The following is a 288,358-nucleotide window of genomic DNA, read 5'->3' as shown; positions in this document are numbered from 1 at the left end:
CCGATGATGGACATTTTAAAACAAAGCTATTTAGGGAATCCTGCAGGAAAAATAATGCTTTGCACAAGTCTAGTATGCATCCGAGATTTACTTTTAACCATATTATGAAAGGTCAGTTCCTGCGAGCATGATGTTATGTAATGATAATGCTTTGAAAAAGATTTTTGATCAAGTCAGTGAAGAGCTCCTTCAGAGGGGTTATCATAAGGAGGAGGTAGCTAAGGTTAGAAAGGAAGTAGAGCTTGCAAGGGATGGTAAGGGTAGACTTTACTTTTCTCTACATAATGAATGTAGTGATAGCATGCTATCATATTGGAATGTGACCAGAATATATTTTACTTATAGTAGTGATGTTAATTTGGTTTACAGTGTAGTAAAGAAGCACAGGCCACTATTAATAAGGGATGATAAGAGTTAGGTCAATAGTAGGGACAGAACTTAAGTTTGCATTTAAAAATAAAAAAATCTTTAAAAAAGGAGGTTATGTTATAACAAGCAATATAAGACTGAAGTTAGACATGATGGTACTAAGCCATGTGGGACATGTAGAGCTTGTGAATTTGTTGATACTAATATGTATTTAGTTCATTCTGTTACAAATAAGACATTTTATTTTAAGGTAAATGCAGATTGTACTAGCAGGAATTTAGTTTATTTAGCTAAATGTGTTATTTGTCAGTGCTTTTATGGTGGGAAAACCAACTGTATGCTGAAAGTACATATTATGCAACATTAATATAGTATTAGCAGGAGAGATTTTAAGAATGTGCTAGCTAAGCATGTTAATGTGAATGATAGGGAATATGTTTTTACATTTTTTGTTTTACAGGTACTTACTGAAGATCAATAAGGAGAGGATATTGTTAATAGGACTGGACAAGGGGAGGCTAGATGGATTATTGTATTACAAGTGAATAAAAATATGGTTTAAATGGTGTGGTCCCTTTAAAGTCAGTTCTTAAGGTTAGAGGGCTATGTCACTGAATTTTAAGCTGTTATATTGGACAGTTTGTGTTGTTATTGTGCTGACTGTTTTGCTAATTGATGACTTAGAGTATATATAGTGGTTTTAATGTTATGTAGTTTGTGGTCTGATCAAGTCAGCATTTGTCCACAAGGTGTTTCATTAAAGACAATACCATTACAGGATCAAAACATGTTTTCCTGCAAACACCAGAAAACAGATGTTCTCATACAAAGTCCAAAATAGAATATCAAGAGAAAAACAGGATTTGAACAGCTGGATTAAAACTGTATATAAGAATTGTAAATCAAATTATGTTAGATATAAAGGTATTTGTGTAGGAACACACTTGTTCCAAGGTAATATTGCATCTCTCACATCATCCATGCTGTTTGAGAAGTAAAGTATAACAGTACCTGAAGCTGCAACAGTAGTTTGTGTGATTTGTTATAAAAAGTCTTTTATTGGTTACTGTTTTTAAAGTGACAGAGTTTTAGGTGCTGCATCAGTGTACACTCTACAAGTTTCTGTGGGCAACAGAGTGTAAATGCAATTATAACTAAACTTTAATTTCAGCAAAACCCAGCCAGCAAGACTGAGTGTCTTAAGAAGACTTCGGATCCATCACAGTAAGCAGCACCTTATCATTAGATGTTCATTGTGCATACAGCTGCAGTCCTCACATATGGGTTCTCCTGCCATCAGGCGGGTCCTCAGTCGGCCGAATTCCAAAGTCTAGGTCCGGCGTCGGTTGTCGTCGCTTCTTCCCTGACGTCAGTGCGACAGGGGTATAAAAGAACCAGCCGACACCATTTTCTTCAGTCTTTCTTGCCGCGTGGTGCCCGAAGCAGAAGCAGTTTGCAAGTGCCGGTCGGCCAGCTCCTGAGATTACGAACATTTGGAAACCGAAGTCTTCTTAAAAGATAAGTACCCCGTTGGGGAACCTTTTCTTGCCTCAGACCGATGTCAGACAAAGTTAATAATTGTATTTCTTGTGGGAAGCAAATACCGCATAAGGATTTCCATTCCTCTGTATACCTTTGTTTAGGCCCTGACCACGAGGTCTCGGCCTGCCGCTTTGTGCTACATTCAACAAACACACTATTGCCGCCGGTGGAGTTCGCCCAGCATTATTTTGGAAAAGCATTTAACTATACTATGTCGTCGGATACTCCGACTCCGGTTTTGTCTAAAAAACGAAAAGACAAGGACCGACACTCGAGGTCCGCGGCCTCTACCGACACCACGCCAAAGCTGGCTACACATGGACCGGTTCTCAGTGAGGCACCTACGCAGCCCCTGCCTACCGACGACCTGCCTTTGACGGTGTCTCCTGTACCCGAGGTCGCAGGCTCCTCGGCCCACACCCCGACTACAGATACCGAAGCCACTGTCGGAGTTGAAACTCAGAATGTGGACAGGTCCACCTCCACTCAAGGTGTCTTCAGACCTTCCTCTTCTTTTTCTATCAAGGCTTTCACCAAGTCTAAAGCAACCATGCACTCTAAGAGACCAGCTGCACAGGGCCCATCTCCAGGCCCCATGCCTAAGAAACAGATGCTTAAAATGGCTGAGGATTTAATTACTCTTATCAGAGGTTCTCAGCCCCCTCCAGACAAAAGGCCTAGAGTGGAGGAAGATTCCCCCTCCTCTGATCAGGGTTCCATTATTTCAGAGCACTCTGATGATCAGGAACATTCTTACTCCCCTTTTGAAGACTCTGATGCGGAGGAGTTCATTTCTTCTGTATCCCCCCCTGAGGATTACTCATTTGGGGAAACTTTGCATACCTTAAGGGAACACTTCCACTGGGAAGGCCAGGATTATTCTGATTCCAAGAAAGGCTCAGGGAATTTCTCTTGCTTCCTCAGCACAGGCCTTTGGCTATACCTCCTGTCTTGGACATTCTAGATGATGTTTACTTGGAGGCCTGCCTTAACCCGGATTCTCTACCTCCAGCTCCAGTTAAGCCTGACAGGTACTACAGGGTCCCTGACTCACACCAATTTATGTACAAGAGCCATGCTGCTGACCCAGAGACCATCTCACAGGGCTCCAAGGAGTTAAGGCCTCCATTGCTAAAAATCCTTTGCCTTCCGAGAGAGATTCCAGATCCTTAGAAAGGTGGGGAAAAAAGGTATATACCTCGGCTACCTTATCTATGAGGGCCTTAAACTGTCAGTTTCATATGCTAAAATACCAACAGTTTATGTTATCACAATTGAAAAGTAAAATGTCACAACCTGAACAACCAGATTTGAAGGAGTTGCAGGACTTGATACATAGTGCAGAACAAGTGGGTAAGCATACCTTACAATGTGGTTTTGATGCTCTAGAGGCCTCATGCAGAGCTGCTGTTACAGGATCAGTCATTTAGGCATGCCTGGCTTAAGGAACAAGCCTTACCTGATCATTTCAAAGCTAAATTACTAGACGCTCCGCTTCAAAAGGATGTACTATTTGGTTCTAATGCTGAGGAGGTATTAAGGAAAATGGAGGAAAAGGCTAAATCAATGCAAAATGTGAAAGAATTTCTACAGGTACAACCCCCACGTTTTAGTAGAAATTGGCCTTCCAAAAACTGGTCCTTTCCTGCCACAGACAGACCCCAAAGAGGCAGATACAGGCACTCGAGGGGCAGAGGACAATCCCAAGGATCGTACAGAGGCAGACAATGGCAAGCTCCTACACAAAGAGGTGGTGAGGACAACTCGCAATCTATCAGAAAGCAAACCCAATGACTTTCCACTTTGCATGCCAACCAGATCTCAAATGGCAGCCCCCTTGGGAGGAAAGCTGGCATTATTTTCAAAAAATTGGCATACTGTCACAAAGGACAAATGGATCCTGGACATTATAAACAGAGGCTACAAATTCCATTTTCACACCCTTCCAAAAATGAGAGGCATGCCAAACCTGCCACACAATCAAAGGGCAGAGGCACAAAAGCTAATTACAGATCTCATAAACATGAAAGCTATTCAAGAGGTACCTACGCATCTAACAAGGTCAAGGGTTTTATTCCAGGCTATTTCTGGTGCCAAGGAAGGAAAAAGACCTATTCTGGATCTATCCATCCTAAACACATTCCTACTGCATCAAAATTCAAGATGCTCACTCTACAGCAGCTTCTTCCCATGCTGGGCACGGAGTCTTGGCTGGTAACATTGGACCTCAAGGAGGCATACCTGCATGTCCCAATCAGACAAAATTGCAGAAGATACCTCAGATTTCTTGCAGGTTCAACTCATTATCAATTCTCTGCATTGCCCTTTGGCTTATCTACTGCGCCCAGAGTATTCACGAAATGCCTGGCATCAGTAATTGCCTACTGCAGACTTCAAGGGATACAAATATATCCCTATTTGGACGACTGCCTGATCCAAGTGGACAGCAAACACATCCTTCAGAAACATCTGGCTTATGTAATAATGTTATTGAACTCTCTGGGATACACAGTCAACAAAAAGAAATCAAGACTAGTACCCTCTCAGAAGATAATTTTCCTGGGTGCCAACTTGGACACAAACCCCCAGATGGCCTACCTCACGCCAGAAAAGCAGGGACAACTAATCCAATACTTCAGAACACTAGCAAATTGCACCAGGCTTACTGCAAGGAAAATCCTGCAGGCTCTGGGATTCATGGCATCTTGCATCTTACTAATCCCATGTGCAAAGCTGCATATGAGGAAACTACAATGGTACCTGAAAAACATATGGTCTCAACACAGCCACAGTTTGGAAACAATAATACCACTAATTCCATGTCTGCAAAAGGAATTTCTGTGGTGGGCTCAAGCATGCCAAACAAACACAGGTCTCTTTTTCAGCAAGCCTCAAGCAAATCAAGTCATCACAACAGACGCCTCGGACTACGCCTGGGGGGCGCATGACAGATCGGGTGCATTCAGGGCAAATGGTCCCAAAAGAAAAGCACCTTCACATCAATCAAAAAGAAATGCTAGCAGTAATAAATGCTATTATAGCTGCTCAAGAACTTTCTAAAACCAGGTCATCTATTGATAAGAACGGACAACACCACAGTTATGTGGTACATAAACAAGCAGGAGGGACACATTCTTACCCCCTATGCAGACTGGCCATGTCACTTTGGAACACGGCCATGGACTTACAAATGGAACTACTAGCACAGTACTTGCCAGGCAAGGAAAACATGCTGGCAGACAACCTAAGCAGGATTATGACAGATCCACACGAATGGAAGTTGCATCCAAATGTTTTACAGAAATAATCCAAGAATGGGAAGACCAGACATAGATCTATTTGCCTCCCACAAAAATCATCAATTGACAAAATTCTGCTCAAGGATCTTCCATCCAAAGGCCTGGAGAGTGGACGCTCTCTTTCAGCTGGACATCAATGACAGTTTATGCCTTCCACCTCTCCCTCTGCTGCCCAAAGTTCTATTGAAGACCAGAGCAGACAGACCAAAGATGATCCTCATTGTTCGGACTGGCCAAGGCAACACTGGTACCCACTCCTGAGGAGCCTGACGATTCCCCACCATGGACCCTGCCTCTAATGCCTCTTCTTCTGACTCAACACAGCTTCAAAACTCTTCACAGTCAGCTAAAGACTCTCAATCTAGCCGCATGGAAGATTCCTTAGCATCACAGCAGGCCCTACTCTCCAAGGAGGTGCAGGATGTCATTTTGGAGGCCAGAAGGCCATCAACTAGAAAAGCTTACTCCGCAAAATGGAAACGTTTTTGTGTCTGGAATGAGAAAAAGGGCCAGGACCCTGGAAAACTGAATTTACCACAAATGCTACAATATTTGACAGAACTGCTAAGCATTGGACTTTCTTTCTCCTCCATCAAAATCCATGCCTCAGCCATTTCTGCAGAATACAACACTGATCCACCTTTATTCTCTCACCCTCTCTTAAGACAGTTCCTCAGAGGGGTTAAGAATTTGAGACCTCCAAGGAAACAACCAATACCTGCTTGGGATCTTAATTTCATTCTGGAAAAACTCACCCTGCCTCCTTTTGAGCCAGCTGCTTCAGCAGATTTGCAATACTTGTCCTGGAAAACAGCTTTCCTTCTGGCTATCACCTCAGCTCGTAGAGTTTCAGAATTACAGGCTTTCATGGCTGTCCAGCCTTTCATCATCTTCCATCAGGACAGAGTTTCCTTATGAACCAACCCGTCCTTTATGCCTAAAGTGGTATCCAGGGTAGCTTTAAATCAGGCCATACACTTAACCTACTTTTTATCCTAATCCTCAAAATAAAGGGGAGAGATTGCTACATTCCTTGGACATCCACAGACAACTGCGTTATTATTTGGACAGAACAAAGCCTTTCAGAAAATCAGAACAGCTCTTTGTGGCCTATGCAGTAGGAGCTCAAGGAAAACCAATTTCCAAACAGACAATTTCAAAATGAATAGCCCACTGCATACGCTTTTGCTATTCCTTTCATGGCAAAACTGTACCTACAGGCATTAGAACTCATTCCACCAGGGCCACAGCCACCTCTACAGCCTTTCTCAGAGGAGTTCCTACCAAGGATATCTTGGAAGCAGCCACTTGGAGTTCTGTGCATACCTTCTCCAAGCACTACAACTTACCATTATACTCCAAATCTAGAGCAGGCTTTGCCACTGCAGTCTTGCAGGGCATTTTGGCTCCTTCTAATTACACCTAATGCCTACCACACTTTTCTTAGCTTTGGGATTATACCCATATGTGAGGACTGCAGCTGTATGCACGATGAACATAGTACAGTTTTGTACCTACCATAAATGTAGATGTTCGAGTGCTAATACAGCTGCAGTCCAGGTTTCCCTCCCTCCTTCCCCTCTAGGGGATTCTTTTATGGTGTATTTGCTTGCAACTACTGTTTTTTTATTATATTGCATTGCATTATTACCTAATTTTATGTATTGCCTTCCTTCTGGGGGCACCTGACATCTGGGGCAAGAAAAACTGAAGAAAATGGCGTTGGCTGGTTCTTTTATACCCCTGTCACACTGATGTCAGGGAAGAAGCGACAACAACTGACGCCGGACCTAGACTTTGGAATTTGGCCGACCGAGGACCCGCCTGACGGCAGGAGAACCCATATGTGAGGACTGCAGCTGTATTAGCACTCGAACATCTACATTTATGGTAGGTACAAAACTGTACTTTTTCATAATGGTCACTCTAGATGTCCATTCTTTATTCACGGTGATTCCCAATGATGTTGGAGTGGAGTATGTTAGATGTTTTTAACGGAGTTTAGTGATTATTCAAATACACAAGCGATGCTGATTTGTTATTTACTTGAATTGATTTTGGCAAATAATGTCTTTTTATTTGACAATCAGCTTTATTTGCAGAAGTTGGGAGTAAGTATGGGCACTGCATGTGCCAATAGCTTCACCAACATGGTGCTAGCACATTTGGAGAATGTAGAAATGTACACATGTGAATTTTATAAGCATGTGAGGTATTTTAAGAGATTTGTAGATGATATGATTTTTATCTTGGATGGTTCACTTACAGATCTTAGACAGTTTGCTACTTACTTGGAAGGGACTACTACATTTCTAAAGTTTGCACTGAATTATTCTGCTAGTAATACAGACATTTGGGATGTGACCATTTTTAAAACCGATGATGGACATTTTAAAACAAAGCTATTTAGGGAATCCTGCAGGAAAAATAAAGTTTTGCACAAATCTAGTATGCATCCGAGATTTACTTTTAACCATATTATGAAAGGTCAGTTCCTGCGAGCATCATGTTACATAATGATAATGCTTTGAAAAAGATGTTTGATCAAGTCAGTGAAGAGCTCCTTCAGAGGGGTTATCATAAGGAGGAGGTAACTAAGGTTAGAAAGGAAGTAGAGCTTGCAAGGGATAGTAAGGGTAGACTTTACTTTTCTCTACATAATGAATGTAGTGATAGCATGCTATCATATTGGAATGTGACCAGAATATATTTTACTTATAGTAGTGATGTTAATTTGGTGTACGATGTAGTAAAGAAGCAGAGGCCACTATTAATGAGGGATGATAGAGTTAGGTCAATAGTAGGGACGGAACTTAAGTTTGCATTTAAAAATAAAAAAATCTTTTAAAAAGGAGGTTATGTTATAACAAGCAATATAAGACTGAAGTTAGACATGATGGTACTAAGCCATGTGGGACATGTAGAGCTTGTGAATTTGTTGATACTAATATGTATTTAGTTCATTCTGTTACAAATAAGACATTTTATTTTAAGGTAAATGCAGATTGTACTAGCAGGCATTTAGTTTATTTAGCTAAATGTGTTATTTGTCCCTGCTTTTATGGTGGGAAAACCAACTGTATGCTGAAAGTACATATTATGCAACATTAATATAGTATTAGCAGGAGAGATTTTAAGAATGTGCTAGCTAAGCATGTTAATGTGAATGATAGGGAACGGTTTTACATTTTTTGTTTTACAGGTACTTACTGAAGATCAATAAGGAGAGGATATTGTTAATAGGACTGGACAAGGGGAGGCTAGATGGATTATTGTATTACAAGTGAATAAAAATATGGTTTAAATGGTGTGGTCCCTTTAAAGTCGGTTCTTAAGGTTAGAGGGCTATGTCACTGAATTTTAAGCTGTTATATTGGACAGTTTGTGTTGTTATTGTGCTGACTGTTTTGCTAATTGATGACTTAGAGTATATGTAGTGGTTTTAATGTTATGTAGTTTATGGTCTGATGAAGTATCGTTGATATGAAAGGGTTTACCTTGTTTAATAAAATTCTTGTTTTTTTTTATAGCCTCGCTGACTGGTTCTTCATGTTTTATTAAAAATGAAAAAAACGAAAGAAAATGGCTGAAAAAGAATGTGTGTGTGTGTGTGTGTGTGTGTGTGTGTGTGTGTGTGTGTGTGTGTGTGTGTGTGTATATATATATATATATATATATATATATATATATGGGTCTACTTCATATGACCTAAATTTCATTTGACTGAAATTCATTTGAATGAGACCAAAACACTGAAAGTTCAAAAGACTGAAAACTCATTTGACTGAAACTCATAACACTGACACATTAAAATAAAAGGAATATCCCCTTTTCCCAACTGTAGTGCGATCCTGGAGTTAGTCTATATAGTTAGGGGGGCACAACCCCCCCATATTGGGGTGTGTGGGGGTGAAGCTCCCCATATACTTTATACATTTTAAACCATACACATGGATATTTATAAATGCAATGAATAACTCTTTGCAGAAAACAATATTTACCTAAACTATGTGGGGGGGCTGTTCCCCCACACCCCCCCTAACTATATATACTAACTCCAGGAACGCACTACAGTGGGGAGAAGGGGATATACTTTTACTTTAATGTGTCAGTGTTATGAGTTTCAGTCAAATGAGTTTTCAGTCTTTTGAACTTTCAATGTTTTGGTCTCAGTCAAATGAATTTCAGTCAAATGAAATTTAGGTCATATGAAGTAGACCATATATATATATATATATATATATATATATATATATATATGTATATATATATATATATATATATATATATATATATATATATATATATATTGCTAATGACTTGAGGATGGTATAACGGTTAGAGTATTTGACTCTTGGACACAAGGTACAGTGTTTATTTCTCACAACTGGGGGAAAATTGGCTAGCCTTAAAATGGTCTATTAAGAAAGCTAGCTTAGTAATTAGCTATGAACTTATCGATCTAAGGAAAAATGAACATTTTAGAGTGCTTTCTGTAAATGTGATTGTTATAAAGGCTATAGTAAAAGGAAAAGGAATATTGGAATGGTGTAATACATGTGGTGTGGATATAATTTTATAACAAGACACAAGATTTTTAACAAATGAACAGAAACTATGAAGTGGAAAGATAAAACTGGAATTTGGGAAATGAGAGATGTTTTGGAATAGCCATATCCTGTAGAAATACAGCAAAGATATTAGATGTAGCCTTAACACAAATGGGAAGATTAACCATTTTAGATTTAAAATGGAAAGAACAAGTATATGGAATTATAACATTATATGCTTATACTAACTGTAAAGAAAGGGGAAGCTTATTTCATCCGATTTTAGACTATGTAGTGATAAATATGATTATTAAAGACATGCTGTAGGTGGATTGGACACTCTAAATTGGCCCTAGGCATGAGTGCGTACCTGTGTATGCCTTCTGTGGACGCTTGAGCGTCGGGCTGGCAACTCGACACTGTAAAAACTCCACTGCCAATCATGAGCGGACAGGTGATCCGCTGTGGTGACCCCTAACCTGGAAAAGCCGAAAGAAGAAGAAGATAATAACAAGAGACTTTGATTTAAGAGGCAAGTGTAAAAAAGGAAATGATATAAGAACAATGTTAGATGTTATAAGATGCGGTAGGTTAATACTTTGTTATGGACTTACAAAACAGGGTTGTATAGAGCTGAAATAGATTATTTTATAGTATCAGAAGGTTTAGTTATAGGAGAAGGGAAGGTAGTTGAAACAGGATGTTCTGATCATCTTGCAATATGGCTAGAGATAAAAGAAAAGAAGGAATATATGAAAACAGGCAAAGGAATAAAAATGATAAATGAGCAAGCATGGAATGAAGAAGGAAAGAGATTAGTAATAAAGTCATGGAATGATCATATTACTATGAGAACATTTTATAAAAAATGTATCTGAATGGTAGATGATATTTAATGAAAAAAATATTTTTTTTACAGTGGCAACATGATGAGAGAAAAGTAGAGAAAGAAAAATATAAAATAATACATAATGATGTATTGGAAGATTTAGAACATAATAGAAAGTACTTTGACAAAGAAAAATAATTATTTGAAAGAAATCAAGAAAAATACAAGAATTGTTATGTAAGCAAACATTTTAAAAGGAAAAAAGAAGTGCAGATTTACTTAAGCAGATTAATAAAGGAAGAGGATAGTGTAATGAGAGACATAAAAAATGTAAAAGGAGAAATAGAAAGAACTCAGGAAAAGATTATTAATATTGTATTATATATTGACTGGCCATTAATATTAAAAAAACGACCATGCTGATTGGCCAGCCCAACCAGCGTGCCCATTGTAAATTGGAGACTATACCAATGGAAAAAGATCCAGTCATCCGGACATTTTCCCGTTAGTAAGTCTCATCATTTTATTACTTTTCTTTTTTTTAACTAAAAAAGAAACCGAGAGACGTAAACCAAACGAGGGAGACGGCACAGACAAAAATAAAACAATAATCAGGTAAGTTCTACAAAATTAAAGAAACATACCAGATAATCATTTTATTTTTGTCTGTCCCGGCTCTCCCGAAATTAAACATCTCACGATTTTTTTTTTACTTTTTTTTTTTCATTTTTAATTAAAAAAAAAAAAAAAAAGCAACGGAGATCTTCCATTCACTGTTGCTTCCTCTACAAAGCTCTGATGTACTGCATAAGCGTGGGAACACATGTTCCATACTCATGCGCAGTACATCAGAAAAAGCCCCAGGATAGTGGAAAACTGTGGAAGGGCACCACGGAGGTGTATTATACAAAGACATTATTTAAGAAAATTAAGTATTTTTTTTCTTAAATAATGTCATTGTATAATAGCAATAACCCACATCTGGGTGTGGACAATGCTAGATTTCCCCACGGTTGTCTTTGTTTGGTCACTTAAGCTTCGGCCTCATGACCAAACCACACCAACCATGGGTAAATCTAGCATTACCCACACCCAGACGTGGGTTATTGCTTAAGTACAATATGTACAAGAAATGTTTAAGGAAAAAAGAAGGTAGTGAAAAAAACATGGAAAGTAAAAAAAAAAAAATTAACAAAAAAAGAGAATAAAAAGTTGGAAAAGGAGATTTCTTTAAATGAGCTAGATAAAGTATCAGGACAAGTAAATAGAGATTCAGCTTCAGGACCAGATGGAATAGGTACGAAATGTATAAAAAAATACAAGGGATCGGCAAAAAATAAATAAATAAAACTTAAAAAAAAAATTGAAAATCTTTACTTAGAATACTGTCTAGTGATCTGTAGAGAATATGATACTCAACCCAAAAAAATTGCTATCACGCATACGATGGAACACCACAATTTCATATCTCTAAGACTCCTATGCCTATAGGGAAAAACATTTTCTCTAAATTAAACAAAGCTTATTAATACATATCTTCAAGAAGGAACTGGATGATTATATGAATGCCTGAAAGTTTCAATATTGGATCCACAGCTCAAGCTCTTCAATATCTAATGCACTTTTAGCTTGTTCACAAAACTATGAACCTTTGCTTAGCATTCCATCCAGCCTTCTTCATAATGCAGTGTGATTTCTATGTGAAAAAAATACTATAATTCCATTGCCTCCCCCTTTTGGTCACCTCCCTGCAACAGATCACATGCATCAGCTACAAAGTAAATCAGCAGTTTGTCTCACTGGGTTTTACCAAAAGTCCAATGCAATAGCTGATGAATAATCTCTCATCCAGGACATTTGAAGTTCACTTTTGGAATGCCTTCTCAATCCCTGACTCTCTCTTAAATGCAGTATCTGACAGCTCAGACCATGTACTAATGCAATTTTCCTGTTTCATTTATATCCTCACCTTAGGTACCATAGGATTATGCCCAGCCCAGTGTGCCAATTACCTTCTACTCCTAAGACCAAGTAAAACCTCCAAGAAAATCCAGACAGCCTTCAATCTGGTCTCTGAAATATGGAAATTAATTGATGATATTAATGCATATACTTGCAACTCCTTCCCTACCTCCTAGACAATCAACTTCTTTCTCCAACTCAGCATGGATTTAGACCTGGACATAGTACTACAACGGCCCTTTTCTCCTTCCTTGGCATCATCAGCTGTACTCGAGACTCTGGCAACATTGTATCTACCTTTCTCCTAGACTTATCAAAGGCCTTCGATTCTGTTTCCCAGAAACTTCTCTTGTCCAAACTCTCTCTTCTCACTCTCTCCCCCTCCTCTATTAACTGAATTTCCATTCTAATAGACAACAAGTCGTCAAGTGGAATAATAGTACCTCTTCCTTCCTTCACACTTCAACAGGAGTTCCACAAGGCTGTATACTGGGTCCCTTACTTTTTAACATCATAATTAATAATTTTCATCAGTGCATTCCTAATACCAAATTTTTCCAGTACGCGGACGATTCCACCATAATATGCTATGCTCAATCCCTCCCCAGACTCAAGTAACTAACACAAGATGCCTTCTCTTGTACCGAGTCTTGGATGCTGAATAATCACCTTGATCTCAATGCATCCAAAACCAAAATCATGATCTTTACTCCATTTAAAAACACCTCTATTGACAAAAATTCCTTCTCCATAGTCAGTCAAAATAAGATTCCCATTGAAATTGTCTCCCATACAGCACTTCAAGGTGTTATCACTGATGAACATTTAAAGTTTGACATTTATATACAAACTAGTATTAAGAAAACACATCAAAAGCTCGGAATGCTGTATCGTCACAGCCGTTATCTCTCTCCCTCATCCAAACATATACTTTCTATTTCCTACCTCATCCCCTATCTCTTGTATGGAGCCCCTCTTCTCACCAACCTTCAATCCTCCCTAAAGTCAAAACTGTCATCCTGCTACAATAAAATCTCTAAGTTTCCTACTGGGACCAAATCCTCCTCCCACCACTGTGATGCACTCCACTCCTTGAACTGGCTGGAACTCCTCCACTATCTCCCTTACATTCAACTGCTAACTGCTCACAAACTCATTTTCAAACTGTCTAACTGCCCCTCCCCTCTCCTCCATACTCAGCTTGCATCATCCTGACAGACTATTCAGGTCCAGTAACCAGAACCTCCTTGAAGTGTACAAACCCTTACGCTCACCTGGGCAATTTCTCCTGTCTTTCTACCTCACTCATCTATGGCATTCAACCTGTTCCCCCACATTCTAAACACTCAAAACCAGTCCGCCTTCAAGACCATGCTCCATTTCCATCTCTCTTCTCACTGGGAATGCTCATGCTCTCACCCCACCTGACCCCCTCTATATCATTTCTGCTCGCCCTTCCTTTTTTTTTTCTCCTTTCTCAAAACTCACCCAAGTAACTCCCTTCATTTCATTTCCACTCCCTCTCCCATTTTTCTTTCTCATAACTCACCCTAGTGACTCCCTTCATTTCATTTCCACTCCCTCTCCCTTTCCACCTTTCTCATAACTCACCCTAGTGACTCCCTTCATTTCATTTCCACTCTCTCTCCCTTTTCTCCTTTCTCATAACTCACCCTAGTGACTCCCTTCATTTCATTCCCACTCCATCTCCCTTTTTCCTTTCTCATAACTCAGTTTAGTGACTCCCTTCATTTCATTCCCACTCCCTCTCCCTTTTTCCTTTCTCATAACTCAGTCTATTCACCTCTCACTGTTCTACTCTCTTGCTCTAATTCTTCCTACCTCTCATCTCCTGAAACTTTGAGTGCATAAATGCCTGCCCTCCAAATTATACTTATGTACTCCAAAATACTTATATTTTAATTTTATTCAATGCTTCATTACAACACCTTCCTCAAATGTTAGTATTCTTTCTTCTATATTACTGTGTTGCTCAAATGTTAGTATTTGGTCTTCTATATTACTGTGTTTTAGTAGTTTTTGAAAATTGTATCGTACTTGCTAACTTTGTTAATATTTGCTTTGTAATTGTATATGGAGCTTTTCTCCCCGGGTCTCCATTGAAAACGGGCTCATTCTGGCCCAGTGGACTTTCCCGGTTAACAAACTGCAAATAAATAAATTAAAAAAAAATTTGGGAGAAGATAAAGAAGGCTAAACACGTAGTGTTCACTACAAAGCAAATATTAGTAAAAGACAATGGCCTTAAAGCTCAGATGCCCTACTTTTACCCTGTTACCTTTGCTCACTCATTTAAACAGCATTGAACTTGGAAACTATAAAAGTGACCTTTAATCTATGTACAAAAGCAACCTTGGGGAACTAGGAATTTTGTAAAAGATGACCAGACTGTATACCAAATAATGTAGGAATGTAAATTGTCCCTCATATCTAAACTGAAATAGACACTCCTACTAATTACCATAGGCCCCACCTACACTGCAAAATTTTCCCAGGTAACATTAATTTCCCTGTACTGATTCATGATGTTATCTGTATATCATGATGGCTAATATTAATTGGCTTTAGATTATAGACAGACCAGCCTTTCTACCTATCACATTTGTCTTCAGATTACTTCATAAGAGCTATTGTCTGACACTAAACAATGAGCTCAGCAGGAGTAGTTTTCACCATCCCCCTTAGCATACCTCTCATCCTCTTAGAGCAAGATATCTGGACAAAGCCATAAATAAAAGTGGGACAAAGGCCCAAAAATAGGGACAGTTTTTTTAAATATCGCTTTTACAAATTAGAAAGTTGATAGAATAACATGTTTTGCATTAGCATGAGTTTTCTGAAAGGGATGAAGTCTGAAACTCAAATGTCTGTCATTACTTGCTAACTTCAGTCTTTAATGGTTTGCCATTAATTTGACAGAAAACCACAATGTCATGAAAAACATACCAAAAATATGAGGCAAAAATTTGGACATTTTATGAAAATCTGTACAGTTGAGAGGTATGTCCCTGAGGTCCAATGACACTAGGAATCCATACATTGAAAGAAAATGTCCATTTATCTTTCCCAGCAGTGAAAGCTACTTTTCAAACAGCATGTCCACCCAACCCCAGTCAAGATCACACTTCTGTCTCATTAGAAATTGTTAGTCCCTTCACAGGTTCAGGAAAAAAATGTATTCTCATTCCCTTGAATGTTGATATGATGGCTGTATTCTTTGGTTATCCTGGTGTTCACCTGTTGGTTTGCATGAGCTCCTCTAATATCCTAAAATACAGACTTATGTTATTGTGGCTCCACATTGTTAATGTGTTATACCATTTAATTTAATGGGTTAAACAGTTAAATTTTGTTTCTACCTTGTTTTAAACTTTTCTAATCAGCTTTGTTGTCCAAGGTTCCTGTATTTAAGGTTACCTAGCAGAGGTCATGGCTGTAAAGGGTCTTCAGGACACCCCACCTTGCATAGTTAACAAAGAAATAAATAATATGATTGTGGAGAGTCATAAATGTATTCATTCAACAGGAACAGGTTTTTAACTAATGTTTGACCACAGAGATTTCAAAGCTTGTCAAAAAGATAGAGGAGGCCATTATGTACGTCGTAAACTAGAAAACAAAGCAAAGTCAGAAAAAACTCTGATTTGAAGGAGGGCTTTGTAGGAAGAAGAATTATTAAAAAATGGCAGTGATGATCTGGGTGTATATCAGAACCAGTCAACAAGGTGAACATAACATCTTTTCCAAGAGGAGGAGACGAGGGACTTGGAGGTGCTGAGACACAATAGATTTTAGTGAACTAATATAGTTTAAAGCAAAATGAACTGCTTTATTACACGTTTGATCAAGCAGATGTAAAGAAGTGAAGCATGGTTCTGTAACACTGAAAAGGGTCAATCAATGTATTATACAGTGAGCCTGATGTCACCTGTGAAGTCACTTTGCAGAATAAAGCACAGCTCTGTCACAGCTTTATTGCTTCACACAGAGTATGACTGAAGACTTCATAAAGAAGTCAGATGTCTACAATCATTACTTATGTATGGACAGTGCCCCATCTACAAGGTTCTTATGCCCTTTTGCAACAACTTCTTAAACAGCATAAACCTGTCCCTCATAATTTAGATGGAACTATGGGGTTCTTAGCCCACTGAGTCTAAAGGCAGGACATTAACTGCTGGTGCAGACCTCTATCTTTCTGCAGTCAACAGACTTCATTGTGTTGTTAGGGTGTTTTCTTGACCTATGCATTTGCTTTCTGAAAACACATTCAGAGCAGAAGGAATCTTCCTATCTAAGGAGTACAGTGATTATGAGTTGTTTAATCCTAGCCCACTATCTCACAGGCAACATCAATTACTCACCGTCTCTTAGGTGACATCACTGCAGTTAAATCAGGCCTCCTTGGATATGATTTTACTGGACTGTGGCTAAAAAAAAATTTGCCTGGATCCCCTGACCTACCTTGTCACCTGATAAATAAAACAACTTTACCTACCTCCCAGATAGTCACTCATGATATTAATGCTGTGGAACACAGGCCTCCAACCTCATGGTAAATTAAGCTTGCTTCCACACTGAGTATACTGACATTTTAGACAGTTAACTCCACATGAGGTTGTGGAGGCATACAAATTAATGTTGCATCCTTTTTGTGGATGGGTGACAATATATCCATCATAGCTGAATAAGCACACTAAAGACAAGCATGTAAGTTACTTACCCCTAGGTCCAGGGGCAGAATTTTCTTGGAACAGCTCCCCTTAATCAGAAGCTGGGTGTACTGAATCCATGGCCAGCTCTTTTTGTAATCTCATGCTGCGACAGTTTCTTGCATCTCTTTGACCAGAAAATGGATGTGTAATGAAGTGCAGATCTCACAGGCTTTTGACATTCCTAGTTGCCTAAATATATTGTGGCTGTGGACCTGCATTATGTTCACACACACTTTAATTCTTTCTTTACAATTGTTTATTTAAGGGATCGCTTGTGAACTGGACCAAAGGCTTCAAGGCAACTGACTGTGAAGGGGAAGATGTGGTTGACATGTTAAGGGAAGCCATGAAGAGAAGAAATGTAAGTTGTTAATAATATACCTTTAAAAGTAGCATTTTAATTATCAGAGTCTGTTAGGGATGACTAATGTTATAAAACTCACTCTTTAAACAAAGCTTAGTGCTTTTAAAATAAAGTGAGGATTATTAAAATGCCATAAATAATTTGTGCAAATCGTGGAACGGCTTTACCCAAATCCACAGAGTCGCACAACAGTAATATGATCTTTCCCCTCTATCACTGTATCTGTGCCCTATTAATTTAAAGAAAAATACATCCTGTTTTACATGATATGCAAATGAGGCATACAGCCTGCCCACATTTTTTTCTATTCTTTTTACCGCTACTGTGTTGACCAACCATCAACACTTCTCAGCTGTACCAATTCATTCCCTAGTCATCAAGGCAGGAGAAAGAAGCAGTGTGGCCACCATCCCAATAGCCATGAATGTTTTTCTGTTTTCTATCCCCAGATCCCATACCTGGCTGCTGATGTCCAAGGAAACATAGTTGAGAACATGTTATTCCTGTACATATACAATGAAGACAACAGCATCGTCTTAGCAGAGCCAAGCATTTGTTCCTGCCCCATGTAATGCATGCTATGAAGCCCTCTCTCTCTCTCTTTCTCTAATAGGTGCAGATACTGTTGCAGGCCTAATTACCTCCCTCAACCCAGGATGAATGATCTGGTATCAGCCGCTCACTTCATCCCTCCCTCCCTAGCTGGCTGCTCCTTCTCCCATGTTGCTAGTAATTCCTGATCATGTGGATGGCAGTCAAATTTTTACCCACCTACAGTATGTAGCCCAGGCTTCTCAGTTTCTTTTCACTTTTGCTTTTGCTGGGTCTTCCATCCACCATCTGCTCTGTCTCACTGACCCCCCCCCCTTAGTCTCTACAGAAATAGCGGAAAGGACATAGGGAAGTCCCAGTATGTTGGCATCCTGACAGCAAGAGAAGATGTTTCTGTTTAGTCCTACTCATAACTCCTCCCAAACATGACATATAGTGACTAGAGTGTAGTTAGTGTCTATGTGCTAACTTGCACACCTCCTGCTGTCAAGAGTATGCCTGCATTTCTCCTTAACCTCTATCCAGTTCAACTAGACACTCTAGCCTCCTCTAGGCCAGCCTTAGGATGAGTGAAGCAGCAATGAAACTATAGTTTCCATCTTGCCATAATTAACATAATTATCTCCTGTACTTTAGAAAAGACATCTCTTCCTCTGCTACTATTTATATAGTTGTAAGACTTTATGTGGGGCCCTGACCTCTCCTTTTGGATACCCCCCCCCGAGAAATTTCTGTTCATTTCCTGCCACTGACTTAATCTTAGTTTAGCTTTTTTAACTTCCTCTTCTCTTCTTTCTGGGCTTTCCAGATTTATACATTTTCTGAAAAAAGTGCATCTGTAATAAACTAAATATCTAAGTATAAAGAATATCTTTTAAGGGAGTGCAAACTGCAAGGTCAGAGCTTATGATAAGCTGAATAGAGACCTTGCAATCGTGGGTTAATTAGCTAAGAAACTCGCCTTCCAGCAGCAGGGAATATCACAAATCTAGTAAACAAGGAAAAGTACTGGTAGCTGTTTCAGTGTAAACTTTACTTATTTTAACATTTCCTAGCTAGTTTCCACTTGCTGTTAACATTAAATGTCTTTTTCCATAGGAATTTGACCTGGATATTGTCGCCTTGGTAAATGACACCGTGGGAACAATGATGACATGCGCATATGATGATCCAAACTGTGAAATTGGCCTAATTGCAGGTAACGTTTACAAGGCAGAATTGTTTTTCTAACCTTTTTAATTGCTATCATGCAGCACTGACTATGTGTTATGTGGTATTGGTTCCAAAAAGAAAAAGCAATTTTCTAGCTGTATCTACCTAATATAATATAAAATTAATTAATGTTTATCACAGAATATTCATGTATTTAATTTAACTCATTATCTGTATAAATGAAATGGTCTGTCTTGGACCTTTTTTATACACAATCTGGGCCACAAGAGTACAGGTAAATACAACATATAGACAGTTTAAAATCAACCTGCATGTTTTAGGGAGATGGAAGGAAACCAGAGTGCCCTAAGAACATCCACAGAGACATATGACTCCAACAGGACAGTAACCAGGTATAAAGATTGAACCGTGGACCTTACAGCTGTAAGGCATGTTAACCACTAAGTCATCATACTGCCCACTTGTTTTTTTACCAAATTGACCACTTTTAACCAGAAATTAACCATGTTGCCTATCGTAACCTATGTGCCACAATGCTGACTAAATATTCTTACTTGTCTGTTAAAGTGTTCAACTTTTTTCTTGTATCGTTACATTCATAAAATTAAGTTATGAAAATCCTTATACTATGATTTGTATGCAGCAGCCAAGCACACTGAGCAGAGACCTGTTATGCAGGCAATAATGCAGAACAGGGTGTGTGTTACTGTATAAATATCACTCACCCAGGGGTGTTCTGAGGCCCAATGCTACACAGGGGGAGGGCTTTAGACCCATGCAAGGGCATTATTTATACAGTAACACACACCCTGGAGGGCATTATTGTACTTAGAGAACTAAAATTGTTGTGTTTTATTTATTTATTTTATTATATTATTATTATTATTATTTATATTTTTTATGTAAAATAGTTTCTAAGCCTAATGTTTCAAATGTGCTGTAGTATATGTAAATGGTATTGGAGGAAATATTTTACATGCATAATATAAGATTTTCAAAAAATGTCCAGATAGTTATCTCATTTTTGATCCCTCACTCATCAAATTTGTGGTTTATTGGCAATCATTGGGGAATGAAGTCAAGAAATAATGACATACATTTGAGTTTCAGACAGTATTTCCTTCAGGAAATGCTTGCTAAAACAAATTATTTTATTCTAGCAACTTTCTAATTTTATATCAGCAATGTTTAAAATCTGTTCTTAATTTTAGCCTTTGTTTTCCCCATATCTCACAGCTTCTAAGTTCAAGAAATCTGGACAATTACAAAATGATGGGGGGACAAAGGTCTATAATTAGGGACAGATTTTAAATCTTGCTCTGATAGACTTAGAATTTATTAGAATAACAGGATTTGTGTTGGCATGCATTTTCTAAAGTATAAGAAGTCTAAAACTCTAATGCATGTCACCATTTAGTGACTTTAATCCTGTACAACTTGCAAGACAACCATAAATTTTATGAGGAACAATCTGCTAAATAGTAGGCAAAAATCTGTACATTTGAGAAGTATGGTTCCCCCTTTACTTTAGGCTTTATGCAGATTTCTAGAGCTAAAAGGTTGAGATCACTCTCACTCTCTCTTACACACGCACACACACACACACACACACACACACACACACACACACGCACACACACACACACACACACACACACACACACACACACACACACACACACACACACACACACACACACACTTTCGTTTTTAAATATTTCTTTCAGTTTTACACTCACTAAACAGCAAAAGTGCTATTTAGTGGGTGCAAAATAGGGGCTTGATCAGTCTCGCTTTCATGCACGCATACACTTACAAACACAGACATAAACACACACTTTTTTTTTAATATTCTCTACTTATTTTAATTTTAGTCTTACTAAACAGCAAAAGCACTGCTCAGTGAGCATAAAATAATGGTGACCATTAGCTTCCTAACTATCGGAGCTTCATGGCACCTTAATATGCTGCCGTGAAGAGGTGGACCCATTTTTCAGTGGGCACGACTTGTAGATTAACACCCTGCTGGAGAATGTTCATTCTACAATCAGGGTACTGATGTACAGGTCACCTATTCTGAAACGGGCAATAACACGGTTACACTAAAACTCAGTCCATTTATAATGCAGTAACAGTTGGCTATGAAAAAGCTATTATCTGGTTTGAATGGAATGTTTATGGGACTGTAATGTAGCTATAAACAGAATTCATTTGTCAGGGATGAATATAACAGGATGTTTACTTGATATAATGAGTAATAACAGGATATGCATTAATAAAGCAGTTGTTGAGGTATAATTAGCTAAAATGGGAATGTATTAGGAGCTGGCAACTCAACACTGTAAAACTCCACTGCCAATCATGAGCGGACAGATGATCCGCTGTGGCGACCCCTAACCGGGAAAAGCCGAAAGAAGAAGAAGATTAGGACTTAAAAAACAGTATTAATAACCATTACCTGATTTACCAAATCCTGGTGCAATTTTCTGCCTACTTAATTTTGGCTTCACCATTGTTTGTTGTGTATTTATTCATTTTTGTTTTTTTTGTTTGTTTATTTAAATTTGTTTTGGGGGGTAGCACACTGGTTGTATTGAACTTGTTTTAGCAGTTGTCTAATTCATCAAAGTGGTTCATACAGGGAAAGACCTGTTTGCTCAACGTTAATACTTATAAAAATTAGTGCAATCATGCTAGATCCACAGTATGCATTTACAGAGTTTACACTGGAGTATATGGTTGACAATGTATGCCCTTTAGTAGACTTTAACTGCAGATATATTAAATATATACAACATTTGTAACAGGAACTAAAAAGGAAGATTTAAATGGAGAGTTGCTATGGTTTTACATCTAGGCTATGGTAATTTAGTGCAGATTTCAAGAACCAATACCGTTTTCAGCTTGGAGGCATACAGGTCAAATAATTTTATGGCAAAGAAGAATGCACATTTTGATTCAGTGTGGAGTAATTTTTTTTAAGTCTGATTTCAGTTCAGTATATAACTGAGATCTGTTTAGGATAAGGGGAAAAGATCCCCAAAATTCAGGGAAAGTGAGCAAGAATTTATGCTTAGTAGTTTGTAGTTTATTGAAGTATGCGTGGGACCTGGGACATGGAGGGGGTGAACTAAGCCAGTAGTTATAGATTCTGCAAGTAAGGCAGCTTGTAAGAAAGTGGGAAGGAAACTAAATACGAGGGAACTTAACAGAAACTGTGACCATTGTTTTATTGGAAGCCATTTACCTTTTGACAGTATAAGACAAAACTCCTACCTTTCAGAGGATAGGGTGATAGCTGTATGTATGTTACTAACTGCTTCTAGGACAAACAGGATTTTCTCTGAAGTGGTAGAAATATCTTCTGTTCAGTGAGAACTACAAGGCATAATGATCAGTAACACAGAAAATAAATTTATTATCTTGTGTTGTTGGAAACAGCAAGTGACAGGTGATCATTAAACTTTAAAAAATAGGAAACAAATAGCAAAAGGTTGCACACTCCCATGCAAGCACTCCAACACATACCAATTCATGCACAAACTTGCATCATGTGCACACATGCACACACACCTGCACACACAGACATTAATTCATGTAGGTAAGCCCCATAAAGAATAGAAACAACCACAATCAAACTGAAGCTTTTAACATAATGCAGCATGGAACAATGGGAGTATAAGGAGTGAAAAATCATTCCCAATTACAAAGGATATATAGAATGACATAAAATGATAATAATAATTATTATTATTATTATAAAACATTATTACTGTTAAAAGAACAACAAAGTAAATCAGTCTTGAATAAAATAATAAAACAACTTAAACTCTTTCTTAAGCAGATACACATCCACAAAATGAGAGGGTTACTAAATATTAAAACTAAAGACATGGAAAATAATAAAAAAAATAATAATTTCAGTGTACAATAGCAACATTAATTCCAGGAGTATAGGCTATACAATGTTTAACTATTTCTGCTTTTATCAGACCACTCTGGCTTTACCCTCATGGTCTAACTATATCAGCAATGGTTGACTACTGAACAAAGCACGCCACAATGTTAATTATTGTGAAAATAATATGGCTGAGAATATATATTTATATGAATAAGAAAATTTCTCAGTCTATGCAGAACTATTATAATTAATTGTTTTTTATTAGAGGCCATAACACAGTAAACAAATATATTGCAATGGTCATATTCTGTGGATGTGCAAAACCACTCTGAAATAGATATTGCAGTTAGTGCCATTGTCAGAACTGTTTATTCTGTGAGCTGAGAAGTGCAACTGCATGAAAGTATGATGTGGTCATATTTCTGGTTCAGCTGCATGTGGTAAGTGGGAGATGGGCAAGACAAGTTCCTGTGCTGCACATGTTCTTTGTCCTTTCATCACTGGTGACCTCAGAGTTGAAATAATTCATCATGAAGATATGGGCAGAACCCCATCTTAAATGTTTGTAAAACAAACTCAAGGTGTGAAACAGAATATAGATCTGTGGCTGGATGGTTATATTCAGTGTAGTGTCAGGACTTCATCAGTTCTGATATTGTATAACATATGCCACTAAAAGTCTTCATCGGTAAGTCAACAAATGGTTAAACAGCATTGTCAGTGCTCATGTTTGTGGCTTCAGTGGAGAAGGGAATCCATTTGGAAGGATGTGGAGCTGTGCAAGTCTGATGGTCAATGTTTGCCTTTGGTGGTGCAAGCGTCAAGATCCTAGTGATGTATTTATGTATTTTATCAGCAGGGGTTTGATCAACCAAAAGAGGGGGCAGTAAAAATATTAGGGAAATCTCTCCCTCACCCTTTAACAGATCAGGGCAGTAATGTACATTTTAATATAAGAACAAGATAAAAAAAGATCAACACTAAATGGAAAACAAGAGAAACAAACGTGTACATGAATGAGGCACAATAGGCATCATACAAATGAAGGAATGAAAGGTATTGCGCACTGATGGCAGCAGTCATTGTCAAACATTAACTGAACTAACTATACTGATGGAAGTCCCATCTCGTAACTCTGCAGTGCTAACAAAAATATGATGTAGCAGGAACCATGGCTGTGATGTAACCATAACAAAGTGTGCTGTTTGTAGGAGGGATGAAGAGGTAAAGCAGAAGGGAGTGTAGTCATCTGTTTAAGGGAAATAATGAGAGAAACAGAACAAGAAAATGAATATGGATGGGAGAAGAAACAATTAGTCATAATAAAACCAGAAAATGTCAACACAGTTTCCACAGGTGCTGTGTGCAGAACTCCGCTTCATGGGGAGGAAAGACATAAGATAAAGCTAAAAGGATAACTTTTAATGGCCAAGAAGGTGATATATTATGTCAGGTGTTCATTGGAGGACTTTGGTTGCAGCCTGACCAAAAAGTAACCTCATCTGTGATGCCCTCAATGGTATGGCCTCAAGCAGTTCTGAACCAACCCAGAAAACAATGACCTTGGGCTTACTATCTGTAGAAAGGAATGAGAGACAGAATTTTGCATCTGGAAGTAGGAAGCCATTCAGGAGGAAGTGATCACCAAACAGCATTATTCGCTATCAGCTTAGTTAAAGAGTTGATTTGATCAGAAGTGAGCGCTTAAGGGCTTCAATAAGGCAAATTTTAGCAAACTGGGATAATGCTGTAGATGTGCTCTACCAAAAGTGCATAATGGCGGTGAGAGAAATGGTCAGCTGTATCCTGTTAAACGCTTGACTTGCTGTCACCCTTACTTCTTAGTCTCTCCTTTTTCTCTTTCCAACCTCTCCAGATAACTTAGGGTCTAACCAATCAAATGTTAAACCACAGCATTTTCCCGTTCACTTTACTGCAGCACTTTTTGTGCAAGACTTTGTTTTAGTTTCCCTTTTGTATACATTCCTTGCTGTTGTACTCTATGTTTTGTGGTGCCATTCTCTATCACATATTAATTGGCTTCATTCTCTGCAGTTGACTTTAATCAGTATCATTCTGTATATTTGTATATGTTGTATCCGTTGCAATATATACCTTACAGCCTGAGTCATGGCTGAGATGGGTCTTTTGTCAGCTTACTGGGTCAACAAATGGCTAAATACGTAAAAATAAACCTTTGTGAGAAAAAAAAATGCACAAACAAGAAATATGGAAAATGTGCCATGGTTCTCAAATGAGGTGGCAGGATCTTTCATACTGCTTCGGAAGCAGTGAAGGTGGAAGTGAGAAAGTAGCAATTAAACAGAAGAATGCAGGAAAAGCAGTCAGAAAAGTAAAGGCTCAAATAGAGAAAAAGCTAGCCAGTTCAGTCAACAGCAGAGTCAGAACCTTTTCTATTGCTATAGACGAGAACCAAGAAACAGAAAGGGAATGATGGTGATGCTCCAGGTGTATACAGTATTTTAGAAATAAGTAGGGATGTGAACAAAAAGACACAGTCTGAAGCTAAACATGGGCAACTCAAGGGAAACTCTAGGAAGCATTATGTCACAGAAGTCATACTGGATGGTTGGAATAACTTACCTGAACTAGTACAATCCAAATCAGTGTGATAAGGGGTGCAAGGCAGTGTGCCTGTTAGTTCCAGATGTATTTATTTTTATCTATTAAGCAACTGGAAATGTTATTACTATCTCTTTTGGAACTAATAGAGACAAAAAGTTTCATGGGAACCCAGTGGGCAAATGCCCTTTCTGCAGGCACCCTAATTTTCTTATTACATAGTCTGGTTACTATTATTGTTTGGTTTAAGAAATATTGTATGAATGGCCAAAGGTGTCAGAAAGTCAAGTCAAAGTAAAACTTTATTGTCATTCAGACACCACAACAAGTGCAACTGAATACAATTATGCTACTCCAGGCTCTATGTGCAAACATCTAACATATACAACAATTCACATTACTACATTTAGACACTCCTGCTACATAATATTTATTGTTTTGCATATCAACAGACATTTCCTAAGCTACAGAGACACAGTATTTATTGCAGAGAAGTCCACAGCTACTTCTTATTGCACAGCATTCTGTTGGCACTAGTCTAAGGAGACAATATTTATTGCCCAGAATTCCACAGCTACTTCTTATTGCACAGGATTATGTTGGCGCTAGTCTAAGGAGACACAATATTTATTGCACAAAAATTTCCCATCTGTTACTTATTGCACCGGATTCTGTTAGTACTAGTCTAAGGAGACACAATATTTATGGCACAAAAAATTCACAGCTGTTACTTATTGCACAGGATTCTGTTGGCACTAGTCTAAGGAGACACAGTATTTATTGAACAAACATTTCACAGCTGTTACTTATTGCACTGGATTCTGTTTTAGCATCAGCAGATATTGTACAGAAATACAATTATACTCTGTTAGATTAATTGCACAGTGTATTTAAGACCTTTTAAGGTTATTGCACACAAATATGCTTCTCACTCATCATATTACCCACTGACCCTGATGTCAAGTGAGATGTAAGTTGCTATTCGAGTTCAGTAGCCTAATGGCCAGGGGACAGAAGTTTCTGCTAAATCTGGCTGTTTTGCAACGTATGCTACAATAACGCCTCCCAGATGTTAAGTGAAGGAACAGTCCATATGTAAGGTGAGTGCAGTCCATGACTATTTTCCCGGCTCTGTTGAGACAATGAGACTGGTGCAAATCTTGAATAGATACATACATCATCATTGAATAGATGTATGCATTGGCCAATTTAAATTCTCCTTACAATCTACAAAATTTTATCTGGTAGATTTAGAGGATGAGACCTTCTTATATAGGACATTCCTACATAACAAACTTACATAAAAACTCTGACATCATGTTGGCACTACTTAATGCTAGGACGTAGACAGAAAAATGCCAGAACTTAAGGTCCTCCTGCAAATCAGACACATTCATATCTGTGTAGTTACTGATACATGATTTCAGTGGAATGACAACACTCCCTCTGGGCAACATTTTAGCACCTATCATGCCTTCAGGTCCATGGCTAAATGCAGGGGAGTATCTGTATTTGTCAGAAACACTATTACTTCACATCAAATTCCCATAACTCAGAGCTGCTGGAGCTCCAAATACCCTTAACAAATCCAACTAATCCTTCTTTGCTAGCTACAGTTTCCTATCAGTGAACCCCAGATATCATGGAAATTACTGTAATACCATTTGGAGGTTATATATCAAGCCAAATATGTTCTTGCTAGGGACTTTAATTATCCAACCGTTGACTAGCATATGAACACTTCTAAAAATGGATATGGTCTTTGAAAGAGAATTCTACAAACAAATGCAGGGGCTGCAAATGGGGGTGATGTGTTCCCCCATCAGTGCTAACTTGGTGTTGTGACTTGGGAGAAGGACCACATTTGTAACTTTCCATTTACTGATTGTTTGCTTAGTTATTCCAAGTTCCTGGATGACATATACATACTGTGGTTTGACACAATGGACAGATTAAATGAATTTTTAGGATATGTCCAATCTGCTTCACCCTTTTTGTCATTCACACACCATGTTTCTAATAATGAAGTTAACTTCTTAGATGTCACATTAAGTATAAACAGGTTGGAAAGAAAATTTTGTTCAAACCCGTACTGTAAGCCAATTTTCTCCAACTTGTATCTTCATTATGACAGTAATCAGCCACACTTCCAAAAAAGAAGTTTGGTGAGGAACCAGTATGTTAGACTGGCGTGTATGACTTCTGATGATAACACTTTTATCAAAGAAAGCAATAACCTATTTGGTATGTTTTTAGTCTGTAAACCTTTCAGAAACCAACCAAGATGAAATAACAGATGCTTGGGGTTCAAAATATATAGCAGTCTTGGGACACAAGGATAAATGTGCTGTTCCTAAAAAGAGTGAGGACACAAGCTTTGAAAAGGCAATGATATTAAAATACAGCAAGGAATCTGGAGGGATAAAAAACATTTTGAACAAAAACTGTAACGTTTTCCCACTTTCCAAAAGTGGGAGAACATCTGGGTGATTGGCTACTTATAATATACAAAAGAGACAAAAACTTTAAAGAGATGTTTGAAAGAGGGGTGGAAAGCATCACCACTACTAGCAAAAAGCAAGGAACTTACAAAGTTTTGGTTTTGCCACCAGTGCAAGTATATATAGGAAGGCATCAAAAGTACTATTGCTGCCTGTAACAAAAGCTACATGGCTAGTAAATGTATTAATTGTGGAAGTACTGTTTTTATATGTGGACAACTGTTTGCCATTGTGCCTTTTTTACACAGGAAAAACTGAAAGAATACTAAGGAGCTGAATTTATAAGCAAATGTATGCCATTGCTATCAAAAAAGACACAAACACACTTTACAAACATTGCCTTATATATAAGACTTCAGATTTTACTTTTTTTGTATTGGACAATGTTCACATTAATACCAGAGGCAGTCCATGGAAAACTAGAATAGAGTACAGGAAACTAACTTGACAGATGCTCCTTCCCCCAGGACTTAATGACAGTTTATCAATATCCAAAGTACTGAAGCTGACAGCTGCAAAATTATAACTTTTAATCTTGTAGTTGACAAAAATATAATGTTCAAATATTTTTACATTTTAAGCATTCATTTCCTTTATTTATTTATTTTTTGACATAGACAATCTTTTTAGTATGATGTCACATGACTTTGATCACATGACTTTTTGAAAGTTATTTAATGGTGGATTGCAAACATCTTGTTAGTTCTGATGAAGTCCTGACTGCTCTAAGGGCAAAAACACTAAACTGTGATTTCATTAAAAGATTTTACTTTATTTCTGAGTATTTGGACTCATTAGCACATTATTACCCTGGTTATTTACTAGACTTTGTTAATACCAATGCATTGGTGCACATTGTAAAACTACCAATTAGAGGCTCAAATATCCTTGAACTGGTCCTTACCAACCTATCTCCATCCTGTATCCCACTGCACATTTCCTCATCCTTAGATAACTCTGACTACATATCAGATACTTTTTCTTAACAGGCATAGTGATACTGCCCCATCACCAAATGAAACCATCTTTAGGAACTTCTCCTGGGCATATCTACTTCATCTTGTTGAAGACTTACACAATATTCCCAACAGTCCCCTGCAAATGGACCCAAATGAGAAGGCTGCCACATTCAACTTCCATTTTTACCAGCATCTAACAGCTACACAGAAAATATAAATAAATATAGTGGTAAATTCAGGGATAAACATCTCTGGAGTGACTCCCATTTTAATAAACTATATAGCAAAAGAAGGAAATAATAAAACATTGTATAAAATCCTCATCCTTCTACCTCAAGACCACAATGAAATATGACAGAAAGGAACTTAAGAGAACAATTTTTAAATTGGATAAACTATATCACAAATAAGAAATATGCACAGTGGTTTCTAGACTTCATCAGTACACACTATTTTGACCAATAAGTGCTTACTCTGACTAGAGGTGCAATCCTTATATTCATGATTCTTGTGAATATGGTATCACTATGTACCAAACCAACAGTTATATCCCAGGTTGGAGAACAAATCAACCCCACTATTTTCAGAGATTTCTCCAAAGGTAAACTTCCCCATAGTGTTTTCATGAACTTTTCCAAGAGAAATTTCCTAACACTAGCTATGGAACACAAAAAAATTAAATGGACCATATAGCTAAATAATGACATATGCAAATGATTTTTACTCCCACTTAAATTCCACCAAAGGATCTGTCCCTATATGCTGCAAGCATACTGCCAAATTCAGAAACAAATCCCTGTGGTCGAATCATAGTATAAACAAAGTGTACAAAAAGAGATGAGAAGTTCTTCCCTAAAAAATATTAAGGTCAAATCGCAGTACACTAAAACATTTTTTCAGCAGAATTAATAATTAACTGAGAGAGGTGATCAAACACGTAAGACCACTTCTGAGTTATATATTGTTATCAAGTCCAAGTCCAAAGATAACTGCAGAACTTTCTATAGCTATGTCAGGATTTTTTGGAAAAGCACTCAGCACTGCACTGAGTTAATATCAAATGTCATTCAGAGGATATTGCTAATATTTTAGAACAAATTCAGTTTTAACTTCTTCCCACTGACCCCCCCATTGCCTTTCCACCAGCAATAGCCCCCAAATTATTACAAAACAAGTACTGGAAGCCATTTTCAAAATGAAAAACACAAGCTTCATTGGTCCTGACAATGTATGAGGCTGCCATTTTGTCATTATGAAACATTATTTCTCAGATTGCCTTGTAAACCCATTTAACCACAACCTATCCATTGGCTATATTCCAGAAGCCTGGAGAAAAACAGTGATGGCCCCCTACATAAAGTCAGCTCAACCACTGATGCTGGGAACTACAGATAGTTTAACCTCATCAACCTTGTATGCAAGGCAATGAAGCATATTATCATCAAAATCATTAACAAGAATGTTTGTAATGTAGAAATCCTCAACCCAAGCAAGTTCAGTTTTGTGAAAGACAGCTCTTTCCTTCTTAACTTGGTTAACTGCTTCATGAAAGTCACTAAAGCATGAAATGAGTGCAAATATGTGCACTCTACCTACCTTGACTTGGTAAAGGCTGTGGGTATATCTCCACATATTTGAAAATCATTGAAAAACTGACCTACCTCAATATCAACTATTCTTTTATTCACCTGATCACAAACTGGCTAATAGACAGAACACACTTGGATATGGCAGGAGGCAACATCTCCTCAGAAAGACTTGTCACTAGTATTGCCCCTCAGGGTTATGTTTTGGGACCACTGCTGTTTATATCTTGCTGGCATCAAGATTAATGTTAAGGGTTTGCAGCTCACTAAGTTTGCTGATAATTGCAGACGCAGACATACCATCAATATTCCATGCAAGGGTTTAGCTAGGCCTGCTCAGTGTACTCTGAGTATATTTTTTCTCCACATTTCTTGGGAAATTTATCTCTCACAGAGCATGTTTAAAACTGTCTAAACTAATGTTTATTTATTTATTTACTTAGTTTTTCAGTAGAGGAGGTGGACTGGTCAATTTTCAGCCATGACCCATAGGACTACAATTAGAATAAATTTTACAATAGCTGGTACTATACATGCAATGCACATACATAAAGAAAGTCTGGCCAGTCATCAAATTCCCAGGTATTGAGTTAGAGTGATGGGGTGGGGTCTGTCACATAGCTGAGGAAGGAAGGGCTTCTTCTCATTCAGAATGTTTACAGACAAATATGATCTGGCAAAACAGATTTGATGTGTCATGTTTTGTCCATATTTCTTAATTTACTTACTTTGACCGGTTTAGCCCCACATGACTAAGAGCCTATTTTCAGAATATTTTAAGTGATATTTGCACACAACGGGGGAATTCTTCTAACATAAAGACCCCTCCCAGTGCAAGCATGACTTATTTCTGGTGAAAAAAAATTTATTTACCACAGCCGCATTCATGGATCCAACCACTAGACAAAGAAGACAAGGAAGTCACTTTAAAAAAAAATGAAGCCAACTCTTTATTCGGTAAGTGATTTCATGGTGTATAAATCCCACTTCTTCAGACCTTTAATAATCACAATCATTACCTTGTTATTTTATACTACAACCAATACAAATCAGCTTATCAAAGCATTCACCCTATTAAAGAATTAATTAACAACTAATCAGCATAAAAGAGTAGGTCACTTTTACATATACTTTTTATATATAGTTTTGTGAGAATAGTTTTATTTATATTTATATATATATATATATATATATATATATATAGTTTTTTTATGTTCAATAATTTCTGTATAGATGCCATACTTTACTATGATATTACATTTCAACTAGATAGGAAGTGAACTACTCATTTATGCTGATTAGTTGCTAATTAATTCTTTAATAGGGTGAATGCTTTGATAAGCTGATTTGCATTTGTTGTAGTATAAAAGAACAAGGCAAGGATTGTGATTATTAAAGGTCTAAAGAAGTGGGATTTATACACAATGAAAGCACTTACTGAATAAAGAGTTACTTTCATTTTATTTAAAAGTGACTTCATTGTCTTCTTTATCTATTGATTGGATCCTTGAATGTGGCTGTGGTATTTACTTTTCTCAAGTTTTATTTTTCTGGATCCATTTATTTGAGCTGTGACCTTGTTTGTGTTTTGTGAAAAAAAATGTATATTTTCATTTCTGTATTTATATGACTACATGTGCGTGCACGCACACACACACACACACACACACACACACACACACACACACACACACACACACACACACTAGCGTATAGCATATTCAGCATTTGATATATAACTTTCAATACTCTTTGCATTAATAATAACACAACTAGAATAAGGAGCACTTTTATTTAGGTTCATAGGTTGGTACTAGGCTGTCAGTCCTAGGGTTTATACAAGCCTAGCCATAACAATTCCCTGGCTATTTCTTCCCACAATATTTCTTGGTACATCCCTATAATCTGGAATAAGATTCGTTTAAAGATACAAATTTTCATATCCAAATGATATTCTCAGCAGACTCTTAATGTAATTTATTCATTTAATCTATTATTTTTACACAATATTATATAAGTATATTTACTTATTAATAATAAATAGTTAATATTATTCATATATTTGTAATTGTATAAGGCCTCTATCTTTTTCATATAATTACAGAGCGCTATTACAGGTATAAGTTGCTTTGTATGGTTGTGCTGGATAGCCTAATACCTTATTTTATTTATTTATTTATTTTTTTGCAACTGGACTTGGAATTGTGATAATTCCATATTTGTTGTTAATGTATGTTACTTACAAATGCATTATATATTTTATTTTTTCGATCTTTTTCTCATTTTCATGGTCTGATTTTCTCAATATTTAGCTCCAAAAACATAAATATATTACAATTATATGTAATTTATAGATGTTCTATACTTTTAATTATATTATTAAATATAAACATATAATAATCACTTAAATGGAAACAACTATATTATCTTTGAATATTAATGGATTGAATAATCCAAGGAAAAGAACAAGTTTAGTACATTATTTAAAAATAAATAAAATTCACATAGTTTTACTACAAGAGACCCACAACAAACACATAGAAAAAACATTTAGAATCCAAGTAAATTTACAATTTTAGCTCAGTCAAATTTTAAGTCTAAGAAAAGACGTATCATGATTTTATGGAAAATTCCACAGTATTTCCTTAAATTATCTATAAATATGAAGACCAGGAAGGTTTGTTAGTTTTTATAATATTCAAATATAACAGTAGGTTATGGACTTTAGATAATATTTATTGGTTCCCAGGTTTAGGCCCAAATCTTGCTAAGAAACATCTAGATATAATTGTTGATAAATGCAAAGATAATTATTGGTGGGGATTTTAATTGTTTACTAAATGAATTGGATACTACCAACAAAAGGAAGCTAAGACTAACCTCTACAGCTAAAGTATTCTGTAAGTGGATAGAATCTCTTAACTTAAATGATACTTTCATTATGAAAAAAATTAACTCTTTATTATTTTCTCATCAGGATTTTAGATATGGCACACAGACCAGAATAGATCATGTACTAGTTTCACATGATCTATTTTCCAGTGTATCATACTTTGCTATAGTTTCTTGTCCTATCTCAGATCATGATGCTCTTATTTTAAACAATCAAGCTAAGTCTAAAAGATTATCATTAATAAGAAGAATACCCTCCTACATAACTGAACTTAAACATTTTAAATCTTGGGTGGTTTTGGAATTGACTTCATTTTTAGAATATAATAACACACCAGATGTAGATAGCATTATGACATGAGATTCATTAAAAGCCAATACTTATGGTAACACTTTAACTTGGTATAAAAATAAAATTAAATAGTGGGACCAAGAACTCCAAAATATTCAAAATTGTCTGATAAAGGCCAAATCCAAGGATACTATGCTAAAGTTAATGTACAAGAAATAGAAAATTTGAATTAAAAAATATTTTGACATTTTAACTCATAAAACAAATGTGGCTTTAGAAAAAATAAAATTAAACTCCTATTCATTGTCTCCTAAACATATGCACAGTCTTTCGAGGAGAGTTAAGATTCAATCTAAATTTAATAATATCTTAGAAATTAGAAATGAAAAAAATAAAAAAGTACAACAGATATAGCTGAAATTCTTGATGCTTTTAAATTTCATTATACTAATTTAAATGCTAATATAAATACTCAAACAAATATCTCTATGTTCAGTTATGATAATCTTAACATTAAGAAATACCATCAAGCTTAAAAGACAATTTAAATGAAACCATTGCTTATAAAGAAGTTATAGATAAGGTTAAAACTAAAGCCTAACAAAGCTCCTGGTATAGATGGGTTAATATCTGAAATATATAAGCTTCTTCCTCCTATTATTCTTTCAGTTTTTCATAAAATACTTATTAAAATTCAGTCTAGTGAAAAGATCCCTCTCTCCAGGCTATATTTATTAATTTCAGCAATATTGAAAGAAAATAAACATTCTCTAAATTGTTCTGGTTATAGGCGTATTTCACTTCTGAATAATGATTACAAGATTTTTATGTCTATACTGACAGAATAAAAATATCCATAAATCGAGTAATACATTTGGATCAAACAAGTTTTATATATCAAACACATGATAACATCAGACATATTTTAACTCTTATAGATTATATAAACAAGAAAAAATATTGAAGCATTATTAATTAGCTTAGATATTGAAAAACTTTTATTCTTTAAACTTGAATTACTTATTTAAAATACTAGAATTGTTTGATTTTCCCTTAAGTTTTATTTCATTATTAAAGAATATTTAAAAAATAAGCTAGCACATGCTAAAATAGTTCCTTTCATTTCTGAACAAATTCCTATAATTAAAGGCACTAAACACTCTTTCTCCTATTCTAGTTGCACTAGCTGTTGAAGTTATTGCAATTTTAATCAGACAAAATTAAAACATTAAAGGAATAGAAATTTTGAATTCTTATTTTTCTAAAATTATGTCATATGCTGATGATATTCTATTAACTCTTTCTAACTCAGAAAGAACTCTTTATGAACTTGAATTTATAATATAAACATTTCAACCTATTTCTGGTCTTCATTTCAACCAAAAATAAATCTAAATTTATAATATTAAATAAAATGAAGAAATATTCCACTTATGTAAATAACATCTTTGGCTTAAAGGTTAATTCTATAGGATATTTAGGTATTAAACTACTTTATTTTTATAGATGAAATAAGAGCGGTCAATTATGATGATATTATTAATTTAATAAAAAATATTTTATCCATAACTGGAATACATTTTTTATTTCATTTGAGGATAGACTTCAACTAATAAAAATTATTCTTTCCCCAAAATATTATATATAATTCAAGCTTTGTCTATTTTTACACATAGACAACACATTAGACAGATTAATAGTCTTTAAAATTTCCTTTGGTATTCTCATAAACCTATAATAGCTCTTTCACATCACATAAAATCTTGGAATTGGGGGGGGGAATACATTTTCCTGATATGCAGTCTTATGTAAAAGCCTCAGTTTTTAAAATTGTATTAAATTGATTTGATCCCAATTATAATTTAAATTGGAAAATTTTGCATTTAAATCTTCTAGGTAATCAGAACATTAATCAATCCAAGTATATTGTATCTAATTCAAACAATGCATTTTGGTGTTATCTTTGTAATGTAATACAATACAATATAAATTAATTTGTCACACAGATTCAGAATATTTAAACTTCTTGTTAAAATGTATTTCAAATATGATTTACTTTAACATTGATAGTAAAATTTGGTTTGAGTCTCTTATTTCTTTCAACATTGCAAAAAAAATACACCATAGAATTAATGTTCAATCGCCAGAACTTTGGAAAATTAATGGGTTTGGTTGCTGGTATCATAGTACCAAAGATTTCAAACCTAAAGAAATCCAACATCTTATATCTGAATTTAATTTAAACTCTCAAGATTGGTTATTGCTACATAACTTTAAGGATTATACAAATGATTTATGTATATCTATATTAAATTCTTGTTATAAAGAGAAACCTAAACATTTCTATTTACTATATGAATTTTATATAATAACAGAATAGACAGCTTAATTTTTAAATTTTATAAAATGTTTATTGAATATAAAAATGTAAATGTAAACTTTTGGAATCATATTACTATGGGTAATGCATTACAATTTAAGTCTCATAATAAATCACAGTTATTATCTTCTATTAAACACACCTCATGGTCACAATTCTGGCACATGTTTACCTGGAAATTTTTTACATCGGGCTTTTCTAATTCCCAATAGAATTGTTAAAATAAATGGAAATTACACTAGCTTATGTTGGAGATGTTCACAAAATTGTAAAGCTGATTGGGTCCATATATTTAATGAATGTTCTTCCTTGTCTTTATTTTGGTCCAAGATAAAAACATTTTCCAAGTATTTTATTTTCTGACCATTTCTCTTCATCAAAGTTTCTAATATTATTTAATATAACAGATACAATTATATGGTGAATATGAATTATAATATTCTATGGACCACCGTGGCTGTTGCAAGAAAAAGCATCACAAAGAAATGGAGAATAACTACCGCTCCATCAGTTGAAGTTTTTTTTCTTGTTTTTTAAAGGAAAAGGTAGTCAAAAAAATAAAATACAAAAAAATTAAAAATTTATCCTAATGCATTTTCTAATAACCATTGGATTAAAGTGATTTACTTATTGAGCTATATTTGAAGGACACCATTATTAATGACTGAATTAACTAATGAGAATTGAGAAAATTTGGAGCTCTAATCTCAGTATTTACTATCAGGCCTTTGTAAATATTGTACATAGTCTGTGTTGTTTTGTCAAGAATTTGCTATAATACTGTAATTTAAGTTTATTGAATTTGATTATTATTTATTTGTTAAAAAATAAAAATCTCTTGGTTAAAAAAATGCCATATCCATTACGTTTTTCAAAATTTACTTGGCTAATTGGATAGGCTCAAGTATTTACAACTCAAATTTCAAGAAGTCATTGTTCTTTGGCAGCCTTCAAGCCAGAACTCTGTCACCAAACATATGATGTTATGAACTCCTTCTGCACATGGTATAAGCATACATAAATCATCTGTACAGAAGCTTCACAGCTGTTATGCTTGCCCTGTAAATAAATATACTCAGCCATTGGTACAGTTTAACTTCTGTGTATTACAAATAATAAAAAATTGGTATATAGAAATGAAAAGCAACAAACTATACAGGCACCCGTGTTCATGCCCTATTAATAAATAATCAGCTGTATACATGACCATAATTATGGACTGTCCATACACTCCATAACATTTGGTAACATCACAATATTCAGTGGTAAGACAGGGGACACATTTAGATGCTGGTAGTTCCAGTGGTGTTGACTTGGAAACTACGTAGCACTGCACTAAATCAAGACTACATGAAATTCATATCTGTAAAGAAATACACATTTTATATTACACCTCTCCATTTTCATAAACTAAATGATTATTTCAAGTAATTGTGTAATTTACAAATAACAATATACAAACATTGTTTCCTAAAGTGTGTCACATTCAGTAGTCTTGAATTCATTAGTATTTCAGTAATGCACCACTCAGTATGATAGTAGTTCAGACTTCATTAATTAGACATGTAAATCAATGCAATACATTTCATCCATTAGTGTCATTTGTGGAACTGTCAGTGTATCTGTCTGGATTCTTGTGCACTATAGTCTATGTTCATGACTAGGCAGTTGACCTGGCTGGATCATATGTAGCCTAGCCAAGCAATAACTACTACTTGTTCTCCATTCCCATGACGGTTTGATGGAGTCAGCCTAGACATGCATTTGTGGTCACCCATCCATTTATCCAAGTAATATTTAAAATATTTAGGTTCATAGGTTCATAGGTAGGTACTAGGTTATAGGCCCTAGGGCCTATACAAGCCCAGCCAAAAAGGTACCCTGGCTTTTGCCACCCAAGAAAATTATTTTTCTGTGCCACTGTTGAGCAGAGCCACAGAAGTGATCCCCAGGGTGAATTTCATATTTCCCATCCAATCATCAAGATTTTTCTTGAAGAGTACTAATGAGGAGCTTTGTTTGATATAGATAGGTAATTTATTCCAGAGTATGGGAAGTCTCTGGGACAGGAATCTATCCCTCCGGCATGTTCTGTTTATTGTGGTGACAAGGTTTAGGTCCCTGGAGCGTGTAGCTCAGAAGGATTGGGACTTCTTTAAGTGGAGCTTGTCCAACAGCTTGGGTTTGACATAGCTTTGCATGTTAGGCAGAGATCACCTCTGAGTAGGCGATATGCGACAGAGTAAACCTGGAGTTTTTTTAGATGGTCTGCGTAGGGCATCTGTTTGAGGCCAGTAATCCTCTTTGTGAGGTATTTCTGCAGCCTTTCCAGTTGTTGTAGATGTCTTGTGAGGTATATACCAAAAGGGGCGTTGTACTCTGTGATGGGGTCTAATGAGTGATGAGTAGAGGGGAACAATGACCTCTTTTTTTCTGGATGAGAAACCTTTTGTGATGAGGTGTGCCACATAGAAGGATTTCCTGACCACTGTGGCGATGTGATTATGAAAGGAAAGACTACTGTTCACCTGTGTCCCAAGGTCTCTTATCACACTTTTGGTGTTAAGCATACTAATGCCTATGTTGTAGATCATGGGTACAGAGTTTTTACCAAAGGGGATGACAATGCACTTTTTGGCATTGAGCTTGAGGCCATGGCTTTGACACCAGGCATCTGTCTCAGTGAGGCCCTTTTGTAGGATGTCCACATCATTAGGAGTTTCGATTATGGCTCCTAGTTTGCAGTCATCTGCGAACTTCATTAGCCAAAGACCTTCTGTGTTAGCCTGTACTTCAGAGAAGTAGATACCAAACAGGAGAGGACCCAGTGCTCCACTTGTCACTGGTCTGAAGTCGGATTTGGAGTCTGCTACTTTCACAGTGTGGGTTCTATCAGTGAGCCAGTTGGCAACCCATCTTGTGACATAGGGATTTAGTCCTTGTTTAGTGAGTTTATCTATAATTCCAGAGTGAGGGATGGTGTCAAAAGTCTTTGCAAGATCTAGATAGGCTGTGTGAACCACCTTACCCTTGTCTATGGCTTTGGTGACCGCTTCAAAGAAGTCTATCAGATTTAGGAGACATGATCTGCCTTTTACAAACCCGAACTGGGTGGGGTCCAGCGTTTGGAGATTACCAATGTCTTTGTTTATAAGTTCCATGATGATACATTCCATAGCCTTGCAGACCAGGTACGTCAGGCTAATGGGGCGGTAGTTCCCGGGGTCCCCCCTTGTGGAGTGGGATAACCGCCGCTGCGCACCATTCTGCGAGCACAAAGCCTGAGGTGAGGCTATGACTGAACATGGTACTTAGGTGGGGTGCCAGTTTGTTCTGTAGTTCATGGAGAATGCAGCCTGGGATGTTGTCTGGTCCCATGGATGTTGTGTTCTTGGCTTTGGAGAGTGTGGTTTTTACCTGTGCAACCGTGATTACAGGAACTTTGCATTCTTCCGGTATAGAGATGGGCTCTTTAGGGGGTGAGAGCGGGGTAAAGTTAGCACTGAACCTATCTGTCAAGATGTTGGCGATATCATTTGGGTCTGTATATTTAGTGCCATTGTGCTGTAACTCAGAGCAGATCTGAGTGTTGCCATTGAGATTCTTGACATAGCTATAGAATGCTTTGTGGTTGTCTTTAGAATCAGTGGCGATTTTGTTTTCGTAACTAGCTTTGGAGGATTTTATCAGGGATTGCAGCTTCTTACTGAGACTGATCAGGGAGCTCCTCCACTCATGGGATTTTACTCTCTTTTGCAACAGTTTCTTCCTTCTGTTGTACAGTTTGTTTATGGCAGGGGACCACCAGATTATCTTCCTTTTTTTGGAGGATAGTGTCGGTTCTGTTTGGGATAGCACGATCCATGCACTTGTGTAAGTGCTTATAAAATGCAATTGTGTAGGATTCAGTAGTTGTAACTGTATTGTCCATCTGCATGGGTGTCATGAAGTTCACCACTTCTGTCTTAAGAAGCATGAAGTTTGCTTTGAAGAAATTTTTTACCTTGGTTTCCTTTATGGGGGGTGGGGGCAGGATGTGGATATCTAGGGTAATTAGCTTATGGTCGGATCTGACCAATGAGGCGTTGACTTCAGGTGTGGAACACTGGTCACTCATGTTGGTAATGACTACATCTAGGATATTGTTGCCCCTGGTAGGGGTGTGGATAAGTTGATCCAGGGCATTGGAGTTTATGAATTCCAGAAAGCGTTGAGTGAAGGAGTTGGTACATGAGTAGTTTTCCCAGTTAATGGTGGGGTAGTTGAAATCGACCATTATTAGGGTGTTGGGTTGAACCCTAATATTTTCGTACATCAAGAAAAGAGGAGTGGGAATCCTGGGGCATGGTGGGGGATCTGTAGCAAGCTACAATTTGGATTGCAGTTTTGCCCAGAATTATTTGCACTTGGATAACCTCGGCTGCATTATGCTGAGCAACTAGCCTGGAGGTGTGGATATCCTTAATGAATATAGACACACCTCCACCTCACTCACTCAGTCACTGACTTTAAAAAGGGTTAAGGAGCTACTTTATTTAATGTGGAGGGCGACTGTTTTCTAGAGGAGGAAAAAATCTGAGAGAGAGAGGAATCAATCCCATCAGCAGATTCAGTTTATGTTGTGTTAGAAGTTTAGGTGCCTAGTATGGGTGTTTGTGGTGCTACATGCTTTGTGAATGTGTAGCTGGTCACACATGATGGGGTCATTTGAGTCCCTATGTGGTAGAAAAAGGTCATGAGTCTGTATGGGACTGACAATAGAAGCAGGACTTTAAGAAATTCTTTATAGTCCATGGAGATTAGGCCTTTGACTGTCTTAATGTGGAAATGTTAGAGTCTTTCAAGTTCAATCATTGGCTTTGTTAGGTTCTTTCTGAAGGGAGCATATTCTACAATTATGGGTCAAATAAGGGAAGAGTAGAAAGGAATGACAAACATCCTGGGTCTAGTGTATATAACTCTGGTAATCAGCTGCGATATGCAGAAGAATTTTCTAACAAACCATTGAGATGTGTTGATTGAAGGAAAGCTTGTTGTCAATGAAGGTACTGAGGTCTCTAATAACTGTAATAGTTTTGATGAGGGTATAGACTGCATGGTAGCTACTAAGGTCTATGAGTTTACCAAAGGACACAATGCTGCAGTTGCTTTTACATTTAGCCTTAGGTCATGGTCCTGGTACCATGTCTTTGGATGTGATAGACCCTTCTGAAAGATTTTGTAGTCTTCTAGAGAGTTTATGATAGCTACAATTTTTAGTCATCTTCAAACTAAGTTAACTGGAGACCCTTTACATCAGCTTAGACCTCAGCTAAATAGATGCCACATAGGAGAAGAGCCAGCACAGAGTCCTCTGGGACCCCACAGGCAGTGAACCTTTTGTTGGATGGAGTGCCCCAATCTTGATTCGATTACTTCTGTTTGTGAAACAGTTAGCTGTCCTGTTGTTAGCATATGGATTTGAATTCAGTTTGACTAGTTTGTCAATAATGCCAAAATGTAGGACAGTATTAGAGACCTTGGCCACATCAAAGTACACTGTATGTAATGCTTTGCCCTCATTCAAGACCTTGGTGCTTTTTCAAAGATGTTCAGTAGATTAGGCAGGTAGGATCTGCCTTCACAAACAGGTAAACAGATTTAGGTATGGATTTGTGAGACAGACTTTCGTCCCCATAGAGGTGGTGTTTTTAACCCCCCCAAGACAGCTTTTAAAACTTTTTTGGAGGTGATTACTGTGGTAATATATCATTTGTTATGTGATATGGGTGAAACTCAGGTGTGATGGGGGAGGAGTTTGAATTTAATGTAACTGTTAAAGTGCTGTGCGATCAGGGTCTGAGTAGGTGATATTACTATGAATCAGCTCATTGTGATGTGAACATTTTTCCTAAGGTTCGTAATGTAGATGAAGAAGATATTACAGTTGCCATATTGGTGACAATTTTCAGTTCATATTTTTTCTAAGTGAATTTGATTTTATTTCTTTCTTGAGTTCAGTTTTGGAATGTAAGGTTGTCAGTTTATTCCTAAGGGTATGGAGTATTTTTATATATATATATATATATATTTTTTTTTTTATTATTTTTATTTTTTTAAATAAGAGGAGACCACCAGTGGGGCTTGTTTCCAAATTTGGCATTCTATTTGAAATGGCCTAAAGCAAATGTCTCAGCACAAGCATTGAAATGAAGCATTCTGCAAATTCACAAGTGTTGGCTGCTTGGTCTTCAGGGAGAGGGGTGCTCGTGAATCACTTCAGGACACCAGTGAGTTGCAGCAAGTTTGCTTTTGAGAAATCCTTTAAGATGGTGGGTTTTGTGGGTATATTGTTTTATGCCCTAGTTATGAAGACAATTATGTGGTGGTCAGATTTCATCAATGATGGGGTGACTATAAGTATAGCATATAATGGTGCAATAATGTCTGTGATGTTCAAGTCAAATACATTTGTTTCCTCCTGATGCAGAAGAACTCAATCTAGTTGAGTGAAATAGCCTTAACTATATCTAGGAAACATTTTACTTATTCATTAGCAGTGGTGCAGATCTTCCACTTTACACAGGAACAGTTAAACTCCTGTAGAATAATAGTGTTTGGTTACATGGTAAGGGCCCCAATCTTGTTCAGATATGCCTCTTGGGTAGTAGAAGCCATAGAAAGGTTTCTGTAGTTAGTCAGGATAAGGAAGGGAGATTTACTGATAGCAATTAAGACATGGAGAAGCTCCAGGTCATTGCTTTTATATTAGTCTGGTTATGAAGGAATTTTCAGTGGAATATAGACACACCACTTATTCCAGCAGTGTCACACTTAGATGGAGAGTCGAAAGAGACGTAGGTCTTAAATATAGGTGTAGAGTGTGTGTTATCAAGGTACTAGAACCTTGTTTCAGTGACGATGCAGATGTTAGTGTCTTCTAGGAACAAACAAATAGGATAAATATAACAAGTAGCTGGTGAATAAAGCTCCTCTCAATAAAAATTTGAAGTCCAATGCAAAAAAGAGAGAACACACAGGGTGACAACTGTTCAGTAACTGAACTGGAATAAATTACTGAACAGTTGTTGCCCTGTGTGCTCTCTCCTTTTTGTATTGGTCTTCTAGGAACAGAAACACTTCTAGTGCAGTTTCTTGTTAAAGCTTCAGCTAACACTGAGCAGCACCACTTTTTTTTCATCCAGACACAGTTTGGCTAGGTTGGTTGATGTAGCAAAATGACATTGCCTAAAAAGTCATAATGGGTTGCAGAAAGGATTTTGCCAGTATTTATTTGTTAACTCTGGTAGAGTACTGACCCAAATGCACCTTTGTTAGGCTCAGCCTGGTTAAATAGTTGCTCAGAGTCACACAGTTAGGCAAATGGAGGCTGATGGATTCAAACCCTGGACCATAAGAAGCAGTTCATTAATAGCGCTTAGCCTTAATCATCTACACTATCTGCCAGATACAAAGAAGACATTATATGAAAATCCATGATGGAAGAGGTGTACGATATCTCTTGCAAAGCGGTTTGGACTATCAGCCATTGCCTTCTAGGCAGACACATATTGGACCTCCCTTTGAATGATAGCAAAACCTCAGCACATTATTAAAGTCAATTATTTTTTGTTTATATTCTGGTATTATTCTTGATGAAGATAGGGTGCTGTTTGAGGCTAGCTGATCACATATTCAATTACTACCATCATGTCTGTCTTCATATAATCCCAGATTGTATCCCTCATGTCATTTAAACCCATGTGAACAACTTGACTACCCTAATAAACTGTCATATCAAAAGGTGGCTTGGGGCGTTGCACTAAGTTGCAGTAGTTCCTAACCCCTATCCCTGATATTAAAGAGATTGTGTGGGGTCAACTCTAGCAGTGAGAAAAATGGAAGGGAGGTAGGTAAGGTCAAACATAGAAGAGTGAGAAAAAAACAGAGGTCAGGGTTTACAACTGGCTTGTGTCTATGGAATGCACTTCTCCCTGCCACTGCAAGATGTGCAATTCTGTGCAGCCCAGACAAATAGAGTACACACACAGGTGTAGGTTACAGCAATTTAAACAGCAAAGTAAAGTTAACCAGCCAAACAGTTAATCACTCAAGCTTTCTCCCTGTGATCGCCAAATTCACCCAGGGACACAGTGTAGTTTCTTTCACTCACCAAGTAACTTAGAGAAATGGTATAAGCAGTTATAATATGCTGAAAGCAGTAAAATAAGTTGTTGAAAAAAGTGGTCACGTCAATGGTGGTGAAAAGGGACTGGCGATTAGTTATGTCCAGTGGAAGCGATCACAGCAAGAGACCTGCTACACAGCTGTGTGTAGCAATGCCACGTGGAAAGAGATTTGAGCAGGTGACAGCAATTCAAATAGCAAAGGAAAGTTAACCAGCTAGTTAAACACAAACATTTCTCCTGGGGATTAGAAAATTTGCACAGGATACAGCCAAGTTTCTCTCTCTCTCAGGAAGCAACTTACAACAGCTGTAAGAGCAGTTATTAGATGCTAATAGTTTATCTTGAATTCTATAAAGACAACAGTTCTGTAGTTTTATCTGACGGCAATGGAGATGGAAGTTTACCTCCAAAGCTTTTGACCTGCATGATCCTTAGGACACCTCTCTTGATATCTCCTCAAACAGTCCATGTCCTTCTCTATGTATGGCAGTTAATGCAGGTGTTTAAGCTTTTGAGCTATTACCGAGCTGTTTCCTGTAGTCAAGGGTACAGAGTTTGATTCCTTTCACCTCTGTCTACTGTGTCACTTTGAAAATGCTAGTTAACCAGGAAGTGCTTCTGGGTTTCCCCTGAAAAGGGACAGCTGTGCCCAGTGGGAATATTAAAAAAAATAATATTAATAAAAATAAAAATAAAATGTAACATTTCAGTAATTCTTGAAACATCAGTCAAATTATGTTTCTTTGAATGAAACATCTATTATGAACAAATGTCTCCTGTTTCTTCTGAATAGCTTACTGTCTGTAATTTCAATGATAAATTACTCTGTATTATCACCTTTCTTCACTGCAGGTAGTTCAGCCTATTTTTCCAAAGAATGTTGATGAATTTTAACCATCTCATTTCTTAAAATAAGACAGCTCTCTTGCATGCTTGTCACATTTTTCTTGACTGATTCTTTGTCAGTCTGTCTCATACGTAATGACAATTACTAGGCATCAACCATGGCATACATGAAGGAATCATTTCATTCACTCTGTGATTCAGAGGTAAATGAGTTCATATAAGGATAGCACCTGACAGTGGAATATTTGTATATTCCAGTAATGCTAGTTGACAGCCCCTGTGTATGTGTCATGTTTTGCATACATGTCTGTATGTGTTTACCACAGTAACCATACAACTGAGGGAGGTTCTTCTTCATACTGAAATACCCATTCTTGAAGTTCTATATTTGCCTTTTACAGCCTGTTGCCAGGTAATACATCTGGAATTCCATACCATGAAAATACAGTTTTCAAGTTATTACCACCTGATACTGAACTGGTCTGTTCCTAAGATTTGTCAGATGTTTATAGTGGCCCATAGATACCTATAGTGGCCAGCACCCAGATGGGGGTCTCTGCTGATGATCCATATTTACTGGTTCCACCATATGCCATAGTTGTGATGGATGCCTTGGCCATTCTTGCCCTAGTCTGCATACTACCTAAATCCATTAACTCTCATGAGCTGTTGTTTGGTTACAGTCTCCATAAGGTGCTGAGGCTGGCATCAGATTTGTATGGTGGATGATTTGTTTGCTTGATGATAAATTTAATTTGCTCATTATTCTGCTTATCATATTGATGTCAATCAAAAGGGGTACTTGTTTCTGGTGAAATGCTGACTCATCAGAGTATATGGCAGGACTTTTTTTACTTTTTTGGAACGATGGATAAGCTTATAGGGGTCTACTTTAGAAGTTCGAAAATTCAAAACGTCAAACTTCATATGGTCAACACCATAAGATTGACATTTTGAAACTTCAAATGGTTTAAATAAAATTGACGTACAACATGGAACGAGAAATTTACCTTTCTGTTCACTCTAGTGCAATCTCGGAGTTGGTATATTTAATTCACAGGGGCGTATGGGGGTGCAGGGGGGCAATAAATGTAAAAAAAAAGGTTTTTTTTAATCGAAGTTTTGAACTTTCAAAAATTCGATGTTAAGGTCTTGACCATATGAAGTTTGAAGTTTTGAAAGTCCGAGCTTTTAAAGTTGATCCATTTATAGACAGCTTGTCTTGCTGCTTTTAGGCCTTTCTGCTCCTCTCAATGCAATCATATTACCTGACTTTTCTGCACTGAAAGTGATCTGTATTAGACATTCCTTCTTGTACCATGTGTCTATGGTATGTTGCAATGCATTTGAATCAAATGTCCTAGACTTTTATTGAGATGATTTTCATTGTATTAACTGTGAAAAGGCTATGAATGTTGTCTCATTATTGTATCCTACCTGCTGCAAATCTGTCCTGAGCTAAAGAGCTAGTAAAATCTTAATTTGATTCACTAGGACTAGTTATCTAATCTAATAATTAGAGGTAGATTTCCATCTTCATTAATAGAGACATTGATAACTCCCATTCTCAAATGATTGTCACTGGATCCCAACATACTGGAAATTTACAGTCTTGTCCTTAACCTTCCTTTTGTAGATAAGGTTTGCTAGGGATTTGCACTGAATACAGGTCATTTATTATTATTAATATACCAGCTTTATAATGTGTTTGAGCTGGGGTGTAGGTGTATATTTTTAGTGTTTGGCAATCTTTATTGATTTACTGTGCTTTTCAAGATGTTACCCATTTGTTGGATTTTTAAAGTATGTGTAGGATTAAAAATGTGAAGATGAATGCCAGGTATATGTGGCCTGCACAAGCTTCTTCCTATGCATGGAACAGATTTGATGCACAGGTAGCTTTCAGTATAATTGAAGTTTACCTTGCCCAATTTATGTTCATTTTAAACTCCTGTTTAAGTATTTAATAATATATTACCCCATACTGTATCTTTAGTGATATCTATATTAACATTGTATAATAGCAGTAATCAATTGCAGAGAAGATATGGTTGAATGTGTAATTAATTCATCCCTGAGTAAAGTATTTGCTCACTTGAGCTTCACCTTCATGGCCAAGCCTTGCCAGGAAAAAATAAATCTCACTCTAACCCACTCAACTTCTTTGGGTATTGCTTATTATAGAATGAGGTATGGGATAGCAGTGGGTTATGGGTCTATATCAGTTTGTCAAAAGGTTAATTGAGTGAATCACTAATCATTGAGCCCTGTTCAGTGAAAGCTCAATTAAGCAAATGATCTTTTCCTCGAAAAAAATCCTAGGGAAAGGATGTGGTTGGCCATCATCAGGGATTTGCCCTTTTCTCCACTGTAGTGCGATTTTGGAGTTGGTATATATAATTAGGGTGTGTGTGTGGGGGGTGGAGGCAAAGCCCCCCCCACTTTGCAGGGGTTTAAATGTTGTTGTATTTCTTTCAGTCGGTAGCTAGCCTACTAGTTTTTTCCCTAGGAAATGTTTGGCTGGAACGGTCATTAGCTTAATTGAATTTTTGCTGATTTGAGTTTGATGATTATGGATTCACTCAATTAAGCTTTCAATGAAGTAATATAGGCCTGTGGGATATTTATTTTAAACCAACAGTTAAATTCCTAGATTAACTAGCTAATCATAAGATTTAATGCGTAACCCATGGCTAACCCATTCTAAATCCTAAAATGAACTTTATGTTGAAAATCCAATATCTACCTACTCAGAAAGAGGCAGCCACCTTCTTTTCTTCCCTAAATACCTATAAAATGTGCTATAAGGTCTCAGCAGGTACCAGTGTCCTATAAGGTCCTCCATTCAGCAGGTACCAATGTGGCATAAGGACTTCCACTCAGCAGGTCCATATGTGCCATAAGGACTTCCACTCAGCAGAAACCAATGTGCCTTAAGGACTTCTACTCAGCAGGTACCAATGTGCCATAATGGCCTCCACTCAGCAGGTACCAATGAGCCATAAGGAATTCCACTCAGCATGTACCAATGAGCCATAAGGACTTCTACTCAGCAGATACCAATGTGCCATAAGGACATCCACTCAGCAGGTACCAATGTGCCATAAGGGTATCTACTCAGCAGGTACCAATGTGCAATAAGGACTTATAATCAACAGGTACCAATGTGTCATAATGGCTTCCACTCAGCAGGTATGAATGTACCATAAGGACTTCCACTCAGCAGGTACCAATGTGCCATAAGGATTGGAAGAGTAAAAACTGTCTCTCTCTCAAATAAGTTAGAAATATTTAGAAATATTCAGTCTTTCAAGCCCTTCATCTGTTTTGCCCAGTGGCTCACTAATGTAGCTTTAATAGGCATCTAGCACCTGGTTTTGTGTATATTACAAATGGATGGTTATGGTGAAGGAAAACTACTTACTTTTTCATATGATGTAGATGTACAGTAATTCCAGGATCTGTGCCACCAGCCGAATCTGATAACTGTTTTATGTTGGTTAAACATTAACACAACTGACTTCATCTATCTATTTAGAACCACATGATTTTCCATACAGACAAATTTATAATTTCATTTTACTATTAACCACCAGCTGTGCTCCAGTAAATTGTGTAATGTTAAAGAAAATGCATTCTTGCATGAAATCTTTGTTGTTGCTATCATCATTTATGTTTACATTCAGTTTAACTATATGCTTTATGCTGATTTTTTGCAAACTAAAGTTTTTTTTTAATATTTTTATTAAACTTGTATATACAGGGAAATCATATAAACCTAATAAAACAAATAATTATTTATGCAAGTGTTTACATCAATTCTTGTTATGTATGATACTAAAATTTATTACGCATTAAAAGATTATTACTATTCCAAAATGTGCATGCTGATTGGACATCTCTGTCAGCGTGCCTATTGTAAATCGATCATATCCTAATCGAAAGAAGTCCAGCCACTGATCTCCTTTTGCAGAACCTCCTTTATTTTCCTCACGTTTACACTGTCGCATGTTTGATTACCTGGTGTATCGCTGATATGCTTTATTATTCAATAATGCCAGATGTTGTATTACCGATGGCCCATTCTTTCTTTTGTCCCCCCCTTATTATTTTTCCCTTAAGGAGCTAAGGAGTCAACATGCAAGCCAGCAATGTTTTCTTTAAAAGAACAGAGAGACTGAGAGAGACACAGTCTGCTTTCTTGCACCACACTACAAGTGTTTGGTTGTACATACCATGCATGAGTGCAGTGCACCAGGAAGCAATATAGAAGGTGGAAGGACACTAAAGTGCTGTTATACAGTCGCATTATTTTAGACAGGTCAGCTCTTTTTTTCTTAGATAATTTAATTGTATGATAGCAATAATCCACTCCTGGGTGTGGGCATCACAGGATTTAACCGTGGTTGGCTTTGTTTATTCACTCGGGCTTTGTCCTTGTGATGAAACTACACCAACTGTGGGTAAATCCTGTGATACTCACAAGCGGTTGTGATGTGAATTATTGCTAAATTAAACAACACAAGCTTCCACAGAACACAAATTAATATTTTTCTACAAATGAATTCCATTTTATCCAGTAATGATATTCTGTGGTTGTCTTGTTTGTTTTAATCTTCTTACTAGACATTTCTTTGTGATGACACAGCAGTGACAGTATTTACAAACTCTGTAAATGAAGGCATAGCCTTATTTTTTCTAAATCTTTGTAGTAATTTTCCTGGCTATTGTTAACAAGCTCCAGAGAAGTGAGAGCTGAGATTTGGATACGCATCCTAGAATTGGAGCATTAAACAGCGCCAAATATTTAGGTAATATAAATGTATCAAACCACAATGCTTGTAAGAAACATTGAACTTTTCCCCCAAAAGGTTGTAGAACCTTGCAGTTATAAACCATATGCTGCCAGTCTGTTTTGATTAAGGATTTACAACTTTAGCAGACTAAGATGTAATCAGCTAAAAACACAAACATGCCAGATCTACATATTTTACCTAACGTACTTTAGAATGAAATACATAATCAGGCCTAGTTTTTATTATCCTCTGTTGTAAGCTGAAACAGGCATCTCTTTTAAAATATAACATGCATCCAAAAGCTAAAACTGTCCGTAATTCTCCTGTGCCTGTCTTCCCCTATCTCTCCTCATTTTCAGGTGAGATGATATTGTATGAAGTAAATGAAATCCAATATCTCATAAATATTAGGTATGGTATAAACTTATCTCACTAAATTATTTTTTTCTATTTTAGATTGATAGAAATATACATGTAAAATATAATAACTAGCTGATTTTTTTAATTTTAATCTGACATACCAATTCCAAAATTTTTACAAAGCATATCGTATTCCACTTTTTAATGGCCATTAATGCCATCACTGATTTAGTTGCTTTATTTATACCACATGCAGATTTAAAGATCCATAAATACTAATTTATTTTCAGATCCTTTTTCTTATTAATTCTGAGCTGTAAAATCCCCACAGCATTTACTGTGGAAGGCAGTAATTATTCCTTTCTGTCATATAGTTTTCTACATGCTGTTTACATTTAGAGTTCCACCTAAAATCACTTCATGTTCTTCTGGGGGTAATTTATCTTTGAGGAATAGTAGACCAGTGAAGAAGGATTTCACTTTCTTGAATTAATCTACAAAGCCACTTCTTAACTATTCACTTTGTTCTCATGTTCTCTGCCAACATACTGATTTTAACAATCAAGATTTGTGCCTCCTTTAAACAATAGAAGTCTGTAGTATTTTAGCTATTTTTGTAGGTGCAGTGTGTTAATATTTTTATAAGAAACTAAGTGCTGGGAGGCAACAGGAAAAAAAAATCTAGCCAACCTGGCATTCTGAAAAAAAACATACGTTGTTTAAAAACAGATGAAACTTATAAAATAAAAATATGGCAAATATGCTAGGACTATTTAATAAAAATATGTCCACATCTCATTGCTCAAAATATATACATTATTCAAAATGTTTATGCTGGCTAGAGCCATGATTTTAATTTTAGGTATTGCTTCAAGCGAAGTGCTTTTGCTGTGACCTTTATTTGATGGAAAATTTGGAATTTAGAGGTCTCATCATCTACCCATGCACTGAAATTCTCCAAAATAAGCCAGAGGTGATTCATATAATAACCACTCCCTCCATCTACCACCCTTTTTTTGGTGTGTTTTTTATATCAGGGTGCAGACATTTATTTTTTTTGTTATTCCTAGCATTGCCCCTTTCAGGGCTCAGCTTCCCTCTCTCCGCTGGCAGGAAAGATCTGTAGGGCTAGACATCTAAACTTGGCATTTAGTCAGCTCAGCTCAAGCTGCTTGACATTTTGGGCATGTGGGAAGTGCCCTGTGCTGGGTGGCAAAAGCCAGGGTACCTTTTTGGCTGGGCTTGTATAGGCCCCAGGGCCGATAGCATAGTACCTACCTATGAACCTGGACGAATGTTATATCCTTGAAAGGATATAACCCATATAGCTAAGGGTACTGCATCAGTGATGGTAGGTTCAGCTTACACAACATACTTCCCTTGTCCTGGAATCAAAGTAAGGGAAAGACAGATCACCCTTTTTATTTAGGTTTAACCTCTTACATGCTTTAGTAGAGAAATTTGTCTTCACCTACATGACATTCCACCAACACAGGAAAGTCTGTAGTTTTTCCTATCAGGTACTGCATACAGTCTTGCATATGCTGTCCTGCTGGTATCAGCCACTGCTATAAAACATGTGTAAAGTAGCACTTTATATATATATATATATATATATATATGGGTCTACTTCAGAAGACTGACAAACCAAAAGACTAAATCCCAAAAGACTGAAAATTCAAAATACTGGATACATTTTTAATGCAGGGGGGCAAGCCCTCTGCACTCCTCATGTGGGGGGGCTGTGCCCCCCACACTCCCTGCTAACTACACACACACACACACACACACACACACATATATATATATATATATATATATATATATTATATATATATATATATATATATATATATATATATATATATATATATATATATATATACACACACACATAAACTCCATTGTCTTCCACATTTATACTAAAAACATTGATTATGTGTTCAAGATAATTCAATCATATCATAAAATACTAAGAAACAGTTAAATAACATTTAAAAATTAACATTTCCTAAAAAACTTTGTAAGTGTTTCTTTAAAACTTTTTTTAAATTTCAAGCAATTAAATATAATAACATTTTATGTATACTTTGATGTAATCTTTGTAAAACACCAGCTGTCAAATATTGAATCTTGTTTACTTGTATAGCATCATTCAAACCTAGGGGTTAGTCACATTTAACAATAATTGCTGGTATAATTCTCTTGATTCTAATTGAACTTGCCAGTATCCTACCCCACCTGATACTGGAACCTTTTTCAATATAAACACATTTTTTTAAAAAGTAGAGCAGGTCATATATAAGTACATTAGTTGAATCACATGTTTTGATAGGATAAACATGTTTTTAAATCCTAGTATAAAGTACCCTTCCAGTTTTGCCATATAAAATGGGGGGGCAAGCAGTGCATTTGGCCAAATAAACCACACAACAGTAGCACAATAGAATCTCTCTGTGCAGGATAATACTCAGTGATAATTCACCACAGGTGTGCTTACACCATCCAAAGTAAATCTACACTGTGAACATGCACCACACTTTCTTATTCCCGAATCCTGAATTGTGGGCTCTTTAACTGATTACAGTCAAGTTCACCTCCAGGTGTTTCTGCAGTTACCTCCCACTCTGCCTCTAGGCATCAAATATGCGTGTTCATATTTGCATTAATAATTCCAAAGCTATGCTATGTACAAGTTATCGGAATATTTTATCTTGAAGCATACATGATGCAAACACAACTGTATTGATATTTGAACTTTGTCAATGAGTATTTGTTATAACTATAAGGTGATAACTTCATTTTTTCAAGGTTCATGCCATACCCACAGGGAGTTAAAGGTACCCACTCAAAAGAACTGTACTGGAGGGAATGAGTTAAGGTTGTTACTCCTTTTGAAAACAAAAGTAAGGACTTTACCAAATGGTTCAGCTAATACACTGGAACCTAACACTCTGGTCCAGTTTTTAATAATTAACCCTTTTATCTGTTTAACATAGTTACTATAAGGAAAAATCATAGCTGTCTTAAATTCATGTTTCTTTTCTCAACATAAGTATTACTCTGAGAACCAGATAACATTAGGGGGTGCTGGGTAAACCTCTTTGCAATAATTGTGTTCTCTAGTTCTTCAAACAGTTCCATAGAGTAATCTAGCTCTCTGAATAAACTTTTCAGATTCTCCATTTCCACAAGAAATATTTCATCTTGCAAGACCAGTTTCAAAAAACGGATCATTTTTCCCTCACTACGTTTCTCTTCTGCCACTTAGGGTGAAATGCAAATAACTGTTGAAAAAAATCTTCCTTTCAATATATTCTTGATTTAAATCTCTTATCCCTACTGATCTTAAACACATAAACATCCAAAAAGTTCATTCCATCATTCTTTTTTGCACAGGTAATTTTAAAAAATCAACAGTTTGGTTAATGTATTTCAAAAATTAATTAACGCTATTCAACCCATTTATCCATAGTATAAAAATATCTTCCAAAAACCTCCAATAAGAGCTTAAAAACAAACTTGTGTTCCCAAACTGACATAACAGTGTTGGCAAAAATAAGAGGCCACAGAGGCACCTATTGTGACACATTTCATCTGTTGGAAAAATTTAACATCAAAGAAAATGTAATTGTGCTTACACACCATCTCCATATATTATTCTATAATAATATCAGTATGGAACAATGCTCCACTTAATGCATTATGGAACCACTGCATGCAGGCATTGTATGTGATGACAAGAAACAGGTTCCTACTGCCAATTATCACCACCAAGATATGTTCTTTATAATAAAATTGGGCCAATTTAATTAGAAAATCCCAAGAGTCCTTCAAAATGTTTGTTCTACTAGGCAACATTTTTAAGTGTTCTATTAATAAAAATAGCAAGTGGTTCTATTTTTCATAGGTTCATAGGTTGCTACTAGGCTATCAGCCCTAGGGCCTATACAAGCCTAGCCATAATAATTCCCTGGCTATTTCTTCCCACACTATTTACTTCCCTGGACCCCTGTCTAGCAGGGTGACTGACGTGATCCCCAGGGTGAATTTCCTTTCTCCCATCCAATCATCAAGGTTCCTTTTGAAGAGGGCCAAAGAGGCACTCTGCTTGACATGTATGGGCAATCTATTCCAGAGGCGGGGAGTCTCTGTTTTGAACAAGCAGAAGCAACAACAGGATGTATTTTGAGGAGTTTGGGGTTATACAAAAATAGCAGGAATGATGGGATTTTCAACCCTCATAAATCTCAGAAGTGCTGAACATAATTCATAGTCATTCACTAAATTGTATAACTACATATGAATTATTCTATGTGCCGTATTACTCTCATTCTTTGAGACCAGCATCTAGAATTCCCCACCATTCAAATAGTCTAATATTTTCCTGAGTAGTGTAAACTACTCGTAACAGCAACTCTCCTGACCTTATCGGGTTTCATTGTTCTGACTGCCCATACATGTCAAGCAGAGCACCTCTTTAGCCCTCTTCAAAAGGAACCTTAATGATTGGATGGGAGAAAGGAAATTCACCTCTGGGAACACGTCAGTCATCCTGCTAGACAGGGGTCCAGGGAAGTAAATAGTGTGGGAAGAAATAGCCAGGGAATTGTTATGGCTAGGATTGTATAGGCCCTAGGGCCGATAGCCTAGTACCAACCTATGAACCTATTATGGTTTTGTCATGGGTCAAGGAGTTCAACAATTCAAGTTGTTGCTTAGTTCTCCTTAATCTTTTGGCAGCATCTGTTACCATGTACCATGCCATCCTAATCAAGTTCCAGTTGGTTCATAAGCACTGTTCTTGATTGTATTACATCTCACTGTTTATGCCATTTTCAGAGGACAGTTTCAAGATCTACTGTGTACCAGAGGGCTCAGGATTGACACTGTTGTTTTTGGTGGTGTACATGCTGTCCCTCAGAGAGGTATTCCAAGGGGAAAGGCATATCTTATAAATTATATGCTGATGACACTTTGCCTTGTCTCTACTTTTGCACATGGTACTGAGTCTGACTTTAATACAGTTGAACTCCTGCTTGAATCTATTTTAAAAGGATATTGGATAATCATCTACAGAGGCTTTACTCATGTACACCGCTGTATGCCCTTCTCAACTTCATCTTCTTTCCCTGTAACAAGTTGTGGTGGGACTGCATTGGTGTTCGCCTCTCAGGTTTGATTCTGGGTGTGAATACTGAGATACTATGTGACACACTCATTGTTAAGGACTAGCTGTTGCCTGTTGCAGTAGTTTGTATGTTCACTTAAAATAATTCTCTGATCAAAAAATTCATACCATCTTTTCACATAGGTGTTGTGGTTCATGTAATGGTTACATTATAGCTGGATTATTGCAATACACTCTACACTGGACTGTCAGATAAAGATGACCTGATGAGACTTTAGAGGGTATAGAACCCTGCGCTGAGGCTGTTGATCAGAAACACTCATTTCTGTGGTATTACTGCTATTCCACCAGATTTACAGTAGCTGTCAGCTGCTGCTGCCAAATGAGTGTGTAAAATACTTCTTACCTTTCAGGGCCTAAACAACATCAGTTTAGCCTACCTGACAGAGCTATTGGTCCATATGTTCATGCTAGTGCTCCCAGATTATCAGCCGAAGGGTTGCTTGCTGTTTAGAAGGCCTGTTTGGAAACATCTCGTAGGACATCCTTTATACTTTTGTTTTGGTCTGCTGGAATCAGCTACAATTCCATATCCAAATGTGCAACAGTAGTACAATGTAAAGGATTTTTCAGACTCATGATCCAGTTTTGGTCATCTAGAAAACTTAATCCAATCAGTGTCTGAGTCATATATACCCATTTCCTAGGCCAGACAATGAGCAGGTTTTTGTTGTTAAGTTTAACACTCAGGGGCAGTAAGTTCCATACTCTTGGACCTCTGCTGGCAAAGAAATTTCTTTTGATGTTAGTATTAAATGTTGGTTAAATTTTATAGTCTCGACCATCAGGTTACTATTTCTTGGAGAATAAGTAATGTTCATAAAACCAATACTCATAGTCAGTTTTTTACTTTGGTTCTTTCTTTTGAAATGTTCCTTTTCCTGTGTAATTGCTTCCTGTTTGAATAATGCTTATTGCTTCTGCTTTCTGTTTTTATGTATAATAGACAATAATTTATTATTATTAATAATAATAATAATAATAATAATAATAATAATAATGGAATATATTGCTTTCATTTTTCAGGAACAGATTCATGCACTATTATACTGATAAGTAACTAAGCACAGATTATAAAATTACTGCTGAATCTCAGTGTGTCTTCGCTACCATGACTTCTTGTGCTTCACTATCAAAGTCAAGGTAACTATGCGGCATTCCTAAGTCAGCACTGATTCTTTGATTATGTTCATTTACCCACACACTACACCATATATAAATGGGGCTGTATTGGATTGTAAAAATCTTTCATCAATGACATTCATCTAACTATATCCATCGAAACTAACTTCAGAGAACAATCAAAATTTTTTACAGGGTAAGTAACCAATTGGCCACCACCACAACTTTGCTTTTTTCCCCACTGTAGTGCAATCTCAGACTTGATATATATACTTGGGGGGCACATCCCCTCACATTGTGAGGTGTGGAGGGCAAAGCCCCCCACCTGGGTGGGTTTGATTTAGTGCAATGCATGTTTCAGGGGGGGTAGTGCCAAATTGGTTACTTACCTTGTAAGAAATTTTGATGTTCGCTGTAGCTAGTTTCGATGGATATAGGTTGATGAATAAGCCATTGATGAAAGAAGATTTTGAAGATCTAATATAGACCCATATAAATATATATATTTATTTATTTATTAATTTTATTCATTTAACATTTGTTGACCGGGAAAGTCTGACTAGGTTCCAGAGAGCCTGTTTTCAGTTGAGCCCCGGGGAGAAATGCTCCTTATGCATGTCTTTGGAATGTGGGAGGAAACCGGTGTACCCGGAGGAAACCCGCGCGAACACAGGGAGAACATGCAAACTCCGCACAGAAGGCACCCCAGCCAAGAATTGAACCGGAGAACCTCTTGCTGTGAGGCAACAACATTAACCACTGCACCACTGCGCCGCCCAATATAAATCACTTGTCTTACTCTTACTTATCTAGCTTTGCCACTGAAAGTCTAAGCTTTGCTTCCCAGTCCACCTTTGTAAGTGGCTTCATTTATGATGGAAAATCACCCAGGCAGAAAATAAAGTAAAAAAAAATACTACTAATATTATAGTAAACAACATCAATACATTGAAGCAGTGGCCTATTTGACTGAAGTGCATAAAAGACATTTCAGAATGAGGCGGTCTTATTTAGCTTGAATTAGTGACTGATATTTTGAATGAGGCGGTCTTATTTAGCTTGAATTAGTGACTGATATTTTATTCTCTTGCAGGGACTGGAAGTAACGTTTGTTACATGGAGGAAATGAAAAATATTGAAATAACAAATGGTGATAAAGGAAGGATGTGCATCAACACAGAGTGGGGTGCATTTGGGGACAATGACTGCATTGACAACATCCGGACAGAGTTTGATGTGCTAGTTGACACAGGATCACTGAATCCAGGAAAACAAAGGTAAGAAAACTGATGGATGAAATTATTTACATTTTATCATTGTATCTCTAGTACAAATGTTAGACCTTTATGATTAATTGGAAAATAACCTAGAAACTGATAAAGCTCTGTGTTCTGTGGCTTACTAGAAATTGCTGGCATTTTCTGTAGATTATTTGCCATTGCCATGGCAACCAGCTTGGATACCTCTCCCATTTGTTAATTAGATTTCAGTCTAGGGCTCTTTTACCAGTTCTTAGCTGGTGGGCAACTCTCTGGGCCACTTATTCTTATTGGTGTTTTCTCTGTAAAAGGCTATTTTTTCTAGCTGTCAGATAAATTAATGAAACCCTAAATAATTTATTTTGCTTGGGTCAATTTACAGAGCAAGAATATAATAGTGTTACCAGCAGGTAAATCCTGGTCAGAATCCAAAAATCCATGGAAATATGAGCACAAAAGACTAAGAACCATGTAGAAAGCCTTTTACTTATCAAAAATAATGAAAATTAACAAATTTGCCAGCACTTTCACACTGAACCACACTTTCCCAAACAGATAAAAGAGCCACCATAATGCTTAATTATTTAAATTATCTGTGTCATTTGACATGCATCAGTTTAATGTCTTAAAGGGGTAGAGTCTAAAACTGTAGTGCCCATCCTAGGGTGATAACATATTTGGATATAATGCCACAGTCCATTTATACTCACATGGCTCTGTGAATTTTATAATGTTAACTGCCTCTAACACCATATTTAAAACCTGTAATGGGCAGACTTTAAAGCCATGTGCTTCACCCTTATCTACGGCATGTTTAACAAAGGAATTTTTAAACAACTTCTACATGACTATTAGTTTTTCTGCTATAAAAAGGAAATAGTCAATATACAGCTACATAAACCAATTCTGTGTTGTGAGGTCTGCATAATAACTAAATGTGAAGGTGTTCTAACTTAGAAGATGGCTATTATTATCTGCAACAAGTACACATTTACACATTTTCTACATGGATGAGCACCTAGTCTTTCAAACAGTCTTGTTCTAATTATTTCATTGGTAATATAACTTAGTTGTGTTTGAGATTCTTCTTATTTTTAAATGTAACGCTAGGTACATCACCAACTATCCATATTATATTATGTTAGTGGTGAAAATGTCCTAATTCCTTTTAATATTATCATAGATTTCTCTCATACATTCATAGAGACTTAACTAGGCTGTTGATCTGCAAGGATCTTTAGAAGCCTAACTCTGCATTCCTACGAAGGTTTTAGCTCTTATATTTTGCAATATGAATATCCAAAGACCAGCTACACAAGTATATGCAGCATACTTACCTGTTTCTCACTATCCATAAAGACCATTGGTGATAAACTAGGAGTACATTTACAGCTACCCTGCATACTTCTCAACTGTACAGATTTTCACAGAATGTCCAGATTCTGGCCTCATATTTTGGTCTGTTTATCATAAGATTGTAGTTTTCTGGCAAATTAGTAGTAAATCATTAAAGACTTGAAGTTAGAAAATAATGACAGACATTTGAGTTTCAGATTTCATATCCTTTAGAAAATTCATGCTAATGCAAAACCTGTTATTCTATTAATTTTCTTAAGTTTGTAAGAGCAATATTTAAAAATTGTACTATTTTGGGCCTTTGTCCCACTTTTATTTATTACTTTGTCCAGATTTATTACTCTAAGAGGCAGAGAGGTATGATTACCCATCCATTAGTCCAAGTTATATTTGAATAGATTAACAGTGTGCCATTATTTCAAATTCTCTCTCACTAACTACAGCTAGATTTTTAGCACCTTTATTAAAATTTCACTTAAGACATAGGCAAACATACATTAACAGAAAAGAAAACAAACCATTTTAACATTTTCCATTTAATTACAATATGCATCAGGCATCTTTTCTTTCTTTCTTTGTAACTATCATCAGTCCAACATTACATAAATTGTTGAATTCCTGCCTTCCTTTAGACCTCACTCCTCCTCTTCCTTCTGAACATTATGTGTGTGCTGTTCCCACAATTTCCATGTATTTCTATTTAATGTGCTTCTTCCCTTTTCTAAAGATCCCTCTTCCAGTTCTTCTGTCTATTTATAATATTCAGTACCTCAAATACCGTTGGTGTAGCCTTTGCTTTCCATTTTCTATAAATTGTGTTTTTGGCAGCCAGCAGAATTAAACCTAATAAGGCCTTACTATGTCTAGGCAATTCAGATCCTGTATCCCATCTCAAAATAATTATTTCCTTACTTACAGCCATATTTATAACAATATTATGACAGAGTACTCTGTAGGGAATTTTTAAAATCTGCTAATTCATTACACTCCCAAAACATCTGTTCCCAGTAACTTCTTTCTTCACACCCCTCAAACATTTACTATCTACCTGGGGGAAACATATTTGAAGTCTGCTTAGGGTGTAAAAATACTTATGTAAACATGTCCAAGCAAAGATCCTAAACCTTCTGCACCTGGTTACATATTTGGGAGTGATACACATGCCTTCCCGTTGCTTTCTTGTATATTGGTTTTCCAATCTTTCTTTGCAATCTTTATAACCTCCTCTGATTGATTCTTATAGTTATCATGCAATATTTTATATGCTTTACTAATTATCCCTTTTTAACAGCTGCTTCTGATCTATATCGGACTAAAAACTCTACCAGAGTAGATCTTTGACTTAAAATTCCCCCATCCCTTTCTCTTTGCCTATACTCTGAAATCAAGCCCTGGTAAGGAAGGCAGTTTCTATCCTGCAGTCCAAATGTCTTCTTGGCCTAATTCCACTCTATTACATTTCCTGCTTGAGTTATTTGCTGCCAAAATCTTGGTTCCTTTGCCAGGTTTCTCCAGTAAATTCCAGCCCCCTCTTGCCTATTTTCTGTACCCCTACTTGCAGTCATCCCTACTGGCAAAATCTCCTTTCTCACTCTTGTGTTGACTTAGTTCTTAGAATTCTTTCTGCTACTTTATGAATATAATCTTCTTAATTTTCCATATCTTTTGGGCTTCTAATACCATGACAGGAATGGACCCCATTCCTAAGTCAAAGTATGCTTAAAGTTCATGAAATTGGTATTCATAGGTTCATAGGTTGGCCCTAGGGCCTATACAATTCTAGCCATAACAATTCCCTGGATATATTTTCCCACAATATTTACTTCCCTGGACCCCTGTCTAGCAGGGTGACTGACGTGATCCCCGGGGTGAATTTCCTATCTCCCATCCAATCGTCAAGGTTCCTGTTGAAGAGGGCCAAGAAGGCAATGTATGGGCAGTCTATTCCAGAGTCTGGGGAGTCTCTGGGTCAGGAACCTATCCCTCCAGCATGTTTTGTTCATTGTGATGACAAGGGTTAGATCCCTGGAGCGTGGGGCTCTGAGGGATTGGGATTTCTTTAAGTGGAGCATGTCCAACAGCTCAGGGTTTGACATGGCCTTGTATGTTAAGCAGAGATCACCTCTGAGTAGACGATATGCCACAGAGTATAGCTGGAGTTTTTTTTAGATGGTCAGTATAGGGCATCTGCTTTAGGTCTGTGATTCTTTTAGTGAGGTATTTCACTCTTTGATGTCAGCCAGTAGTGCTCTTCGCAGCACCTGCAACGTGCCCAGTAATGACTCCTTCTGCAATTTGTACAGAGTTACATGTATTGGTAGCATATATAAATACAATTGTAGACTCTTATAATATCTATCTATCTATCTATCTATATATATATATATATATATATATATATATATATAAATGTATCTCTCTCTTTCTTTATGGTCTCTATATAATCTTCTGTATGGTTGTTATTATTCTCCTTAAGGATCTGAATCCAAAATCCATCCCACTCTCTCTCTAATTCTTGAACTTCCCCCCTTGCTTCATCATCATCTCTTTCCACTTTGAATTATAACTTTCTGCTGGTGCTGTGTACTTGAGCCTTAAGTGGGTAGCTTTAAAATATCCCTTCAAATCAGGTAAACTTAAACCACCTTGTTATATTGGAAGGATCAACTTATCCCACTTAACTCTTTTCCTCCCAAATAAATTCCTTCAATTCTTTATTAATTATTGTCCATACCTTCTCCTTGGGTTGATAAAAGTATACCTGACCTATATATAAGACTAAAGAGACTACAATCATTTTCACTGCTTGTATCTTACTATCCATATCTATTAATAAGAGTTTCCAGTTTCTCAGTTTTGTGTTATCTTTTGTTTAGTCTCTTCTGACATATCCTTAGCTGCCATAATGGAAGCCTTTTTAATCTGTACTCCTTTACACTTCATCTTATCATGTCTCCATATATATGGGCATTGCTGAATCAAATCATTTGTGGGGACATAAATAATGGGCATAGCCTTTGTTTTATTTTCATTAATTGTATATCCCAAAAAGAACTGAAACCATCTCAAAATGTTCCACAATACTAAGATGTCCTTTTCTGGATTTAACAGGTACAAAATAATATCGTCTACAAATAAAGTAATCTTTTCTTGATTACCATACAAATTATATCTTTGTATTTCTGAGTCCTTTATTTTCTTTTTCCAATGTCTCTAAATATAAAGCAAATAACAAAGGGGAAAGGAGACACCCCTGCCTGGTTCATCTGTTCAAACAAAACTTATAAGAGAAGAACCCTCCCACTTTAATTCTTGCCTCCAATCCATCATATATCCTTCTAATTAACCTTAATATCATATCAGGGAATGCAAATGCTTCCAATACCCTACTCATAAAAATCCCAGCTTACTCTGTCAAATGCTTCCTCTGCATCAAGACCCACCAACAGCAGCAGTGTTTTCTTATACTGTGCATCCCTCTGGATCATCATTGTTCTATTAAAGTTGTCAAATGTTTACTTCCCCTCCTCAAAACGAGACTGATCCATATCTCTCAATTCTGGCAAAGCCTTTATCATTCTTTTAGCTAGTATAGACATAAACACTTTATAATTATGGTTTAAAATTGAAGTGGGTCTATATGAAGCTTGGTCTGAAGGATCTTTGCAATCTTTAGGCAACACCACCACCACAGTGTTCTTCCAATATGCTGGTACTCCCCCTCCTTTTAAAATACTGTTAAACAAAATCTGTCAGATCTTTATCACTTTCTTCCCTCCTAATTTTCTGACGTCCACAGGAATATGATTTGTTCCTAGAGACTTTTCTGAAGATTTATAATGCATCACTGTTTTTATCTCCTCACCTCCTATCTTAACTGCTAGTTGTTGAGCCTCATCTACCCGTAACCTTGACATACTTAAGTCGTCCATAAATATTTCTATTTGTACTAGTTCTTGATTTCCACATTTCTCTGCTTTATACAAATTTTCATAAAATTTACAGAATATCTCTAAAACCTCTATAGGATCTCTGGTTATTTTTCTTACAGATTTCTTAAGCTGGAAAACAACCCTTTCTACTTTCTGTTGCCTGAGTCATTGTGCTAAAAGTTTTTGTGCTCTGAAGTTGTCATCAGAAAATAGTTGCTTAATGTAGTCTTTATAAACTCATGCATACTATCCAAACTATAGCTAGATTTTATCAGCATTCTTCAAAAATCAGTACACATGGACTTTAAGGTAGTAGATATTCAATATTTTCTTGTGGTAAGTTGCGATGCTCTATTCATCTCTCCTTTATTTATGTTATTATATGTGTAACTTAGAAGCTTCCTGATAAAGTGTAAATATGTGCTTCATTTATATTTCTTTATGTAACCCAGTACCAATATTTCCTTCATTTGTTTTATATATCTTGACATTAAAAATGTTATGCTGTTGGCTAAAGTTTCTGTATTAAATTTCAGAAACGTGGTGCTTTTCCTCAAGTCATTGAAGGAATCCAGTAAGGATCTTTCATCACTTGTCTGTATAAAAACATATCATTCAAAAATGTACTATAAAAAGTAGGGTTCCATTAGCTATTTCATCTCCAAATGCACATAGTCTCTCCAATTAACCAGTACCAAATTGGCATAATAGCTGGCACATGTGCCCATGGCAACAACCTTCTGTTGAAAAAATAACTGATTATTAAAAGTAAAATATTGTTCTCTAAAGTTAAGTGAAGTAGAATGCAAGCTAAACTAGTTTTAAAGTTTGAAACCTCAGGGTCTGATGTTAAATTGGAATGAATGCCACCAACATCAAGTCTGTTAGGAATTAGAATTTCACATTCATAGTTAGAAATAGAAAATCAGTCAATGTGTTTTGTGAACACTAGTCATAAAGTGACTGTTAGAAATGTCTAGAATCTACACATGCAAATGGTACCTTATTTAACTGATGTCTTAGAACATTTTCAGCATATATTGAGTGCCATTGTTATCAGACCATCTGTGCCCTGCATGGCTCTGCAGCAGAATGACACCCTTTTGTACTATTCTGAGATACGAAAGTAGAAAATGGATTCTGGATAACCAAATATGTTGATGATTGCAGTCTGGGTAACATAATTATTTAAAAAAAAAAGATATTGAACTTCTGCAAGATGGCCTACAAAAATGCACACCTGCCAAAGTAGTTATGATCTCACTGTTAATATTAGCAAATACACTATCATGATATTTGAAGAATATGAACATGAGTTAAGATTTCAGAAGTAGTAGTCCAGGGATAGTGATAGATGTTTATTTACTAGTGTCAGAAAAGCATATTGCATTACCCATCTAATAATAGAGGGCATGCCTCATCATTCCAGGGAGATTGTTGTACTCAAAAGTGTCAAAGAAACGTTATTGTCATTTAGGACCACATAAGTGTAGCCTAAACGAAATTACAAATGTCAGCTCATGAGAGAAATGCAGTGCAAATAATATGGATACAGCGGTGTTAGAGAATAACATAAGAAAGAAAATAACACATATGACAGGCAAGGGGTAGTTCACATTACATACACACACACTCAATACTCATTAGTCAATGATAAATAATAAATAAAAAATAAATACCCACCACCACCAAACTCCTTCAATGTAAAGAGAGAGAATAAATATAGACTAGTGAATAGCAGCTGTTTAGTCACTGTATTGCACTTGTTAACCTTAGGTATGGCTCGGTAACGCCATCATATTACATAATAATAATAATACTGGTAATTGCTCAGAGCAGCAGGATTAAATAAAAAAAGAGGCTTCAATGTATCAGGTATTATGGTTGGTGTCTTTGTTAATAAGTCTCACAACTGTAGGATACAAACTGTTCCTGAATCTGATAGTCCTGCAGTGGAAGCTGTGGTACCTCCTTCCAGATGTAAGTTGTGAGCCGGATGGGTCGAATCAGCAAGTATTTTATATGTTCTCTTTCTTACTCTTGTAAAGAAAAGCTCCTGAATAGAAGGGAGGTTTGTGCCCAAGATTTTCTCAGCCACCCTCACCAACCTCTGTAATTTCTTCTTCTCAGCAACTGTGTAGTTGCTGAACTATGCTATAAAGTTGTAAAGTTGCTTGTGAGGATGCTCTCGATAGCTCCCCTGTAAAAAGCAGTAAGAGCAGACAGCGGAAGCCTGGCCTTTTTGAACTTTCTCTGGAGGTGAAGCCTCTGCTGAGCCTTCTTGACTATATGGTTAGAATTAACAGTGCAGGAGAGGTCATCTGAGACTTCTTTATATACATTATTGAATGTTGCATTCCATTCCTTTGAACATGCTGGCTGGAATGTATTGTTTGTTTGTTTCTTTCGGCTTTTCCCGGTTAGGGGTCGCCACAACGGAACTCCGGTCCGCTAATTATTGGCAGTAGATTTTGACGTGCTGGCTTGCCGGGCCTAACGCACAACCTTCAATGAAGGAACGCCTATTTACGCATGTCAACACACAGAAGATGCTCTAACTGAGAATCGAACGGGCAACGTCTAACTGTGAGGCGACAACGTTACCACAGCACCACCACTGCAGCCTGGCTGGAACGTATTGAAAATGTAAAATGATTAATTACTGGAAAATCATAGGACTTAAAAATCTGAACTATTTATAAAGGCTTTGAAACTTGTCATTATGTATTGTTTCATATGTGTTACTTAGAGGTGACCTCTGATGAGGTTATAAATCTGTGTCTGATCCATTTCTGTTTGAACGTCTGTGCATGGAATGCACTGGTGGGGTGAGCTACTACCATCAGATCAGACAAGCCAATACTTCAAATAAATATCAATAATGGAAAAATATGACATATACTTTACACAATGCATTGAAAGGTTATGGAATAAACTTCCCTTACCATCAGAAAAAGTCTCAAAAATAATGTGTGTGTATGTATACTATTTCTAAGCTGATTCAAACAGAAATGCTGTGCAGATCAAGAAGGCACAGAGAATTTCACAAAAACTATGAAAACACAAACATCAAAGTTTGAAACAAACTTCCTTGGATGTCATGGATTGTTCTGCACCAATGACAGAAGCCTCAGGTTTCATACACTTTATTTAACATTATAAGTCAATACCAAAGCCTTTCTTAGGAACAGAAAACACAAAAAGTCTTAACATTTCTTAGTTTTTTCGATGTTCTGTAACTCCTTAAGCTGGAAAACACTAGGAGTCTCCACTAATGTTAAATATTTTCCTCTGCACCAATGGCAAATGTCTCTTCTGAAGAATAAGCCTTGTGGCACACATCTGTGATGTGGAGCCTGTCTTTTATGTCTGCACCAGCTGGTCGTTTAATTACTGCCTGCCCAGCTCTGCCTTAACAGCATGCATGCTCCCTGCATGCACATATTAAAGTCAAACACCCATCCACCAATATGTCATACCGAAAAACAGTATTTGCACATCAAAGCAGTAAAAAAAAACATATTTTTCATCATTTAACTATTGACTGTGCTATATGTCTATGCTATATGTATACACACAAACACACACACACACACACACATATATATATATATATATATATATATATATATATATATATATATATACACATACATACACATATTTGGGTCTACTTCATATGATAGAAAGTTCATTTGATAGAAATTCATTTGACCGAGACCATAACACCGAAAGTTCAAAACACTGAATACCCATTTGAGTGAAACTCATAACACTGAAATATTACAGTAAAAGGTATATGCCCTTTTCCCCACTGTAGTGCAGTAGTTTAGGTAAATATTGTTTTCTGCAAAGAGTTATTCATTGCAGTTATAAGTATCCATGTGTATGGTTTAAAATGTATGAAGTATGTGGTGGCCTACACCCCCTAAACACCACTAACTATATATACTAACTCCAGGATCGCACTACAGTGGGGAAACGGGCATAATCCTTTTAATTTCATGTTTCAATGTTATGAGATTTAGTCAAATGGGTTTTCAGTGTTTTTAACTTTCGTTGTTATGGTCTCGGTCAAATGAATTTCGATCAAATGAACTTTTTATCATATGAAGTAGACCCACATATATACATAGGTGTGTGTGTGTGTGTGTCTGTGTATGTGTGTGTGTGTGTGTGTGCGTGTGTGCGTGTGTGTGCGCACGTGTGTGCGTGTGTGTGCGTGCGTGTGTGCGTGTGTGTGTGTGTGTGTGTGTGTGTGTGTGTGTGTGTGTGTGTGTGTGTGTGTGTGTGTGTGTGTGTGTGTGTGTGTGTGTGTGTGTGTGTGTGTGCAGTTAAATCCACCAACAGTCTGTTCAGAATCATTATAGGTTGCTTAGTAACCCTGAACGTGGGTTATTAGCTGAGTCCAATTATTTATTCACATATTCACATTCACTATTACTGGGTCATGCTGTCCTTCACATCTTCAGACTTCACTAGAGATAGCAAATCATGTCATTGGTAACATGGGTGGGCATTATCCACAATGGAATTTTTTATGTTTCTGTTAGTATCAAGCTTTTCTACACAACTATGGTGTTGATATGCTGTGCAAATATGGCAATTATTTTTTTCTAAAAACAGATATGAGAAGATGACTAGTGGAATGTATCTGGGAGAAATTGTAAGGCAGATCCTTATTCACATGACAAATCAAGGCCTGCTGTTTCGAGGACAAATTTCGGAGAGGCTGAAAACAAGGGGAATATTTGAAACTAAATTTATATCACAAATTGAAAGGTAAGAGGAAGAGATAAACTGCTCAATGTTTTACAGTTTTATTCCCTGTACTTTTATTCTTGTTTTACCATTATTTTTCTGGATCACATTATTTTTCTATGTAATACTGTTCCTTGAGTGTTTTATTTCCTGTGTAATACTGCTCCTTGAGTACTCGTGTGATATTGTTCCTTGAATGCATTATTTACTTGTTTAATACATTCCTCAAGTGTATTATTTTTCATTTGTAATTCTGCTCCATGAGTGTTTCTTTACCCATACAATGTTGTCCTTTGAAGGTTTTAGTTATCTGTTTAATACTTTTCTCAAAAATGTTATTTACCGGTGTAATATTGTTCTTTGAATGCTTTATTTACCTGTCTAATACATTCCTCAAATGTGTTATTTTCCTTTGTAATACTGCTCCTTGAGTGTCTATTTACCCATGTAATGCTGCTCAGTGAATGCTTTATTTAGCTGTTTAATGCATTCCTCGAATGTGCTAGTTACCTGTGTAATACATGTAAGTTTTTGCTGTTGGGCTGGAGTGGCTTGTGCCAACAGCTCAATTTGTGAGTGCAGCCTGATTTACATTAGAACCCAGTACTGGCAGTGAGTGGACAGTGGCCCATAGGTGAAAGCTCAGTCCAGGGCACAGAAATAGTACCTGATTTTGTAATGTGCAACAAGGTACTGAGCATAAGCCAGGATAGGTTATATCACCTAGCCTTTTAATGCGCACTAATTTATGGAGCATAACCATGGACAGGTTAATAGTTCCTGACCTCGTAACATATGCAGAAACTCTGAGCATAGCCTAGGATAGGTAACAGTACCTGGCCTTATAATATATACTTTGACATTGAGCATAATCTAGGATAGAGTAAAGCACCTTGTCCTGTAATGGCACCAAAGTACTGAGCATAACCTATGATAAGTTAACAGTGCCTGGTGTTTAAATATGCACTAAACTAATGAGCCAGATCAGAAGAGGTAGACAAGTTTTGGTCTTGTAATGTCTGTCCAGGTACAAAGCATAGCCCAGACCAGGTAGACAGTGCTTGTCCTTGTATCCTGATCTGTTGTGGCCCCTCCCCTACAATCTGTACAAATGCATGGTAAACACAACATCCTGGTACTATTGTTCCTGTCTTACTTATACTCACATTTGTATAAAACATACACTAAGATGCTTCTTTTGTGTCCAGGTCCCCCCCAGCCGTAATTGTTAGCACAAAAAAGAGAAAGCATAAGTCCTGGTGTAGATATGCCCAGTGTACCCAGTAAAATCCCCCAAACATCCAACCAAACCCATCTGAGTACAAGTATACAGTGTATAAGTGGTGGTTGTCACAGCTCTTCGCATAACACCACAGCTGGCCATTAGTTCTAAAGGAGAACATCTCTGTACATCAACATTTAATCAATGCCTGGCATAGGTCTATACACAGTGCCTTGCCTGGCTGATGGTTCTAAGGACATATATGCATGTAGATATGTGTTAGTTTGGTGACTGACATAGCCAGTCACACACCATAGGTAGCTGATGCTAGAACAGATGTGCATCCTTTCGATGCTTGGCATCGGCCTTCACACATTGCCTTGGCTAGTTCATGGGACTGTGGTGGTACTGGCATCTAGACCTTTGTCTGTTTGGCGACTGTCATAGTGATTCACAGCATACTGCAAGTGACTGATGCCTATATAGATGATCATCCACTGGAGCCCAGCATAGCCCAGCTACTGGTTAATGGTTCTAAGAAGCACATGCATGTAAAGGGGAGGTTGTTCCTTTGGAGTCACCAGTCTGTGGATGATCTGGCACTCTGCAGGTGTTTACCTGCCATCACCATTGTTTCAGTTTGGTCAGGTTAAGAGATATGCTTGACAATTGCTCTGTGTTGTGTCAAGGATTACTAAAAGATTGTGTTGTGTCTGTCATATGATCACTTTGGATAGGGCTAGGCACAAGGAAAAAGATGTACTGTTCTGTTGTTTTTAATAATGATGTACACTGGGGTGGGAATTCTACAAAACTATGGTTCATGATGAGACTCTAAAGTTTAACCAACATGTAATACCAACATCTGATCCATCCTGATAGTTAAACAACAATCTGAGAATAGAGCCTCAATCAGAGTTGGTCGGAGGTCAGACACTCTCGCCTTCATTGCTTCTAACTGGTCACAGAGCAACAGGAGCAGCATGGAACAGTACATCCGCTAGTACATGGCATTCTGGGAGAGGGATTTGAACAGCATGGAACAGTGCATCCCTCTATAAGCTAGTACATGGCATTCTGGGAACATGGCATTCTGGGAGAGGGATTTGAACAGCATGGAACAGTGCATCCCTCTATAAGTTAGTACATGGCATTCTGGGAGAGTTATTTGAACAGCATGGAACAGTGCATCCCTCTATAAGTTAGTACATGGCATTCTGGGAACATGGCATTCTGGGAGAGGGATTTGAACAGCATGGAACAGTGCATCCCTCTATAAGTTAGTACATGGCATTTTGGGAGAGGGATTTGAACAGCATGGAACAGTGCATCCCTCTATAAGCTAGTACACGGCATTCTGGGAGAGAGATTTGAACAGCATGGAACAGTGTATCCCTCTATAAAGTTAGTACATGGCATTCTGGGAGAGTGATTTGAGCAGCATGGAACAGTGCATCCATCTATAAGTTAGTACATGGCATTCTGGGAGAGGGATTTGAGCAGCATGGAACAGTGCGTCCCTCTATAAGTTAGTACATGGCATTCTGGGAGAGGGATTTGAACAGCATGGAACAGTGCATCCCTCTATAAGCTAGTACACGGCATTCTGGGAGAGGGATTTGAACAGCATGGAACAGTGTATCCCTCTATAAAGTTAGTACACGGCATTCTGGGAGAGTGATTTGAGCAGCATGGAACAGTGCATCCATCTATAAGTTAGTACATGGCATTCTGGGAGAGTAATTTGAGCAGCATGGAACAGTGCGTCCCTCTATAAGTTAGTACATGGCATTCTGGGAGAGTGATTTGAGCAGCATGGAACAGTGCATCCCTCTATAAGTTAGTACATGGCATTCTGGGAGAGGGATTTGAGCAGCATGGAACAGTGCATCCATCTATAAGTTAGTACATGGCATTCTGGGAGAGTAATTTGAGCAGCATGGAACAGTGCATCCCTCTATAAGTTAGTACATGGCATTCTGGGAGAGGGATTTGAACAGCATGGAACAGTGCATCCCTCTATAAGTTAGTACATGGCATTCTGGGAACATGGCATTTTGGGAGAGGGATTGGAACAGCATGGAACAGTGCATCCCTCTATAAGTTAGTATGTGGCATTCTGGGAGAGTGATTTGAGCAGCATGGAACAGTGCTTCCCTCTATAAGTTAGTACACGGCATTCTGGGAGAGGGATTTGAACAGCATGGAACAGTGCGTCCCTCTATAAGTTAGTACATGGCATTCTGGGAGAGGGATTTGAGCAGCATGGAACAGTGCATCCATCTATAAGTTAGTACATGGCATTCTGGGAGAGTGATTTGAGCAGCATGGAACAGTGCTTCCCTCTATAAGTTAGTACACGGCATTCTGGGAGAGGGATTTGAACAGCATGGAACAGTGCGTCCCTCTATAAGTTAGTACATGGCATTCTGGGAGAGGGATTTGAGCAGCATGGAACAGTGCATCCATCTATAAGTTAGTACATGGCATTCTGGGAGAGTAATTTGAGCAGCATGGAACAGTGCATCCCTCTATAAGTTAGTACATGGCATTCTGGGAGAGGGATTTGAACAGCATGGAACAGTGCATCCCTCTATAAGTTAGTACATGGCATTCTGGGAACATGGCATTTTGGGAGAGGGATTGGAACAGCATGGAACAGTGCATCCCTCTATAAGTTAGTACGTGGCATTCTGGGAGAGTGATTTGAGCAGCATGGGACAGTGCTTCCCTCTATAAGTTAGTACACGGCATTCTGGGAGAGGGATTTGAACAGCATGGAACAGTGCGTCCCTCTATAAGTTAGTACGTGGCATTCTGGGAGAGTGATTTGAGCAGCATGGAACAGTGCTTCCCTCTATAAGTTAGTACACGGCATTCTGGGAGAGAGATTTGAACAGCATGGAACAGTGTATCCCTCTATAAAGTTAGTACATGGCATTCTGGGAGAGTGATTTGAGCAGCATGGAACAGTGCATCCCTCTATAAGTTAGTACATGGCATTCTGGGAGAGGGATTTGAGCAGCATGGAACAGTGCATCCATCTATAAGTTAGTACATGGCATTCTGGGAGAGTGATTTGAGCAGCATGGAACAGTGCGTCCCTCTATAAGTTAGTACATGGCATTCTGGGAGAGTGATTTGAGCAGCATGGAACAGTGCATCCATCTATAACTTAGTACATGGCATTCTGGGAGAGTGATTTGAGCAGCATGGAACAGTGTGTCCCTCTATAAGTTAGTACATGGCATTCTGGGAGAGGGATTTGAGCAGCATGGAACAGTGCATCCCTCTATAAGTTAGTACATGGCATTCTGGGAGAGGGATTTGAACAGCATGGAACAGTACGTCCCTCTATAAGTTAGTACATGGCATTCTGGGAGAGGGATTTGAACAGCATGGAACAGTGCATCCTTCTATAAGGTAGTACACAGCACTCTGGGAGAGGGATTTGAACAGCATGGAACAGTGCGTCCCTCTATAAACTAGTACACATCATTCTGGGAGAGGGATTTGAGCAGCATGGAACAGTGCATCCCTCTATAAGTTAGTACATGGCATTCTGGGAGAGTGATTTGAGCAGCATGGAACAGTGCGTCCCTCTAAGTTAGTACATGGCATTCTGGGACAGGGATTTGAACAGCATGGAACAGTGCATCCGTCTATAAGTTAGTACATGGCATTCTGGGAGAGGGGTTTGAACAGCATGGAACAGTGCATCCCTCTATAAGCTAGCACACGGCATTCTGGGAGAGGGATTTGAACAGCCTGGAGCAGTGCGTCCCTCTATAAGCTAGTACATGGCATTCTGGGAGAGTGAGCTAGTACATGGCATTCTGGGAGAGTGAGCTAGTACATGATGACATTCTGGGAGAGTGAGCTAGTACATGATGACATTCTGGGAGAGTGAGCTAGTACATGGCATTCTGGGAGAGTGAGCTAGTAAATGGCATTCTGGGAGAGGGATTTGAAGCAACTCTGGGTAGAGCAGTGCAGACCAGCTTAGTCAGTGCCAGGGCAAGGAATGGATAGAGGAGCAGGACATGCAGGAGAGCAAATGAGAGGCAAGATGGAGAAGGGTGCAGTGTCAAGGATGTAGCAGTAAATGGGCTGATAATGAACCCATCCAAGACTGCGATCTTTTCATGGTGGGGGCTTACATGCCCCAGTGCTTCTTAGAACTGTGTTATTTTTGAGTGTTCTTTCATCTAAACACCATGACAACAACAGTTGAGGTAGACTGCCACAGTAGACAGGAACAGCAGGACATGAACTGATTATCCCATTGCCATTCTCTGCTGATATTTCTCATATTATTTATGCCATAAATATTATTTTAACAGCACTCTTAATCTTACAACTGTTTATAGCCAGGACCTTTGTGAGGGACAGTGCATCTTGTGTTGTATAATGGCACCAAAGACTAATCAGAAGAGATAGCTGAGGTGGTAGGCAGCAGGAAGGTGTCAGAGAGTTGAAAAGATGGTGGTTGGAAATAGGATTTTCAGTAGTGCTGGCTGTGTCACTGCCAGATCATTCAGGAGGTAGAAGATTAAAGGCTGTAATTTCTGGTTGAGCAAATGAAAGGAAGATTCAACTGACAGCAGTAGGAGGAGGGGGACACCTGAAACAGAGACCCCCAGTGTGTCATAGAAACACTGTATGTTATTCTGGAACAGACAGTGGTGTTTAACAACTGGCTTGAAAGGTCTGTGTCTTTGACAGAACCTTCAAACTAAGATGAAAGATAGGAGTCACAGAAGAGAGGGTGGATACACAAACACCAAGGTAAGAGTTAAAAAACACACACAAAAAATAACAAACATTTTTTTGAAAGTTGTAACTTTATTGCCATTTTATATTTCTCATTCATTCTTGTTGCATGGGTGGTGCATTATAGTTCTTCTCCGATGGTTGGCCTTCAATTACTAGAATCCTTTATTATAATTATTACATTTCTCATCTCTAGTTTTATATCAGGCTGAACTGAAGACCAGAGATCACAGCTGTTGCAATTACACTCAGAATAAATTCACATAATACTCTCCTTCACCCCCAATTTCTTTTCCTTTCTGGCCATCTTTTTACTCCCTGTCACGCTCTTCATTACCATTGTCTCTTCCCTTAGTTTTTAGGCCTCACCGTTTACTTTATATACACTTAATCTTTTCACCCTCTTAAATCCATACTTTTGCATTTTGTCTCTTTTTCTTTCGTACTCTCTCTCTCTCTCTGTCCAAACCAATCTCATTGGGCCCGTCTCCTCTCATGCAATTTCCCCCTGTACCACTGTCAGATTTTTCTTTACATTTCCTTGATACTATTTTTGAAACAAATCACCTGTTCAACAGTAGGATTATGGGTTGTTTTGTATTTTCTTGCTATTCCCTTTTTGTCAGCCATCAGTAGTAAACGTATTAACATTTTAGTATGTTTACATTCTCAAGGTATCCCACCCAGCTTAGGAACTTCTTTGATTTAGTTATGATCTTGGGGGCCCTATATATTTCCAACTGCCTTTCTTTAGTGATTTCTCTCTTTGCTATCCTCTGCCATATCTGTATTTTTCATTGCCTGAATGCTGGAATTCATAACACTGAGTGCCGACAGAAAAAAAAATATCAAAAATCCAGAACAGCAAATCTTGAACATTGTTCTTCTTCTTTAAACCCGATGTAGGGACAAGCTCACAACATCCTCTGAATTTATATATACCAACTCTGAGATTGCCATACCTCAGCGAAAAGGGAATTATTCTGGGAAATGGACATCTCGGACTTGGTATATGCAAGTCCTTTTTTGGCCATTTAATCTCCGTATTTTGGGATACAGTCTAACAGGTCCCAAAATTTCAAATGATTACTGTTGTTGCTTTATATAGTATGTTGATTATTCTTTTAGTACAAGCTTCCTCTGACATTGCTTCTATCAACAATTGTACTAACCCTAGCATCTCAAGTCCTCTTCTCTTTACTTCATTATATACATCTAAGATCCTATATTCCTCCATTTTTCTAGTTCTTTTATACTTCTTAATCTAAAATATCTGAATCGTTCTCTTTTCACCCATTTCCTCTTGTCCGTGTATTGCATTATTCTTTTTAGTCTATGCTTATACAGCCCCATCCTCTAATGGTCCTTCTGTTTGCACTGTACCTCCTTTAAAATATCCCCCATCATTTGCTGAAGGCTGGCTCTTCTACCTTTGTTCTTCAACCACCCCACACAAAATTTCCAATGACTCTATCTTTATCTGGAGGCTTTACTCTCACAAGAATTGGTGCATAATCTATTAATGCATTAGGATGCATCTATATCCCCTCATTATTTAACTTCATAACTTCAAATAATAAAGAGCCATCTGCTCCTGTTATCGGCAAGATGCCTACAGTGTTCAGCTCACCCTCGGAGCGGTTTATCCTCTAAGTACATAAGGCTCAGTCCTTCTACCCTGGGTGCTCTACTCTGAGTCTTGCAAAAGAAAGTGTTATTTAACTTTATAACTTCAAATAAGAAAGAACCATCTCCTCCTGTTATCGGGAAGACGCCTACAGTGTTCAGCTCGCCCTCGGTGCGGTTTATCCCCTACGTACCTAAGGCTCAGTGTATGTAGCCTTATATCAGATATTTATTTATTCTGTTTAAAGTAATTACTCTTTACCAGTGATTTAACATCTTGCCTCTAGAGTGCTTAAGCAGCCGACCACAGCCTGTGTGACCCTCTCGCCTCCTGATTATATTTATTTATTTTTTTTCTCTCTCCAAGTAATTTATAAGGCTCTCATGTTAAAGTATCCATCCCAGTTTTGCTTTTCCTCCTATCACCACTAAGTGGCACTATTCACCCAGGAATACTCTATTTCACACTATAGACTATTTCTCTCACTAATTGCTACTGAAGCTGGACCCTTTTTCCTCACTTTTCTCCTTCCCAGTCTTATTCCGCACGTTTTCTCCTGCCTATAACACCCCCCCCATCTTTTCTAGTAAAACTCCGTAGTTACATACTTACATCTCTACTGCTGTCTCTAGTTTTTAGTTACAGATTGTTTTCTCTGTAGCTGCTTCACCCTTTGGCTCTTTTTCCTGCCCCTTTTCTCCTCTCCTGTCCTACCTCTCTTACTCCCCCTTTTTTCCCCTCCCACTAGCCTACTTCCTCCTAAGAAGTTATTTCCTTTAGGAGGTCTGTTTGGCGCCATATTTAAAAATGCTTTGATCCACCTAGGTGCGTGCACCACTCTCCCCAAGCGGTCCTGTGGTCTGGCTGCTCGTCGTGCCTCCTGGTAAGAGTTTAACATAACAGATATTTTCATGAAAATGCTTGTATAGCTGCTGGACTTGGAATTTAATGTACTGTATTGATTGTTTATGCCTCCTGGACACATACTGGTGTTAACACAGCGTGCTTGTTCGGAGACCAATCCCTCCGTTAGTTGTAGCCTAACCATAGTGTTTAGAAGTAGTGCCCTATCTGATTGTAATTGCTTATGTCCCTAGGCTTAGCGTCTATGCAGTTTCATGCACCTAATAAGGCTGCAATGTTAGCATTTCATAGATTTTGAGTTTGGTAACATGCTTGCTCCATGAAATATCCCCACTGTCAATGTGTTCAGACATTTAATGGCGGCTCCAACTGGACAGCATAACTGCTGTTAATGAGTGGCAGTAAACTGTCCCCATTGCTAAATTGACTAACAATTGCTACAATTGTATAGCTCTGATACTATGTGTTATTGTACAGACATTTAATTGCGCCATTTAAGTGCTGCTTATTTGGTTGCTGTTTTTTTACTTCATGTGCTGAATTGTCCAACAATGATATAACTGTACGGCCCTGTTTCTATGTGGTATTTGAGAAGCCATTTAATTTTGCCATTTAAGTGTTGCTTATATTGTTGCTGTTTTTACTTCATGTGCTGCTGTTTCTGTTGTACCTATTTTCTGTATACAACTGATGCTGCTTTTTGCCTTCTTTTGCTTAAATGGACTGCTATATGTATAGCGAATGGTGTGGGGATCCTGTCGTAACACTACTTGCCTTGCACTATGTCATTGCTGGGTGCATATCTTCTTAACTCAATGAGGAAACGGGCTCTGGTTTTGACTTTAGCGGGTTTTGTCTTCTATTATAGATTCTTACTAACAATCTCACTAGCTTACTGCCTGCCTTGCCTAACGCTTATATTTTCTTGTCCTATGCTTCTCCTTCTGTGACTCCCATTTGTTTTCTCTTCTTTTTTCTCTGCTTGTCTATACTCAGATTTGTCCTCTTTTTTTACAGCCTTCTACCCCAGGTGCTCTACTCTGAGTCTTGCAAAAGAAAGTGTTATTTAACTTCATAATTTCAAATAAGAAAGAACCATCTGCTCCTGTTATCGGGAAGACGCCTACAGTGTTCAGCTCGCCCTCAGTGCGGTTTATCCCCTAAGTATCTAAGGCTCAGTGTATGTAGCCTTATACCAGATATTTATTTATTCTGTTTAAAGTAATTACTCTTTACCAGTGATTTAACATCTTGCCTCTAGAGTGCTTAAGCAGATGACCACAGCCTGCGTGCCCCTCTTGCTTCCCGAGTACATTTAATTTTTTTTCTCTCTCCAAGTAATTTATAAGGCTCTCATGTTAAAGTATCCTTCCTGGTTTTGCTTTTCCACCTATCTCCACTAGGTGGCACTATTCACCCAGGAATACGCTATTTCACACTATAGACTATTTCTCTCATTAATTGCTACTGAAGCTGGGCCCTTTTTCCTCACTTTTCTCCTTCCCAGTCTTATTCCCTACGTTTTCTCCTGCCTAAAACACCTTTTTCCCCCCATCCTTTCTGGTAAAACTCCATAGTTACATACTTACATCTCTACTGCTGTCTCTAGTTTTTGGTTACAGATTGTTTTCTCTGTAGCTGCTTCACCATTTGGCTCTTCCCACTCTGTTTGCCCTAGGGGCTCACTCCGCTCCCCTACCCTACCCCAAATCTCACCCACCCCCAGTGGTCCTATCCTTATACCTCCCAAGCCACACCCCTTCCCTTAAATACCCAATCCTTGTCTTCTGCTTGTTAACCTATTACACACTTACCCCCCAAGACACTTTACTACTACTCCTTAATATTCTAATACACTAGACATAACCACTCTCCTACCTCTTTCCCAACCCACGCTCTATTACTTATATTTATACTTTTCCCTACTCCTATCACTATTACTTTCTCTTATATTATCCTTCTTACTATGGCCATACTACCTATATCTACAGTCATACCACTATTAGTCCTATATACTACCCTTCCTTTCCTATCTGTATCCTACATTCTAACCGCCTATGAACATCTTATGTTCACTGACTTTCATCATCCCTTCCAGCAAACTTTACTTGCAACTCAGGTTACCCCCCACAACCACATTAATATCACATCAACTTCTTTCTACTTACTTCCAAAGTATCACAGATTAGCCCACATTACTTATCTCCAATTCAGTAAATTCATGAGCAACTACTCTAAAACTTTAAAGTTCACACATAGACCTAAACTTTATCTCCTATTAGACAGACATTCACCCCAACCCTGGTCCCAACAATACAGATGGCTCTGATCCCTAAACACTCATGCCATCCAACTGTTACACCCCAGAAAAAACATCTGACTCTCTCCTTATAGCACACCTCAATATTCATAGTATAAACAATAACATAGCACATCTTCATGCTCTCTTAGATGTACATTATTTTGACATCCTATGTCTTACTGAAACATGACTTAAACCAACAACCCAGGACAATGACATCACCCTACCTGGATACAATATATTGAGACTAGACTGCAAAACCAAAAAAGGTGGGGGAGTAGCCATTCTTTATAAATCATGGCTACACATCACTTCTTTCGATGTGCAACTCCCCACTGACAGTAATGCTGAAATCCTTACTGCTAAACTTCAAATCAATGCCTTTAAATCCATCTATTTAATTTGCTCCTCCCTCCCTCCTGAAAACAACATTGATACCTTTGAAATTTTACTTAGCTGGCTCTCTGCTTACCTACCACAAGAAACCATAGTACTGGGTGACATTAATATAGACTGCACTACATGCAGCTCACCCAAGCCTACTACCCATATTAACCTATATGGATGTTCCCAAATCATTACCTGCCCCACTACAATCAATAAACCTAATAACAAAGAAAGCACCCTAGACCGGATCCTAGTTAACAATCATCCCTCTATATGTAAAGCAGGTACTCTTCCTGATGACCTTAGTGACCATTCACTGACCTATGTCATCAGACAAAGACTCAATATCCCCAACTCTAATATCTTTAAAACTACTCGATCCAATAAAAATTTTAACCTAGAATGCTTCCAGACTGAACTTAAAGCATGTGACTGGTCACCACTGAAACACCTCCAACTAGAGGAAGCAGTGTTATACTTTAATAGTAAATTCTTACAAATTCTAGACTACCATGCCCCCATTTGCACTATCAGAATCAGGACTAAATCTGCTCCATGGCTTACAAATGAAACCAGACTGAAAATTTCACATAGAAAAAAATCTGGGCCAAATGGAGATCTTCCAAAAACCCAACAGATCATCTAGAATTTAAACAATTGAGAAAAGCTATCTAAAAGATCTATAATGACTGTCAAAAAAAAAACTTTTACTTTCAACTCCAGCAGACCCACAAACATAAACCACAAAAATTCTGGTCAGGCATAAACAAACCCTTACACCCAGGTCATGCCAAAACACCAACCCTATCAGGTACCACCAGTAACAATCCTAAGCATATTGCCAATGCCTTTAATATCTTCTTTACTGAGGCCATCCAGTCACTAGCAAATTTTCTACCCCTGTTAGACCAAGTCTGTCATCCACCTTAACTAGCTTATTGCCCTCATTCTACCTGCAACCAGTTCCTACATCCCTCATTTGCACCCTTCTCCTAAAACTAAAACCATGCACCCCTTCAGCCAACCTTCTACCAGCCGAATACCTGCAAAAAGCAGCCAAAGTCATAGCCTATCCCATTTTCATCCTAATAAATAGGACAATTTCTGAAGGAACTATCCCATCTATCTGGAAAATCTCCCATATTAACCCTTTACATAAGGGTGGTAACTCTACTGAACTTTCTAACTTTCCACCAATAGCCTTACTCTCTCCCTTAGTAAAAATAATGGAAAAGTGTATCCACCAACAACTACTGAACCACCTTCTCCAAAATAACTTGCTAGCTAGCTGTCAGCATGGATTTAGGCTGTTCCACAGTACCACCTCTGCCCTCTTATCCTTTTCTGACTGCATCAACAAAAATCGTAACAACACTCTATCTTCCGCACTTTTTAATGACCTCTCGAAGGCTTTCAATATGGTTAACCATCAGCTTCTTATGGACCTACTTAAATCCCTCTCCCTTGATACAGTAGCACTAAAATTGTTCAATTCCTACCTACAGAACCATCAACAAGCTGTGCTGTGGAATAATACACTATCCACACATCTTCCTGTTACCCTAAGCATCCCTCAGGGCTCTATTTGGGCCCCCTCCTATTCTCAATTTTTATTAATGACCTCAACTTAACAATTCCTCAAGCTACCTGCATACAATATGCAGATGATTCAACATTAATATGCTCTGCTACTTCATTATCAGAACTCCAATCCCTCACCCAAAAGGTACTTAACATAGTGGAAAACTGGTTCCTACAGCGCTGCCTACTCCTGAACCCCCTTACTGCTCTTTAATCCTACAAAAAAGTCCACACAAATAGACTTCACAGTGTTATCCAGTAATTGCACTGTTATATCTCCCGACCCAAGTACCAAACTCTTAGGAGTAGCAGTTGATAACCTGACCTTTGACACACACATCAACAGCACAATAAAATCAGTGAACAGAAAGCTAGGCTCCCTTTATAGGATTAAATTCTTCCTTACTCCTTCAGCTAAAACTACTATTGCCTACACCCATCTTATCTTTACCCTCCTCTATGCCTCACCCATTTATACCAATCTTTCTAAAACCAACCTCAACAAACTTGCAGCCTCTTACAATAACATTGTCAGATTTGCCACAAGTTCCCCTTTAGAACCCACCATTGTCACAATCTAAAACAACTGGGTTGGCTGGAACTCCATAATCAACTTCTTTTTTACCAACTTACTATCACACACAAGATCCTTTATCATCCTAGTAATACGCCAATACTCACTAGCCTTATTACCCCTTACATAAATCTTTCTACCCTACGCTCAGCAAATAAACTACTAGTATCAATACACAAGTCTTACAATAAGGCTGGGGACTCTCTGTTCTCCAACACCGTGGCCAAACTTGGAACCTGCTCCCTAAGGAACTCTCATCTCTTTCCTCTACACCACTTTTCAAGAAGCAACTCAAAGAATATCTTAAAAATAACTGGCTATGTCCATGCACCAACCCAGATTAATCACCTCCTTCCTTCATACTTACTGTAAACATATCCCACTAGCACCAACGCAGATTAATCACCTCCTTCCTTCATACTTACTGTAAACTTATCCCACTAGCACCAACGCAGATTAATCACCTCCTTCCTTCATACTTACTGTAAACCTATCCCACTAGCACCAACCCAGATTAATCACCTCCTTCCTTCATACTTACTGTAAACTTATCCCACTAGCACCAACGCAGATTAATCACCTCCTTCCTTCATACTTACTGTAAACTTATCCCACTAGCACCAACGCAGATTAATCACCTCCTTCCTTCATACTTACTGTAAACTTATCCCACTAGCACCAACGCAGATTAATCACCCCCTTCCTTCATACTTACTGTAAACTTATCTCACTAGCACCAACCCAGATTAATCACCCCCTTCCTTCATACTTACTGTAAACTTATCTCACTAGCACCAACCCCGATTAACCACCCCCTTCCTTCATACTTACTATAAACTTATCCCACTAGCACCAACCCAGATTAATCACCCCCTTCCTTCATACTTACTGTAAACTTATCCCACTAGCACCAATGCAGATTAATCACCCCCTTCCTTCATACTTACTGTAAATTTATCCCACTAGCACCAACGCAGATTAATCACCTCCTTCCTTCATACTTACTGTAAACTTATCCCACTAACACCAACGCAGATTAATCACCTCCTTCATACTTACTGTAAACTTATCCCACTAGCACCAACGCAGATTAATCACCCCCTTCCTTCATACTTACTGTAAACTTATCTCACTAGCACCAACCCAGATTAATCACCTCCTTCCTTCATACTTACTGTAAACTTATCTCACTAGCACCAACCCCGATTAATCACCCCCTTCCTTCATACTTACTGTAAACTTATCCCACTAGCACCAACCCAGATTAATCACCTCCTTCCTTCATACTTACTGTAAACTTATCCCACTAGCACCAACACAGACTAATCACCCCCTTCCTTCATACTTACTGTAAACCTATCCCACTAGCACCAACACAGATTAATTACCTCCTTCCTTCATACTTACTGTAAACTTATCTCACTAGCACCAACCCAGATTAATCACCTCCTTCCTTCATACTTACTGTAAATTTATCTCACTAGCACCAACCCAGATTAATCACCTACTTCCTTCATACTTACTGTAAACTTATCCCACTAGCACCAACGCAGATTAATCACCCCCTTCCTTCATACTTACTGTAAACTTATCTCACTAGCACCAACCCAGATTAATCACCTACTTCCTTCATACTTACTGTAAACTTATCTCACTAGCACCAACCCAGATTAATCACCTCCTTCCTTCATACTTACTGTAAACTTATCTCACTAGCACCAACCCAGATTAATCACCTCCTTCCTTCATACTTACTGTAAACTTATCCCACTAGCACCAACGCAGATTAATCACCCCCTTCCTTCATACTTACTGTAAACTTATCTCACTAGCACCAACGCAGATTAATCACCCCCTTCCTTCATACTTACTGTAAACTTATCTCACTAGCACCAACCTAGATTAATCACCCCCTTCCTTCATACTTACTGTAAACTTATCTCACTAGCACCAACGCAGATTAATCACCCCCTTCCTTCATACTTACTGTAAACTTATCTCACTAGCACCAACACAGATTAATCACCTCCTTCCTTCATACTTACTGTAAACTTATCTCACTAGCACCAATGCAGATTAATCACCCCCTTCCTTCATACTTACTGTAAACGTATCTCACTAGCACCAACACAGATTAATCACCTCCTTCCTTCATACTTACTGTAAACTTATCTCACTGCTGCTCTGCTTTGTTCTCCTTCCTATTAACCTCTGAATGTATTAGCTGTCAGCTAACAAAGTTTGGTACTAACTTAACCTTAATCTTAGAAGGTATTACAGAGCTTGTTCTTCATTAGCAAGCTCGCTATAGTATAGTATGTATTTGTGTCTAACTCTTATATATGTTTTCACCATTATCTTGTAGAAATTTTGTCAGTTATATGATTGTTTAGCTATTATGTAAACAACTTGTATTGCCTGGCCTTAAAAATGTACTGTATCTGATACTGCTATTAACTTTAATGGAGCTTTTCTCCCCGGGCCTCTACTGAAAATGGACATATATCCAGTTGGACTAGCCCGGTCAACAAATGTAAAATAAATAAAAATAGTCACTTTCCTTGGTTATATATACCGTGTCCAGCATTGACCAACAGCTATATTTTGTTGAAAAGAAAGTGTATGCTTTTTCATTCACCTACTGTCTGCTATATCCATTAGGATGCGTATCTTAAGAAAGTTATTTAACAGGCTTCCGTCTGGGAGTGATCACCCTTGTCCTTGACTCTACAGTCATACGCCTTGATGCCAAGACCAAATTCCAGTCACCAGCTACCAAAAGAATGCAGCCTGTTTTATTTTTATTTTAATTGGGATATATATACATTCCCTAAAAATCCTGTTTCCATGCCAATAATCCCTTATGAGGACAACTCTCCCTTGTTCATTTATTTTTTGCTCCTCTATATTTATAGTCCACCCTCTCAATATTAGAATAATCACGTCTCTCCATTACCCTTCATTTTCATCTGCATGAAAACCCTCCCTAAATCCCATCTTTAACTAACTCATTGTGTTCTTGTGTCCTTAGGTGTGTTTCCTGGAGTATTACTATATCTGCTTTACACTATCTGATGTAAGCTAATATGTCATTTGTCTGTGAGACCATTTACATTGCGTATTAATAATTTCTGATCATCTTAGCTTGATACTTTTCTCTTTTTTTCTTATCTATTTTAGTTCTAGTGCAGTGCTAAGTAATACTTTGCTTTTTCTTTTCTCTTAGTCCATTTTTTTACCCAACTGCATACTTTTTCATCACCTACTTAAAATAATAACATTGAGTAATCAAAATGACTATTTTATTTTGAACTATATACATCCCCTCCTCCCAAAAAACTTCCCTCACGATGCTTCTGTCTGTTAATGAGGCTAAACTCTGATTTTATGCTGAAGACTATCTTCTAACTGTGAGTCTCTCTTTTGAACACCCAAAATATTTATCGATGACTTAGTTCCCCTTCTTTTACTTTTCTTGTCCCTTTGCTGGGTAGCTTTACCCCTTTTTTGCCCCATTTCCTATTTCTTCAACAAATAAGATTACCGTTTATACTGCATTTTAAACTTATCTCCCTTTGCTTCTGTTCTAAGCTTTCTACTTCTATGCATTGTTAAAATGTACAGGTTTTTACTAGTTGTTTCCAGTGCCTTTACTGATTTTTTGTAAATCCGTCCATTCATCTCTATGCAAGGTTTTTTTTCAGCCATTTTGGAAAATTTCCACAAAGCAATCAGATTTCTGCTTTTCTCCTCTCCTCTTCTCGTTTCCCCCAACTCCTCTATTGCCCATTCACCCTCTCCAACCAACATGCTGGCCTTTTTCTTGGAAACATTATTGGTCCCTGTTATACTGTTCAATTTTTTCACTTTTTTCTTCTTCTTGTTTACTTCCCTCTCTTCAGATTACCGTGTATCCCTCTGTTCTGCACAACTTCAACATTAATTTTATTTCAATCTGCCACAGTATTCATATTTTTAACTACCCTGCTTATAACAATAGAATTACATTCACCATAGAAATATAAGCAGCAAACTGAGAAGGCAACAAAACATCAATTACTGACAAACATTACAGATCACTTTTCTGAATTAATTTCCTTCATTGAGCAGATACTTTTTTCTGCCCTCAGTTCTCCAAGCTTAGTTCACCACTCATTTATTTTCCAATACTGTAATTTACCAACAAATCTTTTACCTTTCTTGTCAGTGTCTACATTTGTCTCTGCCAATTATGCATCTTTTTCATGAAAAGATGAATGGATTTGTCAGTCACCTGTCTTCCATTCTTTTATTTTTGCTTTGCCTCTCACCTACCTATCTCATGTTTCTCTCTGATGTTCTCTCCTGCCGTGTCATTTGGTTATATAACTCAGTAATTCTTACAATGCTACGTCCGGCATAAAGAAGTTTCAGTTCCTATTTAAAAAAAAAACTACTTTAAGGATTGCAGAGTAGATCAGTTTGAATCATAAATTCAGGTTCCTGCATGTCCTCAAATACAGCATGAATGTGTTCCTTTGTATTCTCGTTGTCAGGGAATAGTCCTGCTCTGCTAATGCTTTTTTTTCCAACTTGCAAACCTTTCCTTTTTTGCCGCAGTAGACTTAGTAGACATTTTTTTAATTGGAAATTTTGAATCTTTATTAAGATAAGTTTTGGAAAGTTCAAAGTTTGTCTTGCTGTAGTAAACACCTGGGATGCCCAAATCAGCATAATAGTATCTATCGGTACATCCATCCAGTTGCTTTAGCTCCACCATGAAGACCTGCAATCTCTCTCTCTGTCCCTTCTACGCTATACAGCTATTCATAAATCTCAGGTTTCCTCGGTCTTCTGTCTGTCTTGCATCTCCATCAGTTTCTCCTTGATATCCTCCAGAACAGATTCTATTTCAGGCAGCATCAATCCAATATTGTCCAGGTGATTGGACTGAGCTGTTTCTACTTCACTCAGTATTTTAGCATTTTTGTTGTGTAGTCCATCAGTACCTCACTCATTTTTATCACCTCAGTGTACACTTTATCTTTTTCAGCGTATCTGCTATTTCTAGTGGGTCTCTCCTATTTCCTATCTGGGACTGAGTCTCTTGTTTTCCCACCTTACACACTTGCTACTTCTCTGCATTCCACAACATTTTTTACATTTCTCAGTTTTCCCTTGCTCCTTTCTTCTTTATTTTCATTTTCTAGGCTGCTTTACAAGGGGAAATATTGCAAACAAACAAGAGAAGTAGCCATGGGAGCATCTCCTACTTATGCTAATTTAGTGTTGTTAGAATGGGAGAATAAAGTAGTGCTGGATAGTTCATTCAAAAAGTTCAAAAAACGAAAAAATAAAACCAAAACCAGACTGAATAAAGAAGTAAAATCCAGGACACAACCGTAGATGCAAATTCTTCTTCTTTATATTCTCACAAAATACAACAGATGAGCGCTTTTGTCTAATGACTAGACTTCATCAGATAACTGGATAATATATTTATCTTATGGAATGGTCCTGAGTATATTATTTATAATTTTGAGTATATTAAAAATTATTCATATTTTTTTTAAGGTTCACTTATGACTACAATATGAACAAAATCCACTAATTGGACACCTTGATTATCAGTACCGGGACAGGTTTTAAATCAAACATTTATAGGAAGCCTACTTTTACCAATGCATACTTAGAATTTACCAGCTGGCACCCCTTCAGTCAAAAAAAAAAAAGAGTATAGTCAAAGGGCAATTTATAGAGCAGCTATGATGACCTCTGAATATGAGGATGTTACAATAGAATTAGCTAATATAACTGAAATATTTACAACTAGAGGTTACCCTCCTTCATTAGTTATTGTCACAATGGAGTATGGGGGACCAAATATAAACCCCTTTTAGGAACAGCTTTTACCTTACCTAAGGACACTCAGGCATCCTTAGGCTAGGAGAGAGCTTTAATTTTAGAATATGGGCCACAGGCAAAAGAGGTTAAAAACATTTTTCAACAATTGTAATATACTTAGAGGTAATCCAGAAGTTTATCAGATTTTAGGACCTTCCCCTTCTTTTGTTCTTAAAACTGGTTTTCACCTTAAGCAGAGTTTTGAAAGTGACGTTAGATGTTTTTCTTCTACCACTAAGGTTATTTTTGACTTCCAAATGTGGCTTTTACAGACAATACTTGCACATTTTGGGGGATAATTTTGTTACCCTCGATAACATTTTACATTCAAAAGTGATTTTTATTAACGGGAACTATTTATCTAAGAGGGTGATTTATTTGGCTAAGTGCATGAGTTGCTTAGCATTTTACATGGGTAAAATGGAAACAGCACTAAGGTCTAGGATTTATGGACATTATTATGATATAAGTAAGCAAAATATTAATAACGCTTTATTTAGACACCTCAGGAAAAGTCCCCAATGCCATTATTTTAAATTTTGTATCTTTGATCAAGTTAAAGTCAATATCAGGGGTGGCGACTTTAAAAATGTGCTTGAAGCGAAAGAGGTTAAATAGCAACTGAAGTTGTTTGCTACCCACCTCCTTGGTATTAATGACAGCATTTCTTTGTAATCTATTTTAACATTAAGGGCTAACATGTTTGAAATTCCTTATAATACACATCAAGTTTTAAAGCTTTGATATTTTTACTTTCTGGCTCGGCAGCTTCATATGTACTTTTTATTGTGCGGTCACTTAAAATTTTTTCTAATTAACTTAATTGATTTACTGGTGGATTTATATATGCTCACATTTTTTTTCCTTCTGTGATTCTGATGAAGTCCATTTATTATGGGATGAAAGTGCTCAATCATAATACTTTTTAATAAAGTTTATATACTACTTCGAAGTCCTGGTGTGATACTTTATTTTAGTTTCTATTTTACAGCTTGCTGTCAGTAATTTTTGTCTAATTTACTCTTTTAGAAAAGCTTTTCTCTTTATTTTATGTATATTGGGAGGGAGAATGCCAAAAACACCTCCTATTTCTTCACCATACCAGAAGTCCAGTAGCAAACAATTTTGACTCAGAGCATAGCTGTAAAAGGCTGTAATGGGCAAGCTGTAAACAATGATCAGGAGAGGAGGCTGGACATTGTTGATCTCACAGAAATGAGCTGGTGATAACAGAGGGTTGGCACATGGAGGTGACCAAGTATAGGCTATTTAGGAATAGCAAAGAGAGATGGCATAAGACAGGAGCTATGTAGAGAAAGGCATTATATGCATGTTCAAAGAAAAGGGCAAGGAACACCCCCATGTGAAGAGAATAAGGTAGAGTAGCAGCAGTCAGTACCTAAGTTAAGTGCCATGGCAATTAATCTATTATTGTTTCCTATCATTGCCACCAATGAGGTGTGAAGTACTTCACTGCTGACAGTGGAACAAGGATCGATCCTTCTTTCAGTACCATGATTAAGTTAAACCATAATCAGTACAGTCTGTCATTTAGGCAAACTCCAGCAATGGTGAGTGTGTGAATAACTTAAACTAAAGAAGGGGAAGGGGTAGTGCAGGTAGGTCTATATTAGTTCGCAGAAAGATATTTCCAGTGATCAGCTCTTCATCAACACCTAACTGTCAAAAATCACTTCTGTGATTTGCAGAATTTTCCCAGGACAATGAAACAATTGCCCCAAAGCTCAAAAGAACACACAATGCACTAAATCAAACCCACCCAAAAGGGGGGCTTTGCATCCCATACCCCCCAATGTGAGGGGCTGCACCTCCCACCCCCCCAACTACGTATTCCAACTTTGAAATCACACTATAGTGGGGAAAAGGACAAAGTTGTGTAGCTGGCCAACTACTTCATTGCCCTGGGAAACTTCTGTGGCTCACGGAAGTGTTTTTCAATGGTTAGGTGTAAATGAAGAGGTGATCACTGGAAATATCTTTCAGTGAACTAATATAGACCCAGTGAGGTATATCAGCCCCCAACTATATCAAGGAGGGAGTTTAAGAGATTGAGGGATGGAATAGAGTAGTGAGTTAGGAGGAACTGAGGTCCCATACTTCAGGAAAGAAAGGGAGTGGGAGGTGATTGACTATTGGACAAGGCAAGGCACAGCTGGCAAGTGCTACATTGTACCTGAGGGGATAGAATTCTCAACATGGTTCTAACGAAAGTGGAGAGGGTACAGGGCTCTCCAGATGAAGCATTCCCAATCAGTATTGATTGCTTTAAAGTAGGGTAAGGTAACAAAACAAACACAAAAAATCCTATGGGATTTAAGAGAATAGAGTGTAATGATCTGGGGGTCAAGGGTAAAAGTGACTTAGGAGATTTAAAAGAGTAGACTGTAATTATCTGGGGTTCATGGGTCAAATGTGACTTAGGAGATTTGAGGGAAATCAAATGAGCGAACAAGATATGGGAAATGGTTAAGAATGAGACAGTCAAAGCAACAGACAAAGGTCTGAAGAATATGCAAAAAGTAAAAAAGTGGAATGTACCAATATTGTTATTTAGGAGGGTGAAACTAGTGAGTAGGGCAAATGACAGGACATACAAGAAGAGGAAGTGAGGAGCTGGGAAAGTGTGAAGGCACAGTACAGGGAGGCAATCAGAAGATTAACAGATGAGGTAAAGACAACAAAGGCATAAGTTGAAAGGGAGTTGAGTTGGCAGAAGGTCCAGCATGGAAAACACACTTGTTTAGGTATATTACAGAAAGGGGGAATGGAGGGACAAACTTAGCCATGCTGAGTAAAGATGGGATAGAGACCATGCAATGCTCAAAACAGAAGATATGTTGAATGAATACTTCACCTAAGTTTTCACTAAACAAAAAGGTGGTAGTAGAATGCTTGGAGATGGAGGGAGAGAGGGAAGGAGGGAGGACAGAATAATGAGAACACTGGTTAGACAGTCGAGTTGGAAGTGGTGAAGAGGGAACTGGCTGCCTTAATGAGGGATGTAAGCTACTTCCCTGGGGTTCTCAGGAATCTGGTCAGTATGCTGACAGATTCCTTGGCTGAAATTTTCAACAAAGTGCTACCCCTTGTAGAAATGCTTGAGGACTAGATACTTCAGGAGTGTTACCCTTGTACAGGAGAGAAGTAGGAAAATTGGGCAAGTTCAAATTGTCTACCACTGGTAGCAAGAAAAGTCCTATATAAAATCCTGTAGAAAAGGTTGACTGTTTTCCTAGAAGTCAGCAATCTCTAGGACATAGTGAACACAGGTCCATGCCCAGAATGAGCTGACTGTCAAGCCTGATCTAGTTTTGCTGCTGAGTTACAGGAACACTTGACAGGGAGTACTGGTGGATATAGTCTCCTAGCACTTTACCAAGTCCTTGGATGTGGTCCTGCAGAGGTAGCTTTTAGACAAACTAGTAATGCTAAGGGTAGAAGAGAGCCAGAGTAACTAGACAGCTGCAAGGATAAATGGTAGGATACAGAGAGTATAAGATAGAGGAACTAGATAGCTGCATGGTTAAATGGTGGAGCCCAGAGAGCTGTTGCGTAAGACAGAGTAATTGGATTGTTGAATAGTTCAGCGGTAGGACACAGAGGGTTTTTGTGAGGGAGATGATGCCAAGAATAAACACAGTGGCTAGGGAAGAACTGCTACAGTCATTTCTTGATCCCTTGTGCTTCAGGTATTTATTTCAGATACATCTAAGGGAACCAAAAAAAAACAGGATTAAACACGTAACTAATGACTTGGAGACAAGTACAGCAGTATAGGATGAGGATGTTATAGGACAAGACCAGCTTATTAAAAATGTATATTAATTTCAGTTTATTAGTGATTCTATAATATGATTGTTAAAAAAGCAAATATAATTTGTATACAGGGCTGGGAAAAATGCAGCTTCATAAGCTACAGTATTACAGTTTTGGCATGTAAAGTGAGAATGCTTTATCAAGGGCTATGAAGACCGACTCCCAGCACTGTAAGAATAAAATTTCTGTTTGCACATCCTGAAGTGTTGTTCCTGACTGAAAGCATACAAGGTAAATTCTTCATGCTATTTATTTATGACTATAACTATTTGGTGTCATGACTCTGATCTAAACTTTGGTATTGCTGCAGGGCAGTTCTGGAATAGGGCCCATGACAGATTTTCTGTGAATTCCACACTGCTTTATATGGAATAGTCAGAGACTCAGATGTGCAGCTATTCAGGGTGTGCAAACATACTAGCCTTGGCAGGGAAATGTTTTGTAAGGGGAAAAGGGTTGGTTTGTGTTTTTTATTTTCTTCTTTTTTTTTTTTTTAGACAATTTTAGAAAATGTAAGTGCATGACTATGTTTGTAGTATAAGTGCATGACTGTGTTTGTAGTATAAGTGCACGACTGTGTTTTTGTTTGACTGAGTGGTTATAAGATGTACAAGTAATAGTGGGAGGATCCCACAGTAAATGAGTATAGTAAATATATGTGCACATACAGTAAAGGACACATTAACACAAGGAGGCACCAGGTAAGAAGTATGAGAGATGTTTTTATTCTGTGAATGTATGAGAGAAAGAAAAGAAAAAAGTTAAAAGCTAAAAATAAAGTTAAAACAAGTTCATGAGCCCACTGCATAATTGGGATGTAGACTGTAAAGTTAAAGCAAGTTCCTGAGCCCACTGCATGATTGGGATGTAGACTGTAAAGTTAAAGCAAGCTCCTGAGCGCACTGCATGATTGGGATGTAGACTGTAAAGTTAAAGCAAGCTCCTGAGCCCACTGCATGATTGGGACGTAGACTGTAAAGCTAAAACAAGTTCATGAGCCCACTGCTTGATTGGGATGTAGACTGTAAAGTTAAAGCAAGTTCCTGAGCCCACTGCATGATTGGGATGTAGACTGTAAAGTTAAAGCAAGTTCCTGAGCCCACTGCATGATTGGGATATAGACTGTAAAGTTAAAACAAGTTCATGAGCCCACTGCATGATTGGGATGTAGACTATACAACAAGTTCATGAGCCCATAGCATGATTGGGATGTAGACTATACAACAAGTTCATGAGCCCATAGCATGATTGGGATGTAGACACTATATACTGTTAAAACAAATTCATGAGCCTACCGCATGATAGAACATAGAGGTATGCGTTGTTAAAATAAATTCATGAGCCCAAAAGCACGCTGGGACTTAACAGTGTGATTGTGTGAAAGTACCCTCAGAGGGTCCGAAAGAGTGGTCAGTTCTGGACACAGTACCTATCCGCCCCGTTATCCTGACTGCAATGCTGGAGCTGTAACTTTTGAGCTCACGCAGGGACAAAAGCAAGAGGGTGCTGTGGGAAAAGCCTGATCAAAACCTTTCCTCTGTTGCTGCATGCCGACAGACGTCCTACCTTTCCCTCCCTGTATGGTGTGTGGATTACTAGAGTTATTTTCTGTTTTCGGAATTGCCAGGATCCAGGAGTTGTAAGGTAAGCCTAACATTTTTATTACTGATTTATAAAATAAGAAGAACGGGAGCAAAGATAAGCAAGCAAGATCAAATCCCTGAAAAGGGAACACCTGCATATTTATGTATTTTAACTATGGGAAGGAAAGTTGTAAATATCTGCATGACTAAAACTTACTAAGACTTGTGCTGCTGGGGTATTTCCATTAAATGGAACATATGATAAGACTAAATTGCTGACACTGAAAGGCATTTTGGAAGAAAAAAAGCAAAGTAAGTGGGGAACAAATGACAGCATTTTATTCTTGGTACAGTGAAGCACTTAAAAGGGAAAAGGAGTCAGCATTAAGAGGCTTGCAGGATGTTAATAAAAAATTGTTACAACAAGTAAAAGAGTTTAAAAAGGCAGTGCAGACCAGTAAAAAGGGATCCCTTTATCCTGTCTTAAGCAGATTTGCAACAAAAGCAGAAACTTCTAAAGAGGACGATAATCCTCCAGTAGCTACTGCACCCCCACCCCCATATGCACCAGTACGGGTACCTCCTGTACAGGACTCTGTTGTTTCTCAGATCCCTACCTTTCAGTCTACTGTCCATTGGACACCCAGTTCGCGTAATACTAGTACATCTCAGACTGGCTCCCCTGTTCAGTCTTCATCTTCTGAACAGGCATCTGCATTCAAGGGGGTTCTTCTTCCTATCCTTCTCAGATAGCTTCTACTTCTCCAACAGGGGCATTAGTATTTGACACTCCTGTATCTCACCATACACGTTCACATGACAGGGTACAACAAGAGATTACAACCTCTGCAGGGGATCTATTGGCACCTCTCATAAAAAGTTTGGGGGTTAACAATAGGAAACTTGTTGATCGTCCTTGGACCTCTGCTAATTTGCATACTATGTCTAAAATTTTCCAAATATTAGAGATAATCCATTAAAATTCAAAGAAAAATTAAAAACTATAATAAAACGTTACAATCCTACTCTGACAAATTTAAATCAACTGCTGAGGGTAGTCACTTCAGATGAAATAAGAAAGCAGTTACTGAAAAAGGCTAAAATAACAGATTTCACTCTCATCACTCTCATAGGGAATACATTAGAGCTGCGGTGGTGCAGTGGTTAGCATTGTCGTCTCACAGCAAGAGGTTCTCCTGTTCGATTCTCAGCTGGAGCACCTTCTTTGTGGAGTCTGCATGTCCTCCACGCAGTTGAGTGATGTTTAAAGACATGCAGGTAGGTGCGTGCGTGAATGGGTGTGCCTTCTTTGAAGGTTGAGTGTTGGGCTGGCAACTCGGCACCATAAAAAATCCACTGCCATTCATTAGCAGACCGGAGTTCGGCTGTGGCGACTCCTAACTGGGAAAAGCTGAAAGACATTACTTTAGGGAATGCATTAACAGATAAACAAGCAGCATTGTTAAACAAGATTATGAATGTGTGTCAAGTTAGGACTGATTGGTCTAAAATGCAGGCATGTAAACAAAATAAAGGGGAAGCCCCTGCAGATTATTTGAGTCACCTTAAAACAGCATTTGCTAGACATTCAGGAATAGCAGACCCAGAAGAGCAAGCTAAGCCAGCTATCGCAGCAGCCTTTGTGCAGGGTCTGCAAACCCCTGTACAAAATCAAATAAAGCAGGTACTCATAGACTGTCAGGGAAAGGGCTTAAGAGTCTTTATTAAGTAATGCAAATCACTGTACAGAGTATCGAAAAAACAAAAAAAGATACTGAGGATAAGCTGTTAACTTTACAAATTAGGCAACTGAAAAACCTAAGGGGTCAAGGTAGAAGCAGGGGAAGGGGTAGAGGAACTGCTACAGGATTTAACAAAAGTGCTGGTTGAGGGGAACAAGGTGCAGCTGGTTGGCAACAACGAGCTGGCAGTGCCCCTCCAGCTTCGTCTAATACATCTTGCTTTAATTGTGGAGAAGCAGGACATTGGAGAGGGGAGTGCCCACACAGGCAAATGCAGAGTCCAAGACACTTGGACTGAGTGGCAACCAAATTATAATAATGCAGTTTTTCCTCCACCACCTCCTCAGATTGAAAAGGAGTCAAAAAGCTTCATACTGACTAGGTCAAGAAAATAAAACAAAAGTGAATCTTAACCCTCTACTACTAATAGATCAAAAATGGGCCCTACATTAAGATAAAAAATAAATTCAAAGAAAACCCAATTTCCGGTGGACACTGGAGCTACTAGGTCAGTGCTAAAAATTACTTCAGATAGTCAAATACCAGTATCAAAGCATAACGTAAAGGCAGTTGGCATAACAAATACTATGGTTCTCATGTTTCAAAATCCATCCCCATTTCTTTAGGCCCAATTGAAGAAAAGCATTATTTTCTTTTAAGTACTACTGCACCAGTAAACCTACTAGAAAGAGATTTGTTATGTAAGCTGGGTTGTACTATTTACTGTACCCCAGAAGGGGTGTATCTAAATGTTCCAACAGAATCAGAGGGGGAAGTATTGGCAGTTTTAGCAGAAGCTGAGGAACAGCCTGCTAAAAGCATACAGGCAGATAAAGAGTTACTACAGCAGGTACCTGCCAACTTGTGGGCTAAGCATGCAAATGAAGTAGGTATACTGAAATCAGCAGAACCAATAAAAATAAAATTAAATCCATCTTAGCCTCTCCCCAGAGTTCCACAATATCCACTTAGGTATACTGAAATCAGCAGAACCAGTAAAAATAAAATTAAATCCATCTTAGCCTCTCCCCAGAGTTCCACAATATCCACTTAGGTATACTGAAATCAGCAGAACCAGTAAAAATAAAATTAAATCCATCAAAACCTCTCCCCAGAGTTCCACAATATCCACTTAGGTATACTGAAATCAGCAGAATCAGTAAAAATAAAATTAAATCCATCTTAGCCTCTCCACAGAGTTCCACAATATCCACTTAGGTATACTGAAATCAGCAGAACCAGTAAAAATAAAATTAAATCCATCTTAGCCTCTCCCCAGAGTTCCACAATATCCACTTAGGTATACTGAAATCAGCAGAACCAGTAAAAATAAAATTAAATCCATCAAAACCTCTCCCCAGAGTTCCACAATATCCACTTAGGTATACTGAAATCAGCAGAACCAGTAAAAATAAAATTAAATCCATCAAAACCTCTCCCCAGAGTTCCACAATATCCACTTAGGTATACTGAAATCAGCAGAACCAGTAAAAATAAAATTAAATCCATCAAAACCTCTCCCCAGAGTTCCACAATATCCACTTAGGTATACTGAAATCAGCAGAACCAGTAAAAATAAAATTAAATCCATCTTAGCCTCTCCCCAGAGTTCCACAATATCCACTAAAGCCAGAAGCAGAGCAGGGAATCAAACCTGTAACTCAGTCTCTAATACATCAAGGAATAATAATACTAGCTAAAAGCCCTTGTAATACTCCTATTTTTCCAGTGAAAAAGCCAAGAAAGGATACTTATAGATTTGTACAAGACTTAAGGCATGTAAATAATGCAGTACTACCTACTTTTCCTGTTGTTCCAAATCCAGCAACAATACTGAGTTGCATACCACCTACAGCTAGTTACTTTTCTGTGATAGATTTATGTTCAGCATTTTTTTCTATACTTATTCACCCTGACAGTCAGTTTCTGTTTGCTTTCACTTATCAGGGACAGCAATATACCTGGTCATGGTTGCCACAAGAATATACTAAATCTCCTTCATTATTTTCTCAAATTCTAAAAAAGGATTTGGAGAATTTGCCATTTCTGGGTGGGTCTGTGTTAGTACAATATGTAGATGATTTACTAATAGCATCAAATTCCTTTCAGCAATGTCAGCAGGATACCTTGCATCTTCTGACTATCCTTGCAGAAAAGGGACACAAAGTGTCTAGAGAAAAACTACAACTGTAGTCATCTCAGGTACGTTATCTTGGTCATTTAATATCCCAGGGTAGCAGGCAACCATCTCGTATTGATGCAGTATCTAAGGCCCCATGTCCGACTACTCAGAGACAGCTTAGGTCTTTCCTAGGTATGACAGGATACTGTAGACAGTGGATCCCTAACTATCCAGAAATTGTCAAACCTTTGACAAATCTTTTAAAGCAGGACACACTAGAGCCTCTCCTTTGGAACAGTGAAGAGGAAAATTCATTTCAGAACTTGAAGCAAGCTTCAGCTACTGCCCCAGCTTTGGGGTTACCAGACTATGATAAGACTTTTATTTTATTTTGTCATGAAAGAAATGGATTCACACAAGGAGTACTTACACAGAAACATGGGGACATCTATCATCCATTAGCTTATTACAGCACAGCACTTGATTCTGTTGCAAAAGGTTTCCCACCCTGTTTAAGGGCAGTTGCCGCTGCTGTCATTCTAGTTAATCTGGCACAATCATTGGTTCTTGGGCATGATCTCACAGTAGCTGTCCCTCATTATGTATCACCTCTTTTGCTTACAATGAAAACTCAACCACTCTCTACTGCACGTCTAACTAGATATAAACTTACACTTCTTTCTGATCCATCTATTTCTCTGGTCCACTGTCCTGTTCGAAATCCTGCATCTCTGTTGCCTACTGCTGAGGATGGTATAAAGAATAATTGTGTGTGTAACTATTTTCTTTCTCCCAGGGAGGACTTAAAAGACACTCCTATGCCCAATGCTGACATGCATCTGTTTGTGGATGGCTCCTGTGAAAGAGATCAAACAGGAAAGTTGATCTCAGAAATAGCAGTCTGCACCGAAGAAACAGTACTGTTGTAACAAAGATTAGATGGTGTTCACTCGCCTCAAATAGCTGAGCTAGTGGCTTTGCAAAAGCCTGTTAGTTAGCCAAAGACAAGATGGTCAATATTTTTACAGACAGCCGTTATGCTTTCAGGGTGGTACATAATTTTGGGCAACTTTGGAGAGAGAGAGGGTTTTTGACCTCTTCAGAAAATCAAATTAAAAATTCAGGGTGCATAAAATCATTGTTAGATGCACTTTGTTACCTAAAAACCTGTCTGTAATCAAATGTTGTGCCCATCAAAAGAGCATAGATGCTGTAACAAGGGGCAATAATTTGGCAGACCAAGCTGCTAAACAAGCAGCAACATGGTTACAAAAGGTAACAATGTGGCAGACCAAGCTGCTAAACAAGCAGCAACATGGTTACAAAAGGTAACAATGTGGCAGACCAAGCTGCTAAACAAGCAGTAACATGGTTACAAAAGGTAACAATGTGGCAGACCAAGCTGCTAAACAAGCAGTAACATGGTTACAAAAGGTAACAATGTGGCAGACCAAGCTGCTAAACAAGCAGTAGAAGATTGCTGTAAAGATCTGTGCATGTAACTATGACAAGCTCCAACAGTAATGATCTTCGATTTTAAAAAGTTGTCAGCCTTTCAAGCTGAAGCATCACAGGGAGAAGTTCTGAGGTGGCTCAAGGGTGAATGTAGAAAATTATCTGATGGCATATGGCGACATCTAGATGGCCGACTGGTGGATCCTGCCTCTTTGCTACCTTACCTGGTAATGGCATATCATCTACCAGCCCATACAGGTAAGACAGCTTTATTTAATCAAATTACCTGAAGTTGGTATGTGCCTCATGTCTCCTCTTTGATACTTCAGTATGTACAAAATTGTAGTATTTGTTTGGGATATAACATAAGCAAACATGCCAACAGCAAATCTGCATGTTTACCTCCACCCTGGGGACCTTTTGTTAATATACAGCTGGATTTCATCCAGATGCCTAAGACTAATAATTTACAATTTATTTTGGTGGTAGTTTGTATGTTCTCAGCATGGGTGAAAGCTTACCCATGTTGCAAAGCTGATGCAGTCACAGTTATTAAAAAATAGTTATCTGATTATATACCGAGATTCGGTATACCCAGCATTGTTAACAGTGACCAGGAAACTCATTTTAGTAATAATCTGTTTAAAGAGTTATGTAAAGCTTTTAATACTAAGTTGAGTCTTCACTGTCTCAACCATCCCCAGTCATCTGGATTAGTGGAAAGGGTAAACAGGACCCTTAAAAATACATTTTCAAAGATTTGTGCTAAAACCTGTTTAAAGTGGCCTGAAGCCCTTCCTTTGCATTAATGAGTATAACGGCCTCACTGAATGCCACCAGGAAATTGAGTCCGTATGAAATATTAATGGGGAGACCCATGGCCTTCCAGCTACCCCTGCAGTGGGAAATGCCGATTTAACTTTGTCAGATGATGCTATGATTTCTTATTGTAGGAGACTCCTCAAAATTTTGCAGCAATATCATCAAACAGTAAGAGCAGCATTACCAAAGCCTCCTGACCAACCCTGTTATCAACTACAACTGGGTGACTGGGTGTATGTGAAAGTTTTTCAGAGGAAAAACTGCCTGAGCCCGAGGTGGAAGGGGCCTTTCCAGGTCCCCCTCACCACTCTAACTGCAGTTCACTGTGCAGGACTACCAACATGGATCCATTCATCTCATTGCAAGAAGACCTGTCGTGTGGGGACCCCAGATGAAACATCACAGACAACAGAGGGAGATTGAGGTGTGACAGATAAATCATCTGCCCAGTGAGAAGGTCAACTTCAGTAGCAGTCCATGATGAATCCAGTGACAACAGGTACTTTTGCTTTGTTTCTGCTGCTGTTCCCATCTGTAAACTGGTCGAGAGAAAACAGTTTCTTGCTAGTCCTTCGGCAATATGCCAAAAATCTAAACAAAATGCTGGATATGTTCGCATATACCTCATCATTCCAAGGGAGGGATTCCTATAATTCCCATCCCTGCTTCACAGGTGTCATTTGAAAAGGACCTTAATGACACCAGCTTAACCTGGCTGATGTAACTGATTTTTCAAAGGTTGTGTTTCTTCAACTTGCAGCCACACAACATGTTGACACATGTTATGCCAAAAATGGGACTGCACCAGTAGTGAAAAGCAAATGTAATGACACCAGGCATGAAAGTCTGTTAAACTCTTTGCACTTAAAAAGCTATGACTGGGGGCATGGCATGGGCATGATAAGTGACCATTACTACATCTCTGGTGATCATGCCTACCCCTGGTTGCCTACAAACTGGTCTGAATGTTGCTTTGTAGGCTATATTACTCCTGCTATTCAACATTTTGAACACCCACTGGCAGGTAGACTGAGAAATAAGTGAGCAATCCACTGGATAGAGGAAGTACTTTCAGTTTTTAATCCTGGGTAGGGAGTGCAAAGGACAATGCTTGAAATCACTATACTTGCTCAAATTCTACAGGAGGTGGCCAACAAAACTTCACATCACATCAGGATGGCAAATCGAGAAATGACTGAAATGCGAACTGTGGTGTTACAGAATGGAATGGCACTTGATATAATGCTTGCTGCAAAAGGGGGAGTCATGTGCCCTCATAGGGAGCCATTCCTGTTCATATATTAGTGACTACCATGATGAACAGGAAAACCCGGCAAACTTCATGGAACAAAGGGCCAAAGAGTTGGACAGCACATCCAAAAGTTGGATACTTTTTGGATGGCTGGGCATTATTTTTGGTAACCTGGGAACTAGCATAATCCAGGGTATTGTCATTGTACTTTTTATTATATTTGTGATCATTTTAGCATTTTCTATTCTAAAGGCAGTGATTACAAGATATTTAACTTCACCTGCACATGAAATGCCACTGCATGCACAAATCAATGACAATTCTATTTTAACAAAAATTGATGATGAATATTGTGATGCTGAGGTGTATTTTATCAAGTTAAGAAAAATAAAAATATAATTATATGTATGGAATGACACTGATAGTGTCAAAGGGAGGAAACTGTTATGGGACAAGACCAGCTTATTGAAATGTATATTAATTTCAGTTTATTAATGATGCTGTAATACGATTGTTAAAAAAAGTAAATATAATTTGTATGCAATGCTGGGAAAAATACAGCTTCATAAGCTACAGTATTACTGTTCATTTCAAACTGCATTCTTTTAGTATGTACTAAGAGAGAATAGTAGATGTTGCATGAAGTGAGGCATGTAATTGTTGCTAGGACAGGTTTGAAACATCCAAGGTCAGAAACAAGACCTTTGGAAGCAGGTGAATCATGTATAGGAAGGTGTTCACGTGAAGTCTAAGGTGAAAAATCACGAGGGATGAGGACATTTGCAAAGTTTTCTACAAGACACAGTCATTATAACGTCATGAAGTTGCATGAACAGTTTGATAAGAACATTTATAAAATTACAGTTTTTGTATGTAAAGTGAGAATGCTTCATCAAAAATTATGAAGAGTAACTCCCAGCGCTGTAAGAATAAAATTTCTGATTGCACACACTGAAGTGTTGTTCCTGACTAGAGGCATATAAGGTAAATTCTTAATGTTAGGATTTAGAAAGGCTGACCAAAGGGACACCTTGATAACAGGTGAAACTTACTGCAGATAAATGCAAAGTATTGTACCTGAGACACGACAACCCTGTTGTAAGTTGTCATCTGAGGGAAGAGAAATGACAAAAGAAAATTGGGAGACAAATCTATGGATGTTTATCACATTTGGAATGTACATTTATTCCTTTGTTCCTTCCTTCCTCCATTTATTAATTCATTCATTCATTCACAGGTTCATAGTTTCATAGGTAAGTAGGAGGCAAGCTGCTGTTGTGGGCCATTTTAAGCCTGCCAATCTCCATTTTTGTGCTCTAATTAACCTATCACATTTGGTTAGAGACTGGCATTAACTATCCCATGTTCAACAATTATATATTACCCCTAATGAGAATAACTGGAATCATACCATAAATAATTTGAGGGGACTGATGCATGGGATAAAGCATTTAGAAACTGCCTATGTTCAGTAGTGCAGTGGGCAGTCATTGGGCAAATTTTCAGTTTTGCATCCATATATCAAAGTTGTACATGAATATGGACAGAAATGAGCTTTGTTTTATGTGGATGGGGAGTTTGTGCCACAGCAGTTGTATCCCCTGTGAGAAATGGGTTCATATTATAAGCACGAAAACTGAATCACGCAAACACGTATTGAGTGACATGTCAAGAGCGGAAATTCACAATATCGAAGGTATGAATGGATACCGCTGTAGGGAATTCTTTCCTTTGCTTCAATGGAGTGCGATCTCGGAGTTGGTATATTTAAGTAGGGGGGTTGTGGGGGGTACAGGGGGGCTTGCCCCCCTGCATACAACAGTTAGTGACAGTATTTGTTTGTTGGTTTTGTCATGTTTGGGATTCAATGTTGTGGGCTTTCGCCCTTTACGTGTCGCTCAATATGTGTTTGCGTAATTCAGTTTTCATGCTTATAATATGAACCCATGAGAAATGCCTGTATATATTCATTCATTCATTCATTTATTCATTCATTCATTCATTCATTCATTCAGTTATTTAAGCTAGTAGCCAAAATGTTCATAGGTCTCCATTTTGAACTGTGACCTAGTTGGAGACTACAATATAGGAATACACTGTTAGTAAACAACTAAAATGATTCTAGTTGTAGAAGCCACTACACATTAAAACAACATAGAGGTGTAGCAACCTAATTACTACAAGATGCATAGATTGAAGACATTTACACCAAAAAGTAATTATTAGGGGGTTCAGACAGTTGATTGATGCAAATCTTAGCAACAGTAAATAATGAAATCAGCAAATCAAATCAATATATTAAGCAAAACATAATTCTAAACAAACTTTCCATTTTCTAAATTGCTCCTACTGGTAAAGGTTGTGTTGCCAGCAGGCTGAGCAGATAGACCTCCTTACCCCAAACAGCAAACTAAAGTTCATCCTATGAGATGCCCATTCAAGCTGAAGGATGCAATCCTTCCAGTATATACTGGCCTTTCCCTAAGACCTTCCTTCTGTGTGCCTTGCCTAGTACACCTCCTGTGAGAGATACCCAGGCAAAATCCTTTTAAAATGCCCAAGTTACCTCAACAACATGAAGAGGCAATGGCTTTACTCCAAGATCTTTCTGACCTGCAGAACTACTTGTTCTGTCACAGAGTGTGCCCAGCTACCCTGCAAAGAGACACAATTTATGCTACTGGTATCTGTGTTCCCCTCCTTTCAGTCATCACCTAAAACACGTGGCAGTAGATGAGGATGGCGCCGACTATAATTCGTTTTTCACTTCATTACCACAGTCCAGTACAACTCCTGCGACCTGCTGCTGTTGCTGCATCCATCCTCTGCTTATAACTAGTGCCAAGATACTTAATCCCTCATTTATCTGAGGTGTCTCCTTTCCTCTCACCTACAGAACATAATCTGCTCTTTTCTGGGAGAGAACCATCAGCTCTGATTTAAAGCTGCTGATTTTCATTGCAACCACGTCATGCTTAGTAGTGAATCCCGCAAGTATTTATTTATTTGTATTTGTTTACCAGGAAAGTCTGACTGGGCAAAGGCCCACTTTCAGTGGAAGCTGGAAGGAAAAGCTCCAACTAACATAATTATACATAGTGAACAAGCATAAGTTGCAAGACTTAAGATGTAGTACAATTTTTAAATAGTATTGGGCAGTGCAGTGGGGCAGCAGTTAGCGTTGTCAGCTCACAGCAAGAGGTTCTCTGGTTTGATTCTCGGCTAGGGTGCTTTCTGTGTGGAATCTGCATGTGTTCCCTGCATTTGTGTGAATTTCCTCTGGGTGCTGTGGTTTCCTCCCACATTCCAAAGATGTGTCTGGAACATTTCTCCCTGGGCCTTCGCTGAAAATGGGCACTGTCCCAGTTGGACTTTCTCAGTAAATAAATGTTAAAATAAAACACGTATGAAAATATATACATTAAAATTACAGAACACATGAATACCCTTGAGTAAAAAGCAGTACTAATTACAAGCAGTAAGGACATGTTTGTACTCTATGGGGTTATCTGAGTCATCTTGCTCATACGTCCAAGAAGAAGTGGAAGAAGCCTGCTGAATTTGACTGATATATTCCACAATAATTTTTATATGACAGGAAGAGTAAAAGAAGTAGTGGGTGGGTATTAGGGTATTAGGGGTAGAATATGGAACAAAACAGAGATTGGCATAGTCAGGCTTACACAACCTTAGAGGGTCTTTGTTGCAGAAAACAAATAGTTTATAGCTGTTGCTCTGCCACTAGCACTGTAAGACAAAGTTAAACAGGTTTTATTTTACTTATTGAATGCAGAGGCCAAGGTGCTAGGGGTAGGAAATAACTGGTCTAGACAGTGTAATCTAATGGGCAGGCTAGAGTTACCCCTTTTGGAGAGATGTCACACCACTTTCCAGCACAGAGCAGGGAATTATCTGAGTAGCTTTGGTATGTACAGTATGCAACTAAGCTCTTCATGTCTGACACACTTACATTGCACTATAACAATAATAACAGATGGCTGATGCTCACAGGTGCAGCATTTGCACATGGACTGTTCTCAGTGATGTGACTTGCGGCAGAGTTCTTGGTATATAAGTGTCAGAGGAGATCACATTAATTCCTTTGGCAAGCAGCAAAGCTGCAACCCTCACATCCCCAAGATATACTTTCTAGATCTTGATTATGTCTTGACACCCTCTATGAATATCATGGAAAATAGGGGAGACAAGATACACGGTTGACAGAATCCTATGCCCACCTTGAACATATTCAAATTCATGTAGCAAATGCAATCACAATGCATGGTCCTCTAATGTAGGGACCAAAGTGCCTGCACCAGCAGTGGCCTGGAAACCCCCACACTATTGTATCACCTCCCTCAATGCATTCTGGGATACATGGTTATAAGCCTTCTCTAAGTACACTAAACATATGCAGATACTACTGGAAAACTCCCTAGATCCCCTTCTATATCTATGTCTCTTCAGGAATCATGATGTTGCCATTTTAGAGCGTCTCTAGTCCTCTGTGGTCCTTACTAGTATGTTGGCTCAAGCTTTGCTCCAGGGAGAGTCAGTCTTCATAAACTGGTCTGAAAGAAGTGGCCAGATAAACACCACTCCAGAATATGTCAATTTGCTGAATCAGTTAAAGAGTCAGAATTTCTTGCCTAGAAGAGGGAAAGCATAACCCACTCCTACAGCAAGTAAGGGGGGGGTGGTACATTTTGCTGGCTAACACATGTGGAGCAACAATGTGGGCATATCATTAACAAGACAAATGGTAGTGGCTGAATGTGATGCCAGTCTAGTGGTAGGCAAGAGCAGAACAGATTTCTATGAACCCAGATGGCTAAAATCAAACATGAAATTAAACATATGCAAAGCAAAAGGAATATAAAGAGTTTCTAACCTCCTTGCAGCTGCGTATGGGGATCTTTGACCTCTCAAGTCCCTAAGTTAATTATTACTCTAAAGTCACATCATGTACAACAAAGAGGGAGATTTATCCTTCATCTACTTTTAGAAGTAATTCATTTACTAATTAAATTCATTTAAGTTAATTTACTTGTACAAATGGGAAACTCTGACCATTAATCCATCTTGCTATTGCCAGCTTACAAACATGGACTGGTTAGAGAGAAACCCACAAAGAAACAATCAGGGTATGGCCCGAGGGGGCTATGAAGGCCCTCCAAGACTGCTTTGAAAGATCCAACTGGGATATGTTCAAGGAGGCAGCCACAGTGAATCAGCATCTGAACATTGATGAGTACACTAAGGTAGTGATGGCATATATTTTAAAATGTGTTGATGGGGTAACAAATATCAACAGTATCACTATTAGAGCTAACCAGATGCCATGGCTCACCCCTAAGGTATATGAGCTTCTGAAGGAGAGAAACGCAACTTACAGGGCTGAGGACAAAGCAGTGACAAGTGTAGCAAGAGGTAATCTGAGGAGGGTATAAAGGAGGCTAAGAGGGAGTATGCCAGAAAGGTGCAGAGCCACTTTGAAGACATGAAGGATGCAAGGAGACTAAGTTGGAACATATGGGCACCATGTAGTCATTTAGTTCTTTGGGAAGGTATGGATTATTGGGATGAATAACTGATAGGGGGTCATGATTCCATGGGTGAGTAAGTCTGCCAGATATGAAGTTTTCACTTTTCATTGTACAGTTGATATTTAATGTTAAATGATGGAACTTGCACGTTGATTGAAGATACACAATTGAATAGAATCCTTAATAACATGCATACTAATTTATATGATTTATTAATGTATGAAGTTATTGATCCTGAATTATACAAATATTTTCTAATAGAGTTGCCAATTATTCCCACTTATAGAGGTCTTCCCAAAATTCATAAGAATGCTATTAATCCCAAGATGAGACCTATTATTTCAAGTAGATGGTGGTTAACAGAACCACTCTCGATATATGTGGAGAGACAACTTAAAGACATTGTATTTAACAGCAATACGATAATTAGGGACACTGAGGAATTCCTTGAAACACTTTCTGAATGTGTACATAATATCAATGATTTATCTGGTATCTGGTTTGTAACATTATATAAGAAAGTTTCTTAAATAATGGCATATGTTAAACTATTTTAACATAGCGACCTTTTTTAGTAATTGTATAATACATGTTAAATCCTTATTTACAATGATACCCAATGAAAAAGGCCATGAATATCTAAGGCAATTATTATGCACAAGGGATGTTATTGGTACAACTAGAATGAGATGTTTATTGCTATTAGAATTGATTTTAGAGAATAATGTCTTTATGTACGAAGATAAATATTATTTACAGACAAAAGGGGTAGCAATGGGAATACCCTGCGTGAATTCCTACTCAAATTTAGTCATGGCCCAATGGGAGAAGACATACATCATGGATACATCATGGACACAGAATATGTGAATAACATCAGATACTACAAAAGATTTGTGGATGATGATTTCTTCCTATGGGAGGGCAATGAAATAGATTTATGTACATTTATTGAATACATCAACCAAACAACTAACTTTTTAAAATTTGAAGGGAAATGGTCTAAAACAGGGATCAAATTCTTGGATGTATTTATAAATAAAGAAAATGGAAGACTTACCATGTTATATAGAAAGAATTGTAGGAAAAACAGTCTTCTTCATCGCACTAGCATGCACCCTAGACACGTACATCAGAATATAATCAAAAACCAAGGAATAAGGATATCCAATTTGACTAGTGAGGATGGTATATGTGAACAAACTTTACAACAATTGAGTAATGAATTTGCTACAAGGGGATATTCTATGAAAGAAAGAGAAGTATTGAAGGATTCAAGTATGATAGATAGGAGAGGAAAAGGAAGACCATATTATGGAAATAGAAATATGCATACTACGAAATCAATTAAGGCAGATAGGCAAGTGATAGATACACAAATAAAGATTGAATATACCACATTCTAATAATAACATAGATGTAAACAAAGTCATTAGTAAAAATTGGGCTATTTTAACTACTAATGAAGAAATACGTACCAATGTAGGTCAACGACCGAGATATGGCTACAGCAATAGTAAGTCTCTAAAAAGATTATTATGTTATAAAGAGACCAAAGGAAAGAAAATAACATCAGACAGACAAGGAACTTTTCCTTGCAGAAACTGTAACCAATGTTCATACATGTTAGGTTCGACTAACTTTAAACATCCAGACAATGGAAAGATATATACTTTTAGACACTATGCAGACTGCAAATCCAGGAACTTAATATATTTAGCTAGTTGTGTCATATGCTCCAGTTATTATATAGGCAAGACCAACTGTACCTTAACAGAAAGGGTAAGAGAGCATGTTTATGCTATTAATAGGGAAGATAAGACTAATGCTTTAGCCAGACACACATTAGACCATGATCTAAGTCACAAATGTAAGTTCATGGTGATAGATATTGTTTTAAATTTCTTTGATGAATAAAAGACTATAAATTAAAGGGCTGTGATGGTACCGGACGTATATTTTTCTACTAATTAAATTCATTTAAGTTCATTTACTTTTACAAATGGAAAACTCTGACCATTAATCCATCTTGCTATTGCCAGCTTACAAACCTGGACTGGTTAGAGAGAAACCCACAAAGAAACAATCAGGGTATGGCCCGAGGGGGCTATGAAGGCCCTCCAAGACTGCTTTGAAAGAACCAACTGGGATATGTTCAAGGAGGCAGCCACAGTGAATCAGCATCTGAACATTGATGAATACACTGAGGTAGTGATGGCATACATTTTAAACTGTGTTGATGGGGTAACAAATACCAACAGTATCACTATTAGAGCTAACCAGACGCCATGGCTCACCCCTAAGGTATATGAGCTTCTGAAGGAGAGAAACGCAACTTACAGGGCTGAGGACAAAGCAGTGACAAGTGTAGCAAGAGGTAATCTGAGGAGGGTATAAAGGAGGCTAAGAGGGAGTATGCCAGAAAGGTGCAGAGCCACTTTGAAGACATGAAGGATGCAAGGAGACTATGACAAGGCATACCGGAGATCACTGATTACAAAATCAGGTAAACACAGTGTGAGAACAGCATTGAATTCCTGGACAGTTTAAACATCTTCTTTGGTAGATTTGAGGAAAGAAACAACAGGCTGGCACTAAAGCTACCCACTGATGAGAAGGATGCAGTACTCAGCCTCAGCACAGAGGAGATAAAAAGAGAGCTAAGGAGAGTGAACCCCAGGACGGCTGCTGGCCCAGACAACTGACTGGGCAAGGTGTTAAAAGGCTGTGCTGATCAACTATGTACAGTGCTCAAGGAAATATTTAACACCTCTCTTGCCATGGCAAAAGTACCCTCATGCTACAAGAAAACTAACATCATCCCACTACCTAAGAAAACCACTCCCTTCAGCCCTAACTACTACAGATCAGTTGCTCTGACATCCACTGTTATGAAATGTTTTGAGCGGCTTATCTAAAAGCATCTTTTATCATACCTACCTCCTGATTTTGACCCTCTGCAGTTTACGTACAGAGCTAACTGATCCATTGCTGATGTCATATCAGTAGCACTACACATCTCCCTTGACCATTTAGAGGACAAAGACAACTACGTGAGGATGCTGTTCATAGACTTCAGCTTTGCATTAAATATGGTGCTACCACTGCAGCTGATAGAAAAAAACAGCATATTTAGGAATCAGTAAACATCTCTGTAACTGGATCCTGGACTTCCTGATTGAGAGACCACAGAGGGTGTGTTCAGGTAAGAACACATCAAAGTGCATCAAAATTAACACCAGGGTTCCACAGGGATGTGTTCTCTGCCCACTGTTATTCACCATTCTGTCCCATGACTGTTATGCTAAGCACAAGTCCAATCATATCATCAAGTTTGCTGATGATAAGTTGTGGGGCTCACCACAAAGGAAGATGAAAGGGTGTACAGAGTGGAGGTAGCATCTCTGATCACTTGGTGCAAGGGAAATAACCTTGACCTAAAGTAAGCAAAATCAAAGAGATTATCACTGACTTCAGGAAAAGGAGAACAAACCACTCAGTCCTCAAGATCAATGGTGAGAGTGTGGAGAGTGTTAAAAGTATGCAATTCCTGGGTGTACACATATCAGAGGATCTCTCTTGGTCGGGAAACACCAGTCAACTGGTCAAGAAAGTGCACCAGTGCCTCCACTTTTTAAGAAGGCTGAAAAAAGCTAAGCTTCCTCCTCATATTCTGTCCACCTTCTATAGAGATGCAATAAAGAGCAAACTTCACAGTGTGGTTGGGAAGCTGCACAGTTACAGAAAGGAAGGTGCTACAAAGAGGGGTGAGGGTTGCAGAGAAGGTAACAGATTCCAGTCTTCCATTGATGCAACATCTTTATTCTGCAAGAAGCACCTGAAAGGCCACCAAAATAATACAGGACAACACGCATCCTGTGCCTGGAATGTTTAAGCATCTGGCATCAGGCAGGAGATAATGTAGCATCTGCTGCAGGACTACAAGATTTAGTAAGAGTTTCTACCCTACAGTGATTAGTCTTCTGAACTCAGACACTAGTCCCAGGTGTCTGGACACATAATAAGTCCATTTTTATTTATTTGTGCAATGTATACTTACATATATTCCAAGTAAATGCAGTATTTATTTATTACATCCATAGTCAGAATTATTTAACTCACTGAAGTGCAATTTTAGACAAATAACTTAGGCATTTCAAAAGTTGCTTTGTTTTACTTTAAATGGAGTAGTTATTTAAGGGGGGGGGTATTCTTTTCATATATGAGTATTTGTAAATGTCTCTGCACTTTCTTGCATGTATTGGGAGTAGTATTGTATTTGTTAGTTATGTTTATTCCATTACTTGTATGTGTTGTTTCGCTTTCCTTGTAATCTCAAGAATTGAGCTGATGTGCAAAATTTCATCTAGACTACACATGTGTAGTTCTAAATGACAATAGAGTTTACTTTGACTTTGACTTTAATGATCTCACAGTTATAACAGTTGGAGGAGTGTGACGTGAAGCACCCCTCCACACAAACATGGAACTACAGTGGGCATAGTCCTTCCTTTCATAAACACTGCTACGGTATTTTTTAATCTATTTGTTAGTTAGGTAAGCCAACTGGACACAATTGTCCCTTTACAGGGGCAATCCTAGCAACAGTGTCTGGTTACGTGGCTTGCACAGAGTTACTAAGTAGGCAAATGGAGAAGGAAGGCATCAACTCCTGTACGCCTTAGTTACAGGGTGTTTTGGATTGGGTCTATATTAGTTCGCCAAAATGGTATTCCGGCAAACACCTATAAAATTGCATTAGTGATTCACTGAATTTACTAAGGGCAACAAAATAGTTGCCCGAAGCACAACAGACCAACTTTTACTTGACTCTAACCCCCCCCCATGCCCACCACACCCCCCAACTATATATGCCAACTCCGAGATCACACTACAGTGGAGAAAAGGGCACATCTGTGTAGTTGTCCGTTGTGCTTCGGGCAACTATTTCATTGCCCTTAGTGAATTCAGTGAATTGCTGAAGTAATTTTCACTGATTGGGGTCGCTGAATAGGTGTTTGCCAGAATACCATTTCAGTGACCTAATATAGACCCTTTGGATCCTTTGGATCCCAAGTTGGAATGTATGGGCACCATGTAGTCATTTAGTTCTTTGGGAAGGTATGGATTCCTGGGATGAATAACTGATAGGGGGTCATGATTCCATGGGTGAGTAAGTCTGTCAGATATGAAGTTTTCACTTTTCGTTGTACAGTTGATATTCATTTTTATTGAGGTTAACCCTCCTCTTGTGTTCATCTGACTAACGTGTGAGAGATCCAAGTTCGTATACAAACCCAGGCACTAGCAGACTTCTGTAACAGTGAGCTGCTTTCAGCTGTTTTCCTCATTACGTTTTATAACATCGGGTAACTGCTGACATCTAAGCATTTCTCAAACGGTACAAATAAGTAGTACTCTCACATGGTCAGTTACTCTATAAAGTAAGCTTTGTAACCTGGGATACTGCTAAAAGTCGAAGTGTCCTGAAAATCATGTGCGCTATGTGTTGTGTGATAATTTATTGCATTACGGTCTGTGCCTGTCGCTTTGTATGATTGCCCTTTAGGGGTAGAAAAATGATGTTTCTTGAATGCTGATCACCGCATTACAGGTTTGCAAGTTTTGTATATGAGTCTGTTCACTGCTGTACCTCAGGGTTGTATGGTTATACACTGATGTCTGCTGCATGCTATTAATGTTTATTTATTAATTCACAATCAGTATCCATGTGCCTGAAAATGTGATACCCTTAGACCGTCCCATTTCTCTGAGCATTGATGCCATTCTTTGTGAATCTAACTTTACATACATTATTTCTCTACATTTTGCATTGCCTGTATAAATAAATCTCACTGTCGTTTATTTTCATGAGGAGGAAAATACAGGCACAGAAGTTGGTCTCAGTGGCATGTTATATGAAAGCACAAAATGTCCTTTATGTAAGAATATAATGATACTGACACGGCATATTCAGTTGACCGGCTTGGCTGCTTTATGCCATGAAATGCATTTGAAATTTAACTGTCCTTTGTCTTGTGTGTATCTTTATTCAGTGACAGGCTTGCATTGCTTCAAGTACGAGGAATTCTTCTGCAGCTTGGCCTGGAAGACAGTACTTGTGAAGACAGTATAATCGTAAAAGAAGTCTGCGGTGCAGTGTCGCGGAGAGCAGCGCAGCTCTGTGGAGCAGGTTTGGCAGCTGTCATTGATAAGATACGAGAGAACAGAGGGCTGGACCATATGGAGATCACAGTCGGTGTGGATGGGACTTTGTACAAACTACATCCTCAGTAAGTTACCCTGGTAATTTCTTGTACAGTATTATTATTACTGACAGAATTCAGATGTTTGTCTGGTTATAAAGTAGGACCGTACTATAAGAGATCAATTAGCACTCTCACTAACCACATGTATCAATTCCGGCAAAAGGAAGCATTTTAACTTAATGGATTACTATAGCTCAAATCTGATATTGTATTTTCTTGAATTACAGGTCTCATTATTTGTTCTAGAGTTCAGATTATTCCAGTTTTATAAGCAGCATAGTTTGACTAACAATGCAGACTTGGGTGCGTAATAAAAAATCAGTACCGTGTTATCTTAGAAAGAGGAGCAGTCAGTGTGATGTGACTGAAGAGTGACAGCAGTGATTCTGTTCAAGGACTGCATGCCTAGGAAAGAGTTCAGTAATTATGGCTCTGACTGATGCACTTCTAAGCCAAAGAATGTCATATAAATAAAATCTGCAGGGCAAATTGCTGTTAATTCCTAACATCTAATTATCTTACACAAACTCGTCAGCACACTTTATGTAGTAGACCTCCTATCAGTCCGATTTATTTATTTATTTTCTAATGATTTGGTGAGCCCTAATTGCCATGCACATTTTCAGAGTGGACCCAGGGGGTTACTACTACTAATACTTCTAGCCTGCAACTTCTTTTTCCTTCTTGATCTCTTCTTCTCCACTTCCTGCCAACTATAACATACAGATCCCTTTACTTAATCATGCCAATCCTCAGCTTATCCTCTATTCTTCTCCTCCTACTGGCCATCTCTCATCCAACCATGACTCTATAATAGCTCTCAGCATATCTCCAACTCTGTCCCAACCACCTGTTCATGCTTCTTCTGGACACTGTCCACACATCGCACCAAACTTATTCAATGATGCCCCTCATCTTTATCGCACTAAACTTATTCAGTGATGCCCCTCATCTTTATTGCACCAAATTTATTTAATGATGCCCCTCATCTTTATCGCACCAAACTTATTCAATGATGCCCCTCATCTTTATCACACCAAACTTATTCAATGATGCCCCTCATCTTTATCGCACCAAACCTATTCAATGATGCCCCTCATCTTTATCGCACCAAACTTATTCAGTGATGCCCCTCATCTTTATTGCACCAAATTTATTCAATGATGCCCCTCATCTTTATCGCACCAAACTTATTCAATGATGCCCCTCATCTTTATTGCACCAAACTTATTCAATGATGCCCCTCATCTTTATCGCACCAAACTTATTCAATGATGCCCCTCATCTTTACTCCAAATATAGATCAATTACCTTCATTTCAATTCAAAACAAAACAGGACAAAACCAAATTAAATGGAAAATGCTCTCTAAAATACAAGTATCATAATTCCCCAGTATACTACAATCCTTCTAGGAGGTGACATTCACCCTACTCCTGGCCTAACTTATCACTATGAACATCAAGACAATTCTCTTCCACACACTACCCTAACCCTACAACAGTCAACTCCCAACCCTGGTAATCTAACATTTGTTGCCATAAATGTTAGAAGCATAAGAAATAAAATTGCTGAACTACATGCCTGGATTACTCAACATAAGCCTGATATTCTCGCTGTAACTAAAACTTGGCTAAAACCCAGCATAAACGACTATGAAATTATACCTTCCAGCTATATCATCTGTAATAAATGTCTAAAGAGGAAAGGTGGTGGTATTACTTTAATATTTCCTAGCAGCTATCACATTTCCCTGTACAACAAGCCAGCACCAACATTCAGTTCAGCAGAGCTTCTTATTACTCTCCTGAAATTAAACAATTATAAGGAAATATGTATTACTGTCCTTTACATCCCTCCTGGAGACAATGCAGGTATACTGGGAGATATCTTACTTTGGATATCCATAGCAATTCCAGAACAAATAACAATAGGTGATGCGAATGTCATTTGTTTGGAAATAAACTCTAACCCCCATACATCTACCATGAACTTATTTGGTTTCACAATGAATTAATAGCCCTGCACATTATAGCAAGACATCATTAGACTGGATCCTAGTATCAGACCATAACAAATACACCACCTCAGGTACAATATCTGACTATTTCAGTGATCATCTCCCAATCTGTACAACCAGACATATCACAATCCACTTAAACAGCATGCTTATAAAACAACACACAACATTTCCAAGTTGTTGTTGTTGTTTGTCTTTCGGTTTTTTCCCAATAAGGGGTCGCCACAGTGGAACTCCGGTCCACTAATGATTGGCAGTAGATTTTTATGAAACGCCGAGGTGCCAGCTCGACGCCCGACCTTCAATGACATTTACGCATGCATGTCTTTCGAATGCTACCCAACTGCGGGGGGGACATGCAGACTCCACACAGAAGGCACTCCCAAGCCAAAGCCAGAAATGTTGATTACTAACCTGTCATTTATTAACTGGAACTTCCTAAAAATCTTCCCCTTAAATGATGCTGTAAATGAATTCAGTGCAACTTTCCTGAATATCCTAAATAGCCTTGAATCGCCTAAAAGGAAGAGACTAAAAACATATAATGTAATTTTGTTATCCAAAAAGACAGGAATGCTAATGCAGGATACAGAAAAAGCATGTAAAGAATGTCAGAAATATAAAACACCTCCATATCTTGAGAACTTTAGGATGCTTTGAAGTTGCACTAAAAAGCAAATTAATGAAGACAAAAAAACGAAACTATAATAACTTTCAGAATAATAGTAAATACAACCCAAAAAATGTCTGGACAGCCATTAAAGAAATTTTGCATCCTGGCCATAAATTCAGCCCTAACCCCTTTCCCAATAACTAATCACTTGAAACCACAGTACAATTCAGCTCTTATTTTTAGATAGTGTGGCATCTCTAACCAAGGATTCCACAACATCTAATCCTAACCCTGCCCAGCAACCACATATCACCACATCCACTTTTACATTCAAACCTGTGCCCACATCCTATATAAAACTGCTCTTAAACAAATTCAACCATGCTCTGCTTCAGCCGATGACCTTCTAAGTGAAGACCTTAAAATAACAGCCAATAGTATGCCCTTCCCTGTCTTAATCCTTATAAATAGGTCAATCCAGGAATCTCACATTCCGTCTCTCTGGGAAAAGTCACATATTATACCTATGCACAAAGGAGGTAATTCAACAGACATTGACAGCTTTAGACCTATAGCAATCTTACTCCCCCCCCAAATTACTTGAAAATGTAATCAAAAACAATTGCTAAATTATCTTCTGCAGGAAGAACTCCTAACCCCCACACAACATGGCTCCCATCTTTCCCATAGTACTAACGCTGCACTTCTAACCTATATAGATATTGTCAATAAAAATAGGGATAACAGAAAACTAGTCTCCTCAGTATTTATAGACTTGTCTAAAGCCTTCATCACAGTTTGTCACAGCAAACTTCTACTTCAAATGTCCATATTACGTCTGTCTCAGCCCACCTTTCTATGGTTCAAAAGCCATCTATCCAATAGGTAACAGTCAGTAAAATTTCACTGCACCCTCCCTGCACCTCCCATTCACCACCGGTGTACCACAAGGCTGTATCCTTGGTCCCCTCCACTAACATTCTCACCAATACTCTCCACATATCCACATAATAGGCCTCCCTTATATAGTACATAGATGACTCCAAACTAATTTGTACATCTGGCAGTTTGGCACACCTCTAAAAAATTACACAGAAAGCTTTAACAGCTACTGAAACATGGCTTTGTAACTCAAAACTTATGCTCAAACCTAAAAAAAGCAAATTCCTGTTTGTTTTTCCCCAAAATCCCTTTTGCATGAAAAAAAAAAACAAAAGTTGAAGTCCTCTGTCCTGATAATACAACCACTGAAGTCACTTCTCATAACAAATTGTTAGGGATGATAATGGATGATAGTCTTAAATTCGACCTGCATATACAAAATTCCATAAGAAAAAAATCATTAAAAAATAGGGATGCTTTGTAGAACCAAAAAAACTTTCTCAAAAATGCATCTACAGCTACACTTGTCATTACTTATCTCCTCCCAACACTTCTTTATGGTGCACCCATCCTTTCTAACCTTCAGGCATTACAAAATTCAAAACTTGAAAAATGCTGTAACAAAGTTGATACATTTGCGGCAAATATCTCTTTCAGAACCCATCACTGTAATATCACTAAAAAGCCTAAATTGGTTAGAACTACCCCATCAAGTAACACATGTGCAGCTTCTTACCACCTCTAAAATTATCCAGAATTCATCTGTTTGTCCAGCACTAAATAACATCCTACACAAGCAGTGAATGAAATATCTCCCAGTGAATTAAGCACCATCCCGTACAGCAATAAACACTGAAAGTAAAGAACAACATTTTCAACATTCTATACAACAATGGTACTAGCTGGTCATTATGATCCAGTGACCAAAAACTCCTGTCTGTCCACAAACCTATCAAGTCTGCTGGGCATTGTCTGTACTCGTACCATGTTGCTAAAGCCTGGAACTCCTTATCTCTATCCATCAGGTCACTTCCCTCTATCCCAGCCTTCAAAACTGTTCTGAAAGATTTCCCCGCCAAAAGCTGGCTCTTTTCTTGTTCAATAACAGGATAAACTACATCTGTAAATGTGGACAAGTACCTTTTCATACCTTACATCTCCTTACTCTCCTTTCTTCATTCACTTCCTTACTTCTATCAAATTTTGTCCCCTGGCTTATTCTCTAAATACAACATAAGCCTGCGTTTCTCTTGCTTTGCATTGCAATTCCTGTTTGTATTATACCAACTTACATTTACTTTCTGTATAAACTGGCTAAAATTGCTCTATTAAATCATTGTCATATAACTTGTATCTATTCTTAACCAATGTTTTCATATTATGTCTAATTTGGTATAGTTATTTAAACTGCATTAGTTTTTGTATTATTTTTAAAGACTATAAAATTATTGTTCTTAAAATGTTTTGTAATACATTTGTCCTCGGGCCTTCAATGAAAATAGGCCTCTTACCTAGTCGGACTTTCCTGGTAATCAAATGTCAATAAATAAATAAATACATACATAAATAGTTTCCATAGCTATAGAGTAAACAATCAGCATTTATGTTATGCCATGTAGAGAATAATTTAAGAATACAGCAAAACATAAATGAATCAAGCTACACTACATCATGAACTGTAAAATAGAAAAGTTGAATTGCACACATTGCTAAAAACTACACAATGTTGTAATGAAAAAGTAAAAAAAAAAAAAAAGTGTAATAATGTGTCCCAGAGACTTTCCCTCCTATGGAACATCCATGTAAAGCTGAGTTTGTCTCTTACCCAGGAAAGTCAACCTAAACCAGTGAATGGGGAATAGGAAGTTTACACCAGGCCTGGCACCCATATACCTTACGGATAGAGGTAGCGTATAAATGCCTGGCCCTCAATGTCCTATTTGAGTTCAGGGCATCGTTATTCTTTTGGAAAAACTTGGCTAAGCTTAGAAAGCCTAGTAACCATGTATGACTCCAGGAATAAGAAGTAAGAATGAATGACAAGGCCTCTGAACACAACGTAGCAGATAAATGCTAAGAAGAAAAAAGACCACAGACAGGACAGGAGGAACAAAGACACACAGTAAAAAGAGTAAAAGTACAATGTGACAAAGAAAGAAAGTGCAGAGTGTAGATTAAAAGGAAGGCGAGAAGGCTAGTAACAATGTAAACTTTTATGCCAGGATGAAATAGGTAGTGGTGAAGATAACAGAAAAGTGAACATAGAAATATATGATGTGTGTATGCAGGATATTTGGCTAGTATTTGAAGTGGCATACATAGAATCAACCACCAACAAAAGTAAGCAAAGTGTAGTTTGACTGTAATAAGAACACAGAAAAAAAATGTTTTCAAAGGGGCATCCACCTTGGCATGGCCTCATTCCCCGAAGTTCATCTTGCCTTCCACATTTAAGTTTATCCTATTTTAACAAAACTGTTCTCTCATAATGTAGAGTTCTGTTATGGATAGTCGAGTGACATTCAGCTGAAACTACAACTGAATGAAATAAACTGTCTGAAGCCTCAAATGAATAATAAAAAAATATAGGTAGTTTTTGCAGAGGGCAAGCCCCTTCCCCTTATGGGGGATTGCCCCCACCACTCGTATATTAAATATAATAACTCCATGGCCAAACAGCTGTGGTGAAATTTGGAAAACCCACAACTTTGAATCTCTAACAGCACACTAATAGAATCTACACCACAAACTTTGAATCACTAACAGCACACTAATGGAATCTACACACCGACAGTGATTTTCAATGATCAACAGCAACAAGGTGCAACTCATGCAACTGTAGTTGAAAAGTTGCAACTTTGTCCATTTTAGAGTTGAACATGAGTAGGAAATCATCTTTGTCTCCTACAGACTGCTGGGAGGTGGTCTATGCCTGGCCTTCAAAGCATCCTTGGATCTAGCTCTCATGGACCTGTTGCACATCTGCAAAACAAATGGCATTAGAACACCTGATCTAGGGATGTAAACCTCGAATGCAGCATGAAGAGTACACAGATAAGGCTTCGAGGTGATCAGTGTAGGACATGGTGTCTACACCATGTAATCTTTTTGTGAGGAACCTCTGTGCATGCTCCAGTTGTTGCATATGCCTGATCAGCAACATGCCAAATTGGGGGTGTCCTTAAAACAGAATCTCTGGTGTATCCAGTAGTATCCAAAGAACATCATAAATCCTACACTGCCTGACTACCTTTCTATATATCATATTTTTATGCCATATCCTGCAATGCCTATGATTTCTCTGGTATGCTTGCACACCTCTTCTCAACCTCTTAGCTCAAAAAATCTGAACAAAGCCTAAAGTAATGGAGGACAAACACCCAATAATAGGGACACATTTTAAATACTGCTCTTGTAAAATTAGAATGTTGCTAGAATAACATGATTTGTGTTGGCATACATTTTTCTGAAGGATATAAAGTCTGAAACTCAAATGTATGTTATTATTTAGTTACTTCAGTCTTCAGTGATTTGCCATAAAACCACAAATTTTATGAGGAACAGACCAGAAATATGAGACAAAAATCTGGACAGTTGAGAGGTATGGATGCTTGCTTTGCTCCTAGTCTTCTCCTCAGCTTCCTTCACCTCTTCTTCACTGAAATCTTTGACTTTTACTGATATATTTAAAAGCAGTTGTAGCTTCTGTGTCATGTAAGTCACTTTTTATTACATTTCTGTATATTTTCTCTTTATTTCTCATCCTTTTCGGTTTCTTTTGTTCATGTCCTTGTTATCACCTCACTAGATAGCTAAAAAAATAGTAACTAGCCCACACAGTAGGTGAATTATACAAAGAAAACATACACTAGTTATCTGAGAATAAAAGAACCAAACAACTTGTAGAGTATTAAGTAACAAGTTCTTCCATTACTAAATATAACATAAAATCTAGATCCAAGTTAGGTTGGGTCCATAATAATTTGTTATGAAGTTTACCATGATGCTTCACTCTTAGTGAATCATTTCTTAAACTTGGGAGACAGCATTTATGGATTTAAATACTTGATACCATAGAAATAAAATCTCATTAAGAAAGTCTCTTGCAGAGTAGACCACCCCCCCCCGTATTATCATAGCCGGCTTTAGGCATAAGCCAACTAGGCAGCCTAGGGTGCTGCTCTAGCAGGGGTGCTTTTCTTGTATTTATTTGTTTATTTATTTTTTTGTAGTAAAGAAATGGTTTCTTTAAAATGTGTTGAATGGAAACAGGAAACACTGAAAAGTAAGACAACCTGTGAGAAAAATGAATAAAAAAGTAATCTGGATGGTGTACCCTTTTGCCTAGGGCACCAGCTGACAAAAGGCCATCCCTGATTGGTATATTGCACTTTACTAAAGTAGACCCTGATATAAACAATAATGTAATGCAGTGTTTCCAGGACAAAATGTGTTATACTACTGAAGTTGCAAAGTTTCTCATTTATACAAGGCCACAGTTTCTTCAGTGGAAACAGTGCCACCAAACCAATTTAGACATATGTCTGAATAGCTTTAAGCTAATCACACCAGCAGGTTGAGCTCTAAGCTTAACATAGATCTTAAGAGATTTTTATTTTTCAAAATGCTGCAAAAGATTCTCCTGTAGAATCATAAAAATGACAGGGTGACTCTTGGTTCTTCTTCTTCAAATGAGATTGTCCTTTATTGTGTTATCTTTTCAGAAGTTAGGTGAGCACATTTGTTACATTGAGGAATTAAGACTGCAACCTTACATTAAACCAGTTGATGTCCATTACCAAAAGGGTGTCTGTAAAAATTCCTCCTAACAAACTAAAACAAGTCACATAGATACACCATCCTGTAAAAACTACAAAAAAGCTGACCAGGCTAGGGGTTTCACTTTGTGATTCCTAAAAAACTCTTCTGCTGGAGGCTCATGGGATATATGCAAATGAATCCATTAAAGACATCTCGTGTTTATGATATGCTGATCTCATGTACTCTATCCTGTTATTAGACCCATGAGGGTGTAATAAGTTATAATGGAGATCATGGTCAGAAAATTCATGTTTGTATAAAAATAAAAATTAAAATAAATAAATAAAAATGATTTTGGGGTGAGGTATGGTTCATAGGTACATATCTGCCAGTGGTTTGATTAGCACTTCTAAGTAGATGGAGATTGGATCTGTAATACTTCCAAAACTGGTGATAACTGGCTTGTCAGGAGGGTCCTGGAAATTTTTGTGAGGCTTCTGTACTCCAAAGAAATTTGGGAGCTTAGGATGTTCAACTGAATAATAATTTATGAATTCCAGAAAGCATTGAGCGAAGGAGTTGGTATATGAGTAGTTTTCCCAGTTAATGGTGGGGTAGTTGAAATCGTCCATTATTAGGGTGTTTGGTTGAACCCTAATATTTTCCAGTACATCAAGAAAAGAGGGCCAAATGAGATTGGCCTAATGGTTAAGGTGTTTGCCTTACAAACACAAGGTGCAGGGTTTGAGTCTCACAAGGGATAATTGGCTAGACTTAAATGGCTCACAAGGCAGTTAGCCTCATACTAACCTATGAACCTATGAGCATTTTTCAATCTTAAAAGTTCATATGCTTTAACAGATCACTTTGTCAGACCTAAGTTCTAACTACAGTAAGACAATAAGTGACTGTCTTTGGGAGTGATAAACAATATTTCAATGGATAATCAGGTAAAATAATCCCTTTTATTCTCAGTAATAGATGTGATGGTGAAGCTTCCTTAGGTTTAGTATGCTGGTTATGGATATGTGTGAGTTCAGTCCAGTGGCTCTGCTAGCATTGAGCCTAATCTGCCATTCGAGTTCTCGCTTCAGCAAGTAATCATTCGTTGATCCTTGGAACTCCTCTTTTTTGATCCTATCCAGGATATGAAAGAGAAACTTATGTCTGTGGGATTCCTTGAGGTGCTTGACTAAAGTGTTATTTGGATTTTGGTACTTGATATCATGCAGGTGTTGGGCTATTTTGGTTTTTAATTTTTTCAGTGTTTTTCCAACATAGAATGCTGTGCACCTGGTGCATTGAGCTTGGTACACTATACAATCTGTGTGGCAGTTGCCGTAAAACTTAGTGTGGAAGGTTTTCTCTGTATTCAAGCAGGTGAACTGGTCATTGTTACTTAGGTGTTTACAGTAGCCACACTTTTGTTTGTTGCATGGGAATGTTCCTGGTCAATTTTTCAGTAGAAGGTCATTATCTTTGCTTCCATTCTCAAGAATTTGTTTTAGATTCTGGTTTCTCCTGATACTGAATTTTGGGATGTCTGGCAAAAAACTGCTGATGGATGGATTGTTGCTGATAATAGTCCATTTTTTCCTTAATGATGTTTTTCAGAGTGTAGAAGTCAGTGGAAAAGGTCAAAGTCATATTGAGTTCCTTGTGGGTGTCTTTCTGATTTCTCCTTCTTGGCTGTCCCAAGCTGGAGAAATTGGGGTAGGAGTGCTTGCTTTTGATTATTGGGTCCAGGATGGTCTTGATGAGTTTTATGTTGAACCCTCTTTAAAAGAAATAATTTTCAAGACTGATGATGTTGACCATAAATTCGCTGAGTCCCTTGGAAATTCTGGTCAATTGTAGGCCCTGGGATTTAATTACTTTTTTTTGTAAGAAAGGGGTACGTGCTGGACCTATGAAGCAGAAAATTGGCCCTCGTGGGTTTTTAAAAGAGGTTGTTTGTGAGCTCATCCATCTCTGCCACTTTGGATATTGTTAAATCCTGAAAAGTGTCTTTACTTTTGTCATAACTGTTGGTGAAATTGAGAAAGTCTGTAGAATTTCCAATCTAGTCGAAGGACTGTAGTAGTCTCTCTTCTGTGCTGTCTCAAATTATGAATATATCATCTATACACCTGTAGTAGCAGCATATCTCTTGGTAGTAGGGGGAGTTGTAGATATGGTCCCTCTCCCATTTTCCAAGGGCTGTGTTGGCTAGGCTGGGTGCCATGGCTGCACCCATGGCTATCCATTTTATTTGTCTTAAGAATTTTCTATTCAACTGAAAATAGTTATTGCATAAAATGTTTCACAGTAACCTGTTCACTGTTTCTATTTCATATCTATGGGTCATGCCAGTTGCTTTCAGAGCCTTAGTAACTGCCCCTTTACAGTACTAGTGGGGTAGGACTGTGTAAGAGAGCCTCCACATCAATTGTGACTAAAATGGATATTTTTTTTACCTTGATTTTTCTGAGCAGGTCACTTGTATTGAGCAAGAACGAGGGGTTACCCTCTGCCAGTGGTTTGATTAGCACTTCTAAGTAGATGGAGATTAGATCTGTAATACTTCCAAAACTGGTGATAACTGGCTTGTCAGGAGGGCCCTGGAAATTTTTGTGAGGCTTCTGTACCCCAAAGAAATTTGGGAGCTTAGGATGTTCAACTGTAATAAAGTCCAGAAGCCTTTGACTAATCTGTCCCTGTTTGCTAAGGAAAAGAAGTTCTTTGTTAGTCTTTGTGTAGGCATTTCTAGCTTTCTCAATGGGGCACTTCTCGTAGTACATGTTGTTGTCATGCATGCCAAGGATCTTGCTGTTGTAGGTGTCAGTATCAGTCACTAGGATGCCACTACCTTTGTCGGCCTTCATAATTTTCCTCATTCTGTCCTGGCAGAGATTTTTCAGAGCTTTGATTTCATTGGGGTTGAGGTTGAAGAATCTTCTTTTTGGTGGTTTTGTGAGTGCTTTTCTTATTTCGGCCTCACATTTGGATTCAAAGGCTGACATGCTTGGATGTGGGAATGCACAGAAGCTGCTAGATTTGGCCCATTTTTCTCTCTTGGGGTCATCTTCATCATGGAAAAAGATTTTCAGGTTTACCTTCTGACAGAACATTTTTAGGTTGATTATAGATTGGACCTTATCCCCTCTTTTGTGTGGAATGAATGTCAAACATTTCTTGTGGATGTTGAGCTCTATTTTTGTAAGTTGTTTCTTGGAATGATTCCAGACATTGTTACCTGGTGGTAGTTGCTGGCTGATCTTCAATCTGGAAGGTTCGTTGGAGGGACCCAGAGATGTTTTAGGTCCCTTTTCTCTTGCTATGATATGTCGCTACATTGGTTGCTTTTGACTGGTGTGGATGTTCACTGGCATGTGCTTCCTTACTGGGGCCCCGTGATGAGCATCTGGGGTCTTGGTGATGGACATTGGATCCAGTCTTGGTGAATCCCTGCCATGTTGAAAAACCTGACCGGTGACGTGTTCAGAGGCTCCTTGTTGTTGGAATCCAGGGGTGTTGGGGTGCTGGCTGTGCCTGCATTGTTGCTGGGTCTGTTTCTTATGTCTATAATGACCTGATGGTGTTTATGTCCTGTTGGAAATTATGGCAATGTCCTTTGTTCTTGTATGGAGTGCCTGTATAGGTTTTGTTGTTTCTTCTACCTGAGGTTGTGGTGTAGGGTTTGTACTTTTTTCAATGGCTGGCTCGATTTTTGTTTTAACCTCCATTAAACTGTGGATCCTTTGATCTAAATGGTTTAGATTCTCGTGGAGTTTTTCTTACTGGGACGTATTGTGGGCTTCTAGGATTTCTACTAATTTAAGTCCAGTTTCTGTGAGTGCTTCAGCCTACATTTTCTGGATGGTGTCATTTTTGTATTTGCAGTAGAGCTTCTTATGGATCCTCGGTCCTTTAAGTACAGTTCTTCTTTTGAGGTAGACCGTCAGGTAGGCCACTTCCCATTGCATTTGCTTGATGGCAAGAGTACGTTCTCCAGTTTGTTCAGTGTGATCCTTTCTTTGTCCTTCTCATTAGTGTTCATTCTTTCCGATTCCTCATCAAGGGATAGTTGTATGATGTCTTTAATTAGCTCCATTCTTTCTCTCCAAATTTGCTGTTTCTATGTTCTATACGTAATGGAGACAGTGCCAAAATATATGCAAAATATCTGCATGTGAATTATTGCCTACTGAACAGATGTGAAGGCAACCTGGGTAAAATGAAACTTTTAGTTATAAGTTAGGTAAACCACAAATCATTTATTAATAAAGCTTATTAAAGGGGATAGAAGGATAAGCATTTTTCATAAGTCTAACCATACTTTGTCAGTCTTCAGTGAAGAATCCAAATCTGGTCAATAAGGTGAGTGAAAAGCCTGATTTTTAAATGTTGCAGTCAGTATCCATTTGTATGTAGAAGCAACTGGTTTGAGCAATAGTAATTTCTCTTTCAAAGAAAAGAAAAGGCATTTCACTGTCAAACTGCAAATGAGTAAACAAAGCTTTTAAATATAGTCAGACAAGGAGGAGATAAAACTGACTTTCAGATACCTAACTAAACTTCCTGACCAAAAAAAAAAGAAACAAACAAGCAAAATCAGCTAAAAAAAAAAACTCTCAAAAAAGGAAGGCAGATGTTGATATCATTGAACCTTTTATTAAAATATTGGTATTGCTCGGTACCTGTTGAATGAAAACTTATTCATTTTAAGAAGTAAAGATTGAAACATTTGCTTAACTGTACCAAAATAGTATGAATTTAAAATTGCTTTAGTAGGTTTTGACATGAAAGGTATAGCCAGATAATTTGCTCCATATTTTACACCCCTGGTCAAGTGTGATTAATAGTGCCAGGATAAAGACAGCAGAGAATTTTTAAAAATTTCAAAATAAAAAAATGGCAATTAAAACTTTGAATTTTCAGACCAACACTAGACCAAGAAGTAGTTAATTTGCTGTAAAATATCCCAATTGATTTATGGAGCCATTTAAAGTTTGAAATTTTCTTATATACAAATAGAAATGCATACATACATCTTTTTAATGGGTTGCTTGAGAAGTTTATAAAAAAACAATGTTACAAAGCAGAAAATTTTTAAGGTTTTTCACCATGCCAAATACACTTAATGACTAAATATTACAAATACTATTTGTGATTTAGTTACGATTATTTTGAGAAAATGTAATTCCTAAGTACTTCAGTGAGATATACAGTTTAATCCCAAACATATCAAATGGATTGATATGGCAGCAGTCATCAAACTGAAGAAACATATCCTGTTAATATTAAAGGAATATTCTGAAAAAGTAGAAAACATATTGCTAATAGATAAAATCTGTGACATTTCATTCTGGGTGTATTAAAAGTAGATGCTAATATTGTCAACAAAAGCTGTAAATGGAAGATATATGCCATTAAAGATAGGATAATGAATAGCAGAGGCTGAAAAAAGATGAAGAAGTAAGGTCCGCTATATTAATGAATTAATAGACTTGCCTAGCATCATTTCTTATCAAAAATGATGGGAAAAAAGTTACAATATAAATAGATATGAGTTGAAATAAATGCATATAAAGTTGACAAATGATTGAGGGGAAAGCTACTTTTGTAACATGCAGGAATCTACAATGAATACTGTTAAGACCTTACCGGTATCTATAACCAACACAAAAATGTATTCTTGATGAATGTCACTCACTGAAAAGAAAGAATCTAATGAAATCACCTGGTCTGAGGGTTGCCTATGACTGAAACAGATACTACAGATAGCAAAACCTGCTTTAATCTGTTTGCTAAAATGGGTGCAGCACCACACATTTTATCTCTGTTACTATATTCGCTACATCTAAAAAAGCTGGTTCAGACTTCGATTTCCCTTTTGTTGTAACTGTTTTTTTTGGCAGCCACCATAATTAGACTCAGCAAGGCCTTACTATGTCTATACAATTCTGATTCTGTTTCATAGTTCAAAAAAATGTCCTTAGTTGCACCAATTTGCTCACCCAGTATCACTGACAGAGCAGTCTGCAGGGAGTCTTTAATGTCTGCCAACTCATTATTAATTATGAGTAATATTAATTACAAGATTATGATGGGACCACTGTTGAACAGAAGTATGAAGGTACTTCATAAATTATTAGGTGATGGTGTATATGGTGTTCAAGGAAAAATTAAAAGAGATATACCTTTTTGATAAAAGAAGTCATGCAGTGAATAAAAATAATTCTGTTAGGGATAAGGTAGTGGTCTGTGTTGTTGCGAAATAATCTGACATACTAAAGTATGGGTGTACTTGGAATATTTTGAGAGATTATTGCTTCCTGAAAAGTGATGACAGCTTTTAAAGGGTATTTATGTGACTTCATGGGTAAGGCTGACAGAGAAAAGATGGAAGGTAAGCAGATTAGGACAGATGTAGGTGTTAAGCAAGGTCGCAGTGCTAGCCCCTTATTATTCTGCCTGGTAATGAATGGAGTCATAATTGACATATATTAAGGCATGCAACAAGCCAGGACGGAGATTTCCTCATGTGCTTTTCTTCCTTTGATTATGAGCTACATAGATGATTTAATTGTGTTTATGCAACATAACTCCTGGATTATGAACACATTTTAGCCATACAGTTTGGTAAAAATTATGCAATTTATGGGCAGTTGGTAGAATGACTTAATACTTTGCAGGTCTGTTGTTAAAATGTGGAAAGCTTTTATGATAACCTACCATAAAAGAGCATATCTCTTGCATCATGTTGTTTTGGGTAAGGAGAATTATTTTAGAATTTATCCATTTCAGTGATAGAATGAATGTAGTACGGTGAACAGGAGTCATACGTTTAGACATTTAGCTGAGTGGGAAGATTTTTTTATGCTGAAATTTGTTGGATAAGCTACCGGTTAAGGGAGATATGAAATATAAATATCAAACACCAGAAGAAACATTGACACATGCACTATTAGTTTGTTCAAAAAAAAACTTTTTGGGAGAAATGCTCTGCATTCTTTTCACTCAGAGAGATACGGGAGTTAACATTTAGAATAATGATATATTTTATGCTGGCGTAAAAAGCGAGTATCATTGACATAATACTCACACGTATATGGTTATTATGGAAAGAAAGGTGTAGGGAGGTAAAGTCACACAGTAGGCAGATGGAGGTGGAAGGAGTCGTACACTATATTTTTCACTACAAGACACAGACCATTAACATCTCAGAGCCTTAAGTTCTATACAACTGTATTCACTTTCAAAACATTAGCAGAGCAATGGGTTTTGCATGAAAATGCATTTTGAAACAACACAAACTATGAAATTGTTGGCTGTAATCCTTGGTAATTTACTAGAAAAATAAGTTAAGGGACAGGGTATAAGTATGAGGCAAAATCATTCACTAAGAAAGCTAACACAAAAATAGGCTTTGAATAAACATTCATTTTCTAAATAAGAGCCATGAAACTGTAATGACTGGCATTATTGACTGACTGTAATTCTTAGTGGTTTATCAAAAAATGAACTTAATGAAGGTTATGCAGTTGGTGCAGAGAATTAAGGCTCTAATTTCTTAATGAGCTGCTTTCTATAGTCAGGGGTATAGGTTTGATTCTTTGTCCCTCTATTTGTCTACTGTGTGAATCTGAGAAAGTCATTTAACCAGACAGTGCTCTTTAACAAATAGATTTAAATCATGAGTTCTTTAACAAACACATTTCAAAAAAAGGGAATGTTTAAATGCAGTTTCTGAACAATACGATATCAAACTCTAATGCTTGGCATTAATGTCTGAGGTCCAAGGTAGGCTCCAACTCTAATGTGCAGAGGAAAAAGACATGTACACACACACACACACACACACACACACACACACACACACACACACACACACACACATGCAGACAGATGTTCTTAGAAGTATGGCATCAGGAGGTTGGTCTTAGTGGGACAGTTTCTTTTCTTTTTATTTTTTTTTTTACATTCATAGGGCTCCTCTTATGCTGGATCTGGCCCTGCCTGGGAATACACCAATCACTGCCAACTTCAGGATAACCCCCCCCCCCAAAAAAAAAAAAAAACAGAAAGAGAAAAAGAGATAGAAAGAGCAAGAGACAGAAGAGAGAGAGAGAGAATCTTGTGATGCATGTTGACATTTTTTACTACACATGTGTGGGTCTGTGACCATGGTAGATGAGTTACTATAAATTATAGTAGCTGTAGCTGAAAGGATGGTTGCAGTAGTTATGTTGATGGCTACCCAAAGGACAGTGTCACTGTTAAAAACAATTTTTCCCAAATGTGGACCTCAAGATGTACCTTACTATGTTCATGTGATATGCCCACCGGTACTTTCTATGTGTGACTAAAATGTATTTGTATTTATATGCAGGCTATATATGTTAAACGGCAAACAATACCTATCCCTGGCTTCTTAGTAGATTCTCTCTTTTTGTGCCTCTTAGTTATAATGTTTAGTATTTTGGTTTCTGTTTTGCCTAGGCCTGTGCACATGTAAACTAAACAACTATGTTGGGAACTAGTTCTTACAGAGATGGACCTACTTCCTGGCCTCTCACTTTTCTTTATTAATCCATTTGCAAGTTTCATCTTAAGTGTTTCTCTGGCTATACATCTTTATCAGTGAACTAACATTGACTGTTTCTGAAATTACTGACTTGTTCATTATTACTGCAACTAGCCATCTTTAATCCTGTTTATGACCTACATCTCTGTTCTGTCTGTTTCTATATCTTATAGCTACACTGCACAGCTACTTATAAACAATTTTAATTAAATATTTGCAATTTTGGGGTGTCTCTCCAGGACCCCTCTGAAAATAGATTTGATCTCACTAGGGCTAAATTGGTAAACAAAACAAAATATGTGTAATATAAAATAAAGTAAATGTATATATTAAATAAATAAGTTGTTGCTGTTTTGTTTGCATGTAACTGCATTTTATTCCCTTATCAGCCAAAAGTCCACTGATTCTGAATTGTTTAACTGTATTGCCTTGCCTAACTGGCAGTATCTATTTCCCTGTATAATCTTTACCAATGTCTGTATTTATTTTGGATTGGTTTGTTTTTCTATGGCCCAGGTCATAACTGAAAAGAGTCAACAGAATGGTACATTTACCCAGTTATTATATAAATCAATAGAGCTGAAAGCAAATTGCAGACTAGGCAATAAATTACAGTATAGAGATCCACTGACTACAGCATATTTGCTAGAGGTGGAAGAAGAGATGTTAGAAGAGCTAAAGATTTTTTAGATCATTCAGCAGTTACCAATGACAGAAAAAAGATTAAAATAACTTCAGAGATGCGGAGACCTGAAATTTGAGATGTAGATACTGATAAACATTACAGTGAATGGATGGCTTGAGCAAATCATTGTTAAGGAAAGAAATTTGGTCTTTTTTTCATTCAATAGAGTAATAACTTGTGTGCAAGGCTTGATGATCAAGGATGAAAAAATAATAACTCCCAATAAAATGAGAAAATAAATGCTTGACAGGATAAATAAATCTCATTGTGGAATAGTAAAATGCAAAAGAAAGCGCAACAGATATAACATTTTGGTCTGAGATGTCAACCCAATTTGAATAAATATTATAAGCTGTGCAGTCTGCAATCCATACCGTAACACAAATTCTAAAGAAGTGATGATAGCATACACAGACCCAAGCTGATATACTTCTTTAATTTTCAAAAAGCCATATAGCTGTCATGTGAATTATTATTCCTACTTCCTGAAATAATCAGTCGGACAGATGTAACTAGTAGAAGATCTCCTCTATGAGTCATTGAATGACAGAAGCAAACCTGAACGTGAATTGAAAAAAATTCAACACTGAAAAAAAACTACTTTGAGTTTTTTTCTTTCTTTTTTTTTTTTTTTTTTTTTTTTGCAGTAGGACAATTCCTCCCTGCATTCACCTGTGGAGGTCAAGCACCCCCCCCCCGACCTTATATATATATATATATATATATATATATATATATATATATATATATATATATATATATATATATATACATACATAGACACATATATCAACTCCACAGTCACTTAAGATCAGAAAGAGGAAAAATCTCCCAAAAGAAAGGAATATCTGCTGGCGTACAATTAGAAACTGCACCTGCACCAGTTTCCTATGGAAAACTGTAGTCAGAGAGTTGAACATCGGCAAGTTGTACATGGCAGACTGGTTGCTCAGGCAGTCTGCTCTCAGGGAGTAGCAGAACAGCCAAATACAAATGCAGTTAGTGTAATTAGAGCATGAAAGTAAGATAAGTAAAGGAAATACTTGGAAGAAATCAGCAGTGACTGAATTATTGCTATGATACAAACTTCAAAAGATGAGAAACTACAAAACATGAAGCTGAAAGTCTTGGTGTAGCAGATAAACCAAGATCCTGTGTAATTTGTAAGAAAAGTTGGAAAGCTGTGTAGAATAAATTGCAAGCATCTGTACAAGAAATATGCATTGATATTAAAATTACAGGAAGGAGATAAACTGGAAATGTCACAACCAGTCATTTTCCAAGAAAATAGAGAATGCGAGATCCATTTGTAGTCAAGGGGGTAATTCACAGCGATTCTCCATCTAAGAGTAGTGTTGCGGCCTGAACATGAAATATGGCTGCCGAGCGATCCAGGAAACAGGGCTGAGTGCATGCATGAGTGTGCAGACACAGAGCGGACACGGAAGCGATTGCAGAATGCAGATCACCTCATCTGCTGGTGAAAAACATGCAAATGAGATGATGTTGTGTTCCAGGAAACAGAAAGGCATCCATGTAGGTGCTGTGTCTGCAGGAAGAATGTATGCTGTTACTAACCATGTACCGGAATGAAAAAATAAAACAGGGACTGTGACAACTCAAATAAAAGCATATATTAGGTGCAGTAGGCATGCAAATGGCCAAAAGTATGGCCACTGACATTTAAAAGTGATGTAATTAATGAAAAATTAAAACCTTTTTTTATCACATATGTCACATTTAAGCAGTGTGCAGTGATGTGCAAACATGCTAGTTTGCAAAAAAAAAATAGTAAAATATGATATTTAAAGCTATATTGAAGTTTCCCATTATACTGGCCAGCATGCAGAGTCATACAATGGCAGGTTATAGTAGTTGCTAAGGACATAGGCTCTGGTGTAGTGCAGTAACTATGGTATACGCAATTAGGTGTATGTAAATGAGCTAAGTTTATTGAATAGTAAAATGGGCCACTGTGTCCACAGGTACTAACTGTGTAAGGCAAGAACCGTGGTAGTGTAGGCAGAAAAGACAGCTGACATGAAAAGGGGGTATGTCACGATTTGTGTAAGCACATTGGAGCTAAGCAGGGTTGTGTGTCTGAGGCTGCTAAGCTGTGCTTAGCTGGTTAAAGAAAAGCTAAGCATGCTCGTGTACATGGGGAGGGTCAAATCTGCTGAGCAATATTTACACTGAAGCTGTGGGTTTGCTTGGTTCAGGAATTAGAAGTGGAGGAAATTGAAAAAAACAAATAAATAAAATGAAGTAGCTTAGAAAAGCCAATCAACTATAAATGACTAATAAGCCCTCTGCCACACACACTGGCCCATTCAAGCCCCTCAGTAATGTAGCTGGCAGGTGGAATGTATCATAGTCAGCCAATCATACAGGCTGCATCTGCAGCACACCAGTATAAAGTATGCAGACAACCTGCAATCTGATTTTTCCAACATACTCTGCACCATTGAAGTACACACTTGGGAATTTTAACTGACAAAATGATAGGGGCTGCTGCTGCTTTGCTACATCTGTACATGCTACAGGCTGAGGTCAGTGATGATGATCATGCTGAGAACCGGCCCAGACTGAGAATGAGAAGAGTGTTCAGATCCAGGGTAACCTTTCAGGGGCTACATGAGCTCAAGATAGAGTGCTACAGGGTGGACAGGGACATACTATAGCAACTCACGGAGCTCTGCTGCCCTCACCTCAGAACGCCAGCCAACAGAGGGGAATCCATCCAGTAGAAACAAAGGTATGTGTAGCCTTAAGAATACTAGCTACAGGTACTTTCCAGACACCCACTGGGGACATCATGGGGGCTCACAGGCATCTGCATCCAGGGTACTCCACCAATTTCTGGATCTCATGATAACACATGCCAGTGAAGACATTTATTTTCCCAACACCATTGAGGAGAGGACCACCAATATGCATTTCTTTCACCATATAGCACACTACCCAGATGTACTGGCTGCCATAGACTGCACTCATGTGCACATCAAAGCACCACCTAGTGAGGAGGATAGAGTCTACATCAACCATAAAGGTTATTAATCCATCAACTGCCAGGTCATGTGCAGTACCCAGGGCATTATCATCAATGTGTGTGCTGGCAGCCCTGGCAGTTATCATGACTCCCACATCTGGCACACATCACAGCTGTATCAGGCATTTGCCAGGGGAGACATCCCATATGGCCATCTAGTGGGGGATGTTGGCTATGCACTGGAACTTTAAATGATGACACCTATCAGAAATGCACACACACTCACTGAAGAATGTCATAATGAGTCACACGCACAAACTAAGAACATTGTAGAGCATGTGTTTGGGCTGTTCAAGTCACGGTTCCGCTGCCTTGACATATCTGGTGAAGCCCTGCAGTACTCCCCAGCCACATGGGCACACATGTTCATAGTATCTGCCATGCTACACAATATGATCCTGGGGAAACAGCTGTAACAGGAACATCACAGGGAAGGGAAACACAGCCCCCCACCATTGCCAAGGTCCCCACAGGCACAGGGGGACTCGGAGGAAGAACCCCCTGAGCCTGCCACTGTAGGCAGACATATGTGTGCCCAGTACACCCTGGCCTTAGCAAAGAGGCAATGCATAGTACATACACTGACATGCGAGGGACCCAGGGAATGATACCTCATTCTGACTCACACGCACACAGTAAAAACGATGTCACACTCATCACACTACTTGTACCTTACCATGTATAGGCTGTGTACTGTGTGCATCCGACAGAGTCAGTCTTGAAGCACTGTCCTCACAATTGCTGCAGGCACAAGGTAAGTCACTCTTCTTAACAACAAATGAATGGAGTAGTAAACTGTGGTAGCATCTCTATGGTATTGCTGCATGTATGCAAAGGAATGGGGTGGGCTACCGGGATAACAGCAGGCAACTGACAGCTATGTGGGACAACAGGAAATGTCCGGCAAATACTGGCTGCCCCAGAATATGCAGTAGTCCCCAAGGTGCCAAAACGCACTGCAGTATATGTGGGGACTAAGAAACTGCAGGAGTCATAGGTCACATGCATGGATGTCAATGTTGCAGTCCCATACACATGTCTCAGCCTCTCACAGCAAGTCATCTGTGCAAAGCCATAAAGAAATGTGTGGCAAAGGCTCACAAATAGGGACAGTTATGAAATATTGCTCTTACAAACTTAGACTATATATTAGAACAGGTCTTGCAGTTTTATTAAGTCTCTAAAGGGTAAGAAGTCTCAAACTCAAATGTCTGTCATTACTTTTTAAATTTGGACTTTAATGATATATCAGTATTTTCCAAGGCAACCACAATACTATGCTAAATGGACCCAAAATATGAAGCAAACATCTGGACAGTCTGTGGAAATTTTTTACAATTGAGAGGTAAGCCCCCCTCCCCCAACACACCTGTGTTCCCATAGAAATGCATTAACATTTATGTTTGCAGGGTAATAGCATCAGACTACACATTCCCACGGCTGTCCCAATCAACTTGCTAACTTGTTCCATGTCCACAATATACAGAGGTCAGTGTGCTATGTCTGTGCGTGGTTAATACTGTCAGGAAGTAGACAGCACTTACTGTTGGCTGTTGTGGCTTAGTAGTCTAAGTACAGTACTGTGGATGACAGGGTCCATGGTTTAAGACTGGCCGTGCCAGCTATTTTGCATGTCAGCTACACCTACGGTAGGAATTGTACACACTGTCCAGAAGTCAATATTTGTTACTGCAGGAAAGCTGGACATGGAGGGACAGGGGCCACACATATGGACAGTACACAGCTCAGAGTAACCTACACAGTGCCTAGTAGAAAAGTAGGTTGTGACAAGTCAGTGTAGTGCCAGGTTATAAATGGCTGCCATGTTGCTGTGTCAGTACTGACAACAAGTCAGTGGGCACCATCCATACCCCTGGAATGACAGGGTGTCATAGAATGTCCATATGTATGCCTCATATATCTGTTCTGCTTGTCATAACATTGCATTTGCCTGCCAAACTATGTGCAAAACAATAAAGGTTGATATGAAAACATCAATGACAGACAGTTGAGAAGCAGATGTCATACTCATAAGAAAATGCAAGCTAAGAGAAAACCATTCTACCAACTGTCTATGTTTGGGAGAGCAATATTAACACACTGTCCCCATGTCTAGGCTTGTGTCTGACTGTTATATATGAGCCTGTCCAGATGTCAGTCTGTAAGAGTTTGACGGCTATGGCCAACATGTAGCCTTATAATATAACACTGCAACACAAACTGGCTGAGGACCACAGCAGATATAGGGGTGCAATGATGGACAACCTGCTAAACAGGTACAGTCATAGGTGTAAAGTCATTAACCCTGTGTGTGATGTTATGACTTCTGCCCCACTCACACCATAACTACAAATACATAACAGCAGCAACTGTTGACAAAGCCTGTGACTGGACTACAGAAGGACAAAGAGACATATAAGGGAGAGGGGAAACACTGGCCAGACAAACTGAGAATGTGCACACCAGAACAATTTGTGCAGTAACATAGATTCCCTGCAGTGTATGGAGTCAGTGAACAAATGTCTGTCAGTGGTCCAGCACATTACTCTGTACTGCTCTGCCACTGACATACCAGGAAATCACAGTGATATGTAGAATATACCACACATGTTATGGAAAACTCTTCCCATCCAGTGCACTTTGTACCCACACCAGGATATGACTCAGTTAATAATGATAGCACACAGCCAGGAGATCCCCAGCCAGTATATCATTGAAGTGCTGGACAGTTTACACAGGTTCATCAACCAATTGGCTGTAGCACACAAAATCCTTGACCAGAGTACAGCTAGTTCTGGAATTGAGTCCAACTCTTACTATTGAAGGTCATGTTGGGCATGGTCCAACATTTAGAGAATTACAGCTCATGTCTAAACCCACATCTGACTATACCAATGTGTTGTCCATATATGTATTTGCATACAGGCAGCTGTGTACATCTTAAATGTCTCTCCCCACCCCCATCAGACAGGATTACCTCAGCTCTTCAATTTGTCAATGATCTAAATATAAATCGCTTTCAGGTAAAATTTGATGGCTTACAGTTGGGAAAATCAGTTAACTATCTAGATGTTACTTTGACTATCAGGAATGATAGTATAATAACCAGTATATATAGAAAAGAAACTGGAGATTGTAACATCCTGGATAGTAAAAGCTGCCATCCCCCACATACTATGGAAGCATTACCCTATAGTGAACTTTTAAGGGTGAGTAGATTGTGTAATGATGAAATTGAGTTAAAGAATGAAATATTAAATACTTGTGTTAATTTTAAACAGAGAGGATATGATGAAATGGTTATTTTGAATGCCCTATATAAATTAAGTGATACTTACTCAACGTATAATAGGTCCTTTGTTAGTAAGAGAAATAACAACAGAGAGATGAAAATATTGCAAGATGGTAGAAAGGCTTATTTTGTTACTGTTTATAATACTTTACGTGATAAAATTATTGAAGCCATTAAATATTATTAGCCATATTTGATTAATATGGATGGTATAAAATCTTTATAGAACTCCTAGTATTTCATTTAAAAGAATTAGGAATGTCAAATACATGCTGGTGCATAATAAATTTGTATTACCAGGTGAAGAGATAAGTTTACATCCTTCTGAATATGGCACCTTCCCTTGTGGAAGGTGTTCGGCCTGCCCTAACATCATAAAGTGTTTTGAAAGAATTAATGGTGTTAGATTTTGTCCCATTTCTGTATTTACATGTATGACAAAGTCAGTTATATATGCATTATCTTGCCCCTGCAATTTGTTTTATATAGGGAAACTAAAAGGAGATTTAAGCTACAGCTTCAGGAGCATATCAGGGACATTAAAAATAATAATGTTATGAGTCCTATAGCTTCACATTTTTTTACTTGTCATAAAAGTGATTTTTTGTCACTAACAGCTTGTATTTTGGAACAGATTTTAGAGACTGATGAGGGGGTAGTAAAAAAGAAGCTGTTATACAAAGAAACATTGCATATTTTAAAATTTTAATACACTTTCTCCGGTGGGTTTAAATAATGAATGTAACTGGAGGATGTTTCTTTAATAAGTTTTTAATTTTTATAAATGACTAATTAATTAGATTATTGTTTAATTAATTGTATATATGTGTGTGTGTATATATATATATATATATATATATATATATATATATATATATATATATAGATGTTTTGTTGTGAATATTTTGTAACTCCATGAAGACTGGTTTAAGCCAAGGTGCTAGAGTGTTATTAAATTGTTTAAAACCAGATTTGTGGTATCTTTTTGCTGGCCTGCGTAGTTTGGTGTGTTTTCTACTGTTTCATGGTTTGAGGATTACCTCAGCTATCTGTAGGTGGCACATGTGTGATATATCTGCATCTGTTGAGTGTGATAGACATACATATATATATATAGGTAACATATACAAATATATCAGCTATAGACAGGCAGAGACTGGGGGAGAGAGAGAGAGACAGATAGAGAGCGAGAGAGAGAGAGAGACATAGAGAGAGAAAGAGAGACACCCTGAAAGGCATAGAGTGATGTCCTGATGCAGACATTTGCACAGCAATTGTAACCAGTGGCACACGTCAGTATGAAGGTGAGCTCCATTGTGTAATAAAAGTGAGGTAGGGGCTGTAATCTCACATCACCTGCCTTGTGTGAGCATGTGTGTGTTTGTATGTGTGTTTCTAGGTTAAAGCATTTTTAGGCCTTTTCCACACAGTAAACCTCCATTGCCCTACTTTACAAGCCCTGCTGATGTCATTCACCTTAGAACTGCCTTTGAACACACTTTAGCCATACAATCTCCATGGCGCATGCGATAAGTGCATACAGCTAGATAGGTAGGGGTTCTAATCTCAGCACTGGCAACTGTGTGTGTTTCTAGATTAAAGCCTGTTGAGGCCTTTTCCACCCAGTAAACCTCCCATTGCCCTACTTTACAAGTCCTGCTGATGTCATTCATCTTAGAAGCACTGTTGGACAGTCTGTAGGTATATAATCTCCATGGCACACAGAATAACGATGTAACACTATAGTACAGAAAAATAGGTAGATAGGGGTTCTAATCACAATACTGGGAACTGTGATACTGTGTGTGTATGTGTGAGAAGTATATCCCTTGTGTGTGTGTTGGTTATACCATTTTGAGACCTGTTCCACCCTGGGACCCCCCCATTGCATTACTTTATGGGGCCTGTTCATGTCATCTACCTTAGATCCACTGTTGTACACTTTCTAGGTTTATAAGCTCTGTGGCATATGTGATAAGTAGGTAGCACTATAGTACATACAACTATGTAGGTAGGGGTTTGAATCTCAATACAGCCAACTGTAGTACTGTACGTGTGTGTGTGTGTGTGTGTGTGTGTGTGTGTGTGTGTGTGTGTGTGTGTGTGTGTGTGTGTGTGTGTGTGTGTGTGTGTGTGTGTGTGTGTGTGTGTGTGTGTGTGAAGCATATCCCTTGTGGCTGTTGTGTGTGTTGGTTATACCATTTTAAGGCCTGTTGACCCCCTTCCCATGCCATTACTTTAAAGGGCCTGTTGATGTCATCCACTTTAGATGCACCATTTTGAAGTCTACAGGCCATACCACTCATCTGTACAGATGTATGCAGAATGTCCAGATGTTTGCAACCTATATGTGGTCTGTGTCTCATAACAATGGGGTTTTATGTCAAATAATTGGCAAATCCGTGAGTTGATGTCACAAGCAGTGGCTGACATGTCAGCTTCAGATGTCACAGCATTCTGAAATGTCATGCTGATGCAAAACTTCTTACCCTATCACTTGTCTAGGTTTGTAACAGCAAAATGTGAGAAGTGTCCCTATTCTGGGGTGGGGGGGTTATCCCACCATTCATGAAAGCATTTCCAAGATTAATTGCTGTAAGAGGTTGTGAGTTATGTCCCCAGCATATATCCTCCATGGTGCATGCAATATGTATGTAGCATTATAGTACATACAAGTAGATAGGTAAGTGTTCTAATCTGACTACTGACAACTGTGTGAGTGTATGTGTTTCTGTATGCATATCCCCTATGGCTGTCTTGCCTGTGTGTATGCGATGGTTATACCATTTTGTGTGCCTGTTCCACCCTGTTAACTCCCCCACTGACAACCTACTCAGGGCCCCTACAGATGTCATCTCCTTAGAAGCACAGTTACACATTTTATAACACAAAGCCACTGTGGCAAGTGCAGTAGTCATGTCGATCTGTATTGTACATGCAAGATAGGTAGGTGTTCTAATCTGAAAAGTGTCAACTCTGTGTACATGTGTGTTTCAATGCACGTCCCCATGCAGCAGTGTGTTTGTGTTTGAGATGGCTCTAACATGTTAAGGGCCTGTTAACCCCCCCCCATTGGCAATCCTAACAGCCCCTGCAATTGTCACCCAGCTGAATAGTAGTGGCAGACTCTGCAAAACTATAGTAGCTCTGTGGTGCTTGTGTTATGTATATAGCACTATTGTATGTAAAATTAGGCAGGTAGAGGTTCTACTTCAACAAGAGCAGGTCATGAGTGTGTGTGTGTGTGTGTGTGTGTGTGTGTGTGTGTGTGTGTGTGTGTGTGTGTGTGTGTGTGTGTGTGCATGTGTGTGTATGTATGTATATCCCCTTGCAGCAGTCTAATTGTGCTACAACCACCAGCAAACCTCTCAACCCCTCACAGAAAGACATCTGCTTAAAGCCATACAGAAAAGTGGGGCAAAGGCCTAACATTGAGCACAACTTTCACATATTGCTGTGACATGCATGGAAAGTAGATACTGGAACAGGTCATGCATTTGAATGCATTTTCTAAAGGGTATGAGTTGTGACATGACAATATCTGTCATTAATCTCTAATGTTAGTCTTTTATGATTTTTCAGCAATTTGCCAGAAAGCCACAATGTTATGACAAATGGAAATAAAATATTTGGCAAACATCAGGATATTCTGCAGAAATATGTAGAGGTGATAGGTATGGCCAGCATCTGTACCACCCTGCAGGTTGCAGTCCATGTTTGGCAAGGTGTGACCTGTGACAACAACTCAAACAATACAGAGGTCCCCAGAGTGTAGGACAACAAACATTTCATAAAGTTGTCTACTAATTGCACAGAACAGTTATTTCACATCAGAAGCACCTTAATGTCATGACAAATAGTGTAAGCTAAGGTAATGTCACACAAAGAAACTGTCATATTAGCAAACCAAAGGACATCCTGTGTGTTGCACTTGCTGTGGGTATGGTATGTCCTGCCAACTTTCACATTACTACAAGACGTGTCCCACAGTCCACATTTGATAAAGTGTCAACAACAATCTGTGTCACCTATGTGCATGCAATATGTAGACATGTAAAGGCCGTGTGACTACCTGCTACCCCCAATGACCCACATCCCACATGTATCTAGGCATGAATGCTAACTGCCACCACACACATATGTAGGTACTGCCTAAGGCTGTATCAAATGTAAGTAGTGTGCAGTCTTTCACTGAGCCACAAACTGCTAACACACTGCAGTGGACCATACAGTGGGTATGGAATGGTGCCAAGGTCCTGGCCTCAAGCTGAATGCAGACAACAGTGTCAGCATACCATACGGCAAGGGCATGGCTCCACTATTTCCCACCTAAGCAGCAACCCCATAAACATATACACACTATGATGACAGACCTGGGTACTCAGCATGCTAACAGTGTTTCATTCAGGCAATAAGTAGTGGCAGGGGTCAGAAAAGGCTTGTATGTGGTTCACTACACAGGTAAAGGGACTGCATCCAGACAAAAGGTGGACATTACCTCTGAATAGTCCTCAGTCAATACAACAATACATTAGCAGCATGGCCGGTCTGCTATGCACTTATGCGGACATCTGTAGAAACTGTAAAGGCTATGTTAACACCCACAATGGTCATCCATGGCCCTCAACACCTGTTGCATGCAGACAGACTCTAATTAGTACTGCCACAGTGGTTATCGGTCAGGCTGTCCACAGGTGTCTTTGGCATGTCTAGATGGCAACATTTTGATCAGCCCTTCAACAGCTGCTCCATATATGAAAGTATAACTCTGTGGGCATTACCATCATGACAGGCCTGAATCACATATGACACAGCACAAAAAGCTGATGGAGAGACAGGTTTATCAACCAGAGGCTGCTATACCTCTCAACCTCTTAGAACAAAAAATCTGGACAAAGCCTTAAATGATGGGGGAGACAAATAGGGACAGATTTTAAATATTGCTCTTACAAACTTAGAAAGTTGATAGAATAATAGGTTTTGCATTAGAATAAAGTTTCTGAAGGATGTGGAGTCTTAAACTCAAATGTTTGTCATTATTTAATGACTTCAATTCTCAGCTATTTGCCAGAAAGGTACAGATTTTAGGAGGAACACTCCAAAAATATGAGGCAAAAATCTGGACATTCTGGAAAAATCTGTACAGTTGAGAGGTATGGCTCAAACTGCCCTGTCTCATGAATGCACTCCCCAAACATGCCAAACATAGTACCATGCAGACCCTCATCAACTGCTTCAAGGTTGAGTGGATGGGAAATAAAAACAGGGCTCCAACATGTGTTCATCAATGCCATGGCAAACATGTGCTGATCAGTGATTGTGTTGGGGGTGAAATAAGGGACCCAGGTCCAGTACTCTAGTAACCTCCACTGTGACTATGAATCTGTGATTCTAAGGAACACCCAGGTGAAATGTATCAAGACTAGCTTGCTGTGCCAAAGGGTATGCATGCAAGGTTATGCTGTCTGCCCCCATTGTCCCCCACACACTGTTCCGCACATACCTTGGTGATGAAAAGGTGTCCGTGTTGCCACCTCACCATCTTGAGCTTCTGTAATGTCAGCAGCTCACCATGACTTACACACACAGACACCTGGAACAGAAACAGAATAAGGTCTGTGAGACAACAGTCAGTTAGCAGTACTAACTGCAGTAAAGCATCGTGGCACAAAGGTACATACACTTTGATGCATATGCATGCCAATTGGCAGCAGACAGCACCTTACAGGGCATAACACTACTACACTACAAAATGCCATTACCTGTACTAGATTCACCCTGTCCATCAGACACATATTAGCATGTTCCTGCATCGATGGTATGGATAACAGGGATGTGGCACAGGTATCATGACATGCACAGGGTGTGGTGTGGGATGCCAAAGTCCTAGGCTGTGACATGCAGTTGACATCATGTGTGTGTGTGTGTGTGTGTGTGTGTGTGTGTGTGTGTGTGTGTGTGTGTGTGTGTGTGTGAATGGGTGCTGGCCAGCTGAGCCATGGAGAGAAGCTGTGTGCATCTGTTGGTGACCTGCATATGATAGTGATGTGTGTGTGTTTGCATGCATAAAGTTTAGTCAAGCCATGTACTAACCCTACACAAGGGTATGTTGGACAGCCATGGAACGTACATGGCAGAATGTACAGTTCACTGTCTCTGGCCACGAACACAGGAACTGGTTCTGCCAGGAGTGGCACTGGCACCACCATGCCCAAGGCTAGATACAGTACTACTTCCTGATGGTGACCAATGTCTGTTGACTCTGTGTTCCTCACAGGACCATATGTCCATGGCCTGCCACATTGTGGTGTGGACAGCACTCTCCTTTCAATAGTGCTGGTGGTACTGCCATTACAGGAGTGTGTGTGTGCATGGCCACGTGGGCTCTCAACTAATGTTGTTGCTGACCAAACTTCCACATGTCTGATGCCCTACTCCCACCACATGTCCAAGCACAGACATTGCATGGTTAAGGACTGACAATGTCTCACCCCACCATCTATCCACTACATCAGCAAAATGACGCAAGGCATCACCAATGCCATGGATGGTGTCATGCATACCAGGCAGTGTTCTATCCATGATTTTGAGCATCCATCTGCTGTACCATTCACAATGTGCCTGTGCCTCCATGACAGACCAAAACATGCATCAGGTGACATGGGCTGTGACACCTCTGACAGGGCTGGATGGGCACCAGTCCTCCTTTGAGCACCCATCGATCTGCCTGTGTGGGACCTCACCAGCTTTCTGGCTATGGCGAGTGTCTACAGTCTCAGCTGCCATAGTTGCCACACTACCCTTTTCAATGCCACCACTCTCCGACTGCCCAATATTTATGGTTGCTGGGGACTGGGTATGTATAGGTATACTAACAGTGTGCAGGGACATTGAGGGTGGAAGTGGGATGTCAACCAATGGGACAGAGTCAGCTCCCAGCAACCCCACCAGTGCCTCGCAATGGGCACTATCATCATCAGGGTCTGATGAGACACTGACATCAGGTTGTGAGGGGGATGCACTCCGACCTCTGCGGTCATGTCTTAACCAAGTACCTGCGCAATATCTGTGTCTTAACCAAGTACATGTGCAATACTAAAGTCTCATGCAAGTAAGTTTTCAGTTCAAAAAGTGTTAAAATGTGTTTCTAATTATGTACAATATTAGTCTGTCTACTTGCATATATGTGATGTAATAGCCAGGTGTTACATTTTTTTATTTTTTTTTATTTTTATTTTACATTTGTTGACCGGGCTAGTCTAGCTGGATATATGTCCATTTTCAGTAGAGGCCCAGGGAGAAAAGCTCCAAGTATTAATACATAGTTTAATAAAAAAGTAATTATAAAAAGTAATCATAAAAGTAACTACAGCTAAAATAGTAAGAAGGAAGTCAAGTAAAAAAAGTTTTTTTTTTTTTAATAATTTTTTTTTGAGGAAATTGGGAGATTAATAACACAATAGTCTTACACATAAGTGAGATATAAGATCCTACATACATGTGCAAATGTCTGTGAAAATAGTCTGTATGTTGTCTGCACATTGAGTCTGGAGATACAGAATTTCGTCCAGTTTTTGCACTTGTGTGATTTCTGAATGAAAATAAAGTTTACTTTGACTTTTTGACCTGTGAGGGGAAGACAACATAACTACATTAATTCCTGCACTATAATGTTTGATGATACACACAGACACACACACACACACACACACACACACACACACACACACACACACACACACACACACACGTGAGGTGCCACAAAGACATTGTACAGACCACACATTTGACTGATGCCATGCACAACACAAAATCAAACCACAACAGACACACTCTGGACAGGCCCTCAACATGCAGTGCAGCTATGTCCAGTTAATATTGCTAGTACTATACACCTGTGAGATACATGAGAAGTCAGAGTATGTGATGGACCTTCACCTAGCACACAGTGCATCCGTGTACACAATAGTAATGCACCCTTGTATAGCATAGTGGCTACACCTATACCAAACTCCGTGGAAATATGTTACAGCTCCTGCAAATATGCTACTGTGATTACCAATTTGATGCACTACAGTGAAGCCCACCACAAGTGAACATGGAATATATTACAATATGGTTACGCTTAACAGTTGTGTGCATGGCAAACTGGCAGCCCATAACATGCCTAGGGCATAGGTGACCCATAACATGATGCTTCACACTCACCAGCTACAGGTTGATGTTCCCCAGCCACACCAGAAGTACCTATTCATTTGTGGAGGAGAGATGTTGTCAGCACACATGCATATGGTACAGGATAATATGTGCATTTATCAACACGTACAGTAAAAGCTGTGATACTACCCAAATTGCTGACATTCACAATATGTTTGCACATGTGTGCATTACAAAACCCCAACCACAGATGCAGATTGACCTGACATATGCATACAGGTATGCAGAGGCTGCCACTATGAATGCTACACTATTCCAAAAATTGTATAAACTCCGATGTCAGTAAAAACACAAGTTTATTGCCCTGGCAATAAACTTGTGTTTTTACTGACATCGGAGTTTATACAATTTTTGGAAGACATTTGGTTCTTTCCACCCTGTTCGAGCTGAGGACCTGACTTCTGCTATATTTTTTGTGGTTTGGTTGTTCGTTATACTTTTACGTTGTTTTCTGACTATGGCAGACACCGGGTCCCCTTCTGCTTCATTGGGCAGGGACGAGTACTCACAACTACGTGCGGATGTAACGTCACTTCAAAGTGACATGAGTAGGTTGCTGGAGCTAGTAGGCAAGCTCTCCAAGTGTATCCAACAAGGAGGATCCAACGGCTCAGGGGTACAGATGGTACCGAGGGAATCACTAACAAGAAGTCGTACTAATTTGGCAGCTTCAGAGAGCGAAGACGACATTCCGAATGGGCAAGGATTAATAAAATCCACCGGAACGCCGAGAACGCCCAGAACTGACTTAGACCTGGACATAAGGGAAGCGGATATTAATTTATCGCCAAATGGTGATTTTACATTTGATCTCAGCCTTCTACAGCAAGAAGAGGCATACAGACTGGGGGCCAAACCAAAAAAGAAGGCACAAACTAAACTTTATTCTGCCTCACTTACTACGAGACAAGAGCATAACAAAGGTACAGACTTTAGAGAAAATATTTTGCATTCAGGTTTCAAAAATAAGACTGTTTATAAACATGGAAATATTTTTGAACCTAACAAAAATCGCAAACAAGTTAATGGCGTTAATGATGTTTTAAATTATTTTTTAAGTGAAAATGTTGATTATTTCTCTGAAAGTAATAATTGTGATTTTAATAGGGATGTAAATGATAACTTTTTTGAACCCATTAAAGAGAAGATATGTATAATGGGCAAAAAATTAATCACAGTGAAATGTGTCAAAATTGATAATGCATATTTAGGTAAATGTTTAAAACTGGGTATTGTTCCAAAAGGCATTCGCTTTTTTAAGCTACCATTAGGTGTAAAATATACTGAAGAAATTATGGGTGAATTTAATGAATTGTTCGACGAATTTGGTTTCCATTTTATCAAGAAACTAATGAAATTTAATGATGGTAAAATTTCTGTTTTGATGAATGAACTTAAAACTATTAATGAAGAGATTGTTCAGAGCACTAATTTTAATGACTGGCAGGACTTGTATCACAAGCAGTTTTTATACGCTGAGAACAAAGCCAAGAGTGTATATAGCAGAAAGTTAAAGAAGTTGGATAGGGACATAGAGTTATACAGAGAACACAAAGCATATGTGTGGCCACGTCCTAATATAGGTAGAGATGGTCCTGACAGAAATTACACCACAAGAAGTGAAAGGATAAATGAACACTCAAATTTTCAAGGGGGGAGACACCACCCTTTACCCAAGCAATACCAGAGAAAACATTAAAATTCAAGGAAAGAGGCCCCAAAATGACATATTTTGATGGGCACAATGATGTTTATTCCTTGAAGGACACTGGTATATCAATCACTGCAGACAATTTGAGTTGTACTACACAGGAAGAAGATGTAATTATTTTAAATAATCCTGAAAGATCAGCTAACAACACAGAGGGATTATTTCACAATACAGAAGACATATTTACAAAAAATAGACAGGTTCCATTTGTTTCATCTTTTGCTGGGTTTAAGGTCTACAATTATACTGATTTTTTTGTTTCACACGGTTTTTACAACCTTTTCAGCAAGGGAATGAAATACATTCCGACTGTGAAATTTAATCTTGTTGATATGGTCAGGGAAATAAAATTATACTGCCGGAGACTTCATTTGGCCCTACAATTCAGAGACAGAAATGACACTGGCTCTGTCAGTCAACAATATGGACACCGGCTCTGCAAAAAGAGTTCATACATTCCCAATCCTCACCCCCAAGTTGCGTTGTTTGAGAAAATGGTCTATAAAGACATCTACAGACTTTACAAAGATACACACAAGACAAACATCCTGAGTTCATCTTTTGAAGACAACTTGACCACAGGGGAGAGAGAGTGTTTACAAAAAATTGTGAACAACAAAAATATCAGATTAATGAAACCTGATAAGGGTGGGGGCATTATTATTTTTGATACAGTCAATTACACTAAAGCAATACATGACATTCTTTTTACATCGGGTAATTATGAAGAAGTTTCATTGAATCAGATCAATATTGGTTACCGCAGGATTGATCTAGTTATTGAAGAATATTTGATGGACAATCGTATAACTAATGAGGTTTACCATTTTTTGAGAACGGAATATCCAAGAATGGCTCATATTTTTGGAATCCCAAAAATACATAAATCATTAGAGACCCCGCCTTTTAGACCTATTATTGCAGGTTCTTTTTCTAAGACCTACAATATGGGAGTTACGATTGACCAGTGGACGAAACATATTTACAATGTTGTTCCCCATCTCATAAAAGACTCTTGGGAATTTTTGAGTAGGTTAACTCCTGATGTTTTGACTGAGGAAATGACTTTCTTAACAATAGATGTCCAAGATTTATTTTCCTGTATTCCTGTTTCTACAGGTTTAGATTATTTTGAAAACAGTCTAAAAAAGTACTCAGGACTTAGTTGGGATAGAATCACCCTAATCCTGGATATGATGGGGTTAATACTGGACTACAATTACATTCAATTTGAAGGAGAATATTTCAGGCAAACCAGGGGGGTGGCTATGGGGGCATCATGTGCCCCCATTTTCGCCAACCTGGTTATGCTTGAATGGGAAAATCAATTTCTTTTTTCCAGTGAATTTTTTAAAAACATATCCCTATATTCCAGATATTTGGATGATATATTCATCATATGGAAGGGTCCGACTGACGACATTATGAGATTTATTGATTATATAAATTCTAGTACCGACTTTTTAAGATTTACATTTAAGAAAGAAAAATCAGGTATTGCCTATTTAGACACTTTTATCAGTACATCTTCTGAAGGATTTGTTTCAAAGATATTCAGAAAATCTACCTTTTCAAATGATTATATTGAATTTGGTAGTTGTCACCCCCAACATATTTTCAAAAATGTCCTTAAGGGAAAATGCATTCGGGCAGCGAGGATGTCATCCACCAAAGACATCATGGAAAAAGAAATAGATGGCATCTCCCGAATGTTTTTGGAAAGAAATTATCCAAAAAGAATGGTGGAGAAGGTGGCCCTTTTTGTTAAAAACAATTGGGACACTAAATACAGACCCTTACTAGGAGAACCCCTCGTGACAAATAAGAAGATGAACTCAGGGTTTAACAAAACAGTCTGTGTAATAATGTTCAACCCATACACCAACTTGGTGAAGGAAATTTTAAACAGACATTGGGAATTGTTAAATACATCTGACAACATTACATCGTATATAGGGTATAAGCCCACATGTGTTTACAAGACTGCCCCTAACTTGAAAAAGTTATTAGAGTTAAGTTCCAGTATTAAGTACAGTAAGAATCGGAGTGGGACAAAAAAGTGTGGTTGTTGCAATCAGTGCAACAACATTAATGAAAACAGTAGTGTCAAACTAGACAATTTACTAAAAACCCGATTATGGAGTATTAAAGGGAACTGCAATAGTCAGAGGGTAGTGTACCTCGCCACTTGTACCATCTGCCCTGCCTACTATGTAGGCAAGACAGAGAGGAAACTTAAAACAAGGGTTTACGAACATTTGCACAGAATCAAGAAAAAAGATACCAAAAACGCACTTAGTAGGCATGTGTTGGATAAGGGTGAGGATCACACATTTAAATTCACAATAATTGACCAGGTAGAATTGTCTGTATATGGTGGCAACTGGAAAACTTATTTATCATATAAAGAAAGCGAATGGCAAATTATTTGCGATGCAACAACTCCCCCTGGTCTAAATGATTACATCAGTATTAAGCCTTTTTTGCTTTTGGACCGGGGATGAGAGATATAGACAGTTACAATTTATTAAAATTTTTAGAATTTATAAAGTGTATTAATTAATGTATATATCAATTTTTTGTAAAATTATTACGTTATTACATAATTAATAGAATTTTTTATAGATAATTTTTTATAGATGTTTCAAATTACTAACACTGACATCAATTCATCCAGGATTACTGTCATAGTTAAACTGCCTTTAGGGATTTTCACATATTAGAATGCATCGTACACTATACATTGTATTCATTTTTGGATTTTTGGATTTTCGTAATAACATTCAAATAGAGCATCAATACTCAGTATTTTTCATATGCATTTTTCATATGCATTATAAGGAATCTACATGTTTTACCAAGTTTTTAAGACTTTTAATAACATATGCAACAAAATGTTTCTTTAAGAATTTATTCACTAATTTAACATGATTTTTGGCGCCTAATTAAGTTTATAAGGGGTGTCTTAAGTGTTAATCTTGGTTCTGAAGAAGTCTGAGGGATTCAGATGAAAGCGCTTAACCATTCATGTTTTATGGAGTGTATTGTGTCCTGGCAATAAACTTGTGTTTTTACTGACATCGGAGTTTATACAATTTTTGGAAGACATTTGGTTCTTTCCACCCTGTTCGAGCTGAGGACCTGACTTCTGCTATATTTTTTGTGGTTTGGTTGTTCGTTATACTTTTACGTTGTTTAATGCTACAGTATTAACATGACCACTGGGGGCTTACCTGGATGCTCCTCGGCTGTGGACTCTGTGCCACCCACCTCCATGACATATGTACTGATTCTTTCCTGTGAGCTGGTGGCTGATGCCAGGTTTGCCAGGAACTCCTCTGTGGCTGAGAGTGGTTCTTGTGTAGCAGACCCTCCACTTGTGCCAGCACAGTCCCTGGCCACAGCTGCAGCCCTTTGGTGTGCATGATGTATGAGATCTGTGGCACGATGTTGGACCTGTTCATAGCTGCTGTCCTGGTGGCCAACATTATTGACTGTTGCTACCAGTTCTGCCCACACAGCAGTGCGTTGTTGCAGGTTTTGGTGGCTCCTTCCCAACAGTACCCGCTGATGGAGTCTCAGGGCATCGTTGATTGAGGTGGTCTCAGCTTCTGAAAAGGGGGGTTATGTCTTCTGTACATCCTACCTGAAAGACATGAACAGGGGAACACATCACAGGACTGCATACACTGCTCACTATTATGTACAGACTCTGTACATCCACTATTGCCAGCATTCTCCACCGCTAACCCCCACATCATACCCCCGCCATCTACCAGCACAGTATGTCTGTGGGTACTGGCAACATACTGGCATTACAGCATGCATTGCCCCACTGATCCTGAAATTTAATGCTACTTGCATGTGCTATGAGGTGTTGCACTGCATGTAGCTCTTGCACCTATTACTGCTTAGTCATAGGCTGTCTACATGGCCTGCTGTGGTGTCAGCCTCCTACTGTATTAGTAATCACCTGGTCTGTAGGCCCACTCCTCAGGTCTCCCTGACCTTCTTCCATCAGTTTCTGGAGTACATGGCTGGACAATATCCTACAGTTTCCCAAGCCAGTGTGGTTGATATTGGTGTCCTGGCACCATGTGGCACCAGCTCATGTACACGGATTGACAGCTATCTACAAACACCACCAAGGAACACACTGTGTAAGAGTTGGAATGACTGTGCTCTATGCCTGTCAGTGCTGCATATCTATCCCCAAACAGGTTGTCAACACAATCAGTACACCTCACACACCTACATAACACACACAAACATCTGCAGTGGTCCTCAACATACACACCCAGAAACAAAGGGGATCTCTGAGGCAAAGACACACATGAATGCCACATCCATAAACAGCATACAACACACATGGCCATACACCTGTGACCCACAGTCACACAGGCATCAGCCCATGTCAAACATGTTACACATAGGGGACTCTAGTGGAGACACACTGGTCTGCCTCTGACCTGGCTGTGTATGTGGATGGTCACAGTTACTTTTGTGTGAGGTGACAGACTCCGCCTTATTGCATACACACTGCTGTCTCTCACCAACAGGTACTGTCATGGGTCTGTCACAGTACATGTTGGTGTGCCTGACCTGACATGTATGTCGCTGGACTATATGCAGTGAGACATGAGTATGCACACAGGTTATGTGTCCCAGGCAGGTATGTCATAGACTTATGCAGCATTATGCTGTCACCCAGACAGATGCTGCAATCCAATCAGGGCATGATTGCCCTTAACATGTCCACATTTCTCCTGTGATATTCCAGGGGTTCCAGTACCTGTGAGTCGGGGGGGTGATGCTGTAAACAGACCACAATGCTGTGTGAGAGATGGCCTCCATCTGTCTTCACAGGTCTTCATGTGTCTGGCAGTCATTCCCTCCAGCCCCATAGTGACTCCATTAGTAACATTGGTGAAGTTATCACTACCAACATACAAGTGTCAGTGCAGCACACATTGACAGCCATGCTGCTAAACATTAGAGGTGTATACATGACATTGCCCTTGTTGCAGGCATTCCTAACCCTGGGAACTGAAGATATCTGTGCACTCACACAGACCATGGTTCAAAGTTGCAGAGATCACCCCAGCCTTACATGGTCAACCATCCTATCATACATGCAGAAGCCAAAGTGTAGCTGGTAATGCCATGGGTTTTCCATATATATGAGACACATACACACCTCCATGTTGTACAGACAGTAAGATGCACAGGGGACACTGCAGGGGCAGTTCACTATTGCCAGCACAAACTTATTGAAAATACAGCTAGCTTCTGGCCATCACATGTGACCAGGAAGCCCATTCTGCCTATATGGACCTCATCAACTGTATTCGGAGTTAGGTCTGTACCCTGATCCTGGGTCAGTTGAATGACTCTAACATACATTGTAAGATGTATCCATGCCAGCACATAAATGGCCAGTAAGCCATCATCAGTGGATGTAGGAACACCTTGATGTGGCCAGAGGCTACCCCCACATGATGTGAAGGTGTATTGCAGTTGACATTACAGAACACGGGTTAACACTGCTGCATCCCTATAGTGTCATCCTCAGTGGCAAAGCAGCTGTCATGCAATCATGTTTGCAGTCACGATCTCCCACAAACCCATCCACTTAGGGCAGCTATACATACACCTCCATCGTGGAATACATCCTCCTGGGGGGGTATACACACCCTCACAGGCCCCAAACCATGATCAACGACAGACACCAATTTGCACACATACACACAAGTGGTATATGTGCATTTGTATAGATGCATGTAGTCAGGTATACTCAACAGGCCTACATTATCCTCTGCTAGGATATGTGCACCTGTCTGGTGGACATGTGCAATATAAACTGTCCATAACAGGGATGACATACCACTGTCCGAGACAAAGTAGGGGAGGTGCCCATTTTGGAGCAATGTCTCCTTAGTGTGTACATGAGAAAGGGATCTATCCTGCAAATCTGCACAACAAACACAGAGCCTACATTGTCTGGATCCACTACACATGGTCATCTCCCCTACTGTACATATGTCTGCAACAGCAGAGGAAGCAGCTGCAGCTGCTCACTTGTGGTGCTCAGGGACACCAGCTATACCACTGCTGTTGGTATTGCATAGTGGATGCCAGACAGAGTCGGTGTAGGCTGCACCCCCTGTGTTCCCCATGAGTACATCAGGATATCCACAGTATATCTCCCATCTCCTATATGTGGGGGAACAGGTCACCACTGCCATGTGATAGTCATGGCATACATCTGCCATGGGAGCCTATCACATCACAATATGCATCTTACATGACCCCAAGCATAACCTTGCAATGCCATAATGAAAGGAGGACTGACTAGCACTGTCCCATCTGTTTCATGGATAATCCCTGTCACCCCTTTAGACTAAGGTGGGCCATCCCCCATTCAATCACATTCTAGACACAGCAGCCTAACTAGGCTATTCTGCAAGGCCATAGCACACTTTCAAGAGAACCCCATTAACAAGAACATGTGTGACCTGGACACACTCCATTATGCACACTTAGGCCTTGTCAAGGAAGGGTTAATATCTGCTACACTCAGGTGACCTCGATGACACAGTCACCAAAGTCATCGATGGGTGAGGGAAACACTGCAAAATGCCTTCTTTGAGCTGCAAAACCTATGCTACAGTATAGCCCACATGAGCAAACAAACAAATTCTGCTCAGACGACAAGTGCAATGGTCCAAAAACCAAGGCAGCAATTCCAAAACAAATGGACCAGCACAAAAGAAGGAACAAGACTTTTATTAAAAGTCAAATATACAGCACAGACTGATTTCAGCCCTCAGCCTTTATGAATGTATAAACAGGCTGTAAAATGAAAACCTTTAAATAAGGTATAATAAACTAAGATAACCAGTTACCATGGACCAATTATAAATATTCATTCAAACCAGGTGAAAACAAGTCCCCTAGTCTAACAATCCATGCCTTTTCTTTTTTGTTTAGAATGTTTTTCCATCCCATTTTACAACTTCTATCCCCCAAGCTTCTGTTGATAATGGTGAAACGAAATTGAGCAGAGGGATGTTTTTAAAATTTGCTTATATAAAGCATTATTGGGATTTTTATTTCTGATACTACTAAATGTTCTACATCCAAAATCTGATAGTATAGCCCACATGGCCATCATAGATATAACACTGCCAAGTATGCATTACACCATATGTTACCATAGGGGTAGCACACCAGTGCGCTGACATGACCCACCTATTTCACATAGGGAAATGCACCTCATGTGGTTCACCCATAAGTAGGTGTGTAACCAGATGTTCCATGTTTGGGCCTCTGTTATGTGTGATGTACACATCTGAGGTGCATGTAACAGCCATTAGCCTATGTCTGACCATGTCTGTGGATGACTGTATGCTGTGTGCCATCACCGGATTCCCTACTGATGTGGACATCTGCCTAGGAGGGTCTCATATAGATACATGACCATTAACAGACACATGGCCTCAGGCTGCATACCAGGACATGCAGTGTGAACCACTATGGGGAGTGTGATGTCACCACATTATGACAGTACAAACAACATCCTAGGTACACAATCAGTGGTGAGTGTGCTGCGGACACAAGTCTTTGGCAACATGACATGTCAACACAATGTTGCTTCCATTGTAAGACAAACCTTCTACATGGCCCATGTCATACATAAGGGTATGTCATCACAGGGCATGGGGTATAAACATCCCCACATCCCCCCAATGAGGACCATTAATGTCTATAATTCCCTGTTCATCATTCACATCACACAGCACATGCAGCAGCTGGGGACATCACAGAGGTCTCCAACAGGGAATACCAGGCCATCACACGTGTATCTCATGGCGATAGGCCATAAGGCTAAACCTCTACCCGTTTTCATACATAATCCTCATGGGTGACCTCACTGTGGCATGCAAGGCACTCACGGACTCCACATTGCTGGGACTACTGCACAAGTGGAAGTCATGCTCCACTATGTTAACAGACACACACACACACACACACACACACACACACACACACACACACACACACACACACACACACCCTCAACCTGGTGTGTGACATGAAGTGGCCTTGTTGGCAGCTCAGATGTGTGCCCACACAATCAGCCTGTGGTGGAATGGGCACCTTGTCCACATCAGGCAGTGTAGTTATTTACACCTTTGCAGGCATAGCCTAGATAACTGGATGGTTAACTGCACATACACCCTTGGGATACAGCCTGTGCCCCTGCATACACATGGGCTAACATCTGGCCTAGGCATATGGCTGCACAGGGCCCATAGCCTAGTAACGTGATATGGCACCAGGACTAGCAGATATGGCCTGAATGGTGTGACAGACTGTGTTGTTATGTGTCCACATCCATCACTGTCATCGACTGCTGGATGTCCCCTATGGGAAGCATGTCAGTACCATGTCATCCAGCCTACAGCTGAAAAATAGGTGAGTGGTACTACAAGTGCATGTGGACATTCTAGCAACATCTGTGCTACACAATAACTGAGAGCAGTGCATATGTGGTGTAGGGTGTCCTCCTCATAGGTGTCTGACATCTGCAGTACCTGGATGTTTGCAGAATGTGTACATGTGCCTCATAGATGTAGACCTCCTGCCACAGAAATATCTATTCCAGACACCGGTTGGACAATCCGTGATGGTTGTCCCCAGAGTTTGGGGAATGTATCTGTGACATGGCAGACCCCTGGGAACACAGTGATGGTACATGAATATCTGGTACTGTATGCATTCTCTTACATTGTATGCTCAATATGTATACACTGCTGCTGAGCCAGAACTAGTGTTCCCCCACTACTAGTACCTATAACCTGCTGTCCTGCTGCAGGGGTCACCAGGTATGCTAGCCATAGGTGTCAGGCAATGAGGTGCAGGTGTGGAGTACACAGTGACCTAGCCAGTGTGCCTCATTAATGGTAAGGGACACCTGTACAATCTTTGAACCAAACCTGTATGACATTCACAGACTGAGAGGGGCTCAGTAACAGTACATGATGTCATATGCAGCTTATATCCACCAGTTCGGGTCTATATCAGATGCACAAAAAGATTTTCGAGTGAACGCTCACATGAGCAAAAATTCCGGGAATCGAAACTGTGATTGTGGGGTCATGTTACAGTGAGGAGTGGGATATGTTTCCTTTCCTCACTGTAGTGCGACCTCAGAGTTGGAATATATAGTTAGTGGGGGTGAGCATTCGCGCTAAAGTCTTTTCAGTTTTATAATATAGACCCCACCAGTTCTTACTGTCAGCACTGTGCAACAGACAACAAATTTAGCAGTCATATGTGAGATGACCATTCCTGGGGTGATTCAGGGGCCAGTGCTGTGATCTGTGTCACTGCAGACAGAGCCGTAAGAGATGGCCACAGGTGCTAGACAGCAGACTAACAGCAACATGTCAGTCCAGGCAATGTGGTTGAGATCTACAGTTTAAAGTCTTATTTCCCATGACTGCATCCTCCATCTGCATTCCATTACATGCTTCATTGAATGACATACCTGGTATAATGCTATACTCCTTTGAGTGAAGAACTCCAGTTGTAGTATCCTAGTGAATCTCAGTCTGTCTTCCTGAATAAAGGTTCAGACCTGTTTACAATAGGTAGCAGTTTGCCTTTTGTAGGTAATGCTCATGAACAGGTGATTGCCTGTGAACCAGTCTGTGACTTCCACTTGCTAACTGCATCCGGAACAGCTGGGTTGCATTTTCATTAGCCAATGGCATGGCTACACAGTGCTATAATTAAGGCCTTCATGTAGGCCTTGCCCCTTTTCCTGGCCTGTGAGGAGTACATCATCAAGGTGTTGGAGCTACAGCTTTACAGAAGGTAGGTAGAAATACTGTCCACTGTTTGGATATGTCGACGGTTTTGCATGCTATGTCTGGCCATTGTTAACAGACTTTCAGATTCTGTAGCAGTGTACTGTTTAACAATGTGTGTTGGGGTCAGTAAGGAGACAGGTAGATGTGAGTGTCATAGATCCTTTATATCTGAATGTGCATGCTGTTACAATTCTATCAGCTGTGTATATTTGTAGGGGGAGACTGTGACACATGTCCCTTTCATATGAGCACCCCCAACCCGTGATGTATGTGCATCATGTGGATACTCTGTTCTAGGTGTTTGGGAGGTATTTTAGGTCTGTAGCAGGTAGATGAACATACTGCTGCATGTGTAGCAGGCCACAGCTGCTGTATTCTATCCAGGAGTCAGACTATGGATTGTGAAGACATTGGGGGAGAGCAAGCTGTTACTGTCAGTGAGGGCGTGGTGTCAGCTGTTGTGTCACAGCATGGCCTGGCTGAGCGTACCCATAACAGTCCAGGTGAAGCATGTGCTTCTTGTACATATGTTACATAATAGTGCCATCCAGAGAGTGTTAGGCAATAATTAGAACACATATTTATAATTGTGAAATGTGTCCACCCTGCAGGTCTTTAACGTGCTACTGTGGGTGGCAGTGTGTGCAGTGGGAGCAACTAGTTTTGCTGAACATTGCATGGCTCAGTTATTCCTATGTTGTATTGACATGCATGTAGTTGTTGTTGTGCAATAGACTAAGCTGTGGGACAGGACTGTGGGTGTTCAGATGTGACATATGCAAGGAATGTAACAGATAGATGATATATAATATATTAATATTATATATTACATATATATTATATATTATTAATAGTAATATTATATTATATATATCATGGTAATATATTATCATACTATATTATGATAATATATATTATATGCTATATTATTAATAAGGTATTAAACTATGTCAGGTATATTTATAAGACATGTGCATGCATACAGTGTGTTACACATGATTGGCATGGACATGTGTGTTCAGATGGGTATGACATGTGACACTGAGCTGGTTTGTAACCCCAATCTGCACTGCATTGCCAGTATGTCAGCACACAGAGTAGGTTTTATGGCAACCCTGCCATAAGTAGGGGGCACAACTGTGTTCATTCATCAACAGTCTGTGCATTTGTCAGCTCTACCTGATATTGTAGGCCTTCCATTCATCCAGCAGCACTTATTTGTCTGTGTACTGGTTTGTTGTATGCGTCAGAGGCCCAAGTTAGGGTTGCCACCTTTTCAAATAGCCAAAGTGGGACATTTTTGGTAAAAACGTCAGATTTTGCAGGGCAAAACATACCCAGGGCCAGTACAAAGGACAAAACTTAATTTTTTTGCCTAAATAAAAGCTTATTCTTGTAGCATTTTACTTGCTTATTCTGTTTCTTATAACATTTAGGTGTTTTCAGTACAGAATAACTGTTTTATGCAACTATTACATAAAATATAGGTAATATGTTTGTCCTAACATCTCATGAGATTTGCCATTGTTTCTATTTCTTTGCAGGACACAACTGCCCAAAAAGGGTCTGTCCCTCATAAAGTGGGATAGGAGGTCACCCTAGCCCATGTACACTGTGATTTGTCCCAATATATATAGGAGTAGTGTGTCACTGGCAATCAGGATAGGTTTGTAAAAACACTACTTGATCTCGAGCTCTGTTTGCCTACTGGTGTAATGGACTATGTTGTAGTTGACAAGGTCCTGGGTGCAATTCTTGGGAGCGGTGCCTTTTTTTCCCTAATGTTACATCACTGTACTGCATGATATATTTAGCCAAAATGCATTAATTCTACAGAGCTGAGTTGGTATAATGGTGCGTTTTCTCTGAAAATAGTTCAGAAGGTCTTGGGTTCAATACTTGGCAGCGGTGTCTTTTTTCCCTAATGTTACAAGACTGTACTACATGATATAGTTACAAAAGCATTACTAATTCCCCAGAGTTGATTTAGCCTAGTGGTGCATTGCTATAACTCTAGGTCACAGGGTCCTGGGCTCGAGACTTGTCAGGGATGTTTTTTTTTTTGCTGGACAGAACAGTGCCCGAATGACATAGAGTGATTAAAGCAGTTTTAAGTGGGTTTGTGCAGTGCCGAGATGCCAAGCGGCGCTTACGCCTGCTTAAGCCCACATGATTTCCAAAAAAAAAAAGAAAAGAAAAAAGGGGGTGATAGGAAAGTGGTGAAATGGGGGCAAGCAGGGGGAAAACCATTATGAAAGGCAGGTAGGGATATACTGGATGGGTGTAGGGAAGGACCATAGCTCTACATTTCTTGTGTAGCAGCAGCTGTGCATGATTTGGACAATTTGGAATTTAGAGCCTCACACCCCACAGGGAGGGGTGTGGGTGACATAAATTTGTTGAATAATTCATGGGGAAATTGATTAACGTCAGTGTAAGTGGGGGAGAAATGGAAAGCTATGTATGTGTTGACATTTTTTTTTTGGGACAGATGCCCATTTTTTTTAAGGTGAGAGTGGGATGTTGGGGAAGGATTGTAGGTATGTTTGGGGAGGTAAGTTGGGTAGGAGAGGTTGCTTTTGCAGACAGACAAGACAGCATACAGGGGCAGTGTATGACACATGAGGGGTAAACACCTTGGATGGGGAGGGTGGGTTGGGAATCAGAGGCCACGTGCCCCCAGATGGAAAAAGTGGGACTGATGTCCCCACCCATGGGCAGTCACCACTGGCCATTCACAGCCCCGAAGGTGGCTGTGCTGGAGCTGGGTGCTGGGACAAGCCTGCCCCTCGAGGTGCACCAGTCTGCCCTCTATCTGGCACAGGTGGTCATCCAGATCCTGCTGGATGACCCTGCGCACCATACCTCGGAACTGGTGTCGGGTGACAGGATCCTCTCCATGCCTGCACTTAGGGGGAGGATGGGCCCCATCCTCTGAGGTGGTTCCACTTGAGGGTGGTTCAGAACCAGTGGAGGAGGCAGCTCGAGGTTGGGTCCCAGACATGCTGGGACCCAGTGCCATAGCCAGATGAGGAGGGACAGATGGATCCGATGGGATCGGCCTACCTAAACATGCTATGGTGTTGAAGTTTGTCAAAGTGTATTGGTTAGTCATGAACAAAACATTTCAACATTAGTTATAACAGCATGCATGGGTGTTCCAATTAGCCCAGAACAATAGATTTGAAATATCTGTATATCAAACGAAACATACATAAATGGAATAACAGTCATTATTGTAACAGCATGCCAGTAACAGTTATGGCAACAGGCCACCAACAGTGGAATTTGAACAAGGTATTTTAGTATGCAACCATTGAAGTATATGAACAATAATACAACACAAGTCCCAATGTTAGGTTTTGAGAACAACATATCCGTAGTATATGAATAATAATTAGTGATGCAGATAAGGGGTGGGGGAGAGAAAAACAGTCCATTACCAACTGCATAGGCTATATTTTTTTACAACAGTACTGCTCAGTACTCTACAGGTCTGCCCTTACTTTACATCTACCTGTGGCCTATAGCGTCTGTATCACATATATACCTGTTAAGCTGTCGACCTGGAATGGTATGGGGCAAGCTGTGAGAACTTTAGGTACATAGCTAGAGGGGAATCATACATGTCAGGCTTACATATATGACTAACAAGGTGTACCCTGCACTGATGTTGTGTGAGTGTGCTACTGGCATACCTCAACTGGACTTATATCTGTGTCCAAGGTTATTGTCAACAGTAATCACTAGCTATGAGAGCATGTCACTTGAGAGACATGTATCAGGAAGAGGGCATGGTGTATATACCTATCCTACTGTCATGTGTAGGCATGGGGTTGGACACTAGTACATTTGTACACAGCTTTTTAGTATACCCTTCATACAGCTAATACAAACATTTTTTTACTTGAAAGCCCTGTGGAGAAAATATCTGTTAACATTACGTGACTGTTTCTACAAATAGTCAGGATTACTTGTGTGTAACTATAAACACATCTTAGTACCAGTCCCTGGATTCAAACCATGGTCTGTGTGTGCAAAAATGAACAACATATCTATTTCTTATCACATTGAGCTACTGGGCCACTGCTGTTGGCTGCTTGACTGATTTGCACCTAAAACTCACTTGGTTACAAAGTCTGACATGGTAATATAAGTGGAGTGTCACATTAGACTGTAGTGTCAGTTGAGCATACTTGCATGAGATTCATGCTTCATAGATAGTTAGTGAACTGTGTATTAATATCTTTGAATGCAGGTGTACACATTTAACCCCTAGTGGATGGGAATATGTGGGATCTGTACAGACCATAGCAGGCTGCTGGGTTTCATACCCGACCCATATACCTTTGCACATCATATATTTGTAGTTCTATCTATTATAGTCTTATACTTGCCTGTATCAGCGTACCTACAGTCAGGACTACATATAGCTGAAATGCAAAGTTTAACACAAGACAATGCTGCAGGGAACATACTATAATACATTACACATTACTATTCAAGGTTCAGATTTTAGTGCAGAACATATATCAAATTTCATTGTATCTTGTTTTACAGCTCCACATCTACAGTTTAGCATAACAGTTGGTTATCAGCCAAACCTCACTCAATTCATGGTCTCATAGCCATATTTGCTGTGTAGCACCTGTACAATTGTATTTCGTCAATGACAGACCAGAATAAACGCAACAGTTTGTGGAAGTACTGTAACTTTTATTGAGGGTGACATGACACAGTGGTTTATTACATTCAAAATTCTAAATTCAGTTGTACTGCATATCCTGTAGATAATGAATGTCATTTATTACCTTCACAGTAGCAACCACTGTGTACTTTATTACCAGATCCTTAGTATTCATATTGTATATACTTATGTCATTCCTACACAGTATTACTACAGTATTGGCTTTCCTTCATCAATAGTAGCTTGCTTGCTGCCTTCATCTGTATTGCACAGTACCTGGAATTAGTCACTTATATCAATGTGGGTCTAACAATACATTTATTCAGTACACTCAGAACACACCATACCTAATGGCAGTAGACAATTACACTTTCTTATTTATTGTACTATATATTGCAACATAGATCTGTACTCACCACACTGTCAGCACAGACTCGTCAGACATCTAGTGTGGGCCTCAATGTTATGAGGCCTCTCCCCTGCAGCTGTGGGGGGGGGGACACAACATTATGCATACCTGTCTATCAGATATTCATAATACAAATTGATAAATCACCAGTTGATATACCTACAAACTTCTGGGGCGTTCCGGGCCCTAGCATCTTGGATCCACTGGGCCAACAGCACCCCCTTCATCTGCTTCAGGTCATCATAATGATGACAGACCTGCTCACTGGTTCAGGGGATTCCAGTGGCAATGGTGAGATCACACGCCAGATGGTCCCAAGCCTCAGACTTGTATTCTGAACCCTGGTACTGGCCCTGCAGCAGTCTGTCATCATGGTGCTTAACAAGGAGCCCAGCCATGAGCCAGGACTCCAACATGCCCCAGTGATGTGCCTGAAAGCATCAGATTCTCCAGCACCTGCCATAGTTCCTGCATGGCTCAAACTCTAACAGGTTCTGCCTGTGTTCCCACCTGTGTGGTTTAAATAAGGCCATTTTCCTGCCCTTTGCCACCATTGGACCATTTTTAAAAATGCTAAGCACAGCTCAGCAGTGCACAAACTCTCTAAGCTTAGTTGAGCAGTGCTCAAAGTGGCAAATGCTTAGCAGTGCTTAGCTGTGCGCAAATCCGCTTAGCTCAGCTGAGGGCTGCTTAGAAGGGGACTGCTTAGCAATGCTCAAGCCGGCTAAGCGGAGCTAAGCTTTGTTAAGTATTGCTAAAACATATGATTAAAGCAGTTTTAAGTGGGTTTGCGTGGTTTTGCATGACGTGCCATAATGGCAAGTGGCACTTACTCCCACTTAAACCCGTGCTATTTTCAAAAAAAAAAAAGAAAAGAAAAAAGGGGCGATAGGAAAGTGGTGAGATGGGGGCAAGCAGGGGGCAGGTAGGGATTTGCATGATGGGTGTAGGAAAGGACCATAGCTCTCCATTTCTTATGCAGCAACAGCTGTGCATGATGTGGACAATTTGAAATTTAGAGCCTCACACACCACAGGGAAGGGTGTGGGTGACATAAATTTGTTGAGTAATTCATGGGAAATTGATTAACATCAGTGTACATGGGCGAAAAATGGAGAGCTATGCATGGTATGAAAAGTTTTCTTTTTCTTTTTCAGACAGATGCCCATTTTTTTTAAGGTGAGAGTGGGATGTTGGGGAAGGGTTGTAGGTATGTGGAGGTAAGTTGGGTAGGAGAGGTTGCTTTTGCAGACAGACAAGACAGACAAGACAGCGGACAGGGGCAGCGTATGACACAAGAGGGGGTAAACACCTTGGATAGGGAGGGTGGTTGGGAATCAGAGGACCACGTGCCCCGAGATGGAAACAGTGGGACTAAGGTCCCCACCCATAGGCAATCACCACTGCCGCTTCACAGCCCCAAAGGTGGCTGTGTTGGCTGGGCACCAGGGTCTGCCTGCCCCTCGAGGTGCACCAGTCTGCCCTCTATCTGGCATAGGTGGTCCTCCAAATCCCACTGGATGACCCTGTGCACCATACCTTCGAACTGGTGTTGGGTGACAGGGTCCTCCCTGCGCCCGTGTCCAGGGGGGATGGGATCCATCCCCTGAGGTGGTTCCACCCAAGAGTGGTGCAGGGCCAGTAAAGGAGGCAGCTTGAGGTTGGGTCCCAGATGTGCTGGGACCTGGTGCCATGGCCAGGTGAGGTGGGACAGGTGGATCCGATGGGACTGGCCTACCGAAATGTGCTATGATGTTGAAGTTTGTCAGACTGTATTATAAGTGTTAAAATTAATATTGTAACAGAGGATGCTGGAAAAGAAGAGATTAAGCTCAGCCCCAGCTAATTTTTAGAAAAATATCCTGCAATTAAATTACTTAATTTAGGCCATAAAGATGGCAATTCACAGGTCTCAATGCAGCCAGAGACAAAAATATGTACTAGGAAGCCTTCTATATTGTCTTTAGCAGTGAACTAAATGGTACTCTGGAAGGGAGGAAGTTTGAAATTGTTTTATGACTTCCAGAAGCTGCAGCAGATCCTAGCAAAGTTCTATGTGTGTGTATTCTTGACACGTATGTGCTAGATTCTAGTAAAGGGGGGTATTATGGGAACCAGAAATCAGATGTATGTGATGTCATTCTGTAATCCAGCACAAAAATGATGTTTTAATCCTAGATGAGACTGAAGTCTCAGGGCAGTCTCTTTTTGGAATATGACAAAAAAGGACCCCTCATCTACTTCGTCATGCCTTCCTCTAGTAAGTGACCAGGGAATAGTAATTCTTTAGATCAGTCAAGAAAATATAGTGAGATTAGTTAAGTACTGTTTTTCTGTGTCTGGGTGAATCTATTCATCTGTGTTATTTTAATATTTCCTGTGAATGAAACTCTGGTGTTTATTGTAAATATATATTCCATTTTTCATATTATTTTATTATTTATTATTATATAGATTTAAACTTATCATTGTGGCTGGTCCTTTAGAGAATATGTTAACCTTTGGGAGTACTTATATCTTTTTGGTGACTCTGTGGCCATTCCTGAAAGCCTTGTTGCATTGGCCAAACACTACCATTGGTATTAATGTTAATGTCACTCAGTATAATTTGGTACCCTTGTTAGAGCCTTTGAGTAGCTGGCTTAGGAGTGTCTGGTGACAGTATAACTACCTTATAGTCTGGGCAGAAGGGGGCATAGCTAGTAAATCTGTGCCAACCTTTCCCATGAGTGAGTGTGTGTGTGTCTGTGTGTATGTGTGTGTGTGTGAGAGAGAGTGTGTGTGTGTGTGTGTGTGTGTGTGTGTGTGTGTGTGTGTGTGTGTGTGTATGAAAATCAAATATCAAAGAGTGTGTGTGTCAGCTGCTTGGAACAGGGACACAAAGCACTGGTTTCACAGAGAGGATGCTGGAGGACTTGGCCTGGACACTTGGCTAAGGACTCACCTCTACAGCTGTGCCAGTGGGGTCTTGGAGAGAGAGAGAGAGAGATAAATTAGCCCTCGCACTGAGTGTGTTCCATGTGTGTTGTTAAGGGAAATTGTGCTTTATGCAGAGAGATGCATCTGGAAATACTGTGTGTATCAATTTTTGTTCCAAGTTAATATCCCTCTCCAGTGTCAGTGGTGAGGATTCAGGCTACTTGATTACTGGCCCAGAGGAGGGACATCAGAGGCATGTTCTTCAACTTTAAATGGAGGTGCTATGCATTTGTATACAGCATTAAGGCTAATGAGCTACATACAATGATTTGCATCTCATGTGGTATATAGTTCTTTTAGAGAGTTCTCAACTGGAACATAGACTTTGTGGACTGTGTTTACATGTTATTTATTATGCCTGCTGATATAACAATGGCAATGGTGGTTCACCCTTCCCAGGGGATGGTGGGGGCTTAGGCTGCTGTAGTTCTGACACTACCATTTGGCTCAGTGTGGCAGAGAGTGGTACAAGGGCCAGGACCTGATCTTGGTCTTCTATCCAGAACACAGTGCTTTAGCCAGAATTGGAACATGTATGGAAACATGTATTTGACACTGGGCTGGCATTGCAGACCCCGATTCAACAGAACACAGCAAGTCACCAGGTGGAATAGTTTGGGATCAAAATCCATTAAACTTGCCTAATGACAACCCATCTGTAGGCCATCTCTCTGAGAAGCTGAAGCATTCAGCCTCAGAACACCCCTGGGCACTTCATTATAGACACAGGATGGGTGAAGGAAAGAGTGAGTATCTGCCCAAGGAGAAGAGTTGTCATTTGGAACTGGCAGTGAAAGAAACACAGGAAAAAAAGAGATGCATTCTGAGAAACATATTGTAGACACAGATACAAATCTGTGGTAAACAAACTATGCTGAGCTATATTAAGGAGTAAGCAAGCTGCGATCTGAAATGAACCTTGTGCAGCCTGGCTGAGATGTGTCCTGCTTAACAGACTGTCATCTAAGATGCACTCTAGATAAGTAAACTGTGATCTGAGATGTAGGTATGGTTAAGCATGCTATAGTTTAAAGCCATGGACTGCACACCGGCACTGCAAAGCTATAATGCCTTCCACACATTTAGACCAGGGACTATAGGTGAAGGTGTCATGATTTACATAAAAAATAAATATACCTCAGGTCTGGTCAAACAGGAAGATGCACTTCAGCATCTCCACATTCAAAAGTTAGCAGCAAAGGATGAGAACCACAGGTGCAAAATCCAGTAAAAATACCACTTATTGGTAAGCGCTTTCGTCAGGTTTAAAATCATCAAACTTCCAGTGTCTGAAGAAGTTTGGTGATTTTAAACATGATGAAAGCGCTTACCAATAAATGGTATTTTACTAGATTTTGTACTTGTGGTTCTCTTCCGTTGCTGCTAATGTTTGCTCTTCTGGTTGGTGAAATTTTGCTATCTCTACATTCAAATCGCCCTAGGCAAAATCCCATACCACTTCCTTGGAAGCTATAGGTCCCTGTCTATCATTTAGGAGACCCATATCATCTATTTAAACTTAATAATAACACTCACCAACCAATTTAATACCATATTCTTAAGTGACTTTAATTACCCCACTATTAACTGGGAATCATATATGACACCAAACATGCAGGCACAGTGATTTCTGGATTTTGTAAACACAAACTACCTGGACCAGATTGTCAATACACTGACCAGGGGTGCATACTGGATCCGGTTCTCACTAATATGGGAGAGTGCTGCACACTCCTTAGTGTAATGCCTTCTGTCGTAAGGTCAGACCACAAAATGTGTCTCCTTTGAAGTAAAAATAAAGCCTAGAATCCCAGCTAACCCTGGAATATTCAGACACTAATCTAAGGCTAACTTTCTACTGTTAAGTGATAACCTGGCAAAATTTCAATCCCATAGACCCAAAGAATGCTGCTGCCTATGAAGAACTGTTCACAAAAACCCTATACAAGCATGTTAATAGCTGCATAGAAGTAGCTCTACCCACCAAGAAGAAGTACATAACTAACTCAAAAAAACAAGCCACCCTGGTGGAATCACAACATCAATAGGCTGTATAACAGAAAGAAGAAAATCATGGCAAAAATTAGGAGGTGCAGCACCCAGAAGGATAAAAGTACTATCATCAGACTAAACAAACAACTCAGAGGGCAAACAAAGTCTACCAAATCAAATTTGAGGTAAATGTGGCCTCCTAGGCCAAGAAAAAACATAAGGCACTCTTTAGCTGTGTCTGCAGTGTCAAAGGCAATCCACAATTGTGTGAAGCTCATTGTTAATGGAGCCACCTATACTGAGCCTGAAGATACTGCAAACCTACTGGTCAACAAATCCAAATACAACTTTACCCCTCTCTCCCCCTCAACTTCCCCTCAGGAAATACCATTATATATAACTCCCCTACTACAGTGAAGAAGAGGTCCTTAATGCTCTCTCTCTAAGGCTAAGAACACTGCATCACTGGGCCCAGACATTATTCCAGGATGCTTTTCAAATAGCATGAAAATGACCTATCAAGCCCTCTAGCATTGCTATTTAACTATATCCTCCAAACAGCATTTGTGCTTTATGAGTAGAGAACAGCAACAGTTATCCTTTTGCACAAAGATGGGCCATCTACAGACCCTGGAAACTACAGACCCATAAGTCTCACTAGTCTCATATGCAAAGCCATGGAAAGAAATATCATGGGAATGATCGGTAATGACATATGAAACCCCCAGTCACTGGACCAACCCAGTTTGGTTTTGGGAAGGGCGGGTCATACTTACTCAGCCTGGTGGACAACTTTGAGAAGGTCTTCAAAGCAATGGATGAGGGCAAAATGGTTCATGCTGCCTGCCTTGACCTGGCCAAGGCATTTGAAACAATAGCCCACTTTGGCATTGTTGACAAACTCAAGAGGTTAGTTATAAACCCTTATGTCACCCTGTGGATAGCCAGCTAGCTCACAGACAGGAACCAGAAAGTTAGCATTGGGGAGTCCACCTCTACAGCAAGGCCAGTCACAAGTGGAGTCCTCAGGGATCAGTCCTGGGACCACTCTTTTTTGGCATTTACTTTGCCTGAAGTCAAAGTCAATATCATTGGCCTCTGGCTGACTAAATTTGCAGATGATTGCAAATTACAGCAGCCATGGAATCTCCTCCAACATAAATGTTCTCCAGGAAGGGCTTACACAGACCAATAACTGGTGTCAGAGCCATGGACGAAAACGAAAAGTAAAGAAATGCATAATGTTATCCTTTTGAAAGTCATCCAGCCTTGCAACTATCATATTGACAACACAACCCTAAGTGTTGACGCAGTAGTTAGAGACTCATATAGATAGTAATCTAGCCTTTGATGATCATCTGTCTACAGTAGCGAGGAAATCATTCTATACTGTGCAACCTATAAACAAAGTTATGGCATCTAGGTCCAAGGAGGTTATTGTTCCACTGCTTTTGGCTTTCATCAGATCTATCATTGAATACAGTGCCCCTTTTGATATGTACCTAAGCAGATACATCCAACAATTGGAATGTCCACAGAGGTTTTTCACTAAAAGAATGCAGGACATAAGTAACATGTCCTATTCAGACCACCTCAAGGCCCTATCCCTGTATTCTGCCTCCTAGAGGCTATTGAGATGAGATATATGCCTGGAATACAAGGCATTGTCAGACCCCACCCTGATGGACTGCCTGCATATCCGTGAAACAAACAACACCATAATTACCCATTTTAAAGTTTTAAATATTGCCTGTGATATAAATAGGACCTGCTGGTGAGACAGGTATGTATACCAGAGACTACCATTTCTCTGGAACAGGCTCTCCATCCATGTGAAACAGAGTTCCTCCCTAACTCAATTGAAGTGTAACCTGGGCAATTGGATGGGGGACAGAAAATTCATCCCTAGTTTGGCACCTATGTCTCTAATGGACACAGGCAGCCTGTAAATGATTCATCTCCCAGGTCCCTGCTTGTAAATATTTCATCTCCCAAGCCCCCTGGTTATACTTATCTAGGGCAACAGAAATTATCAGAGATTTGGGATGCATAGCAAGGCTTAAAAAGGCCCTAGTGGTTGTCAGCCTAGCAAATACCTATGAACCTATACACCTATGGTGTAAGATAAATCATGGATAACAAGCTGCACTGAGAAATGAAATCTAGATTACAAATCTAAGGACTGATATGTGCCTGGAAAAACAGGCTGTAGACAGAGATGTGTCCGTTGTCTGCATGCTGTAGAATTAAATGCATCCTATGTAAGTAGACTATAGGCAGAGATGCATCCTGAGTTGGTAGGCAGTAGGAATAAATACTGGCAAAAAATTCTAAATGCACAAGGTTTGTAGCAGTGAAAAGAGGTAAACATTATACTCTGGAACAGGCTATCCATCTATGTCAAGCAAAGTTCATTAGCACTCTTCTAGAAAAATCTTGATGAGTGGATGGGAAATAGGAAATATACCCCGGGGATCACTTCTATGTCTCTGCTCAACAGTGGCACAGGAAAATAACTTTATTGGGTGGTGTAAGCCAGGAAACCTTGTTGGCTAGGCTTACGTAGGCCCTTGGGCCGATAGCCTAGTACCTACCTATGAACCTATTAGCTTATGACATCAGGAATCTAATATGAATGAGACAAGCAACCTACTCTGTCACTTAGGCAAGCACTACCTAAATTCTAGGCTGCATCTAGAAAGGGTCAGTAATGTAAACTACCAGAAGACCAGGCCATAGATTGAATGGGTCAGTAATGTAAACTGCCAGAAGACTACACTGTAGATGGAATGGGTCAGTAATGTAAACTGCCAGAAGACTACACTGTAGATGGAATGGGTCAGTAATGTAAACTGCCAGAACACCCTCCTGTAGATGGAATGGGTCAGTAATGTAAACTGCAAGAACACCCTCCTGTTGATGGAATGGGTCAGTAATGTAAACTACCAGAAGACCAGGCCATAGAGCGAATGGGTCAGTAATGTAAACTGCCAGAAGACTACACTGTAGATGGAATGGGTCAGTAATGTAAACTGCCAGAACACCCACCTGTAGATGGAATGGGTCAGTAATGTAAACTGCAAGAACACCCTCCTGTTGATGGAATGGGTCAGTCATGTAAACTACCAGAAAACCAGGCCATAGAGCGAATGGGTCAGTAATGTAAACTGCCAGAAGACTACACTGTAGATGAAATGGGTCAGTAATGTAAACTGCCAGAACACATGCTGTAGATGGAATGGGTCAGTAATTTAAACTGCCAGAAGACCATACTATGGATGGAATGGGTCAGTAATATAAACTGCCAGAACACAATGCTGCAGATGGAATGGGACAGTAATGTAAACTACCAGAAGACCTAGCTGTACATGGAATGGGTCAGTAATGTAAACTGCCAGAAGACCATGCTGTAGATAGAATGGGTCAGTAATGTAAACTGCCAGAAGACCATGCTGTAGATGGAATGGGACAGTAATGTAAACTGCCAGAAGACCGGGCTGTACATGGAATGGGTCAGTAATGTAAACTGCCAGAAGACCAGGCTGTACATGGAATGGGTCAGTAATGTAAACTGCCAGAAGACCATGCTGTAGATAGAATGGGTCAGTAATGTAAATTGTCAGAAGACCATACTATGGATGGAATGGGACAGTAATGTAAACTGCCAGAAGACCAGGCTGTACATGGAATGGGTCAGTAATGTAAACTGCCAGAAGACCATGCTGTAGATAGAATGGGTCAGTAATGTAAATTGCCAGAAGACCATACTATGGATGGAATGGGACAGTAATGTAAACTGCCAGAAGACCAGGCTGTACATGGAATGGGTCAGTAATGTAACCTGCCAGAAGACCACGCTGTAGATGGAATGGGTCAGTAATGTAACCTGCCAGAAGACCATGCTGTAGATGGAATGGGTCAGTAATGTAAACTGCTAGAAGACCACACTGTAGATGAAATGGGTCAGTAATGTAAACTTCCAGAAGACCATGCTGTAGATGGAGTGGGTCAGTAATGTAAACTGATAGAAGACCACACTGTAGATGGAATGGGTCAGTAATGTAAACTGCCAGAAGACCACGCTGTAGATGGAATGGGTCAGTGATGTAAACATTCTCACCATTTGCTTTTCATTCTAAAAATGGCTTCTTGTTTTTATGTTGCCTCTTGGTAAAAACTGAAGCTGAGCTGTGAAGGATAGTTTTTACTGCTACTCTTGTTGGTTACAAAGCTAATAAGGAAGATTGCATTCCTGCTGAGGGTAAATAACAGCTATAATAAGCTGCTGTGAGTTAGTCAGTCTGTAGAGCTGGAACAGATGTGTCAGTTCATAGGTTAACAGGTTCTTAGGTAAGTGTTAGGCTAGCTGCTCTTGCAGGCCATTTTAAGCCTAGTGAATTTCTCTTTTCATGCTTAAATTAACCATCCCATGGTCGATCATTGCATATTACCCCTAGTGAGAATAACTGGAATCATACCATATATACTTTGAGGGGGACGCATGCATGGGATAAAGCATTTAGGAGTTGTCCATTAGTAGTACAGGAGACCATTCTAGGGTAAATTTTTGATTACCCATCCATAGATCCAAGTTGCACTTGAATATAGACAGATGTGTGCTTTGTTTAACATGGATGAGGAGTCTGTTCCAGACCAGTGCTATCCTCTGTGAGATATACCCACCCCTCCAAACAATTCTGTTGATGTTGCAGAAGAGGTTTAGATCCTTAGACTGAGTATTTCTTCTGATGCCATTTAACTTCCAGATGTGCAGTAAATCCATCAGTACTGGGTCAGAGGATGCCTTGTATGCCAGACCCAGGTCACCTTTTAGCAGTTTGAAGGATACGGAGTATAGTGATGAGGCTCTGAGTCAGTCCATGTAGGGCATATTGTTTATTACTTGTATCCTAATGATGGCTAAGTAAAAGAGGACAATGACATCCCTAGACCTAGACATAATCTGTTTGTTTATAAGATGCACAGTACAGAAGGAATTTCTTATGACAGTGAGCACATGCTGGTCGAACATTAGGACACTGTCCACATAAGTTCCCAAATTCCAAACAACTAGGTCAACTCATAGTATGTTTTAATGGGGTCTACTTTAAAAGACCGACACGCTACTTCACCGACACAAAAATCACCGACGCCAGATAACCGACAACACACAAAACCGACAACGTAAAACACCGAACACCGACACACCGAACGTAAACAACACACCACACTACATAACATACCCACTAGCCCTAACCCAAACCCTAACCCTAAGGTCCGACACTATCGCACACTCACCCTACCTGCACCTTAACCCTAACTGCCTTAACCCACCCCTAACCCCAAGGTCCGACACTATCGCACACTTCACCTACCTGCACCCTAACCCTAACTCACTTAACCCACCCCTAGCCCAAGGTCCGACACTATCGCACACTTCACCTACCTGCACCCTAACCCTAACTCACTTAACCCACCCCTAGCCCAAGGTCCGACACTATCGCACACTTCACCTACCTGCACACTAAACCTAACTCACTTAACCCGTCCCTAAACTACAGTCCCTCACTATCACACACTTACCTTACACGAACCCTAACTCCGACACTAACACACACTCACCTTTCCCAAAGCCTAACCCGAAATCCCACAATATCGCACACTTACCATACCGCTCCTAACGCCATCACTGTCGCACACTTACACATTACCCTTGTCGGTCTTTCCGCTGTCGGCAAATCACCCTGTCGGTAAACTTACCTGTCGGTCGTTTCGTCTTCGTTTTCCACGTGTCGGGGAATTGACAGTTCGGTCTTTTAAAGTAGACCCGTTTTAATGTGATAAAAACCTGTAAACATGATGTGCCTCTTTCTCTGTGGAGGAAGCTTTGGAAATCATTCATTTTAAATGATCATGCCTTCCTGTGAGACCACTTCTGTTTACGTTTTTCAGTTTTCAGCCATGTGGGCTGTGAATGTGAATCAAAGTAAAACCAGCTATTGTTAGGGTAGGGATTTCTGCAAATTTAGCAATGTGTTATTGCCCTCAAACAAAACATGCTATAGCCTCTCTCCTCTCCACAACAGACTTTCTCCAGCAACTACAGAAATATTTTTTTATGACACAAGCTAGGAAGTATTTTAGTCACATAAGTTATTTTAATTGTATTTTATTTATTTATTACCTGGGTAAATTAATTGTTTCTTAACTTAAAGCCCTTTCGGTCACAACCTGGATTGTCACAAAACATGCACAGTATAATGGAGGGATAGGAAATATTAGAAAGATGTTTTATGCCATGCCTGCATTGAGTGCTACGGTGCTCATGTTTTATGTAAAAAAAATCTTATAAATTGTAGCAAACTGCTTGCTGCAAATGTAGCAAATAGTTGCTACAGTTTATACCCTGCCTGCACAAAACACTACAACACTCTGGTTTTATTAAATACAAAAATAATATTTTCTAACTTTTAAATTGTAGCAAACTGTTTGCTACAATGTCATAAGCACTTACTACAGTTTATACCACACATAGAGTGCTACAGTGCTAAGGATTTACAACAAATGCAATATTATCTTTTAAAAGTCAGTATTGCATTAAAGAAAGACAGATTGGGATTGGCTGGTGATTGCATCTGGGGCAGTTGCCCCTCTTGCCTCACCTTAGTTATGCTGTTACTGTTTATTAACAACCAGGTAGCTAAGTACAGTGGCTAGCATTCAGATATATCCACAACAAATTCAGTGACTTCAAGCTAATACATTAAATTGGTGTTGGAAGATAAAGGTAAGGACAGGTGAGACGAGCTATTATCTTTGTGATATTTCATATGAAAAGAGCATGGTATAGTAGTAAAGATGCATGGAATCAATATACTGAAAGTAATAAAGCTGATATCTTACTTAAATTAGTTCCAAATACAGCTTTTTCTTTCCATAACAAAAATCTCCATGATATCTGGAACTAAGCTACTTTAAATTAAAAAAAAAAAACATGGAACCTAAGCTACTTTAAATTTAAAAAAATGAATATGCTCATTACATTTTGTTTCTGTCCATACTTCCTTTCTTTCCCTAGCCATATGTAAGAATTAAAAATGTACAAGTAGAGGTTACTGAATCTGGGGTCTCCTTCCTATCCAGAAGTATCTCTGTATGTTTTTCTTACCCTCCGCGCTATCTGTGGTATTCCTGGATTTAAATGGGCCACTCTGTACACAGTGCCCAGTGCACATGGATAGAACCATTCTGCATACAGTGTGCAGTGCACATGGACAGAGCAATTCTGTACACAGTGAACAGTGCACATGAATAGAGCCACTCTGTACACAGTGCACATGGATACAGCCACTCTGTGCACAGTGAGCAGCTCACACGAATTCAGCCACTCTGTACACAGTATACAGTGTACATAGAGCCATTCTGTATGCAGTGTGCAGCAGACATGGATAGAGCCACTTTGTACACAGTGTGCATGGATAGAGCCACTCTCTACACAGTGTGCAGTACACACAAATAGAGCTCCACTGTGCACAGTGTGCAGTGTACACAGATAGAGCCACCATGTACACAGTGTACAGTGCATGTGGATACAGCCACTCTGTGTACATTGCACACAGATAGAGCCCTCTGCACACAGTGTGCAGTGTGCATGGGTAGAGCCACTCTGCACACAGTGTGCAGTGCACGTGGATAGATCCATTCTGTACACAGTGCACAGTGCACAAGGACAGAGCCATTCTGTTGCATATGGATAGAACTACTCTGTACACAGTCTGCAGTGAACACAGATAGAGCCACAGTTTACACAGTGTGCAGTGCATATGGAAAGAGCCACTCTCTGCAAAGTGTGCAATGTACATGGATAAAGCCACTTTGTACAGAGTGCACAGTGCACATGGAAAGATCTACTATGTATACAGTGTGCAGTACGCACAGATAGAGCCACTATGTATACAGTGTGCAGTGTACACAGATACAGATACTCTGTACACAGTGAATGTCTGAGTGGCTGTTGAGCAATCCTGCAAGAAAACAGCAAGTCATTCAGTGAGGTAGGGCAGGGAAACAGCAATTAAGTCAGTGTATTAGACCCAAGGAACATAAAAAAGTGTCGCAGAGCAAAGTGTTTAACAGCTTTTAAAGCTACTTTTGCTTCTACACCAGAACCTTTAGAAATTCTACCCACAAAGATTCAAGGGGCTGAACCTTTAATGGTATGGTCATCCTTAGATTACACTTCTGAATAGTAAAGGTATCCAGTAAATACAAAACTGCACATGTAAAAGATGAAAACAATACAAAAGAGGAAATTTCTATTACATAATGAAAAGCAAAGGTCCGGGAGTATAATTTAGAGCTATGTAGTTACAGTGCAAAGAATTTATCAGAGAGCTTGCTTTATTTTCATATTCAGAGTGCAAACAATACACAGTAAATTCAAACACAGCAGTATCACTGAGTGCAGTATAAGAAATGACTCAGTCATTTATATAAACAACATATCTCAATGGGTATTGTCTCCTCAACGATGGAGATGAGAGTAGCTATTTCACATATCTTGACAAAGCAACACTGATGCATTTTTATCATACAGGAGTCATTAATTTATTTACTTACTTTCTAAATTAGGTTAGTATTTTGGGCTATAGACCATTTTCAGAAATGACTCAGGAAATAAATAAGATCCTGGCATGGAAGTTATAAAAATGTAGCCAATCTGTTGTGCAAGTCCTTTACAAAAGCATTAGATATAATTTGGTAGCCAATAAAATATTTTTAATGTTCAAGTATACATCTTGTTTTGTTCACATTATGTGTGCTCTTAGTTTTGTTTTTTCTTCCTCTTCAGTCATTCACATTTCTAAATACAAAGGAAGTAAAACTGTGGTTCTAAAATGCAACAAAACAAAATCTGCACTTTTCAGAAATGAAAGTGTTTTCCAGTGTACATTTACATTAATTTTGTCTTTCAGCTTCTCGAGGATATTGCAGGAGACAGTGAAACAGCTGGTGCCAAGCTGTGACGTCACCTTCTTGCTGTCCGAAGATGGGAGTGGTAAGGGAGCAGCCTTGATTACTGCCGTGGCAAAGCGATTCCATTATGACGGAGAGCAGAAAGAAAAACAGAATCATGTCTGAGCTTTCACGTCATACATACAGCTCCAGCAATGTGACACGAGGTGGACTTTTGTAAATAAGCTAAACCAATATGGGCCAAAAGAGCACAGTTTAACATGGAATGGTTGTGATTTGGACTGACCCTCATACTGAGGTCAAGTACACTTTTAGGTGATAATAATACAGACTGAAATATCATATGCAAGATAGCAATATCTATTTATTACTGAGACAATTAAACAACAAAATGCAAATCATGTGTAGTGTATTTTGTCTTTTTATAAATTGTGAGTCTCTTGCACACACTGCCTTTTGTGTCATTGGCTAGACTCATCTTTAACCAGAGGTAACAGAACAAGATTGAATGAATTCTCTTTCACAGTTATCTACCTAAATGGCCCCTAAGATCAGAAGACAAGGAACTCCTGTATTTCCATAAACCAAATCAATCAGCTGGGCAAATCTTTTATTCCTACTCTATGGCTAAAGCATGGAATAACTTTCCTATAAACATCAGAGCAAACTGTAACTTCCTCTCCAAACAGTCATTAAAGGAATTTCTAAGTAAATCATGGATCTGCTCTTGTTCTAAACCTGATTAAAAGGGTTCCTATTACCTTATCGAAATTATAAAACTTTGAACAGCACAAGATCGAACTTGTGTGTTCGAAGTTTTATAATTTCGAACACACAAAAAAAAAAACAACAGACAGAAAGTAACTGTTGTAAGCAGGGGGGCAAGCCTCCTTGCACCCCCCACCCCCGCTCTTTAAATATACCAACTCCGAGATCGCACTACAGTGAGAAAAGGGAATATTTCCCTTTACCGCACTGTAGTGCGATCCCAGAGTTGGTATATTTAAAGACCGGGGGGGGGGTGCCCCCCCCCCGCTTACAACAGTTGTACACACTATTTTGTTTTTTTGAATTCGAATTGCTGAAACTTCGAACATTTCTGTTTGATATTTTCAGGGTCAAAGTTTCAGCAATTCGATAAGGTAATAGGAACCCAATTAAAATACTGCTTATAACATTTTTGCCTACAATGCCTACCAAAATTCTCACCTCACCTCTCTTATCTGCTTACTCCTTATCTCTCCCTATTTTTTCTCTGTTGTTCTTGCTTTGCTCCAGCCTCCCTCCACTTCCCATCAATTACCTCTCTCCTTCCATTTATTCTTAAGATCCACTACTATCCATCTAACTCCTAGCTAGACTCTTGTTTTCCTTGTTCTAACCCTTCTTTTTCCTTTAGTGATGTCTACACTTATTATCTATCATTCCAACTGACTTATCATTGTATCCTTATGACCAAATGTCTATTTTTCTCCTGTTTGCAATAATGCATGCACTCGTATCATACTTATGCATAATTAAACTTCTATATTCTGTACTTTTTACTGACAAAATTTTATTTAACACTGATGTCTTAATTGCCTTTTACTTCTATTTCAGCCATAATTCATGTACTCATATATACTTATGTACATTGTAAACTTTTATTTCATTGTATATTTAGCTTATGATTTAGATGTGTGTGTTGGAGCTTTTGTAACTGGGAATTTGCTGAAAATGGATACTCTAGACCCAGTCAGACCTTTCCAGTAAACAAATGTCAATAAATAACTAAACAGATCTGCAGTGAACCCTGTTTTAAAGATGCAACAGACAAAGCCCTATCATTCATTATTAGAACAGTGTATAGGAGCTGTAACCACTGTCAGTTGTCTCATTCATTATTAGTGTATAGGAGCTGTAACCACTGTCAGTTGTCTCATTCATTATTAGTGTATAGCAGCTGTAACCACTGTCAGTTTTCACAGAAACAGCTCTCTCCTAATTCAACTGAGGTAATTAGATGACTATGTCTCTGGAGCCACATTCAAGGGTGGATGACCACTCATATAACTAGAACTCAAAAGCCAGGCATAGGACGGTGTATCCATTTATGACATCCTGAGAGAAGGTAGACAGTCAGATTAAGCCGTTAAGACCCAGGATGCAGTGAATGAAGGAATGATCACCTAAAGCGGTTCAGCTCAGCAGTGAAGTACAAAGAGTGATCAGCTAACAGGGCAGAGGAATTTGGTGTCAGATTATCCTACTATTGTTTACAAGGCAAGTCAAACAGACCCACTCAACACTCTGGGGTGTAGATTCTTATGATTGCCATGATCATTTGACTGGGATTTTGGAGCTAGTCCTAGGAGGGGCAATCAGGGTTTAGAAGCTAGAAGTGGACTTAAAAATTATCTGTCTGCCTTGCGGAAGCAAGATAATGCAAGTGTTATCAGCTGGGATTAGGTACTGGGCATGTCAAGATAAATGAGTTCTGGAATGTTGCAAGGTATGGCAGGTTAGATCAGCTGACTGAAGCTTGAGAGACAGGTACACTAAAGTAAGTCTCCATGTGGTCTTAAGAGCTATGCAAAGCAGGTTAAATATGCTACTTGATATTTGAGAGTAGATTAGGAAGGGCAGCTCAGCTACTTGAGGGGCTAAAACTATTTATAATTGAGGGAGCTTGTCTGCCTCTGGCATTGGTGTTAGGGACATATGGGTATGTAAGTAACCTAATGGTTAAGTAGTTAAGTGACAAATAGTTATTTACATTTGGGTATATAAATAATGTAATGGTTAACTGGCAAACATTCATCTACATAAGGTTTAATGAACACATACAGCAATAGCAGCTGCTAAGAAATTACAGAATTGTTCATATTATCAGAAAGTTTTGTGAAGTATCCAGTGAGATGTAAGAAGTCTGTCTGCTTGTCTATCTGTACAATAGTTTCTTCTTTGGCTACCCTTCCTCATACTGTGAATTAGTTCTCCTATTCCATCTGTCCCACAATTCCCGTCCCACCTTACACTGGTAGTTTACTACCAAGAAATTTTCAGAGCCATACAGGCCTTTCACTGAAGTTCTTCTCAGTACATTTATGAGCCTGCCACCTATTAATAGTCTTTATTATCCAGGCTATAATTCCTGAGAACACAGTAAGTCCATATAAATGTCTTCCAGGGCCTCAAGACATTTAAGTATATTGCAAAACTATTTAATCACCTTCATATCCATTCTTTGGACCACCCTACACAAGTCTAATGATTTTGCTGAAGTAAGCCAACTAGAAGTGAGGACTGTGTTTCATTTTGGACCTTCAGTGTTGTACTGCATAGTGACATTATGGCCATTGGCTCCTCCAACCTATGCCTCTGTCACTGATACCGAGTTCTCTGTTCCCCATGGCCACTGCTGTGTTACATTTTAATCAGTGATTCAGGTGAGGTATGATAACCATATACAGACCTTTTATTCCTTCAGCCTTCCTTTCTCTAACACCTTTCAGCTTGGGAATATCCTTCCTGGGGTTCTTTTTGTCAAAGTGCATGACCTTGTATATACTGACATAGAACCCATGTACCACTTCTTTGAGATAATTTGTTATGCTTTTCCCACAGCATTGCTGTCCATCAGTGCCAGTCTCTCTCACTTTAATATTGTCCAGAACTAGGTTAGATGTACAGTTTAGTTAATGTATGAAGTCCACAATGAATATACAGAAGAGGACTGGACAACTCTAGTACTTCACTCAGAGTGAGGTCCCCAGTGAAGAACTAAGTGCTGACCTCTGTAATACCTCAGTCTTCATATAGTTGGTTGGAAGAATGTTTCTCCCACCTTTTGCAGGTTGCCAGTCATCCCCTCGCTACCCAATCCTTTTTATCAGTAACTAAATCTTTTACCTTGCTTGATAGTCACCTGTGCTTGGGATGGAGTAGAACATTTTGTTTTAATCCAGGCTGTGAATCATTAAATGACCATTGTTCACATCAGCAGTGCCTCAGTCATTTTATTTAAATTGCCTTGGCTGGCAAGAACTTTCCTGCATAACACCTGAAACCATGCTAACATAGTGTTTAGTACTGTTAGCCCTTAGGAACCCCTTGAGCCTCTCACTAAGGAACATTTTTATCAGCTTCCCCAGGATAGATGTCAAGCTCACTGATGTACAGTTGCTAAGAGCCTTCTTAGATCTCCTTTTCTATAAGGGTTCTACAATCAGCCATCTATCTTCTTCTTTCGGCTTTTCCCGGTTAGGGGTCGCCACAGTGGATCACCTTGTCCGCTCATGATTGGCAGTGGTGTTTTACGGTGTCGAGTTGCCAGCCCGGCGCCCAACCTTGCACAGAAGGTGCACACACGCACACACTCACACCTAGGGCCAATTTAGAGTGTCCAATCCACCTGCAGCATGTCTTTGGGATGTGGGAGGAAACCGGAGCCCCCAGAGGAAACCCACGTGACCACAGGGAGGACATGCAGACTACGCACAGAAGGCACCCCAGCCGAGGATCGAACCAGAGAACCTCTTGCTGTGAGGCGGCAATGCTAACCACTGCACCACCGTGGCCGCCCTACAATCAGCCATCTATAATAACCCAAATTGCTGTCAGTTTCCATTCAGAAATACTAGAGATTACATATAAGTGTAGCTAATAATCAGTCACATTTCTTCGGGACTCTTGTAAGCAGCCTTGTTAGCTAGCCGCGGTGTGTTGCCCCTTTCATGTTGTATAATTCTGTTATTACTTTCTATGCAGACTATCCATAGTCAGTCCAATATACATATATACACACACATGCATGTATATATATATATATATATATATATATATATATATATATATATATATATATATATATATATATATATATATATATATATATATATATGTATTATATATACTGCCCATCCAACCCTGGCATTCTAGCACTTCATGCTGCACTGTTACAAAGACTGAGGCAAGAAAAGAACACTGCCTGGTGTATATATCCAAGAAATTATGTGAACCTGCCTTTGGCAGGATTCTGTAATTTTAATATTTACATAGTGGCTTACTATATGTTTGTTTATTTTTTAGCTTGTATTGTATTTTATTATAATTTTAGTTAAAACCAAAAACAGCAACCCAGACACGGCAGGAATGACAGTGTTTCACAGCCATCTCTTGTATGTTTAGAAATTATTCAAAGCAAACCACCTGCTTGTGAGTAATACCCTGAAAAAATGTCAAGTCCCCCTCCTCAAACTGTATGAATGCCATTGCCTATTTGGAACTGTTCACAGAAACCCTATATTATTGTGTAAATAACTGCATTCAAACAGCTGTACTCACCAAAAATAAGCACATGACAAACTCAAAGACAGTGGCAGCTTGTGCCATCGGACTGCAGCCCTCCCCCCAGCTGTGAATAAAAGAAAAGAAAATGTTTAAAATAAAATATTTATAAATTAATTATTTTTAAAAAAATACTGGCCGGCTGCAGTGCTCTAAGCAAGTCTGACTAACTCGCAAAGTCCCAGAACTCGAAGTGTGCATGCTCGGCGAGTTCAGGGTTTAAAAAAAAATTGTTTCTGGCTTTCTGTAAATCTAGACTGCTGTAAAAGCAGTCGAGATTAAGGAGAGAAGGCATCAGTGTGATGCCCAGAAATCTATGCAGTTTTAACCGCACAGTAAAGTGGAAGGGGATCAGACTGCCAAGTCCTCAGTGACGTATGTGACGTGGACGGCTGGATGGCTACTGATTGGCTCTCTCTCTCTTCCAAAAAAAGAGAGCGAGAAACAATCAGTACTACATGGAGATGTCCACCAGAACACCATTATCTACTGTCATTGAAAGGGACACAGACCAGGTAATAAGAGATCATCATCTTTCTGCTGAATATAACATTCCTCCACATGCACGTACGTACTTCCGCAGTTATTTAATCCCCGCTTTGTGTCTATGCAGATGTAGATGAGACAATCAATTAAAATACAGCTGTGCAGGTTTCTAGTAAGCTGACATTTTGTGGCAGGCAAACCTGTAGTTCTGTGTTTGTTGGGGGCTGGTTTCGATTTTGTGAAGTTATTTATGAGTGGTGATGATACTGTCTTTACGGTAATCTGTTTTATTGCAAAACATAGTCTGTAATAGGTAGCTGGGTCTCCTTTTTGCTGACTGTATTGGTTGCAGTCCAAGGCTTGAATTTGATTATTTGGTTTGTGGTACTATTTCAACGGTCACCATATACACTTTGGGTAGTCAGCTGCTGTGCTGATTAATATTTTAAGTTTGACTTGGTTGCATTTATAGGTTCATAGGTTCATAGGTAGGTACTAGGCTATTGGCCCAAGGGCCTATACAAGCCTAGCCAACAAGGTTCCCTGGCTTACGCCACCCAAGAAAGTTATTTTCCTGTGCCACTGACGAGCCGAGACACAGAAGTGATCCCCGGGGTGTATTTTCCTATTTCCCATCCACTCATCAAGATTTTTCTTGAAGAGTGCTAATGAAGAACTTTGCTTGACATAGATGGGTAGCATGTTCCAGAGTATGGGAAGTCTCTGGGATAGGAATCTATCCTTCCAGCATGTCCTGTTTATTGTGGTGAGAAGGTTTAGGTCCCTAGAGCGTGTAGCTCGGAGGGATTGGGATTTCTTTAGGTTGTATTGAGTTTTATTTTTTCTTTTCTTCATTTTGAGAGAAGCCTGGGTATAATGCATCAAGTTAGTTGCTATCAGTGACAGTTTCTTTGATCTACGAATGGTGGCCTGTGCTGCCAAGTGTTTAGTCTCCTTTATTTTTGAAACGTCTTCCTTTCTCCCTTCTCTCACAAATTAACTACCGTTCCTCATTTATAACCTTTGGATGCTAGTCATGGGAGCTGCAGTTTGAAGTGACTGCATAAGTTCAGGTTGTACAAGTTAGTCTTTGTGGCTAGCATAATGACAGGCCTGTTGTTTAGCAAATGGGTATTCATTAAGTGGCAGCTGTCTTGCTTATATTCAATGTATTGAATTTCTTTTGAAGTATATAATAGTTATAAAGTAGACTGCTTAGTGTTTCTAGTTATTTTTGGAGAAGTTTAACTAGTTTGAAGTAGTTTGCTGCCATTTCTCCCATCTTTTTTTTAATGATGGGTGGGAATATGTGTGTGTGTGGGGGCATCTAGTAAGTATTCATCTTTTCCTAAAATTTGTGCCTGAGTATTGGCTGTAGGCATTCATGTTTTCCTAAAGTATGTGCCTGAGTATTGGTTATAGGCAGTCTGCTGAGACATCAAGATTCTTTGCTGCCTTGGATGGAATAATTAATTGTATGTGGCATGATGTGGAGATTAGCATTATGTAATTGGGCACCCATTTTTTTAATGGGACACTATTCAGTCGTAAGTCAATGTCGTAAGCAAACTGAATTTGGGGGTATGTCTGATTTTATTCAGGATGTAACTGAGCTTTAAAATGTCAACTTTCTCTTCTCCTGAAAGCTGGTATCCATAACTGTCATCTGTAACATTTCACTTTGGGTGACTTCTGGTTAAAACTTTTAGGATGTATATTAAGATTGTTTTCCTTGACCTTTTGCCATTGCTGTGTTTACCAGCAGAATTGGTATGGGTAAAGTGTTGAGAGGCTGGTTGTTGTATTTTGTGTATTAGCATCATTGTGATGTATTACCCATTTAAAGTTTGATCCGTGTAACACGTAATAATTCTAGACTCTGTTACCTGAAGTACTGTGCATATTGCTTAAATTCTTTAAATTGTCAATATTTCTGTATTGTTTTCATTTATTTCAAGCCTTGCTGTTTGTAGGGTGATAAAGGTGAGGATAAGATTTTCTGCAAGGTTTTTCTGGGCTGAGCACAGTTGAGCAAGTAGAAGCATTGCGGAAGGTGATTTTTTTTTTTTTTGTATTGGGTAATAAAACTGGAGAAAGGTTTTTCACATTCTGTGTATTTTCTGATGAAGTCTGGGAGGTGCTTGGACGAAAACGCATGTCTTGTGGAGCATTAAGCTTGTATGTACTAGCCAATAAAGAGTGGCGTTTTTCTGTCTTCGAAATCTAGTCTGTTTTGTTTATTAGTTACCTTTTTGACTGGTTCCTAGTTTTTTGGTTAATAGAATATTTAATCTTTAAGAAACTTCCACAAGGCTTGTTTGGAGCTTTTTTCCCTGGTCCTCCACTGAAAATGGGTTATTCTGACCCAGTGACTTTCCTGGTCAATAAATAAATAAATAAATCTATGAGCCCTGATAATATCTCAGGTTGCCTTCTGAAAGCACGAAACATGACCTGTCAGGTCCTCTAAGATCTCAATTCAGGGTTAGCCTGCAAACTGACTTCATACTTAGTGAATGGAGGAATGCAACAATTATCCCTCTGCACAGTGGCGGACCGTCTACTGACCCATATATAATTAAACACCTATAAATCTGGCTAGTCTCACATGTAAGGCCTTGGAAAGAATTAACATAGATATTAAAGATGAAGACATAGGAAATCTTCAGACATTGGACCCAACACAGTTTGGGTTTGTCAAGGGCAGCTTTTAACTCCTCAGCCAGGTGAGTACTACTGCAGTAGTGATTTTATGAATGGATATTCAGTCAGTTGTTGGTGTATTTTTGTGGGCAGTTTTTAGCTGGGAGAATTTAAGAGTATAGGATAGTTCCATGCATTTAAGTTTGATAGGCATTGCAGTAGTGAGTACTGAATAGAAGATTAGCTACAGCTGTTTTGTAATATCATGGCCCCATTTTAGAGATTACAGCAGGACATAGGTTGGTGAGTTCAGGTGAGTCGTACAATAGTTTAGGTACCAGATATGCTGAGGCTGTGCTTTTGTGGCCATTTTATTAAGGAAGAGTTTTGCCTAATTTCTGGTGAAATCTTTTTAAACTGCTTGTTTGCTATGGAGATTGAAGCTTAGAGTTTCATAAATGATCACTGCTAGTAGTTTTATGTGAGGGGTGACATCAAGGTTGGTCTGAGGAAGTGATATTGAAGGTGGATTTGTTGTGAAGGTTAGACTTTAGGGAGGGACAAAATTAATTTGTTTTTTGGGGAGTTTAATATAACACAAGTGTGTTGTAATCAGGTTTCAACAGAGAATGATTTTTGAGTAGCAACCTGCTACCTGATGGGGAGGCTACTCATATAAGTATGGAGTCGTCTACATCATGTATTAATGTTGACTGTTGGGAAGTGGTCACTAGCTGATTACTAAATATGTTGAACGATATGGGGGACTAATATAGATCCTTGTAGCATGCCTACACTGACTGGAAGGCAGATTGTTAGTAGATTGCTATTTTATGCATTGTTGTCTGTTTTAAAGATAACTATTGAACCGAGATTATGTTGGATGTGAAAGGCCTAAATTCTACAAAAACAGGTTTTTCCTATTTAAACAGATTATGAGGCTATATCAAAGGCTTTAGATAGGTCCAGAAAGACTGAGGCAACTAGCTTACCATCATTTCTGTGCTGGCAAATGGTGTTATGAAAACCTAATAGGGCAGTATCACTGCCGTGATTAGGTTGGAATCCATGTTGAGTAGCGGAGAGCAGATTGTAGCTATGAAGGTGAAGAAGTAGGTGTGTATGTACACACCGCTTTAATATTTTTTGATATTTGGGTAGGATTGTTACTGGCCTATAACTGTGCATCTTTGTATACATGCCTTCTTTGTGTAGCAGGAGAACTATTGACTAATTCCAAATGTTGGGAATGTAAGATTCTTTAATGAAAAAAGAGCCAATGGGTCTGTAGCAAGTTTGAGATAGTCTAGTGGTAGGTTGCCAGTGGCTAGTGGGCTTTAGTTTGAAGAGATGTCTTTTTATTGTGACCATGGGTACAAATATGAGAGAGAATAAGACAACTAGAGTAGTGATGAGCTGCGTTTGGTGTGGGAAAGTGGAGGACACAGATATTGTCAGTACTGTACATGTTGTGATGGGGAGATTTAAAGTTATAGGCAGTATTAATGTTACTTTCAGATGGCAGTGGGTTGGGTTGCACCATCTTTCCTGGTTTTAATAGTGTATTTATGTCAGAACTGAAGTGTTTTGGTGATTTGGTTTGGAATTGTTGTAAGTTAAGGTATTCATTTTTAAATCAGATAAGATTCATGGCTAAGCATATTCTGAAGTTCTCTGTAAACCTGGAAGTTATTCTGAGTTTGTTTGTTACACCAGTTATTACATGCTCTGTCTCTGTCATTAATTATTTACTGCCCTGAGACAACCAGGATACAGAACTGGATTTAACTCTTTTTGTCTAGTAGGGGCTGGATTGCTCAATGTCATTAAATATGATAATTGTTATCATCTGTAGGGAAAATATTTCAGTAAAAAAGTTTTAAAGTTGAGTTGAGTGTATCAGGATTAGATAGGTTTCTAACCAGGTTGAAGCAAGCTGATATTGGCCATTTAATGAAGGACCTTATTACGTATGTAGGGTAATGGTCACTTAGTATATTGGCAAGGATTTTTGTTTGGATGATTTTTTCAGTGTTAGTAGTTACAATCCAGTCTATTATAGATTCCTTGCTAGTACGTGGGTTAATTTTAGTTGGTATGTTGATGACCTGGTTAAAGTTATCTAGAGGAGGGTTATTGATGGGTGGTAAATCAATCGAGATTTACATCTCCTGGTATAATGGTTTTGTGGGTTATGTCACTAGATGCCCGTGGTAATATTTGCTTTGAGTGTGCACATGCAGATAGCAATGCAGTATATTTACTTATGTTTATTTTCAAAACAGAGACTTTTTTCTTTATTAGTGAAAGTAGGGACACATTTTAAAAAGCTAGACTTCAAGAAATTAGGGTACATTACAGCAACACTATCTGCATTTTAGCTTTTTCTGTTAGTTCTGAGAATATTATAAGCATTGAGGAGAATATCATTGTCTTTAATTTCTGGTTTGAGCCATGTTTCTGTGATTACTAGGCTGTGGGGACAGAGGATGTCTATCCAAAAAATGAAGTTCTGCCAGTTTGTTGCAGATGCTTATGACATTCATGCTAGAGTTGGAGGCAGGGGGTGTGACAGAAGTTGTTGTGTTAGTATTGTTATTAGTGCTAATGATTGTGCAAGTGTATATGGGTCCTGAGTTGTGTTATATGTCACTGCATGTTGTGATGTTAGAGAATGACTGAATGGATGTTGGCTTGAAGGGGAGTTTTAATTCAGACTTATAGTCTGAGGGACTATGAGACTGTACTTGCCTGTTAGGCATGTTGGTGTATAAACATAGGCACAATACTAGGTAAGTGATCACAGTAAGCTGAGAGGCCTAGCTATGTAGACTGTTAAGTTCTTACTACCTAGTCATGTAGACACTTAAAAGTTCTTGCCTCCCTTTACAAGTACTTAATAACACCCACCTCTCATATCAAGCAGGGTCATATGTGATGACACTTGTGTTAATTTATAACTACCCATCCAGTCATCACGTCTAGCCTTAAAAGTAGTCAAAGTAATATTTTGTTTAACCTGTAGTGGTACGTTATTCTATAGGCTGGGAATGCAATGAGTTAGGAACCCATCCCTCCAGAAAGTCTTGTTTATTTGTTGGTGTAAATTTAGGTCCCAAGTGTGGATGTTTTTAGGCGACTGGTTTTGAAAAAAAATAGGAGGTCAAATAAGACTGAGTCCTTTGTGGCCTGGAAAGTGAGATACAGGTCACCCTGGAGCATCCAGTAGGCTACTGAGTATAAGGTTTGTGTTTATCTATAGTGATCATTGTAGGATTTAATACTTTTCGTTTTGTTTTGTTAAAAATTGTTGGGCCTTTCCAGTTGAACAATATGCTTGGATTTGTACATACCAAAGGGGGCATTATATTCAATGACTGATTTGATAAGGGAAGAGTACATTGAAAGATGACTTCTTTAGATCTTAAAAATATTCCCTGGGAAGGTAACTGGGCCAGATAGAATGGTTTCCTTATCTCTGGTTTTCATTAATTCTTTACTGTGCTAAGACAGCCAGGATGTTGGATTGGATTTAACTTTTTTCTCTAGTAGAATAAAATAGAGTAGAAGAAAGATTTCCAGGCTATGATGGACTCATGATGATGATGATGATGATGATGAAGAATGAGTGAGGTGTCCATATAAGTACCCAGGTCTCTATAACTGCCTCTGTTTGAAGAGGAGTATCTCTCATAACTTATGAAGTGGGAACAGCTTTTTTGCCAAATGCTACTGCTCTGCACTATTTTGCGTTTAGCTTGATACTGTTTTCAGTACACCAGGTATGTGAACAGTCCAGCCCTTTTGGGAGCAGTTTGGTATCAGAGGATGAGCAGATAACAGAGTCTAGTATGCAAACATCATCAATCTCACTTTGGGGATACTGGCTTGGATGGCTGCAAAATAAATGCCGAACAGGACAGGAGTCAGCACTAATCCTTGTGGTAACCCACTAGTTAAATTTTTATGTTCAGAAGGATACCGCCAACATCCACTACTTGGAATCTGTTGGATATCCAGTTTGGAATCCATCAGACAAGGTAGGGGATTACATTAAGTTTTCCTAACTTTTCAGTAATATTAGCACCGGGCAATAGTCAAATGTTTTGGGCAGGTCAAGTTAATCAGTGTGCAGAGAATGGTCACTGTCTGCAGCCTTTACCTACTTTTCAAATAAGTTTTCTAGGTTTACGAGACGGGACCTGCCCTTCACAATACCTAGAAGATGTTTTGGTTTAAGGAGATGGGTGCGATCCTGATTAAACTGGCTGTGATAGTAAAGTCGTGGTGGCTTGATATAGTGGCAGCAGATTGGTTATCCAGTGAGGTGTGAAGGGGATACTGATACATTGTAATGTACATGAGCAGTGAAAGACGTCCTGGTAGAGAACGTGAGAGTATTGTGTCTGTTAAGGTTGTTGACTAGACTGAGAGTGTAGTGATCAACTGGAAAGACAAAAAGAAAAAAAATGTAGGGGTACATTTGGTGATGTAAATGTAATAGGAAGGTGTGGTTCTTTAAGTCAGTAGTCTGAGAACAAACGAAATGGGGGGAAAATGGGGAGGGTGTATGAGTTTGGCTGTGAGTGGGTTTCACTGTTGATATAGTGTTCAAAAGAGCCATTGTGTAATATTATTGGTTGTGGTAATAGTGGGTGCTGCTGCAGTGACAAATAAATAGAGAGTAAGGGGTGCTGTGAATTGAGGGTAGGGTAGAGGAACAAAATGAAGTTTAGTGCTTTAAAGCTAAGTGTAATGGGGCTATCCTGTGGGTTGAAATCCCTTTTAAAAATCATTGAACTGAAATACAACTTGGACTCCGTGCTAAACTTGAGGCCTGTTACAACAAAATCTGCAAATTTGCAACCAATTCTAAGAACTCTTCCCATCACTACACCCTAAACTGGCTAGAACTCCACAACCACCTAAAGTACCTACAACTTACAACAGCCCACAAACTCATCTTTAAACCAGCAGAATGCCCCTCTCTTGCTAAATCTCTAACACCATACACACACCCACCCTGACCTGATCCACAGGCCAAAACCTCCTGCATGTACACAAACCCATCCACCCATCTGGTAAACTACTACTATCCCACACTATAGCCAGATTATGGAACAATCTCCCCACACCACTACGTAATATACCTAACCACAACAATTTCAAATCCATGCTTCTCTCCCATCTCTCCTCCAAATGGGAATGTCCTTCACATGCTCCCACCTAAAACTCCCACACTACTAACTCCACACCTAAATCATCATTTCTTTGCCTACTTTAACTTAATTCAGAGATCTTGCTCAGAACACCTTTTCATAAATCTTTTGCATGCATGCCTCTGCCTACCTTACTCATATTCTCAAACTTTCATTGTTTGTTTTTCTTATCCATTGTACCCATAATATTGTTTTCCTCTGTAATATTGTAAATTTGTCTCTATTCGTATATATTTGTATGTCTGTTTGGGGCTTTTCCCCTTGGGTCTCCACTGAAAAAGGGTAATTCTTACCCAGCTGGACCAACCCGGTTAACAAATGCAAATAAATAAATAAATAAAATGTGAGCTGCACAAGTAGGTAAGAAAAACAGGTAATATGCTTATGTGTGTCATGGAAGAAAACTCTTTACCTGGTTTCAGAAAAGTTACAGTGAGCTAGTAAGAAAATAACTTCCTGTGGCAAGGGTGCTGGGTTTGAATCTTTCCACCTTTGTTTGCCAACTGTGTGATACTGAGCAAGTCACTTCACTAGACAGTAGTTTGAAGAAATTGGGAATTTGGGCTAGGCTCCTTAATGGTCTCCAGGACTGCATGCCTAGTAACTATCAGCCTGTTTTGGTGGGAGGTTGGCATAATCATTAAGGTGTTTACCTTATAAACACTAGGTGCAGAGTTTAACTCTCACATGGGGTAATCAGCTAGGCTTAAAATGGCCCACAAGGGCAGTTAGCCTAGTACAAATCTATGAACCTATAAGCAAGCAATAATGCCCAACAGGGTATCTGTTACTGTGTAAATAACACTCTTCCAGGGGTGTAGTGGATCTCTGCTGCTACACTATTGGAAGGGTGTTATTTACACAGTAAACACACCCTGGAAGGCATTAAAGAGCTTAGAGAACAGGTTGTCTGTAAAATTGTTGTGGTTTGCTTACTTGATTTTTTATTACTATATATTTTTTTTTGTATTTTTGATGAAAATAGATTGTCTGCCTAATGTTTCAAACTTGCTGTAGTATATGTAAATGGTGTTGGAGGAAGTATTTTACATCCAAAGTTGAAGATTTTCAAAAGATGCCCAGATATCTAACTCATTTTTGGGTCCCTTACTCATAAAATTTGTGGTTTGTTGGCAATCACTGGTGACAGAAGTCAGTAAATAATTACATACATTTGAGTTTCAGACTTGACTTTAGAAAATGCATGCTAACACAAATTCTGTTATTCTAGCAACTTTCTAATTTTATAACAGCAATATGTAAAGAAGCGGCAGACTCGTTTTTCAGCAGACATTACCTGCACATTAACACCCTGCTGGATAATGTTCATTCTCCAGTCACAGTGACAATGTACAGGTTGCCCATTCTCTGACGTAACTTTCTCATTTTTTCTTATTCCCCTTGTTCTTATGCAGACAGGAAGCCCAGGGAGTAAGAGTAGACCCTGCAGTAAACATGGTGATATGTGATGGGCCTAGAAGTGTTTATGGTGTGATAGCATTAATTTTACAGTAAGCTTCTTATCTTTCTCAGTCTCATAAGTTGATAGGCTCATAGATAAGTACTAGGATAGTTGTCTTGTGGACCATTTTAAGCCTAGCCAGTTTCCTAAGTGAGAATCAAACCATGTACCTCTTGTATATCAAGTAAACACTTAAGTAAATGTGGACCTCTCATAGACCCCCTGGAATGGATTCACCCTGACACAGGGGCCCATGCACTACAAAGTGACTTCTAAACTACCAGTAGCTCCTTTCTCCCATTGCTTGATCTCTTCTGATAATTGCTATTCTATGTATGTATGTCTTCAAAATCTATCTACCACATTTCTGACTTTTCTTTTGGTCTCTGTACACCTGTCCAGGACTTAACTTTAATTCCCTTCTCATTTTGTCTTTTTACGCATTTCCATTGTCTATCTAACTACCTCCTTTATATACCTTTAATTACCTTCTCATTTTGTCTTTTTAAACATCTCCATTGTCTATCTAACTGTCTCCTTTATATACCTTTAATTCCCTTCTCGTTTTGTCTTTTTAAACATCTCCATTGTCTATCTGCCTCCTTTATATACCTTTAATTCCCTTCTCATTTTGTCATTTTATACATCTCCATTGTCTAACTGCCTCCTTTATATACCTTTAATTCCCTTCTCGTTGTCTTTTTATACATCTCCATTGTCTAACTACCTCCTTTATATACCTTTAATTCCCTTCTCGTTTTGTCTTTTTAGACATCTCCATTGTCTATCTAACTGCCTCCTTTATATACCATTATTTCCCTTTCATTTTGTCTTTTTATACATCTCCATTGTCTAACTACCTCCTTTATATACCTTTAATTCCCTTCTCGTTTTGTCTTTTTATACATCTCCATTGTCTAACTGCCTCCTTTATATACCTTTAATTCCCTTCTCGTTTTGTCTTTTTATACATCTCCATTGTCTAACTGCCTCCTTTATATACCATTATTTCCCTTTCATTTTGTCTTTTTATACATCTCCATTGTCTAACTTCCTCCTTTATATACCTTTAATTCCCTTCTCATTTTGTCTTTTTAAACATCTCCATTGTCTAACTGCCTCCTTTATATACCACATGCGTTTCTTTCTATTCCTCTCTTCTTTCTAGTATTTACAGCTTGCCTGTTTGTCTATTCCTTTGCCCTTAAGCCTCAGATTCACTCCACTGACTTTTTCATATCTGCCTACCTTTCTGCCTTTCATATCTACCTCCTTTACCTGTTTGATGTTCACTGCTCTTCATAAATTAACATTTCTGTCGCAGCATTAGTTTGACCTCCACCCCTCGGAATCATGCACAACATAATAACATCGCCACTGTTAGGATTTTTCCCACCCAAAATTATCCTCTGCACTGGCAAGGATAGAAGTTAAAGATATTCTTCCTAGTAGGAATTTCCTAGCTGTTTGCTCCACTACACCCCCCCCCCACCATTAGTACCTTCAGGAGGGACCACTTATTTGTTATTCTTAAAACTAATACCTCCCAAGACATGCTAATAGCCCCACCATGAGGACAATTTATGATCTCATTTATTCCACAGTCCTGTTTACTGTCTTGTTACAGTCATTCACTCCTACCATAACTAGTATCTATAACATGTGCTATCTGACAACACCTAGCACCAATGCCAGTTTATCTGAATTCCTAGGCCTACTCCCTGTGATGTAAACCCTTCTTTCTCATATAGTGCTAGCCATCTGCCCCCCACTTGCATACAGACACACACACACACACACACACACACACACACACACACACACACACACACACACACACACACATTACTCCATACCTTCTCCTTCCTGAGTGTTCAGCAGCCTGGAACCTTTGTTATTTCTTACAAGTCTCTGAAATGCTTTATCAACACTGAAACAATATGTAATTGCTGCAAAGGTCTGTCTAATTCTAAACGTCACATCTAGTCACTCTTTGGAGATAATTTTATAACTTTATACTTCAATGATCTGACTCACCTAACACAACATGTAAAGATCTGAAACTTTACTGAAAAATAATACTAATCAGAAAGGTTTCAGGAATTCATTAAATTCTTTACCTTACATGCTTCATGCAAGTGACCTCCATCACCTCTATAAGGCAATGTTTCATGTAATTCTGTTTGAAAGTCTGTGCTTGGAAAACAATGATGGAGCTGGAAGTTACACCAGAACAGAGTATCTGATACTGACAACAAATAGTTGCAAAACAAACAATATATCATTTTATAACACTTTCCAAGATTATGGCATGAGCTTTTCTTTACAGTCAGATGTCAGTCAGTAACTTCCTTCAAAAATTATATATGGAAGAAAAAGAAAATATCATCTTGGGGTTGCAGCAATATTGTGACTAGATTTTCTTCTTCTTTCAGCTTTTTCCCGGTTAGGGGTCGCCACAGCAGATCACCTGTCCGCTCATGATTGGCAGTGGATTTTTATGGTGTCGCGTTGCCAGCCCGACACCCAACCTTCCACGGAAGGTACACACAAACATGCACGCACTCATGCCTAGGGCCAGTTTTAGAGTGTACAATCCACCTACAGCATGTCTTTGGGATGTGGGAGGAAACTGGAGCACCTGGAGGAAACCCACGCGACCACAGAGAGGACATGCAGACTCCACACAGAAGGCACCCCAGCCAAGGATCAAACTCTTTCTTTACCTAGTCAATAAAATAAGTAAATATAAATCAATAGCTTAGCTTACTGATGTTCCAGGTTTTTGCCAAAGACCTTTGAACTTATTCCCCATCCTTACTGCTCTCTACTGCTTCATTTTGTGACTATCCTTCTCCTGAGGTTCCAGATGGCCTCCCTTATCAGAAGACCATCACTGTCTTGAGTGACTTACCTGACAGCCTCTAATCTGAGGATAAACTCTCCCCACTGGAGATACATTTCCACACATTCTGAGAACTAGTTTTGCTTCAGTGTTTAAATGAAACTGGCATCTCACAAATAGCACTTCTCCCCATTAAGTGTCCCCAGCTCTAGTCTACAGTAAACCCTTTTGGCCTGTAGTACTTCTCCGCTCAAACACTGTAATGTGTAATGCTTTGCTGCTATGACCAGATCACACAAGGAGTGAGAGTACTACTGTAAGTACAAATGGCTTCCTGAACTTACAGCACTGCTACCCCAGCATAACTTCCCTAGCCTTGGGTGTCTCCACTGCTTGCCCTAGCCTTGGGTGTCTCTACTGTTTTGCCTAATAGTTATTTAGTCTGAATGTGAGCCATATTTTTCTTCCTTGAATGTCATCTCCAGGATCAAACCAGTTACCAGTCCTGGAGAGACACAGCTACTGCTATTATCCCACTTTGTTACCATCTAGTATCTTAATGTCTTCTGTGACTCACTTCCGAAGAGAAAACCTTTTCACATCCATAATCCCATTCTATAACTTCCATCCCCATAGCAGTTACCTTTCTTGCTTTGTATTTCTAGCCTTTCCTTTTCATGCATTAGATCATTTCTTCTCCTGAACAACTTTGTGACCCTCTCTGCCTACTTAACACCACCACATGACCCACCCTTAACACTTATTACTCTCTACATCCCGTCAAGTCCTACTTCTCCAGCTGCTATGCTCTACCTGACTGCCTTCCATTTCAGCCCTCCTTCTGACATGCAGATTTTACATTCTCTATCTCTAGGTTTCTTCCTTTCTGCATCAGCCTTGAACTCCATGCCCTTTACTGCTGCTTCATCAGGTTTCCCACCTGTCCACATATTTCTATGCAAGAGCACCACAATCCTCCACTTCCTTCAATTGTCATCAGGTAATTTCTGATGCTTTCCAACACCTAATTGTACTCCTTTCCCAGGTATGTCCACTCTACTTTAGACACTCTCCACCCCATGTGCAGCCCTAGCTATCCTAATCCATCTGCCACCACCTGCAGCCCGATGTATTGCTCCCTACGTACCATCCCCTGCACTTTGCAGACTTAGGTATGCAAACACATTTACCACCCCTGCAATTCATTAATATTGGGTCTATATTAAATTCTCAAAAGCCGACAATGTCGAATCTGACATTGTTGACACGAGAATAGCGAAACTGCAGAACATCGAACAAGTAAACAGAAATCTCTGTAAGGGGAGATTTCCATTTACTTCAATGTAGTGCGGTTTCGGAGTTGGTATATTTAAGTAGCGGGGGTGTGGGGGGTGCAGGGGAGGGCTTGCCCCCCTGCCTACACAGTTTAGTTTTTTTTTTTTTGTTGTTGTCTTTATTTTTTTTTGTGAACATTCGATGTTTTAACAGTTCAATCACTAAAGGTCGACCTTTAGTAATTCGTACTGTTAAATATTCGATGTTCTAATATAGACCCTTAATATTATACAATCTATCACTCCTTGCAGCCACTAGTGTCCCACCCCATTTATCAGCCCCTGCACCCCCCAGCTATCCCATCCCATCTTCTACTGAGTACAATGTGAGGTATCCAACCTGCAGCCTCAGCTATCCCACTGCATCACCCGCTCCCAGCAGAGCAAGGTATCCTATGCCAAATAACACCCCCACAGCCTCAGCTATCCCATCCCATCTTCTACTGAGTACAGTGTGAGGTATCCAACCTGCAGCCTCAGCTATCCTACTGCATCTACCACTCCCAGCAGACCAAGGTATCCCACCCCAAATAACACCCCCCACAGACCCAGCTATCCCATCCCATCTACCACTCCTATTAGCTCAAGTATCTCTCTCCATCTATCCCACCTACTGACACTCCCTGCAGCCCCAGGTATCATTATGAACCAATCAGCTATCCCAAACTCTCTTACCATATCAGCTACAGGCTTCTTGCATCCCTCCTATCATCACCTTGCAGTCCCAACTATTCTGCCCTTCATTTATCATTTTCTGAAATCCCAGCTATCCCACCCCACCTAACATCAGCCTGCAGTTATAGTTATCTCATCCTTATTAGTAGATTATAAGCTTGATAATCACACTTACATACCCCACCTGTCACTGTCCTGCAATGGCAGTTACTTCATCCCAATTATCACCTGCAGCTCCACTTTCCGTAACTCATCCTACAAGCTCATGCACCCCGGTTATCCCATCCTTTTGTTCTATATCCCTTGCACTCCAACTACCTCATCATATTCTACTAATCATATATGTACCCATTTAGAAAATCTACCAGCCCCTATAACCCCAACTACCACATCCCTCCTACCACCCCCTGGGGTTCTAATTGACCTAAGTCCTCCAGAAGCGTAGCTTATCTGGCACATTGTACATTTCCTTGAATTGGCACTCCCCTCAAATCAATGTTGAGAAGCAAAAAAAAAAGTTTTCCCAAAGTTGGAGACCCAAAAAAATCTTCTATGAAACTATTGCAATTTGTGTATTGCAATTAAAACATCGCAAACACTGAGTACTCCTGTGCTTCAGCCATGAGAGCAAATTTTTATTATTTATTTGACATTTGTTAAACAGGTTAGTCCAACTGGGTAGAGACCCTTTTCAGTGGAGACCTGAGGAGAAAAGCTCCAACATTACAAAAAAAAATACAGTGAATAACAATTGTAAAAATGTACAGGAAAAACAAGATTAAAAAGAACTAATGACATAGCTAACAGTAAATATCAAGGTCAATTATTTTTTTGAGTGGTGAGACAATAATTAAGAAGAAAAACAAAATGTGCATAGTGCAAATTTGCCAAAAGTAAGTCAGACAGAAAACTGCATAATTCAATAAGAATATTAGAGAACAACCAGCTTATACACCAAGCTAGGAAGATAGCTGTAATGAGGGATTGAGTGCAGAGTAAAAGCAGGAGAAGATCCCAGGTAGTAAATAGGTAGGAAATAAGTGAAAGACTAGGATAATCTAAGCTAAGGGGACAACAGTCCTATTAGGAGAGTTTACATAAAGTATCACTATTCATTTATGAAGCTGCGCTAACCTCTTGGCTTCATAAAGGAATGCCAGTAATATCCTCATGTGTCAATGACACCTATCAATCACACCCCCTAACAGCTTGTGCCAGGGTCAGCCTTCCCATTTGCTCCATCCTATTTATGTCTGTGACCCTCCGTAATGTTCTTTGCAGTCTAAGCTTCTTGAGTCCCTACTGAATGCTCCCTGGAACTCTGTTCTACTGTAACCTGTGACCCCAGCTACTTTGCCCCTACCTAAGGTCCCAGGTGTCTCACTATTCTACTGTCCCCTGCAGACCCATCTATCCCACCTTCTAATAACACTCCCAACCCCACAAGTTGTCCCATCTACACTGATGCCCCTTGTGGTCCCAGTTCTACCATCTCCTCTTTACACACCCCATGCAGCCCCAGCTATCACACTTCTCATAATACTCACCCCAGCAACAAAGCTTATATTTCTGCAAAGGGCAGAGATGAATTAACATTTGAAAGCTTTAGATTAAAGAAAAATGTACATGACTAAAATGTAAGTAACTAAAATATGATCTCTTACATCTTTGTGCTATGTGCCTTGCCTGTAACCATTAGTTACTGTTCCTGGACCCTCGTGCCTGTTTCCATGCCCTTCTTTCAGGGTCAACAGGATAAGAGAAAGGTGTCACGTGGCATGTCCTGAGGTGGAAGAAGTAAGAAAGCAAGCATTTGCTTGGAGTTAAAATATAGAACTCTTGTAATATAAGCAGAATCTGGTCTACTAAACAAGCTATGCAACGTACGGGAACTGCAGAGCAGAAAAAAACAAATGCAGTAACATACATAGACGTGAGGGAGAAGAAGTGGTAAAAACAGAGCTCTAGAGGGTTGAAAAAAAGTAGGCAAGGCTAATGGAAAACTAAAACTCCTTACATGGATTTTCTTGTGCCTGCCTGAGTGCCCATACCAAGCTTTGCCGGTAGTTTAATAAGGCCTGAAACATGAATCTTTGATATAGATAACAGTATTTACAGTTTTACTGAGTAGACATGACAACAACTTTTCTTCTTTAACAGCAGAGAGAGATAAAGAGCACTACTCTAAAGTGAATGTATCAAATGTAAGAGACATGCAGTAATGCATTCCTTAAGGGTCGCATAACACAGACCACTTACAGAGGTTACAAGATGAAAAACCTAGTGACAGAAATACCAAACAGGTGGCCTGCTGAACTCCAGTAAACCAGAATCTAAACAGAAGTCCAGGCTACATGTAAAATTAGAACATAAATGATCACGTCCTGAGCTTGTGTTTCAAGGGCATTCTATAACTTGTACATTGTTCTGTGGGCCATAAACTGATTAATAAAGGAAAGGAAATCGGACATTAAATGAATGTATGAATCAAGTGATTACCCTATTAAAAGAAGCTTGGTTTACAGAGCATCTGAATGTTATTTAGGGGCCTTGTATACATTCTCATCAAACTGTGTTTTCAGCACTTTTCTGTGGGTTAGTACTCAATGTGTTTTCAGTACTTTTCTGTGGGTTAGTACTCAATGTGTTTTCAGTACTTCTCTGTGGGTTAGTACTCAATGTGTTTTCAGTACTTTTCTGTGGGTTAGTACTCAATGTGTTTCAGTACTTTTCTGTGGGTTAGTACTCAATGTGTTTTCAGTACTTTTCTGTGGGTTAGTACTCAGTGTGTTTTCAGTACTTTTCTGTGGGTTAGTACTCAATGTGTTTTCAGTACTTTTCTGTGGGTTAGTACTCGATGTGTTTTCAGTACTTTTCTGTGGGTTAGTACTCGATGTGTTTTCAGTACTTTTCTGTGGGTTAGTACTCGATGTGTTTTCAGTACTTTTCTGTGGGTTAGTACTCGATGTGTTTTCAGTACTTTTCTGTGGGTTAGTACTCAATGTGTTTTCAGTACTTTTCTGTGGGTTAGTACTCGATGTGTTTTCAGTACTTTTCTGTGGGTTAGTACTCAATGATACCAGTAAACAAAGAAGGTTCTCACAGAACAGATTACATAGAGCTGGGTTACTGATTAAACTCATATGAGTGGAATATCTCACTGTTGCTTGATCAATTTAAAGATCAGCTAACCAAAATTAATTAAAAAAAATAATATAACCACAAGCTGCATTCATCGTAGAGCAGCAACATTTTAAGAGCTTCAGTAATATCTTATATTCCAGCATGTGATATTTAGACAAAATCAAACAACTAATGTGGTTTACCTCGATTCACCAAGGCTGGCAATAATGCTGCTTCAAATCCTGTGCTGCATGAATTCTGCTGGTAGCACATGGAACAGGAAATGGACAACACCTTAAGTTAAGGCTGGAGATGACAGTGTTTGTGGAAGATGAACTTTCAGTACAGGGGTCAGCAGTATGTGGAATTCCATGGGAAACAGTGCTAGGATGATATATATTTGATATGTGATGTGCCATCTGAAGTAGCAACAGTTTGTCTGTAGATATCTCAGAGGGGTTATGGTTAACATCACATAAAATGGACAGTGCAGGATAATCCAGTGTAAACACAGAATGGATGATGTTATAGAAATGAATGAGGGATATATGATATCCCAGCTAGCTAATGCTTTAAGAGGATGGGGGTGCTGAATGACCTACGCACAGGACAGGATGGTTGGCCTCAGTAGGATACAGGGAGGCTGATGTAACAGCAGTGCATGATGTCTGTTGTAGCACAGGATGCCATGAAACAGTGACTTAACTATAGAAGAGGATGTCTGAGCCCAGTAGGATATACAGTGTGGGATGATTAACTTATAGTACATAACAACTGATGTAGTAAAGGATGCTGGGAGAAGGCTCCTTACTCACTTACTGTGAGTAAGGAGTCTATCTTCTCCTGTCTGTGCATCACAACATTTCCTGGTGGTTACTACATCTCCTATCACTGTGAGTAAGCAGTGTTCTGTCTGTGCATTACAGCATTTAGGAGATGTAAGAACCACCAGGAAATGCAGACATGCACAGACAGGAGGAGACAGACTCCTTACTCACAGTGATAGGAGATGTAGGAACCACCAGGAAACGTTTTAATGCACAGACAGGAGGAGACAGACTCCTTACTCACAGTGATAGGAGAGGTATTATTCCATATTAATGTCATTGCCTAACTTTTTCTTTATATGTTTCAAAAGGTTGTTTTAAAATGTTTAATCTATAAATGTTATATCAAAATGTTATTTTATGTTTTTGTATGTATTAATTATGCTGTGTAACTGGAGCTTTTCTCCCCGGGCCTCCACTGAAAATGGACAGGTATCCAGTTGGACTAGCCCGGTCAACAAATGTAAAATAAAAAATAAAAATAAATAAATGTAAGAACCACCAGGAAATGCTGTGGTGCACAGACAGGAGAACAGTCCTTAATAGTGTTAGGGGATGCAGGAACCACCAGGAAATTTTGTGATGCACAGACAGGAGAAGACTCCTTATTCACAGTGATAGGAGATGTAGGAACCACCAGGAAATGCTGCAATGCATGGACAGGAGAAGACTGCTTACTCAGTGATAGGAGATGTAAGAACCACCAGGAAATGCTGTGATGCACAGACAGGAGAACAGTCCTTAATAGTGTTAGGGGATGCAGGAACCACCAGGAAATTTTGTGATGCACAGACAGGAGAAGACTCCTTATTCACAGTGATAGGAGATTTAGGAACCACCAGGAAATGCTGTGATGCACAGACAGGAGAAGACTCCATATTCGCAGTGTTAAGAGATATAGGAACCACCAGGAAATGCTGTGATGCACAGACAGGAGGAGACAGACTCCTTACAGTGATAGGAGATGTAGGAACCACCAGGAAATGCTGCAATGCATGGACAGGAGAAGACTGCTTACTCACAGTGATAGGAGATGTAAGAACCACCAGGAAATGCTGTAATGCACAGACAGAAGACTGCTTACTCACAGTGATAGGAGATGTAGAAACCACCAGGAAATGCTGACATGCACAGACAGGAGAAGACTCCTTATTTACAGTGTTAGGAGATTTAGGAACCACCAGGAAATGCTGTGATGCACAGACAGGAGAAGAGTCCTTAATAGTGTTATGGGATGCAGGAACCACCAGGAAATTTTGTGATGCACAGACAGGAGGAGACTCCTTATTCACAGTGTTAAGATATAGGAACCACCAGGAAATGCTGTGAAGCACAGACAGGAGGAGACAGACTCCTTACAGTGATAGGAGATGTAAGAACCACCAGGAAATGTTGTGATGCACAGACAGGAGAAGACCACTTACTCACAGTGATAGGAGATGTAAGAACCACCAGGAAATGCTGTAATGCACAGACAGAAGACTGCTTACTCACAGTGATAGGAGATGTAGAAACCACCAGGAAATGCTGACATGCACAGACAGGAGAAGACTCCTTATTTACAGTGTTAGGAGATTTAGGAACCACCAGGAAATGCTGTGATGCACAGAGAGGAGAAGAGTCCTTAATAGTGTTATGGGATGCAGGAACCACCAGGAAATTTTGTGATGCACAGACAGGAGAAGACTGCTTACTCACAGTGATAGGAGATGTAGGAACCACCAGGAAATGCTGTGATGCACAGACAGGAGAAGACTGCTTACTCACAGTGATAGGAGATGTAGGAACCACCAGGAAATGCTGTGATGCACAGACAGGAGAAGACTGCTTACTCACAGTGATAGGAGATGTAGGAACCACCAGGAAATGCTGTGATGCAGACAGAAGAAGACTGCTTACTCATGGTGATAGGAGATGTAAGAACCACCAGGAAATGCTGTGATGCACAGACAGGAGGAGACAGACTCCTTACAGTGATAGGAGATGTAGGAACCACCAGGAAATGCTGCAATGCATGGACAGGAGAAGACTGCTTACTCAGTGATAGGAGATGTAAGAACCACCAGGAAATGCTGTGATGCACAGACAGGAGGAGACAGACTCCTTACAGTGATAGGAGATGTAGGAACCACCAGGAAATGCTGCAATGCATGGACAGGAGAAGACTGCTTACTCAGTGACAGATGTAAGAACCACCAGGAAATGCTGTGATGCACAGACAGGAGAAGACTGCTTACTCACAGTGATAGGAGATGTAAGAACCACCAGGAAATGCTGTAATGCACAGACAGAAGACTGCTTACTCACAGTGATAGGAGATGTAGAAACCACCAGGAAATGCTGACATGCACAGACAGGAGAAGACTCCTTATTTACAGTGTTAGGAGATTTAGGAACCACCAGGAAATGCTGTGATGCACAGACAGGAGAAGACTCCTTATTTACAGTGTTAGGAGATTTAGGAACCACCAGGAAATGCTGTGATGCACAGACAGGAGAAGAGTCCTTAATAGTGTTAGGGGATGCAGGAACCACCAGGAAATTTTGTGATGCACAGACAGGAGAAGACTCCTTATTCACAGTGTTAAGAGATATAGGAACCACCAGGAAATGCTGTGATGCACAGACAGGAGAAGACTGCTTACTCACAGTGATAGGAGATGTAGGAACCACCAGGAAATGCTGTGATGCACAGACAGGAGAAAACTGCTTACTCACAGTGATAGGAGATGTAGGAACCACCAGGAAATGCTGTGATGCAGACAGAAGAAGACTGCTTACTCACGGTGATAGGAGATGTAAGAACCACCAGGAAATGCTGCAATGCATGGACAGGAAAAGACTCCTTACTCACGGTGATAGGAGATGTAGAACCCACCAGGAAATGCTGCAATGCATGGACAGGAGAAGACTGCTTACTCACGGTGATAGGAGATGTAGAACCCACCAGGAAATGCTGCAATGCATGGACAGGAGAAGACTGCTTACTCACGGTGATAGGAGATGTAGAACCCACCAGGAAATGCTGCAATGCATGGACAGGAGAAGACTGCTTACTCACGGTGATAGGAGATGTAGAACCCACCAGGAAATGCTGCAATGCATGGACAGGAGAAGACTGCTTACTCAGTGATAGGAGATGTAAGAACCACCAGGAAATGCTGCAATGCATGGACAGGAGAAGACTGCTTACTCACGGTGATAGGAGATGTAAGAACCACCAGGAAATGCTGCAATGCATGGACAGGACAAGAGTGCTTACTCACGGTGATAGGAGATGTAGAACCCACCAGGAAATGCTGCAATGCATGGACAGGAGAAGACTGCTTACTCACAGTGATAGGAGATGTAGAACCACCAGGAAATGCTGCAATGCATGGACAGGAGAAGACTGCTTACTCACGGTGATAGGAGATGTAGAACCCACCAGGAAATGCTGCAATGCATGGACAGGAAAAGGCTGCTTACTCACGGTGATAGGAGATGTAGAACCCACCAGGAAATGCTGCAATGCATGGACAGGAGAAGACTGCTTACTCACAGTGATAGGAGATGTAGAACCCACCAGGAAATGCTGCAATGCATGGACAGGAGAAGACTGCTTACTCACGGTGATCGGAGATGTAGAACCCACCAGGAAATGCTGCAATGCATGGACAGGAGAAGACTGCTTACTCACAGTGATAGGAGATGTAGAACCACCAGGAAATGCTGCAATGCATGGACAGGAGAAGACTGCTTACTCACGGTGATAGGAGATGTAGAACCCACCAGGAAATGCTGCAATGCATGGACAGGAGAAGACTGCTTACTCACAGTGATAGGAGATGTAGAACCACCAGGAAATGCTGCAATGCATGGACAGGAGAAGACTGCTTACTCACGGTGATAGGAGATGTAGAACCCACCAGGAAATGCTGCAATGCATGGACAGGAGAAGACTGCTTACTCACGGTGATAGGAGATGTAGAACCCACCAGGAAATGCTGCAATGCATGGACAGGAGAAGACTGCTTACTCAGTGATAGGAGATGTAAGAACCACCAGGAAATGCTGCAATGCATGGACAGGAAAAGACTCCTTACTCACGGTGATAGGAGATGTAGAACCCACCAGGAAATGCTGCAATGCATGGACAGGAGAAGACTGCTTACTCACGGTGATAGGAGATGTAGAACCCACCAGAAAATGCTGCAATGCATGGACAGGAGAAGACTGCTTACTCATGGTGATAGGAGATGTAGAACCCACCAGGAAATGCTGCAGTGCATGGACAGGAGAACACTGCTTACTCACAGTGATAGGAGATGTAGAACCACCAGGAAATGCTGCAATGCATGGACAGGAAAAGACTGCTTACTCACAGTGATAGGAGATGTAGAACCCACCAGGAAATGCTGCAATGCATGGACAGGAGAAGACTGCTTACTCACAGTGATAGGAGATATAGAACCCACCAGGAAATGCTGCAATGCATGGACAGGAGAAGACTGCTTACTCACGGTGATAGGAGATGTAGAACCCACCAGGAAATGCTGCAATGCATGGACAGGAGAAGACTGCTTACTCACAGTGATAGGAGATGTAGAACCACCAGGAAATGCTGCAATGCATGGACAGGAGAAGACTGCTTACTCACGGTGATAGGAGATGTAGAACCCACCAGGAAATGCTGCAATGCATGGACAGGAGAAGACTGCTTACTCACGGTGATAGGAGATGTAGAACCCACCAGGAAATGCTGCAATGCATGGACAGGAGAAGACTGCTTACTCATTCTCCTTCTCAGTTATTGATATGCTGGGGTGTACAGAAAATTGTTGAAGAGTCCCTCCTCCTCCTTCTCATGTTGGGAAATGAACAGACAGGGGAAAAGTCCTTCCTCCACATCCCACTTAGGGAAGTTCTGGAATGCATACAGAGGGGAAGACTCCTCACTTCTCCTCCTCCTGAGGTGGGGATATGCTGGGGAAGGAAGGTGCTCTCCATCCTTCTACTGCTGTGATAGAGATATCCTGGGGTGCACAATGAGCAGATCACTCTTTCCACCTCCTTCTCCTCTTCCACGGATAAACATGTGCCGGTGTCTTTGAAGAGGTCCTTGGTCAGGGCATGTTTGAGTACAGTGTAAATCTCTGGTGGCTGCATTCATAGCAAAAGAGTAAGCTGCAGGGATAAAGGGGTGCAAGGATACAGCTATGTATCACATGAATGCATAATTTGCAGGAGTACATGGGAGCAACACATTATTATATCATTTTAGGGGTGCAGGAGTGTACCCAATTACATAATTAGGAGGGGTACTCCACATTATATAATTTATAGGGTAAATGGCATCATGTGATTGCAAAATTTGTAGGACTACATGGGTGCAGCACGATTAAATAATTTGTAGGATTACAGGGGTGCATCACATGATTTTACACACACACACACACACACACACACACACACACACACACACACACACACACACACACACACACACACACACTCATGCATTTCTGAGCATGCAGAAGTACAGATACACTCATATACATATACACAAGCATGTATGCCACACAAACACAAGTGTACCAAGCACTTTACTGATGGTGATTGCCATACCTGGGATGTCTTATTGTGATCAAATAAAAAGTATACAAATAATAGCACCAGTAATTTATTTCAGGTCATTCTTGTCTAAAACATACTGTGCAAATCAATAGAATTCCAGCCCCTATACACTAGAAGAAAAAAAAGAAAAAAAAGCAGATCCTTGCAACTGTTGCTGTAGCTACTTGATTATGTTTTGATTTGCATTTTTTCCTCTTTCTCTCACTAACTGTACTATTTTTTAAGCGTCATGTTTAGTGAGGGGGAAAACATGGTAACTGACAGAGAACATTTCAGTCCTGATACTTGGATTCCATGCAGGTTAGGTGCTCTACTTTTCTACCCAGCTTTAACTGTACATTAATACCAATGCTGGAACATGAAATATCCAACTGGGATTGTTGCTTTTCCAAGCCCATATTCTAAACAACCACAATAACTATGCTATGCCATAAAATGAGTTAGTTGGAAAGGGGAAGGGAGTGGGGCTAGTGGCACTCTGGAGCTGGAAGCTTTTGTGGCTAGTAAGTGGGAACCAGACAAACTGATGCCAGATAGGATATTAGTCTATCACATGGTATGAACAAGCACACACAAGAGGAAGTCTGGACACATATGTGCACACACAGGCACACTCATACATAGCATGCATACCTCAAGCATTCTGGAGGATGTACAGTTCAACTATGGCATGTCTTTGGAATATATGAAGGAACTGGAGCAACCCATGAAAACCCATAATAAACTTGAAAACACCTATATATGTGCAGGAAACTGAAAATTCCTAGTTTTCACCAATTATGTTGTCACTTCTGAAAATGTGAGAGATGACACCTGGAGGATTCATCCATAGGTTCATAAGTTCATAGGAGGTTACTAAGCTAATGGCCATAGGGCCTTTACAAGCCTAGCCATGTAGTACCCATGTTCCTTAATTGACCATTGTTAGATGGTTTAATTGTTTTCAGAGCAAATCTATGATCAGCACTGGTGACCCTGTCCATGAGGGACATAGGTGCCACCCCAGGGCTGTATTTACGATTTCCCATTCAGTTCTCCAGACTGAGCTTAAATAGGGTCATTGAGGAGCTCTGCTTAACATGAACTGGGAGCTTATTCCAGAGTAGCAGCACATACCCAAGAGCCTTGAAGTCAGACATTCTCAGACATGTGGAAAGTTATGCAGAAAAAAGAAAAGTTATGCAGAGTGAATGACAGTGAACCGTCTGACTGAAAAGGAATTTTGCAATGGCTCCCTTTTCAAAAAGGGCTGTAATTATTGTTTTTGCAGTTTCATGCTAGATGTGACATGTGATATAATTCTGTAGAATATCAGGCAGGAAACAGAGAGATAGACAGACAGCTGAATACAATGCCATACGTGAAACACTTAGTGGAACAGAACTGTGTGTGGTGTCACACATGAAGTAGTGTGAGGGGCAGGCCAGTGTAGTGTCCTGTATGACGCAATGTCTGAAAGAATTAAATACAGCACCATGCACAAGATGGCGTCTAGAATGACCTGTGTTCGATGTCAAACATAAAGTAATGTACAGGACAGAACTGCATATAGTGTCATGTGTAAGACAGAGTAACAGAGAGTGGAGTCTGCATTATCATGCACATGGCAATATGTAGGGCAGACTGCATCATACCCAGTACAGTATTTGTACAGATGGCTGAAGTGAAATTCCACAAATGTCAATAGCCTGAAGCACACGGTGCCAAGAATCACAATGCCAGTCTTTATTTTTTACAGAAAATCACTGCTGGTGAGATTTCCAAATGACTGCTGACAGTGATTCCCTTTTTTAGAGATTTCTTAATTCAAGTTGGTGTGACCATGGACATGGTATATATATATATATATATATATATATATATATATATATATATATATATATATATATGGGTCTACTTCATTTGATCGAAAGACCATTTGACTTAAACCCATTTGATCAAAAGTTCATTTGATCGAAAACCAGTATTCAAGGCATAAAACTGGGATTTGTCCCCCTCCCCGATGTCGTGCAACCCTGGAGTTGGTATATATATTTAGGGTGGGGGTGGGGGGGGTGAAGCCCCCCACCCAGTTTCCTTTAAAAGAAGAAAATAAAACAAAAAGTACAGATTTTAAATGAAAATAGGTAGGGGGCTTTGCCCCCAACACCCCCCCCACCCCCCAACTATATATACCAACTCCAGGGTCGCACGACATTGGGGATGGGGACAAATCTCTGTTATTTGCCTTGAATACTGGTTTTCGATCAAATGAACTTTCGATCAAATGGGTTTAGGTCAATGGTCTTTCGATCAAATGAAGTAGACCCATAGATATATATATATATATATATATATATATATATATATATATATATATATATAGGTTCATAGGTTCATACTAGGCTATCTGCCCTGGGGCATTTATAAGCCTAGCCCGATTGTGTTTGGCTTACGCCACCCCTTGATTTGAGTATACTGTGCCCTTTTTAAAGTTTAGTTTACTGTGCCTCTGTCTAATAGTGACACGGAAGTAATCCCCGGGACAAACCTACGATCCCCCATCCACTCATCAAGATTCTTCTTGAAGAGAGTCAGTGAGGTGCTCTGCCTAACATGAATTGGAATTCTATTCCAGAGCGAAGGAAGCCTCTGGGTTATGAATCTGTCCCTCCAGCATGTTCTATTTATTTCTGTGATGAGGTTCAAGTCCCTCGAGTGCATGGCTCTAAGGGATTTAAATTTATTGAGGTGGAGCATGTCCATTAATTCTGGGTAGGACATAGCTTTATATGTCAGGCATAGATCGTCTCGAAGTAGGCAGTATGCAACTGAGTAGAGCTGGAGTTTTTTTAACTGAGCAGCATATGGCATCTGTTTGAGTCCCTTGATCCTCCTGGTGAGGTACTTTTGGGGTCTTTCTATATATATATATATATATATATATATATATATATATATATATATATATATATATATATGTTTAGGTAGTGAAGTGGGTTTTCTTCTGTAAGAAACATTTGCAGTAAACTTTTTCACCCTTCTGCATTTTGGGCATTATTCTTAGGAGTTTCTATTTTTTGAAGTTTTGTCACTCAGTGTTTTATAGTGGAACCATAAGACACAGAAAGTGGGATACAAGTCTATGTACAGTGTTATATATGAGAGAGATCTGTGTAAAATGTCATACATATGGTACTGCATGAGACACAGCAGTGCACATTGTGGACAGTAAGTAATTCTATAAGACAGAGCTTTGTATAATGTCACATATGAGGCCCTGTGTAGGACAGAGCTCTGTATAATGTCACACTGGATGTAATATGTGGGATAGAGCTGTGTATATTGTTACACATGACATATTGTGTAGGGCAAAACTATGTGTGACACATATAAGGCATTATGTAGGACAGAGCTCTGTATATTGTCACACGTGAGGCAGTTTGTAGGACAGAGTGGTGTACATTGCAAGACAGTATTGTGTAGGACAGACTTGTGAATATTGTCACACATGAGGCATTGTGCAGGATAGAGCTTTGTATAATGTCACATTGGAAGAAATGTGTAGGACAAGATTCTGTATAATGTCACACTTAGCAAAGTCAAAAGTTAAAAACACCAAAAAAGTCACAAACATTTATAATCTGAAGAAGGCAGTTTTTGTTTGACAAAAGAGCTAATTATAGTTTATTAAAGTTTTTTTATTTTGATGAAACATTTGACCTATTCCTTTTGTTGATAATTTTTACAAGACTTCAAAAAATAAATTCTGAATTAAGCAGGAAACTGTGATTTCTGCAACCTGCTGTTACATCATTAAAGCTTGTTTTTTTTTTAGAATGACTTTGTTCCCCTGTATACCTGATGGTGTGCTGGGGGGGGCTGCATCTTACACATCCTGATGCTAACAAATATTAGCTGTAAGGTTGCTGCACTTCAGATTAAGGGGGGATACTCTATGACTTAGTGTATCTAGCTCCCCTGCACACCCACTGTACGGAGCTGTATCTCCTACACCCTATCTGCTTACATGTACTAACTATAAGACTGGTACAGCACGAACCAAGGGGAATACTCTTGAGGTATTGCATTTTCAGAGTTGGTATATTTTTCCCTGTTTTGCAAATTAATTTCTGCTACTCTGAGGAGTGCAAATTACTGTCTTCAGAATATCAGCAGAGCCCACAGGATCACTGCTGCCTGCCATTTTATCTCAGAAAATAGCTTTGGCAGTAAAACAAATTATCTGCAGAAAAAGACATTTTCTATCATGCCACCCATCTAGATTCTACAACAAGGATCTGTATTGCGCTGTCAGAGACAGCATAACATCAGAGACAGTATAACTTCAGAGAGGTGCAAAATAAAGCAAGCCCTCATCAGTTTTTGTATTTAGCTCATAGTTTGGACTATCTGTTCAATCGTTACTACCTCAGAGAAAGATACAAGTACCATTGGCCATTAATCCTAGGCCTGCAGAAAGAGAACACACTGTCCATCAGGTCAACTATTTAAACAGACCTTATTTCACTTCCCATTAGAATCACTAGAAAATGGATCCAGAATGGCTAATGTTATTCACAGGGTCTGCAAAAGGGCTAGGTGAAGCGACTTGTATATTCAAGATTAGTTCAATGAACATTTGCAGAGAAGTAATGACATATACTTGACTGCTCTCCAAGGACTCTTTCCTGACTCAGCACCTACAAAGCATTGTGGATATCCGAAGTGGCTTAAGCATTAAGGTACTCCTCTAGGACTTACTGAGCAGTAAGAGACCATTCTAGCTGCAAGTTAAAGGTCTCCGTTCACAGTTATATCAACCAGCAGAAATAACATTGCACCACGTCGTTCACTCACTCTAAATTACAAGGTGACATAACTGAAGAAAAACTAAAATGCGACCTTTACATTTAAACTGTAATTAAAAAAATACAGAACATTAGGTTTATTGTACACAGCCAAGTCTTAATTCACTGATGTAAGTTGGAAACCCACATACCCACCCTACTTACTGCCATGTTTATTCTGTGTGGCTCCAGTTTTCACCAACTTTCCAAGTACTCAACTAAGGCTGACCGATGTGATAACAAAATTGCAAAGTTTGCAACAAATACAAATAACCTTGAAATTTCTAAATTGGCTGAACCTGCACAACCACTTTACCTACTCCATTTTAAAAACAACCCACAATATATTGCATCATCCTGAAAAGCCCGCTCCCCCGAAAAAATCTTCTTCCAGTGGTACAGTCCAAGTAGACAATTAAAGCTCCACTATGAGTGCCTTCTATGATTGTGTCAACCACAAAAACTCATAATGCTCCTGGCAACATGTTGTACACTAACTTTGTATCTAAAATATGGAACTCAATTCCAGTCAATATTAGACGACCAAAAAGCTCACATGCTTTTCTGAAAGATACATGCTCTGCTACACCTGTACAAACCCCAAAACAACCTGCATCGCACCCTTCCTCCTTATTATCAGGTGATCACCCTCCTAGCACAAGCACCACTTATGATATACTCAGTTACCCGACACCCCCCCATTCACTCTGCTAAAACTGCACTCTGTTTTCCTCCCTATGCCTAACTCCCTCACAGCTACCTTTATTTTCACCTTCCTTCCCCTTGCATTACTTGTCTCCAGCTCTTCAGTCCTCCACCTCCCTTATTGCATGCATCTACTTCTCTTACAATCCCTTTCTTTCTCTTCACCTGCACCTTTCCCCATGCCTGTTTCTAAATACTCAGACTGCAATAGTTATTGTACCTACTGTTCATTATTCTGTACAAAGATTACACAGCTAGCTACCTGCTGGTGTGAACCCTGGCTCTCCATGATGGTCAGGGTTGATGCAGCACCCCAACCCCATGTGAAAAAAAATATGAACAAGAGGCTTACGAATGGATGGAGTTCAACCATCTGCAGATAGAACCATCCTTTGTTGATCAATGCTTGGGAATAATTTCATTGTATTTTCTTTTTATATATTTGCATTTTTTCTGCATTTGTTATATGCACTGGAGCATCTCTCTCCCCAGGTCTCCTCTGAAAAGGGGAGCATTCCTGCCCAATCAGACTTTCCCAGGAATTAAATTTAAGAAAAATAAAATAATGTGCTTGGAAGGCTGCACAGTTTTTAATTATTCATCCCCTAACCCAATGACATCAAGCACAGTGCATCATCTATCTCTTCAGAGCTAGTCTGCTATGTATAAGACTTTGATATATATATATATATATATATATATATACATATATATATATATATGTATATATATATATGTATATATATATATGCATATATATATATATATATATATATATATATATATATATATGGGACTATTAGCTAATATGGAAACTGAAGTCTATGTTCAATACGTTAATGTAAAACAATAAAAATTATATATAATCACCAGCACACACTCCAAGACATAACCTAGGAGCATTCAACTACAAAACAATGTTTTTGCACCGAGACAAGCCCCCCCCCATAAGCACTTACTCCTTCTACTTATGTATTCCAATTATGAGATTGAACAATTGAACAATACTGGGGAAAGGGCATATTCCCCAGCTCCAGTATTATGGTGATCTTGTATAAACTGAGTCAATAGGAAAGCTGTGAAATGTAACCACAATTTAAAAAATGGGCTGTCTCACATACACACTCACAAGCACTCAGTTGATTTGGTTAAACATGCATTCCTCATGTGCAGTGATTTGTGACAAAGTTTGTCTGTGGTTGCAGTGGTTGAATTATATTACAGGTGAATGGCATTAGTTTGACTGTAATATAATTTCTGGAGTTACTCTTAAACTTAGAAAGTTGTCAGAATAACAGGATTTGCATGGGCATGCATTTTTTTGAAGGATATAAAGTCTGAAATTCAAATATATGTCATTATTTAATGACTTCAGTCCTTGGTGATTTATCAGAAAATCACAATTATTTTTGAAAAAAGACCAAAAATATGAGGTGAAAATCTGGACAGTGGAGAGTTATGCTTATACACCTCCTGCTATAAGGAGTGAAGCCTTTTGTCACAGAACTGTGTCCATTTGAGAACAGAAGTTATCATTTGTTAGACAGCAATGCCTGCCTCTGACTTTGTAATATTCTGCATTCCTTGTAATACTGTATTATGGTATTTATGCTATGAAATGTGGCACTGATTTTTGCTAAGTTTCTCTTTGGCCTAGAAGGCATGTTTATCCTGGTGACTCTGCCTCTTCACTTGTCAAATAGCCCCCTCCCCATTTCTACGTCCACAGCATTAACACCTGCTGTACAATATGGACAGATTTTTCTGTTTATAGGTCATTAATTCATTCCATTTTCTAATACCCATCTTATCCTGTTCAGGGTCATGAGAGAGCCTGATGCTGTCCCAACAATCAGGGGAAGTAAGACAGAGAACTAATGTTGGATGAAAAGCCAGTTAAGAGCATGGAGTCGATTCATGCACACACAGACACATGCAAGTACATACAAACACCTGCACTCCCCCCCCCACACACATGCATATGGACATTGTATTTACAGATATGGTTTTGAGCTCTGTGGCACTAATGTAACAAACTAATCATGGATGAGAAGCTTCCCTGCTACATAGTACACACATACACGGATACACACTCGCATACATACTGTATGCACACACACACACACACACACACACACACACACACACACACACACACACACACACACACACACACACACACACACCTATGGGCTCCTGAAAGGAGAGCTAGTTGGCCTATAGCATGTCCCTTTGAACATGTAAGGAAACCTGAACACTGGGCAAGTGCTAACCCAGACAAAGTGAAGATATGCAGACTGAACAGAAACCAGCCCATCTGGGAAACCATCAAGTCCGGCAGCAGAGCTAACAATGTCATCACTGCACTGGCCACATTAAGAACAAATAAACACACACACATAATAGACATTTCTTTATACACAACATACATCAGTATAAAATCTTCTGAGTGCTATTTTTTGTAATTTAAGTTTTAATCCATCCACTCCATTAAGATGGAAAACATGTCCTGCTCCTCCGCAACTATGCAGCAACACCCTCCCCTGACATATTTATATTTGTGTGCAGCAACACCCTCCCCTGACATATTTATATTTGTGTGCAGCAACACCCTCCCCTGACATATTTATATTTGTGTGCAGCAACACCCTCCCCTGACATATTTATATTTGTGTTCTTTGAGGGAGAAATGATGCGTGTGTGCATGTGTGAGAGAGTGATGTGAGGCTCACCAACCCAATTCACTCCAGTGAAATGTGAGGAGATGGGTGTCCTGTTCATAGTGTGATGTTTGTTGCTTCTTTATGAAGGAACATATAATTTACATGTAAAGCATAGCCACGTTACTGTGTTTTCATATAATTTACATGTAAAGCATAGCCACGTTACTGTGTTTTCTGCACTTGGTTCAAATGGCCATGGTATTTATTTTTCGGTACTAAGACAGTAGAATATTCAAAGTGAGAGAATACCTTCTGCATGGCCTACAAAGGCACTAATCTCTATCAGGTTTAACCTGTCATGCCCCAGGGTCCTTGAGTTAAACACTGCAGCCTTTTCTTTCATGGAGATATGCATGGGTACATTAGCAGTAAGATAAGGATTTTGGAAAAGGAAATCAATGTGGACCTGCAAAGTAATTAGTTCCACATCAGCTGACAAATACATGATCAGAATATTTAACAAGCTAGAAAAATCCAGAGACTGGAAGGCAAAACCTTAAGAATAAAAATAATTGACCTAAATGACCTCTGCATGCTTTCCTTGAAGGAGATATTCAGATTGGGAAATTATGGGCTGTGCAGAAAGGCAGGATTTTCCAGTTTTGAAAAGAAGAGGTAATACAAAGGTTCACATTCAGAGTGGAAAATGGATGATTAACAAAGGAGATAAAAAGAGTTCTTATGCAAAGGTTGTAATGAAAAGTCACATCATTCCACAGGTCAGCGGACGGTAGTACAACGGTAAATGCTGAGATGTGGGATGGAAGGAAGAGAATCATAGCCTTAGGAAAAGGCAGCCATTAAACAAAGGCCTCATTGCACACGTGAGCTTACCCAGAAGTTCATGAAACCTGTTTTTCTTGAAAGTTTCTATATTCATGCATATTTTAAGTGGGACATTACAGGAATGCTAATGCCAAACAATTTATAAGTCGCCACAGGAGACATACACTGCATAAAGTCCACAATAAAATTATAATTTCTTACCACCTTTGATACATAACAATTATTAGTTTGTCGTGTTAGAAGCTGTCAGCAAAACAAAGCACAATGTTTTAACTGGAAGCCCCACTGACAACATGCTGATTTCCTGTAGTTAAATTGCCATAGTTCACATAATAAAATGTTTTCAGCTATATAATTACGTTTATTTGTGAAGAATAGCACATCCCTTTATTTAATTGCATTTTCCTCCTCGGACATAACTCTCAACTGTCCTGATTTGCAGAAAGTCACCGATTTTACTTCATATTTTTGCCATATCCCTCATAAAATGTTTGTTTTTCTGGTAAATCCTTGAGGATTACAGTCAATAATGCAATTTCATAGAGTTTCACACTTCCTTCTGTTCAAAAAATGCTTGTTGTTTTGTTATCTTTTTAAGCAAATTAGAGTTTGTGTCTTTCGTCTTTTCCCGGTTAGGGGTCGCCACAGCGAAACTCCAGTCCTCTAATGATTGGCAGTAGAGTTTTACGTGCTGGCTTGCAGGGCCTAAAGCACAACCTTCAACAAAGGAACGCCCGTTCACACATGTCGCCAGCTCGCCACACAGAAGACGCTCTAACTGAGAATCGAACAGACAACATCTAACTGTGAGGCGACAATGCTACCGCAGCACCACCACCGCAGTGGAGTAATATTTAAAAAATGTCCCTGATTTTGGGTCTTTCTTTGTCCTCCCAATAATTTTGGCTTTGTCCACAATTTTTGAGCAAAGAAGTTGAGAAGTATGCCCTTGCATCAACTTGAAAGGAACTTTCTGACATGTTCCAAATCCCATATCCCAATGTGCAGATTATGGGCAGGGCTGGATTTACCCATGATCGGCACAGATTGCCTTGTGCCCAGAATGTGTAAATCCACTATTTTCCGTGCCCAGAATGTCACATACCATTTATGTAGATGGATAGGTACAGTACGAAGCTGCAAGAAACGTTTATTAATATTCACCCCTTCAGCATTTAAAGTACTTATGGCAATAAACTGCCTAGTATGCTGTGCTGAAGTCCATTGTTTCTCTTTCCTTTAATGCTACCACCTCTGTTTGAGAGTAGTGTTGATGTGTCAAAGGTGATAGAATTCAGAAACATGTGATATAATCCAAACAGTTCTCATGTCAGTAAACATATTCGGTAAATCTTTGTGTCGACCGTCTGAAGAATATGTACTGTGATGTACAGAATAAACACTCTTTGTATGTTAATTAGTTCTGCTCATTATGTACAAAGTGTCAGCAGCATTCATAACATCCTGAGTGGTCCTTGTGAGTGGTAAAAAATAGATGCATTATATGAGAAACCAGGCATGAATAGTAGAAACGGGTAGGGAGTGAGAGATACAAGTCGCTTGGGGTAAAACACAATATCTGATTTAGGTTATTATACAGACATAGCAAATCTGAAAATACATATGAAGTAAATACAGAGGTAAGGAGACAGTGGAGAATGGCTGAAACTGGAGGCGATAGTGCAGAAAACAGACCGGAATCACTAATGGAAAAGGAGTAGTTTAGACTGGGCAAGCAGTGAAAGGAAAGACTGAAAGGGATGCCATTCAGAAGAAGCAGTCTCAAACTGTCAGAGTCACAAGTTAAGCCCTGAATAGCACGGGGAATAAGCACACAGTTAGATCACCCATACCTACAGGACTACATGCTGTCTACATGTGACCTAATGGCTGGCTTAAAGCCTAGCTTACAGGCAATCTGGAAAGCCACACGTGCAGTATATTCAATGTCTTAGCCTCAAATACGTGAAGTGGTGAATCCTTATGCCTATTAGAAAAGGTGTTATTCACACTTAAGAGGACCCTGGACGAAGTATACTTAATAAATATTGCTCAGTACTACACATTTCTTGGAATATAATGTATGTACCATTTGGACATGGACTTCAGTTAGTTGGTGAGGGAATTCTAGCTAGTTTAGGGAACTTAGTGTTTTACATGGGTCTAATCAAGCTGATAGGCATGCTGTGGAGTGAGCTATCTTGCTATATGTTTAAGTTTAAGAGAGGTTATGACATTTAGATCTTTGAGTATATGAAATGCATGAGTTAAAAAGACTAGAAAAAAGCACAGGAAGTGGATTTAAATGCGTCACTTATAAATTCCCTAGTTACGTACAATATGCCAGAGTTCTGATTATTATTTGCACAACAATTTTAATATGGGAATCAAACATGAGCCCATCTTTATAACTGACCAAGGACTAAGCTACATGTATGGCCATGTTATATGATGAAGTGTTTTATAAGGGGAGTGCTGACAGGCATGTTCTGTCCCGGTCACCATGCATTGACATTTAGGTACTAGCCTGAGTTATTTTAATCAAGCCTGCACTGAGCTGAAACTGTTCTGCCATTTTACTTGTACAGATGTAATACAGGAACAAAGCAAATGAAGGTTATCTGCAAAATAAGTCAACATGTCAGCACCATGCTGTTTCCAAATCTTTTATGAAATTGGAGAAAATAATTGGACCATGTGAAAGGACATGTGAAACATCAAGGGGGACCAGCAGGAAGGCAAAAGTGGTACTTTTCCCTTCAGACAGTCTGAGTTATTGTCTCAAGGGAAATATTGGCCCAAGGAAGAGTGGGAACAGACGAGCCTACTTCAGTGAGACGGACCAGTAACACTTTTTGGTTCACATTACCAAAGACTGGTCTTGGACAATTCAGCAGCCAAATTCTTTCAGTGATGATAGACCTGAGTTTGGTTATCTCTGTTAGTGCAGTGTCTGCTCTATGGTCTGGATGGAATTATCCATTTTTCTAGAAACTTTGCAGTTGGACAAAGCAGAGTGAAAAGATGAACGTTCCAAAGATCAACTGATGGACATTCCTTATACAAAGGAAGTGCCACTACTCATGGGTTCATAGATACATGCTAGGCTATGGATCTGTGAGGACCGTAAGAAGCCTAGCCTAACATTCTATGGTAGCTTTTTAGCCCTTGTGTTTTGTGTGTGAGTCACCCAAGTCACCCTATCTGTGAAGGTCATGGGTGCTAAACCTTGATGAATCTGTGGTCTCCCAAACATTCATCCAAATATTGTTTGAACAGAGTAAAAGAAGTATTTTGCTTTGTGAGGAGTGGAAGATGGTTTCAGAGAAGTGGTATTCTCTGTGGTACACAACTCTCCCTCCGACATGTCCTATTTATGTTGCAAAAGAGATTGAGATCCCTTGAGTAAGTTTTCATGCTACCATTGGACTTGTGAACAACATGTAATAGGTCAGAAAGGATAAGGTCTGTTGAGGCTGTATACACAAGGCAGACGTCACCTCATAGCAACCTGTAGCATACCAAAAAGAGAGACAAGACTTTGAGACAGTCTGCATAGTTTTTATGATTTAAGCCCCTGATTTTTTTAATGAGAAAGTATTTCAGTCTTTCTACATGTGACAAGTGTTTGAATAGATACATACCAAAAGGGATATAATACTTAATGATCTGCCTAATGAGAACTGAGTACAGTGGGATGATTACATCCTTGGACCATGACACCATACCTGTATATATAAGCTGCACAATAATAAAGGATTTCCTTATAATAGTGGATATGTGCTGATCAAACAATGGTTCATTGTCTATATAGGTTCCTAGATCCCTGACTAAATGATCAACTTTCAGGTGGGTGCTGTCAAAGTGATAGCTGCATTGGAAGTCATGTATGCCAAAGGATATTATAAAACATTTCTTGGCATTTAGTTTTAGCCCATGGTGTTAACATCAGCTGTTTGTTTGGAAAAGGCCTTCTTGTAGGAGCTTGGTGTCTTCCAGGAAGTTTATGATGGCAGTAGGTTTACAGTCAAATGCAGACTTGGTCAGCCATAAACCCTTAACAATAGCTTTAACCTCCAAGAAATAATGCCAAAAAGGAATGGTCCAAGGACTGAACCCTAGGGTACATCACTAGAGACAGGTGTTTTAGAGAATGTGGAGCCACCCACTCTAATTTCCTGGGTTCTGTTTGTGACTCAATTAGCTATTCAATGAGTTACAGAGGGATATACATTTAGCTGTGAGAGTTTATCTAAGATACCTGAGTGAGGGATGGTGTTAACCTTTGCAAGGTCTAGACATGTGGTATGTACTGATCTGCCTCCATCCATTGCTTCAGTAACATTTTTGAAGAAATCAACCAAGTTAAATAAGCAGGAGGTGTCCTTGATGAATCCAACCTGGCTTGGGTTGAGAGTTTGTAGGTTACTTATGTCCTTGTTTATTAATTTCATATTGAGCATTTTAATAGTGTTACAGATGAGGCTGTTCAGGTTTATGAGTATATAATTACCCGGGTCCATTGATATCCATCTTTTGTAAAAGGGAATGACTGTTGCTATCCTTCATTTATCTGACAAAACATCTGATATTAAATAGTCTCCATAGGGGATTTGACAAGCCCTGTTTTGGACTGGCAAATAGGTAGCCTAGTATGTTATCCAGTTCCTTAGAAGAAGTGTTCTTGGACATGCATAGTGCCTCGAGGACTTGTTCTTGGAAGGTTTGAGGGAGGTGTTGATACAGGTGTAGATATATGTATGTGATCTGGGAATATAGGAGGGGTAAATTTTGAGCTAAAATTGTCTGCCAGTACATTGGCCATGTGTGGGTATGTGATCTGGGAATATAGGAGGGGAAGGGAGGAGGCAAAGTTTCAGCAAAACTTGTCTGCCAGTAAATGTGCTATGTCATCTTGTCTGAGTATATGATATCATTTATTGTTAACACTGTGCAGTGCTAGCATTGTTTCTAAAGTTTGTAACATAGATAAATACGGCATTCCTTTACCTGGGTGGCTATTTTTCCTCATATATGGCCTTGGTTGATTTGATCGGGGTCTTGAGTTCCCTGTTAAATTTAGCAAAAGGACTTTTGGAGTCATAAGAGTTACACTTATTTTTGCATGCAATTAGTTTGTTTTATTTTATTATAGAGCCTGTTTATATTTGAGTTCCACCAGAGGGTTTTATTTTTAAATTTGTGTTTATTTTGAAGAGGGATAGCTGCATCTGTGCAGTTTTTACATGTGCATAGAATTTGGCAGTAAACAATTCTACATAAGCAGTGGGGTCATCAGGTTGGAAGGTGATTTTTGAATTTAGCCAGGTCACCACTCTGTTTTAGTTAATTAGTCTTAGTATAATTTCTGGGTTTACTATGATTTTGCCGAATTAAACAATGGCAAATTGCTACTAATTCAAAACAAAAACGCAAAATGTATAATGTTAAACACAAATAAAGTTGAACTCCAAAGTGGTGAATGTTAGAATTCGACATAATTTGAACATTCACCACACTTCTGGGAACAGTATTACTGTGACTTGCACAGTAAAAAAAGTCTTTGCAGAGCCCCCCTGCACCCCCACACCCCCTGCTACTTAAATATACAAACTCTGGGATTGCACTATAGTGAGGGAAAGGGTACATTTCCTAATCCCCACTATAGTGTGATCTGCATCACAATGTCAAACCTTACAACACCCAATGCTGTATTGCATTCACTGTTGTAAGATTCGACATTGTGACATTCGAAGTGTGATCAACAAAATGATGTACAGCCTAATTTCTGAATATTAAGGTATTGGGAGATGCTTTTGGCTTGAGTCTTATGGTGAATGTGACTGATTTGTGCTTCAGTTTAACTATGAAAGAAGTTATAATTGGTGGGGAGCAAAGCTGTCCTATACTGGTAAGGATAAAGTACAGAATTTTATCGTCTCAGTTTGGGGTGATGACTACCTGGTCCGGAGAGTTTATATTGCTGAAGTCCAAGTGCATACACATTTGAGGATGTATAAATCAGTCAGGTGATGGTGGTGTAGTTGAAGCCTTCTAAGAGAATAGTGTTGGTTTAATGCATAGAAACTCCGTTGTATTTAGGTAGGAAGCATGGGCTGAGGGAGGCATAGAGGGGGTCATACAGTCAGCTGTGAAGTGACAAGGAGTTTTATTGTTATTGGATGTGGAGGAGTCCCATAAAGTTATATTGTCTAACAAGACTGGAGATGAAATGATTTTTTTAAGAATATGGAGACAGCAGCACCTGTAATACCCTCATATACTGCGGCGGGCCTGAACATGTAGTAGGCATTGAAACCCTGCAGTGATGAAGTACTCTCATTGGTCTTAAACCCTGCACTGATGGAGGGCTCTCATTGGTCTTAAACCCTGCACTGATGGAGGGCTCTCATTGTTCTTAAACCCTGCACTGATGGAGGGCTCTCATTGTTCTTAAACCCTGCACTGATGGAGGGCTCTCATTGGTCTTAAACCCTACACTGATGGAGGGCTCTCATTGGTCTTAAACCCTGCACTGATGGAGGGCTCTCATTGTTCTTAAACCCTGCACTGATGGAGGGCTCTTATTGGTCTTAAACCCTACACTGATGGAGGGCTCTCATTGGTCTTAAACCCTACACTGATGGAGGGCTCTCATTGTTCTTAAACCCTGCACTGATGGAGGGCTCTCATTGGTCTTAAACCCTACACTGATGGAGTGCTCGCATTGGTCTTAATCACGGCACTGATGGGGTGCTGTCATTGTTCTTGAATCGGGTCTCCATGACAATGCATATATCAGTGTTTTCTAGGGTAAGGAATGTTTATAGTGATTAGAGTTTTAAAGGTTTCTGGCACTGAGAGTAATACCTTTATGTTACTTAGATTCGATTTTGTTATGTTGGAAGCTTTAGGAAATCAATGTTGTCTGAAAAAGGCAGTATGGGGGTGGACAAAGATTTAGCCAATATATGATAGTCATGTGGGATAGGTGTAGGCCATCCATGGCAAAGCAGTTAAGACTGCCTACCATCTTCTCACAGGCTGACATATATTGTACCCTCTTTGAATGACACCAGAAGCAAAGGCAACTGTTAAAATCAATAAAATTTTTTTCTTGTATTGCCAATTCTGATCAGAAGAATTAGATGCAGGACATCCAGATTCCATAACAGCTTCTTCCCACACGCTATCAGCCTGCTGAACAACAAACCATAGCCTAACCCGCTAAATGGATAAAACATTATCTATGTGCAATATGTCATTGTTATTTACATAACTCTCTGCATGGCTCACTTTATAGGTCTATATCTGCACTATGAAAACTACAGACTGTAAGTTTATGGCATATATTGGTGATGGGTAAGTTTTACATGTGTGCCTCTTTTATTTATTTATAGTACTGTGGTGCAGCGGTAGCATTGTCGCATCACAACAAGAGATTCTCCCGTTCGATTCTCAGCTGGAGTGCCTTCTGTGTGGAATCTGCATGTCCTCCCCATGGTCAAGTAGCATTCGAAAGACATGCGTGAATGGGCATGCCTTCGTTGAAGTTTGGGTGTCGAGCTGGCACCTTGGCACCATAAAAATCTCCTGCCAATCATTAGCGGACCAGAGTTCCACTGTGGTGACCCCTAACTGGGAAAAGCCAAAAGAAAAACAACAACTGTTTTTTGTGTATCCTTATATTTCTACTGAGTCTGTTCCTGTTGTATTTGTTTTGTTTCTGCTGTAAGAAAGCTTTCACTTTTTTACTTTATTTTTAGTATCTTATTTTTATTTGTATTTTTACTATTTAATTTTTTATTAATGTAATCTATCTTCCTTCTGTAAACTGTAATTCTTATTTTACGACCCTGTGTATCGAAATTTCATGCAGACCTATGCATCTTCTCCTCTGTGTTGATCTGTATGACATTAAAGTTTACTTTGACTTTGACTGTCTTCCATACCTTCAAGTCATACTTTCCAACAAGGTATTAATTAAACATAACAGTGAGAGAGCAGTGAACAAATAGAGTAGCAACTTTAAAGAAATAAGTAGGCAGGTTTTCAGCTGTCACAGAGCAGAATTTTTTTTTTTACACAAGACATACGGAGTTAAAGAATGTAGTCTGTGTGGTTGCAAAACATCGGAAGAAAAAGAAGGAAGAAGCACATTTTCAGAATAATGCTGAAAGTAAACATTAACAGTTTTTGCTGTTTTGGCTAGGGACAATAAAGGGAAGAGCTCAGGTTGCTTAATTTTGTCCAGAATTTCCTTGGACTGTTATAATTTGCTTTTTTGTTGTTTTCAAAAATATCCATATTTTGCTATGCATTTATATTCTCTAAACCCATTTCTAAGCCTTTTCCTAAAGCAGTCATAAAGCTCCTTAGTTCTGAGTTCACAATATTTATGCCACAACCTGACCCTCTGCATCTTCCCAAAAGGTATTATTATGGATGTTTTTGCACTGAGTTTTAGGCCACAGATATGGCACCAGTTATTTGTCTGTGTCAGACCCTCCTGGAAAATATCCTGGAAAATATCTGCTTCTTTCAGGGATTCAGTGATTGCACCCAGTCATCATATCTGGTCAGCTAAAGGCCCACTACATTTGCCTTGACTTCAGAGAATTATATTCCACACAGGACAGGTCCCAGTACAGAGTACTGTGGGACACCACTAGAAACAAGCCTCTTGGTGGTGGTGGATCCCCCACCTTAACTTCATGTGTCCTATCTGTGAGCCATTTGGCCATCTATTTGGTAACATAGGGATTCATGTCTAAATCTGTGAGTTTGTCTACAATACTGGAGTGAGGTGTCAAATGCCTTTGCCAGGTCAAGGTAAGAAATATGCCCTCATCCATATCTCTAGTGACCTTCTTAAAGAAGTCCATCAGATTTAGAAGGCATTACCTGCCCTTGACAAAACCAAACTGGAGTGAGTCCAATGATTGAAGATTTTCTATGTCTTTGTTTATCAGGTCCAGGATGATTCTTTCCATGACCCTGGGTCTGTTGACGGCCCCCCTTTGTGTAAAGGTGTGACCATTGCAGTCCTTTATTCCCTAGGGTAGAAGCCTGTCTGGAGGCTGTGGTTGAACACAGATTCTAGTGGTCCTGATAGAACATGTTTCAGTTCACTTAGGAACCATTCTGGGATATTATCAGGACCTATTGATGCAGTGTTGTTTAGCTTTGGAGAGTGCAGTAAGGATCTGATCTTTAGTGACTGTTGGATTAGAAATGGTAGACGGTATTTTCTGGCAGTAGCTGGGGGGTGAAATTAGAGCTACATTTATCAGCTAGCAAATTTGCTATACCATCTAGTTTGGTATAAGGAGTTCCATTTGTTATTAGTTCAGCACACTGTTGGGTGTTCCTCTTAAGGTTGCGTACATAACTGAAAAATGCCTTATTGTTATCCGTAATGTGAGAGGCTATTTTTGCCTCAAAGTTGGCATTGGTGGACTTGATTAGTGCCCTGATTTGCTTGCTGAGACTGATGAGGGAGTGTTTTGTCTGTTTTGCATAGCCCTTCCTATTTTTGGACAGGATTTTCTTTCTTTTGTTGTACAACCTATTTATACTGGGGGTTCACTAAGGGGGTTTCTTTTTGGAGTTTGTCCTAAGTTTATTTTGGTTTAGTGTTGCCGTTTCAATGCAATTATTTTACATGGGAAAAAATGACGAACCTGTGCTGTGTAAATATCTCAGCAAACAAGTAAACCAGAGTAAAGCAGTCCAAAAAAAGTCGAATGATGAGATGACACCAGGCTCTCAGCATAAAATAATCTTTTATTTTAAAACAACATAAGTGCTTTCTAGGCATACTGAGTGCATGTGCGATCTGGCATATCCTTGCCCTGATAGGCAACTGACTGTGACTGTCTCTTTGCTCATCTGGGTGAGTGAGGCATCAGTGTTTCTCACATTATGGTCACCAGTGACCAATATATTGTGTTGTGTAGTAGTCTGCCTTAAGCACATAGAGGCTGAGATATTGTGAGATATGATTGTATTTGTCCTGGGGAGTGTTATCTTTGTACAGTGTTTGGAAGATTGCTGAGGGCAGCACGAGAGACCTTTGAGGTTTGAGCAGATTGCATTTAAGAGCCTCAGCACATGTGAGTTTATGTGTCTGAGCCACAATAAGTGTAGTGTGTGTGTGTGTGTGTGTGTGTGTGTGTGTGTGTGTGTGTGTGTGTGTGTGTGTTACTGGCAGCCTATTTGGAGATATTAGTGTCTGTATGTGAGAGCTTTGCCTCTAAACAGATAGTGTAATTATATCTCTCACATATTGTGTCAGTCTGTTTAAGAAGAAGGTGGTTGTCAGTAAACATGAGACAGTTGCTACATTATCTAAGGATGCCCATTTCCACCAGGCTGGCTGCAGAGGCAGTAAGAAAGTGCACATCCATGGCAGAGAATCCTCTTTTTTTGAAGGGTTTGTAACTAATTAAATTTGGGGTTGTTGGGCTTGAGGGAGATGTCTAGGATTGATATAAAACAGCACTCTTGGGGTAATGCTTCTCAATGGGTAAACTAGCTGCACAACACCCAGATAGACACCTGAGAAAATAGTAAAGACATTTTATGTGGAAAATTTAAACTGTAGGTGCCTGTGTATATACAGGACACTGCAAATCACTGCAGCACAGCTCAGCACAGGTTATAGGAAATGATCTAGAAAGGAATCCGATCAGTAAACAGTGCAAATGCAGTATATGTATATATAAGGCTCAGATCCTGCAGCAACTCTCAGTTCTCCAACTACTGTGAGAAATACCACAAGATTAAGGTCCCGGACCAAGTTAAAAATGCACATAGTTGACTTTTGGTTAAAACAAGGGAAAAATGCAGAAAAGAACAATACACAATCCAGATTAACAGTCTGAATATTGCAGTGTGCACTAATTGAAACAGGATGATATGAAACAGACGCCACCTCAAATTGCAATAGTCTAATAGGAGTGCCTTACTAGTTTTAGCTATCGGTGCCCAGTAGAATTAGGATTAGGAGAGGCTTTCAAATCTAATTTACTGTAGGGGTGGGTAGCAAAAAGTCACCAACTTTAAAAGTACAACAATTGGGTGGGGGTGGGAAAAATTCCAAAAGCAATGCAGTCAAACAGCAGTTTTAAACTCAGAGCTCTTGTAGCTGGAGAGGAATGTAGGTGAGTACCATAAATAAGAAAACTCTTTCTCAGCTCCTCCCGTGAATTAGCTGCATCAAATTCCTGTTCAGTCAATGAATGTAAAAGGAATGTTTCCTACCCGACCCTAGCCAAAAACATTTTAAGACTCCAAGAAAAAAAAACATTTGCAGTAAAACAAGATTTAAAGTACAACAAACTATAATATAATAGGACCAAAATCAAAAAGTATCCAGAATTTAAATGTTGAAAATCCAAAAATCAATGTAGTCAGACAAGTCATTGTTATGTGGAACCTTCGTTTGATGTATTAAAAATCAACAAAAAAAATCTCGTCGTAATATCCTTTCACCAATCATAAGGGAAGTCTGGTACCACCTCCTTTACTTTTATACCATCCCGCTTGCCTAAAAATGAAGGTTAGTATAAAGATTTCAGTAATCAGGTTAGGTGAGCATAGCTATGATTCTCTGACTGTCAGTGTATCAGGACTGTACAAAAAGGTCAGCTCTGCGGTAAAGATAATTTTAGTGGACATTTGTGAGAGCTATTTCATGGCTCATTCTGCATTAACGGTGATCTGTAATCAAGACTGCATGCATTGATATGACCATTATCACTGTTCCAAACATGGACTCTCTCTGGGTGGGACTCTGACTAATGTTGTCAGGCTAGGGATGTATGTTCCCACAGTGACTGAGAGTGTGCAGAGGGTATGTGTTTTTTATTACAGAATTAATGACAGAAGAATTGCATACTTATGTTTTAAACTTTAGTCTTATATAAACTTAGTTTTAGGAAGTAAAGGATTCCAATAATAACGTAATGATGTGTAATAGGTGAGTATAGGAGTCTGTTTCCGTGCAAGGTTATATAACTAATGAATGTAATGACAATATAGTTGTTATACATACAGGAATGGTACAACTCTGTATGTAGGCTGTTAAATGTGAGATGTTAGCCATCCTCTCCTTAAATGATGATGTCATTATTACTTAAGTGAAGGTAAGTGTTAGAGGACAATATAAGGCAGAGCTAGCATACAGGACTGCCTAGTGAGAAACCACCTTTAGTTTAGAGAAAGGTCAGACAAGAAAAAGTGAGGAACTATCCTAGGTACTTTTCCTTATGAAACAGTCAAAAGAAGTTATGTCTTACCATAACGTTCCATCTGTGTTGTCGATCTTCATCCATTCTTGACTCTTGGGTACGGTTCTGATCCTCAGAACCCAATCTGGCTGTTACATAGCTCATGCCAGCCAAAAAAATCTCTCAAGCTACTGGTCTACCCACAATGCCCCTCTCTACATTACGTCAGATCGAGTTTGCAAGCTCTCACAAAGATTCCATAACTGAAGTCAGAAGCCATATCCAAGGTGTATCCTAACAGTGAAACCCAGGGCAGCATATTGCTCCACCAGGAGTCCAAAGGAGGGGGAAGATGAGGTGGGATGCAAGAATGGATGAAGACTTGACAACACAGATGTAATGTTAAGGTAAGACATAACTTCTTTATCTGATGTTGTCAATCTTTGTCCATTCTTGACTCTTGGGACAGAGTCCCCAGCTACCTTAGAACTTGGGTGGCCCTATGGAAAGACATTCTTCAGAACCGTACAGCCAAAAGCTCTCCCCCCTGCAGAGTATATCCAATTTGTAATGAGTAATAAAGTATGTGGAGTAGCCCATGTTGCAGTAGTGCAAATTTCGGACATGAAAGCTTTAGAATAGAAAACAGCTGAAGTTACCATAGATCTGGTAGAATAAGCCTTCACTGGCATAGGGAGTTTTAGATTCTTTTTTGTGTAAATAAAAGAAATGCAATCTCTTAGCCATTTAGATAGAGTAACCTTAGAAACAGGTTTGCCCAAGGTTGTGCCTGAAAAGGATACAAATAATTGTTCTGATTGCCTGAACTGTTTAGTTCTATCCAAGTAGAAATGTAGCTGGCTGCACACACCAAGAAGGTGTAAGCAGTATTCACCCTTATTAGAGTAGTTTGGGCAAAATATTGGCAATTATATGGTTTGATTGATATTGACCTCTAAGATCACTTTTGGAAGGAAGGACAGGTTTGTCCTGAGTGACACTCTGTCTTTATGGAAAATTAAATAAGGGGCCTTAGAACAAAAAGCCTGTAATTCAGAGACTTGTCTTGCTAAGGTGACAGCAATCAGAATAAGAGTTTTCCAAGAAAGAAACTTTGTCACAGGTCGCTGCAGGTTCAAAGGGAGGTAATGTAAGTGCCTGCAAGACAATCATTAAGTCCCATGGCGGTAAGGGATCTTTGAAAAGGGGCTTTAAACTAATTGTACCCTTAAGAAAAACCTTGCAAAGTATGTGAGAGATTAAGGGTTAGTCACCGAAACCATTATAAAAATTTGAAATGGCTGCTAAAATAACATTAATTGTGGAAGCCAAAGCCCCTTTACCAAAAAATAGTAGCTAAGAACTCTAGAACTTTTTCCACTGGAGCCAAAAAAGGATTCTCACAAGCCCAGAAAGAAAAGCTCTTCCATTTACTATGGTAGAGATTCCTGGTGGATGGTTTATAGGATGCCAACAAAATGTGTCGTACAGGAGATGGAAGGTAATTGTGCCTGGTGACTAACAGAATTGGAGAAACCAAGCAGTCAGCTTGAGAGTTTGTAAACTGGAATGTACCAGTCCCTGGGGGTGAGACAGAAGGTCTGGAGTTGGGTCCAGAATCCATTGGCAATGGAGTAGATGAGGCCATAGGAAGGGAAACCATATTTGTTGAGGCCAGTAAGGTGCAATGAGGATTAATTTGCTTCTCAACCGAGTTGCTTTCTTGAGGAATCGAGAAATTACAGGGAATGGAGGAAAGGCATAAAGGTGACTCAGGAACCTATCGAGGAGAGGAGAATCTCTTGGGGACTGCCCCTGAGGGGGAATTAGGGCAAAGTAGCTTCTGACTTGCTGTTCAGAGGTGAAGCAAACAGGTCTAAAGAAGGCTGGCCCCAGTGAAGAAAAATCTTCTTTGCCACTCTGGGATTTAATGACCATTCGTAAGGAGTAAGAATGCATCTGCCTAGTTTGTCTGCTATTACATTGGAACTCCCCAGGATGTACATTGCTATCGGAAAGCGGTTAGAAGTTATAGCCCATTGCCACATTCGAAGGGCTTCTCGACACAGTGGGTAGGACTTGGTTCCCCCCTGTTTGTTGATGTACCAAACTATGGACATGTTGTCTGATTGAATAGCTATCATTCCCTGAGGTGAGGCAGAATGAAATGCTTGCAATGCTAGACACACTACCCTCATCTCCAGAAGACTGATATGCAGGTTGGCCTCAGAAGGGGACCAAGTACCTTGGACTGTCTTCCCTAGATAATGCACCCCACCCCATCTGGGAAGCATCCGTGGTCACTATGGCCTTCGGTTGAGGGTGGACAAAGGACCAGCCTAGAATAATGTCCTTGGATTACATCCACCAAGATAGATCATTTTTGCATTGACTGGATATAAACTAGATAATTCATGGGGTGGGTTAGAACAGACCATTGGTTCGCAGGCATCCATTGAAGAAATCTCATGTGAAACTTTGCCAATGGGACTAATTTGATCATTGCTGCCATGGAGCCCAGTGCTTGCAGGATTTGCTGAGCCGGTATCTTGTTTGAATGAATAAGGGGCTGAACCTGCAATTGTATTTTCTGCAACCTGTGGTGGGGAAGCGATGCCACCCAAGACTGAGTGTTGAGATGAACTCTGATTAATTCAATATGCTGAGTAAGGGTTAGCTGAGACTTTGCAAGGCTGACTGTAATGCCCAACTGAGGAGATAGTTGCAGAAGGAAGTTCCTGGTTTGTAGAAGTAGACGCCTGGTGGTAGTGGTGAGGAGTCAATCATCCAGGTATGGAAACACTCGGAAATTCGTGCAGCCATACATTTGGTGAACACCCTGGGGGCCATGGAGAGACCAAAGGGCAGCGCTCTAAATTGATAGTGACTGGCTCCCAGCCAGAAGTGGAGAAACTTTCTTGAGCGTTTGTCCATCTTTATGTAGTAATACGCATCTTGAAAGTCGACAGAGCACATCCAGTCATTTTACTCTAAGAAAGGAAGTATGGATTGAACCATGACCATTTCGAATTTTGACTGTTGAACAAATTTGTTCAGAATGCTGAGATCCAAAATTAATCTCGAGTCCCCTGACTTCTTTGGCACTAAAAAGAATCTTGAGTAATATCCAGATCCTAGTTGGTCTGGTGGGACTTCTTGTATGACTCTTTTTTTCGAGCAGCATTTGGATTTCTAACACTGCTTGAACTGTCTGACTGGGTGGAACATTGGGGAGTTTTGCTTGAGTTCATGGAGTAAAGGTGAAGGGGATAGAATAACCTCTGGAAATAATCTTTAGCAACCAGGCATCGGTAGTTATACGTTGCCAGGTGGTTGGTAAAAAAGAGAATCTTCCCCTAACTGCCTCCAGAGGTGAGCAATCGGGCTTCCTTTCAGGAGCATTGGTAGGGTTGACCAGAGAAAGATTCCCCTGAAACCCTGATTCTGCAGACCACTCCTGCCTCTGAGACAGCGTCTTCCATTGTAATGCTCCCCTCTACCCAAAGGGGAGTCAATACCATGTGTGTCCTGGAAAGGCTTCTGGGATTTTTGAACCACATCTTGCCACTCCTATGATTCCTAGAATAGGATCGTTGAGGTGTGGAAAAACGTATGCCCACAGCAGACAGAGTCTTTCCATCTTGCTCACACCTGGATAGAGTTCCCTTGACTTTGGGCACAAACAATGAAGATCCATCAAAGGGAGCATTGACAAAGGAAGACGTGAATGGTTCAGCAAACACACAGGTACATCCAAGTGTGCTGCCGAATCACAATGACTGAACCTGCTGACCTGGTCGCCCCTTTGGCAGTATGTGCAATGAGCCTCATGGACAAGTTCGAAATAGACTCCAGAGTAGCTAACTGTGAGGCCACTTTTTCTTGGACCCCCTCAGCCATGGCTCCTGCCAGGGTGTCTGACAGCTCCTTGACCAGATCACTTTGAAGTCTAGTAAAATGTGCCAAAAAGTTCAAGGACCTGATGAAGAAGGTCGATGATGCATAGACCCACTTCCCAAATCTGTCCATTGCCCTGTACTCCCGGTTAGGGGGATGAACAGTAGAACTTTCCTCAGCTAGTTCTTTCTTGGTAGCAGTTGCTACCACCATGACATCAACTACTAAGCCCTTTACCCAATGTGGATGGTCCTCGTGTGCTGAAAGTATCTTATCAGGCCTCTGGAGTTTGGACTGTATAGAGCCAGGAGCCTTCCAAGCCCACTGAGAGATTAACTTAATGAGGTCATCAGTGGGTGGGGTCACCCAGGAGGTGGATGGGTGAGGACGGGTCTCCCGCTGGCACAGCCCAAAGAGGCAAGGCCAGCTCCCTAGAAAAAATCGGAGCCATCCTTAATCCCTTGGACCAGATGGTAAAGACACAGTCCTTGGACCCCTTTGGTCCTGAAGGCACCGAAGGTGTCGGAACTATACCCAGCATCGAAGACAAAATGTAGTTGGTGCCAAGGTCATTGGAAACTGTGATGTTGGAGCTGACTGCTCTAAAGCCTGCGAGGATGTCAGAGGAGGAGAATAAGAAGGGGTTGTAGGAGAGAAATCACCTGCACCAGAAGGGAGAGAGGGTTGAGAAGATGGGGGAAGACTCCTGGCTGTCAGAATCTGATCCACCAACCTAACAACATTAAGTTCAGAGAGGGTGCCGGTGGAGTGAATGGAAAATGCAGAAAGGGACTTGGGTCTCAGAAAGGGGCTAGGCAGTTGCCCCAAAATGCAGTCAATGGAAGGGGAATAGGTAGTCCTGGGTTGTACATGAGAATCAATCTTCGGCACGATCTGCGGGGCCATAGGAGATATCTGCATCTACATACCCAGTGCTGATGTCAGAACCATAAACAATGCGGAAGTGGTAAGAGCCGTAATCTGTGTGGGTGTCATAGTCGGTGTTGGCATCGACACGGCAGTAGAAACAATCAGTGCCAATGTCGGAACCATAGACAATGCAGAAGTGGTAAGATTTGTAGTTGATGTCGAAGGCATTGCTAAGGTTGTCGGTGCTGAAGTTTCACTTTGTTCCATCAGGTTCAGAACCTTAGGTCTCGGTTTCAAACAGGAACTTACATGTTTGTATTTCTTTACAGTCTGTGCCGAGGGAGATATCAGCACCATGTGGGTAGATGTGGTACCTGAGACCGGAGGAGACTATTCAGCCTTGGACAAGGCTTCTTTGAAACAGGCCTTAAGAAGCCCTTTGAGAATCAGTTTATTATTCTTTCTACCAGGGCTCTATGACTGAAACCCTGGCAAATTTTAGTCAACACTTAAATGTGGTGCACCCAAACAATAAATGCAGAGACCATGACCGTCAGAGTTCGGCCTTTTCCTGCCGCACTCTTTACATTGTTAAAAACCTGTTTTATCTGCCATCATCCCAAATAAAAACAAGAAAAGGCAGAAGAAAAAAGGGAAAGGAAGAATCAAAGATTTAAAACCACTCAAACACACCAGGGGAAAACTACCAGCAATGGTAGATGGAGAAATTACCAAACGGTAAGGGGGGGGGGACCTACCAATGATGGTAGTGAAAATTACCAATGGTAAAAGGATAAACACACACTCTAATGGGTAACAGGAAAAGGATTTTAGATGTTAAGTATCAATAAAAAAGGTAAAAAAGGAAATATTTTACTTAGCTCTGAGATAGGAATTGACTGACGTGTCTTAGCAGTAAGAGCAGCAAAAGAGACCTGAGGTAATGTAAAGAGGGGCATTGTGGATAGACCAGTAGTGCGCAAGATTTTTTTGGCTGTTTTGAACTATGTAACAGCCAGATCGGTTCTGAGGATCAGAACTGTACCCAAGAGTGAAGAATGGATAAAGATTGACAACATCAGATCATATTTTTAAGTCCAATCTCAAGGATCAAATTTTGTGCCCTGGCTTACGTGAACCTGATCAAAGTCAGTGACTGCTACTGGAGATGCTGGTATTAGTAATCTACTCTGTAACTACTGTATAAAATGCTTATCAGTATTAGAGTGACTCAGACAATAGGGAAGTTACATGGCTGTTGCTTCCGAAGAACAGATGCCTTTTGGGAGAAAGGGCAAAAAGGCAAAGAAGCCAAATACTAGTGAAAAGGTCACTCCTGTATACAGTGGCAGCTGGTGACTTCAAATCAAAGGGGGGGCTGCAAGAGACAGCTGAATGGGTGGGGTCAATGGAAATGGGTGTGGCCAACTAGAAAGGGGAGGAGCTATGCTCAAAACCACAAAAACTGTAACTTTAATTAAATACTCTGCCCTGGGTGCCAAACCATCATTATGAGAGTCCAATCAAGAAAAAAGGAAAGTATAGAAAAAAAATATTTCAATCCATTGGCTACATGGCAGCTTACTTAATATCTAGATGGAAACAAAAAGGTTGTGAGGCATGAAAAAATAAATGCTTAAATACATTACTGGAATGCTAGTCAAAATCAAGTATAAGAAAAACAAGCAGCACTCAACTCAAACCACTTCTTGCACTCCAGTTCTAATTATAATTTATATTCAGCTTTATTAAAGTACCAAGTAACATGCTGAAGGTAGAAATCTCTGTGATACCCCCACTTGTAAAAATGTTTCTTATCCAAAAAAGACCTGCTGCCTCACAACAGCTATCTACTTGTTTCATGGGGAAAACGTGATCAAAGTAAAAAATGAAAAGCAAACAGAAAACAAGCTCAACATACATTGCTTAAAGGATTACTGCACAGGATATGAACCACACATGATAGATTGGCATTCTGTTTAGTTTACAGGTAAAGCCTGTAATGAGCTCTTAAAATAATGTAATCCTGTCCTTTATTACAAATACTGTCATATGCATTTCAATACCCAAGGCTTATATGTTATCTAGTTATGTAAGTATTCTCTGCAAGGTAACAACAGAAAGGCTTTCAATGTTGGCAATTCGTTAACAGTATGCTTATTAAAACTTACTTGCAGCTTAAATCTCAGACAAGCTTACCAGATGGTCGTTAAAGCATTGCTACTTAAACACAGAGCAACAGGCACTTTCTGAATAATAATAGGCATAAATCAACAGTATAAAAATATGACAGAAACCAGAACATTCTGCAAAATCAAAGACAGATGAAAAGCCATTGTAGTACTTGTGTCTACCTTGGATGGGATGCTCTTCACACTTACACTGCATAACTGCTCCTTGCTTTGCTTGGACACATCCAGAGTCACTACATGGGGGAATGGGATGCAACAAGTATGTCACAATTTGAAATGTCTCTGGCTGACTGCGATGGCCCTGACACATTTGTCATACCTCTCAATCTCAGAGCAAGAAATTTGGACAAAGCCATACATAGAAGTGGGACAAAGGCCCAAAAATAAGGACAATTTTTAAATATTGCTCTTATAAACTTAGAAAGATAATAGAATAGTAGGTCTTGCATTAGTATGAATTTTCTGAAGGATATGAAATCTGAAACTGAAATGTCTGTCATTATTTTCTAACTTCAGTCTTTAATGATTTGCCACTAATTTGCCAAAAAAACACAATTGTATGAAAAATGGACCAAAATGTGATTCAAAAATATAAAAGCCACACAATACAGCTGGGAACCTGTCAAAGAAGGGATACTTTTTAATATTAGTACTGCTAACTTGAGCAGCTGACAAAATAAAAAAAATCTACATGCATTTCTGAAATAAAAGCAATCTATAACTGATTATTACAGTTATTTATTAATTGTAAACCCTCCATGTTTTCTTCCAAAATTTCCATTTTGTGGAGGGATTATTAGGGGAAAAGCAACATTCTGAGCCAAAATCGGGGACAGTTGAGAGGTTTGGATATGCCTAATTCTATAAAGCTATTTATTTGCATGTACCTTTCAACCTGCTAATGCAGGAAATCTGGACAAGGCTAAATATATGGGGTGAACATATAAACAGTACTAAAAATTGCTCTTGTATAAACTGAGACAGTTGATAGAATAACAGGTCTTACTTTAGCATGCATTCTGAAGGTTATGAAGTCTGAAACTCAGTGTCTGTCATTATTTAGTGACTTCATTCCTAAAAGATTTGACAGAAAACCGCAAATTTTATGAGGAACAAACCAAAAATAAGAAGCAAAAATCTCTTCATTCTGCAAAAATCTGGACAGTTGAGAGGTATAGTTCAGCCGGGGCTGTCTGAGTTTGCTGCCCATCCCCCCCTCACAAAATCATGGTCGAATGGAGCTCCCCCCCTACAGCCATTCCAATGAACCATTACTTGGCTATTTCACCCCATTTACCATAAACACTAACCGTGAAAAGCCAAAAAACAAAAACCATAAACACTAATGTGCATACTGCTTTATTTCTGCGATGATTTGGACTTCATTTGAAAGTTTCATTTTGCATTTTACAGCGCAAACACTAATGATATCATATCTGCTAAACAAAGCAATGCAGTCTCACAATGAAAACAGACTTAGCATTAAAACTTCTCTGCCCTTGAAAACTCACATTCACTGAAACAACATTGAAACCCACATTCAAAGAAAATACATTTTGCCAGTGGCAGATTAACTTTGGGTTTGGGCTGTTTTCAAATGACAGGCAACTTGCACACGAAACATACACATGCTCTTTCCTGATTGTAATAAATTATATTCCTTGTACAATACAGCACAGTTTTAGAGGGTGTTTTAAATTTATTGTTTGAAACCCAAACTTCTACAGTCCACCAGTATCAGTACATATGCACAATCTCTGAAGAAGTAAAAGTCATCTAAATAATTCCACATTAAAGAGATCTGTAACTAATGAAGAGGTTGCTGCTAGCAAATAACTTTGTATTTCATTGTTTCATCTACAAATAAAGTGCCCGTTACCCTTGGGGAATAAATTGCCTATCTTACACTAACAAAATGATAAGCTAGCAATATTGCAATAGGGAATGGATGGCAAACTGATAACAGGTTCATAGTTACTAGGTATCTTCACCAAAAAGGAGTGCAGCATCCACCCCCTTTGCACAGTACAGTATCAGCAATGGAGCTATCTACTGTAGGAGTAGAACCCACAGCCTTCTGCATCAAAAGCAAGTATACTACCTGTTGTGCTATTAACAAGGCAAGCAGACTCAGCATAAGCAGCACTAAACCTTTGCTCCCCTGCAGCTCTCAGCTCCTTGTAAAATCTACTCACTCAGCTGTATCTCTGAACTTTGCAGTACAAAGAAATCTGGAAAAAGCCAAAGTTTATTGTGGGGGGGGGGGCAAAAGCCCAAAAACCAGGGACAAATTTTAAATATTGCTTGTATAATGTTGGAAAGTTGCTAGAATAAAATGCTGTGTTACCACCATACATTTCACTGCCAAGCCTTAAACCCAGGACCCTGTGCAAAACAGTCAAGAGCAACATACCACTATGCCAAATCAGCTGTTTTGTGAAAGAAGACAGAAACTTAAATGGCTACCATTTACTGAATTCAGTTCTCACCATAGCACAGCTGTCAACCTCTTAGCACAAAACACCTGAACAAAGCCAATAATGGGTGAATACAGCCCCCAAACATTCAGTGAATTCAGTTCTCACCATAGCTCTCAATCTCTTAGCAAACAACACCTGGACAAAACCAGTAATGGGAGAATATAGCCCCCAAACATATTCAGTGAATTCAGTTCTTACCATAGCTCTCAACCTTAGCACAAAAAACCTGGATGAAGCCAATAATGGGGGAATACAGTCCCAAAAGTAGGGACAAATTTCAAATATCCATCTTATACACTTAGAAAATTGCTAGAATAAAAGCTTTTGTGCTACCACTTTCTGAAGAATATGAAGTCTGATATTCAAATGCGTGTCATTTTTTACATTTGTTAACCAGGAAAGTCTGACTTGGAACAAAAGCTAATTTTTAGCAGAGGCCCAGGGAGAAACACTCCAGACAGTCACATGTCTTTGTAAGATGGGAGGACACTACAGGAAACGAACACAGGGAAGGCATACAGACTCCACAGAGAAGGTAAGGCACCCCAGCCAAGAATCAAACCAGAGAGCCTGCAGCTGTCAGGCAACAATGCTACCACTGCACCAATGCACTAATGGCTTTGCAAGGACACAAAAATACAGAAACCACAGATTTTATGAGGAATAGAACAAGTATGAGGGAAAAATCTGCAATGTTTTTACAAATGGTGGTGGGTAGGGAATTCAGGCTCCTGCCACCTGGGCTCAAGGTACAGGTTTCAAGCCTTATTCTCTACCTACCACCATGTAGCAACTGGGGCATTTCACACATGCACACACACACACACACACACACACACACACACACACACACACACACACACACACACACACACACACACACACACACACCTTACCTGTCCTCCATAAAATGGCCCCGGCTGATCCATGAATCCTCCTGTTTGCAGCTAAGTCCTCCACAAAATGGCTGCCGATCCATGAATCCTCTCCCGTGAAGCAGCTAAGTCCTCTGGCATCCTGGCCCGCACATGGGTCTCCCGTGAGAGATGGCTAGAGCACCCTGTCCCACGAGAGTAGGCTGGAGCCTCCATCCTGTGGGCGATGCAGTCTGGTGACCTTTCGGTCTGTGCGGTCGTCACCACACAGACCTCTGGGCTGGAAGGGTGGAGTTTCCTGCCTTCCCTATCCAGACTGCCTAACAGAGCAGTCTGGAGCTCTGGAATGTGCATGCATGCGTGCATGGAGTTCTGGTCTGCATAACACAGCAGTCAGGAACCATGCACACATGCGTGGAGTCCGTGAATTTTTTATTTTTTTTATTTTTCAATTTTATTGTTTAATTTCTTTATTCTACAGGTGGGGGGGGGCTGCAGTCCTGCAGTCCTATAGCAGGAGCTGCCCCTGCCTGTATAGTGGTAATGGACCAAATTCACTCCTGTACAGTGGTGATGGACCACATTCACTCCCGTATAGTGGTGATGGACCACATTCACTCCTGTACAGTGGTGATGGACCACATTCACTCCCGTATAGTGGTGATGGACCACATTCACTCCTGTATAGTGGTAACGGATCAAATTCAATGAACCTTTGCTTAATGGTGGCTAGCATCAAGGCACAGAGCCACTAGAAGATGTCTGCTGCCGAGACATAAGTCCTCTGCCTACTGGATAGTCAGCACCATGGAGCTAATTTATACTCTTATGTAGTTAAGTAGCAAAGTGGAAAAAGAGAAAACATCTAGGGGAATTATGTTAACAGTTATCACTATATCATGGACATATTAGCCCCTAAAATCAGGGACTGAAGGAAATAGTGCAAAATGTCTATTCCTGCTTTAAAAATAAACTTATATCCTACTTCAAAGCTGTCCAGGCCTACTACTGCTGTTTTCATGATGATGGGTAATAGCAGAAGCCTATCTCCTGTGCACACCAGTGCTTCAAAGGCTTCTTATTCTTAGATTTTTCCCCATACAGAAAATTACAACCAGCTACCTGATGAAATATATATATATATATATATATATATATATATATATATATATATATATATATAATCTGAGATTTTTGTGTCTCAGAGTATTTCCTTTTCTCTGAGGTGTGGTGATCTTGGAGTTAATGTAAGTAGAAAGACAATGAAGGGATGAAGACCCCCCTCCACACACACACACACACACACACACACACACACACACACACACACACACACACACACACACACACACAAACACACATACAAAAACAACTTTAAAGGAGAACATTGATTGACAAAATTCAGTGCTTTCCTGTAATTTTGAAGGTTTTATGAGCGTAGTTGGCTTTTTTCATATGTCTAGTTATCTGTCTGTCTCTCATATATATAATATAGTTACAGTTTACTTGATCAAGCTCTTATTTGTTCGACAAAGTAAACTGTAGTGATGTTTACGCAACTAGCAGTTTGTGCAAATATCTATTTGAGAGACTGCCAGTATGGTCAACAAAGACCATACTTAGATTTAGATTTAGAGTTAGGTAGGGGTATTGATGTGTGAGTCTGTCTGTTTTAGGGTTGGGGTAAGGGGAAAAATGTAGTTTATGTTCACAGGTCTAAAGCTTTATAGCTGTGTACTAGGCTAATGACCACTGGGGCCTTTTAAAGCCTGGCCATGCATCCTAAATCTCTGTCAAGTTCTCGTACCCTTGATAGTGTAAGGCTTGGGAGATGAAAAATTTACAAGCAGGGACCTAGGAATGGACCATTTACAATATGGCTGTTGCCATTAGAGATATAGGTGCTAAACCAAGGGTGAATTTCCAGTTCCTCATAGGTTCATACTAGGCTAATGGCCGTAAGGTGTTTACAAGCCTAGCTGTTCAACCCAATCTAGTTTTTCCCAGAGTTCCTTGGGTGTCTGCATGTTAGTACAGAGGTAACTAAAGGTTATGTGGGGGGTATGTTAGCTGGGGATTAATTTACTTAATGTAGACCTCTGTATGTCAAAGACATGGGTGCCAGTCAAGGGGTGAATTTGCGAATTCCCCTCCAGTTGTCCAAGTTATACTTGAATTGTGTTTGGGAAGAACTCTGCTGCATGTGGATGGGGAACCTGTTCTAGAGAAGGGATAGTGTCTGGGATACATACCTGTCTCTCCAGCAGGTCCTACTTATATTACAGGCAAGAGTTAAGTCATTAGAATGGGTAATTCTGGTGCTGTTTGTTTTGCAGATTTGCAGGAGCTCCATCAGAGTGGGGTCCAAAGATGCCTTGAATGCCAGGCATAGATTTCTCCTCAACAGCCTGTAGTAGACAGAATACAGGAAAAAAAAGCTTTTACAGGGTCTGCATAGGACATGTTATTTATTGCCTGTATTCTTTTAGTGAGGAACTTCTGAGGATGTTCCAGATGTTAGATGTGCCTGATTAGGTGCATACCAAAGGGGAGATTGTACTCAATGATAGGTCTGACGTAGATGCCAAAAAGTAGAGGTCCCAGGACGAATCCCTGAGGAACTCAACTGGTGACTGGACTCTCTGTAGAGGTGGACTCCCCAGTTCTAACTACCTGGATCCCATCTATGAGCCAGCTGGCTATTCACTGGTTCATATAAGGGTTTATAGCTAACTTCTTGAATTTGTCAACAATGCCTGAGTGGGGTACTGTGTCAAATGCTTTGGCCAGGTCAAGGTAGGCAGTGTGAACTGTTTTTCCCTCATTCATTGCTTTGCAAAACTAAACTGGGCTGGGTCCAGTGTCTGGAGATTTCCTATATCATTACTGATCATTTCCATGATAATTCTTTCTTTGGCTTTGCATATAAAACTAGTGGGACTTAATAAGTCTGTAGTTCCCGGGTCCATAGATAGCACACTTTTGTGCAGAGGGATGACGGTTACTGTTCTCTCTTCATGAGACATGATGCCTCTTTGGACACTACAGTTAAACATAGATTACAGAGGGTCTGATAGGTTATATGTCATGCTATTTAGAAGGCAGAATGGGATATTGGCGTAGCCCATCGATACAGTGTTCTTGGCCTTAGAGAGAGCATTGAGGAACTTTTCCCCTAGTGATAGTTGGAGGAGTTATATTTGATGGCATTTCCTGAGGGGAGGCTAGGGGGAGAGAGTCCTAAAGTTGGAAATAAACTTGTCTGCCAGTAGGTTTGTTATATCTTCTGGCTCAGGGTAGGTGGCTTCATTAACAATTAACTCTGCACACAGCTGTGTATTGCCTTTGAGGTTGCAGACTTAGCTAAAGAATATGTAACAAACAAAAATGGCTGGCAGGTAAAACCCAGGTATATAAAAAAGATATGTAGAAAACCAACGATATATCAGGTAACACACAATAGTGTCTTTATTTAAACAAACAAAAAATATATAACAGAGGTGAGCGCTTTCGCAACACTAGTTGCTTCATCAGACAAAAATATGAAACACTCCATTGCTTTTATACTTATAAAATCAATTAACCCTCAATCAATGATGTCATACATTTAATCAAAGTTTAAAGCTGTACTAGCAGAAACACACTATATGAACTGCTATATAAAAATTGTAAAAAACATTATATAAAAGCTATCTATAAAACCGAAAAGGTATAAATCTGTGTGTATGTGTGCATATCTATGTATGCTGAATAAAAATACAAATGTATCTATAAATAATAATAAATAGTATAAGTAATAAAAATGATGTAAAAATCAGTGTTAAAAATGATGTGTATACAAAAGATTTATATATGTGGGAGACGTCTTGCTTTTAAAAAAGGGACCAAAGAGGTGGACCCATTTAAGCCTGGATATTTATCTGCATTGAGTTTTATAATCCATCTCAGTTCACAGTTTTCAGTAAAATTTTCTATATCTCCTCCTCTCATGTTTTTATAAATGCGTTGCAAGACAAAAAACTTAAAAGAGTGTGAGGAGTCTGTGTTCATAACGTGGTGAGCGAGTGCATTCGTATTTTTCTTGTTTCTAATATCACGTATATGTTCCAAAATTCTATCTTTTAGATTTCTACTGGTCTTCCCAACATAAAAAACATGACATTTTTGGCAGAAACAGTAGTATACTACATCAGTAGTCTTGCAGTTGGCATATGTGTTAGAGTAAAGTTCGAAATGTCTCGTAGGATGAACGTAGGTGTTCGTACTATAAATATAACCACAAGCAATACATGACCTACAGGGAAAAGTACCTTGACATGTGGATAAACAGGCAGTCTTATTTATTTCCTTATTGCATAAATGTTGTTTTAGTGCTAAATTATTCCTAAAACTGAATTTTGGTGCATTGCCAATGGTAGATTGTAGGCTTGGAATTTCTTGCAGAATATGCCAATGCTTCTTAATAATATCAATATATTGATTTACGTTACTTGCAAACTGGAACACTGCTCTGAATTCGAGGTTCTGTGAACCAAAAGTACTAATGTCACAAGAACTGCTGGCATCTGAGGATTTAAAATGGGGTTTGCATTTCGAATCCCTCATGTGCCAAGCATCAGATATAGTTTTATCTATTTCATCAGTGTAATATCCTCTTTCTAGAAAGTCAGCTTTTAAACTATTCAGGGCTAGTGTAGCGTCCTTGTCATTGTTATGTAATCTAAGAGTCCTATATACCTGTCCTTTCAGTACGTTTCTTGGAATATGTCTCGGATGCATACTAGTTTTGTGCAAGTATGTGTTTTTTCTAGTTGTTTTGTGGAAGATTTTACTCTTGAGGCACTTTAAATCAGATTTAATTACATGTACATCTAAAAATTCAATCTCCGTCATAGAAAATTGGTATGTAAATTTCAGGAAGTCAGTGGTGGTGTGTAAATAATTCACAAAAGATGCAAAATCCGAGCCATTGCCCCTCCATAGCATAAAAACATCATCCACAAAATGTACATACCATAACACTTGATGTATAAAAGGATTCATTTCAGAAAGTATATGTGTTTGTTCCCAACATACTAATGCTAGGTTAGCATAGCTGTTGGCACACGGGGTGCCCATTGCTACTCCAACCTGCTGCAAAAAAAATTGTTCTTCGAAAAAAACAATGTTATTCTCTAATATAATTTCTAGCAAACTGCAAATTAGTTGAACTTTATCATTGGTAAAACATCTATTCACTGTTAAAAAATTTCTAATCATTTCAATGCCCCACGCATTTGGAATACTAGTAAATAATGACTCTATATCCATTGTAATTAATGCAAAGTCCACATCTCTTGTAATGCTGTCCATCCTATTGTATAATCTTTCAAGAAACATTTTAGTGTCTCTTAAAATAGTGTGGCAGTTCTCCAGTAGTCCATGCAATGTACCTTCAACGAAGATAGACAGAGGCTCGGTACACCAGCCAGCCCCTGATACTATAGGACGCATCGGTGGTAAAACTCGGTCTTTGTGTACCTTGGGTAGGCCATATATCTTGGGAACAATTGGGTTTGAAACAGTAAAATATTTAAACAGAGCTTCGTCTATTAAACCGGTAATAAGTAGGAATGAAACTTTATCAATAATGGCATTCACCGTCACTTTAGAAATTAAGCTATAAGTTTCATTGTTTAGCAAGAGTTTATACATTTGTTGCAAATATAACTGTTTGTCTAATAAAACAATGCCTCCTCCCTTATCTGCCTGTTTTATAACTAGAGATTGTAAATTCTTCAATTTTTGTAATGCTCTTTGTTCACTAACAGTAAGATTACTATAATAGTAAGCATTCAAATCATCCTCATATATCTGCCTGAAAGAAGTTTCACAAATATCCATGAATCTCTGAATACTTGGAGGGGTAATAGGAATAAAAGTGCTGGGATGCCTATATACATTAGTAACATTCTCAGTATTATTTGAGAACAGCTTTTAATGATAAATTTCTGCCTAATAACTTTAAATCTTTAACCATTTCGGTTCTAGCTGGTATAAATGATAAACCTTTGTTTAATAAGTTTAATTGTTCAGAAGTTAAAACAAAGGAGGATATGTTCATAACCAAACCTGTATCTAAGTTCGTCTCCTTTTCGGTGATTGAACTGCCCCTTCTATTTGATTCAATTTGAGCAGCTCTCCCCTGTGTTGTTGATTTTGCATCCGAGTTTTGTAGGGCAGTGGTACCTTCAGTGTAAAGTCGCCCTGCTTGATGGCGTCTAAAAAAACGCTATCTGTGCTTCTGGATGTCTGAGCATTTAGTCCAACTGCTTTGGTGGTGGTGGTAGCTTGCATTGCTAATGAAGATGTTGTTGGACGAATTTTTTTAGGAATAGCTCCAGATTTAATTGCATTTTCATTAAGTGGATTGGATTCATTAGCAGAGAACTCTGCAGCATGTAGAGAAGTGTTAGCATTTTGCTTGTCACATACATTAGCAGTTACTATGACCGGAAGACCGGAAGTACTGTTTAAGGCGGTATCCTGTTTAGTATTCTCATTTAAAGGAATAGGGTACGAATTTCTAGCAGCGTTAGAAGCTAAACTTTGTCTTTACGTGTTTTCCTTTGGCCACAAAAAGACATTATTTGTAGCAAAGTCCCTCTTGTCCCTATTCAACTTAGATAATTTAGTAGTTTGAAGTTTTTTCTCATAAATCATAATATTTTCCTGTAGTTCGTTCATTTTAATGAATGTAGTATCATGTGAGAAATTCTCATTGATACTTATCTCCAGGGCAATAATTTCAGATTTAAGTTCCTGTTCAATAGGTGAGAAGAACTCAATCAATAAGTCCATATATTTAGCGCTAAACTGTAAATTCAATTCCTGCCATTTCCGTAGGAGGACAGGATAAGTATCTCCGTAGGTAGGCATAATCAGCACCCTCAAACCTGGGGGAATGATTTTAGACTCTAGTGAGGCTTGTAGGTGCAAGCGCTGCCATTGCAACCTCTTATATTTATACATCAAATTCTCCAACTGTTTATACTGGCTAAAGAACTCAGATAAATTCTGAATGCTAGCATTGTCTTGTCTTTATTCAGCATACATAGATATGCACACATACACACAGATTTATACCCTTTTGGTTTTATAGATAGCTTTTATATAATGTTTTTTACAATTTTTATATAGCAGTTCATATAGTGTGTTTCTGCTTGTACAGCTTTAAACTTTGATTAAATGTATGACATAATTGATTGAGGGTTAATTGATTTTATAAGTATAAAAGCAATGGAGTGTTTCATATTTTTGTCTGATGAAGCAACTAGTGTTGTGAAAGCGCTCACCTCTGTTATATATTTTTTGTTTGTTTAAATAAAGACGCTATTGTGTGTTACCCGGTATATCGTTGGTTTTCTACTTAGCTAAAGAATGCCTTGTGACTGTTTTTGGCCTGGGCCAGGTTTACCTTAGGTTGGGCTTTGGTAGACTTTATTTATCCTCTGAGTTGTTTTTTTAGTTTGGCGAGTGTGCTTTTATCCTGCTGCATACTACACCTCGTAATTTTTGCAATGATTTTCTTCCTTCTGTTATAGAGCCGATTGATGTTGCGATTCCACCAGGGTTTTTTTGAGTTAGTCCTGTATTTATTCCTGGTAGGTAGGGCTGCCTCTATGTAGCTATTAACATGCTTGTATAGGGTTTCCACAAACAGTTCCATGTAGGATTTGGGAGGGGGCCTTAAAATTTTGTCAGATTATCACTTGAATGTTCCAGGGTTAGCTGGAGTTTTATTTTTACTTCAAATTAGACTGTTTTGTGATCTGACTTTATCAGAGAGGATATTATACTAGGAGATGTCTTTCATCCCATGCACCCCCCTGCACCATCTTAGTAATGCATGCTGACCCTTATGTGCTAACCTTAACCATACCCCTGCATCTTGAGCTAAATGTGTGGTAGGGTTATATTTAGTAAACAACAAAAGGCCAGCAATATGCGATCCAGAAGTAACAAAAAGAAAATAATTAGGTCAAATACATATAGATGGCTAAATAATAACCCTTTATTAGACAGACCGGTTTCGGCAACCAATGCCTTCTTCAGTGTATGAGACTAAAGGGTTATATTTAGTACACTGAAAAGGGAAATTAATTTCCTTTTTCAATGTACTTGTGTGTCTGTAATTTGGGAGGGGCAGAATTACCCATTTTAAAGACTTAAGCCTTGCCTGTGATGTAAATAAGACCTGCTGGAGAGATAGGTATGTATCCCAGAGACTACCCTGTCTATGGAACAGGCTTCCCATCTGAAGCAGAGTTCCTCCCTAACCCAGTTCAAGTGCAACTTGGACAATTGGATGGGAGACTGGAAATTCATCCGTGGTTTGGCACCTATGTCTCTAATGGACACAGGTAACCTGTACATGGTTCTTCTCCCAGGCCCATGCTTACACTTATCAAGGGTATCAGAACTTGTCAGAGATTTGGGATGCATGGCTAGACTTAAAAAGGCCCTTGTGGTCGTTAGCCTAGTAAACACCTATGAACTTATGAGTGGTCAACATAAAGGTGTCATTCACCTTATCTATCACTTTATCTAATCACAAGTTGTCAAAACATTATCTAATCACATTTGTCTAATAACATTCTTCAGTACAGCTTACCGTGTCGAACTTTAAATACGGAAAGTTTATTACTTTTTGATCACTGGTGTGAGTTTTCTTATAGATTTATAAGTAATATTGCAATTTGCTTTATAAAAGGGCACTGGATTGTGCGAGCTGGTGGTGCACTGCCAGTGTATTTTCCCTTTCCAGCACTGTAGTATGTCTGAAGATTTGTTTTGTGTGTGTGTGTGTGTGTGTGTGTGTGTGTGTGTGTGTGTGTGTGTGTGTGTGTGTGTATATATATATATATATATATATATATATATATATATATATATATATATATATATATATATATATATATATATATATATATATGTTGATGTTGTTTTTCTTTTGGCTTTTCCCGGTTAGGGGTCGCCACAGCTGAACTCCAGTCCGCTAATGATTGGCAGTCGATTTTTATGGTGCCGAGGTGCCAGCCCGACACCCTGCCTTCAACGAAGGCATGCCCATTCACACATGTCTTTCAAACGCCACTCGACCGCAGTGAGGACATGCAGACTCCACACAGAAGGTGCTCCAGCCAAGAATCGAACAGGCGAACCCCATGCTGTGAGGCGACAATTTTATATATATATATATATATATATATATATATATATATATATATATATATATATATATATAATCGACAGACCATTTGATTGACATTCATTTGGACGACAGCTCATTTGGTCAACAACCAGTATTCAAGGCACTTAACAGGGATTTGCCCCCTCCCCGCCCAAATGAATGTCGATCAAATGGTCTGTCGATCTTCTGAAGTAGACCTATATATATATATATATATATATATATATATATATATATATATATATATATATATATATATATATATATATAAAATAGCTGGGGAAGATCCCCAGCATAGCTCTCAAATATCCAGATTTTCCCAGAATGTCCAGGTTTTTGCAATATATTTTTTGCCTGTTCCTCATAAAATTTTGGTTTCCTGTTAAATCACAGGCTATTTAATGAGGATTTTAATTCACAAAATAATGATAGACATTTGAGTTTCAGTCTTCATACCCTTTAGAAAATTCATACTAATGCAAAACCTATTATTCTAGCAACTGTCTAAGTTTGTAAAAGCAATATTTTAAAATTGTCCCTAGTATTATGCCTTTGTCCCCCATTTCTTATGGCTTTGTTCACATTTCTTGCTCTAAGAGGTTGAGAGGTATGCTCCTCGGATGGAGGGGGTGCAGGGAGCCTTGCTCCCCTGCACATTTTTTTTTTGTTGTTTTAATGTTTTGCTAGTTTATATGAAATGAATGTAAATATGTTGTGTTCAGTAAGTTGTATTTCGGTAAGATGAGTTTTAGATGAAATAACTTAGACACACACACACACACACACACACACATATATATATATATATATATATATATATATATATATATATATATATATAGACAGCTATATATGGACATAATTGTACCCTTGAAGATGTCCAACACCCCTACAAACTATAGCATTGATAGCACACCCCTAAAGGTGGACCCAGTGATAAGAGATATAATCTGAACTTTGACAACCATCTCTCCACAGTGGTGAGAAAGTCCTTCTATTGCACAGCTTATAAGTAAGGGCATGACATCCAGAACAAAGGAGGTTCTAGTCCCACTGTATTCTGCCCTATATATTGTTTATACAAAATAACTTTCCTCAAAAAAAAATAAGTAAATGAACAAATTTTCAAAATGTGCCATGAACAAAATTGCATAACACGAGGCAACTGATGCACCCATAGCTGTGCCTTCTTTCTGCAAAAAATGTTCATTGCCAAAGACAAAATAATTGTGTGTAAGAGAAAATTCCAACAACTGAATGATGAAGGTAGTGCAAGACCCTTCACCTAACATCTTACTCACCTCCTCCAACCTCCATCTGTTGTTGATGTCAGTATACAATAACTTGATATCTATACAGGCCCAGTAAAAATCCTTCCTGCCATTCAATCCCCCCACACACAATCCAACAACTTTTTGGTATTTCTGATATGAGAGGGTACCCTTGAAAGATGAATTTTTAACTGGGAATCCAAAAATATGCCCACATTTTGTAAGTAGGCCCTCACACCAGATACTATAACTATTTTTTTTTTTTGCAGGGGTGATTTAAATGAATTTGATGTGTTTACGAGAGAATTGGGTAGCAATCTCTGTGGTTTGGAATTTACACATAAAACACACAGATTTGAGATGCAGTTTCTTGATGTTGAACTATAGGTTGGGCTTGATGGTAAGGTACAGTGCAAATCATTTTGTAAGGTTACTGCTGTGAACAATGTTTTGCATGCCAGTAGTTCACATCCACCACATTAGATTAAGTCTTTACCATATGGGGAGTTTAAACACACCTATAATAACACTTCTGATAGATCCCAGTTACTGTTGGAGTTCAATAAAGTTAGATGCAAGTTAGTAGACAGGGATATCCTTTGAACTTCATTTCTGAGGCTGAGGATAAGATGAAGGGGTGAAAACATATTCTGGTGCAGATTCCTTTTACGGAATGAGCAAGAAGAGGGTTGGAGCTACACAAGGCAAGGTTAATCAATGTCCCACTGTTTGTGGAGATGCCTTGTTTTTTGTTAATAGATTTTCTTCTTTTTCTACTCTTCTTAGAGATTTAGTTAACCATCTATGGCCCATTATTAGTGGGGATGACACCTTGTGTGGACATTTTCCTGATAGAGTAACCTTCTCTTATAGGAGGTTTTTCAACTTAGAGGAGTTAGTGAGTTTAAGTAAAGGGAGAAAAGAAAATGGGGAGGTGGGTTCTTTCCCTTGTGGCAAGTGCAAAGTCCGTAGCACAATAAAAATGTAAACGGTACAGATATTAGTGGCAAAAAGTACAGAGCAAGTGACCATTTTGACTGTGGTTCATATGGGGTAGTGTACATTTTAGGGTGTGGTTGTTCTCCCCCCAAATGGTATGTAGGAAAGACTAAAAGAAGAGTAAGACTGAGAATATTAGAACATCTTGAAGAGATAGTCCAGTTGCTCAGCACTTTCATTCCATACGTAATGATCTGGCTGACAGTCTTTTTTACAGTGTGCTTGCTAGACCGCAGTGTGATATGACTAGCAACAATGATTTTGTACATAATTATTGCAGTTAGAATCTAGATTTATTATTAATTACAGGTGTGTGGCTGAGGTACCAGAAGCGTTAAAATAATTTTCTGCAGTCCATCCACTGTTGGCTTGGTGTTTTTTTATTCAGTGGTTACTTCTTCGGAAGGTTTTTGTGTTTGTGCTGAAAATCAGTGACTAGGCTTACAATGGCTCTTGACCTGTTAGCCTAGCAATCTTCTATGTACCTAAGAGCTATAGATATAGATATAGATTTATAGATATAAATCTTCATAGGTTAATATATAATAATATAATTGCAAAGCCACAGTCTCATGAACATTCTTGCCTTGCCAGTATCCTCTATCAGACCACACCTATTTTCTCTGGGAGGGCCATACCAGTTAATCCTGGGCTAAATGTGTGGATAACCATGCAGTCATGTAGTTTATGTTTTAGGATTGTGAATTGCACTGCTTAACTTGCAGAAGAAGTTTATTCAAGAGGTTTGGGAGGCACTGGATTATAAACCTGCTCCTGCACTGTGATTTATTTATCTGTTGTTGAAGATATATTTAGGTGCATGGCTCTAGTACTGGCAAAAATACTAGACTTGTGGAGAAACAGGGGTCCACAGCATGGCTTGATAATCGAGGCAGAGGTCTTCACTCAAAAGTCTATAAGACACAGAATAAATAATGATCTAGAACCTTCAGCCTGCCTTGGCTCAGGGTCTTTAGGCCTATGATCTTTTTGGTTAGGAGCCTTTTGGATCTTTCTAATTGTTATGTGTAGTGAGATACATCTCAAAGGGGGCACTGCACTTGATAATTGGCCTGATCAATGTTGTGTATAAGGGAGTGATTACCTCTTTAGACCTTAATAATATTCCTTTAGAAATTAGGTGGGCTAAATAAAAGGATTTCCTGACAACCATTGTTACATGATGGTAAGAAGAGAAGAAGCTATCAATCCAAGTGCCTAGGTCCCTAACTATATTACTTTGTAGATGTGTGCTGTTTGCACAATATAATAAGGGAAGGATCTGTTTGACAAACTTAATGACACTACTCTTTTCAGCATTTAGTCTGAGCTCAGTTTTATTACACCAAGAGTGTACAGGAACAATGGAACAATATCAGCATACAAACTATTAAAATATGTCATAACTTCTAATGTAATATCCATGTCAAAGATCACTTTGCTTTCTTATTAAAATAAGAAAACAGGAGTGAAGCTGGTATTGGTTGTTTAAACCATGGTTTATTAAGTAAAATTGACAGACGAGCACTTCCGCCCTTCTCAAAGCTTCATCAGTTTTAAGTTATAACATAAGTAGCAAGTAATATGTACTTTTCTATTTCCCATATAAAAAGCCATAAATTACAATGAAGGCATTAATCCAAGAGCACTTAAACAGATCCCATCCACTGACAGTGATTGGAGGAGTGGTACATACATAATTTGCATCTTTATTGTGATTGGTGCTGTTTACTCCTTAGCTAAGTAAGTACAGAGTCAATGTGTATCTGGCTGTTTTATATATATATAGATACATGATACAGACACAAATACATACATATAGACACACATACATACACACACACACACACACACACACACACACACACATATATATATATATATATATATATATATATATATATATATATATATATATGTGTGTGTGTGTGTGTGTGTGTGTGTGTGTGTGTGTGTGTGTGTGTGTGTGTGTGTGTGTGTGTGTGTATATGTATTGCTGCAGTAAACTCTGTCAAATGTGCTTTAGTGAATGTGTGGGTTAGGGAATATGCCCTTTCCCTGGAGAATGTGTGATCTTGGAGATGGACTATATATATATATATATATATATAGAGAGAGAGAGAGAGAGAGAGAGAGAGATTTATATATATATATATATATATATATATATATATATATATATATATATATCTTGTTCACTGTTTCAGTTTTAGGAAATAATTGATCTGATGACTTTCATATACATACTCACTAAATTTGAGTCTTCTGACACTGTAGATGGCTAAAGGCTTGTTGCTTAGGGGAAACAATAATAATGCTGGAAAACAGAGGAATTTCCCATCAGAATGAGTAGTTATAGTGGCAGAAGGGAGAATTTCCCACCTGAATAAGTATTAAGCACTTACGTTGTTTACTTTTTTGTGATGACAAGTCATTCATTGTCTCTCCTCTACTTCTTTGTGATGACAAGTCATTGCCTGCCTTCCTTTTTTTATTCCCCTTTTAAGATGGAGATTTATGCAGTGGTTGGCTATGGAAAAAGTGTCAAGTCAGTAACATATTGGATATTGGATAAAAGATGCAGTCCAATGATTTTATACATAATTAACCTGCTAAATGCAATGATTTACTCTTTCCTCTTCTGTTGGCGTTGTATGTTGAACCCAAAGATGAATATTTGAAGGATGGGTGGCAATTCGGAAGACATTTTTTATATGAGTATGACCCAAAATGTATTTAGAGAGACAATGAATATATGAGGAGGCTGTGCTGTAGAACCTCAGGAAGTTTTAAAGAAAATTCTAGCAAACCAGAACTTTCTTTTTGGGGAAGACACCCTTGATTATAGAAGAGATTAGTCTATATTAGGGATCTCAGTGTTAGGATTTCAAATGGGTTACTAAGGTTTTTGGGAATAAGAACGGGAACAGACTCAAATATGTTGTTTAAATACTATTTTAGCCCCTGGTTATATGTATTGAAGGAGTCATTGATTATATGGCAGCAGTCAGGCATGAATGTTTTAGGGTAAGTAGAGCAGCAATATTACTTGGGCTGATATTCTAGTCACGGCTCTTCCATTTTCCTTACCTCATAATTTTAGTGAAACCTGAAGAAAACGCTAATATCTAAGACATAGATGGGCCTAGAATTAGTTAAGATGCATTGGTGAAATCTAGAATGGAGGGGTGCCAGGGCCTTATAAAATTCATAAAGTACACTATAGTGGCAGTCTTGGAGTACTACCTGAGGACTGTAGATAGAGCACCCTCCTTCTTGGGCATTGATTGAGGAAAGGGTAGATGCAGGCATTCAATGGAAAACAATGTTTTAAATAATGTTGAACTTAAGTATTCAAACTCATTTGACCAATTTGTAAAGTGTATTGTGGAAACATAAGATTTGTTAAGATGAGAGATGGCCATTTATGGATTCTCTCACTACTGGACAAAGATGCAGGATTGGACTATAATTCCCCTGTCTCTCCCAAGATAGATACACAGAGAGAAAGAGAGAAAGAAAGAAATTCTTGAACTGTTATCCTTCTTAGGCAGTTTTTCATATTTTCCAAAGTTGCAACAACAGTCTGGGAAAATCTTTTTGCATAATCAGTTTGTCTCTTTTAGGATTAATGAAGCATGGAATGGTTCCATTAATTTATATCCACATCAAATGGAATGTCAAAATTTAGCCTTTGTGGAGGATACAGGGAGAAAAGAAATTGTTTCACACTTAATGAAGGTCATAACAGGAATAGATAGATGGACAATCCCCATATGTTCTGAGATGAGGGCTCAATCCTATACAACCTTGTCAGCACCAGATAATTTCTTTGTAACCAAGAAATGGTTTATTAAAAGTCACAAAAATAGAGTGCATTTCATAAAATATATTGAAGATTTCAAACAATTTAAAATAAAAGAAATAAAAATATTCTATGCACATGCTCTAACTTTTAAAATAAATTTCAATGCACTAAAATGGTTACACTTACCTGTGTGCTTATTAAACATAAATTATATAAAATATGCATACTCTAGGGTTTCAGAAAACCTTATGTCAAAGGGAAAGCCTTAACCCACGAGGTTTCCATGCTGAGGAAATCCTTTCTGATTCTGAGACTCCCCTCCTGCTTTAGTTTCCCCCTGGCAGCATCCGTAGCATGCACAGTGGTTTCATTTGGAAGTTACATGCTAATGCATCAGTCCTGGCAAGTTACTGGTAATAATTTAGCCATGTGCTGTTCCCCCCTGCCAAAAAATGGTAGTGTTTTCAGACTAACTCATAGGTGTGACTTCAGGCCCACACACTGAGTGAGGAGTTCTGAGGTTCTTGGCATAGTTCAGGACACAAACATTTTTCACTTGAGAAAACTCATGGACCAGTACCTAGTCCTGCTCTCAACAGCAGAATTTAATGATCCAAGTTTCTAAGTAAAAATATATTAGCCAAAGTATTTATATACTTGATACTGAAGCAAAATTCTTACTTGGCTCAAATATGAAGACACTACAATATTCTGCATTCAGAGATAAGCTTTGAATGTATTAATACGCACACGATTTAAATAACCAAAGCCTGGTTAATAAAAAACAGATAAGCCTGAATTTGTTAGAACTGCATAAATACTAGAATGTGTACCAAATGTAGTCTCCCTTAAATCTTTAAGTGTCTAGAATTTATGGCAAAATAAATCTGTTAAGAAGGTCGTAGCTGAAAAAGGGCTGGTGTGGCAAAAATTAAAATAAATAAGCAAATAACTAAAACTTTTTTGCGCATTCATTTTTTTAGGTCTTAAACTTCATCACAACACTATTAGGTACTGCCTGACTTGTTTTGTACAAGATTACACCAGTTAAATACAAGATTACACATCTATTTGCTTCAAATATTTACTAAACACCAGCTTCATTCTCACTGCCATCCTCATGAGCTACTAACACTCAGATACCTTATCCTATGCCTACAATGACTGACATGAGGTGGGGCTGAGCCCTGAAGTGTAGTCATCCTGCTCTGGAAGACAGGCTTATGTTTCTTAAAATGTCATGTGTGTTTTCTGCAAATAAACTATATTGTCAGTGTAAGCAAAACACACTTGTTCCCAAAATATTAAGAAGGGCACAAGGATCTTCTTTTCTGCTACTGCTGGTGTTCTGATCCTATGATACTTTGCTGAAAAGATCAGAACTCACTTCCATGAAAGAAAAAGTGATGTAAGGTACAACGGAAAATATGACACAATTGCATCTAATTACTTTTAAGATGCGGCATTTAACAAACAAAAGTATTAGCAAATATTTAAACAAACATGTGCTTTAACATTGTTAAGCCTCATGTCAGTGTAGTTTTGGATTCTCAGATCTGTTAAAACATTTTCAACAGTAACATATCTAATCAAATGGTAGCAGCAAATCTATCATTTGCAGTTTTTAAATGTCACTTTTACATATGCTATTCTAGTTACTTGGCAAAATTATGATGGAAACGTTGGTCTTGATAGCAGTAGAAACAGACTATTTAGTCAGCCTAGTTTATTCTCTTGTCCATTGCATTCATGGTGTAATACATGCATGCATCTAAGAGCCCACACAGAAATGACATAACACAAAGGTGACAGACATAATGTGCATTTCTTGGCAACATTACTCCATGAAGTCACATGTGCACACCCTTTACTGGTGTCTACGACTACTGTATTATTACTAAGTAGATTTACAGACATGCTGCTCATGTACTTTAAACGAACAGGTGTAATAAATATATATACCTTCTGTTTTAAACATCATTATAAATATGTTATGACTATACAAGTGTGTCATGTGAGATACAATGGTACAAAGTCAATAAATGGAAAACTCAGGCTTTCACTACATGGATTTGCTCCTTATCATGCATTAATACACATCCATTTAACAACACAACCAGTAAAACTGGAACAGCGCACTGGAGATTAGCACAGCCTTTGCATAAGGCTGACATGCAGACCTGTGAAGCATTCCTTAGTGCATTTACACTACCTACAGCAAACAGTTTACACTGTGTGTAGTTCCTACAGCAAACAGGCCTCATCATCAGGCTTCCCAGATATGAAATACTGAGGGATATTGAAAAAGGATAGCTGTATAACACTGTTATTCCTGCACTACTGTGGTCTGGTAGCTTTATATGACTAACTAGTGATTCAGCCCTGTGCTGCTGTGGTCTGATAGTGTTACATGACTAACTAGTGATTCAGCCCTGTGCTGCTGTGGTCTGGTAGTATTACGTGACTAACTAGTGATTCAGCCCTGCGCTGCTGTGGTCTGGTAGTGTTACGTGACTAACTAGTGATTCAGCCCTGCGCTGCTGTGGTCTGGTAGTGATACGTGACTAACTAGTGATTCAGCCCTGTGCTGCTTTGGTCTAGTAGCATTACATGGTTAACTAGCGACTCAGGGATAAGGAACACCACTAGAGAAAGTGTTCGTAAGTGCTCATTTGCCTGCCTCAGAATCAAACACTTAGAGCAACAAGAGCAATTGGGTTAAGTGCTCTCCCTAGCAAATGTATAGCAAATGTATAATGCTGTGGCACAGGACCTACACACACACACACACACACACACACACACACACACACACACACACACACACACACACACACAGTCACCCAGACTATCACATGCACGCATGTGTAAATACGGATTCACTTTATATCCTCGAAATACTGAAATATTGAAATTCAGTATTTCGAAGCTATAAAGTCAAATTTTTGAAACAGCGAAAACTCAGAAGCGCGAAATTCAAAATCTCGCACACCAGAGATTTTGAATTTCACGCTACTACACACACACACACACACACACACACACACACACACACACACACACACACACACACACACACACACACACCATCCTCCCCACACACAAACACAAGCTCTCTACTACATAAAAGCAGGGGGGCAAGCCCCCCACACCACCCCTACTTAAATATTCTAACTCCAAGGTCGCACTACACACAAACACACACACACCAACACGCAAGCTACATTCTGCTCACACACACACATCACAGCAACAAAACACACTAACACACACCACAGCCCCTACCCAAAACCCTTAACACACACACTTATCTGAATCCATAACCCCAGCGGAACCTCAGAAGCGAGAAATTCAAAGCCTCCAGTATTCGAGGTTTTGAATTTCGTGCTTCTGAACTTTCGCTCTTTTCAGGATTCTACTTTATGGGCTCGAAATACTGAATTTCGACATTTCAGTAATTCGAGCTTTTAAAGTGAATCCGTAAATACATGCTCATGCTTACACACACACACACACACACACACACACACACACACACACACACACACACACACATACAAATATGCACATGCATGCACATAGCCTCACTAGTACTTTCCTCCTGTAATGGCAACTTTCTCACTGCTGACGTAGGCAGTGATGGTCGTTCATTGTAAGGCTACTAAGTGCAGTTCTGACTTCACTTCTTTGAAACAGTGCAACAAAACTAGTGTTTGAATCCCTTTACTGTGCTATTTCAGTTTCATTGTACAGCTCAGGATCACAGCAGATGGCTGATTTGCATTAGCCCTCTGCCCCTGGACTGCCAAATTTGCATGTGGCATTATTCAGCAAGGCCTCTGAACAGCACTAGGGATCACATCATTTTGTGTAGGATTTTATGCTTCACATTCTTTATGTTAACTCTCTGCAGCAACTGCAAAAATCATTCTGTCTTAGAGAAAGTGGTACCTCTAAGTTAGATTGCTAAACAACATAACTGAGGTAACACTTGGGAAATAAACATTTTCTAGCTGATGTACTTCCACAGATCCATTATGTATCTTTAATAAATACTTTCTGTTTCTTCTATAGATATGCATTTTGAAACCTTGCACTTAGTAATTTAGGTTGCTTCTGCTTGCATAATGTACAGGTTTGAGTTAAGCAATTAGAAAAGGAAACTGTTTTTTTTTAATCGTTTGGTATTTTGATTTTTTTTTTTAGTTAAGACAAGTGTGTTTTCAAAGTGCCAGCATTAATTCTTTCTTGTTTTGATGTTCATGCACCTTGACGGACTGTCATATAATCATTAAAACGATTGTTGTCTAGCATTACAAAATTCCTCTTATTTTGTGAAGCATCATATAATCATTAAAACTATCATTGTCTAGCATTGCAAAATTCCCGATTCTTATTTTATGAAGCATCACATAATCATTAAAACTATCATTGTCTAGCATTACAAAATTCCCGACTCTTATTTTGTGAAGCATCATGTTGTTGTCTTTCGGCTTTTCCCGGTTAGGGGTCGCCATAGCGGAACTCCGGTCCGCTAATGTTTGGCAGTAGATTTTGACGAATGCCGAGGTGCCAGCTCGACGTTCAACCTTCAACGAATGTCTTTTGAATGCCCACCCAACTGTGGGGAGGACATGCAGACTCCACACAGAAGGCACTCCCCACACTCCAGCCAAGAATCAAACGGGAGAACCTCTTGCTGTGAGGCAACAATGCTACCGCTGCACCACCGCGGATGTCAAGCATCATATAATCATTAAAACTATCATTGTCGAGCATTACAAAATTCCCGACTCTTATTTTGTGAAGCATCATGTTGTTGTCTTCCGCTAATGTTTGGCAGTAGATTTTGAATGCCGAGGTGCCAGCTCGACGTTCAACCTTCGGGAGGACATGCAGACTCCACACAGAAGGCACTCCCCACACTCCAGCCAAGAATCAAACGGGAGAACCTCTTGCTGTGAGGCAACAATGCTACCGCTGCACCACCGCGGATGTCAAGCATCATATAATCATTAAAACTATCATTGTCTAGCATTACAAAATTCCTGACTTTTATTTTGTGAAGCATCATATAATCATTAAAACTATCATTGTCTAGCATTCCAAAATTCCTGACTCTTATTTTATGAAGCATCATATAATCATTAAAGCAATCATTGTCTAGCATTACAAAATTCCTGACTTTTATTTTGTGAAGCATCATATAATCATTAAAACTATCATTGTCGAGCATTACAAAATTCCTGACTCTTATTTTGTGAAGCATCATATAATCTTTAAAATGATCATTGTCTAGCATTCCAAAATTCCTGACTCTTATTTTATGAAGCATTATATAATCATTAAAGCAATCATTGTCTAGCATTACAAAATTCCAGACTCTTATTTTGTGAAGCATTGTCAAATAGAGACATCATCTGCAATGCCAGTCTAAGAAAACAGGTTTGAGGACTGTAATGGCACCATGACCAGTAGTTTCAAACAGACAATCTCTGACTATTTTGAATAAGTCAACAGAAAGAAGATTATGAGTATCTTTATACCTGAACAAGGCTGCTCTGACTTACATTCAAGGAAGATCTATTCGTTTCAGCCTCAGCAGTTCCTTATGCTGGCCCTGAGTCCATAAAGTAATGGAAACATCATATCATTGATATAGCACTTCAATCTGTTCGACATCTCAGACAATAAGGAATGTCAATGCCCTTTCCCTACATTTATTTTAACCCATACATCATGCATAATATATATCTCAAAGATGTCCAGGAATTCTAAATTTGTCATTGCATCACTTTTAAATATTAAGCCTAACATAGCATGAAGGCTCATCACTACATAGGAAAGCACTCCGATATTTGTATGCACTTTAATATTATCTGGCCAACCTTTTATAGCAGTATGTCATAAGGACTGCATTTCTCTGACCTCTTCTGTACCGATTTTCTAATGTTTGACCTTCTCAACTGATGCCAGCAATTGTGTTAGCGGCTACAAAACTTACAAAACTTTTTCTCACCGATGTTCTACATATAAGTATACTGTTTAAAATGTATTGACTAGATGTATCAATTTATCTGGTGTATTCTGTAAGGTCTTATTCCTACAAGCGCAACAACATTCTCCGTTTTGAAAATTGTTTCTGTTTTGTAAAAAGACTTCTTGAAAATGGTTGGCAATGCTTTATGTTCTGATTCTATTGTAACTGACTTCACATAACTGTAATCAAGGAAATTCTGTTAAGAAAAGCTATTATTAACATTTCTTTCTCAGAATGCACATAGAGTGTATGTGTTTATATTATAGTTTTTGATCCATATGCCAATGGTCTACCCTTCTGCAGTAATACTGCATCAGGTTAGTATCCACTTCAATTATTATAGGCTGTGAAATATCACAGAACTTCAAAGTAGGAGTCTCTGTAACGGCATTTTAATAACTTGAAGCTTACATCTTGCTCTTGTGACCAAAATCATGCAATTTCATGCTCTGACAGCTGTCCGACCAGCTTGGAATGAATTCGAGAAGATATTACCCCACACTTAGGAACTGTATGCGAGGTGATTTCATATGGTGTTTTGCATATGTACTATGCTACTGACTTTATCATAGTTTAGTTTAAATATCGTGTGCATGGAAAAGAAAAAAATACAAGGAGCAGTTTTATGATATGTGATGGAAGGAGAACAAAATCTTTCAATAGCTAGAAAAATCCATGACAAGTTGAACCTTTTTAGGACCCTTTTCTTTGTTTCTTTTTTTCCCCACCCTAGGTAGTTATATATCAGCTTTCAACATAATATATTTCAAAAAGCTTGAACCACTAATAGCTGCTACTTATATGATGTAATTTCCTGTTGACTCTGTAAATGTGGTCATGTTCTGTCATTGTCAGTGGACCTTATTTCCTTTAGGAAGCAGCTCACACTAATAGCCAGTATATCAGACTAGGATGCCCCCTGCGCCCCCATATATATATATATATATCTATCAGACTAGGAAGAGATGGTAGATGAGCCAAACTGCTTTGCCAAGGACGGTCAGCACCTCTCCTCTCACAGGCGTCCATATATTGGCTAAAACTTTGTCTATTCACATATTGCATTTTTAGGTAAAATCAGTGTTCTAAAGCTTCCAACATAATTAAAGAGAAACAGGAAAATATTAATGTATTGCTGCTCAATGTTAGGGGTCTTAACAAACACCTCCACACAATACAAGCACTACTTACCCTGGAAAATGTAGATACATGCATTGTCACAGAGATCTAGTTCATGATCAGTGGAGGGCTTCAATGCCTATCATTTGCACAGAGCCATGACATGGAAAGTAGGAACTAAAGGTGGAGGTGTCTCTATATTCTTAAAAAAAATCTCATCACATCATAGCTAACAGGATGTCCCTCTCTTTCCCCCATGCCCCATACCTCCTACCTAGTAGCACAGAGTCCCTGGGTATTAAACCAAACACCATTTGCTTTTGAGACTTCAACTATCCCACCATCAGCTGGGAGACTTACACATCCTCAAACATGTATGCCCACAGATGTCTAGGTTTCATAAATACAAACTCTCTCAACCAACTCCTTAAATAGTGGAGAAAAAATCCTGGATTTGGTCCTTACCAATATGGGACAGCTCTGCTCCCCATCTATTGTAACCTCCTCCCTGGTCAAATCGGACCACAAGTCAGTCATATTCATCTTCAGACTGAAGCAAGAAGCATCATCCAATACCTCGGTATTTAGAGATTATGCAAAGGCTAATCTACTAAAACTGAGTGAGGACCTGACTAAGTCCAAATGTGCCGTCCACCTTGATGTCCCCACTGTTTATGCAGAGTCCTTTACTGCCAAGTTCAATGCACATGTAAAGAGTTGCTTAGATGCATTGCTCCCCCTCAGAAAAATATACAATGCAAAATTCAAAAATAACCCCTATGGTAAACTCTAATATAAACAGGCCATATAATAAAAGAAAAAAAATGATTGCAAGGAAAATAAATCTAAGAAGCCAAAAATGCTCTTGCTGACCTAAATAAGGAGCTTCAAATTCTGTTCAAATCAACCAAATCCAGATATGAGGTAAAAACAGCAATAATAATAGGTAAAATACCTGGGCAAAAGATAATAAAGCCTTTTTAATTATGTTAGAAATTTCAGAAATAATGCTCAGCACTAAAGATCTAATAGTAAATGATGTCACATACTCAAACCCAGAAGACATAGCCAATCTCCTAGCAGACAACTTCAGCTTTGCTACCCTCTCTCTCCTCCAATATTCCCAGATCAAATACCCTCATCTATCCCCCCAATCTCTTGAGAATAAGTTCTCAAGGCACTATTTAAGGTCAAGAACACTGTGCATATGGGACCAGATAACATATCAGGCTGCCTACTGGCTAGCCTGGAACTTGAACTGCCACACTTCCCACAGAGGTTACCCAAAATTAGCCTCAAAACAGGCTTTGTGCTGGATAAATGAAGGACAGCAACAGACACTCCTTGCCCAACTGAGGATCCACAACAAACCTGGGTAATTTCAGGCCCATAAGCCTAACCAGCCTCATCTGCAAGGGCACGGAAGGGATCATTATCAAAATAATAAATAGCGATACTTGTGACTTAATGATTCTCTAGCCAAACCACTTTGGATTCATCAAGGGCCTTTCCTGCCTGCTTAACTTGGTTAACTTCATCAAAAAAAATCAAGAAGGCAATGGACAGGTACAGATCAGTGCACATTGCATATCTGGACCTTGTCAAGGCATTCAACACCATCTCACACTTGGGCATCATAAACTCACCTAACAAAATGTTAACCCTTATATAACTCAGTGGATAGCAAAGTGGCTCACAAACAGAACCCATGAAGTAAGAGTAGGTGGGTCTACCAACTCTAAAAGACCTGCCACTAGTAGGATGTCCATGGGTTTTAGTCTTTTGGTCATTTCTTGTTGGCATGCTCATCTTGGAGATTAAAGCGAATGTTAAGGGATTATGGCTGACCTTGTTTGCAGATGACTGCAAACTTGGTGCCATAATACATTCCCTAGAACACAACATGATCTTACAAGAAGGCTTGTCCCAAACAAATAGTTGATGCCTCAACCATGGACTGAAACAAAATGCTAATAAATATATAATAGTATCCTTCACCAGTTATGTCTCCCTTTGTAACTATCACATTGACAACACCCCCCTGAAAACTGATCCCATAGTTAAAGTTCTGGAAACCTATTTTGACAGTGAACTTCCTTTGATCCCCATGTATCCGCTATTGAAAGGAAGTTTTTTTTTTATTGCACAGCTTATATTGAAGTGTATGGCATCCAGATCCAGGGACATTATTGTACTCAGAAATCATTAAGCTGATCATTGACTGTAATATCCCTTTCGGTATGTATGTGTCCAAACACTTGTCACCTCTCAAATGACCACAACACTTTCTTACTAAATAAATCAAGGGCCTAAATCATAAAACTATGTAGTCAGTCTCAAAGCCATGTCTCACATCTTGGTATCATGCAGGATTCTGAGAGATGACCTATGCCTCCCATGTACAGCCTCAGTAAATCTTGTTCTATCAGACCTATTACACATTCAAAGTCCAATGGTATCAGAAACATCCACTCATGGGACCTAAGTATCTTTTGCAAGATTAACAGAATATACTGGAGGGATAGGTATACTTCCGCGGTGGTGCAACGGTAGTGTTGTTGCCTCACAGCAAGAGGTTCTCCCGTTCGATTCTCGGCTGGAGTGCGGAAGTGCCTTCTGTGCGGAGTCTGCATGTCCCCCCGCGGTTGGGTGGGCATTCGAAAGACATGCGTTATGGGCGTGGCTTCATTGAAGGTTGACCGTCGAGCTGGCACCTCGGCATTCGTGAAAATCTACTGCCAATCATTAGCGGACCGGAGTTCCGCTGTGGCGACCCCTATCCGGGAAAAGCCGAAAGACAACAACAACAACTGGAGGGATAGGTATGTATCACAAAGAATACCACTTCTATGGACCTGGCCATACCTCTCAACTCTCAAGATTTTTGCCTCATATTTTGGCTTGTTCCTCATAATTTTTTTTTGCTTTCCTGGCAAATCATTGAGGATTGAAGTCAGAAAATAATGACAGACATTTGAGTTTCAGACTTTATACCCTTTAGAAAATTCATGCTAATGAAATGCCTGTTCTATCATCTTTCTAATTTATGAGAGCAATATTTAAAAATTGTCCGTATTTGTGGTTCTTTGTCTCCCCACTACTTATGGCTTTGTCCAGATTACTTGTGCTAAGAGGTTGAAAGATATGGAACCAGCTCCGATCCACATTAAGGAAGGCCGTGCTGATTGCCAGAGTAAATTAAATCAATTTGGGTGTGTTTGAAGAAGCTGGATTATTTAACAGTGAATCACTAAAGATAAAATTAAAGCCAAGCTCTGTCTTGTACACCTTGACCACAACCAGAACGGTAGGATTTCTAATTTTCTCAAATGTTTGCAAACACTTGGTGTGATTAAAAGTGTAACTGAACCTACTGAATAGTGTACACCAACAGTACTGGTTATCAAATAGAAGAGCAATGTGAGAATATATGTCCATTTCAAATGGTTAAATGACACAGTCATGACAGAAAGGGCCATTCTACCTAACTTTGAAGCTACTGTGCCTAAGCTGGCTGGTGCCAGAGTGTCATCTACATTAGATGCTTCAAGCTGGTTTTGGCAGATAGCCCCAGATAAACACATTAAAAAGCTAGCAAACTTCATTACTCCATCTGGAAGGTTTTGTTTTAAAAGACGGCCACTTGATATAACTTGGGCAATCGATTGAAAGGGTGTGAAGTGCTGTTGTCATGGATGGTGTGTTACTGTTTGGTCTCAGTAAATTGGGACCAATCTGGTCCTTGTACACATGGCTTATCCTGACCTGCTTAAGGCCTTCAACACCATTCCCCATGCTTGCATCATACAAAAGCTAAATGAAGTAAAAGTTGACGCAGATATGGAAGGATGCATAACAAACTGGAAGGCAGACAGAACCCACACAGTGAGAGTTGCAGGTGCTTCATTAGAAAGTATGAAAGTGACCAGTGGTGTCCTTGGGGCTCAGTGCTGCAACATCTTTTTTTTTTTTTTGATATCTACCTCTCAGATCTCCAGGCAGAGATTTAAAATCTGTGGCTAACAGAGTTTGCAGGCAACTGCAAACTAAGGGTTATTGTTAAGTCACCCTATGGCACCCAAACCCTCCAGAATGAATGTGTTCTTGATGTACTATAAATGAGCTCATAGTAAATGCTAAAAGAACAGTATCATCATATTTGGTAGAGAACACCTCCTCTTATCATACTGTGTACACACCACACCTCTACAAAATGAAAATGTAATTAAGGACCTACGTACTTGGATTGATAGCTCACTCTCTTTTGACTATAATTTAGCAAGTGCTGTCAGGAAATTCTTTTATTTAGCCCAGCTAATTATAAAAGAAATATCAAAATCTAAAGATGGAATCACTCCCTTATACTCAGCACTGATTAGGTCATCTGTAGAGTGTAACACTTCCTTTGGGATGTATCTCACTAAACATATCAAATGGTTAGAAAGATCACAAAAGTTCTTAACCAAAAAGATCACAGGCTTAAAGTCTCTGAGCTAACAAGAGAAGCTGGAAGCTCTATTTGTTTAAGATCTCACCTCAACAAACTACTCCAATGCCACACATTGCATTCCAGCCCCTGTCCTTTGCTGATATTCTTCTTCAGAGTCTACTTTTAGTGCCACTTCAACTGCATACAACAGCTTTGTTGATCTGTCCCGTCCAACCTGATTGCTGATGTAGTCCATCATCAGTATGAGCAAGGGAGAGCTCAGAGCTGAACCTTGATGCACACCGACTCCCACTGGGAAACATACTTCTCAACCTCTTACCCCAAGAAATCTTGACAAAGTCAAAATTAATGGGGGACAAAGATCTAACCATAGAGGCATTTTTTAAATATTGCTCTTATAAACTTGAAATGTTGGTAGAATCAAAGGTTTTGCATTAACATGCATTTTCTGAAGGATATGAAGTCTGAAACTGAAATGTCTGTCATTATTTAGTGACTTCCATCCTCACTAATTTGCCAGAAAATGACAAATGTTATGAGGAATAGAGCAAATATCTCAGGCAAAAATTTGGACATTCTGCAAAAATCTAGAAAGTTGTGATGCATGCTGGGAACCTCTCTTTCAGTCTGAGCACTGTTCATATCTATAGTCATAGGATCATAGGAGGTTACTAGGCTAATGGCCCCAGGGCTCTTACAAGCCTAGCCAAGTTCAACCTGTATTCTCAAGGGTGTCTGGTTCAAGCAAGCACTAAAATCAGCACCTATTGCCTCTGTCCAAGAGGGTCACAAGTGGAACCCCCAGGGTGAATTTCTGGTTACCCATCCAATTGTCCAAATTACGCTTGTCTAACATGAATAGGAAACTTGTTCCAAAGGCGGGGCAACCTCTGTAAGACAAATCTGTCTCTCCAGCAAGTTCTATTGATGTCACATACTAGGTTAAGGTCCTTTGAGTGAGTGACCTGTGTGCCATTTGATTTGCGAATGTGCAGCATTTCCATTAAAGCTGGGTCAGAGTTTGCTCTACATGCAGGGCACAGGTCTTCTCTGAGCAATCTGTACGACATGGAATAAAGTGACAATGATTTCAGTCTGTCCGCATAAGATAGATCTTGAAAACCATGAATTATCTTTGTAAGGAACCTTTGTGGTCTCTCCATTTGCTGCAGGTGTTGGGAAAGGAACATACCAAAGGAAGTGCTGTACAGTACTATTGGCCTGATGAGGGAAGAGTATGGGGGGTTATGATCTCTTTTTTTTCTGGAGGCAATAATCTTACGTATGTGATGAGCAATATAAAATGCTCTTCTTACCACTGTAGAGACATTGTGATTGAAGTTAAGGTTTCTCTTGACCTGTGTGCCCAGATCTCTCACCACTGATTGTGTGCTTAGGGTATTGCTATTGATGTGGTAGTTTGCAGGAACATCACCCTTGCTGAAGGGGATGATAATGCATTTTTTGCATTAAGTTTAAGACCATGACTTTGGCACCAGTCATTAGTCTGTGTAAGACCTTGCAGGATATTGACATCGCTAGGGGTTTTTGCTCCCAGTTTGCAGACATCAGCAATCTAAGTCAGCCACAGTTATTTAGTTTTAGCCTATACTATTGGGACATTGCACTTAGCTTGCAGTAATTCTACCGTTCTACTTTTAATCCTTGCAGAACTGTCCAAATTAGCTTAAAACCCTTTCATATCATTTCTCCAAGTGCATGAATACCTAGATGCATTCTTTCCTTGGACGGCCCAAATTAGCTATCTTAAGACCCTTTCATATTCTTTCTCCAAGTGCATGAATGTCCAGATGTATTCTTTCCTTGGATGGCCCAAATTAGCTATCTTAAGACCCTTTCATACCCTTTCTCCAAGTGCATGAATACCCAGATGCAGTCTTTCCTTGGACAACCCAACATAGCTATCTTAAGACCCTTTCATATCCTTTCTCCAAGTGCATGAATACCCAGATGCAGTCTTTCCTCATTTTCAGCTCCTTCTTCACTATATACCTCATTGAACATCAGGATGGTTTTCCTAGATCCTGATCAGAATTAAAATTGCTCATCTCCTGACTTTCTTTTATTCTGTGTATCTATTTCTTTATCAGTCATCCTCTCCAGCATTTTCATGTAATGTAGCTGGAGTTTGATACATTAGTACTGCCCACAGTTGTGGATGTCCCTGTTGTTCTAGAACACTGGCACTAGAATTCTTATTCTCATGTCATCTGGGATAAGCCTTTCTCTGTATATCATGAGGACTATACTCAGGAGCCGTTGTTTTCCATAATGCATTCAACATCTTGATCCCATCTTCTGTGATTTAATTTGAGCCATGTTCCCTGGCCTCATCCCCCTCGGTGCTCTTTGAACTTCCTACAGTGGGGGTTCTTCTTCTTCTTCTTCTTTCAGTGTAAGCTGTGGACACATCAGTACAGCTTCTGTAGGGTATTCTTCAAGCCTGCAGAAACTAAAGCACTGCTGAGGATTCCCTGCTGCCTGAGGAAAGTAAACCTATATTTTTTGTCTGTGATAAAGCTGCTTTCTCCTTTACCTCCTCCAGTTTTTTTCAGTTTTGGGAAATCTGCTTGGCCTGGTGTTCTTGCTCTAACTGGAATTTAAATTATCTAAGTTGCACATTTCACCTGTTTTCTTTCATTAGTTAATTATCTCCTGAGTGATAGTTAAATACACAGTGAATTTCTGCCCATTTGTCTTTTGCTGAAAAGATGGTACTTACATATTATCGCAACCAGATTTCTGAGCACCTGTAAGTTGCAATGTCATCTCAAAGTACCCCACTTTCCTTTTTCCCCTGAAAGGCCAAGTGTTCAAAAAGAAAATAAAAGGTAAGAAAGTAAGAGAAGTTCAAGTGCATAACGCCTTCAAAAGAAATAACCCGGCACAACTGACATCCGAGCAAAGTCTAAAACGATTGTCTTTTGTCAATACAGGCAGGCCTTCATTTTAGTGTTACAGTTGTTAGGAAGGAGTTTGAAATGTGAGGAGAATTTAGGGGAGTTTTACGGTTAAGGAGTGAAGGTTTGGTTTAGGGACCAGATGGGGACTTTACGGATTACGGCTACGGCTTTCATAATGATGCACTTTACTAGCGTGTAGTTGTGGAGGGCTACACAACTGAGTGAGAGCAGGCGAGTAGGATGTACGGCAAGTGACAGCAAATAAGTCCACTATCAGCATTTCTTCCCGTTATTCCTCTCCCTGCTGCCTCATGCCCACTGCGGCACACTACCACATACTTGCTTACACCTCATGCCCACTGCGGCACACTACCACATACTTGCTTACACCTCATGCCCACTGTGGCACACTACCACATACTTGCTTACACCTCATGCCCACTGTGGCACACTACCACATACTTGCTTACACCTCATGCCCACTGTGGCACACTACCACATACTTGCTTACACCTCATGCCCACTGTGGCACACTACCACATACTTGCTTACAACTCTTTTCCAGCTTAACAAACCTCTCTTCTAAGAAACAGAATGAAGTATGCCACTTCAGAAACCCGCTTGTTTTCCTTCTGTAAAAGACTCAAAGCACTCTTTGCAAATATTGCAACAGACAGTATGACAGCCGCATTGATAAGTCAAGCGTGCGCCTGTAATGCACGCAAAACAGGAGGAGGATTTCTGAAATTGGTCCTGTTCCTGCAAGTAATGTAAACTTTTTGGCCAGTAGTAAGGACTATGATCAGCAGTTTGAAGTGTTTCTGGGACTCGTCTGGCTGCAGGTATGTGGTTAACGCAACCGCGAAAATCTGGTTACGAAAATGTGTAAGTACCGAAAGGACTTCAAGCTTGCAGAATCTAATTCCTTGCTTGTGGTTCTCACCCATTCTCCCATTTGTTGATTTGTTTTTTAAACCTGGTGATTTTTAAACTGCCCACCCCTACTGTAAGTTGAGCTTGATAAGCTCCTCCCTTTCTATACTGCTGTTGATGTATTGAATTATTTATTTGCCTTTCCTTTTGCTTGTATTGAAAAAGGGCATTATTCCGCTCATTGTCTGTTCTACCGATTTACTTGATCTGAGTCATTATCTTCGTAGCTGTTGGATAAAGTTGTGTAGTTTTACACTTTAGCAAGCACTTGTTTATACATGAAAAAGTCAGTGGATTTTCCATCTAACTCACTGGGAGGTAGCCTGGTTTGTTTAAGATGGTGAAACACTTGAGCTATCTACATGTAGTTTTATTGGCTGAAAGGCTTATTAATCAGCTTATCTTGTTTTTAGTGCCATTATAAATTGGGTCTATATTAGCAAATCGAAAAATCCTTTAACTGAATACCTAAACGTCGACACCTATAATGCGAACCACAAAAATCCCAAATGCACTAAACAGCGCAAAATAAAATAACGAACTGTCATAGTCGGCCAACCCCACCACCCGCTACATACTACCTATCCAAACAAAATAAATAAACCACATACATACACTAACCAAACCCTACTTCTAACCTAAAGTAAAGCACCAAAACCTTACTTCTAACCCTACACTAAACCCCACAAACACAACTAACTATGAACTATCCTTAACCCCTCCCTAACCCTAAGGTCCGTAATTACCGCACAAGTCCCCTACAGATGTACACCCAAGAAAATAAATACACAAACATATAACAAAACCCTACCTCCAACACTACACTAAACCCCACATAGACAACTATCTATGCACTATCCTTAATCCCTCCCTAACCCTAAGGTCCGCAACTACTGCACACTTCCCCTACAGATATACACTCAAAACAAATAAATAATACACATACATACAGCTAAATAAAACCCTGCTTCTAACACTACACTAAATCGTATATACATTACCTATCTATTAACTTGCCTTAACCCACATCCTAACCCTAAAGTCCTGTCTATCGCACACTTACCTTACGGAGCTATACCACAGACGGGCCAACCATTGCACTTCGACATTTCCATTTTTGCTGTTTCGGATGTTTGGCATTTCCGTATTTCGTGCAATACATGTCGTTCTTTCCGTATTCGCGATTACGGTCTTTCACTCTGCTAATAGGAGCCCTATAAATTTTGTACAATCGATTGGCTCTTGGCTTATTTATACAAAACAAACTACTTTTATTAAATAATCACACTTTTATAAGCTGTTTAAAGTACACTGCTGTATCCATATCTTTAAGTTTGTTTACGTTAGCATTTCTTATCTTATAAGTTTTTTATGGTAGCATTTCACTCCAGACACCCTTTACTCTACTTTTGCATTGGGAGGACTGGGATTGTTCGTCTGGTGCCAGTAGGTGTTTGCCTGGTCTGTCTTAGTTAGGAAACACACAAAAGAGCACTACATATTTTTTGTACTTCTCTTATATACTGTGACTGTACTTCAGCAGTTTAAAAAAAACTGTACTGTCGACTGTTGCTTTAAGTAGTTAATTGCACTGTATTACATTGTATCTGTTAGTTATAGGGCTGTTGCAGGTAGTTTGTTTAGGTAGAAGTGTGTTGATCTACTGCATTTAACTGTTTTACTATATTAATTGGTGCCTTTTGACTGTTTTTCTTCTGTTTGTGCCTATTTCATTATGTGTACATTTTTGCACAGTAATATTGCTTAGATAGCATATACTAGATCTAGACTTGCTGAATCAAGCCTGCTTTTTACACACTTGAACTCAAATCCAGTCGATTTACATTAAGTAGGGCTCCCCTGCACCAAGACATCAACCGGTTTGTCAGCACACACACCTCTCCTCTCACACAAGACAAGGTCAAGTTATATAGACCCCACCTATGCAGAAGTACTCACTAAGAGCTTATCAAAGGACTAGAGACCTTCCAAGCACAAACAGATCACACATACTGGAACACAAACAGACCCCACTTCACACAGCAACACACATACAAGTGTTTCAACAAATAAGCCCCTAAGGCAAAACACCTCAAAACCTAATGTCCTGGTCATAGGCGATTCCATAGTAAGACACACAGATGTACCCCTCACCATGCAGGACAATGGGAAAATCATGGTTAACTGCCTGTCAGATGCCAGGATCCATCAAATCACACACACAATCAAGTCACTCAACAACAATTACTGTTATGACTCTGTCATAGTACATGCTGGAGTGAATGATTTGAGATGTACCTCTCTTGACTATATGAAGAAAGACATGACTGAACTCTCAGATTATGTGTCCCAGGTAGGTATGTCCCTACCACTAAGTAGCATTTTACCTTCACACAGGATGAAGCCACAATACAGACAAAAAATGATTGACTTCAACAATTGGCTTAGCTTTTGGCGTCAGTCCAAGGGGATCCAGTATCTGTCAGCCACAGGGAAGACATGGTCAACAGACCACGCTGATTTGTCAGAGGTGGTCTTCACCTGTCTCCTCTAGGCTTTTGGATACTGGCAAAGATGCTTGGCTCCCCCATAGTGCCTTTTTAGGCAATGTCAAAACAAAAAAAATCCTGGTATAAAGAAATCCACTCAAGACAAACTCAAGGTTATGCTGCTTAATAGTAGGTGCCTGAACAGAAAACTACACTCCCTTTAGGCACTCCTTACCTTGGAAGATGCTGACGTCTGTGCAGTCACTGAAACTTGATTCAAGGCTGCAGAGAGCACCCCGGCCATACAAGGCTACAATGCCTTCCACATGTTCAGACCCCTAAATGAGGATGAAAGACCCAAAGGTGGAGGTATGTCAATCTTCATTAAACCCAAATGCACATTGAGACTGGATAAACAGTACTAATCTCCAAAGCTATTCCAGATAGAATTAAATATAAGTAAAATAGCCTACAACATCATCGCTAGCTACAAGTCCCCTACCATGAATCAAGAGAAACACACTGACTACCTGGACTTGAAACAGTCATTCCCTATACAGCCAAACACTTTGGTCATGGGAGATTTCAACTATCCTTCCATAGACTGGACAATGCACACAAGCAGAAATCTAATCACCCTGAGGTTCCTAGACTTTGTTAATTCAAATGCTCTGGAACAGCTAGTCTACATCCCTACAAAGGGCTGAAATGTCCTGGACCTGGTACTCACCAACATGGGCGGGGAGTCACTGCACTATCCTCTGTGTATTGCCCTCCCTGGTGAGGTCAGACCATAAATCTGTCTCATTTGAAGTAAAGATCAGACTGGATGCCCCCTCAGGAAGAAACAAACTGAAGAATTTCTCCAAAGCAATTTTTAGCCTATTAGCTGAGGGTATAAAAAGTTTCAAACCCCCTGCTAACACAGTCAACAATGTCTCTGATGCAGAGGAGTACACAAATGCCCTGTATAGACATTTAAACAACTGTATAAACTCAGCTGTACCTGTTAGGATCAAAGCCAGGTCCTCCCAAAGAAACAGGGCACCCTGGTGGGTTGCATGTAAAATTAGGTTATATAACAAAAGGAAGAAACTGTTATCCAAGAGCAAGAGAGAACTTACTAGAAGAAGAATACCCTCCACAGCTTGAACAAGCAAATCAGATATCTTGTAATGTCCTCTAAAGCCATTTATGAGGCTAAATTAGGATCTGTAACTAAAGACAATCATAAGGGTTTCTTTAGCTATGTCCAAAATCTTAAAGGGAATGCCCAGTTATGTGCCAAATTGACTGTGGACAGTACTACTTACACTGAACCCAATGAAATTTCCAACCTGCTGGTGGACATATTGGGCACACATTTCACCCCCTGTCCTCACCAGACACACCCCAAGGCATCCCCATCACCAGTCCACTACCTAGCATCCCTAGCAGGTAACATCCACCCTCATTAAGGTAAAAAAAAAACAGCCTCCATGGGACCAGATAACATCCCAGGCTGCTTACTAAATAATCTAAAACAAGACCTAGCGGAACCACTTGGCACTCTCTTCAACAATAGCCTGAGCACTGGTTTTGTTCCAGCAGAGTGGAGAACAGCAACAGTAATCCACTTTTACACAAAAGGGGTTCGTCAACCGACCCTGGGAACTATAGACCCATAAGTCTAACCAGCCTTATTTGCAAGGCCATGGAAAGAATCATCATGGACCTTATCAACAAGGACATAGGCAACCTCCAAACTCTTGCCCCGACCCAGTTTGGCTTTGTTAAGGGCAGGTCTTGCTTATTAAACCTGGTGGAGAGAATGTCATCAAAGCCCTGGATGAGGGCATATCAGTAACATACCACCTATCTTGACTTAACAAAGGCCTTTGACACAATCCCTCACTCAGGTATAATTGAGAACCTCTCCCAGCTGGGGGTTAACCCATACATTACTAGATGGGTAGCAAATTGACTCACAGACAGAAAGCATACTGTCAAAATTGGGGATTCCACCTCCACCAGTAGACCAATTACCAGTGGTGTACCACAGGGATCTGTGCTGGGCCCCCTACTATTTGACATCTACTTCTTGGACATCCAGGTGAAGGTAGATGGCCCGTGGCTTACCACGTTTCCAGATGACTGCAAACTAGGTGCAATCATTGAGTCCTCCAGTGATGTTAAGTGCCCCAGTGATGTTAACATATTACAAAAGGGGCCAATGCAGACGAATGATTGATGCCAGAGGCACAGTGTAAAACTAAATGTAAAAAAGTGCATAATTATCCCCTTTAGCAAAGAAGTGGCATCTGCAAATTACATTATAGATAGCACCCCTCTAAGCTCAAACACAGTGGTGAGAGACTTGGGAACACAGGTTGACAGCAATTTAAACTTTGCTCACCATGTCTCCACAGTGGTAAGGAAAACCTTCTATGTTGCGCATCTCATAAATAAGGGCATTGCATCCAAAACTAAAGATGGTATAACTACTCTGTACTCAACCCTCATTAGACCACTAATTAAGTACAATGCTCCCTTTTGCATGTACCTTACCAGACACCTGTAACAACTGAAGAGACCACAGAGGTTTCTAACCAAGAAAATTGAGGGCCTCCAAAACATGACCTACACGGAAAGACGGAAAACCCTGTCTCTGTAGTCTGTATCCCACAGGCTGCTGAGAGGCAACCTGTGCCTGGCCTACACAGCAGTCTCAGGCCCTGCCCTAATGGAAATGCTGCACATCTGCAAGTCAAATGGGACAAGAGCCACTCGCCCCAGGGATTTCAACCTGGCCTGTGACATAAACAGAACATGTTGGAGAGACAAATATGGCTCCCCCATAGATTGCCTCTCCTCTAGTATAAACTTTCACTTCATGTGAAACAGTGCTCCTTAATGACCCTATTTAAGTGCAACCTTGACAATTGGATGGGAGACTGTAAATTCACCCTGGGGGTGGCACCTATGTCCCTCATGGACAGGGGCAGTCTGTGCTAATCACAGATTTGCTCTGCTAACAACAACCATCTAACCATGGTCATCTAGGGAACAAAGGTATTACATGGCTAGGTTTGTTAGGGCCCTTGAGCCATTAGCTTAGTAACCTCCTATGAACCTATGAAGCTTCTTGAAATACTCCCTCCATCTTTCTTTGATGTCCACTAGACTGCTGAGCAGATTGTTGCCAACATCTTATATGAAAGGTGTCTGATAATTTTTTCTTTGTCTTGCTGCCTTTGCCTTGCAACTCAGTAGAGCTTTTTTTGTGTCAACTGCTGAGTCACTTTCTAGAAGTTGGTAGAGATTCCCTGATTCCTTGTTCTTCTCTATAATGAATGCTCTCTTAGCCTCTCTGTTAGTCAACCGGTATGATTTCATATCCTGGTCCTTCTGTTTTGTCTTCCACTTCTACATGAATGTCTTCTTTCTTTTGATAATGTTCTGGATCTCTGCATTCCATCTGTACATATTTCCACTCTTGGTATGACTACATACCCGCTCTTTAGTCTTCTACATGTTGGTTTGAGATGCTGCCATTCTTCTCTGACTGCACGTATTGCCTCTTCCTGATGTGCTAGAGCCTTGACGATTTCCTTGAATTCCTGTACTTTCAGTACAGTCACCTTCCATATCGTAAGCCTAGTCTCTTCTAACCTTATAGTCTTTGTTGACAACTTCTTACAGATGATTTGGCCATCAGCTGTTTATGATGAGGAATAATTATTTCCCTGTGGATAACTTTGCAATCTCTAATTTGACCTTAGTGTCCTTTCCTTACTAGGCTACAATGGCCTCTCTTTATTATTCCTATTTCCCCTCCCCATGTGAATACAGGCAATCCTCATTTCCTGTTTTGTCTGTTCCAATATGAGCATTCTGATCACTCATTAATCAAGGCCAGCTAATTTTGTCTCACTTTATGGAGAAGATCCTGCAAGTGCTACCTGAATATCTTCTTTTTTTTGCCACTACAGCCCTGCTGTGGACCACAAGTGAGATTATGAAGACTGCTTTGTCTTTACACTGGATTCTGATTGCCATGAGTCTGTCACTGATTCGGATTTCATCATTCCCTGTCTTTTGAAGACTCTCTCACCATAGTTCCATCACTCCAAAACAAGACAAAAACTACCGCAGAGAACCAAAAGGAGAGCTCAAACAGTCACCAGCAACAAACCCAAAAAAAATACGTGGAAGTATTTAACGTATCCAAAGTTTATTAAAACCAAGCAACGTTTTCGTTGCTCTACTCGAGCAACTTCATCAGAATAAAATACACAACACAGGTGTACCCACTTTTAAAATTTCATACAATAGGCATCAAAAGGTACTGACCTATCAGCGCTATGTCTTATGAATATTTAATCAAAAAAGACGTCACAGATAAAAACGTTTAAGTACTCTTTTTAAAAACGTTTCCTAAATACTCTTTTAAGGAACACAAAGCACAGGACATATCATATGCAGCACGTAATTATAGTTCAAGGGACCCCAAACCATTATACAGCTGTAATACTACAATATTCCGAATGTTAACACTGTATCTGTTGAAACTATGTCTGTATATATAATATATAGTGGATAATAAATAGACATAACAAACTAAAAAACAGAAGTAAACAAAATCTCAGTTGCCTAAGGTGTATTAGTAAGGCACAAATACACTATGACCAAGATGCATTATTGTTTATCTCAAACAACTTTTTAGTTTGAGAAGACAAGCAATATTGCAATTGTCATTTAAACCTGGATGTGAAAAAGCATTTAATAATAACTGCCATTCCAGTTCACGACATTCTAACATGAGGGAAGTAGGACCCCCTCTTATGTTGTGAACTACATGATCAATAGCTGCAAATTGAAAAGAATGGCCTGATTTTAAGCTAATGTGTTTAGCTAAAGCTAAAAAATACTTGAAATTGATCCCACAGATTTGTATAGACTCATGGTCATTTCTGCATAGCCTTAATGGTTTATTCATTGACCATCGACGTGGTTGATCTTTACACCTCTATTCCTCAGATGGAGGCAGTTGAATGGGTAGCCTTAATGATGAAGGAAATAAATGCCTCGATTAGAGACATAGATCTTGTGTCTGAACTTATTGACATTATTTTAACCAACAATTTCTTCACATTTAATGGCCAACACTTCCTACAAAAACATGGCGTAGCCATGGGCTCACCATGTGGAAGGAGTTTAGCGAACCTCTTCGTGGCATATTGGGAAAAATATTGTATATATTTGATAAACCTGACATCAAGGACTCTTTAATATGTTATAGGAGGTTCTTGGATGATATTTTTATCATCCTTAAAGGTGACAGACTAGTAGCTGATAAATTTACCCAATATTTAAATTCTACTACTACATTCCTTAAATTTACACACAAATTCGACACGATTTGTATCGACTATTTGGATGTCAAACTGACCAAGATTCCTGGTAGTCATAGTTTACGTTCCACTATTTATAGGAAACCAACCTACTGTAACTCTTTCTTACACTATTCAAGCGCACATCCTTTTAAACAGAAGCGCTCAATAGTCAAAGGTCAGTTGGTTAGAGCTGCGAGAATGTGTTCCTTTGAAGATGATTTTTTAGTGGAATGTGAACTTTTGGAAAGGATGTTTGTCAACAGAGGTTACCCTAAAAACTTGGTACATAACTTAATGGTAGAGGTTAAAGACAAATGTAGGACAGGTATTTTTCCACCTATTTTTGAATGACAAGTTGGTTCAAAACAAACTGGACATTGTTGTGAATTATATCCCTAATGATTTAGTCATAGGGGACACATTGACCAGTGTTCCTGTTTCCAGTAGTGATGAACGTGTAGTTGATCATATTACTACCAGTACTACATTCAAAACCAGTTTTATCACCGCATTTAACAACGATAGTGGTTTGGTTAAATCTATTTTATTCAAGAACTGGTATTTATTGCATAAAGACAATATATTAGTGGAAAGAATTGGTCTTTACCCTGTAATTATTTACAGAAGAGAAGCTAATTTGAAATGTCTTCTGAAGCAAATAGAACGAGATCAAACAGTAGAACATTAGGCTGCTTCCCTTGCAGAGCTTGTAAGATGTGTAAACATATCAAAAGTGGCAGTACATTCACAATAGCTAGTAAGAAATATCAGATTTTACATAAGTTTGATTGTAATTCTAAGGGTGTCATTTATTTAGCTGTTTGTAAAAATTGTCCCGCATTCTATGTGGGAAAAACAGACCGAAAATTTTGTGATAGAATTTATGAGCATTCTTATGCAATTACTAAGAATAAAGCTGACAATGCTTTAGCTAAACACATTAGCTTAAAATCGGGCCATTCTTTTCAATTTGCAGCTATTGATCATGTAGTTCACAACATAAGAGGGGGTCCTACTTCCCTCATGTTAGAATGTCGTGAACCGGAATGGCAGTTATTATTAAATGCTTTTTCACATCCAGGTTTAAATGACAATTGCAATATTGCTTGTCTTCTCAAACTAAAAAGTTGTTTGAGATAAACAATAGTGCATCTTGGTCATAGTGTATTTGTGCCTTACTAATACACCTTAGGCAACTGAGATTTTGTTTACTTCTGTTTTTTTTGTTTGTTATGTCTATTTATTATCCACTATATATTATACATACAGACATAGTTTCAACAGATACAGTGTTAACATTCGGAATATTGTAGTATTACAGCTGTATAATGGTTTGGGGTCCCTTGAACTATAATTACGTGCTGCATATGATACGTCTTTTGTACTTTGTGTTCATTAAAAGAGTATTTAGAAAACGTTTTTAAAAAGAGTACTTAAACGTTTTTATCTGTGACGTGTTTTTTGATTAAATATTCATAAGATGTAGCACTGATAGGTCAGTACCTTTTGGCGCCTATTGTATGAAATTTTAAAAGTGGGTACACCTGTGTTGCGTATTTTATTCTGATGAAGTTGCTCGAGTAGAGCGACAAAAAAGTTGCTTGGTTTTAATAAACTTTGGATACGTTAAATACTTCCACGTATTTTTTGGGGGGTTTGTTGCTGGTGACTGAGCTCTCCTTTTGGTTCTCTGTGATAGTTCCAACACTATTAGTCTAGCCACCCCCATAAGTAGTAGAATTTGAATCCCTCTTCTAGACACTTCACTACACTGACCTTCCACGTTGTCTCTTGGGTAAATAGACTATCTTATCTTCTCCTTACCATCATGTCATCCACTTCCAAGGTGTGTTCCATCAGTGAGTCTATATTCAATGTAGCAATCCTTAGTTCATTTTGAAAGGTTGATGGTTTTATGTCCAGCTCAGCCAGTCAATAGCTTACTGACCCCAGGCTGTTGGGTTTTAAAGTAGAACATGCATTCTTGATTCAACTCACTTACCACTGGCAAATACTTATGCCCCCTTTTTGTGGCATTAGTCAACCTGCCCATCTCAACTAGAGTAAAGTCTTACACCACTGAGTAAGTTGTCCTGTGCAGTCTGTGACCCATTTTCTCCTATCAAGAGGATATTGAACACCACAGGTGATGTCTTAAGCAGTTGGTCCACATGACTTTTCCTGCCAGAGGCACCATCTAAAATCTGTGCTTATCCTCATGACTTCAATCTTTTTTGCAATGCAGTCTGTTGGCAGAGAACTTCAGTTCAGCTGGGATGGCCAGGTCTGAGTCCAGTACCTTTCATCCTTGAGAGATAAGCACCCAGTATGTTTCTAAGAGATGAGTGGACCACCTGCACAGGCACAGGAATGTTGAAATGAGAGGAACCCTGCACAGATATGGAGAGAAATTGTGAACTCTAGACAGTGACTAGAACTCAGGACTGAATCTGGATGTTGTGACTGTGAGGCAAAGATCTTTGGTAATCTTTGATCTTTGATCAGATCTTTGATGGAAGGCAAAGAAGCCACACCATATCATTAGTATTCCCAAGCTGCAAATAAATAAATGAATAAACAAACAAACAAACAAATAAACAAATAAATAAATAAACAAATAAATAAATATAATGACATTTGGTGACTACAAAACCATTAGCTCACAAGGTGAAATTCCAAGGTAGTAATGACAATGACTTATGAAGAATCACAATGAATTTTTATTAGAAATGAGAAAATTAAAGAAAATAAGTCAAATGAACCAATGAAACAAGCAGATAACAATAAGACATTTCAGCAGCTTCTTAGACAATGTTACATTAACCATTTTCAGTTCATTAACCATTTTTAGTTCAGTGGCAAAAATAAAATTTGAGCAGAATAATAAAACACCACATTGTAACATTTTAAATTAAAAGAAATGTCATCATGGTAGTTTACCAATGAATATATAGTGTCCTTGATACTCCAGGGGAATCTGGCAGAAAACTGTCAGCAATGACTGCAAAGATTTAATCCGTTTGGTATTGCAACTGTATATTAGAAAAAGGCAAATTAGTGCAAGTAGTCATATTTCTTTACCTTGCCGGGGATGAAGGAATAATGGCATTTTATGGGTGCTATAAATGATGTACAAATTCACTGGGTTGTCATCTTGGAATGTGTGTGATGATTTTATCTCACTGTTATGTGACAATGGAGTTTATTTCATTTTATTTTATTTTTTTTGCATTTTTTGTTAACTTGTTTACCAGGGTAAAGCACTGATCCATGTAGTCCAAGATCAGGCTCAGCCCCGAGCAAATGCAAAATGTGCAAACAACAAAGGATACAAAACAGAGCCAGTAAACAATACAAAATGATAAAACACAATATGCATCAGTAAAAAGAACAATATACATTTGTACAATGGAAGGAATATGAAAGCAGTGTAGAAAAAGGATACTTAGTAAGAGTATGCATAGGTTAAAAGGTTGTGTGAGGAGAAGCACCCCAGCTTAAATACAGAAACTGATATTTTTATTTAACTTGCTTTTATTCTTTTTATTATTTGATTTTTGCTTGTTCTGTCTCTTGCTGTTGGTGGCATATAGGAAGTAAATAGCTACGCAGAGTTTTTTTTTTTTTATTTCCATTTATATTTTATTTTTCTACCTCTGATGTTTACTGTTTGTTGGAAGAAAAGGATCAATAGTAGGCAGGCACCTACGGGCACCTAAGGGTCCTCTTTAGTTATAATGAGTTGCGATTGTGAGCGGTACTAAGCACAAACTATTGTTCACATTCGGGCATGAAATAAAGAATGTCCAGGTTTTTATTGTAACTGGGACAACTGGTATGGTAGATCAGAATAACTACTTTATGAATTACTCCCCTTTGTTCAAGGTTAACTCAAATATACTTCATTTAATACTTATTTGAACATTATTTGTCTGATTTCCTCACACAATTTGACTTAAGTTAATAATTGCTTTCTGTGAATTTTCTAGTATTGATTTCAATATTTTTGTTTATTTCAAAATTCTTTGCTTTAATTGTTTATATCTGAGAATGCATTATTTAAATATGTATGCCATTAACAATTTGTTGAAGCATTAATATCCTGTCTAGTGTGCTAAATGACTCTACGGTTTACTATCAAAATGACACAAAACAATTGAATTCCTGGTCAGAAACATGAACAGAATGCGTGAATGAAAGATAAAGTCTGCTGATAACATTGACTCATATACCCAAAACTACAGAGTCGATGTTAATGTCGAACACAAAAACATACAGTGCAAAAATGACATTACATCTTCACAGGGGCAAAGCCCCCCTGCACCCCTTGCTAATTATAGATTTCAACTCCAAGATTGCACTACAGTGAGGAAAGGGATGAATGTCCCAATCTGCAATGTACTTCAGTCTCTAGCACTTAGATCAACTTTAAATCAGTGAATGCACAATGGCATTTGCTGATATGAACTACCAATAGTCAGCAACATGGCTTTCGACCATCTGTCGTCCAAAATCCCATTTGCAGAACATCTGCACTTGGTATTTTGATAGTAAATTGACTGTACTACTATGTTATATTTTATGTGTGTGTGTGTGTGTGTGTGTGTGTGTGTGTGTGTGTGTGTGTGTGTGTGTGTGTGTGTGTGTGTGTGTGTGTATATATAAATATATATATATATATGTGTGTGTGTGTGTGTGTGTGTGTGTGTGTGTGTGTGTGTGTGTGTGTGTGTGTGTGTGTATATATATATATATATATATATATATATATATAAATAAAGGAAAACCATAATAACATTAAAGACTTGCATTCTTCATGTCAGAAGTTGGATGCTTTGCTTACTATTATTTATATTAAATCTACACTTACTAAAGATGACAATATTTGTGCAATTGGCAAAACCTGAAAACCTGTTGCTACATATATTAATGACTAGACTGATGAGATAAATAATGTTAAAACAACTGTGAATATAACACGTTTAGGGAAGGAAGTGCCATCTGCTAGGAAAGGTCACTCGACCTCTATTAAACTTGATAGTAGTATTGATGGCAACTTTGGAATTCAGGATACAAGTATACGAGAATCTGAGGATTCAGAGCATGTAGAAGAAAATTAAAAAGGACAAAATGGAAAGTTCACAACAAATAACATGGAAGAAAAATAAACTGAATAAAGCCTATCATGCAAAGAGAAAATCTACTAAAGAAAAAGACGCTACCTTGTTACTTTGTTACTGAATAGCGATATTTCAGGAAATGATAATGTTCAGTCACAAAACATTCCGAATACAGAAAAATTACATATTTTTTCTAACAGAGAATGTAGAAAAAAGAGTCAGTGGGTAAGCTAAAAGGAAGAAATCTAAACTGAATTTTTAAGGATTGCAGAACATTACTGTAAGAAAAAAAGAGGGGAAAGGCTGAAGTTCATACGTTCATATGTGTGTTCTAGGCTAATGGCCCTGGAGCCTTTACAAGCCTAGCCCAATGAAGTGCCCTGGTATCATGCCGCTCAACATTAGTACCCAGTGCAGCTATTAAGTAGAGCCATTGGAGTGATCCCTGGGGTGAACTTTCTGTTTCCCATCCACTCATCAAGATTTCTCTTGAAGAGGGCCAGTGAGGTGCTCTGCTTGGCATGTATGGGAAGTCTATTCCAGAGCATGGGCAGTCTCTGGGTTATGAACCTGTCCCTCCAGCATGTTCTGCTGATTGTGGTAATGAGGCTGAGGTCTCTGGAGCATGTGGTGTGGAGGAATTGGGATTTCTTTAGATGTAGCATTTCTAACAGTGCTGGGTCTGAAATGGCTTTATAAGTCAAGCAGAGATCGGCTCTTAGTAGACGATATGAGACAGAGAATAGCTGGAGTTTTTTTGAGTCTATCCATGTAGGACATGTGTTTAAGGCCTAGGATCCTCTTTGTGAGGTACTTTGTGGCCTTTCCAGCTGTTGCATGTGCCTAGTGAGTTACATGCCAAATGGGGCATTAAACTTGATGATTGGCCTAATGAGGGAAGAGTAGAGAGAGATGATGACCACTTTTTTCCTGGATGCAAAACCGTTGGTAATGAGATGTGCCACATAGAAGGACTTTCTGACCACAGTGGAAATGTGGTGGTCGAAGGAGAGGTTGCTGTCAACCTGTGTCCCTAGATCTCTTGTAACACCTTCAGTGTTCAGTGGGCTCCCATCGATGTGGTAATTAGTGGGAACTGAGTTTTTACCAAAGCGGATGATGACACATTTTTTGGCATTAAGCTTAAGGCCATGGTTTCATTGGTCTCAGTGAGGCCTTTCTGTAGGATGTCTGCATCACTTGTGGAGTTAATAATGGCTCCCAGCTTGCAGTTGTCTGCGGACTTGGTCAGCCAGAGTCCCTTTGTGTTGGCCTGGACTTCTGAGAAGTAGATGCCGAACAGGAGAGGACCCAGGACTGATCCCTGTGGGACTCCACTCATGACTGGTTAGCAGTCTGACTTGGAGTCTACTACTTTTGCACTGTATATTCTATCTGTGAGCCAGTTTGCAACCTACCTAGTGACATAGGGGTTGATGCCTAGTTTGGTGAGTTTATCAATAATTTCCAAGTGAGAAATGGTATCAAAGGCCTTGGCCAGATCGAGGTAGGCCATATGCACTGTCCTGTCTTCATCCACAGCTCTGGTGACTGACTCAAAGAAGTCAACCAGGTTGAGCAGGTATAATCTCTCTTTCACAAAGCCAAATTGCGTGGAGTCTAGAGTTTGGAGATTTCCTATATCTTTGTTAATTAGGTCCATGATGATGCACTCCATAGCTTTACATATCAGACTCATCATGCTAATGGGGTGATAATTCCCAGGGTCTGTAGTTGCTCCCCCTTTATGGAGAGGGATGACTGTAGCAGTGCACCATTCGGTAGGGGCAAAGGCTGAGGTGAGGCTGTGACTGAACAGGGCACACAGATGTGATGCCAGTTCACATTGTGGTTCATAAAGAACACAGCCTGGGATGTTATTGGGTCCCATGGAAGCTGTATTCTTGGCCTTGGACAATGCAGCTTTAACCTGTGCTGCAGCAATGCTGGGTGCCTGGCATTCTTCCAGTATTGTGATTGGTCCTTTAGGGGGGAGAGAGGGGTAAAGTTGGCACTGAATCTGTCGGCCAGTATGTTGGCAATATCTGTTGGCTCAGTATAGGAGGTACCATTGTGCAGTAACACAGAGCATATCTGGGTATTGCCATGGAGGTTCTTGATATAACTATAGAAGGCTTTGTGATTGTTTTTAGTGTCTGCCGTATTTCTGCCTTCATAGCTGGCTTTAGAGGATTTGATGAGGGATCTCAACTTTTTGTTGAGGCTAATAAGGGAGTTTTTCCAGTCTTGGGACTTCACCTTTTTCTGCAATAGTTTCTTCCTTCTGTTGTAGAGGTTATTAATGGCAGGGGACCACCAGATTGGCTTCCTTTTTTTGGAGGAGAGCATCTTGGTTCTGTTGGTTATGACTAGTTCCATGCATTTATGTACATGTTTGTACAGTGCATTGGTGTATGATTTGGTAGTCATGCAGCTATTTTCCATTGGGATAGGTGCTGTGAAGTTAGCCACCTCTGTTTTTAGAAGCCCATAGTCAGCTTTGGAGAAGTTTTTCAAGGTGGTTACCTTTGCGGGCAGGTGTGGGTGAGATGTGGATTTCCATGGTGATTAGTTTATGGTCAGATCTGACCAGGGAGGGATTAACTACTGGTGTAGAGCAACCGTCACTCATGTTAGTAATAACTAGGTCAAGGATGTTGCTTCCTCTAGTGGGGGTCAGAATGAGCTGGTCCAGGACATTGGAACTGATGAATTCCGGGAAGCGTTGGCCCAGTGTATTGGTGCTTGAGTAGTTCACCCAGTTGATGGAGGGGAAGTTGAAGTCTCCTAGTATGAGAGTGTTGGGTTGGACCTTGATAGATTCCAGGGTGCTTAGGAACATAGAGTGAGGGTCTAGGGACATGGTTGGGGACCTATAGCAGGCTATGACCTGGATTGCCATCTTACCCAATGTTAGTTGTACCTGAAGTATCTCAGATGTGTTATGCTGGGCTACTAGTCAGGAGGTGTGCATATCCTTTATGAATATGGAGATATCACCACCTTTGGAGCTACTGTCCATGTTTCGGGGCAGAAAGATGTGGAATGAGTTATAGGAGGGGTGCTTTCTGCCACTTTAAACCAGGTCTCTGTTACAGCACAAATGCCAATGTTCTCCATTTTGAGGAATGTTTTGAGCGAGTGCATCTTGAGATTTCGACTTCTAGCATTGAGCAGTATGACCCTCAGATTGCATTTATTTATAGCTGTTACAGTGGTAATTTGGTCTTTGGAACACTGCCTAAAAAAAGCACTATAGGGGGGGCAAGATCCTTAGCCAGTACCTGGAAACCCAGGGGTGACAGATGCAGGCCATCTCTGGCAAAGCATCGAGGTCTGTCAGTCATGTCATCCCAAGCAGACAGACACTGGATCCCCATACAATGACACCAGAAACTTAGCCAATTGTTGAAGTCAATCATTTTTTGTTTGTACTGCGGTATCATTCTGGGTGATGGTAAGATACTGCTCAGGGCTAGGGTCATACCTGCCTGGGCCACATAATCCAAGAGCTCCACCATGTCTCTTTTCATGTAATCCAGGGAGGTATGTCTCAGGTCATTCACATCCACATGGACAATGAGAGAGGCATACTTGTACTTGTTGTGGACCTGAGTGCATGTGTTATGTGTCGGATTCTGGCAGACTGTTACCTTCTCCTTATTCAACCTAGTGAGTGGGATATCTGTGTGCCTCACTATTGAGTCACCTATGATTAGTGTATTGGGCAAGGTGTTTAGCCTTAGGGGCTTAGGTTGAAGGGCACACTGTGGAGGTGAGCTATGTGTTTTGTGGTTTATGCTGTGTTGTGGTGCTCGAGTGGGTTTCTGTCTTGGAGGTCTCTGCTGTTTGGGTAAATTTCTAGTGACAACCTCCATGAAGGTGGGTGTGTGGTTTGTGTTTGTATGTGAGAGATGTGATGGTGGGTGTTCTGGAGGGCTATGTGCTCCATGTGGTGTGGTGCAGGTGTTGACCTTCTCCTCTTGACCAGCTAGTATGGTCTTGGCTGGAGAGTGCATAGCTTCCAATTTGGTGATATAAGTGCATCTCTCCCAACTCTGAGTGTTGGGAGGTAAGAGGAGAGGGTTGTCTGTGTACGTGAGGCAGTTGCTACACTGCCTCAGAATGCCCAAGTGCACCAGGTTAATAGGAGAAAGCACAGGGAACATCCCTTTAATCATGCCAGGAGGGGTGGTCATAACTACTAAGGACTGGAGCTACTTCCATGAAGAACAACTAGTGCTGATGGCACTTAGTTGTGCTATAATAATTGCTACAAAACTCTGTTGACGTGCAAAGTGATTAGGCTATTTGAAGTGCAAGAGAGAAAGAACTAGCAAGATTCAAAGGAAAAAGTGAACAGCAGACTTTCTGGCACCAGTAATAGTTTACCGCAGCTTGGCACCGCTTAAACCAGAAAGTTGAAAGGGATAGAAAAACTGCCCAAACGGCCAATAAACTACAATTTCTGGGCCAGAAACCACTCCTCCTGTGGAAGATAGGCTACCTAGTGCTTACCACTGATAAGCTAGAAGGCTTCCCTCCAACACAGAAAGGCATGAGGGTTCTCAGAAGCTTACAAACAATCTTGGATACAGCAAATCTGTACCTATACTAAACTAGTTACAGGAAAGGTGGGAAACAAGCTGAGAACCTTTTTTTTTTTTTTTACAGAAAAGCAGCTAAAACAGCAGTAAAAACAATTCAAATGCAGAGCAAACTAGCAAACTCTAGTGTGTAGCAATATTAAATCAAATACAGTTTAAATAAATGCAATTAAATTAAAGATGACTAAAACAAGTGTAGAAAGCAGTAAATTAGGAAAAATCAAAACGGAGGCACTTAATATCTCTTAGATGCTCTTGCAGTCTGCAGCACACCAAAACTGGATCCACAGAGCTTAAACAAGTGCAAACCCGTGCAAATGTGGGCTTTTAAACCAGAAAGTTGAAAAGTATAGAAAAACTGCCCAAATGGACAATAAACTATAATTTCTGGGTCAGAAACCACTCCTCTTGTGGTAGATAGACTACCTAGTGCTTACCACTCACACTGATAAGCTAGAAGGCTTCCCTCCAACACAGAAAGGCTTGGGGGCTCAGAAGCTTACAAACAATCATGGATTGTGTGTATGTGTGTGTATATTTATACCAACTCCATGATCCCACTTCAGTGTGAAAATGACAAATTACTCCATCCTTGCTGTTCCACGGTCTTGTACACAGAAAAGCTGCCACTGTCAAATCAGTTCACTTTCAGTGAATTGGACTATATTTCTGTACTTCAGTGAAACCATTTTCAATCAAAGGACAGATTCTCATATCTATATATCTATATATCTACGTATCTATATCTAATTATTGTCTTGAAATATAGACAAATATAGTGATATAAACATATAGATATATAAAATGGGGCAATAAGAAGTCTCAACATTAATAGTAACTGAAAAGTCAGCTCCACTGGCATCGGAGGATAAAGACATCACTACGATCCAGGTGACCTGCACTTGATCACCAGCTCAGGACCTGCTGGAGCTGGCGGGGAAGATAGGAATGGCAATGTTATTGCCTGTTCATCTCTCTTTGGTGGTGCAGATGTTGACAAACTAGGGAGACACACTATTGTCTGTTTGATTGGTGGTGCTAGCACAGCAGAAAATAACACTGGCTAGATATATCAGAAGGATGCTCAGTGATGAGAGTGGACCAGATAAAAAAATAGTAGCCCTAAAATAGTCCCATTTCCAAATTAGATTAGAAATTTACAAATGAGATGGCCAGTATTTCATATAAAAGGGGAGAACTGTCTACTTTTTATTGCAATAACTTGCTTTACCTATGGAAGAATACAATTAATTCACTGAAGATATTACTGGTCACTCTGAAGGGGATAGATAGTGCTTATGTGTTTTTGGTAAGCAATAGAAAATTAGAACTTTTTTGGATTAAAAATATAATCCAGATCACTTTGTGAAATGTATCATAATCATTCTTTCTCACTCTGTTGAAACTGTTTTATGGTGATATGTGGTAACTTAATGTATGTAGTGTCATTTGAAATGACAGACATAGTACAGCTTGTCCATGACAGTGTTATTACTCCCTTTATGAGAGTTTTAAACACAACATGTTTTAGAATGGTTAATTTATCTTATCAAATCCCAAAAGCGTGTCACCGCCGAACTATTTAATTACCACAGTAGTCTCATCTAAAGAAGTGGTCACAATATCATCATTTGCTTCTGACAGTTTCTCCTCAAAGGAGAGTATATCCATCACATTTGTGAGTTCCTTAGCATGCCTTTCATCTCCTAACAGTACACCATTTGAGGTTAATATCCCTGCACCTTTGTTGAGAACAGCCTTGGCAACTTCCTGTTCTCCTGCCCCCGAGTCATGTAGTGATTTACCAGAACCTCTTTTGAGGTCTTTCAAAGGTCATACTCTATGATCTCATCAAATTCTCCTACAACCAAACCTTCACTTAGCTGAATGCTACAGCCACTGCCTTCCTCAACTACCATTGCACCTTTATCTTTAACATGACAGCTACACAGACTTAATGTATATATGTTGATATATATATATATATGTGTGTCTGTGTGTATATGTGTATATCCATGTATGAACATATATTTTAAGAATAGAAGAAAGAAGGGGCAGGTCTGATTAAAGGTTTAGAGTACCTCGAACAATGAAAAAAAAATCCATGAAGGAACCATCTTAAAAAAGGTGTACGAGAATAAAAAGCGTCCATCCCATTATTTAAAGTACATAATTCACTGTAATTTTTTTTTTTTTTTTATTCAGACAGGAAATAGAATAGCCTCATTCTGGAGGTAGTGTTTTCAAATACAGTGAGAGAATTCAGGCAAGTTGGAGATTAGTGTAAGGCAATTCTAATGAGAATATGATAAAAAATACACTATTAGCTAAGCACAGCTCATGTAGGATCCAGGGATATGTGTGGCCTGTATGGGAATCTTTTCCATATCTGTCACCACTGTTTAGTGCTCTCAGGTTTCTAAGCTGCATCACCCATTTAAGGATGAAGACTTGCTCTTAAGTTAAGACATCAACAGATGGCTGCTCACCCTTTTTATTTAAAATTATTATTACTATTATTTTTTGCATCTTTAAGATTTCAGCCTTAGCTGCTGTATCGTTATTAGGCATGGAGGAGGAGCAAGGCCCATTCTGCATTTGTTAGCTGTGCACAAATCTAAGTTCATCCCAAACCCAGTCAAAAGCATTACTGGTAAAATATATATTTTTTTACATCTGTGCCCACTTATTGGTAATGATACCTACACAAAGCCTGCATTAACTGTGAGGCATAAGTCTTACATTAATACAGAGACACAAATCTGCCATTAATTTTGAGACAAATGATGGTCATGAGTCACAAGTCCTCCATTAAGCTGCGGTGGTGCAGTGGTAGCATTGTTGCCTCACAGCAAGAGGTTCTCCCGTTCGATTCTCAGCTGGAGTGCCTTCTGTGTGGAGTCTGCATGTCCTCCCCGTGGTCGAGTGGCATTTGAAAGACATGCATAGAATGGGTGTGCCTTCGTTGAAGGTTGGGCGTTGAGCTGGCACCTCGGCATCCGTAAAAAAATCTACAGCCAATCATTAGCGGATCGGAGTTCCACTCTGGAGACCCCTAACTGGGAAAAGCCGAAAGAAAAACAAGTCACAAGTCCGCCATTATTTGTGAGCACAAACGTTTCATTAATTTTAAGACACAAAGCCTGCACTGTGAGGCTCAGCTCATAGCTCATGTACTAATTGTGATACATAGCTCTTGCACTGATTGTAAGGCTCAAACCCTGAACTGTTTGACAGGCACAAAACATTTGGGCACTAACTATCAAGAAGAACTTGTGCACTATTTGTGTTGCACAGATTTTACACTAATGACAATTGGTGTGTGCAGCAGAAATCTTGTGCTTATGACTGCATTTCATATACATTTAATTATGTATCAGGCAATAAATCTTCAGCAAATGGGATGGGTAATCAGCCTAGTTTAAATATAACAGCAGCTATTTTAATTTCATTGCTGTCTAAGGCTGTGAGTGTGAGCTGAATATTTTCTGGGTATATGTTTAATGGTCTGAAAGGCAGTAATCGTATGGCACAGCTACTGTATGTTAACTGGTTTGGAACAGGTTCTTTTGAGTTCATGTTTTACTGCAGTTACCATATGTCTGTTGATTGGCAAAGCAGTAAGCTTCAGTGAATGTGATGTTAGTGTGTGCTTACTGGAACGGAAGAATCTTGTGTCATTAAAAGTCATTAAATAGCACTGTAACAAATGATTATCTAGGCTCTTATCTCATGGTGGTTAATGTATCAGTGACTTGGCAGTTTCCTGAATATGAAACATGCCCAAGAGCATATTTTCATTATTTAATGCACATTTTATGGGCCCACTCCACTTAGCACATAACAGTGGAACGCAGTATGAACATATCCTTGAGTTGTCAATAATTCTACAGAACATCACTGGTTTTGCCTCATATTTTGCACTGCCCCTCAGAATTTATTTTGAGTTTCTGGTAAATCACTCGATAATGCTAGGCATTAATGCTTCATACTTCCTATTGTTCGGAATATGCATGTTGGTG

General features: G+C 39.2%; 1 protein-coding gene across 1 annotated transcript; it reads left to right on the top strand.

Annotated features, from left to right (window-relative positions):
- The first annotated feature begins 67,992 nt into the window (after positions 1-67,992).
- Positions 67,993-175,205, top strand: LOC122789077 (hexokinase HKDC1-like). Its single transcript, XM_044056277.1, has 3 exons — positions 67,993-68,282; positions 111,890-112,126; positions 174,821-175,205. Exons 1-3 carry the CDS (start codon positions 68,137-68,139, stop codon positions 174,984-174,986), a joined length of 549 nt encoding a protein of 182 aa, XP_043912212.1. The 5' UTR covers positions 67,993-68,136; the 3' UTR covers positions 174,987-175,205.
- Positions 175,206-288,358: the final 113,153 nt, after the last annotated feature.

The sequence above is a fragment of the Protopterus annectens genome, chromosome 14.part0, assembly GCF_019279795.1.
Source record: "Protopterus annectens isolate FY-2018-M chromosome 14.part0, PAN1.0, whole genome shotgun sequence".
Taxonomy (NCBI): Eukaryota; Metazoa; Chordata; order Ceratodontiformes; family Protopteridae; genus Protopterus; species Protopterus annectens.
Note: the sequence above shows the minus strand (reverse complement) of the source record. Positions and strands in the feature narration are given on the sequence as shown.

Bases quoted from the DNA above. Each gene is read 5' to 3' on its own strand.
- LOC122789077 (XM_044056277.1), top strand. From the start codon at position 68,137: ATGACTAGTGGAATGTATCTGGGAGAAATTGTAAGGCAGATCCTTATT. The intron at 68,283-111,889 runs GTAAGAGGAAGA...ATCTTTATTCAG, and splicing joins TTTATATCACAAATTGAAAG to TGACAGGCTTGCATTGCTTC. The intron at 112,127-174,820 runs GTAAGTTACCCT...TTTGTCTTTCAG, and splicing joins TTGTACAAACTACATCCTCA to CTTCTCGAGGATATTGCAGG.